We start from the raw sequence: 278,612 nt of genomic DNA, 5'->3' as shown, positions 1-278,612 counted from the left end.
TAGTGGCGAAAACATATGTTTTGGATAAAACCCGGCAGCAAATCGCCCCGTTTAACCCCTCCAAGGCAGTTTTAACCCCTTTGCCACACCTCAGTGCGCGCATGGAGTGGGGAAACTGAGGCACGCCGGGTCTGGGCCCCTTGTCGCCTGGCAGTGGGAAATTTGACAGGTTTTTTGCCATGAAGTGGAGTTGTGTCAGGTTCCCAGTGTCAGCTTGCCTCCTTCTCCTCCTCCTCCTCCTTAGAGCCCCTTATCAGGACGGATGGCTGGATGCAAGGCCGTGTGCAAGCATTTTGCTTTGATTTGCCAAGGAATTTGCTTTGCTTTTGCTTTTTTTTTAATTTTCCCTCCCTCGCCCCCCCACCCCCCCTTTCCTTATTTTTCTCTCTATTTTCCAGCCTCGGCCAAACCTTTCCTTATCGCATCTGGCGAGCAGCGGGCCCCCAGTGCTGCCCTGGCCGCCGGCCAAGCGCCGAGCCCGGAGCCGACAGCCAGGTCCCGTGAGGCTCTGCCGGGACACACCAACGCTCCTGGCCCTCAGGAAGGGGAAACTGAGGCATGGAAGGCCTGAGAAGCTGCTGCAGGTGTTCCTGTGAAGTGGCTTCTTGTATCTCCCCCCATGCTGCAAGTATCTCAGTGTGACACAAATTATCCCTGTGCACCGCCAGTATCCCTGCATGCTGCTAACATCCCACAAAGGCTAAACGTTCCCCTGTGTGCTGCATCCCAAAACCATCCCTGGGCATTGCCAGCATCCCTGTGTGCTGCATCCCATAAACATCCCTGGGCATTGCCTGCATCCCTGCATCCCATAAACATCCCTAGGCATTGTCAGCATCCCTGCATCCCATAAACATCCCTAGGCACTGCCAGCATCCCTGTGTGCTGCATCCTATAAACATCCCTAGGCATTGTCAGCATCCCTGCATCCCATAACCATCCCTAGGTATTGTCAGCATCCCTGTGTGCTGCATCCCATAAACATCCCTAGGCATTGCCTGCATCCCTGCATCCCATAAACATCCCTAGGCACTGCCAGCATCCCTGTGTGCTGCATCCTATAAACATCTCTGTGCATTGCCAACATCCCTGTGTGTTGTATCCCTGCATCCCATAAACCTCTCTGCACCCTGCAACACTTCCCAGGGCCTTTTTCCAGGAGAGGACATCACTGCTGGCTCTTCCCAGCCCTGCCTGAAGATGGACCAACCCCGTGGAGTCCATCCCAGACCCTGCACCTGAGAGCAGCCTCGCAGCACCCTGTCCCTACCAAAGGCTGAAGGGAAGCTGTGGGTGCTGGGATGGGGAAGATTTTGGGAGGGGCTGCTCTGGAATGTCATGAGCAGGACTTGAGCATAGGAGGGATTGCAACTCTGAGGTGTAGATGGCCCAAACCAAAGGATTCAGGGAGAAAGGCCCAAGGATAAGGAGCAAGGGGCTGTGAGGCCACAGCATTGGGGCGATTCCTGGTGGGAGGAGGTCCAGCCGACCTGGGATTTCTCCTGGTGCTGTCTTGTAAATACTGCTGACGGGAGGAATGTGCAAGCCCGGAGGAAAATCCCTTTCCACACCAGAGCATCGCCTCACAGCCTCCCTCCCAGTGGGATCAGAGCCCTCCTGATGCTTCTTATCCTCCCAATTCTCCTGGGGAATGTTTTTCCATCTTGATTTCGGTGGGGTGCTCATCCCCAGCAAGGTGCAGCATCCCTGCCACCCACACATCCCTGCTCCCCACAGCATCCCTGCCAATGCCACACCCCTGCCACATCCCTGCCACTGCCACATCCCTGCTCTGCTGCAATCCCGACCTCATTTCTCCACTTCAGCTGCTGGTTTTTGTTTCCCCTCTATTTTTTAATAAACCTTTCCTACATCTCCCGCCTCCTCCTCCCTCTGAGCTCTGGTTTGGGTTTTGGTGAGGTTTAGCAAAACAAACACGGTCAAACCACCCCCTCCTAATGTGTAAAATCCCTGGAAAAGCCACAACAGCTCCACAGGGCGGCCGAGGGCTTGCACAAGGCACTGGCAGACCCCTGAGCTTCTCAGCCAGCCCGGCGAGCAGAGCACAGCAGATGAAATCCATTTACTTTCCCCCCTCCTTTTTGATGTATTTTCCAGCAGGATATTCCTCGCACGCAGGTCCCTGTGCCCCAGGGGGTTATTGCTGGGTGCTGAGCCTGCCGAGATGATGCTAAATCAAAGAGAGATTGAAGTGATGATAAAGCTCTCCAGGAAAATGAGAAAAAATGGCATTTTCCCTGCCAGACCCCCTCACTTTCCTCCTCTCCACATCCCCCAAATCCCAGCAGTGACCAAATGATGCTCAAAAGCCACTTGAAACATTCAGATCTCTGCTCCCAGGGAGGATTTCCCCCTCCTCCATGAGCTGTTTTTGCACCTCTCCCACCGCAATACTCATTTACTCCACGCCTAGAGGTTCCAAAGAAGCAGTCTGGGGGTTGGGGAGCTGATTATGGGGGTTTTAGGATGTTTGGGGTTTTTTTTCTAGGGCATTTGGGGGTTTGAGGGTTCTGCTCTCAATGGTGAGAGCAGTGCTTTCTCCCCACCCTGCCCAAGAATGTTTCTGCTGATATTAAACCTGACCCGGAGGCATTTGGAAGGAGCCGACTTCCTCGCCAAGAAAATGACCTCAGCCTTTTGCTTTGGAGCTTTTTTTTTTTTTTTTTTTTTTTTTTTTTTTTTTTTTTTTTTACCTTTTTAAAGCATTTTTCTCCCTCTCCTGCCTGCCAGGCAAGAGGCACTGCTGGGGCCTCACCCGTGTCCCTGGCACCACTGCCAGGCTGCATCCACAGCGCCCATCCTCCAGTTCAGGGTGACTGTTGTGGGCTTTAACCTGAAAATTCCAATTTTAAGCTGGAAATTCCAGGTTTTTCCCCACAAAAGCCCTCCCTGATACTGACCGGAGGGTCCAGGGGCCAACCCTGCTGCAAAAACCCACCTTCCACCATCCTCTGGGCACGTGCTGACCTCCAAAATTCATTTTCCCAATGAAATAAACCAGGGAAAAAAGCTCAGACCAAGAGCTAATGTTGCCCACGATGTTTCTGGAAGGGATTTTTGCAGGAGTTTCCTTAACAGACTCCTCTGCATTTTTGCTTTTATTAATGTGGCGGCATTCCCGAGGCTGCTGCGATGCTTTTGCATGAGCTAAAACATCTCCTGAGTTAACAATCCAACAAATCCAGCCCCTCAGGCACCTTCACAGTGGGAAATGCTAAGGAGAGAGGAGGAAAATGCTGGATTTGGGTGTCTTCAGATGGAATTGCTCCAGCTTTAGGTGGTTTTTTGGGTTTTTTTCTCTAAATAAATGTTTCTGTCCTGGAGACAGAGAAGCTGATGGGGGCAGTTTTGAAAATCAAAATACTTCTGGAATCCTATTGGATTTCCAGTCCCCAAAAAGCTGATCTTATTGGGAAATTTATTTCCCCAAAAAAATCAGATGGGAAATGCTTCCACCATTCTTCCCTGCCCAAAGTGGCACATCACCATCCTGGAGTTTCATTGGTACTCCACATCTCCATCCTGAATCCAGCATCTACATCCTGCATCCCACTCCTGCACCCTGGATTCTACATTTCATTTCTTATATCCTCGAGCTTTACCCTCCAACTGCATCCAGCTTTTGCATCCCACACCCATCCCCTGGATCAGCATCCTGAGGCTGTCTCCTGCATCCCAAATCCTTCATCTGCACCATCAGCCCTGCACCCCGTGTCCTGCATCTGCACCCTTCATCCCACATCCTGCACCCTGCTTTTCACACCCTGCAGCTGCATCCTGCATCCCAAATCCTGTATCTGTACCCTGTGCCCTGCATTCCATGCCCTGCATCTGAACCCCTCATTCCCCATCCTGCCCTATGGGCCCCACTTCTTGCATCCTGCATCTACATCCTGATCCTTGCATGCCAAATCTACATTCCAGATCCTGCATCTGCACAATGTCCAGCATGTGCAGCCTTCATCCCACATCCTCCGTCTGTACCTGCATCCTGCCCCCCTCCTACAGCTGCACCTTGCACCATCCCTTGTGCTATGCCTACACCCCAAACTCTCCATTTGCATTCCACATCCTCCCACCCTGCATCCCTCATCTCCATCCCATCTCCCACATGCACATCCCCATCCTGCTGCCTGGATCCTGAGGGCACTAACAACCCCTCATGGTCCACTTGGCCTCACCAGGATCTCCCACCACACCCAGGGCCCTGGGTAAGTTCAGCCCATAGTCCTTACTGGAGCACACTGGGCCATACTGGGCTGTGCTCCCTGTAGCTGTACCCTGGCTGTGTCTCATTGCCACCGCCCCCAGCCACAGGACAAAAACTTCATTGCAATGAAAATCATCTGTGAGGCTCGATTGGTCCCATCCAGTCCTTCCCACTGCTCCCTGGTCCCATCCAGCCTTTCTCCAGAGCAGGTGTGATATGCTAGAGCTGCATTCCCAACCTGGCCTGCACGCAGGGGAGAGGGGAGGTTTCCCATCCACAGGGGCTCTGTTCCCCGCCCCAGCACATCTGGCGGGCAGATGTGGCCAAATGGCCGGGATCTGCCTCCCAGATGGGGGACGAGCTGTAAAATGTCTGTATGGGATTGGAAAGCGATAACTTTTTCCTTGGAAGTCGGCATTTCCCGGCTCGTTGCACGCACTCCGATCTCCAATCTCCAGGAGTGCTGAAGATCCCTGTGCACAGCTGGGGCTGTGCTCTGGTGCTGCAGCATCCCATGTCCTGTACCTCCATCCCATATCTGCACCTATATCCCACTTCTGCATTCCATGTCCTGCATCCACCTCCCAGCTCCTGTGCACTGTATCCCACCTCTGCATCCCAAATCTTTCTTCTGTAACCCATGCCCTGTACATCCTTCATCTGTATCTTATATTCCGTGTCCCTCAACACCTGTCCTATATCCCACCTCTGCATCCTAAATTCTACTTCTGGACCCCATGTTCTGTATCTTCATCCCATATTCTGCACCTACACTTTCATCCCATGTCCTGTGTCCTGCATCCCACATCAGCAGCCCCTCTCCTGTGTTCTGCATCCATGTCACATGTTCTGTGTCTGGAAAACTGCATCTGCCTCCTAAATCCTCCATCCTGCATCTGGGAACCTGTGTCTACATCCTAAATTCTCTATCGGCTTCCTAAGATCCTGGATTTTCCTAAATTCTGTGTCTGCATCCTGAATCCTGCATCTCACATCCTAAATGCTTCCGCAGGCCTTCTTCTGTGCCTGACATCTGGCACTCTGTATCTGCATCCCAAATCCTGTGTCTCACATCTGCATCCTGAATCTTCCATCCTGTGTTCTCCATCTACATTCTGAATCCTCAATCCCCCCATCCTGCATGTGTCCTGAATCTTATGTCCTACACCTGCATCCTAAATCCTTCATCATGTGTTTATATGCTAAATCCCATGTCCCTATTTGCATTCCAAATCCATTCCAAACCTGCATCCTGGCTTCTCCATTCTGTGTCCTGCATCAACATCCTACATCCCCCACCTGCCTCCTAAATCCTCTATCCTGCATTTACATCCCCAGTCCTATGTCCCACATCTGCATTCTAAGTTCTCCATCCTGCATTCTGTATCTACACTGAATCCTCCATCCACCATCTGAAATCCCATATCCCACATCTCCATTCTGTCCTGCATCCTAAATCCTACATTTTAAATCCTACGTCCCACATTTGCATCCCAAGTTCTTTGTCCTGCATCCTGCGCCCACATAATAAATCCTGCGTCCCCATCTAAATCCTAAATCATCCATCCCCCATCCTGCATCTATGTCCTAAATCCTATTTCCCATCTCTGCATCCTAAACCCTCCATGCTGTATCTACATCTGAAATCCTAAGTCTCCATGTAACTCCTAAATGCTCTATCCCACATCTACATCCTGTCTTCTATCCCACATCTACATCCTGGATCCTCCATCCTGTGTTTTGCTTCCTCATCCCAAATCCTATGTCCCACATCTGCATCCTAAATCTTGTGTTCCATATCTGCATCCTGAAACCTGCACCTGTGTCCTTAATGCAACAACCCTATCTACACCCTAAATCCTCTGTTGCATCCCATGTCTAAATCCTAAACACTATCCTGCATCCTGAATCTACATCCTAAATCCTGCATCCACAGCCTAAATCCTAAGTTCTATATCTGCATCATAAATTCCATTTCACATCCTGCATCCACAGCCTGAATCCTAAGTTCTATATCTGCATCATAAATTCCATTTCACATCCTGCATCTACTTCCTATATCCTAAGTCCCATATCTGCATCATAAACTCCATTTCACATCCTGCCTCTACATCTGAAACGCTCCATCCTGCCTCTACATCCCAAATCCTACAAGTCCCACATTTGCATCCCAAATTCTCTACCCCACAACATCCCAACACCTACATTCTAAATCCTCCATCCCCCATCTGTGTCCTGGATCCTCCATCCTGCATCCCTATCCCACATCCCACGCTGCATCCCAGGATGCTGTGAGGAGCCCGAGGGCCGGCAGAACCCGCCGTGGCCGCCGGAGCGCCATGAATTTGGGATGAGGCGGGGGCAGAAGCCCCGGGCCGCCCGCCCCGGCCGTGCTGTTGGTTTAAGGATTTGCCACGCTCCGGTGCCTCCGAGCGCGCCGGTCCCCGGCGGGGCCGCACAAAGGGCGCTTTCAGGGCCCCGCTCGGCACGGCCCCCCGCCCGGCCACAGCGCTACACAAACCTTTTATCCCCCATCGGGTTTCCCCCACACACCCTGAAAAGCAGAAAAGAATCCCCGCCAAGGTGTTAGAAAACCAAAAGGACCCTAAAAAATTCGGGTTGGAAATGATTCCCGAGGGAATGGAGGCTGGTTAATGCATGAGGTGGAGCAGAGGCAGTGTCCAACCTTCCCTGAAGCAGCCTGGGGAGGAGAGGACGTGCCCGTGACCCCCCAAAACATCCCATTTACAGCAGGTAACAGGTGAAAAATTAATGTTTTGACAGCAGGACCCACTGCTGCAACGAGTTGTTTCCAGCCTCATAACTCTCCACAACCCTCCCTTCCGGAGGAATTCCCAAAGATTTTCTTCTTTATGCCCTTAGAAATATAAATTCCTGGGGGGAATGAACCAGAAAACCCTGTATTCAGCCTAATTATCCCCCCTGGCCGCAATCTGTGATCTCTGGGACAATTAAAAGCGCTTAATCCCAGCTGAAAAGCAAACAAGGTCGGAGCGCGGCGTCTTCCTGCTTTCCCCTCGCCCGCTGCCGGGGTCTCGCTCCCCAGCTGCAATATAAATATGCAATTAAAAAATCGCCGCTAATTGCTTCGCCCAAGGGGGGTTCCCACCAGGGAAACAAAAAAGCCAGGGAAAGGGATATTAAAAAAAAAAAAAAAAAAAAAATTAAGAATGGGTGAATGAGTAAAAAGTGCACATTTTTTCGTCCAGTCATTAAACAGCGATGCAGCTTCAGGGAGAAATTGTGGTGCTATCTCAGGGTTTGCACCCTGGGGTGGGGTTTTTTTTGGGGGGGGGGGATGCTCTTTTTTGGGGGGGATGGGGTTAATCCCTGGCTCTCCTCTCTCGCTCCAGCGCTAACAACCCCTGGCAGCTCCCGGGCTCGTTAGTCCTTCCGAAAAGCAATTAGAGGTTGGAAAATGAGGGCAGCCGCTGCCCTGTGACAGGGCAGGAATGGGGGGCGGGGGGGTCAGCTCCCAAACCTTGGGGCTGGTTTAGGGCTGCAGGGCTCAGCAGAGATCCTGCAGTGGGGTTGATGCTGCCTGCGCAAAGCTGCGCCGTCAGTCGGTTCCAGAGTGAACAACCCTCGACAGGAACCAGCCTCGCTTTGTGTCTCCCAGGGCTTTATTGAACCTTCAAAACCTAAAACAGGTGCTTGGACACCTTGACAGCGTTTGGGTGCTGCTGCCAGAGGCCAGCCAGGAGGAAGAGAAAGATCAAGTGAAGGAGGAGGTGGAGGAAGAGGAGGAAGAGGCAGAGAAGGGGTGTGAGGGCTCAGGTGCCAGGCAGCCAGACTTTATGGGTGCTGACGATGTCGCTGAGCTTGGCCTTGATCTTCAGGAAATGCCTCTTGAACTCCAGGCCATCGCCCTGCGTGGGGAGAGACAGGGTTTTACATCCCTCTACACCCACCTGCACCTCTCCATCCCCTGGCACCCACCTCCCGTGGTCACCCCGACCCTGCACCCACTTTACACAGTCCATTCCCGCCCTGCACCTGCCATACAGCACCCACCACCCACCCTGACCCCCTACACACCTTGGACAGCCGAAAATCCACCAAAATCTTGCTCTCCATCTCCACCAGGTTCACCTTGAAGATGAGTTTGTTGTTCCTCCTGTCTGTGGTCGAGATGGTGACCTGCAAAGTGGAGGATGTGCCTCAAATTATTTGCTGATGACCCAGCACAGCCCCAATTTAGGGTGGGGTATTCAGGATTCAGACATGGGATGCAGCAGAGGATTTAGGATGTAGATAGGGTTGTAGGATTTAGGGGACAGCCCCAGTTCCATCCCCTGCCCCCTACCTGGTTGGTGCAGCTCATCTTCCACCCGTATCCCATCTTCTCACACACCTCCTTCAGCGCGCGGTAAGAGCCGTCGGCGTCCAGCTTGGTGAAGAACCGCGTCATCCGCTTCACCAGCCGCTGCCACGGGCTCTGCCGCCCCAAAAAACCAGTCCAAAGGTTACAGATCCCGCCAGAAAGGTCAGCAATCCCGCCAGGTTCCAGCCCCAGCTCTGACAAATCCTGGCCTTCGGTGAGGAAATGTTGGAAAGCTGCACCCCCTGATGGCACAAGCCAACCACCGCATCCCGAACACCAGAAATGCTGCACGGCCACGTCCCAAACAGTGCAAAGTCAGCCCCAACATCATAAAAATGCTCGTTAATGACACATTTAGGATGAAAAATTGCACCCCAGTAGTATAAATAGTGCAACAATGGACTACAATATGGTAAATTAGATGAGAAGCTGCCTCCCAAATGCTGCAGAGCTGTACCCTGGAACTGGAAAGCTGCATTTTATTACTCCAAACACTGCAAAATTGTGCCCCAAATACCACAAGGTTGCACCTCAAGATGATAAACCTTTCCCAGCTGCACCCCAATGCTGCCAAGCTGCTCCCTGATGCAAAGCTGCTCCCCAGACATCCCAGAGCAGCCCCCAACCACTGCACAAAGCACATCGTGATGGCATAAGTGATGCACATTTGCACCCTAAATCATGGGAAGTGGGACCCCAAGTGATAAAACTCACAGCTGCATCCCAGCCTTGTCAGGTTGGTCCCTGATATTCCATACACAGCAAAGTTGCTCTTTAATACGGTATTTACAATGCAAAGTAGCACCCCAATGCTTTACACAGCACATTGCTGCACTCCAATGCTGTAAATCAGATGTAAAACTGCCCCTTAAGTCCCTGGCAAAGTGACAAACAGACACTAAAAATACTGCAAATTTGCACCCCAAATCCTGCACCTCACGCCCTCAGGTGGTGAATATTCAACAGCAACAACCACAACAGTTGCACCCTGACATTATAAATACAACAAAAATTGCTTCTTAATCTTACCTTCTTGTCTAAGGCAAAGTTGCACCCCAATAGCATAAAAGGTGCAATGCTGGATCCTGATGTAAATTGAACTCTGCTCCTCCAAATGCTGCAGTGTTGCTCCCCAAGATGATAAACCCCACCCAGCCACACCCCAAACATTGCCAAGCTGCTCCCTGATGTTATAAATATGGCAAAGTTGCTCCTGCTCATCATATATATGATGCAAAGTTGCACCCCAATTTATACAACGCAACGCTGGACCCCAGTGTTGTAAACTGGATGTGAAGCTGCCCCCCAAACACCCCAAGGCCACAGGAAAGTGTCAGCCTGATACTAAAAACACTGAAAAGCTGTGCCCCAAATCCTGCAAAGTCGCACCTGAGGTGACACATACCAAAAAGTTACGCCTCCAGTATTGCCAAGCTGCTCCCTGACATTCCCCATCAGGCAAAGCTCATCCCAAACACCACAGAGCAGCCCCCAGCCACTGCAAGGTGCACCCTGACACCATCGACGACGCCGAGCTGCGCCCCAAACACTGCGAGGTGAAATCCCAAGAGGATCCACCTCGTCCAGCCGCATCCCACACACTGCAAGGCAGCATCCCGACATTCCAAGTGGTGTCGGGTGCCTCCTCCTGACCTGGGAGGAGCCTGGGGTGCCCAGGAGTTGGCTGTTGACCAGCATGTGCTCGGGGCAGGCGGGCTGCGAGAAGCTGAAGCCCTGCACCAGCTGGTCGATGCTCCCCGTGCCACTCTCCCAAGGCATCCCGCCTGTGCCGGGCTCCGGCTGTGACGTGGAATAGCTTGCCTTGTCCTCACTGCAAGGCAAGGGGGGACACAAGGGTTAGGAGTGCTGGAGAGAGCCAAATGCGGGAATTGCGTGGGATTTTGCAGGATCTGGGATGATCACAGGGGTTATGCGGGGTTTCCACCCGGCCACCTCCTGGAGAAAATGCCGGGAAAGGCCCGAGGAGTGCAAGGAATTGCAAAGCCGTGTGGAGGGAAGCGGAGGCTCACCCCAGTGCTCCCTTCACCGGTGAGAAGTCTGTATCAGATCGGATGTGCTTGGAGAAGCCTCCAGGGGAGTCGGTGACCCCCCCTGAGGAGAGCCGAGCCCGCTTGACATCTGCAAATGGACAGGACACCAAATAACCCCCAAATCTGGGGCCACGAGCGCGTTCCCCCGCAGCCCCTTACCCTTTTTGAGGGGCCTGCTGTACCACCGGTCCTTCTGGATGTCAGGAATGGTGATCCTCGCTGTCGGGCTCTCCGTGAGGATCTTGTGCAGCAGTGCTGGGGGAGACGAGTGGGTGGAATACAATATGGTGTGTGCGTGTATGTATGCATTTGGGTCTATGTATATGGATATATTTGTGTGTGTATATATATATGTATATATTTAGGGAGCTGCTGGGTGCCAGATGCTTACCCAAGGGAGCCGAATCAATCTTCTTCCAAGGTGGGAGGTAGGTTTTCTTCTCCTTCCAGTCGCTGTATTCCTGGCAGCTGTCGCTGGGCTGGTCCCAGGGCAGCTCTGCCAAGAGATCCCACTGCTGTCACCCCCCAGTGCCACAACCCCCCGGGCACACATGTGGCACTGTGAGGATGTGGTGTGCCAGGTGAAGCTGCCCTGCCATTGATCCTGTGTGCTCCCCATACATTCCACACATTCCACACCTCCCCATGCATCCCATGGTTTCTCACACACATTCCATACCTCTCTATACATCCCAAACTTCTCTTATGCATCCCATACCTCCCCTCTGCCTCTCAAACACCCCCCTTACACTCACATACATTCATTCCCCTTCTACAGCCCTCTATTCCTTCCATACATCCCTATGGATATTCCAAACATCCCCCTCCATGTACTTCACATCTCCCTTATGGATCCCACACCTTCCATCTCTGTGTTTCACACATCCCTCCCATCTCATGTGTGCTCCTTCCCCATCCCATATATCCCCTGGTGCATTCCACACACTTCCCCTCACACATTTCATCCCTGCACCCCTTCTGCATTCCACACATACACCCCTGTACATTCCCCAAACACTCCCCCGTGTCCTCTGTGCCCCTCCTGCATTTCCCCCACACCCCTGAACACGTCACATGCATTCCAGACATTCCTCCAGGCATTCCCATGTTCCCACCTCCCCATGCTGTGTGTCACCCCCTGTGAATTCCATCCATGCCAACATTCCCACCTCCGGCCAGCATGGCAGTCAGCACATCACCCCTGTGAATTCCACCCATCCCAACATTCCCACCTCCGGCCAGCATGGCAGTCAGCACATCACCCCTGTGAATTCCACCCATGCCAACATTCCCACCTCCGGCCAGCATGGCAGTCAGCACATCACCCTCACCCCTGTGAATTCCACCCACACCAACATCCCCACCTCCGGCCAGCATGGCAGTCAGCACATCACCCTCACCCCTGTGAATTCCATCCATGCCAACATTCCCACCTCCGGCCAGCATGGCAGTCAGCACATCACCCTCACCCCTGTGAATTCCACCCATCCCAACATTCCCACCTCCGGCCAGCATGGCAGTCAGCACATCACCCTCACCCCTGTGAATTCCATCCATCCCAACATTCCCACCTCCGGCCAGCATGGCAGTCAGCACCACGCCGCAGGCCCAGACGTCGACGGGCTCGGCGCGGAATTCGGGGCGCCGCAGCAGCTCGGGGGCCACGTAGGGCAGGGTCCCACACATCTTGTTCAGCAGCCGCTCCCGCCCGTTGTGCCGGAACACCGTGGCCAGGCCGAAATCCGAGATCTTCAAGTTGTCTGGGCCCAAATGAAAGCGAAAAGCCAAGTTAAAACTTTAAATCAAAAGTCGAAGTTAACCCACCCCTCCAAGGAAATTAATTTAAAATGCAAATTCAATTTCTATTTAAGTCAAAACCTAAGTAAAAAATTTTAATTACAAATATGAGCCTAAAATTTCTGGATTAAAAATTTGGATTTAAAATAAAATTTCAAGTTAAGATTTTAAACTCAAGATTTCAACCTAAAACACAAATAGAACTGAAAAAAAAATTAAAATGCAGATTCAAATAGAAGTGTAAATTAAGAAATGAACCTAAAAAAATCGCAGAACTTGAAATTAAAAATGCACAGCAAAATTTAAATTCAGAATAAAATTAAACCCCTGCATTAAAAATTCAAATGCAAACCGTAAGCATTCAAATTAAAGCTTTAAATAAAACACTGAAATAAAAACTACAAATTAAGCAATGGAAACTTAGTGGGGGTCAGAGAGGGACACGCCTGCCCCCACCTCGCTCATCCAGCAGCAGGTTCTCTGGCTTCAGGTCGCGGTGGGTGATGCCGATGCTGTGCAGATACACCTGCAGAGGAGGGGAAGGGTCAGTGCCGTGTGGGAACCACAGGAAGGGTCAGCACTGGGAATCACGGGAGGGGTCAGCACCGTGTGGGAATCACGGGAAGGGTCAGCACTGGGAATCACGGGAGGGGTCAGCACCGTGTGGGAATCATAGGAAGGGTCAGCACCGTGTGGGAATCACGGGAAGGGTCAGTGCCGTGTGGGAATCACGGGAAGGGTCAGTGCCATGTGGGAATCACAGGAAGGGTCAGTGCCATGTGGGAATCACAGGAAGGGTCAGTGCCATGTGGGAATCACGGGAAGGGTCAGTGCCATGTGGGAATCACAGGAAGGGTCAGTGCCATGTTGCGATCATGGGAAGGGTCAGTGCCATGCTGGAATCTCCACTGGCACCAGCGGCATGGCCGCCTCCAGCACTGCCACTGACCACTCACCACGCCAGCAATCAGCTGCTGGAAGAACCGCTGCGCCTCCGGCTCTGGCATCCCAACATCTGGCTCTGCATGTGAGGAAGAAGAAGAGCAGTCCTCAGCCATGTGAGGATGACAACTGAGGGTGCCCCATTGCCCCTACATCCCCGGGTACCCCCGTGCCGCACCGATGCGGTCGAAGAGCTCTCCACCACGGCAGTATTCCAGGAACAGGTACTGTGTGGCCCCCTCCCGCCGGTGTCCGTAGAACCGGACGACATTTTCGTGGCTCAGCATCTTGTTGATGCAGATTTCCTTCTTGATGTTCTCCGGGCACTCGGCCGCACGCTTCATGTCCACGATTTTCACGGCCACGGCCTCCTCAGTGCGGCGATTCACGGCCAGCTGCACCCTGCGGTGGGCTGGGGTCAGTGGGGGCACGGCGGGCATGGAACAGGCAGGGAACGGGCATGGGAATGCTCCCCCCAGAGACAGGCAGCAGGCACGGAATGGAGAGAAAATGCTGCCTCTGGAGACGGGCAGCAGGCAGGGAATATTGCCACTTAGAGGCAAGGGGCGGGCAGGGAATGGTCAGCAGATGCTGCCCCTGCAGACAGGGCGCGGGCAGGAACAGGCAGGGAGTACAGGCAGGGAATACAGGCAGGGACTACAGGCAGGGACGACAGGCAGGGAAGACAGGCAGGGAGTACAGGCAGGGAATACAGGCAGGGACTACAGGCAGGGAGTACAGGCAGGGATACAGGCAGGGATACAGGCAGGGAGTACAGGCAGGGAGTACAGGTAGGGATACAGGCAGGGAGTACAGGCAGGGATACAGGCAGGGAGTACAGGCAGGGAGTACAGGCAGGGATACAGGCAGGGAGTACAAGCAGGGAGTACAGGCAGGGATACAGGCAGGGAGTACAGGCAGGGATACAGGCAGGGAGTACAGGCAGGGATACAGGCAGGGAGTACAGGCAGGGAGTACAGGCAGGGATACAGGCAGGGAGTACAGGCAGGGATACAGGCAGGGAGTACAGGCAGGGAGTACAGGCAGGGAGTACAGGCAGGGATACAGGCAGGGAGTACAGGCAGGGAGTACAGGCAGGGAAACAGGCAGGGATACAGGCAGGGAGTACAGGCAGGGAGTACAGGCAGGGATACAGGCAGGGATACAGGCAGGGATACAGGCAGGAAGACAGGCAGGAAGACAGGCAGGGAAGACAGGCAGGGAAGACAGGCAGGGAAGACAGGCAGGGAAGACAGGCAGGGAAGACAGGCAGGGATACAGGCAGGGAGTACAGGCAGGGAGTACAGGCAGGGACTACAGGCAGGGACTACAGGCAGGGACTACAGGCAGGGATACAGGCAGGCGCACGATGGGCACGCAGGGGGCACACCGGGTGTGCGAAGGAAGGTGATGGAGAAGCAGGAGGCACATAAGGGCAAGCAGTGGCCCTGCATCAGGGGCACGGACGGGGCATGTGATGGGCGAGCAGCGGGCACACAGGAGACAGGCAGCGAGCGTAGAGTGAGCAAACAGCGGGCACGTGATGGGCGAGCAGTGCGGATTGGACAAGCTGAGGGCACCGTATGGCATGTGATGGCCAAGAGGCGAGCAAACAGCGGGCACGCAGTGGCCGTGCAAGACCACACAGGGACAAGCAGTGGATGTGGAAGTGGCACAAGGAGAGGGCAAGGGGGAACAGCGGCCGCGCAAGGGGCAGGGCAGGGGCCTGGGTCGCGCAAGGGGCAGGGAAGGGGCGTGCAAGGGGCGGACCCGGCCGGCAGCAACCCCGCCCCCCCCGGCCCCGTCACACTCACTCCCCGTAGGCGCCTTCGCCCAGCGTCTGCACCAGGTCCCAGTCCTCCACGAAGGGCACCGCCATCCCCGGCCCCGGGCCCGCTCCGGGCCGCGATCCCCTCCGCTCCCGACAGCGGCTCGGCCACGCCGCCCTTTCCCGCCAGAGCCGCCAGCCCCGCCCAGCCCTGCGCGCGCAGGGACCAGGCCCCGCCCACTTCCTCGCCCAGGCCACGCCCCCGCCTCTATTTTCATTCAAATCGATTAAAGAGCAGCTTAACGGCCCCAACGCCTCTCTGACAGAATTAGGGGAAAACCCCACCAAATTTATTTATTTGTATTCTTCACAATTCCTGGTCAATCAGCCCCAGTGAGAGCCGCAATTCCTGATTTGGCGACGGCTCCGTGTGTATATAAAAATCACTCCCGGCAGGATGGGGCGGGCAGGGTCCTCCCGCCGCTGCCTGCACTTACAAACGGTATAAAACAAACCCGAAAGAGCCCCCCTCGAACCCCCACCAAACCCCCGAATCTCTGCTGCACAAGCCAAGGCTGGATCAGTGCGGTGTCCGGCACGGCCGGTGCCGGCTCCTCTACGTCCTTGACAACCCGCGGTTGTCCAAATCCTTCACCTAGGCAGCAAAAGAAAGTTCATTAGGCAGAATTCTGTGGGTTTTTTTCCAAACTGGGCGGGTCTGGGCTCGCTCCGGTGCCATACCTTGTATATTCGGACCAGCCAGTGCTCTGTGGTGTACGCCTCCTCCAGCACATCCAGCTCAAAGTCCTTGTTGCCGATTTCAGCGTTCCTCACGCGGTCGTAGCCTGGCGGTCGCTCTAGGAGAGGGCAAAGGACAGGCAGTGCTGCTGCATCACCCCCTAAAGATATCAGAGAACAGTGGGGCCCCCAGAAGCAATGCCACGGCCGGGGGGTGACTCAGGGACTCACTGGCCTCAGTGTAGACCTGGCCAAAGCGGTAGTAGCACATCTTGTACATGAGGCAGTTGAGCAGCACCGGGGAGCCCTCGCGGTCCACTCGGAACTCCCCCGTGGGGGTGTAATAGTCGTGCTCCTTGATGTGGCGCCCCGTGTCCGTGCTCCCCCCGATCCGCACCATCCACAGGAACTTGTTGATGTCTGGAAGGCAGAGAGTCGGGAGGCAAAGAATGAGGGTTTGAGTTGATTTGGGGGGCAAAGAGCAAGGGGTTGAATTGGGGTGAAAAAACAAGAAGTTGGGATGAAGTAAAAGAATAAGGAGTCAAGTTTAGCTGGTGGGCCACGAGGGAGTGTTAAGGTGATGTGGGGGTATCAAAGCAAGACTGAATTGAGGGAGAGCTCCAAAGCCCTGTTTTCAGTCCACAGCCCCTGCTGGGGGTGAGACTCTGCCACCAGTGCCCCTGGCTGGGTCTGACTTGGCTCACAGCAGGATCTTACCGTCCGATGAGTAGCCGGTGAGGCCGCCAAAGATGACCAGCACATAGCTGACGTCCAGCTCTCTCATGATCTCGTAGGCTTTCTCCTCTGTCGATGCCATGGCCTGAGGCAGACATGGTGTCAGCCAGTGCTGATGTGTGCCCAGAAAGGCTGGCCAAGGCAGCAGGAGAGGGAGGGACTCACCTGGCCGACGCGGGAGATGTGCGTGTTGTTCCAGGTGTTGTTGTCCACCAGGATGGTCCGGTTGGCCATGGCAGTGATCTGGTACCCGTAGTCCCACCAGGACATTACCTTGGCGTCCTGCACCAAACACCAGCTGTGCATCAGTGCCTCAGTGGGCAATGCCAGGTGCCCAAGGCCCCAGCCCCTCGTACCTCTGGTGTGTTGTGCCGCAGCCAGTAATAAGCTTCTCGGAAGTCATCAAAGATGATCCTGCTGCCGTCCCCACCACGGGCAGAGAGAACGATGGAGGGGGAGGAATAGGCCTCGCTGGTCACCCAGGTGGAGTGGAAGGTGTAGGTGATCAGGAAGAACGCCATGACCAGGATCATGCCGCTGGCAACCTGTGGGAACAACCCTGGGTCTTGGCACTGGAGGGCTGGAGCCGTCAGCCTCCCGCACTCAGCCCATCAGGACCAGGTGTCTTCCTGACCCAGCCTGCTGCTCACCTCATTTTTAATGGGGTAGGTGGAGTCTTGCTGCTTTTTGCTCTTCTTGTCTGGCCGGCTGATATCCAGGTTCTTCATGTAGGTGGACAACACCTGAGAGACCCCGATGCCAGAAAGGATGCACATCACTGGAGCCAGCACCAGCATGAGACGCACCTACGGCAACAGCAGAACTGTCAGAGAAGGAATCCAGCAGAAATCCAAGAGAAGAAGGAATTGGGATGCCATTCCTAATCCAGCACCTCAGTGGATGTATCAGCCTCAGGATAAACCTGTGGCTGGTTTTTTTATGTGGGGAGCTGCCACCATCTCAGACACCCCTGAGGGAAATGCCTTGAAGTGCTCAAAATCGGCCCACATGGGACACTGAGGTCACTTCAGCAATCTTAGGTGGAAGCAAGGATTGGTAGCTGCCTCCATAACAGAACTCAACCACATTTAGTGTTCAGGAAGAGTGGAAATGGGCTCATCAGCAACTATTTGTCACCAGTCCCTGCCAGAGAATTTGTTTGAGATTGCACTGGGAGCTTGGCTCTTAAAGAACAGGAACACTGACCAGGCAGCACTGGCCACAGGGACATGACTAACACCCAAACCACTGAGTTTTGCAACTTCACCTTCTCTCACTACAGACAGCAACAAAACAAAACCACATTTATGGAAGAGAGAAAAGCCCTCAGGGTGAAAGAATCATCACTAAGTTCAGAAAAACAAACGAGATTGTTACGAGCACTCGGTGGCTGTGCCAGTGCCCACAGCCCTCACCATGACAGCTGAGAAGTACATGCTGGTCACGCCGTACATGATGATGAAGATACGGGCGTCTGAGAGGTTGCTGAAGCAGTAGTAGAGACCAACTGTGAGGGGGAAGAAAAAAGGGGTCTGGTTCAGCTCAGAGATGAAATAAAACCAAGCACTGAGAGACACAGAAGGACACAGAGGGACACAGCACTCCCTAGCAGGCTCAGCATAGCCAGAAGAGGTAGGAAAATCTTCTGGTGACTAACTCAGGGTCTGGTGACTCACCTGGGAACATGAAAACAAGGAGCTGCAGGTCGAAGTAGTAGGAGGACCAAGTGGTGGGCTGGTGCTCAGAGACAGAAGCGATGATGGGGATGTTGTTCTTGGCGTAGGAAGGGTCCAGCAGGGAATAGAAACGCCCCGTCCATGGGGAGATTTTCCCTAGGAAAGTGGGGAAAACATATCCTCTTTGGATCCAGCAAAGTAACTGGCAATGTTGACATGCAGTATCCCAGAAAAGCCCATGTGAGGCTGAATCGGTGATCCCAGACCTCATTTAGAATTTCTATTACTCAAACCTGCCATTTTAGAAAGGAAATAAAATGCAATTTCACTCTAAAACTCCTCCCTGCCCAACCTTATGCCCAAACTTTTTAGCATCTCTATGCTACTAGAGCAATAATAAGTATCTGCAGCACTATCCTGGTGTCCCCAGAGTCTCTGTCCCTGCTATCTTACAGCTGCTGCTTAAATACTCCTTGCTAATGCATAAATTCAGGCAGGTCTCAACCTCCCCCTCCCCTCGAAGGACTCACAGGCACAGGCACCACAGTAACACAGAGCTAGGATGGACAAATTCCATGCCTTTGGAATCAAGGAAAGAGGGTGAAACACCCTTGTAATGGCCACAGCCTCGAGCTACCTGTGAGCATCAGCACAGCCCCAACGGAGAGGAGGACGAAGCCAACCAGGGAAATGACGCTCCTGAAGAGGATTTCGAACTGCTGTGGGTTCAGCTTGCTCCGGAGGTAGTCCACGAAGGCATGGATCTGGCACAAGCCAAAGACTCCAAGGGCAGCCATGTGCTCCGAGGAGAGGACAGGCTGGGAGTGGGGCAGAGCGTGGTCAGATACGGAGAAGAACAGGAGCTGGCTTTTCACACAAATCACTGCTTGGCACAATCTGTGCCAGCCACAGGAAAATGTCCAAATGCTCCCTCCCTGTGACTGGCACAGCTGGCACGAGTCCTTTTCCTACATCTGCTTTGATTCTGATAAGAATCCATCTGGAAAATTAACCAGATTCTCTTGAAAGCATGAGCTGGGCAGGTCTGCCTCCTGACATACCAAGACACACATGGCATGAGTGTTTTCTTCACCAAAACCAAAGATATTTTAAAAGACAAGTGGTGCTGGGAAGGTTATTAGGAACTTTGAAAGTCATCCAGCACAGCCAAAGGCTCATTTTGCCAAAGATAGCAAGGAATCAGCATAATAGAAGCTGGAACAAGGAGTCAGCACCCACTTACAACCTCAGTGATGAAGACAAGAAGTAAAACCAGGTGCCAGTATGCTGCTGCTCTGTTACAACCCATCCCCGAGTCTGCAAACCCTCCTGGTGCCCACCTGGAAGCCAACAAAGGAGATCTGCATGGAGAGGATGGTTCCCAAGCAGTAGACTGTGCAGTAGGCTACGTAGATCCTGTGGGAGAAGCGCCCGGTGAGCATCAGCACCAGGACGTGCAAGGGGATGAGGTTGATCAGGAAGACGTAGCCGCCCCACGAGGAGACCTGCCAGGACACAAACCAGACACACACACACAAGTTCCAGGACTGAACAGCTGCAGAGCTGAGGTGAAACACAGAGGTTTAGCCTTCCTGGGATCAGGGGCAGGATTTTCACACAGTAGCAACACCAGCTGTAATCTGCTCTATCTTAGGGCATCCTGCACACCCCAGCTGCCAGAAACATGGATTTTTCAACGCTACTAAGAACACCTCACACAAAACCCACTAGTTTTGGGAAGAAAGGACCCATTCCATCTCCATAGAGGTTCTAGCTCTCTGGACACACGGATACAGAACAGAACACCATGGCTTCCTGGTGAGTGCATCCAGAGGAATCTCAGAGCTAGGTTTACCCCAGAGCTGGGAAAAGGGACACTCACCATGTAGAAGTAGGCGAGGGCACACATGGCTGCCCAATAGATGGAGCCAGTTTTGACGGCCTTGATCCACATGTAGTAGGTCAAGAGCATGCAGAATATGGCGATACCTGCAGAAGGACCCAGAGCTGTTAATGTCATCCCTGGGGCACGGCAGAGCACTCAAGCCATTAAAGATAGATTTGTAAATGCTTTTGCTGCTCCATCACACAAAGAGCCAGGCCTGGGGAAAGCATTTGATATCTGGTTTCTAGACTGAAACACTGCAGAGTTTGTGTCTAACAGCTCACATGGCTTCTTCCAGCCACATCAGCTGGAAGAACTCCTACACAGGCACCAAAAGCCCAGCTACAGCAAAGGAACCTGGATCCTCTTCTGCCCCAGGCACTGGCAGTGAGATTCCTGCCTTTGCCAGTCCCAATGTCACTGCTGGAACAGGGATAAAAGCACAGGGAGCACCACACAGTAGCTCCAGTTGTAGACCAGGTTTGGGGAGGTGACAGAACCCTTTCTGATTGGCAAACAAGAATTCTGCAGTAAACTTGCTGCCATAGTTGGGAAATAGTCCCTCTACTCCATGGCACGGCTAAGAACCACCTCTGGTCTCCAATGGTTTGGGCTTTTACAGCAGAAACCCAGCACGGATCACCAGCAAAAGGACAGAGCCTCTATTGTGCCCTGCAGCATCTTCCAGCACCACTTTCCACCACCCAACATTCCTTAAAGGGTCACAAACTCACCTTCATTATCATAGGAGCCAGCAACAGATCGAGAGATGTATCCAGGCACAACAGCGATCATGGCAGCAGCGAGGAGTCCTGCCCCTGCATCCTGAGGAAAGACATCAGAGTTTAGGGGTTTTATTACTCAAAGGAATGAAAACTGAGTGTGGAAACGAAGTTCTCAAATAGATCTCCCACTTCCCAGAAGGTCGGGGTTTTGAGGAGTGTGGTGGTCACCTCCAAACCTCTGATGCAGCTGCTCTCCCAAATGGAAAACAGCTCCTCTGGAAGGCCAAAGCCTGTGGGTCACACCCTGCTGCCCCCTGTACCTTGAGCTCTTTGGTGAGGTGGTAAGTCACGATGGTGGTGAAGGAGGAGAAGAGGGGAGCCAGGAACACGCAGACATTCCGGATGTCGATGGTGATGTGGAAGAAGTGCAGCACGTGGTAAATCGCTGCTGACGTGATCATCAGGCCTGGGGATGGAAATGACACCGTTATCAGGGTGCTTCAAAGACTCACCAGGCAGGAGCTGCTGCCCAGGATGCATCCCCAAGCTGCCCTCTGTTCCAGCTAGCACTCCTGGATGCAGTCCCCACCCCGATTTTCCCTTGCACCAGGTGCATTTCAGCTTGGCAAAAGCTTTACCTGGGTAAATGGTTCCCCCGATGATCCTGCCCAGGGGGTACCACGCTCGGTCATCAAACCAGTTGTGGAATTTGTAGAAGCCCTCCTCAGCCAGGAAGCGGGTGGTGCGGTAGTTGAAATACCTGTAAGGGTGACAAGGTGAGGCAGCACTGTGGGGGCTGCTCTGAGGTGTTTCACACACAGGGAACTGGCTCAGTTACCCTCAACTGCTCTAAAACCCAGCTACAAAGGTTTACCCTCCCAAAGGGCCTAATAGTGCGTCTACAAAGGTGACAGTGTCCCTTGGGACTGATTCAATCAGCAACAAGCTTGGGACACTGACAAAAATTATGCCAGCTCTCCCTCCTGCTGTGCTCAGGTCAGGAATAACCACCTCCCAGGAGAAAAGCAATGGCAGGTGATTCTCGGTTCTGGGTTGCACAAAGAGTCCTGGGTACCAGATAAATTTGGGTAGGGAAGAAGAAAACCAAGCTGTACTAACACACACCCTCCAGATCCCATATCCTCAATGGGGATTAACTTAAGCCTGGCACCATCGCCTGAATTCTGTGCTCCAGGAGAGGAAAAGCCCAACAGGCCCCCAGGAAATGAGAGGACAACACTTACGGGTCAAACTCATGGATGACACTTTCAAATCTTAAGACAGAAAAAAGCCGCGTGGAGAAAGCTGCAAACACAAAGGGGCAGAGTGAACACACAGAGCTCACGAGTTACCCTCAGTTTTCCTGCACCGGGAGCCATCCCTGAGGGCACAGACTTACACAGGACAGCTGCCATCGACAGGATGAGGAGCTTGAGCAGCGTGTCCTGCTTCTCATAGGAGAGCCGGAGAAACCCCAACTTGGTCATTTTCACATCAAATGCAGGGCCTGAGGATCCTTGAACTCCTGCACACAATCAGGAAGATACAAAAGAGTGAGTTAGACCACGTTGTGTTCAAAGCCTTCATGAGCCTTTAGACTTCAAATCCCCCACTCTGGCCCAGCCTTCATCCCTGCCAGGCGCCTGTGCCTCCCCCACAAACCCCTCACCTCCTGTTCTGACCTGAGCTGGTCAAATCCTGGCTGGTCTTCCTTCCTTTACCGAACCCAGAACTTCCCCGGGGCAGAGGACGTGCCTGTTTCTCTGTGCACAGAACAAAGCCCCAGTGTAAACTTGAGCAAAACCCCTGCTTTCCCTCTGGATGCTCTCTGCAGTTTAACCATCACCTGCAAACAATGCATAAAAAATGTAATTCATGGAGAGTGCAAGAAATGAGTGCTTTTTCTCAGACACAGGAGAGCTGAATGGCTCTTGGTTACTCCCACTTTGGACTACTTATGCCAAATATATATATCTCAGTAGTTTGTTAATGCAAATCAGGACAATAAATCGGTTTTGCTCACACCATATAATGTGGCTGTTTAATTCAAACTTCCTGGGGGGAGGAAAAGCCACAGAAATCATGGAGTTGCACACCAAGGAAGTGAAACTCTTACTGAACAATCACAGCTTTAACATCTTTCTACTTTGAAAACACTCAGATTTCTTCAAATCGTTTCTTGCCCAATCAGTCAGGAAAACCCCTCCCGCTGCTCCGGGCAGGCTCAGCCCCAGCACGGCTGGTAAATGTGCAGTTCAGGTCTCTAGGCTGCAACATCAGGGAGGTCGCATTGAAACAGGCTGACATTTAAAAGCCAGATAATCTGGGCCTGGAAAAGCCTTCCCATGCCCAAAAGTGATTCCGACTGGCGCACGCTGGGCACTGCCTGGTACAGAAATACCGGGGGCTGGTTATTTCCTGGTTCCCCTGGGATAATGCAGCACAGCGCAGATGCCTCCGGGCACGAGTGGCGCTGCCCTGGGGTGCTCCGATGTCCTCGGGGGGACGCTTCACGCCCCAAGAACTCCCAGTGACACACAGCATTCCCGTCCCCTCGTGCTGCCCCTCACACGCCCCTGGCACCTCCAGGCTCCAGCCCCTGAACAGCCCCAGGGGCTCAGCCCTCACGCCTGGGGACTCCTCAATCCCCCGGGCTCCCTCTCCCCACACGCCTGGGCACCCTCCAAGGCCCGGGCACCCCATGACCCCTCAGCTCCCTCACTCCGCAGACCCCGCACCCCACACAGCGGGCACCTCCCAGCCCAGGCACCCCTCCACCCCCAGGCCCGAAGACCCGCGGCTCCCTCAGCCCCGGTCGGGTGCTGGTCCCGTCCCTCACCGCGGCCCCGCCGCCCCGTCCATCCGCCCCGCGCAGCCGCCCTGCTGCCGCCGCCGCCAGCCCGCGCCCCGCCCTCAACCGTTTCCCATTGGCCAATGCGCACGCCACTCCTGGCGCGGCCGCGCTCATTGGCCGAAGAGCCGAACACTCAATCGAGTGCGGGGCGGTGCGTGGGGCGCACGGCGCCTGCCGATTGGCTGAGCGGAAGGTGGGCGGGGCCGGCGGGGAACGAGGCGTGACGTGTCCGTCCGGGTTGGCGGGGCCGCACGGGTCACGTGGGCGGAGACGGAAGAGGGCCGGCCCGGCCACGTGGGCGGCGGAACCACTGCGGGGCGCGGGGGGAGCCCGGCCCGGGGAACCCCGCCCGGAGTAACGACAGCGGCAGGCGCAGAACGGCTGAGAATCGTGGTTTCTCCGTTTAATGTTTCAGTGTGAAAATACTAGAGAAAAGTTGATAAACCGGCCCGAAATATCCAAAGGGGTTTGAACGTCACCGGTTCCTTCCCCGACCCGACAGAAACGGTACATGCACGGGAGGGGGACGCTGTGCTCGACGGCAGCGGGAGCTCCCAGAAATGCCCGCCCCCCTCCCACGACCTGAGTTAGGGGAGATGGAGGGAACGGGAAGGGGGACGAGGGGCAGGGGGACACGGGGGAGACACGGGAGGGACACAACGGCAAAACGGGGTGACAGGGTTCCGACCCACGGGCCCGAGGCAGGGAGATGGCACGGGAAAGGCGTACAAAAGAGTCCACTATAAAACAAGCGCAGGGCACAACCCGGCTTCTGGAAACTCACGAAGGTGTTAAAAACCCAGATTTTCCCCCAAAAAGCTTCCAGGGGGAGATGGAGAACTGAAAGTGACACCTCGTCAGGCTGGGTCCTGCCTGTCCCTGGAGATCGGGGGCACAGAGAAGCCCGTGGGTGTCCCCCCTCCCCGGGGTCTGGGGCAGCTCAGTGCCCCGGAGCAGCCGCGTGTTTGGCAGGAGAGGGCGAGGAAGAGGAGGAAGAGGAGGAGGAGGAGGGGGAGGAGGAAGCACCGCTCAGGGCGGACTGAAGGTAAACGGTCTTGTGAAAGAGTCTGTTGCTGAGGAAAACCACCAAGGAGAAGAGACGGAGCTGGAAGTGGCTGAAAGGGAAAAGAGTCCATCAGTTCCCGATGCCAGGAGTGGCCCCGCAGGGTTTGGGGAGCCCTGGGGGTGTTGGACGAGGATCAGTGGGAGGGAATGAAGGATACTCACTAGGTTTTGCCGGGGGTCCTGGCTTCATTGGCGCTGATGATGAAGAGAGGGAAAAGGATGGAAAAGAGGCAACCGCTGCAAGGAAAAAAATACAACAGAATAAAATAAGGGGCACTTGGTGGCTCCTGTGGGTGTCAGGAGGTGGAGGGGTCAGAGTGGCTTTCCCACCTGATGATGTAGGAGGACTGCATGGCTGTGAGAAATGCCAGTGGCAAGCCAAAGCCAAAGTAGTAGGGCCAGTTCCTCTCGATGTTGGACAACCGTTGGTGCATTTCAATTCCTGCCAAGAGGAAAATCCCACGGAAATGAACCCGTGAGAAGGAGACACCCTCACTACTGAATCACAGAACCATTTAGGCTGGAAAAGATCTCCAATCACCTCCTTTGACCAATCCCCACCTTGTCACTAGACCAGACCACTGCGTGCCACATCCAGTCATCTCCTGAACAACTCCAGGGATGGGGACTACACCATCCCCCTGGGCAGCCCCTTCCAATGCCTGACCACCCTTTCAGTGAAGAAATTCATCCTGATGTCCAACCTGAACTTCCCCAGCACAGCTTGTGGCCATGTCCTCTCATCCTGTCACCTTTCATATGGGAGCAGAGCCCAACCCCCACCTGGCTGTCCCCTCCTGTCAGGGGTTTGTGCAGAGTCTGAAGGTCCCCCCTGAGCCTCCTTTTCTCCAGGCTGAGCTCCTCTGGTTCCCTCAGCTGCTCCTGGTGCTCCAGACTCCTCCCTAGCTCTGTACTCATCATCTGGACATGCTCCAGCACCTCAATGTCTGTCTTCTCATGAGGGGCCCAAAACTGGACACAGCACTCAAGGCCTCACCAGTGCCCAGCACGGGGAAATGGGCAATGCCCTGGAGCTGTGGCCACACTGGGGCTGGTAAAGGCCAGGCACCACTGGCCTTCTTACCACCTGAGCACACTGCTGGCTCACATTTACCCTTCACTCCAGATTAAAAACTGACAGATCAACCTCTGACATCCCAATTGGATGCTTCTTTTCAGGAGAGAAACACTCAGTAAATTCCCCCTTTCCATGCAGGGAGCCTCCTTCACCTTTGTTAAACCAGCGGTACTCGAAGCAGTAGAGCGAGTAGAGCAGCGACATGTGCAGGAGGCTGATCAGCTGCCCAATGAGGTCGATGGGGAACAGGCTCACGATCATTCCCTGGGGTAGAAAAGGAGCAGATTGAGAGGGGGACACTCAGGATTTGGGGGAGGGCATCACTTGATGTGATGGAGTGATTGCTTGTCTCACCTGGATGAGGAAAAGCGCCTGCAACAGGAGGTTGAACAACATGTCAGCGATGATTTTGCTGACGCTGGGGAAGGGGTGAGGCTTCCTGCCCGACACTTCGAACGCCAGATCCGCGATGTCCTGCCAGCAGAGACAGGGGCTTGAGGCAAATGGAACTCCAGAGCAATGGGGAATTCAGGGAATTAAACCCACAAGGATGCTCCTGAGCTGCTTTCTCCCATCAGGAATATGCCCAGAACCCGTTTTTGGGGTGGAATTTCATCTTGTGCACCCACATCACCTGATCAAATCCCACCCAGCAAGGGAAATCCCCCCATTTGCTCAAGGCAGGGCCCAGGTCACTGTCACCTACCTGAAACCAGATGGCATTGACCACCTTACTGAGCACAAAGAGGGGCAGGACCCAGAGAGCACTGAAAATGGAGGTGAGGATGAACTCCAGCCAGGACCAGACGTCACCATGTAAGGAAGGGTCACCTTTGGAAGAGAGATGGAGAGACACATGTGAGGAACTAGTGTAGGAACCTCCAAATCCTTCCAGGCACAGCCATCAGGGAGTTTCTCCTGACTCTAGGTCTCTAAATGTCTTTAATAGCACATTTCCACCCCCTTGATTTTTATTTAAATGCAAAAACACACAGACAAATATGTTTGAAATGGCAAAACCCCTGGGCTGGATCTCTGATGTGCACAGGCTGTCAGCATGGTGATCCACCCCTTGTTTCTACTGGACAATTGATGATGGGACTGGTTGGGAAGAAGAGGACAACAATGCAAGGAGACAGAGGTGTGAGGAACAGCTCAATGGACAGACTCTGAACTCATCCCATGGACTGCTGAGCAGCCTGGAGCACCCCAAGGGGAAAGGCACCCACCGATGATCTGCGCCGTGACCGACTGAAGGACGGGGATGAACACTCGGTAGAACAAGAATAGACTAAGCTGCAGGGAAAAACAAACAAGGGCTCTCAGTGAGGCACTGCACGGGCATTTTGTGTTCCTGTGGCTACAGGTCCAAAGGCCCATGTGCCTCTCCTCCCCCAGCAAATACAGAGGAGCAAGGATTTCTGTTTAAATACAGCCACAACCTGCAGCTGAACACTTCAACATTGCCATGCCAATCCCTTGTACTTTGCACCATCATAATAAGAAAATGAAACGATTTATTTTGTTATTTGATTTATGATGTGTTTGCTCCATTAAGGATCAGCCTTATGAACACGGCATAGCAACTCAGAGCTGAGGAAATGTCTTTAAGATGTCAATATCCAATTGGCAAAACAGTATCCCAGGCTGCAGCAAAGCAGGAATTGAATATTCAAGTGGAGAGCAGTCTCAAAGACTTGGAAAAGCAGCTTGGGTTTCATATGTGGGTCTCTTGAGTAAGTCTGTGGTCCTATATCTCATTGTGAATCCCTTAAAATACAGCATTGGGATGGGAACGTGGTGGTTCCCAGCAATTCCTGCTGCCAAACTGATGGCTAACCACTCACAGCCTATGAGGGCTGGAGCAGGACATGGGTTTTCACAGGGGTTTTAAAATAAAAAACCATAATAAATAAGAAAAAAACCTTCACATACCCAGAAGACACCTCCATTCCAGGCACAACACTGAAATATCCGGCTCACTATCCGGGGTTCACTGCAGGAGAGAGGCATGTTAGTGTCCCAGCAACTGGACAAATGTCCCCTCACAAGTGTCAACTGCTTCTGCCCCACGTTTTGGACACCTTGGAAAAGTCACCAAGAACCAGCTCCACCAACTGTGCACCTGATTTTATCCAAACACAGAAATCCTGGAAGGAATCCCTGCACAGACTCACACCATGTCTCAGCCAGTGCAGTCTCTACAAGACTTACATCAGGGAGACTCCTTCAACCTTTATTAATTCCCAAAATCTGCACTGAAATAGAAGAAAAGCAAAGCTCTCTTCCACATTTTTAAGGATGGACTTTGTTCTCTCCAAACTCTTGCCACAATAAAATTAGGAAACTTTGGGCATTTTTTTGGTCTTGGAAGAGGCTGTTTCAGCTCAGAGTGGTTTCAGTGTCTCTGGACATGCAAGAGCAGCTCCGTGGGACTCTGCAGCACTTTCCCAGTCAGCTCTTGACACCAGAGTGAGAAAACCAGAAAAACTCAGCTGTTTATATAAAAAACAAAACAAAACAAAGAAGTTATACTTTTCTTCAGAGGCAGCTGAGATGTGGAGCTGCAGAGACCCCTGAGAGTATTGGGATCATGGGTGACTTTTCTTTCATTTTTCAGCCAGCCAGAATAACTAGTAAATATGTCTCAGAATGTGCATTACTGCCCAAAACCACTGTGTGAGGTGCCAGCCCAGTGCAGCAGAGACATCCTGGCATGGTCTGGGAGTCAGACATGGGAACAGATGCTGTTTTCTCCTCCATGGGGTTAATTCTGGTATTTCCAGAATCACTGAGGTTCTGCAGTTCCAAACTCCACAAAATACAACAGGGCTGAGGAAAAGTGACACTCAAGCTGCACTGACATGGACATTGGACCCAAACTGCTGTTTCTTCCCTGATCCCACAATTACTAGCAAGGGATCTGAGACAGCACAATGACTCAGGAGGAAAAGAAGCCCATAAATCCACTTTCTTTCAGAGGTAATTCAAACTGATTACCAAACAACATAAAAGGTCAGACTCCTTATCTCATGGTACCAGCTCCAGCTCCATTATGCAGTGGGAAATGGGAGATTCATGCCACGTGTTTCCCATTTATTGGCTCTGACTACCAGAGAAGGGAATTACTCCATTTCTCACCAGCCACACCCCACACTCACTTCTCTTGCTTCTTCTCTTCCATGTGGAACCTCCTCTGGGCGAGCGCGCTGTTGGCTCTCCTCCGCCTCTGCTCTTCCCTTTTCTGCTGGATCCGGGCGTCCAGCTTGGAGATGGTGCAGATGCCCCAGATGGAGTCCTTAATTCCCTGTGGACACGAGGAGAGAGGAGCAAAGGGCTGTGGCTGACCCAGGGCAAACCCTCCTGGTGCCATGGTTGGCCTCGCTCCCTGGCTGCTTGGGCTCAGCTGCAGCCAAGGCCTGGAGCAGCAACACCGCCTCTCTTCCATGGCCCAGTGACCTAAATCACTGCACATTCCAGCATCTCCATGACCAGCAGTAAATTCTTCTGTAAAGGTGTAATTTCTTTTCCAATCTGCACTATTTAAAACCCTGGCAAGAAATCAGTCGGCTCTCTCCCAGCCTTGTCTGGCAGGAAGCCCCTCATGCCCTGCCAGCTCTTTGAGGCCAGTAAAATAGAATTACATTAATATTTGAGATGTGCAAAATCTGACTGTATGTTTGGAGTTTGAGGCTTATTCCTTCACAAATAAAAGCACCTGTCCTCATCCCAGGAACTTCCTCCCACCAGCCACATCCATACAAGTCTGTTAACAGTCAAGTGCCCAGAAGTTTTCTCTTACTCCATGTTTGGAAGATTGGCAGAGCTGCCTCCTAGGACTTGGCTTGTCCAGAGAGGTTGTGGCTGTCCCATCCCTGGAAGTGTCTAAGGCTAGGCTGGACAGGACTTGGAGCAACCTGGGATAGTGGAAGGTGCCCCAGCCCTTGGCAGGGACATGGAATGAGAAAGACTTAAAGGACCTTTCCAACCCAAACCATTCTGGGATCCTGTTCAATTACTTCCAGCTCCAAATGATCCCATAACCATTGTCATCACAATTTCCCTTTAAAATAAAGATCATAAGGATGAGCCAGGACGGTGTCACCACCCTGGTGGCAGTAGGGTTCATAGAGTTCTATTCCAAAGAGGATAATTCCAATGCCAAATTCAGGTCTGAAAGAGCACAGCTGGGCCCTGACCAGGCAGCACTTCCAGCTGATAGTGTAGGAGCACTGGGAAATGACACAACTCCTGCTTTTAGGTTGTGGCCACAGTGCTTCGATCAAACCTTTGTCTGTTTTCCAAACCAAGTTGTTTCTGAGCATGAGCTATTGCTCAGTGTCACAGCATGAGTGGCTTTTAGCCTGTATTTAGCCCTGGATGATGGAAGACAGGGTGGGATCACTGAGGTGACACAGACCTTATGGTCTTAGGACAGAGCTGCTGTGGTCACAGACATTAGTTTATTGTTGTTATTATTATTACTTTATGTACAATATTATATATTCTATATTAAAACATATTATAAACCTTATGTGTTGTTATATGTTGTAATTTTATAATTCGTATTATTATTAATACTGTTGAGATTCTTCATTAATTTGGGGCCAAAGGAAATCTGTCAGAGGCTCAGCAGCAAACACTGAGCCCTTTGCAATACACACACCACACATGTGTGTTGAAATACACCTAGAGACCCTTTTCCTTCAAATTCCTTGATGCCATGGGAAGGAGGGTGCTCCCAAAGTGCACAGGAGCAGCCCCAGGGCCCGGAGCCTCACCCTGACGAGGTCATGAAGGAAGATTCTCACGCTGTCGGCCATCTCGACTCCAGCATCACCTCTGCTTCCCAAACTATCAACTACAGGGAGAGGGGGAGAGCCGGACCCAAGCCTCTCTCATCCTGGAGAGATGGGAAACGGATGGAGCCTGTGGAGAGAGAACACACAGGGCCATGGCAGAGCTGGTAACATTGGGCTGATCGGGAATTGCAAGTTCAGTCACACCCCGGTGATTTCCAACAGGATTCCCGGCCCTCACTGGCTTCCCACTGGGCACAGCCATCCTGCAACAGGCCAGGGAATGGACCCATCCTGTTCATATCATAGTGTTAGAGGAACAGCTTTAGTAAACCATCAGAGACATAAAACCAGCATGTAAAACAAGTCAAAAAACAAACCGCCAGCTAACAAAACTCGTGTTTTCCCAGCAGGATGCAAAGGGCTCATTCCTCCCAGGCAGAGCTCCCAGCAGCTCTGGAGCAGGCTGGTATCACAAATCCTGGCATGTCAGTGGTGCTGCTGCAGCCCCGGGACACAGTTAAAAACCATTTTTAAAAAGGCTTTGTTTTGGTTATTCCGAGTCAGACGCTGCCGGGATCTAAGCTGCAGAACCAGACTCGGCCTCCAGATTTATTACCGAGTTAATCACAGGCAGCTTCCTCCTAAAAACCCCAGCCATGGAATACCCTGAAGAGGAAGGCACCCACAGGAATCGCCCACTGCTGAGGGGGTCACCCGGGGCTCTGTACGCCCCGACAGCTGAGGGGTTGACCCTCACGCACCCGGGGAGGGGCAGAACCCCCTCGTGGCTGCTGGGGGTCTGCGGGACCCCGTAATTCGGGGGGCCCGTACTTTACCTCACGGCTGTCCCCACACTCTCCCCATACAGTGTATCTGAGGGAGGACGGTTCCCAAATGCCCTCAGAGCCGCCCCCGCAGCGCCCAGAATCCCCTCGGGGTTTGTTTCTCCACGGGAAGCCCGCGGTTCCCGGCGCTGGCCGCCGAGGGTCTCTCGGTGTGCCGCCCCCCGGCCCCCCGGTCCCCCCGCACTCACCGGGGCCGGGCCAGGGGCGCACGGCGGGACGGGCCCGGCTCACACGGCCCGGCCGCGCCCACCGCGCATGCGCCGCGCGCCCCGCGCACACGCACTGCCGCGGCCCCGCCCGCCGCCGCTCGCCCCGCCCATCGCGCGGAACCGCCCACCCGCGTGGCCACGCCCACCGCCCTTTGCCTCCACTGCGCATGCGCCAAAGGCCAAGGCGCTCGCTCCCCGCCCCGAATGCCGCCCGTGTACACTGCTGCTGCTCGCCGCCAGAGGGCGCCACGCGCACGGGGATACTGGGGATTGGGAACGGGGGCGTAACGGTGGGATACCGGGAACACTGCGGGGATACTGGGGATACCGAGGGGAGTGGGCGTACTGGGGCCGGGGGCATTGTGGGGATACTGGGAACACTGCGGGGATACTGGAGATACCGCGGGGAATGGGCATACTGGGGCTGCGGGCACTGTGGGGATACTGGGAACACTGCAGGGATACTGGGGATACCGAGGGGAGTGGGCGTACTGGGGCCAGGGGCATCGTGGGGATACTGGGAACACTGCGGGGATACTGGGGCTGGGGGCACTGAGGGGATACTGGGGATAAGGGGAGCACTGGAGGTGGGGACACTGCAGGACAGTAGTAGGGATAATGATGATACCGGGGCTGCAGGCACTGGGGGAATACTGAAGGCACTGGATCATAATGGAAGTACTGGGGGAAATGGGAGTTAGTAGGGACACTGGGGACGTGGGACACTGGGGGAATAACAGAGACAGTGGATGTGGAGGATAGGAACGTAATGGAGGTACTGGAGGACATTGGAGGGATGAATGAGGGACTGTGAGGGCACTGGAACTAAGAGGAATTTGGGGAGCCAATAGGTAATGTGGGACACTGGGGGCACTGTGGGTATAGGAACATAATGGGGACACTGGGAAGGAACGGGGTTTACTGGGGACACTGAAATTGTGGATGGTATCAATGGGGACATGAGAACTGAGGGTACTGGGGAGCATACTGGTAGCACTGGTGGAGGGAGCATAGCAAGTGTGGACCTCATTAATTCCCTGGGACACTCATCACCCATTTCATCCATTTTATTCCTACATGACACGACCTCCGGCCTGGGGAGGGGGTCCACGGTTGTGCCTCAGTTTCCCCCCTCCCCGCCCCCATCAAACCACGCCGTGCTCCTTCAGGGGCTCCCCATCCACCAGCCTGTCCCACCCCAGCCTCCGCAGATCCAGGGTCTCATACCGGCCCTTGATCAGCAGCTCTGCCACGGCCCTGCCAGCGGCCGGCGCGTGCTGGAGCCCATGGCCACTAAAACCCGCAGCTAAAATCATGTTTTCCAGCCGGGGATGCGGGCCCAGCACCCCGTTCTGGTCGAAGGTGTTGTAGTCATAGTATCCTGCCCAAGACCCCCCGACCCGCAGGGATTCGAAAGCTGGGACCCGCCGAGCCAGCCGGGGCCAGATCTGCTCCTGGAAATAATCGTGATCCACCGAGAGATCGCTGGGATCCGGCTCTTCCTCCTGGAAAAGGATAGACTGGAGGTGTCTGATAAAGAATAGGGGGGTGCATGATCTGAGGGGACCCCACGGGCTCACCTCGGTGGGGCTCATCCCGCCCAGGTAATTCCCGGCGAAGCCGTCCCGACGGAAATAAGCCCCGGAGGTGTCGATGAGGAAAGGGCAGGAGAGGCCAGGGCCATTGGGGCAGTGCCAGGTGAACACATACCTGGGGAACCCCCAAAGAGAGTGAGGGGTGCGGTGGGGCCGGGATGTGGAGATGTTTGTCCCCCCAAAAAACAACATTGAAGGATCATGTCACTCCTACACACACTGGAGGGATAATTGAAGTACTGTGGGGGCAGTGAGGATAACAGGGCTACCAGCACTGGCAGGGTAATGGAGACACTGGGGGAGTAATAGGGGTACTGGGAATACTGGGGGAATACTGTGGATACTGGGGCTGGGGGCACAGGGGACAACAGGTGACACTAGGGGGACAATGGGGACACTGGGATTGGGAGTACAGGGACATAAGGGGGATACTGGGGCTGAGGGCACTTGAGGAATAATGGGAGCTCCAGGATGCAAGACCCCACCTCCAAATAAAAAACTGAGGAAGGTCACCATCCCTCCCCAGATGCTGGAGGGTGATGGGTGCTGGGACATATGTCCCATTCTGTTATTCCCCCCAAAAGAGCACCCAGAGGTTCAAGTCACCCCCTCACAGACAGACGAGTGCCAGGATGACACCCTCCAAAATAAAAGTGCTGAGGTGCTCCCCCATGACACACGGGTGGTGGGTGCTAAAGTACTCCCCCAGAACAGCACCAAGGGCATCCCCCCTGGAAAAGGAGTTGCTGGGATATGCCTCCATTCTGACCCCAGGAGCTGACCCACCACAGAGGAGGTGCTGTATCAGCTGTCCCTGCTGTGAGCCCCCCCAGTACCTCTTCCTGGGCTGGATGGGCAGCGAGGGCCGGCACAGCACCCTGGGCAGCCCATCTGCCTCCAGCAGCTTCCCAGCCCAGGCACCCGCAGCATTGACCACGACGGCACAGGCCACCGGCTGGTATTCCAGGCTGTCTGGCATGTGGACCTGGGAGGGCACAGACACGGGGTCACGAGCACAGCGGGGTCACGGGCACTCCTGGGGAGCTGAGGGTGGCACACACACACTCACGTGGACGTATCTGATGCGCGCAGACGACTGTGCTGGTGGCATCGTGGGGTTGGCTGAGGTGACAAAAGCTGGAAGGTTTTGGGGTGAGGTGGGGGGTCCTGGGGGTGGCAGGGGGTAAACCTCGCTGTGCACCCCCATCTCTCACCTCGCACCTCCCCGGAGCAGCTCTCGACTCCCAGAGATATGGCCTTGCGCCGGAAAGCGTTGAGGAGGGTCCAGGGGTCAAACCAGCCTTCATCCTCCAGACCTGGGCAGGGAAACATGGGGGGGCACTACTGTGTGATCCCACAACACATGCACTTTGGAGAGCTGGACCTCTCCTTCCATAAATAAAGCCAGGATGAAGGATGCATGAGGAGAATGAGGATGAGGAAGGATGTTGAGGGGGGTCTCCATGCCCTCCCCCATCCTCCAACATACCATAGGATGCCACGGCCACATCCTCTGTGTTCATCCAGGGGAATTTCGTCTTCAGCTGGGTGGGGGACAGCAAGGTCACCTGCGCCCCTTCATCCCTGGGATGGCCAGCATGTAGAGGAGAGTCAAGATGACTCCCAGACCCTGAAAGCTCCTCACCAGGAGGGTCCCATGTGGGTCCCCCACCTCTGGAACTGGACGGTGGCCTCCAGGGCAGCGGCGTTCTGGGGGGATGCGAGGAACAGGTATCCAGAGGGCTGGAACTGGATGTCGATGGGGGGCTCATTCGGCACCCCAAGGTGCTCCTGTAAGGAAACACGGGGACCACAGTGAGTGGGGCCGGATTCCCCAAATTACCCCCTGCCCAGATAACCCCACGTACATTGATGTCCCGGAGGAAGCTGGCAGAGAAACGGGACATTAGGATATTTTCCCGGAGGGAAAACTGCTGCCGGATGCCCCCCGCCGACAGCACCGTGGATGCTCTGGAATACTGAAGGAGAGGATCCGCTAAAATACAAGTGGTTCAGGTGGATCCCCAAGGCCCCACCCTGCCCTGGGAGGGGTGTCTCACCATGGGGTCCCTCTCCACCACGAGCACCTTCATTCCGTGCCGCCGCCGGCCCTCCAGCACCTTCAGCCAGTACGCCACGGACCAGCCCACCACCCCGCCGCCCACCACCACCACATCGGCCTCGTCCGGGGGCCGGGGGTCAGGGTGGGTCCCCGGGGGAATCCAGCCCGGCTTTCCCCTCCCCGGGGACGGCAGCTGATCCCTCAGGGTCTGCGCCATGCGCTCCAGGGTCTGCCCCAGCTCTGCCGGCGGAACGGGGGCTGCCGAGCCCGGGGCACGGCTGGCAGCCCCCCGCGGACCACCCCGGTGCCCTCTGCATCCCTCGGGACCCCTCCAGCCCCGTCTAGGACATTCCCAGGATAGCCCCGGTTCCTCAGATCCCCCCACGCCTCTCTGCGAACCCCCCAGGTTCCGCCCGGGTGATCGGGAAAACGCCCCCGGACCCTCTGCGATGAACCATCAGAACCGCTGCCCAGTGCCCTGGAATCCCCAGCAGCCCCTCCCGCTGCCCCGGTCCGCTCCTGGGATCACCACCAGGACTCTGTGACAGCCCCCCTTGGGACCACCGCTCCCCACTGGGACCCCCCCTCCGGATTCCCCCGGGCCTTCTGGAACCCCCCAGTACCCTCTGAGACCAGCAGCCCCCCAGCTATGCCCCGACCCCTGCAGTGCCCACTGTCATCTCCCGCAGTCCCCAGGGACCACCCCCAAACCCCTCTGGCACCCTCCCATATTCGCCCGTAACCCCCAGCCCCATTCCCTGGGACTCCCCATTCCCGGCAATCCCGACCTTGCCATATACCCTCATACACCCCAGCAATCCTTCCATTCCCCGGGACACCGCCATTTACTTGACCCCCTCCCCATTCCCGGCGATCCGTATCCCGACCCCTTCTCCATTCATCCCGTGCCCCTCTCCCCGTGTGCCCCAAATCCCCGGAGCGGTGCCGGGCACCCCTGCGGATCTCACCGCCGAAGAAGTCGGAGCTGCGCGGACCCGTGGTGCGGAGCGGGCGGCCCGAGCCCCCTGCCGGGATCCCCCCCGGTTCCGGGGCTCCCCCCGGGATCCTCCCGTGTCCCGGGGTCCATCCCGGGGCTCCCCCCCCCAATCCCCCCAATCCCCCCAATCCCCCCAGTCCCGGCGGGCGCAGCGCGCGCCCCCACCGCAGCATGGCCCCGCCCCCTCCCCGTGACCCCGCCCCCCGGGCCGGGCCCCCGCCCCGCCCCCGCCCGCCGCCGTCCCGCCAATGGCGCGGGGGGCGGGGCTTCCGGCGGAAGCGCGGGGCAGAGCGACGTGTGCGCCCCGCCGGGCCCGGCGCCGCCGCCATGCTCGACTTCTTCACCATCTTCAGCAAGGGCGGCCTCGTCCTCTGGTGCTTCCAGGGCGTGCGCGGGCCCGCCGCCACCGCCCCCGTCAATGCCCTCATCCGCTCCGTCCTCCTGCAGGTTGGACGGGACCGGCTGCCGGGGGGCCGAGGGTTGGGTAGGGGTCACATACCTGGCGAGGGGGGAGTGGGAGAGCCCAGCTGCCGTGAGGGGAGGGGGCGCTGGGAACCATCGGCCTGGGGAGGGAGAAGGAGCGAGGGTACAGACACGGCGGGGGAGGCGGGGATGGGGCCGTCTACCTGGGAAGGGAAATCAGGTGAGGCCACGTAGCGGGCGGGGGAGTGCGGACTGGGACCACCTGCCTGGGGGCCGGGAAAACACGGGCGTGAGCATCTCGGGGGTTATGGCATCAGCCCGTTGAGGGAGGAGGTGGATGGGAGGCCCTGCATGGGGAGACATATGAGTGGGACTGTCTACGTGGGGACGGAGAGGGGTGGCACACAGGTGGGAACACCTGCTGTGGGGGACACACAGGCACGACCAGCTCTGGGGGGTGGGGACGGGTGTGGGGTCACCCATTTGGGGGTGTGGATGAGACTGTCACCTTGGGAAGGGGAGAGACTTGGGTGGGACCACCTGCCTGGGACGGGGCAGAGGGGGCCAGGACCACCCCGGGGTGGGTGGGCTCATGCGGCTGAGGGAGGATGGATGGGACCACCTGCCCAGGGTGTGTGGGGTCATGTGTAAGGGATGCTGGACCACCTTGGGAAAGGGGGGCGACAGGGATGATGGTGGGGAGAAGGGAATGAGGGGATGGTGGTTGCTGCTGGCCCCCACCTTCTGACGGCTCCTCTCCCCCAGGAGAGAGGTGGCAACAACTCCTTCACCCATGAAGCCCTCACACTTAAGTACAAACTGGACAACCAGTTTGAGCTGGTGTTTGTGGTAAGTGACCCGCCCCCAGGCGCCCTTGGGGTGGCAGGAGGGTTCCTCCAACCCCCCATTGTACCCCCAAACCCAAAGGAAGAGGATTGCCTCAGAAAAGAGGGGGAACAGTTCCCCTGTGCTGTGGTTTGAGCAAACAGCTGTTTGCATTGTGTAGGTCTGGACTTCAGCTCCCAGACTGGTTTGGCTCATCTGTCTCTGGGATTCTGGGGGGTGACGGGCTGTGAGGAGCATTTCAGGGGGATGTTGAGCAGTGACCCCAGTCTAGCCAGGGTCCCCCCAGAGGGGGCACATGGCTGTTTCTGTCAGCTGAATGCTGCTGCAGTAGCAGCTTATTTTAATCATCTGTGACAGGATTAAAACTAATGAAATCTCAAATAAAAGCTGCAGCCTTGTAAAAGTTCACTTTGGCCAGATCTATTGAAAAAACCCCCAGTCATTCCTGTTACTTTGCAGAGCATTTAACACTCTCCTTTTCAGTTTCCTAGCACCTTATCTCCATAAATCCATACAGCCTACCCTGTTGACCCACAGATAAGCTAAAGGTTTTCTGCCCTTGCCCTGTGTGTGTTTCTTGCTATGAGACAGCCTCTGTGTGTTAGGATCACCTGTTGAAGTGAAGCTCTGGGCTGTTTTTCACCTTTTCACCTGTTTTAAAGGCCTGGGAAGGTGGACCAGAAAGTGCAGGTTGAAGCTTGGGCAAGTTAAAGAGCACTGAATTAAACAGAAAGGTCTTTCTTTCTGCTGTTGAATGAGCTGGAAATGCACTGTCTGTTGGCCATGCTCCTTGGCAGGTGGGCTTCCAGAAGATCCTGACTCTAACCTATGTGGACAAGTTGATAGACGACGTCCATAAGGAGTTCCGAGACAAGTACCGCAACGAGTTCCAGCAGAAAGGCGCCCTGGGCCTCTTAAATGGCACCTTTGATTTTAAAGATGACTTCATGCGCCTTCTCCGGTAGAGAGCTTGGGGTTTATCTTAAATTTCTGTTTTGAGCAGGGGTGGGAGCGGGGGAAGAGCTGGAATCCAGGCTAATGGGTCACCTCCCTGCAGGGATGCAGAAGAGAGCAGCAAAGTCCGAGCTCCCACGGTAATGAAGACGTTTGAGCAGTCTCTGAAATCCCAGAAGACTGTCAAGTGTATGATTGAAACCCGAGGGGAGAAACCAAAGGAGAAGGTCAAGAACAAGAAGAACAAAGGTTCCAAAAAGGATGGTGAGTTGATGGGGAAGATAAATGGGAGGGAAATAAATATTCCAGAGCAATGTGTTGCAGTCTGTGCTTTCTCAATCCACTTGGAGCTAGACTGAGCTTGTGTATGGGCTCTTCCTGTCAGGAACAGAAGCTGTGGCAGTGCCCAGTAAAGCATCTGCAGCTGACAAGAAGCTCTCAGCAGCAGGGGACAAGGAGGAACTGACCAAGGATGAAATCCTGCAGAAGAACCGGGAGGAATTCTTCAGGAGACACATGAAAGCTGGGGAGAAGTCCAGGTGGGTGATGAGGGGATGGTCAGTCTGCCTATGCTTTGAACTAGGCCATGGCTGAATCTCTCCTCCTTTTGGTGACCCCTGGAAGCAGACCTCACTTTCCCGGACCTTATTTTCCTGATTGCCCTCCGTGCTGAAAAGACTGGAAGAAGACACCTGGGGGTCTTGGAGGGGTAATAGAACCTGATTTTCTTTGCTGGGAGATCCAGAAACCCTGGGAGAGGTCCAGACCTGTCTTTACTGAGCAGACAGCAGCAGTGCATTGATACTTGGCTTGAGGGGAAGTGGTGCCATACAGGGTTAAAGTTCAGATAAATAAACTCCGGAGGTCAGATCAATTTCTGCCTTTTTGGGTAATCGAGGCTTTTAATTTTTGCATTTCCTAAGGAGGTGATGGCTGCTGCTTCCCTGCACTGAAGACAACATATTTCTGGTCTTTGTCCCACCAGATCTCCAAAGCCCGACGCACAGAAGGAGAAGGGGAAGAAGCCCCGGGTGTGGGATCTGGGGAACTCTAATGCCAAAGTACTCGATTACAGTAATTCTGCTACCAACGGCAGCGCGGAGGCTCCTGTGGAGGAGTTTGACCCTGACATGGTAAGGAAAAGTGAGGCTCCATTTGCGGTTGTGCATCCTCTGGGCATTATGAGCACAGCTGGGGCTCTGTGCTTGGATGAGAAGGGATCATAAAGAAACATGAATCAAGGATTGTGGCGCTCAGCCCATAAAGCCGCTTTTTTCCCTTGCAGGCCCTGGGAGACAAAAATCGGGAGCCTGGCCGCCTCTATGACCTGGAATATGAGAGTGACGATGAAGCTGAAGAGGAGAAGGTTGTCCAGAACCCTTCAAAACCCAGGTAGTCTGTCACAACCCTTGCTTGTCACATGGTTCTTGATTTCTCTCCCATAACTCCTGTTCCAGTCTAACCTGTAATGCAGGAAGCGCAAACTGATGTGTTTGTCCACTCAGGGCAAGTCCTTCTGCATCTGACCTTTACAGATGGTCCTTCTCAAACCTCAGTGTAACTCTTGTGCTTCTCCACAGTGTGAAGAAGGGTGGCCTGGGGGGCATGTTTGGTATGCTGAAGGGCCTGGTGGGTTCCAAGAGCTTGACCAGAGATGACATGGACCCTGTACTGGAGAAGATGAAGGATCACTTGATTGGTACGTCTGGATCTGTGGTGTGAGGGATTAGTGGTGGTTCCCTGTGCTCTGTTAGATGGGCCCCAGTGTGGGTAGTGCCCGTGGTTTGGGATATTCTTGCCTACAGGAACTGTGGTGGGTTCCTGTCTCACCCCTGATGAGCCCTTAAGAGTGCAGCAAGAGGGGGGCCGCAGTCAGGTCTGGTGGGAATCCTGCACATTTGACCTCACCCTTCCATTGACACTGATGTGGGACATGCATAACCTTCTCAGCAGCACTGACTCCTTGCTCTGTCTTTCTCAAAGCTAAAAACGTGGCAGCTGAGATTGCAGTGCAACTCTGTGAATCTGTGGCCAAGAAACTGGAAGGGAAGGTGATGGGAACCTTCACCAGTAAGTGTCAATGTGGCATCCTGCGTGTGGTTTGGAGCTCAGGAGTATTCCCCATGCGTGACGTCCTGTTTCTATCCCTTTTCCCAGCGGTGACCTCGACGGTGAAGCAGGCGCTGCAGGAGGCCCTGGTGCAGATCCTGCAGCCCCAGCGCCGTGTGGACGTGCTTCGCGATGTCATGGATGCCCAGCGCCATCGCCGGCCATACGTTGTAACCTTTTGTGGTGTCAATGGTGTTGGGAAGTCCACCAACCTGGCCAAGGTAGGACAGGATCCTGGCTCGCAGCACCAGGGTGATGGTGTCAGGCTGTGTAGCTACTAACGGGCTTTTCTGACCTGTTGTGACCTGTTGCTACCTGCAGATCTCGTTCTGGCTCATCGAGAACGGCTTCAGCGTCCTCATTGCCGCCTGTGACACGTTCCGTGCGGGAGCGGTGGAGCAGCTGCGCACCCACACGCGCCGCCTCAACGCGCTGCACCCTCCGGAGAGCCACGGCGGGCGCACCATGGTGCAGCTCTACGAGAAGGGATACGGCAAGGACGCCGCGGGCATCGCCATGGAGGCCATCTCCTACGGTATGCGCAGAGCCGGGGCGGGTGGCGCGTTCCTGGGGCAGCGCCGTCCTTCACGCTGCCCTCCCTGCCGCCACAGCTCGCAACCAGGGCTTTGACGTGGTGCTGGTGGACACGGCGGGACGCATGCAGGACAACGCACCCCTGATGACCGCGCTGGCCAAACTCATCGCTGTCAACGCTCCCGACCTGGTCCTGTTTGTTGGGGAAGCACTGGTGGGAAACGAGGCTGTGGATCAGCTGGTGAGCGTGGAGGTTTTGCTCCTGAGACATGAAGAGGGAAAAGATCCCTTTTCTGTAGGTTTTACCAGCGAATTGGACGGTGGCAGCACCACAAATGCATTTCTCCGATCTTTTTTCTCCCTCAGGTCAAGTTCAACAAGGCCCTGGCTGATCACTCCATGGCCCAGACACCGCGGCTCATCGACGGGATCGTCCTCACCAAGTTTGATACAATCGATGACAAGGTAAGGAGGCTGCTGAGGTGACTGCACAGAGTGTCCTGACATGACTGGAGGGGAGAGACGGAAATTGTCAAACACAGGGCACTCCTGCACTTCCTTCTTGTGTTTAAGCCATTGGAGCCAAATTTAGAAGTTTGGTTTCCACACACGAGGGATGAATGAATGAATGATGGGCTCCCTGAGGGGGAGCACTGGATTTCATGGTGCTGCTTGTCCCCGGCAGGTGGGCGCCGCCATCTCCATGACCTACATCACGAGCAAGCCCATTGTTTTCGTTGGTACCGGACAAACCTACTGTGATCTGAGAAGCCTTAACGCCAAGGCCGTGGTCGCAGCGCTCATGAAGGCCTAAACACCAAATCGCTGTGTGCAGATGTCCAAGAAGAACCTGCTTTACCCTGTCACCAACTAGTCTTTCCCGTGTAGTGCAGAACAGAATGGAGGAATATCAGCATAAGGAGTACTTTTTTTGAATAAGCCCCTTTTTATCCAGAAAAAGCCCTTCCCTGGGTTCCTCCATTCTGTGTCCAGTGATGCAGAATCCCTTGCAGGGAGGCCGAATCCAGAGCTTTGTATTGTTCGTGCTGCACGGAGGGGTGGGCGGTGCCAGGATCTGCTGTGCTTTTTGGTGGGTTTGAAGGCTTTTTTTTGAGCTGCTTTTGATTTTTAGACCAGTTTGGGGAGGAGGCAAGAGGGACTTGAGTTTACGGGCAGCATTAGATCTGGCTGTTAATGTCGCTGCTCGTGGCAGCTCCACCGAAGCTGATAAACCAAAAAAAGGTGACGGCCTGGGCAGGAGGGGACATGCTAAATTGCCTTAAAGTCACCCATATCTGTCCTCACCCGGACTTTGGAGCAGGGTCCCTAGGCACCATATATTTGGGCAGGAGCTAGAAAGCTGCAGCAGCCAGCTCCAGAGGAGGAAGGCATCGTGCCCTGCCTGGCTCCTGCCCACTGGTCTTGGCATTATTCACTAGTAAAAAGGAAAAAAACCAAACCACATTAATACTGGAAGAGAATGTTTCTGCTGGTGGCTGCTTGCTGCTTTCCTGCGCCCTTTCTCCCCCCTCCGAGTGCCTCTTGATCCCAGTTGGAAGTGCTACACTGAATAATACAAACCTCTCTGACGATGTCTTGTAGCTCTGTATTGCAGATGTGCTATAGTGCAATAAATTGAATGCTGTCTGCTAAGAGACATAATTTATATAAAATAAACTTCATAATTTGTTCTCTGTGTATAAATAACTTGCCTCTAGCCAGGACCTGTTTCCTACTGGGTTTGGGGGAGATGAACTCCCACCAGTGGGAGGTGTGAAAGGGCTTTTAAATGATAGAGCAGCCAAAGTTCAGTGAGCAGGCCTTTAATACAACTTCAACATACAAAATACTGTACAGTAAAAAGACAGGACTAGAAAACTAGAGCTTCCAGTAAAAAAAAAAAAAAAAAGCTCAAGTTTCATTTTTTAATTGAAATACAGAATATAAAAGCACTAGGTATGAAGTTAGAGGAGGCTGCAGCTCCCTCGGGGACACTGCACTCCGCAGGCACATGCAGCCCCAGTAAAACCACAATTACTATGTTAGACCAGGTGTTCATCCGTGGAGGCTCTGTCCTGGCCTCTTCCCTGCCGGAAGCGTCCTGGCTCGGTGCTGGACAGCAGTGGGACAGTGGTGGGCTCCGGCCTCCCTGAGGGCTGCTGGCCTGGCTTGGGCCTGTCCCAGGAGCCCCTGCTACAGCTCAGGGCCTGGGCAGGGCTGAGGCTCAGGGGCTGCATCCTGCATGGAAGCAAAGGCTGAAAACCTGCCTGGGACTCCAGGGAGCAACACAGGGTGAAGCCTCCTGAGAGCCTTCCTTACCTTTTACCTCAGTGTGGGCAGCTGCAGAGCCATTCAGCTGCTGCCCCTCCTTGGGCACACCTGGGGCAGAGCAGAGACCAGTGTCAGGGGGGAGCCCACGTGGTGGCTTCGCACAGGCTTTCCTGGCTGGGTTAACCCTCACAATACCTGCCAGCAAGGCTCTGGCCAGTGAACCCACTTTCCCCCATTTTTACAATTTATTAGTGATACCTCTTGTATAAAAGCATTGGCTCAGGCTGAGGAGCACAAGGGTCAGTGAGACTAAATACCCCTTCACTAAAAAGGAAACAAACAGCTGCACATGTAAAACAAAGTTTGCAGGCGTGGGAGGCAGTACAGCTGTTTAAACTGTTAAAACATACTGATTTCAGAAAAGTAACCCACAAATCCAGCTACACTTAGAGACACATTTGCTATTTTTATAAGAAAAGGCTCCAGGAATCTCTAGCGTTGAGAACAGGGGTGCTATCCGTGTCTACTCTGCATGGTGACAGCCCAGGGTCCCCCAGCCCCTGGCCCCGTACCTGTCCGGCCCCGCATGGCAATCTCGCTCGTCAGCCGCTCGAAGTACTCGGGCAAGTCCGCGTATTCGTCCCCGTAGGAAATCACTTTGATCCCTTTGTCCAGCATGTTCTCACGGAGCTTCTTGAACTCATCCACATCCCCCCTCCGCACCAGCATGAAGTGCTCCAGGTCTGATTTGTGCTTGACAGCCTCTAAAAACAGGGCCTGAAACGTGGTGTCATCAACTGTCCAACCACAGCCCAAGAAGAGGAAGGACTTATTTTCATACAGCTTCTGAATCTCTCGCTTTAAGAAAGGGAAAGATATTCCTGGTCAAGGTGAGCTTCATCCTCACAACAGACAGCACCTGCCCTATCCCTGGGGAGGTTCTGCACCAATGCCATCCTTCAGCAAGTGTGGGAAGTGTTCCAGCACCTTAACAGGCTAGGGAACTCACCCCTCCTATTTTCCATATCTAATTAATTCTCCCCCACCCTCTGTGAAGCTCAGTGTAAACTCAGCTCAGCCAAGTGGGAGCTGTGGCTGCACAGGGCCCGGGTCCCCAGGTGGCTCACCATGACCTCGGTGTTGCGCAGCACGTTCTGGTAGCCAGCCGGGTGCAGGACAATGCCACTGGGGTTGGTGTAGACGCCGTGGATGTGCAGGACACTGAGCTTCCTCTTCTCTTGTGCCCACTCCAGCACCTGCACAACGCAAACCCGTGGCAATGTTGGTGAGTGAGTCACATTGGCTGCCGCAGCGCTGCTAAATGTAACGTCTTGGGGAAGCATTCCAAAGAGGTTGCTTCTTCCTCATCCTTTCTCCTCATCTTGTCTCCTCCATCAGCCTCTACACCATGGCCTGCAGCCACAGCCTGTGGTGCTTGTTTGGGTCAACATTTCAGCTGACTGGTGAATGTGATGAGAAGATTGAATCAAAATGCCAGATTGATGAGAAAAAGGGAAAAAAACCTACAAATCGTACATCAGCATGTTTCTCAAGCCTACCAAGTTTTATTTTGTGGCCCTTACTGGCTCTGAGGGAGTCACCAACTGAGCTGACCTCCATTTCAGAGAGCTGCTTCCGAGGCTCTTGGTTTACTCCTGCAGACCTCAGCTCATTTAAGCTTGCAATAATTAGAATGCTTATTTGTAACACTTTAAGTACTTCCAGCCATGTAGATTAAGAGGTCACACAGGAAACGTGAAGCACAGAAATGAGAATGAAAAGGGAGCAAGGACTGTGCAGGACACACACACTAGGGGTGTTTAACATGCAAATAGAAGGATGAGATGCTCCCCACCAGTAAAACCCATGACGGAGAGATGAGGTGGGCAGATGCAAAGAACTCAGGGTTTCACTGCCTGACTGGGGCAGGAGGAGGGATGTTTGCAGCAGGAGAAGCCATTTGAGACATTGAAGGCCGAGGACATGGGACAAGAGGGGAGCCTCAAAGGCTGCAGCCCCAATGCCCACCATAAAAAAGCACTTTGCAGCACCATATAAACAGTTCAGCTTTGCATCTTGTGAGGAGTTTCCCATATTGGTTAGAAACACCAATCCGAGCCTTATGTGGAAGCAAGGCCAAGCCAGAAGTTTCAAGGACAGAGATCAAAGGAATAGCAGACTTAAGGACTCCTCCTGAGCACTGGATGGCAGCCAGCAAACCAGTGTTCCAGAAAGGATCATTCCCTCATTCCTCTGCTCGCTGCCCTGGACAGTCAGAGCCTCCGCCTGGAGCTTGTCTGCCACCACTTAAACCACTACAATCAGTACAATGTCCTCAGGCAGCATGAAACCACATCCTGCATCCCACAGTCCCTGACAAAAGAAATAATCATCCTTTACCTTCTTTTCATCAGTCAGGTCAAGAGACTCAAGGTGCTTCCCCTGGTGTGCTGCATACAGCTCCAGCAGGTTATCAAAGTTTGTGGTTAACACAAGGGCACCGTTTTCCATCAAGTGAAGCACAGACTGAAGCAGCTGCTTCCCAGAATCTTCCATTTTGGATTCCAGGTCATCAAACACCTCGTATAAACAGTCCTTGAAAAAGGTTGAGCGAACGTTGCTTGTGCGCTGAGAAGGGGAGACAGACTGAGATCAGAGCCCAGCCCCTTAACACCTCATGCCAAATGACTCCATGAAAAACTACCCACAGTTCCCCAACACTCTGCAAGATTCTGGGTCCTTGCAGGACAAACACAGAGCCCTGGCTGCATTAGTGTGGGTGCTCTCCTTCACCATAGTCATAAGATCACAGAATCCCAGACTGGTTTGGGTTGGGAAGGACCTTAATGCCCACTCTGTGCCATCTCATCCCACTCTGTGCCATGGGCACAGACACCTTTCACTACCCCAGGTTGCCCCAAACCCCTCCCCACTGGCCTGGAACACACCCGGGGATGGGACAGCCACAGCTTCTCTGGGCAATGTCATCACCCTCACAAGGAAGTATTTCTTCCCAATATCCCGTCTAACCCTGCCTCTGGCAGTAGGAAGCCACTCTCCCTTGTCTTGTCACTCCAGGCCCTTATCTACAGTCTCTCTCCATCCTTCTTGTCAGCTCCCTTCAGGTACTGGAAGGCCAGAATTAGGTCACCCCTGAAGCTTTCTTCTCCAGGTTTAACAATCCCAGTTCTCTCAGCCTTTTCTCACAGGAAGGTGCTCCATCCCCTCTAATAATCTTGGTTCAGGTGAAATACCCAAACCCCACATGTGCAGCAGGGTTCTCTCTCAGGCCCCTGGCACAGTAACTGCATTGGGGTTCCTTGTACATAGAGGAATTGTTGGGGTGGGGGCACCATTGCTGGAGAACCAAACCTGGCTACTTCCAAAAGCCAAATCCTACACTCAAGACAGGTACAAGCACACTGACCGGAGACAGCTTCTGAATAAGGTCGTGGGCAACGTGAACCAGGTTCTTGTCTTCATGAAGACACTTCTGGAACCGTTTGCTCTCTTCATCTTCCAGGAGATCAAAGTCAATAGCAGCATCCAGAAGGGCCTGAATCAGTCCCTTCCAGGACTTCAGTGCTGGGACCTGGGGAGCAACTGCAGCACTGATTCCTGTCCCAATCACCAAAACAAGTTCCCGAGGCTTCTTGGTTTTGAGGCTTGGCAACAGCTTCCTGCAAAAGCAGAAAGGAGCACAGTTGGTACCACCATGAGTGGGAGGGTGTCTGGGGTGGTGGCACACGCAAACTGAGGAAGATGGAGGTACCCTGTGCCTGAATTTTGAATCAAATATCCATTTGGGACTCTGATAAACAGACCACGAGAGGAGCAGCTTGGTATCCTTAAAAGACAGCAGGCAGCTGCACGGATCAGCAGCACAAATGCTCCCAATACAAGGTCCGTAATTACAACAATTTTGGAAATCAAATCTGTTACCAGGACGGTTACTGGGGAAGTTAATGATACCCTGGGGTGCTTCTGCAGCAAAGCTAATCCACTAAAAATCTGGAATAAGGGAAGTCTATTAATAAAAGTTACCTGGAAGGCTGGAGGGCATGGGAAAGGCGTGGAGAGCACTACAGAATGAGACACACACACATGCTCTACATCCCAAGACAAAACACGTGTCGGATCCCACGCAGATCGGAAATGCGACCTGATTTAAACAAGGTGCAGAACAGGGGCCTGGAGGTAACAGCTCCATTTATCCCAGCATAGAGAAAAGCAAGGGAAGGCTTCCTCCTAGCTCTGCCCTGGAGAGGCCCAGCCCCAGTTTGCAGAGGAACCCCCTCAGCTCTACCAGCAATCCCTTCCCAGTGATGCCTGCAATTTCAGCAGGATGCTCCAGGCCAATCTCTTGGAATATCCCAGATGATACAGAGTCACATGAAACGGCTGCAGGGCTGTATTCTCCTTATTCCTCCTTCCCTCCTCCCTATTTTCCTGACTTTACACCTGCACAGTGCTTTTAAAAGTGACCTTTATCATTATTAAGCAGATGGGCTGCTTCTTGCCTTGCCTTGCCTGGTGTCCAGCTGCTTTCTGCAGCAGGGACCTGCTGCAGCTTCCCAGGATTGGAGCAGCAGCCCAGGAAAGCAGCCTGTATGGAAGAAATGGGCTTTATCAGCAAACACGTGATATTTAGTGAGAAGGGGAGAGGAAACCAACACCACACAGATGGAGCTGTGCCTTCTCTCAGCTCCTGCCTATGAAAACAGACTTGTTAACCCTTTCCTCGAGGAGGGCTTCACTGTTACTGCTGATAAACAGGGCTTAATTTGAGGACTGCAAGCCTTGTGTGAGCAATAAATTAGTATTCACACTAATGAGCTAGTATAAAAACACTAGTGGAAATACAGGGACTGAAAGCCAAAATAATAACAAATACCCAAGTCTTAATGCCCTGCATGCCTGAAAGAGGCATTCTAATCCTGCTGATAAATGCACTTGTTTCTACCTGATATCCTGAGCAAGGTAAAATCATCTGCCAGCGTCTTTTCTGCACATTCCAGGATCACTGATCAACCTCGAGACCACACTGAGCTATCCTGCAGCCCTCCAGGAACTTGCAAATAAATCAAATTAGTGGGACACAACCTCCCAGATGAATTAGCTGCTTGTTCACAAGAACTTTTGAGCCTGCAGCTGCCAGAGTCTCCAAAAGATAGAATTATCCACCAGTCAGGCCCCCACTCACAGAAATGTAAGACCACCTATTTCTAAGCACAGAGAGCCTCAGAGTGAAATATTTAGCCTTCACATGCAGTTCAATCATACTTATTTGAGTATCCAACCCAAGCGTAGAAGCACAACCACTGTGTCTGCGAGTGGACAGGACCATGGAGACAAGACAGTAAAACATAGCTTTGAGTGTGACCCCATCCCCTGGCTGAGGGTTAAAACCCCAAAAAAGCACATTCTGGGTGTGAAGGCGTTTGTTGCACAAACAGCAGGAGAGCCCAGGGCATGGCCAGGAGCCAGGGCATGGTTCTTGGATCAGGAAGTGAAACAGCTGTGGTCACTGGGGTCACGATCCTTAAAGAACAACGAGGCAAAGAAAAAGGCTCTTGTTAGAACAAATTCAATGAAGTATAATTAAATTTACCTGGGCTTTTTTGCAGGTGGCATTCCATCTTCCAATAATGTTTCCTTGCCCAGGCTCACCGTAGAAGCCATCCAGTTTCTACAGTAGACAAATCACCACAAGCGAAGTCACTGCACATGGACAACAAGGTTTTACAGAACCAGCTTTGCACAGGTAGATAAATCCCAGGTTTGTTATCATTCCAAGATCACCTCTGGGCTGAGAACTGCATGTTTTTGTCTCTGAACTTTGCTCCACAGTCTCATCCACTTCCTTAACCTCTTTTACCATAAAATCCTTGGCTGTTTTGCCCAGGTGTGATTGCCTCAGCAAAACACACTTTGTCAGACCCTTCGTTTCACCTCAGCCGCTCATTTTCCCAGAGAGCCTGGATCTTGGAGCAGCACTCCCCACTTCCCGACAAGGCCTGTAGCAAACTTGCTGCTTGGGAAACAGGGGGAGGGAAGAGAAGACAAAGAGATTTTTGTTGGCTCCAAAAAGTCATGGAAAGCATTTCATTCCCCGGTGATGAGAGAAGGGTTTCCCAGCCCGCCATACGTCTGCAAGCACTGGGAAATGACCTTAAACCCACGGAAAGGAAGCACAGTTTGAGAACTCTTTCAACAGCCCGTGACATAAAATACAAAAGCTCTGCCAGCACGCAGTCTTCTCCCACTCTGCTTCTCCCAAATAAGTCTATGAAAAGAGAATGAAAATGAACACAAGTGTTCACCCTCCTCTGCTTTTTTCCTTGCCAATTGTAATGAAGAGTCCAGCAAAAGCTCTGTTAGACAGGGGCTTTTGGCCAGAGGAAATGCTGAGGAAGAGTGGCTGACCCAAAATCACAGAGTTTTTGCAGGTTTTTCCATCTCAGGGGGATCTGAGGGTTTGTCGATTGCTCCCCAGCAGCAGAGCAGGAGACAATGGGCAGGTCTCTCAGGTAGGACACCTCGGCTCTGCTGCAAGTGTTGGCATGGATCATGTGAGAAATCAGCCAGAATTCTAGGAAACCACCACCTTTCAGTGCTGGGTGACAAGAGCAGGGCAAAGTGACACTGTCAGAGGCTCAGATACATCGTGTGTGCAGCCCTTACCTTCTGACCCCTTTGGAAACCCTTATACAATGGCATCATGGAATGGTTTGGGTTGGACAGAACCTTAAAACTCGTGTCGTTCCACCCCTCTGCCATGGGCAGGGACAATTTCCACCACACCTGGTTGCTCAATAATAAATCATTGTAACAACAGTAGAACACCTCAGAGAGCTGTTTCTCATCACCTACCTCCTGAAACATTACTGAACACAGGCTGTTCATCACTTCAAATAATCACCTTTTTATCTTACTGGGCCTTACTGTAGGGCCTAGATTTTGGATAAAAGTGTCAAAGGCCTTTAGTCTTTGTGAGGAATCTCCTGGTTTTCCCCCCTCTGTGCATGCCAGGCAGGACTCCTCCATCATACAGTCTTGTGAATATTGTACCCTGTATTTTTCCAACCCACACTGAGCCCAGGAGCAGTTCAATGCTGTTCTGACAATGAACCTCTGCAGACTCATCAGCCCTGAACGCCTGCAACCTGTCGGGCCTCATGGTGAACTATTTCCCCCCAAAGACCAAAGTAGGGGCTCTCAGGAAGACAGCAGGACCTTCTGGACACGGGATCTGTCAGATTCTTCATCAAATCCTCACTGAGTGAATGCAGCCAAGCAGAGTCAGGATAAAGGGGGGAAAATCCCCTCTCTTTCCTAAACAGGAGGCTCCCACCTCTCCTTTGGATTAGCTCATTTTTTCTGGCAGGACAGGCTGCTTCCACTTAAATAAAAGGGAGACAGATTTTATTTAGTGGTGCAAAGATGCTTTAGATGAGCTAGGAACTAACAATAGATAACTGGAGTGTTTCAGAGGGAAGTTTGAGCTCCTGCTGATGCCAGGTCTGCCCTTGGCCCCTCTGCAGCAGCAGAGCTACAGCCGAAGATAAATTCTTCCTCACTTTCTAAACTGGATATAATATAATTTAAGCTTATATTATCTTTGCATTGTGAATCATCAGCTGAGCCTCGAATATTGAGGCTGTTTGTAAGCTCCCACCTAAGAGCTCCCCTGTTTGCTCCCCCCTGCCTCAGCACTGCTCCCATCTCACTCACCCTGCACATTCCCATGCTATTAACAGCAGGAATGGAGCCATCAAATCAATTTTAAGTGCTTCTAAATGACATTTCCAAAGTAATTTTAAACTTAGGATGAAACACCTTTTGGAATTTTAATCACCTTGTAAGGTTTTCTCATATAATAACCTTCAACCTTCAGGTCTATTATTTAGTGCAGAGAGCCATAAAGGAACAAAAACCCCATTATAAATACAGCCTAGTTCCAAAAATGTCATTACTGGTCTTAAAAAGAACTCATGGGGATTCAGCCAAGAAATAGTAACCTCTGGAGAGAAGCTCTGCTCCCAGAGGGATGGATCACACTGGCACAGTTGAGGTAGCCAAAATCAAGTGGAATTACCTCAGAGCATGACACTGCCATGGGGAAAAAAACCACACCAGGTACTGCAGGCTCCTCCTGGGAACACATGTGCCATGGAGGAGAGGTAGCCACAGGCACTTACAAGATAAGAAGTGTCTCTCCAGCCTTCTTCAGACATTGGGAACTTTCCAGCTATTTAGACTACAGGAAGTTGACGACTGTAAACACAACACTCCATGGATTCCTGGCTCAGCTGCCCCGTTCCTCCATCCCAGCCTTGTTCCCACCACTTCTATCAAGGATGCTAAGAGACTGCCTGTGTGAGATTGTTGCATTCTCTCAATCTCTCCACACCACAGAAATCTCCTAATTTATCCTAAAGCCTTCCAGACTTCAGCTTTAAACTGTGCCTGAGTTACCAAATCTGGATAAACCCACCCACAGCAACTCCCCGTGTGACACAGACATATCCAGCTGCAGAAATGTTGGAAACATGAAGGTGTATCCCAGGTAAAAGCAAACACCTGAACACCACGTGTGTCAAACGAAGGCCGAGGGTCACAGAGGGTGTGTATTTACAAAAATCTCTCTGCAGCTCAGCAAAACACGACCACACCACACAGTCAACATCAGAGAGGCAGGGAGGCACCAACCTGCAGAACCAAAATGGGGAAATAATGGAACATTTTCTTCCTCAAGTCATGGAGAAGTTACTGCTGACACCATCTCCATGCTCAGCACCCAACACACAACTAAAGCTATACCTGGATGTTTAAAATTGAAGCCAAGTGATCCAGCTCCATGCTGGAAGATGGACTCCTCCAGAAGAGCCCCTACAAATTCCAGAAAGAAATAAGTTCATGGATACCACTCATAGATTTATTTTTAGCCACTTTGAGTGCTGAGAACTGCCACCAGCAAGGATTTAATTCCCAGCTTCTTTCTCAGTTCAGCGACTTTAAGGTGTTGGGATAAGATAGTTTAAAAGCCACTATGTCTCAGCTAAAAGTTGAGCTGTCCCTGGCCAATTTCCAAGCCTATCCATCCATGTGGTAGCCACACTGGAGCTGGATCAAAACCATCCTAGAAACACACAGACTCCAGGGACAATGGGACCGAGGACAAGCCCTGCTCCTGTCCAAGCCACAAAACCACGGGATTCAGCCTCCTTGGATGTGAGTCAAAACACACCAGAGGTTTTTTATTCACTGCTGTGATTCTCCACGTGCTTCCCAATGGCCCCGTGAGCAAGGAAAGGGAGTGACACAGCAAAGCCTGGCTGAGCTCTGCATCCCACAGATCCCACAGCAGCACGCTGGCTTCCCAGGACTCACTCTGGAAAGGGGAGCAGGGAGGGGGGTCACACCTTCGGGGTTACTCGAGCCCTTACCTGACCTCTCCGTTGTGCCCTCCTCGCTAAGCCTGCGGGAAAAGCAACAACACGAGGATTCAGCAGGCGGGGACCCTCAATAAAAAGGAGCTTTTATAGAAGGCTTTGGCGCGGCGGGGCGAGTCACAGATGCCGCCCGCTGCCGCCAGAGGTTTCCCCGGCCCCTGGGCTCACCCCCGGCCCCGCCGGTCTCCTTCGTTCCCCTCAGGCCGCTCCGTCCCCTCAGGCCGGCGGCCATGGGACCCCCCCCCCATTATGGCGGCGCCCGTCGCTATGGCAACAGCTTCCCCCCCCCCCCGCTGTCTCCATGGCAACCGCGCCCTGCCCGCCCCCCGCCCCCGCGCGCCCCGCACGCACCTGGCGCCGCGCGCGCGGCCCCATTGAGGAGACGCCGCCGCGCCGCGCGCAGCCGCCTCGCGCCCGGCCACGCCCCGCCCCCCGCGAGGAGTTGACCCTGCCCCCTCCCGCCCCGCCCTGCCATTGGCTCCCAGCGGAAGGGGCGGGGCCAGGCGTGGGAACGCGGCGATGTTCTCGCGGGGCTTTGCGAAGCTATAAAAGGCGCAGGCGCAGGTGCGGCGTATGGCGGCTGGGAGGCGGCGCCGCGCGGTTCCTGTCCCTCAGCCGGGGCCGCGCCGGGCCCTCGGGCCGCCCCCACCCCTCACGGGCCTCTCCTCCGCCAGCTGCCGCTGCCTGGGTTCGTGTATGGCCGACCGCTTCTCCAGCCCTATGAGGTACATGCGGTGCCTGGGCCTGGACGGCCGCTATGATGCCGTACGGCATCTGTGTGGCAGAATTTGGGTGTACTTAGAGCTTTCCTGGAGAAAAACTATTCTGTGTTTTCTGCGTAGCTCCGCACTGTTTTGTACTGGCACTGTCAATGAAATATTCATGGTGCTTTTAGGGACAAAATGAGCCTTATTTTCTCACCAGAGCCATCTTGACCTTGCCTTGCAGCACCTGGTCTTCACTGGTTCTTAATTCCATAGGCAATCCTGTTAACCACAGGCTCCTGGGGATGACCAGCCTGAAACTCCTGGTGCGGGGATTTCAGTGTGGTGCTGAGTCAAGGCACGTTGTGAATAGAGCTGTGCCTGCTTAGTTACTCCTTTAATGATGATTATATTATTCCTGAGGTAGGGTGGAGGTCGGTCCAGATTGTGCTGCCTCTTGGAGTCCAGGGTTTGTTGGTTCACCCTTGCTCAAGTTCCCTCTCTGGGGTGGCTCTGGGCTTTCCAGGTGCGGTGACTCACACGGCAGGTGGCTCCCCTTCTTCTGGATCCCGTCCTCGGGTGGGGAGTTGAATTTTGGGGTGGTGGCAGCAGTGCCAGGGCAGGGACTAATGCAGAATAGGTCCCAGTGGGATGAGTGGGGCTGGGCCCATGACTGGTGGCAGTCTGTGAGTCCCTGTGGGGCTCAGCACCACTCAGCCTTGAGCTTTTTCCTTTGGGATTTAGCCACCAAGGGGCCAACTGTGTCCCTGCTTGGTGCAGAGAAAGGAAGCCGAGGTGGTAGCAGGAGGTGAGGAAGAGCCCAGTGTCTCTCAGGGAATTCATTGCATTTTTGGGCACAGGCTTCCCAGGTTCCTCACTCTCAGCACCATGTTTGAGCGTGGGCTGAGGGTCCTGCAGGAGGATCCTGCTTGCTCTTGCACCCAAAGGTGCCTCCCAGGGCTCATAGGTGGACTGGCTGGTGTAATCCTTGGGGATGGGGAGGTGTTTACAGCAAGGGGGAAAAGCCATCAGGGAGCCCTCCAGTTTCACATGTTTTTGTGCTACTGTGCCCTGGTCTGTTTTGCTGAAGGTGATGAGTGAGTAGGCATGGTAATAGCCGTGGAAGCCACAGCCGGGTGGTGGTATGGAGGGAACATTCAGTGTCCAACAGGAGCTCTTCAAAGACTTGTGGGACACAGTGGTGGTGTGGGCATGGGGTTCCCAAAAACCAGACGGGTGCTGATGGGTATTTGGGGAGCTCCTGACCTTCAGCTCTCCTTCCCAGGAGATCGAAGGTCCCTGGGCGTGAGGAAGCAAACAGCAGTGTGCCAAACAAGGTGGATTCAGCCCTAGGGCACAGCTGGCTCATGGTGGCATTGATGAAAGGGTGTCTTAACTAGCCCTGGCATGGGGTGTTGAGGTTATATGGGGTGGGAGGGGGACAATATGGGGGCTCAGAGGACATGAGACTTTTCCCTGAGGAAAATATTTCCCTTCAGGCGTAGAGGTGGGGAGTTTGTTGTCCCAGTCAGCTTACAAGAAGATGAGGGACACCAGGGTTGTGTTTTGGGGGAAGGTGCACCAGTCCTGAAATTGGCATGATGGGCACTGGGCAGTGACTGCCCTCTCCATCAACACGTTGAGTTAGGTGAGCACAGCCATCTGCCAAGGCCAGGCCCTCAAAGGCCAGTGCTTGGAGCAACCTGGACTACTGGAAGGTGTCTCTGCCCGTGGCAGGGACTTTGAACAAGATGATCTCTAAGGTCCCTTCCAACCCAAACTATTCTGGGATTCTGGATCACCTCCACACTGTGCTGGGCCACCACCTTGGCCATGGTGACACTGCAGCAGTGGGTGGAGGGTTTAGTGTCCACATCAGAGGTGCCGGCATTGTCCCCTTGACACGGGAGAGATGTGGAAATCTCCCGTGCTAGGAACAGCCTGTCAGGGAGCTGGATGGGCATGCAGGCCCTGGAGAGCCCCCAGACTCCTGGGGGATGGAACCAGGACCCACCTGGAGCTCATCTCTCACAGGGCATGGAGGAGGAACCACCAGGCTTTGGGGGTCAAGGGTGATGAGGAGATGAAGGCAGTGTCAGTTATTGGCCAGCACCACAGGAAAGAGACAAGGGGAAGGAGAAATACAGGTGGGATTTGGGGGTGAAAAAATGATTTGTTTGGTAAAAGTAACTCGTAAAATAAGCACGAGTGGCAAACATGGACATGTCTGTATTTAGTCAGGAAGCCAGGGAGGGAAAATAGACCTGAGTGCTAGTGGGAGCTGGGCACTCTGACACCCAGGCAGTGACGGCATGTGGCGGATGTGGGAGGAGGCCCTTGGGAGGGCTCGGCTTCCCCTCCCTGCAGTCCCGGCCCATTTACCCGGCCTGTGCTTTCACATTCCCCAGCAGGGGCTGGAGCTGCTGAGGGTACCTGGGTGTTCAGGGAGCTCCTCCACTCTGTTCCTGGGGAGGCAGGTGGGTGCCCCTGCCCTCATTCCCACCCCAGGGCAGCTTCACTGGGAACCGCTTCTGGATGTGGAAGCTTCAAGGATGGATCAGCCTCGCCGTTCACTGCAGATGTCATTAGACTGCAGAGTGAACATACTGCATTCTACCTGTCCTTTCCCACCCAGGTAATCCCAGAAGAGCTTTCTTTGCCAAACCCAGGGGCTGATGCATCCCCTTCCCTGCTCCGGTGCCAGACTCCTGCATTCCAGGTAAGCATCCCTCCAACTTTCCCCTCCACTACTCATTGTTCCACTCATACTTGAGCTTTTGGCTGTCACTAAGTGGTGACACTTGGGCACTGTGGTTTCCGTGGGCGTGCCGGAGTTTTGCTGGCATTTCCTGCAGTCCTGTGTTTGGAGTAGGGGAAAGGCTTCAGCGTCACTTGGGGTGTTTCATTTTGGAAAGGGTGATGCCAACAGTGGAAAACAGCAGCTGTTTCCCATGCTGCTGCTCCTGGGTGTCCACAGGGAGTGTCTGGGCTCCCTAAACCACGTTGGAAGCACAATGTGGAGGCATGGGATGGTAGGGAACAGACAGAAATGCCAGAGCAGGCAGCACCAAGGATGCACAGCTCTGGACATCACCCACACTGCCTTTGTTTTGCCAGCGCCCAGTCCATCCCTGGTGATCCCAGCTGATTCCCACTTCTCCTCTCCACAGGATCCTTTTCCAACTGATGGGAATGAGGGTTTCTCCTCCCCATTCTCTCTCAGCCTCGCTTGCTGCAGGTGTGTATCTCCAGTGGAGAGAGCTAGTAACAGGTAAATGTTCCTTCCCAGCCCATTTTGGGGAGGCAGATGCAGAAAACCCTGCTGGGGGTGATTTTGAGGCTGTAAGATAGCACCCTAGAGGTGCAGGTCCCTGGAACAGACCACACTGAGCTCTTGGGGCTGAGACCTGCCATGAAGTGGTTCTTGCTCTCAAAGAGTTTTTTATCCCTCTTTTCTGCTCTCAGGAAAGGTGTCCTGCTGGCAATCGGTGGCTGACCAGTGTGCTGCCCATTATGGCTAGTGAGTCTAAGAATAAACCCTCTGGCTCTGTCCCCTCCCTCATGGCATCCCCTCCCCAACAGAACACCAGGGTACCAACAGGCAATCATGCCACAGCATTCAGGTGTTGGTGGCAGCTCAGGTTTTAGGGACCGGGATGGTTTTGGGGGTCAAGGTGAGATCCCTTTCCATCTGGGGGCATTCTGCAGATTGAATGATGCTGTGCTTGGGAAGTCCAGGGGGGTGCTGAGCCCCCCGAACTCACTGTGGCCTCACTCTGCAGGTTGGTTTAGGCGGCTCCTGCACAAGCCCAAGCCCAGCTCAGTGGAAAGCCTCAAGTCCAGCCACTCTACTTCATCCTCGCCTTCTTCCTCCTCGTCTTCCTCTGCCAAGAGCTCCAGATCTTCTCCTGGCACGAGCCTGGCCACCAGCTCCATCTCCCTGTCGCCCGTGTCAGCACTGGACATCAGCGCCTCAGACAGTCCCCGGTGGGACAAGAGCTACGATGTCTGCATCTGCCACAGCGAGGGGGACATGGAGCTGGTGGAGGAGCTGGTGTCCTACCTGGAGGGCCAACCTGAGAGCTTCCGTTGCTTCCTCCAGCTGCGGGATGCGGTGGCGGGGAGCGCGGTGGTGACAGAGCTGTGTGACGCCGTGCAGAACAGCCACTGCTGGGTCATGCTCATAACCCCCGGCTTCCTGCAGGACCCCTGGTGCAGGTACCAGATGCACCAGGCCTTGGCTGAGGCTCCCATGGCCAATGGACGTACCATCCCCGTGCTGAAGGACGTGGATCGCAAGGATTATCCCAGGGAGCTGCGGAACATTTACTACATCTACATGGCGCTGAAGGAGAAGAGCTTCAGGCAGATCAGGGACACTGTCATGCGCTGTGAGTATCCTGTGGGAGGCTGATAAAATGTCAGGCCATTGGGGTGAGGACCATGGGAAGGGACCAGATTCTATAAATTTATTTGAAGTTAATTTTTAGAGTAATTGTTTGCTAATGCAGCTCATTTACTCTCTGCAGACCTCCAGGGACTTTGTCAGAGCTCCACAAAGAGGATGGAGTAGTGCTGGGAGCACATGCATCCCCATGGGCATCACAGAGCTGTTGCCATTGGATATGGGTGTTGGCATGTTCCACTGGACCTTGAGGTCAAACCTGAGCTGCTCAGACCAGACCTGGGAGCCAAAATGGGGAGTTCTGCACATTCATGAGGGGCAGCAGACCCACCACGTCCTGGTGGTCAGAATCTCCTCAGTGGGGACAGTGATATCCATCACACAAACACTAAGCTCTGACATCGAGTGGTTTCTCAGAGTCACGACAGCTCTTTAGTGTGCTGGCATTCTCTGTCCTGAGGGCTCCAGGACCCCTACTAAGCTGACAAGGCGCCTGCTGGGCTGTGGACAGGACAAGATGAGGCAGGCAATGACTTTGCACGGAATCGTTGCGACTACGGAAATGCAATTTTTTAAAAATTTTGGTGGTTTTCCGTATTTTTGTCTCAATCCCCGGTTCGGGCGTTTGTGGGAGAAGGAGCCGCGGGGCTGCGCGACCTCCGAGCCGCTAGGGGGCGGGATGCCTCAGCGCTCCCCGAGGGGCCGCGCGTGCGCAGTGCGGGGGCGGGCGCGAGCCATGGCGGAGAGCCCGCAGCCGAAGAGGAAGCGGGAGGAGGAGGGAGAGAAAAATGGCGGGACCGCCACTGAAGGCGGCGCCGGAGCCACCATCACGCTGTCGGACCTGCGGGTGCGGCGCGTCCTGCGGGAGTCGGCGCGGGACAAGATCGTGTTCCTGCACGCGGAGGTACGGGGGAGTGGGGGGGCTGTCGCGCCCGCCGCCATTTTCCCCGCTGAGGGCGCGGCCCCGCCCCCGGGCGCGCGCTCCGGGCAGGCCCCGCCCCCGGCAGCACGTGCCCCGGGCATCCCGCCCCAGCCTGGTCCCGACCGCTTTTCCAGCCGGGAGCCGCCCGAACCGGGCTAAGCTGTCGGCCAAGAAGGCCGCTGGACACCTTACTGCAGCCCTCTTTCTTGTTGGTATAAATTGGTGCTTTTGGATTCAAGCATGTTGTTCGTGCTTGGTAGGTAAAGTGGCACGGGATTGCAAGCAGCGTGCCGACTCTGGGACTGTAAACAGTGCAGCCATTACAGGAAAGTCTGTAAAAACGCTTAAGATTGTCTGTCCATGGCGAGGGAACCATGCAGCTACCTTATATCCTGTCTCCTGAAGATGTGCATCCAAGCAGAAGTTGAGGATAGGGAAGTTCCAGGCTGCTTCTGTGGTCTCAAGGCGGTGGGTTGCTGCAGTACCTGAACTGGACACAGACATCCAGCTCTGCCCTGTGACCGTGTCAGGAAAATCCACAAACGCCAGAGGTTTATGTCCAAAAAGGAGATAGAGGAGTCCTTCAACTTTATTCGAATAAAGAGAGAGAGTCCACCAAGGGCGAGCGTCCCCGGGGTTTTCTCTCTCCTGGTGTTTTGGAGGGCTCAGCTTCCCTTTTCTCCCAACTCCCGGCCGCATGTTGCCTGCTGCCTTTCCCTTTTGGGCGAGGTCCTGGGAAGGTGCAGCCTTCCCCAACCGCCTACCCCATACACCCCTTAAACGTGTCATTTCCCCCTGTCAGTTCAGAAGTTCAGGCTTGTGCAGACCCTTGTCTCCTCCAGGAGCCAAACTGCCCAAAGTCAATAGAGTCGTTAAGACCCATTTCAAAGACATTAACACCCATCAAATTGTTTGTAGGGCATTAGTACACATCTTCTTTCTCAAGCGTGAAAGGGTTTGGGGAGCCCCAGGTGAGCCCCATTGCTCTCCCGGGTGCTGTGGTGAGGCCTCACCTGTGCCTTGTACAGACAGGATCATGTTGGGGGTTGTTCCACACCCAGCACCTCCCAAAACCAGCAGCTGAGGCCTGGATTGGGGGCTGGGGTTCCTTGGAGCCAGGCAGCAGTAAGTGCTTCCTGCCCCAGAAGTTGCTCCCTGACTGATGCAAATCCCCATGCCTGCCTTTACCCTCTTCCTGGGAAGTGTCAGAGATGAAATTGGTGCTATGGGTCAGCGGGAAACCTGGGAGCATCTGAGGACATGCAGGTGGGCTGAGTCATTGCCCACATCCCCTGCTCCCCCAAAAACCACCGGTGTTCCTGGTTGGGAGCAAATTCCTGCTGGCTTCTGGGCAAACGTGCTGTTTATTTTTGGTTGGATGTCTGGCCTGCAAGGGAGTTTGGGCATGAGGTGTCTGCCATGATCCCTGACCTCAGACTGTCCACTCAGTGCTGGGTAGGTGTTTGCTGATGACTTTATCCATTTGTGTTCCAGAGGATTGGCCTCTCTGGAGAGGGCACAGATGCTGTAGTCATCTTGGAAAAGACTCCTTTCCAGGAGGAGAAGATCCCAGACCTGCTGAAGAAGCCCATGAACGCGGAGCTGCAGATGCACAATGACATTTACTGCACGTTTTACCTGAGCCCTCCCCCAGAGCTGAGTGGTGAGTGCCCTCAGCCCTGCTCAGGGCTCTTGGGAGGGTGGCTGGGATACTGGGATGTGGATCCTGCCCATTCCAGAGGGGAGGATGCAGTGAGATGTGCAGGTGCCACTGTGGGACCTGGCTGTGCCACTCTGGTTGTGGTTTGGTGACAGCAGCACACCTGCCCAGGTGGGGAGGTCATTGTGTTGTTGCTACACTGCAGGCAATGTTTTATCCTCAAGCTTTGAAAGCTGCCCTGTTTCATCCTCTTTCTCCCATGTCATGGACAGGTGCCTCATCTGCTGAGGCCTGAATGGCCATTGCCTGATGACCTTGTATATGGAGGTGCAGAAAAGCTCAGGGGTGTGAGGGCTCTCTCTGAGTGATTATCAGTGCTTTTACTTGGGTAAGAGTTGTCTCCTTCCAGACTATTTCTCTTGAAACAGTCTGCAGGGAAAATGCAGCTGCTTCTCACCCCAGGGTGGATCTCATGGGCTTTTTTGTCACCTGGTAATGACAGGCAGCTTGTATTTGGGGGAGGATTTAAGTGCTGGTAACCTCAAGTGCTGAGGCAGATGAGCCCCATACCCCTGCTGATTTCACACATCTGTGTGTTGTAAAACTCTTAATAACCAAGTGTGACAAGGACAAATGGGCAGGTTGGGGAGCTGCAGTGGGAGGCTCTTGCCCTGTAGAAGGGACTGTGGTCCCAGTAGGAATGTGTCCAGCTGCCACTGGAAAGCAGCGCTGGTCTTTGGGCACCTCAGTTTAATCACAGAATCTCTTGACTGTTCTGGGTTGGAAGGGACCTTAAAGCTTGTCTTGTTCCAATCCTCTGCCATGGGCAGGAGCATCTTCCACTCTCCCAGGCCTTGAACACTCCCAGGGATGGGGCAGCCACAGCTGCTCTGGGCACCCTGTGCCAGGGCCTCCCCACCCTCACAGGGAGCAATTCCTCCCAGTATCCCATCCAGCCCTGCCCTCTGGCAGTGGGAAGCCATTCCCTGTGTCCTGTCATTCCAGGCCTTTGTCCCAAGTCCCTCTCCAGCTCTCCTGGAGCCCCTTTAGGCACTGGGCAGGGGCTCTAAGGTCTCCCCTGAGCCTTTTCTTTAAGCTGAACCCCACCAGTTCTCCCAACCCGTCTCCAGAGCAGAGCTCCTCCAATCCTCAGAGCATCTTCTCAGACCTCCTCTGGACTTGCTCCAGTGGCTCCATGTTCTTCCTGTGCTGAGGACCCCCAAGCTGGAGGCAGCTCTGCAGGTGGGGCCTCACCTGAGCAGAGCAGAATCACCTTCCACAATTAATTCCATGTGAGTGTTGGTATATATTTAAATTCCGGAAGTGCAGTGATAAATTCCGTGTCAATGCTTTCATAAACACAATAACAGCCAAACAGATCAAAATTAATTTAATAGTCAAAATTAATCTAAGTGCCTTAAGTAACATGTTGTCGCAGGGCCAAGTTAAATTTTCAGAGTGTTTGACGTGCCTTCCCAAAAATACTCTTGTTTTCGCTCTGTTCCCATGGTGTAGGAGGGAGTACTGTCTGGATTTGTCAGCTTCAGTTCTGCAAAACTCCTTTTCTCCTGTGAAGGACTTAAAATTAAAGATTTTGTTGTTACAGTGAGTTTCAGTCTGAAGAAAACACCATAACACCATGGGTGTTGTTGGAAGACGTTAAAGCTCCTCTTTCTTGGCTGGGGAAGCTCCTGCTTGGGTGCCTGCTGCATTCCAGCCCGGCAGGAGTTGCAGTGATTCCCACGAGGTGGCATTGCAAGACTGAAATCCCCTGGGCTGCCTCCAGCTGTGCTGGCCTTCCTTACTTTGCTGCAGCACTGTGTAACTCCACGTTGCTCTGATAACAGAATTCCTTATTTTGTTTAAGGCTTATGCCAGGTGCAAAACCCCCTCCTGCATGTTTGAATGGGGTCTAAGCTTGTGGCTTTCTTCTGCCAAAATTTATCTTTCCAGTGGTGCATCTTTGCTTCCCACCCCTCTCCTTGGCACCTCTTTACTCTGGGTGCTGAGCAGCCCAGAGGAGATCAGGAGGGGGCTGTGGACCCTGGAGCTGCTGTCCAGGCTCCCTGAGTTGGGGTGGAGAGCAAGGAGGCTTCTTCTTTTGGAGCAATTAGCAGCAAATAGCTATTTGGTGGGCACACTGCATGAGCTGCAGGTGGGCAGCTGTGGAGGGAAAACAGCTCTGAATGTCAGGAGGGGAAGGAAACAGCCCTGATTCTCAGGAGGGGAAGGAAATTACCCTTTGGAGCTGAGTCACCGTCGTTGACATGAGGAATACAGCTTAAAAACCTAAACAGGAGGAATTTCCTGTAAGGCTGCAGTCAGGTTTGACTGACCTGGGATGTTGATGGTAATGTGGAGGCCCAGGGAGCCCTTGCACAGGGTCTGTTGGCTCCTTGGTTGCTGAGTTAGAGTTACAGGTTTATCTCCTGGTCCTTGGGAGTTTATTCTTGGGTATAAGATACAGTAAAATATTTTGTAGAAAAGGCCAGACTTTGGCATTAAGCAGTTTCATGGAGCAGTCCTGTGTTGTGTGGTGAAGGAATTCACCTGGGAGATTTCACAGCTGAGCCCTGCCACACTCAATCTCTTGCATTCTGAGGTAAGATAGACCTTGAGACAGGAAGCTGTCTCGAGGACAGGACGTGACTCGTGCTGACGCTGTGAGGAGCTGCCTCCAGAGCCTGTTTCTCAATGCTGCCTCTGTGGTCTCACTTACCTGGGGCTCTTCATTCAGCTGGAAGTGGAGACTTCATTCACTCTTTCCCCACCTCTGTGTTGAAGAGAGTTGGGTGCTGCTCCCTCTGTGCAGTCAAACCAGCACAGGCTCCATGCAATGATGCCTTGTTTGCATGGTGGCACAGGGAAAGGGAGCCCAAAGCATGTTACTTGAGCAAACGACTCCCCTCTGACCTCAGGGAATTCACTTGGGGAAGATGAATTTCACTCTGATGAGATCTGTAGATCTGGGAGCACATCAGTGTGAAGGCAGCACCGGATGAATCTTGCTCATCTCATTGGTTTTACTGCACATGTCAAGGCTAAAATGGGAAATAACATTTGCAGAGAAGCCAGTAATGGTCAGAGTTTATCTGAAGGGGAACCCAAACCCCTGGAATGAGGAGAGGGGACTTTGGGAATTTGTGTTGAGTAGTGTGTCAGAGCTGATATGACTGTGCTGCTACCAAAGGCAGGCATGTGCAACTTATTTTAAGGCCACTTTCTGGATGTTGCCTTGATTTAAGAGGCAGCTTAACCCTACATATGAAAGGAACCCCCAGCCTTTCCCCTGCAGGGAGAGCAAGGGCTCTTTCACAGAAAGGAAAACACTTGCCTACTGCCAAAGGCTGGATTGCCAAAGCCAGATGGTTCAATGTACACATTCCCTGATAATATTCCCTGATAATATCTCGTTTCTCACACCCATTTACCAAGGAGAGCTTGATGTTTGTGGCAAAAAGCAGCCTCTTTGTGCCTGGCTGCTGCAGGACAGTTTCTCCAAAGCTGTGCTGGTGTGATTTAAGGGCTCTTATCAGTTCTCTAAGGAGTCTTTGCTCTCTGGCTGCAGGCTGAAGCTTATTAAAAACATCTCAAAACAAGCACAGTGAGAGAAGCTCTGGCTCCACTGCTCCAACATGGGGTGGAGAAATTGTGGGAAAAATGGGAGAGTGTGGAAGGAAAGTTTTCAGTCATGCAGGAAGCAATCCACGTCCTAAAAAGAGTCTGGTTTCAGGCAGTGAGGAGCTGGAGAAACTTGCAGTGGGAAGGCTGGTTCTTCTCCCTGCACTTCCACACTTCGGCTGCCTCTGGGGTTTGCCCAGCCAAGGGAACTTCTTGCATTTACACTTAAACAAAAAGCTCGAGCCTGAGGCTGTGGGAGTGTGTGGGGTGGTTTGGAGGGTGGTGTCGTTGTGCTTTGCTCTGTGTTTTGCAGAGGTGATAAACTGCAACTTTCCTCTTTACAGTGCCTGTTGCAGCTAATATCCACTGAGCCCCCAAGTCCCCCTGGCCATGAGCCACAGGGGCCAGGCAGCCTTTGCTGAGTCCCTTTCTGCCTGCTTGGCTTGCCCTGGCATGTGCAGGCCTTGGAAATTCTGAGCTCTTGCAGGCTTTATCCTTTGCAGCTTTAATTCATTCACTAAAGGGTGCCCCAGCTGTTTGGGACAAAGCCATGGGCATACCTGGCTGGGGCTGGGTTGGAATCCGGTGTTCCCGTGTGACCCTTGTGCAGCTGGGATCAAAAATCCAAAGAGACTCTTCATGCAGCAGAGGAGATTGTGTGTTATGTGTCTACTTAGGGCATTATTCATTTACTTAGGGCTGCATCCAAGGTGCTGTCTTCCTACCTGGTAATGGGAAGGCATCTCAGAGCTGGGTGCAGCAGGAACAAGGCTTGTAGAGGAAAACAAAACCTGCAAGACTGCAAATGTTGACCTGACTGTTGTTCCCTCGCCTTGGCACCTTCCTGCTCCTGATGGTTAGGTTGATAAGTGAAAGCTCTGCTTCCTGCTAGCAAGGGGAAGAACAAGCACCCCTGCCCAAAAGGAGAAATATGTTGTGCCTGCCCTGTGTTCTTCTACTGGCTCCCTGGCAGGGTCAAATCTGTCTAAAGCAGGCTGGCAGACGGTGTTAATGCTGCAGTGGGGTGGGAGAAGAGAGTGTGAGGCCTCTCCTCATTGATGTGCTGAGCTGGAGGAGGATTTTGGCAGGGCCTGGGGACAGTGTGGTACAGAAGGGCATGAGACTTCATTAGTGAGCTTGGTGTGCCCTTTCCTACCTGCATGAGCTCTCTGCTCACATTTTGTCCTCTCCTCCTGATAACAGCTGCCTCCGGCCCTTTTTCCCTTAAGTTCCCCAAATGCTGTTCTGATTTTACTTTTTTGTCTTGGGTTGTGTTTTCCTCTCTTGTTTTTAGCAAGAGAGGGGAGAAGTGTGTGCCTGCTCAATCTGAGCCTCCTTTTCTCCTGGGCAGTTTCCCAGCATTGTGGTGTTTCCCCTCAAATCGTAAAGTGACCAGCCTGGGCAGTTGTTCTCTGCCTCCTGCTCATCCATGTTCCTTCGGTTAAACCTCCTGACTTTTTATAACCTCCAGTTAGTTAACTGTCAGTCCTGTCTTCCAGAATAAACCACAGATGCTCCGCGGTGGCCCCGGGCCGGCATTCAGGAACAGGCTGATGTGACTCAGATGTGAGCAGAGACAATCCCTGATGCTTCAGCCAGCTTAGAAACCCACATCACGTGTCCAGCAGTTCCCTACCCCCGTTTCCAGGCCGGGGCAGGTTTTGGGTGCCCCGTGGCCTACGTGCTGCTCCGGTGCACAGGGAGCCTGCCAGGAGCAGCCTTGGGAACTGGAGCGTGGCCGTGGGCCAGCACTGGAAAGCTTTTGGGGCGAGCCTGGTCTCGCTGTGGATGTTTCCTGCAGCCAAGCCCAGGCTCAGCTGTAACTTTGCATCCTGTGTGGGGCTCCTAAGGACTGTCAGGCTCTGAGCAGGTATCAGCCTCTCTGGCTGCAGTGATTGATGGTAATTAGCATCGCTGGGGCATTTTGGGGTTGATGAGACCTTTAGAAGGGAAATAACCGTAAGTGAACCACAGCCTTTCCCCTGCCTCCTCTTCCAAACATCTGCTCAGCTGCAGCTGCACATTAGGGAGTTCTATGAGCTCTCATTTAAAGCACCCTGAGTTCTCTCCCCACCGTGAGCAGCCACCTCCAAATTGGGGAGGTGCCAGGGAAGCCATTATGGGTCTCTTGCACTCCCACGCACTGTGGTTATCACCACTCAGCACTGAGGGCCTTCTGCTGCAGGTCTTGCTCTGTTTTTGGGGTATAAAATCAAATTGTGAAGGTTTCAGCCTGAGGCTGGCTGTGGTATTTTATCTTTTGCCTTTTTTGTTTTCTCCCTAGTGCTTTGCTGATCTTTTTAAGTGAGGAGAGCTACAGCCTTGTCTTTTTTTCTTTCGTATTACATCATCCTGCTAGAAGTGCTAATTGAGTCCTGGAAAACAACCTTGTTTGAACATGTGTATGGTGGGAATCAGACCAGACTGCCCTTGTGGTTCGCATTTTCATATTTCATGTTACCAGCATTTTCCTGTGGATTTCATTAAGCTGGGTTTGGCATGGAATGAAAAGGCAGAGTCTCTCAGATTATGCAGCACTGACCTTAAAAAAACAGAAAGCAGAAAACGAAAAAGGACTCAAACCATCCTAAATCCTGGCTCTGGGAACCAATAGGTGTTTCTATTCAGTGTCTAGCTAGCCTGTATACATACATAAGGAGTGAAGCACAACTTTGGTGTCCTGGTCTGTGTGCAGCCCCTGGTTTTCTGTGGCAGACCCTGGGCACAGACTGCAGTGTTCACAGTGCCCCAGTCACTCACCTCAGTCTGGTCTGTGTGGGGTTTGCTTAGGCTCATGGGGCTTTTCTCCTCCCTGCATTGAAGTTTATAGCTGCTGTGTCAGCTGGGGAGGCAAAGACACTCCTGTGCCCTTGGAGCACCTTGGAGCTGTGGCAGGCTCTGTATCGCACATCCAATCTTGGCCAAAGACGGATGTTTTCCGTGTGTTTTAGCCCTGTGGGTAGGATTTACTGCTGCTCACATCACAGCTGCCAGGTTGACAAGGTGAGCACTTGCATCCTGTTTAATGCCACAGAAATTGGCAAAGTTCTGATCTTGAGGCAAACAGAATATGTTTTGGTTTTGGCAGGATGAAATGCTTTTTGTGGGCAGAGGGTCACTCAGCTCTGTTCCCTTGGCTCATCCTGAGCTGTGTGGACTTATCAGCTCACATTGCTCACTCTGGATCTGTCCCTGTGCCCTTGACTTCGTTGCCTCCTGTACTTGAGGCTCAAGGCCAAGCACTCTGACTGAGCTCTGGGAAGAAGCTGTTCCTTGGAGTTCATCTGTGTTTGTAGCTGGATGAAGTAGCTGGGTGTGTCCTGTGAGCTTTGAATTTAAGTATGAAGAAGATGTGTCTCTGTCCCCAGGGTCATGTTTCTGTCCTGGTTGTTGACTGCACATAAACACTGCCCTGGGAGCCCCACCTCTGCCCCCGATGTCGCTAATAGATGTGAAAGAGCGAGTGTGGAAAAACTCAGACAGCAAACTCCTGCACCTGAACTGGAAAGACAGGCCCTGGCTGTGCCCTCGGCTTTTTCTTCCTCCAGAAAAGCAGCAGCAGTGCAGGAGGTTAAAGCGTTTGTTTGCTTTCCATGTCCGTTCTCCCTCACCTTCTCGTCAAAATGTCCTAGTGTGGCATTTTTTGGAAGGGAAAAAAAGATTTGTTTGGGACTGAAGGAAGCAATGTGGGTGGTGACTCAGTCAACGTTTTTGTTCCTAGAGATCAAAGCTACGGTGGTGTACCCTGCCACGGAGAAACACATCCAGAAATACCTCCGTCAGGAAGTGCACCTCATCCGTGAGACCTGGGAGGATTACAAGAACATAACCCTGCCCTTCATCCAGTCCCAGAGCTTCAGCATCCAGGTATGGGTACCATGCCCTCTCCTGCAGGCACAGATGTCAAAACACTGCTGTCAGAAGGCTTCTCTGAAGCCCAGGCTGGAGAGCTGGGAGTGTTCTGCTCCATCTCCCCGATGGTTGTGTTGTCAGCTCCGTGGTGCTGTCCCCTCTTACTTGGTTGGCTGGGACATCCTTCTCCATCTTGGCAGAAAAATGTTTGCCTTGGAGCTGTACTTCAAGTTGCCTTTCCCAAGGTTTCTGGATAAACTCTTTGGGTTTTTTTCTCCTTTCCAAGGTTGGCTTCCTGGGCATTGGTGCTGTTCACTGGGCTTCTTAGGAGTCTCTGGGTTGTTATGGAAATGAAAAGGCACAGATTGTGCTTGGGTTCCTGCAGCACAACTCACTCCTTCTGCCATTCAGTCCCTCAGTCCATATTCCATGTGGTGAAACTGTTACTTTTAGTGGGCTACTTGCCCCAGGCAGCCCCAGCTTTTTCCTTGGCTTTATCCGTTTTTGACTGTTTCTCTTCCTGTCTTTCTCCTTTAGAGACCAAAAGACTACAAGTCTGTAGGGATCAATTCATACCAGCCTTTGCAGAAGGAGGAATAAACCAAATCCTGGGGCTGCTGAGGCTCTCCATTAAAAATAACTCCCCAAAACTAACCAGGAGCCTTGGATGCCCCCCTCCCCTTATCCCATCTTTCCTGCTGCCTTAAACTGCAGCATTTATTAGCTGGAGAAAGGCAAGTGTGTGTTTCCACCAGACCACAGCCTTCATGGATTTTTTTTTCTCTGTGCTTTTGCTCACAAATTTCTGAAGTTTCCTGGTGTAGCAGCTGCCTTCAGGAAGTACTTGAGCTCTCACTGCCTCTTCCCCCAAATGCTTGTGAGGTGGTTTCAATACATGAAAACATATTCCTTGTGACCATCAGGAGCATCTGCTGAGAAATCATGGTCAGCATGGGCAGTCCTTGCCCTCTGGGATTTAATAATGCTGTTCCTTGTCTTTATCCAACTGGTTTTGCCAAGTGGAAGGGGAAATGTGAGGGGTGGCAGAAATACCAGGGGACTACAGAGGCGTCTGTGTTTCCTGCTGGAGGATACAAAGTGTGAATGCTTTCAGGATAATGGTTTTATTGTGGTGCCAGTCCCTGGACATGTGTTCTGCTTGCTGGGCTTGTGCTGGGAGCAGCAGCAGCAGTCAGCCAAGGACCTGCCCATCATGAGGCAGCCTTGGGTTTAAAATTCAGCTCATCTGATTAGTGGACTTATTTAGGGCACTGGTAGCTTGGCACTTGTGATCAGAGCAGGCATAAAAACCCCAACAAATGTCCATTTTCTGCTGAGCTTCCCCCTGAACTTTCCTCTTGGGGTTATGGAACAGAGTGAGCTTGTGCCATGCTTTTGGGAATCACTTGAAAAATCTAATCTCTAAAATTATGCTAAGGAGAAAAGATAGTGATTTAAGCAAAAAAATCTCAGATCAAGGGATGAGAAGTAGTTTTTTTTTTTCCCACCAGATGTATTCAGGTCAGTTCGCAGCAATCCTAAATGTTGATTAGATTAATTAAACTCTTGATGGATTTCCCTCAGTGTGTCTGATGTGCACAGCAGCACCAGCTCAGTTCATCTGGTACATTTGTGAAACTGGCTGCACCTTCCCTACCCACCTGGGGCAGCCAGAATATTTCAGACCTATATCTGGTGGGGAAAATGATGTTTCCAAACATTTTCAACTTCCAAGCTTTAGCAGTTTCCTGCTGCCTTGTGTTGCCACCTTCCAGGGACCTGGCCGAGGACTCTCTTGCCAGTTCAGCACTTAAGAGCATAGCATGCATTTTGGAAGTGTAAAGAGGGATGCTGGAGCTGAGACTGGGAGCCAGGGAGAGCAAAGATGCTTTTATTTGGTCTTATTCTATCACTTATCCCTGGTGTCTTCCATTTCCAGAACTCTTCTCTGAATGGTGCTTTGCCTTGCAGGAGGAGCACGGGGGGATAACCAGAGCAGGGATTACAGGCAGGCTGGAGGCTGGAACCATAAGTATGGAAGAAGAAGAGTGGTGAGCTGTTTTCTAATCAGCCAGGGAGCCAAGAGACATGCATTGCCCAAAAAAACCACAGGCCTTTCATATCCCTGCAGAGAGCTGCCAGCAGCCAGAGCCATATCCAACTCTGCTCCTTCCTCCTTGAATAGGGAACAAAAACAGCTGAGTTCCCTTCCCAGACCTGGTTGTAAAGATTTTGCTGTAGCTTGCAGGGTAAAAAAGATGTAAACAGCCCTGTGGTGCTGCAAGAGGTGTGTGTTGAGCCCCACAGGAGCTGGGTTCCACTGCTTTTTACTGAAGTGCACATAATATTCTGGAGTTTATTGGTTGGTGAAGTGTTTTATGGCTAATTAATTACAAATTATTTGGTCATCCTAAAATAACATCGGGGTTTTTTTTATCTATTCTAGTTGCAGAGAATGTGCAGTAATCCATGAACTTGGGCTAAATGTACCTATATTTTTATTCTCTGCTGATTTGTAAATCACATATTTCTCTTTCAGTGGGTGTATAACATCCTGGAGAAGAAAGCTGAGGCTGATCGAATTGTCCATGAAAACCCAGATCCTTCCAATGGCTTTGTTCTGGTCCCAGATTTAAAGTGGAATCAAAACCAGGTTGGTTTGCTTCTCTAATGCTGCCTATCTGAAGGTAATCCAGAGGAAATGTCCACCTTCAGACTACTAAGAGCACCCTGAGACAGTCTGAGTAGGTTTCTGTGCACACTGTTGTTAGTGATGACATTGCCAGGGCCTTTTAGCCCAAGCAGATTAGGGATGCTGCAGTCCCAGGTGTTCTGTCTGGTGCTGAGATGTATTTGTTAGGTTTGCTTTCACTTGTCCTTATCAGCCCAAATGTTGTCAGGATGTGTTCAAACCAAAATCCCATGTATTTGTTCTGCTGAACTTGTCTGGTTTTTTGGGGTTTTTTGCAAGCCTTGACTTGAGGTGCAAACCAGGCAGCTGTGTCATCCTTAGGTTCCTGCAATTTACTCTCCTCCACAGTGTTAAACAGATGCTTATTGGCTGATGAGCAGCTGCTTTACAAACCTTGTGGGAGTGGCCACTTGGTGACAGTGATTTTTTTAAGACCAGGCTATAATCCTAAATTGAGAATTATTCTTTGGGTTCCAGCTCCCTTTCATGCTTTAAATTTGGGGATGTTGCATACATGCCCCCCTCCCTTGAAGTTGGTGGCATCAAAAAAGTCCCCATCGTGTTTCTGATCCTCACATGCTTCTGCAGGAGGCATGTGGGGAGAGTTGCTGTATGATTAAGACCTAGAAATGGAAATTAAAACTCAAAAAAAAGGGAACACAAGGCTGCTGGTGGGCAGCTCCATCCTGTGTGTCTGTGCAGGGAGCAGCTGTTGTGGTGTGGAGCTGAGTTGTCCTGGGGAGTCCCTGCAGGGTAGTGTCTGCACATCACTTACTCCAAAAATCCTGTCAGGTGGTGATGGGGTAACTAAGCTCGAATTTCCACTTGGTCACCAGAGGCACAACCTTCTTCCTGATGAGATTCTGCAGCACAAGGGATACATGTCCAACTTGTAGGATGTGCCCTGTTCTGTGCCCTCCCAGTGAGGCAATATTTAGGGATCCTAAAACATGCAGCATGTTGTTCTTTTCCTGACTGTGAGCAAAGCCTCAGTGGAAATCCTTGTGTGCTACAAAACCAAGCTTTGCAACTCACATCTGGACTGGGCTAAAATCACAGATGGGCTAAAATTTGTGCTTTGGCTTTCTCTAGAGATGTGCTGTATCCACATCTCCTGGCATGGTCAGGGAGTGCCTCAGTGGTAGGATTTGTCCTTAGGGGAGGTTTCTCCATGTTCCTGTTGCCTCTTGGAGTGCTGAACAGGATCTTCTGGACTTCTCCACAGCTGCTGGGCTGCTGTCTGCACCCCAGTCATCCCTGGAGCTCTCTGGGCCCTTTGCACTACAGATCTCCTTCCCAGGCAGGCGAGACAGCATCCAGGTTGCCTTTGAGCCAAGGAATTTCTTCTTGGCTGTGGTTGGCACTGAGCCAGAGCTGATCCTGACAGCCCCGGGGTGGCCCTGGAACACCAGTTCCTTCTGCCACATCCCACCTGACAGGCAGGACTGCTGAATGAAATCAGGGAGGTGAGATGCAGCTCCCAGCAGGACTCTGAGCATTCCCTCACAAGTCCTTTCCGCCGTGTGGCCTCACACTCCTTCAGTTCCTGGCCCACAGATCCGGAGAATTCACCTGCAGTTATTTCAGACTAATGGATGGGGGGGATTTTCTCTTTAGCACTGTGAAGTCTGCTGGCCTCAGCCTTCTGGGTGGTGCTGCCCAACCTTGATAACGGTCTGAGCTGGTTTTTTTAGGTTTTTTTTTTCCTCGTGTGTGTGGTTTTCTTGGTGGGGTTTTTTTTTGTGTGTGTGTATATTTTTTCTTCCACAACTTTTGAATTGATTTCAAATCTGCAGGAGCCCTGAGGCGTTGCCTGAAGCATGACATCATTCTAGGCCTTTTTAGCAACAGGCTTATTTGTTTCAAACAGCAACATGCAGATGTTGTTGTAAGGAAAAGGGCTGTTTGCTTTCCCTCTCACCAGGCAGCCTGGAGCCAAAGAGCACAAGCTGATACACCATCTTTTTTTGGAGCTGTGCATGGGAATCAAATGGAACCATGAGCATGACTGTGCTGCCTGGGTGCAGGAACAGCTCCATGCTTCAGGAGCCCTGTGAAGGGTCCTGAGAGCATCCTTTGAGACGAGTATCTATTTCTAAAGAGCTGCATTGGGTTTCTCACAACCCTGAAGAGATCTGCTGGATCTTAAATACCCAAACCCTTTGCTTTCCAGTGTTTATATTATCAAGTCACTAACTGAGCTGCTGGAGACTGGGATTTTCTTTTTTTTTTTTTTTTTTTTAAGTGTAATGATCCACAACTTTGTGTCATGTTAAATGTTTAACGTGCTGAGGGCTTGGGGGGATGCCAAAGGTTTTTCTGAGAGCTGCTCAAGGGCCATATTTTAACTGCCCTGAGTTTGTACAGTGACCAATTAGGTCTTGAAAATTGTTATTTATAGAACTATAATGCGTGACTCAAAAGTGGCCAGCTATTTGCAGTGGAAAAGTAGAGAGCTTAGCAGTGGGGAAATTTTCAGTTTCAGTTTTAGCTGCTGTGATTCACTGTAAACGCTCGTCTGAGCGAGCTGCAGATCAACTGGCACTGTGGGGTGTGCATGGCAGGGGCTGAGTGACCCCACATACCTGGGTGGGTGCCTGCAGCTGGTCTCCAGCCTCAGTCACACAGAGAAAACATTTTTGAGGTGCTCAGGAAGATGTGAGAGTGGAAGGGCAGCACTGAGCGTGATGCTCTCAGTATGAGAGGGCTGGTCACTTCATCTGCTTCTAAAGCTGAGAAGGTGTTTGTGATCCTACTGTTTATCCGTTGGGATGAGGCTGTTCTCTTCTGGTTATTTCTGGACAAAATCCAGTTTCTCTAGAAATGATGCTTTGAGGTGCAGTGGGATTGTGGGTGAGCACATCCCATACTGGGAGTTTCAGCCCAGTGTGGGTGTTGAGGACAAGTATCCCTGTATGGCACAAGAATCCCTTTATAACAGAAATATCCCTGTGTGGCACAAGTATCCCTGTATGGTACAAGAATCCCTTTATAACACAAATATCCCTGTGTAACACAAATATCCCTGTATGGTACAAGAATTCCTTTATAACACAAATATCCCTGTATGGCACAACTACCCCTGGGCAGCACAAATACCCCTGTATGGCACCAAGATCCCTACATGAGAGCCTAGGAAGGTGTGAATGGTGGTGTGTCAGGTCCAGAACCCTGCTGCCTCCATGTGCTGTGTGTGTGTCCCCTCCCTGCCCACGCTGTGTCTCTGCAGCTGGAGGACCTGTACCTGATCGCCCTGGTGCACTGCCGGGACATCAAGTCTCTGCGGGATCTGACGGCCCAGCACCTCCCGCTGCTCAGGAACGTCCTGCAGGAGGGGCAGGTGAGTGGCAGGCTGGTCCCACGCTGCTGTCCTGGCCAGGGAGAGCTCGGCTGCCTCTGCAAAGGCACTCCCTGTTTTTTCCGCCTGGGGACTGCTCCTCAGGAGATACAAGTCATGAAGCAGGGCTGTGTTGCCCTCTCTGCCTGGACACCCTGGCTCCTGCTCTCCATCAGCACCTTCCCCAGATCATGCCACATCCAGGTGCTGCAGGAATGCTCCAAACTTCCCGTTAGCAGTGAGCTCTTCATATGAACAACCCTGTCCCAATCCCTTGCCTGTTCTCACTGGCTGATGTGTTTTTCCACAGGGTGTGTTTGGGAGATGGATGTGCAGTAGCTTCTCTTTCCCTCGCTGTGATAGAATTTGGAAAGTAATTGCACTAGGGAAGGTGGGAGATTAATTAAGAGATTAGTCAGGGGATTGCAGCGAGCAGAGCCCGGCGTGCCGTAGCTGGCCGTTTGCAGTTTATAGCTTTAATTACACTGGCTGGTAACGGATCCCTGTTACTTTTCCAATGAGTTGGAGTGATAAGGGTGAAAGGGAAAATGATAGGTGTGGATAGCACATCCCATCATGGAGAGATAAAAGTGGGGCAGCTGGGGGCCTCGCTCTATCCCCGCAGAGGCTGAAGTGGAGGGTGGGGAAGAGCTCTGTCCTTCTAATCTTCCCCCTTTCCCTTGCTGTGAGGAAGCTGAACTCCCTTTTACCTTTCTCTGCGCCTTTCCTGCCATCCAGGGATGCTCCTTCCCATCCATTCCCAGATTTTGTCAATGCTGAGCTCTCTGTTTCCCCTCTCAGGAGGCCATAGTGAAGCGTTTTGGTGTGCCTGGCTCCCAGCTGCGGATCTACCTGCACTACCAGCCCTCCTACTACCACCTGCACGTGCATTTCACTGCCCTGGGCTATGATGCCCCGGGCAGCTCCGTGGAGAGAGCCCATCTCCTGGCTGATGTCATTGACAACCTGGCCATGGACTCCATGTACTACCAGAAACGGGCTCTGACCTTCCCCCTGCGGGCTGATGAGCCCCTGTTCAAGAAATTCCAAGAGGCAGGAAAAGTGTGAGGAGGCAGAGGTGCTTTTGTATAATTTTTTTTTCGATAAATACCCATTTTTAGGCTTTTTTTTAAGGTTGTGTTCCTTTTGTGTTTTTAAACTCTGTTTTTGTACAAGGTGGGGCTGATGATCCTTTGCTATGGAAACCGTGTTGTCTGTTCAAGTCCATTAAAACACTGGTTGAATAAACCCCTTTGAGTGTGCTGGATTTGTCCTCAAACTGGGCCCCTGTGGGATGCAGGGAGCAGAGGGGTTTGGGTGGGAGTGGCTGTGTGTATCCATCTTTTCCACCAATCCTCAGGTCAGCCCAAATAGGGTGGTAGGTACATGGTCCAAAAAGCCCTGCTATCCTCAGGAAGCTTCATGTGTTTCCTACAGATTTACCCCTGGGATTGAGATTGCAGTTTTCCTCAGGCAGGGAGGGGTGCCTTGCTCCAAAGAACTCCAGTGACTAACCCGAGTCCTCACCCTTCCTGTCTGGCTGTGTGGAGACAAACACTCTGTGCTATTGATCCCCAGCCTGAGAGCCATCACCCCTCTGCTGCTCCTTAGTCATCTGTGTCTGAAACAGCCTCCTGTGCAGGGGCAGCCCCTTCTGACAGAGGCTGCTTAAGAGTGTGCAAGAATTATGGGTTAAAGCCCCCCAAAAATGAGTAGTGCTGTTTCTTCTGCTGAGGTGGTGGCAGGATGGGCAAGTGCCAGGAGTTGGACTCAGTGATCCATTGTGGTGAAAGACCCAGTTTCTCTGTATGCAGGGAGCTTGCTTGGCCACCCAGCCATGGTTCCCTGGCAGCTTCTCCACTGAGCACCAACCTCTGAAAACTTCATGAGTTCTTGGTGCCAGAAAGGGCTCTGGTTTCTGGTCGGTAACCAGGGATATAATTGCAGGAATCATCTTGCTGCTACCCCAGTTCTTTGCTCCTTTCCACACCCTGAGCTCCAAGAGGGTTGTTTTTTTTTTTGCTGATGGGGCAAAACCCAGATGTGATTTATTTTTTCCAGGCTGCTGGCTGTGCTGGAGCACGGCCCGGAGCTGGCTGGAGAGAAGTGGCATCACTGGAGCTGCCCTGGGGCTCTGCTCAGCTTAGCCCATTTATAAGTATTCAGGTCAGGCAGCTCCCTGGTGCCTTTCAGCAGCAGGGAGAGGCAGAGCAGCTGGATGCAGCCACCTTCCCTTATTTCTCTGCAGAAATTCCCATTTCCTGGGTGAACAGTTGGGCTTAATCATCTTAGAGGTATTTTCCAAATTATTCTTGGAGTCTAGAAGTGCAAATCATAATAAGAAAGCTGCAGTGACCTGCTGTGGGAGCCTTTCTGTCTTGCTTCAGCTCTACCCACCTCCTGAGCAAAGCAGGGCAGGCCAGTTGGGCTGGGGAGCTTTAGGATCTGGACATGGTCAGTGGGGTTGCCTGTCCCATGGCTCTCCCCTTCCCTAGGTTTTAAATTGTTAAGGGACAGAGAGGATTTTTTTTCCATAGCAAAGCATTTTCTCTGCCAAGGGGGAGCTTGGTCTCTTTTGGTGAGGGGAACATCCCAGTTTTATATCTCCACCCAGGCCAGCCCAGGAATGGAGATGGTTAAACAACACACAAGCCCATCCTGTCTCCAAGGAAGGCTCCCTGCTTCTCAGGTATGGAAAGAACACCCTCAGTCTTGAAAATAGACTCTCAGAGGGCTGTGACAGACAACCAGGCAGCACATCTTCCACACACCATCTGCCTGGCTCCTGCTGGATGAATCGTTTTCCTGGGAGACTGCACTGGAGAGCAGGGAGGTGCACGGAGCTCAGGATGGAGGCTGTCTCTGCCTGTCCCAAAAGAAGGGGTCAGGGGCAAGCATTCTGATGGATCTGGGGCCTCCAAAGAATTAACTGAGGTCCTGGGGCTGGGCCTGCAAAGCCAGATGGCATTCCCAGGCTGTGGCCTGAGGAAGGGTGAGCCTGAGGTGAGCCAGGACAAAGCTGCCTTGTGCTGGGCATGAATTCCCGCATTCTTGTCCCTCTGGAGCAGATGCTGCGAGCCTGGTTGAGGGCAGCCCCTTCCTCCTTTGTGCATAGATCCTGCTTGCCTGGCTCCTGCTTTGGCCTCAGCACCCTTTTGGGAGCATTTTGGCTGTGGTGTGAGGGATGGCACAGCCTCTGCCCGTGCCCTGGTGGGGCAGGACACCAGTCCTGTCCTGCACTGCAGCAGCCACAGTGTCCCCCAAACCCTTCTGTTGGTGTGAGTTCCAAAGGGGGATGGCAGAGCTCACTACAAATCCACTTCTCAAACAGCCAGCATTTTTCCTCCCCTCTTTTCTTCTCCAAATTACTCAGCGCTCATCATGCTGAATTAATCCAACTGGCAATTTTTCCTTTGTAAATTAAATATTAGGGCAGGGTATAATCATTAACAGTGACTAACAACCCAGCAAAGGCTCCTGGCACTCTGCTTTGGCAGCAAATACATTCCCATTTTCTGGTGGGCTTTAAACCCCTGTTGTCTGCTGAGGCTGTGGTGATCACAGGACTCTTGTGGCTGGTTTTTGGATCCACACAAAGCAGCACAGGTACCTTGTGACTGCTCCATGGCTTCAAGCAGGTGTCCTGAGATTCCTGTGGGATGGACACAGCTGGTGTCCAACCCTTGGTATGGGATCACCATTGCTTCCCCAAACCTCAGTGATAGCTCAGCCATAGCACCGAGGTCTGAGCAATCCCTGATCCTGGATTTGCATCTCTGCAAGGGCTTTTATTCTGCTCCCAGCCCTGTTGACATTGCCCTGGGCCATGGGGGGATGGAGACCATCACCCCAAAACGAGCCCATCCACCAGCACCAGCAGGATGCAGCTGCTGGGGACTGAGAAGATCATGGGAAGCAAATCTGTGCAGCCTCTTTTAATATTCTGTCTTGGGGGCACGGCAAAAATAGACATTTGGGATGCATTATTATTGCTGGAACTTCATTGAATGCCGTTTATTATTTTCAGATGCAATAAACCAAGCAGTAGAACCCATGAGACTGAAGGGTCAAAATATCCTTCGAGCAAATCCCTGCTGAGCTGTGGCCCCACTAATTATCCCAGATTGTCTACAAGCCCGTGGCAATTAAAACCTAATTACGGCCAGTTTGCCTGTCACCACGGGTAAAACTCTGCCCCACTTGTTAACAGCAAGGAAATCTCAGCCTAAGGAGGATGAGGAACGAGGCAAGGATTTTCTTCAAATATCGATGTAGTTCCCTTGGCAAAATCAGATGTGTCAGCTCGACAGGTATTTTATCAATTTATATTGGCACCAGTCATGTTGTCTGAGTGACTGACAAAACTCACCCTGGGCAGGAGGGACGAGGTTGAGGCTGCAGAAATAAAAGAAGAAAGTTTTGAGGGAAATAAAAAAACCTTCCAAGTTGACTGCTAATTTTGTGTACTGTGGGGTGGGATGGAAATGGAATCCCGTGGGAGAGCGAGGTGGCCTGACATGGGGCATTCCTGTGGTGAGGATTAATTTATTTTCAGGAAAAAGAGAAACACTTAATATTAGCGGATGATTTTAAGCAAAGCCATCCCCAGGCCGTTTGTGTGTCCTCTCATGATGGTTTGAGCGTAATCTCAAGGGGCTTCCAGCATCATCTCCTGGGGGTTCAATGAGGGAACAGTGCAAACCCCTTGGCTCAGTGTAAATCTCCGGCAGGATGAGCTTTGCCCACGCCCCCAAATTTGCCGTGAGCCCATTTTGGCGGGTTTTGGGGGTGGGGAGGAGGGGCTTGCTTGGGGAGAGGCTGCCCCCAGCCCCATGATTTTTGGGGGTCCGAAGGACCGGGGGCATGGCGTTGTTGCCCTCCCCCAACTCTCCCGTGCCGGGGATGAGGGATCGAGTGCCTTCAGCTGCCGGGATGCCCTTCCCCTCTCTCCTCCTCCTCTTCCTCCTCCTCCTCCTCCTCTGTCCGCCGCCCATCCAGCGCTGTGCGCAAGCGTGTCCGCCGCTGGGGCCAGCCCCGCATCCTCCCGCCGCCTCCTGCATCCCGCATCCCGCATCCCGCACCCCGCACCGCCCCGGCCCCCCCGCGCCGCCCCATGGTGAGTCCGCAGCCGGGGACCCCCGGCCCCTCGTGTCCCCTCGTGTCCCTTCGTGTCCCCTCGTCATCCCCCGGGGGCGCGTCTCCGAGGCGGGGGTGCCATCGCGGGGTGTGGAGCAGAAGAAGAGGGCTGGGAAGCAAAGCGCCGCTGGTGTTTTGGGGGGCTGGAGGGGGGTACCCCGCGCTGGGAGGGCGCAGGGCGGGGGCTTTGCCCTCCTGGCAGCTCCCCGGCAGGGTTGGCGTGGGGGCTGCAAAGCTCGGGATGTGGGGGTACCCCCCGTTCACCCCAGCTCGGAGCCCCACCGGTGCATCCCACGCCTGTGGCAGCGATGTCCCGGCGAGCGCGGCACATCGGAAAGGGAGAAAGTAGCTTTATTTCGACGTTTTGTGGGGTTTTGAAAAAGAATTATTAGGATTTTTTTTTTTCGAATTAACGCAATTAATCAGCGCCTGAAGTGCTGAGAGGAAAAATCCCCGCTCTCCCGTGCCCTTCCATCTGCTGTCTCCCCATTCCCAGCAAAACAAACCCCCTCCTCTCGCCGGGAAAAGACGGCCTTTGGCATCGCTCCTGCCTGTGGCCACTCCCGGGGAAGGAGATCCCACCCCGAAAGCCCCGGGAAGAGAGGGTCTGGCATCTCCCCGCAGCACGGGCCGGGCTCGTTGCGATGGGTCTGGGTGACTGCACTGCCCGGGAGCCGGGGTAAGGAAGGGAAAATCCTCCCGGAGGCCCTGGGAGGGGAGGAGGTGCCCCGTGTGCAGCTCAGGACGGCATCACTCCCGTGTGAAACAGCGGGCTGAGGAGGATTTAAGTGGTCTGAACCTTTTTTTCCCCATCCCTGAGCATCCTCTGACTGCTGGATGGATGTGCTCTTGTAGCCCCGAGATCCCAAAGGGGTAGGAGGGGTCCCTCTGGTCCCCCACCCAATGCTGGTGTGGACAGAGCTCCTGGGAGCGGGATTTGGGCATGTTCGTGCAGGATAAACCCTGTCCTGTCCCACTCTGTGTGCCTGGAGCCCTCTTCTCCCACGGGACAGGATTGTTTTCAAGGAGTGATGAGGATGCTTGCCCTGAGATCAGCAGGAAAAGGACCAGCTGGACCTTTCCCCATTGATCTTTTCGTGTCAAGTCTTTGCAGAGTGAACCAGTGGTGTCTTATTGCTCTGGGGAGTGGAGAACAAAGGAAAGTTCTTCCTCTGGGTGTTTTTTTTGTGTTCCTCAGCTCGGACACCATCTCTCCCATAGGATCAGTAGGGTGATGCTCAGTATGTTGATACTGGCTGCTTGGCAAGTCTCATCTCTATCTCTTGGTGAGATGAGCTGAAAAAAAGTCTTGTGGTGGAGCTTTTCAGGAAGCTCTGCTGAATTTCCCCTTCTTTTTTGCTAGGCTTTCCCTCTGGGTGCTCCTGGAGGCAGGTGAGGCACGGCCCTGGCTTTGCCAGCTCTCTCTGCCAAGGGTGTCATGGGACAGGCAGGCCAGAACCAAGGGTCAGGGATAGAACTGATGCTTTAAGTGTTCTCTTCCTCTCTGGCTCCTACTGCTGTGTCCAATGTTTAATGAGCTCCTCATGTCGCTGTAAGCTGTAGGATGGGATCAACATGCTTTGCTGGACTTTCCCTAACCCCTGTCCCTAATTATCTGCATCATTTGAGGGCTGTTTGCTCATCCAGCTTCAGGCAGGGAGTTACTAGCAGCTGCTCCAGCACTGAATTCTGAGGAATAATGGCTCTGAAAATTAAACATAAAAGGAGGAACTGTCTATGGACACTGATTTTAAGGGATGTCCACTGTGGAGATCTGCAAGCAGGGTGTGTTCCACAGCTGGGATTGGAGCATCCTCCTGGAGGATCCACCCTGGAGGGAAAACATCCATTTCAAACTCTGGAGCAGCTGTACTGATGACTGCAAGTCTGTATTTTTATAGCTTGTGTTATCCCCATTCTTGCAACCAGCCTCAGAGGTGGATGCCCGGCTGCAGGATGTGGGAATGCTGAGACCAGTGCCCTCCCCGTGCCTGTGTTCAGAGGTTTTCAGCTGGCAGCAGTTCTCAGGTTGAATCCTGCTAATTAATTATTTGGCAATAACTCTAAATCCCATGTATTCTGTTGCTTATTCTCTTTGATGAAATGATGGTCCCATTGCTTTAGCTTCGAATATTCCAGAGCTGATGCAGGCTGGAAGCATGGAATCTGCTTCTCCACAGCTTTCCCTATTGTGCTTTCTTTTTACAAAAAAAATATATATATATATATACATATATATATATATACATATATATATATATATATTATTTTCCCCTTTCCTTTTTTTTTCCCTTCAGATGTAGTGTGATGGCTGTAAGGAGCAGGGATGTGGTCCTGTTGCTGCAGAGGTTGGGATCCTGGATTCACTGGGATCTCATCCTGCTCTACCCATTCCAGGCTGGGGCCTCTTCCACACACTGCTCCCAGGGACACTTGCAGGAGTAGTTTTGGTTTTGCAGCGAGGAAAGGAAATGATTTGATGCTTTCATGCTGCTCGTTGCAACTTCTTTTTTTTTTTTTTTTCGGTGTTTCTTAAGTTCCCATCACTTTGCTTTCACACTTCTCTGTCCTCCAGCTGTAATAATCCTCGTGCTTATTGAGCTTTTTCTAGGAAAACCCTGTGTCTTCTTGGGAGAGAAGAGGAAAAAAAATCCCCAGTACTTGCTGATGTGTTGCTTTTCCAGCTGCTGACCCCTTTGCATGTGACTGGGGTTGGGCTGGAACGTTTCCTCGGAGGAAGGAGAAAGGCGTTTGGCTGCGAGGGAACGGAAAAACCAAAGGAGCCGCTCTCCATCCTGGTTTTTCCTTGGGAGCGGCGGATGCTCGGAGCGGTTTGGGGCTGGCGCAGGCTGCGGCTGCTCTCCAGGATGTGTTTTGCCGTCTGCCGGAGCCCTCCGAGCTGCTCCCGGCTGCGCCGAGGCGCGGAGCGGCGCGGGACGGGCGCGGCCCCGCTCGGGAGGTGCGTGGAGCCGGGCAGCGCTCTGCTGCGGGATGGGGAGCGGGACGGGGCAGGCACACGGCAGGCCTGCGCTGGATCTGCCCCGCCGTAAATTGCTCCGCTGGGATGTCCAGCGAAGGTGGGTTTGACCAGCTTCTGCTCCCTGCGCCTCGGCTCAGGGAAGACTGCAAGGGGTCGGGGACTCCCCACTGCATCAGCTCCCTGCGGAGGGCTGCGGGTCCGGGCCAGGCTGGCAATCTCCATCCGCTCTTCCCTGCCACATGAGGATGTTGGAATGCTTTGAACCGTCGTGGGATGCGGCCTGTGCTGGCAGGGGATGCAGTGGTCCCAAGGGATGGATTGGTGTAGTGCTGAAGGAAGACTCCTGAGCACACCAGAAGTCAGATCCACAAATCCACGGAAAGTTTTCTGCTCCTTTTTCGGAGTTTTGGTTTCTTTGTATTTCAAGTCAGAATGACCCTAAATCACCAAACCACGTCCAGATAGGACCAAGCAGGAAGCTGGCTCCCTTTGCCTTGTTTTTTGTAGGTTTAAAAACACATATCTGTGCTGTTGGTTCTCTTTAATCGTGGGTCTGTGAAGGAGGCTTTAACCTGAGCTCACGCCGTTGGAATTCCCTGTTGCGCCAGGGAGAGGCTCCTTGCCTTCAATCGCTTCCAGATGCCATTCCTGTTCCAGCTCTTCCCCTTGCAAAATGTCTCCCGCAGCCCGCCGAAGTTTTCCCGGCCGGATTCGACATCCCGGTATCCGGCCGGGCTGAGTAAGCCGAGCCTTAATTTGTTACCCAGAGCCTGATGCCAGCGGCGGGAGGTTGGAACTCGCCCCGCGGTGTTGCACAAGCCGCAGCCCCGGGGTGGGTCCTCCGTCAGGGTTTGAGCTGCTTGCGACATCGGGTGGTTTTTAAATTTCTTTTTCAAATGGAGATAAATGAGCTGGGAGGGAGTTTGGGATCCCTTTGCTGCACCTTCTGCCTGCATTGCTAATGGGGCAGAGTTTCCTCGAGCCCTAAAATGGCAGGAAACTGAGGCAGGAGAGTGCTGAGCAAGAATCGAGGAGTCTTAAACACTGCTCTGGGGCTTTGCTGATGCTGTGTGCACCCAGGCAGCCCAGCATCCCACCGGGGGTCATAAAACACCCCTGGATGGGGATTAAACCTCCAGCACAGCAGCTCTGTGCCTGTTGGGCTCATCTGAGCCCCCTGGTTTGTGGTCTGTAGGTGGGATTTTGTGCTGTGAGGATGGATCAGACCTGTCTGCGTTGGGAATGGAGGAAAGTGCTGAAGCACTGAGGGGGAAAATGAGGTGGAAAGTGAGAAGTGAGGGAGAAAAAGGCAGAGAGGGAGGATGCAAGTGAACTTTGGGGGTGCAGGACTGAACAGGACTAGGGTGTGGGAAGTGGTTTGGTGTCAGGAATGAAGGGCAGTGAGGGCTTTAGGGGTTAAATGTGGTGCTGCCTTCCAACAAGGAGCAGTGCCAAGGGCTGGGAAGTCCTCGGGCCCACCCCTGTGCGATCACCAGTGCTGCTTCCAAACCAAAAAAACTAGACGGGGAGAAAAGAAAGAATCACAAAGAGCTGTCTGTTCGGGCATATTCGGGCTCAACAGGTTTTGCTCCCGGGCGGGGTCTGGTATTTGGGGTGGGGGAGCTGAGGGCGGCCAAGAGCCCAGCTGTCAGAGCAGGCTCTTTATGCAACAAAAAAAGATGTGATTAGTCCTCAGAAACCTTACCCCGGGCTCCTTTTCCACGGCCTTTTTTCTCGTGGGATGACGGCGGCCTCAAGCGCTTGGGTGGTGCAGGCAGAGTGCGAAGGGATGGGCAGCTCCTGATGAAGGACTGGGGGGATTTGCAGTTAAAATATGGGTAAACAAAAGGTTTTGGAGCCCTGACACCAAGGCACCTGCCCTGGGACCATGTCCCACTGCCAAAGTCCCCCGCACATTTGGTTTCTTCAGCATCCTGGTGGTCCATCAGCATCTGCCCTGGAGCTGGGGCTTCCCCGGCCCCTTTGCTGCCTAATTAACAACGTTGCTGCATAATCTCCCCTGCATTTACAAGTTAAATCGACCGATTATCTGTATTATGCAAAAGCAGCTTTAAATCTTAATTATTTATTTGCATGGGGTGTCTGGAAATCGGCAGCACTAAGCATGGGGACGATGTTCTGTTGGAAGTGCAGACTTGTGCTCGGAAATAAACCCAAAATAGGCTTTTTTTTTTGGTATGGTGGGTGATGCTCGACACCCCAGCTTGGGAATATGTCTATTTTTTCCTTTTATTTTTTTTTGGGGGGTAGGGGGTGGTTACTGTGGGAGGCTCATCCTTAAATAGCAGTGGTTTATTTTTAGGTTGGTCGCTGCTTTGGATAATCCGGCTTGGCTGGGCAGCTTTGCTTTTCTTCTCATTCGCAGGGATTTGATAGAAATAGGTTTATTAAATTATTTGATTTTTAATAAAATAGTTTAATAAATTTGAGAAACTATTAATAGAATTAAAGAAACACAGGGTTAGAGGATGAGGGTTCTGCTTTTGGTGGCCCTTTCGTGCTGTCTTGAACAGGGAGCATCCACTGGGATGACCATTTACAAAACCTCTTCTCAAAATGTAATTCCCACACTGGAATTACACCTTTGGCTCGGCCAGAGGGTGGTTGGGAAGCGGCTGGATTATCTCCCATTAAATACTTGCTGAATGAATAAGCTGCTGGTCCCGGGGCTGTAGCGACTGGGCTGACGTGAGGGATGTGCCGGGCTTGGAAACACCTTGCTCCTGCCAGCTGGAGACGTTTTCTCTGGAGGAGGATGAGCTCACCTGGATTTTATTCCCCTCCCAGCCTGGCTTTTGCTCTCTCCCCCCTCGGGAGGTAATTTTAACCGAGGAGGCTGGCGCCGGTGATGGAGCACCGAGGGACGGACGGACGGACGGCTGCCTCGCTGCAGGTCTGGCGGGCACAAGGGCAAGAGACTCGTCTCCATCTCCCCCCCCCTCTTTGAACAGCCCTGGGGGGATTTGGTCCTCGATGGGGAGGAATTTGGAGGCTTATCCTCCTGTCTCTGGAATATCCATTCCTGCCAGGATGCCCCTACACTGGGGCTGAGCTCCTCCAAGGGCCGGTTTTGGCTGGCTTTAGTCTTTAACACAGGAAGGTTTTTGGGTTTTTTTCCCCATTGGGTTTTTGGGTTTTTTTTGCCCAAAGCCATGAGCATGTCAGAGGGAGATGTTGGGGAGCAGGCAGAAGGTGCCTTTTTCCCCGCTCAAATTTGGAAATTGTCATTTAAATTATTAAACTGATGGGCAGGAGAGGAAACTGAGGCCAGCAACAAGCTGGAGAAGGAAAGGAGCAAAATCCAGCTTGTTTAGGGTTTCTTGAGGGGTGTGAGAATGCGACATTCATTTCCTGCTGGGATCAGCTGCCGGATGGGTTGAGCTGCCTGTGGCGAGTGGTGGAGACAGCGGCTCCTGACCTGGTGGACACTGGAACCGTGATGGGACTTTTCTGGACCTTGGGCTGGGAAGGACCAATTGCATCGGCTCATGGCAGGGAAACCACTCGGGCAGCTGGAAAACAACTCTGGGAAGACTGGCAGCAATCCAGGCTCTTCCAGTTGAGCTGGAAAGACCAGCTTAGGGCAAGACCTCGGATCCACCAGGATCCTGCCTGGCTGATGTGCTTGAAGGTATCGCAGTCTCCTGCTCATCCAGGGCTGCAGGATCCTCCTGGAACCCCCAGGCAGCTCTGAACATCCTCATTTCCATGGGCAGGGGTTGATGCTGTGCCCTGAACTGCTTTAACAGGAGCTCCCCAGGGAGAGCTTAACCTTGTCAGTGGATCTTATAATTCACAGATCTAAATGAAAAGGCTCTTTGTCAGAGGCAGCAGTTTTGGATGCTCTGGTGGATTCAGGGCTTCTGGAAAGACCCTGGTGCCAAAGGTGAATTTTGTGGCCTCAAGTGCATTTGGTTTGGCTGCTGATTGCCCTGAGCCCTTGGGATTAATTGCCCCCCAAGGCAAGCGGCGATGGAAGGAGGAAGCAAAAGTTCTTTGGGTGGAGAGGGAAGGTGTGACGGGGATGGAGGCATCCCTGTCATCCCGGGGCATGGGCAGAAAGCCTGACCCCTGGCGAGAAGGATCCGTGAGAAACCATCTCAGGCTGCTGGGTGGTCTCCTCCTCCGCCCCTTGGACGAGGATGTAACCCTCTGTTAAATTGATGGGATATTAAGCGGGGAGCATGCCGTGGGGAAGGCTTGCACCTCTCTCATCTCTGCTTTTTCTAGCTGTAGGAGAGAGGTGAGGAAACCTCTGGCCTTTCAGAGCTTTGCCTTGGAAGCACCTTCCTTGCCAGGGCTCAAAGAGCAGCTGACAGAGGCTTGTCTTCTCCCCTGCATCACTGTTTCTTGCACTGAAATGAGCCGACATTCCCTCTCATGTGTCTTTTGGGGAAGAGCCGTGACTCCCACCACATCCCTTCCATCCCAGGGACACAGGGGAAGGGCAGAGCTGCTGCCCAGGGGCTGGTTGGGATGGCAGTGGGCTCGCTCCTCTGCCTGGGTCGTTTTCCCCGACCAGGGAACATTACTGGGATGCAGAGCAGAGAGGCTTTCTCTGAGCGGCAGCATGGCAGGAGGGTTTCTGTGCGTGGCGTGTGATTCTCGGCAGGGCTTTCCCTCCCCCAAATCATAAGGATTTTGCAGTGCTGGGCTTAGCATGTGCAGTTTGGAAAGTTTGAGGGGAAAATATGCCGGAGATGCGGGAATAAGGAGCGTTCTCTAGGCAGGAAAGCCGCATTCCCCTTTCCGCAGAAAAAAGGCATCGCTCCATCTCGTGGGGTCTTCCTACAAGTCGGAGTGAGTCCCGGACGGGGATTTCGGTGTGAAAAGCCAAGGGGCACTGGGGACAGCGGCGCTCCGGTCGGCCACACCTCCTCCTTACCGAGGGGCGGCTGCCGGCGCGGCGCTGGGCTGCGGGCGGAGGTGGGCGGCGGTGGGAGGTTTATCGGAGAGCTCAGAGCTCTGTGCGATCCCTGCCGGCTGCTCGGGGCCCCGCTGGCCTGGCCGGGCAGGGATGCCTGCAGCCCTGAGGATGTTCTCCCGTCTCCATTTCCTAGGGGAAGAGAGGACGGCCGCGTAGATCCCGCCGAGCTCCAGCCTGGACCAGGAGGACGGGCCGTAAGTAGCCGTGAGTCGCTGCCAGCTAATCCCCGCCCTGCTGGGACTGCGCTCAGCCTCTCCCGCTGCCGGGGATGCAGGAGAAGGTCTCCCGGGGATGGGAATCCTCCTCCCGCCGTGGGTTAACGGAGGTGATGCTGGGGCTGCAGAGTGATGGGCTGGGTTATTTGCTGGGAATCTCCTATTGTAGCCTGGGAGAAAGGAGCAGAGAAGAACCCCGGCGATTTGGGGCTGCCCAGATCAGGTTGTGGGGCTGCCCTGAGGGTTTTGCTTCTCTGAATCCGGTGCAAAACAGGAAACCGAGAAGGAACCACGAGGCCAGGGCTGCACATGAGCCTTGCAAGGGGGATAATAACTGCAGGCAGCTTCGAGTCCCCAAAAGGGGACCCCCAGAATCCAAGTGGGAGCAGGAGCTGCCTGCAGGTAACTCAGCCCTGGGGCTTGATATCCCTGAATTTCCCACCTCTTTTCCCGGAAGAGCTGGGGCATTGCTTGAGTTTGGGTTGGGGCTGGGCTGGAGCATCTCCATGGGTTAGTTTTTACCTTCCAGAACTGTAAGGGAGTGGTGCTCCCGGTGGATGTTCTGCCTGCTGCTCCCAGGGGAGCGAGGAGAGGCTGCCAGCACCCCGCCTGCACCCTCAGCTCACTGCCTCCCCCTTTCTGCTGCTTTTTGGGGGGACTCAGCCCAAAACATGAGTTCAAAGCTGTGTTGCTAAAGCTGCTTTTGCTGTTGCTGCTGTATCCCTGGGTAATCCCTGAGGAAGTACTGGAGAGTAAACACTGCACCGAGGTGAGGGTGGCAGCAAAGGGAGGCTGGAAGGGGCAGGTAGGAGAAGGGTGTGGCTGGATTTATGTCAGGGGGTCAGGGATGAAATCCCACAGGCCGCTGTGGGACCTCATTATCACTGCCCTCATCCCTTTAGCAGGGGCTTGTCACCCTGTGGGTGGCTCTGCTCTTTTCAGCAGCTTGGCCGTAACCTCCAGGGTGTAGCGAGCTGCACACAGCAAGAAAAGGTCTTTATTTTAGTGTTTTAAATAGCAAAAGAGTGATTAAACCTATATAATAAAAAATAATATATAGTTTCTAAAATTGTAGCTTAACTGTAACCCAGTAGCTCCATGATGGCCCGGGGTTACCCCAGAGCTGTGAGATGATCAAGTACACCCACACAGCCGGTGTTTTGGGGCTGTAGGAAGGGATTTGTCCCATCTCTTTGTTTTTTCTGCTGCAAGGATTGAAAAAAAAAAAAAAAAACATAAGGGGAGAGGAGAGGATGAAGCGAGGGCCGGTCTGAATCGCAGTGGAGCACATTAAAACCAGCAGTGCCATGGTAAGGGCAGAAGCAGCCTGGATTTATCCTGAGGACCTGCCACTGTGGAAATACTTGTTGTACCTGAGCTTATTTGCTGTTGCCACCTTCAAAATTGCAGCCTGGTCATGGGTAAATGTTTCGTTAAGACTCACATGCCAAGGAGGGGTTGTTTTCCCCTATTGTAAATCTTTGGCTGGGTTATTGTGTGCCTGGTATACCACGGCAAAGGAAACAGCACTGCCTCTCTGAGTAAGAGGCAATTAAGATTCCTTTAAAGATTCCTTTAAAGTGACTCGCAGGGCTCTTAAAATAGGATAAATGTGGGTATCGGTGCACGGGCCAGGCTGGCTCCACACCCTCTGTGGGGTCGTGCCCAATGTCCAGTGGAGCTGATTTTTGCAGTGTTGTGTCCTCACGACCCTCTTCATCCCCCAGCCCACCTGAGCACTGCAGCTCCGGCTTGTGCCATCGCTGTGACCCTGCCCCCCTCCCAGCATCCCTGCTCCCCCTTTGGTACCCTTCTTTCCCTGCCAGCATCCCCATCCCATGCCACATCTCTTGGAAGGGGCTCAGACCTGATCCTTGCTACCTTCTGGGTTTGCAGTGGGGGTTGTTGTGATCCCACAACAAGAAGTATTTTCTTCCCAGCGTGGAAAAAAAATTCCCCGAGCACCGGGAGCTCGCAGCAGCCGGGGCGAGGAAGGTTTGGGATGCCAGGCTGGGGGATTTGGGTGTCTTTGATGCTCTGCCAAGCCCAGGCAGTGCCTGCAGTTGGCTGGATCCTTTCCCTGCAGGAAGGCCCCCGGCTGCCTCCCAGGTTGTGCTCAGGCTCTGGCAGGTGACGGCTGTGCCGGGGCCAGCCCACATCTGCCCGGCTCCTCCGGCAATCCCGGCCCTCCTGTGTGCAGAACACCCACGGGATGGGGGCCTGCAACATCCCGGGGCTCTAAACGGCTTCTCTGTGGGTCGATCCTGCTCGTTGTCCTCCAGGGAGCACAGGAGCTGCCCTGCTGGTTCCCCGGAGCTCTGTGTGCCTGGAAAGCTCGGGAGAGGTGGGGTGGCTGGGACTGAAGTGGTCCGTGCCGTCCTGGCTGTCTGTCTGTCTCCCTTTGGTTCCCGCTGCGGAGAGTGAATCCTTAGGGACTGCCAGTGCATCCCTTCCTTGGGTGCTATCCAACTCTCCTTCAGTTAAAAATAAAGGCATGGTTTTTTTGGGATAAACTGTCAGAGATGCTTATTTTTCAGTGAGCATCCTTCTTTACCCAGGGAAGCTGGACCAGGCAGTGGGTGGCTCCGTGTCCCGTGGGTATGTGGGATGGGACAGTGGGAGCACAAAGGAGGTGTCCCTGCCTCGTGTCAGGCTTCTCCCAATCCATAGGTTACCATGGAAACATAGAAGTACCAAGGCTGCAGGTCCACGAGGCTTTGCCAGGATGGCCTGGGACCACCCTCCATCCATGCTGGGATGGTGTGGGGGAATTTATAACCACTCCTCACCTCCATGCTTCTTTCATGCCTTTAAATTGCTTTTTTCCCTTTTTCTTTTTTTTTTTTTTTTTTTTGGCTGGTGCTTACTGCCACTTTTGAATTGACATGACTTAAATCTGGACCCCAATGGGAATGGATGGATGGAGATACAGGGGTGAACTTCTCCAAGTTTCCTCCCTGGCAGGAGAATTGGTCTGTATGGATGTTGCTGGCATCTCCCAGGGGACATGGTGAAACTGAGAGGCAAAACCCTGCTCCAGGGCAGAGGTAGACCAGGAAACTCCACGAGGCTTGGACACGAGTTGCTTCTGCAGCATCCTGGGATGGGGCTTTCCCAGCACACGGGGTGGGGAAGGGAGTGGGAGAGGGGGAATGGGCCATGGGGCTTTTGGATCCTTTGTGCAGGGATAATTGCAGCCTGCGGTGCTGAGGGGGTGCATCCTCCAACATCAAAGAAGGGCTTTTCCAGTCACTTCTTCCAGGTGTGGGGAGCTGAATCCAGCCGGGACTTTCCCCCCATCTTCAGGGCTTGGCAGGGCAGGCAATGCCCTGGACCAACCCTGGGGGAGCTGGGTTGATCCCAGCGAGGGCTGAGGCTCTCCCTGCCGGACAGGGATGCTGCAGGGTAGGATCCAGGGAGGATGTTGTGGTGGGGGATCTGAGGGATGCTGCACGGGCTCTGAGGATGCTGTGATGGGACAGGGATGTTATGGGGGCACTGAGGATGCTGTAGGAGCTCTGAGGACGCTGTGATGGGACAGGGATGTTATGGGGGCACTGAGGATGCTGTAGGAGCTCTGAGGACGCTGTGATGGGACAGGGATGTTATGGGGGCACTGAGGATGCTGTAGGAGCTCTGAGGATGCTGTGATGGGACGGGGATGCCAATGGGAGGAGACTCTGAGGATGTTGTGAGGGACCAGGGATGCTGCAGGAATAGGGATATTGCAGGACTGGGGATGCTGTGAGACCAAGTTGCCATGGGGTGCTCTGAGGATGCTGTGATGGGACGGGGATGTTGCAGGCTCTGAGGATGCTGTGGGGACCAGCAGGACCCTTTGGCATTGCTCCATCCAGTGTCCCTACGAGGAGGACACAGGACTTGGCTCGGGTAGTTCAGACCTTCCTGCTTTCAGCAGCTGCCCTGGTTTGGGCTGTGGATCCGGGAGGGCTGTGGGGAGCTTGAACTCATTCCAGAGGCACCAGGGGTGCGGGGGCAGCCGGGTGTGCTCTGTTTTGCTCCACATTCCCTGAACGCTTCACTAAACAACGTTCCTTCTCCTCGGGGATTGTTAGCTGTGTTTGCCTTTAGATAAGTTTTGCATCAGGCCCAGTTTGTGTATGCAAGCCTGGGAAAAGATCATAAAGCTGTCAAAAAATATTATTTAAAAAAAGCTGGTATGCAAAGGCAAACATTGTGGGCAGACCAGATTTTTCCCAGTGTTATCACTGATGGAAGGGGTGAAGTGAACTTAGTCGGGTGTTCTGGCACCCAAGGAAGAAGCTGAGGGGGTGAATTTGGTGCTAAAATCAGACCCTGATGCCCAGCAGTTTCCCAGCCCTGGGCAAACAGGGGTACTCAGGCCCCCATGGAACGTCCCCAGCCTGCAGCTGAGGCAGTGGATTTCCCCTTGGGGCTTTTGTGGCCAGTTTTGCTAAGAACAAAACCCCTCAGGAGGCACAAGCTGCTTTTTGCCTTCCCCTACTTTTACTTTTTCCAAGAAAATGTAACGTGTAAAGGGATGGGACTCCACTGTGCCTTCTTCCTGCATTGCTCCCACCCTTGAAGATTCAGCCGTGGGTTTTATCTTCCCAAGCAGGAGGGGCTTGTTGAGCTGGAAATACAAATGCAGGATGAGAGCCAGGGTGTAAGTTGGGATGGGGGTTGCTTCCCCCTTTTGGAGCCCCCAGGTAATGGTGAGGCACAGTTATCTGTGTTTTATGAAGGAGAAGTGGCTCAGAGGGAGAGTGTGCTTTCCTGGGGGACCACCTCACCTGTCCCCATCCCTGTCCCCATCCCTCTGCTGTCAGATGGACACAATTTTGTTTTTCTAGTGTCCTGTCCCGTTACTTTTAGTGTGGTTTAATTGTCCTTAATTGCATTTTAATTGCCCTTCCTGCCCGTTTTAATTAATTGCTCTCCTGCCCTTTAAATGTCAGAAGCCTGTGACAGGGAAGGGAAGAGCCTGGCTTTTGTGGGACAATCTTTGGTCCCATTTCTCCTTGCTCTCGGTACATTTTTGCCCTCAAACCTGGTGTTCTTGGCTGGCTGAGGCCGTGGCCCTGCCGGGTGTTTGGCAGATGTCAAGTTTGTTAGTGGCACTTCCTTGGGCAGGGAGGGGATGAGGTGGGTGCCCTCCCTCGGCAGGTGACTAATCCCTGGAGAGTGTGATGGGCAGGCTCTGATTGAGTTTGGATTGCCCAGCCCTGGCGTGCGGCTTTCCCCTTGGCTGGCATTTAACACCCGGAGACGTGGCTGCTCAGAGCCGGGAGGATCTCCGTTACCAGGGGCAAAGCCAAGCCCAGCTCTGAGCCTGGCTTAGGGCAGGATTCACCCCGGGAGCAAAGCCTCCCCTGTACCCCAAAGCTTCTCCCACCTGGTAAGTTCATTTTCTGTCCTTGCCGTGTCCTGATGGGATGGGATGAGCCGATCCTGGGATGGCTCCGACCACGGCTCTTTGCTCCTTATTCCAGGAGCGAGAGGTTTTGGAGGAGGACAAAAGTGGCCCCACTTCCCTGGGCAGTGTTTGTGTGGGCACTAAACTCGTGGCACCTCCTTTCCCCGGGCCGGGATGGGTGAATCCAAGGCGTTGGAGGTTCCCCAAGTACGTGATGCTCTTTGGTTTGATCCTGCTCAGCTGCTCCTGTCCCTTCTCACTGGCTTTGTGGTGGCATGTTGGGCTTCATACCTGCTGGTGACAGGTAGATGCTTAAGCTGGGCTTAAAGTCTCCCCCCATGGGATTTTGTGGTTGAAACCCCACTGAGGACTTGTTTTTCCTCTCTAATTCTTTTTTTTTCTTTTTTTTTTTTTTTCTCTTTGGCTTCTAACCTGTAGGGCTGAAGCTCTTTGGGAAGTGCGGCCGCTTGCCTGGCTTTGATTAGCTCTCTAAACCAACCTTTTGGCAGCAAAGAAATGTGAATTGAAATAAATAAATCCTTTGGCACACCCTTGCACCCGCTTGTCCGCAGATGCATGTGGGCAGGCAGGGGGTGGTGCCTCTTGGATGGGGTTTTAGGTTCAGCTCTGATGGGTTTTCCCTGTTTTCCTGCTGCAGGTGACCAGCCACGATGAGAGCTCCGGCCCTCGCCTGATCCCTTTCCTGCTGATAAAAATGATCAACAAGTCTCGTGAGTCCCACAGGGGATCCCATCTGCCTCTGTCCAAGCAGGGATGGGGAGCCTGGGGGATTTGCATTTGGAAATCTGAGGGTTGCAAGCTGCTTTGGTGTGGTTCCAGTTGAGTGATGGAGTATCGGAGTAGCACAGGAGAAGGTCACAGCAGGGAGGGTGGTTTTAGGGACATTGATTTCTGGGCTTGGGCACCTGGAACCCCTTGCACTTTGTTGCACAGCAATGGGGCAGAGGCACATGGAAAAAAGAATATTTGCCTAGGCTTTGATGCAAAGCAGACAGGAGGAAACAGAAATGTCACAGTGGCTTTTAAACTTTGGACTAAAGAATGGCTCCTCTCTGGTGCCAGCTGACCCTGCTCCCCAGGGAGAAGGCTCTGCCATCCTGGATCTCGCTAGGGATGCTGTGGGACCCCACAAGGAATCATCTAAACCCCACGGCTGATGTTGGTTTTTCTCTCTCCCTCCCCTCCCCTCATGCAGGAGGGAAGATACTCGGGGTGCTGGTGCTGTTTCTCGTGATGGTTTGGTACTCGATCTACCGGGAAGACAGGTACACACAGCTGTGAGTGCTTCTTACTCGAGTTTAAAGGACCTCCTGCCCTTTCCTTCACTCCTGGGAGACAGCTTCTTCCTGCCCAGGGATGCCAGAGCAGGCAGATTCCCTGGATCTGAGGGGACTGGGGAGGTGGCAGCATCCTTGGCTGCTGCTGGAGAATGGGGGACACAAACGAGGTTTCCCCTGCGTGTGTGGTGGTGGTTGGGCTCTGTGGGGTATTTTGCAAATGCTGGTGCTTTTCTGAGCTCGGGAGGATGGGAAAGCCCTGCTCTCTTCCCAGTGCCAGCGATGCTGATGGAGATGGGGAAAAGTGGAGTGTGAGGTTCATGAGCAAAGAGAGACCTCTTCTGATGGAAGTGTGCAAGCCCAGCAGATAAATATCCAGGCAGTGCCGGCCTTAAATCCAGCTGGAAATCTCTCTTACAGCTTGAATCCCACAGTGAGGGTGCCTGGGGGTGCCAGAGCCCCTTTTGCCAGGAGGGAGCTGCAGAGGAAAAGGCATAATTTGATTTAATGAACCTCTTCCTTTACAGCTTTTATTTCCCTGTGCAAGAAAACAACAAGACAACTTGTCCCCTTGGGGAGGTGGAAAAAAAAGCGGCACAGCTCATCGGGAAGTGAGTTTTGGGGTTGGGAGCAGGGAGTGGGCGGGATGCAGAGCCAGGACCCCCCTCTCCCTGGGCCATCCCTGATCCCAGTCTCACTGACCCTTTGCTCCTTGCAGCTACTCGAGGGACCACCCACTGTTCTTGCAGCTGAAGGACTATTTCTGGGTGAAGACACCGTCACTCTACGAGCTGCCCTACGGCACCAAGGGAAGTGGTAAGCCTGACAATGCTCCATGGGGTCTGTCTGTCTGTCCTGCTGCTGCTCCTGGGGTTTCAGCTTCCCTTTTCCTAAAGACATCCACAGGTTGATTTTGTTGGACGCTATTCCCAAGCTATTTTCTTGGGTTTTAGACTCTGCAATGTGTATCTCCTCACCCTGTGTGCACATGGTGCCTCTAAAAGAGTTTGGGGTGGGACAGATTTTACTAAGCCCCAGAGACAGATTAACTGCCTGAAACCAGGATTAACAGTAGGAGCAAATTCAGCAGGGATGGGGCAGCACTCAGAGTGTTGTGCCAGGCAGGAGCTACCTTCCTCAGCTTCCTCAGCTTCCTCACCCCATCCTTGTCCTTGCTTTGCAGAAGATGTCCTGCTGCGCCTGCTGTCCATCACCCACTACTCCGTGCCTGAGAGCATCCAGAGGTAACACCGGGGTGGGTTTAGGGGCTTTTCTTTCTTTTGCTTCATCATTGTCCTCATGGGGGGTGGTTAGAATTGGTCTGCTGTGGGCCTAGGATTTGGCAAAACGAACCTCTGCAACCCAGGGGTGGTAGATGGAGCATGGAAAGGTTTAGAGACTGGAGAGCGCTGGGTTTAACCCCCCTGGGGGTTAAAATCCCCTGGTTTTGGAACAGATCTGGTTGAGACAGGGTTTTCTCTCGCAGCCTGAAGTGCCGGAGGTGTGCCGTGGTGGGCAACGGCCACCGGCTCCGCAACAGCTCCATGGGGGACACCATCAACACCTATGATGTCGTGATCAGGTACAGCCCTGGGCCCGGCCCACCGCTCCCTCCCCAGTGCCACCCGCAGCTGGGCTGACACCTGTGATGTCCCAAAGGCTGAACAACGCCCCGGTCCACGGTTATGAGCAGGACGTGGGCTCCAAGACCACCATGCGCCTCTTCTACCCCGAGTCAGCCCACTTCGACCCCCGGACTGAGAACAACCCTGACACGCTGCTGGTGCTCGTGCCCTTCAAGCCCATGGACTTCCAGTGGATGGAGGCCATCCTGAATGACAAGAAGAGGGTGAGTGTGGTGGGGAACCGAGTCCAACCCCTCCCTGGCTGCTCCAGGCTCCAGCTGTCATGCCATCCCACACTTGGGGACCTCTGGCCTCTTGCAGGTTCGGAAAGGGTTTTGGAAACAGCCGCCATTGATCTGGGATGCCAACCCGGAGCAAGTGCGTATCCTCAACCCCTACTATATGGAAGTAACTGCTGCTAAACTGCTCAACCTCCCCATGAAGCAACCACGGAAGATCAAACAGGTAAGGGGTGGGGATGGTCAGTCCCCTTGCACCCCCTGAGAGGGGACAGCCTGTCCCCGTGCAGCTCCCTGAAGGCTGTGTCTCTGTGTCTCTGTGTTCCCTAGAAGCCCACCACGGGGCTGCTGGCTATCACCTTGGCACTGCACTTCTGTGACCTGGTGCACATCGCGGGCTTTGGCTACCCTGACTCGGCCAACAAAAAGCAAACCATCCACTACTATGAACAGATCACACTCAAGTCCATGGCCGTAAGTGTTTGCCCCACAGTTTTGTCCCTGTTCCCCCCATGTTTCCCCTAGGATTGGGGGTGGCAGCCCAGGACAGCAGTTCCAGGATGCTGAATGGTGTGGGGGGCTCTTCCCTCTCACTCCCCTCCCGTGATGAAGGTTGACGTCCATCTTTGGCTGGTCATCATCCAACTTCTCTTGGTAGCCAAATGTCTGGAGGCATGGAGAGTTGGATCCATCCCCAGTTTATGTGTGAGGGGAAGAGCTGGTGGACAATTGGGCAGGGAGAGTTCCGTCCCTTTTGTGGGGGCTGAAGTCCCTGCTGGTGGGATGGGCAAGGTGGAGGGTGGGAAGGTGGGAGGGGTGGAAGGAAAGCTCGTGGCCCCTCCTGGCCAGACTCTGGCGTCACCCCCTGCTCCCCATCCCGCAGGCGTCAGAGCACAACGTGTCACACGAGGCCGTGGCCATCAAGCGGATGCTGGAGCTGGGACTCGTCAAGAACCTCACCTACTTCTGAGGGCGGCGGGGCTGCGCAGGGACACTGTCCTCAGGGCCAGGAGACACCGTCCCCTTCTGTGAGGGGACGCAGCGCTGGCATGGCCGGAGTGACCGAGGGCGGAGCATCCTTGTCACCACCGTGCCCCGGGACTCTGGGAGCGGGGCTGGGGCTGGGGCCCGCGCTGGACCGCGGGTGCCCAGGGTGGGGCAGCTCTTGGGGGTGCGGGAGCCCGGCGGGACCGTGGCCCAGCGCCTTCTCTACTGACGCACTGAAGCTACCGAGGACTTGGAGGGGATTTTTGGGCTAGGGGGGTCCTCCCTCCCAGCGGGCCTGAGGGGGTGGGGCAGGGCAGGAGCCCTAGCCCTGGACATTCTTTCCCTTAATTCCCTCATACACTGACGAGGGCCCTGCTGAGGGGCTGATTTTGGGGGTCTTGGCCCCTCCCCGCCCAGGGAATGGGAGCCTTCGGAGGCTAATGTTGCCTGCTCCCTGCCCTGGACCTTTCCCCAGATATTTAATTCCCCCCCTGGTTTTTTTTTTAATTTCCTTTTTTACTTGGCGGCCCTGTCCTGTGCCTTAGCGCTGGCGTAGGGACTTGTCCCCACAGCCCCCCTGGGTGGGGGTACCCTGGGGTGCTTGGCTTCAGGGTCTGCCAGGGCCCTTCGGTGGTGCAGATTAATTTAATTAATTTAAATGCTTATTTATGGCGGAGCCTTCACCCAGGGCCTGCAGGCCACTGGTGTCAGGGACAAGAGGCCTTGGGTGGGCTGGTGTGTGCTTGGCTCCAGGGGTGGGCATTTGGGATGTCCCCCCACCGTGGAGGGGTTGACTGGTGCCTTCTCCCTGCTGGTGTAGGGTCCCCTCTGCCCCCGTGGGGCTGCAGGTGTCGGGGGGACCCATGGATGGGGGTGTTGGGGCTCATGCTGGCACCCAATAAAGTCCTGGTGAGGCTGGGATGGGCTGCGCACTCCTGGGGCTCGATGGGGGATGCGAGGGAGTTTTGGGGCTGCGAGATGCAGGGAGGGTGGCCTGTCCCCGTGCCCTTGCGTCCCCACATCCCCTTACCTGTTGTGACGCCCCATGTCCTGGCTCCCACGCTGGGGCTGTAGGGGCCCAGCTGCCCCGTGCCTCAGTTTCCCTTCACCACCGGCCGTGTCTGCCCCGGGGAGGCCACGGCTCCAGGCCGGGTCTGTGTGCCGGGCAGCCGATGTCCCCGCGGGGTGGCCATCAGCCCAGGCGTGCCACGAGAAACACCTCTTGTATTGACCGCGGTGCCGCGATACAGCGTCGAGAGGCCCTTCCCGGGGGGTCCCTGTCCCACCGCTGTCCCCCCGCTCCTGCCCCCAGGGCGGGACCCCCCGACCCCCTCGAAACGGACTCTATAAGTACGGACACCGAACAGCACGAAGGAAGGGGAGAGGGCAGCGGGAAGCGGGGGCGAGCGGCTGGGGGTGCGCGGTGGGGCCGGGGCCGTCCGCAGCCCCGCGGAGAGAGCGGCTCCCCGGGGCTCGGCGCGTCCTCGGCGGGGTTGTGCTTAGCATGTACCGGGGAGGAGAGGATGCTCGGCCGGTCCCCTGCCCCACAGCCCCGCTCCGGGCGGGCTGGAGCCGGCCTCTTCCCACCGCCGCTGCCGGCGGGCGCCACTGTCCGAGCACGGAGCCACGGCGCCCACGGGGAGGGTCCCGAGCGGCCCCGGGGGCGCTCAAACGTGCGTCTGCATCCGCCTCTGCAGGGGCCGGCTGGGGTCCGAGTTTTGGGAAGACGACTGGGAATGGTGGGAGGAGGATGCGGAGGCCTTGCTGGCCTTGTCGAACTGCACGTAGCCGTCCTGCTTGCCGCTGCTGCTGATGCTGCTGTCGCACTGGGTGTCGAGGAAGGAGCTGCTGTCGCTCATGGAGCCGCGCTGGAACTCGCGCTCGCACAGCTCGATGGAGCTGCTGCCCATGCCCAGCACGAAGCGCTGGCTGTAGTCGTAGAGGCGGCTCTGGCCGCTCAGGGTGCTGTAGATGTTGGTGAAGGACATGCCCGTGGGCACACGCTGCTTGCCGGCCGGGCGCAGGTCAGCCGGGCAGCCCGACAGCGAGATGGTGGGCGTGGAGTGGTGCTCCTTGAAGGTGTTCACGCTGTAGTAGCCGTTGGTGGGGTCCTGGGGAGTGGGAGAAACGGGGTGGGTTGGTGGCCTCCCTGGGTACTGAGGGATCTGGGGTGCCCACCCTGCCCATCCACCCGGGACGTGTGAGAGTTATCAGAGCCATCAAATATGCTGAGCTGGAAGAGACCTCCGGGACCATCCAGTGCAGCTCCTGGCCCTGCACAGACCCCCAACAATCCCACCCTGGGCATCCCTGCAGTACTGTCCAAAGGCTCCTGGAGCTCTGGGGCCGTGCCCATTCCCTGGGGAGCCTGGGCAGTGCCAGCACCCTCTGGGGGAAGAACCTTTCCCTGATCTCCAGCCTGAGCCTGCCCTGGCCCAGCTCCAGCCGTGCCCTCAGGTCCTGTTGCTGCTCAGAGCAGAGATTAGAGCTGTCCCTCAGGAGGAAGCTGCAGACCCTGAGGAGTCTCCCCTTGCTCTCCTCCAGGCTGAACAAGCCAAATCACCTCAGCTGCTCCTCGTATGAGCCCTGCAGACCCTTCCTCATTTTCATAGCCCCCCTTTGGAGGACACCTGAACCACCAAACCCTCCAGCAATGTCCTTTTGTGCCATCAGTGGATTCCAGTCTGTTCAGCCCCCTCCAGGCCGGGACACAAGTGCCCCTTGCACACCACTCACCTGGCACCACACATTTGTGTTATATCTAAAAGCTGCTGGGGCCACCAAACAGTGCCAGCATGCCAGAGCTTCTCTCCCTGCACAGGGACAGCCCTCTGGGACAGGCCACCACTGGGGACATGGCCCAAGGACGGAGCCTGGCGGCAGCAGTGAGGCATGAGCTGGCTCAGCCCTGTGGTGGGCACGGCGAGGGGCTCCCAGCACCCCGGGGTGCAGCTCCTCTGCCAGGAATGACCAGGAGGTTCTGACCCCAACTCTTCACTGGGGACAGAAGCAGGACCCAGAATCCAACTCACCTTCAGGTTTTGAAACTCCTTCTCCTCCTCCTTGAGCACCTCGAGCTGCTTCAGCACTGAATCCTGCTGGAACTCCCCCCGGTCCATCTAGGAAAGGATGCAGGCAGGGTCAGGATCCCGGGCACCGCCTGACCCCGGGTTCCCCATCACCCCCAGGCCAGGTGGGGCCAGCCCCACACCCACCACCAGCCCCAGGGCACTGGGAAGTTGCCAGCAGCTGGTTTAAGGACTTGCCCAGGGGTGCCCCAGCGCTGTCCGAGGGTGGTGGAGCCGGGCGGACGCCCCAAAGCCACAAAATTAAAATTTCCTGGGTTACAGATTGTTTTTCCCTGTTTGGGACGCAAAAAGCCGGGCTGATGCAGAAAACGAATTATTTACTTTGGTGAGGGTTGGGGCTGCACCCGCCTGCCCAAAGCAACACCCCAAAAATCGTGCTGCTTTTTTAATTATTATTTTTTTATTATTATCCTTTCCTCCTCAGCTGAACTTGGCCGCCTCATTAGTTTTCCTTTGAAGGCTGGCTGTGATCGGGGGGAGGCGGAGAGGAGGGACAAGGTGCACATTAATTACACCACGGCTTTAATTACCCTTCCTTCAGCACGGGGGGCTGAGCAGGAAGCAGCATAATTATCAACCGATTTCTCAGTTGCCTTTTTTTAGCTTCTCCCGTGTTCACCGGACGCCTCCAGCCCGGCTTCTCTGAGATTACAGCCCCACATCAGCCCCAAAATCCCCTTTTACTGCCCAAATTCTCTCCTCTTTAAGATGGTAAGTGGCTGTGGAAATTCACCCTGCGGCACTTGCTGTTCATCTCCCGAAAGCTTTTGATGTGCCTGTTAAAGGCAATAAATTAAAGTACCTGGGTTTTCCTCGGGAAAAGGAAGCCTGTACCAGCCATTGATTTACCAGGATAAATACAAGTGTCGCCGAGGATTGAACGAGTGCAGCTAAAATGGGACGTGGAAGATTTTTTTTTTTTTTGCTCTGTCAGCCCCTGCGACCCCCTCGATCCTCTAAAGCATCGTATTAACCCTGTCGAAAGGGCTGACACGTCCCAGCTTGGAATGAAAAGGAAGATCCTTGGGTTTGGCGCTTCTTCTTTTTTTTTTTTTTTTTTTTTTTTTTTTTTTAATTATATTTTATTTTTTAATTTTTTTAAAATTTTTAAAAATTTTTTATTGGCGTGGATGAGCCAAGTGAGCAGGGCCGGACCCAAAGATGGAGAAGGGAGAAGGGAGGTGGGAACAAAGGGACAGTCCCACTGTGACCAAACCTCCCTGGAATTAATGTCGCGTTTGATGGGGTGTTTTAAGCCATTTTATGTCGCCTCTTGAAGTGATGGTGGGAGTGATCTAGGCACTGGGATGTTCCTCGAGCCCTCTGGGGACCCTCCTTGTCCCCAGGGTTGCCAGGGCGCTCCGAATTCGGCTGCACCCCGTGGATTTGGGGATCGCATAAGATCCACAAAGCGCCATCACATCACTGAACCTCCAGTTCTCCCACTGCAGCCGGTCATTAACTCAACTTTAATAAAGTTTTACACCATGAATTAGTGGGCGGTGGGATCCTCGTTAGTTTGATTTCCGCTTTGTCATCGGTGAATAAACCCCGGGAAGGGACGGAAGTTAACTCAATATCACCAATATTAACGGGGGTTCTGGAGGCGGGGAGGGAAATACACGGAAAAAGAGACCAGAGATGGCAGAGTGTCATCATCATGAGTCCCGGTGTCGTTTCTGGACTCTTTTCCAGAGGCATGGCTTTCTCCAGCCAGGTGACAGCACAGTATGCTCCGGGCTTGGCCGTGCAGATGCCTGGGGATACACCCACCTGCCTCTTAGAGCATTGCCCTCCTGCCAGCGCCGTTCCCACCCTGGGAACCTGATGCCAGGATTTAATCCTGCTTGGCACTGCCAGCCGCCAGCAGCCTTCCCCAGCCCCAGAACAGCGGCATCGCAGCTGGGGTGTAAAGTCCTGCCCATTCCCAAACCTGGCCGCTGCCTCCTGGACCAGCGTGCCTGAGGGATGTGACAAACTGCATCTCTGACCGCCACTGCCTCGGTTTCCCTCATTGCGAAAGGCAGGAATCCTCTCCAGTGCCTGGAGCATCACCTCGGCCTCGCTGTGCCCGCTCCCGGCTCCTCGCGGAGCAAAGCGCCTTCCCAGCTCACTGCAGGGACAGCCCGGCTGGGAGCAGCAGGCGGTGCCATGCCTCCCGGTCCGCCCTGGAAATGCCGAGCTCTGCCGCGTCCCACGGCACCAAATGAAGCCTCTGAGATGGAGAATCCGACAGGATATTAAATTCTTGGCTTTCATCAGTGGACACAATATGGTTTTTAAAATGCTGCTTCAGGTCCCTGAGTGTCCTCCAGACCCGGCGGGCTCCAAGTGCCCTCCCCCGCCTGGCTCCAGGTTTAATTACAATATTTCCGCCTGGTTGGGTAATTGGAAGCCACCCGGCAGCACTTGTGCGGGCCAGACGTTACCAGGGTGAGGGATGCTGATGACGATTCTCCAACAGCGACTTCCTTCGCTCCCAGGGAGGGAACAAACCCGTGAATAAAGAACCACTCTGGGAATTCCCAGCTCGATGGAGCTTTATCGGCCCTGGCCTCGCTGGCCCAGCGGTGTGAGCTCCTTGGCCCACCTCCCCCCAGAATATGCTTTTGGATGGGCTGGTGCCGCTGGAAGGGGCCGGCTCTGAGAGAGGGATGTTCACACCTCCCGGGTGAGGCTGGACGCTGTGGAGACATAGCCCGGTCCAATCCAGACCCGGCTCTGACAGCTCAGGGCGGCCGGTGCCTCCCAGGGTGGCGGTGGCCACTGGGCACATGGAACATGGACCGCGGGCACGGGGGAAGGCAGAGAAAGGGATGCTGTATCCACTGGGCTGCAGGTAGGAATGAGCCTCGCCCAGAATGGGAATTCCGCTGCTTTGATTTTTCCTCTTCCACAGGGATCTTAAGGTGGATTCAGGGAAATAGAGGTTGAATATTAGGGAAAAGTCTGTTACAGAAAGGGTGATAGAGTACTGGAATGCCTGGGGAGGTGGTGGAGCCACCGTCCCTGGATGCGTTCAAGGAAAGACTGGATGTGTTTAAAGAAAGACTGGATGTGGCACTCGGTGCCAGGGTTTAATTGAGGTGATAGGGCTGGGCTGGACTCGATGATCTTGAAGGTCTCTTCCAACGTGGTGATTCTGGGATTGTGTCTGTGTGATCTGAGCTGAGCACCTGTCTGGAGAAGGTGCCTGGTGCTGATCACATGAGAAGGCTGTGAACAAACTGCGAACAGCCCTTGGAGCAGAGGGATGGGTTTAAGGAGACAGGGAAAGATAAATCCATCACTGGATTGACAATTTTGATTGTTCCACTCCAAATATGAACCAAAGGTGATGCCTGGATCTGCCTGGCCACCCTGGATCCTCTCTGATGGAAAGAAAGGATGATCCAGAGATGGAGATCTCTGCCTGCCTCACTTTGGGATCATCTCTGACAGCTCATGACAGTGAGGATGGCTCTTTTGGGATTATCAGCCCCATTTCACAGGTGGGGAGGCACGGGGTCCGACCAGCCAGGAATAAACCCAGCTGTGGGGAGGGACGAGGCTGTGCCACACCGAAGCTGCTGATGCTCCTCATCTCCCTCCTCACAGCCCGAGCTGAACGGAGCCGCCGCGCCCGAGCACTGCATCCCGCAGGAGGGACAATGGGGCCCTTGTGGTTTATTTTCCCCAGGATCAGACCCTTTAGCAGGCTTTTTTGCCTGCAGCCATTAGAGCTGGCAGCCTTTTCCCTGCCCGTAGGCACTGCCTGGCAGAACAGCTCTCGGAGCAGGGGGTGGGAACGCCGCTGAGGCAATGTGAACATATGCAAATCAGCCAGCGTGACGCGTATCCTAAGGTGTTAATGAATTTATAGATGCATGAATAATGACTTGTGAAAAGCACGGTGGGCTGCGGAGGTCACAGATGGCTGGAGAATGACAAAACAGCGTTTGGGGACACGGAGAGTCACGGCGGCTCTCTGCGGCCAGGAGCGCTCCGGCAGCACGGGACACGGGGGAAATTGAGCAGCGCAGGCACATCCACGGTGCTGAGCATCCTGAGGTCCAGCAGGAGCAGATCAGGCTGTGCCGGAGTCAGGGGCTCGGCCCAGAGGCCGGGGCTGGGTTAGGATGGAGAGCAGCGAGGAGCTGTTTGCCAGCGTGGCTGCGCCTCGTTAACATCCACATTAATGATGCCGAGCCCCGGGCACGGCAATGACAGTCACTTGTTGTTAAACTGCAAGGTGTGATGAGCACTGCTGAGGGCGGGGAGATCATCTCAAGGCACGGAGATCTCAGGGAAGGCAAATGGGGAGGCCGAGGGAATAATGCTGGCACTGGGAGGAGGGAGAGCTGGAAAATGCTGGGGTGAGGGTAGGGAAGTGCTGGCCACTGCCCTCCTCCTCCTGCTGGAGAGGTCTCATTGTTCCTCTTCAGCAAGAGGAAGTTTTTAACTTGAGCCTTCATTTAATCGACAAAGTTGGAACAATTTATCAGGAACCTGTTTGGCCCCCAAGGCTGAGTGTCTGGTGGCCTGAGGAGGATGCCCACACCAGCCCTTGGACAGAGCTAAGATGTGGATGAAGGACAGAGGGGGTCCCTGCCGACTCTGAGAGAAGGAATTGGGGAGAATTCCTGGGAATGTGCTTGCCGAGGGCAGATGAGGGTGGAGAGGCTCTGATCCAGGGAGAGGCTTTGGTGCCTCCTCCCTGCAGGTGGGATGTCCCAGCTGTACCAAACACTGCCAGCGTCAGCGTCAGAGACCACAGACCATCTCCTCTAGCTCCTGAACAGCACTGATCCAATGATGTCATTTCCAACTGCTGGATTTTCAGGAAAAATGCCTGGATTTGGCCAGGAAAGGGGAAGAATTGCCCTCTTCCAGTCCAGCCAGGCTGTGAGTCTCTGTTGTGTCTCAGAAGTGCTCAGCTTTGCCTCCCCTGTTCACACTTAAACAGTTCCATTGTACCATGACCAAACCACCTCTCACCAGTCTGGCTGATAAACCCAGGAGCTCCACAACCTCTCCCTGGGAAAAAAAAATAGCATTTTTCCCTAACTCTCAAACAAATGTTGTCATTTTTTTCTGCACTATTTTCACCCTGCTAGAATCCTCATTGCAACGTGCCCGGCACAGCTCTGCCCTGCTCCACTCCCAGCCTCACCAAGGCACAGGCTGATGTGAAATCACCCCCTGGCTCCTGCAAATAACCTAAGAAAGTCCCCAGGATGGCTTCTAAGATCCCACCACCATCCTCTTCCTTGCTCACTCACAGTGGTAAATGTTCTCTTCTGCTGAGGCTTTGTGTGTGCTTCCAGCTGGTGGTTACAGTCTGGAGTGGGATTTGGGATGAGCCCCTGTGGGAGCCAGATCTGAGCTTGGCACTGCTGATCACACAGATGATGCACAGGGTCCCATGGAGAGTAAGCTTCTTATTCCCCTTCATCCCAGCAGATTGCTCCAAACCCAACCCCAGCCTCCTCTGTCCTCCCAGCCTTGCAAATCCCACCCTGGACCTGCAGATTTCTCAAGACAAAGCCCTGCTGGGAATGAAAGGTCTTGCACAGGAACCTCAGTGGTGCTGGGATAAGTTGCCAGATCTCCACCTCCGCCTGCCTCATTGTTTGGAGACTCCTTGGCTGTCTAAATACTCTGGCAATCCTGACAATTTCAGCAAGCAATTCCACCCACCCTACGATGATCAGCCTTGCCTTCCCACCACGCATTCATGGAACAGCTTTTTGCAGGCAGGACATACAGTTGCTGCCCAAAAAATTGAGAGTTAAAGGAGGAAAAAAAACCACCCAGCAGCCAAGCAAACAGCCTCTGGCTTCTTCAGTCCCTTCTCTACCTTTCCCATCAGCTCTCTCTCTCTTTTTTTTTTTTTTTTTCCTTTTTCTTTTTGCAGGTTTCTTTGCCATTTCTCAGCTTCTGTTTGTCAGCAGCAAGTGAAAGCCAAGGCAAACGGGCTGAGACACAGAGAACGGCGACCCCAGCACACAGAGGGGCCGGTGGTGAGGAGCTGTCTCCTGGGATCTCAGCCATCACCTCTTGCCCTGCCCGTGTCTGTCGGTCCCCTCGGGGGAAGGCGGTGGCCTCGGGAAGGTGACACCTCCCCGGCTGTTACAGGTGCAGAGTGGCCCCACACCTCCGGCGTGCCGGGTGTGCATCTGGGCACACACATCACACGCGTCTGGGTGCAGCCCTGCTGCTTCCTGAGCTTCTTATCGCCTCGTTGTTTGTCTCCCTGCCCTTCGCAGCTTTCCAAGGGTGAGGTGGCAAATTTACTTTGCAATTAGTCCGGCGGGCAGATGGGCCACTGCAATAAATCCCTACCAACTCTCTCTCCTCTTTAGCCAAGTTTCTCTCGAGGAGTTTTTATGGCAGGAGAATGTGGGTCTCAAGAACAGGATTTTTGGAAAAACATCTTTGCCCTGAGTGGTTATCGCGGGGCTGAAGGACACGTGTTACCATCAAACTTTGCCTGGGGCAATCGCTTAGGGAGGGGAAGGAATTCCTTACCATCAGCTGCTTGATGGTCGGGTGCTCCTCTGCCTCCCTGCCCGAGGCCGGCTCCTTGTGCACGATCTCCACGCGGATGTCGTTCTTGGCAGAAACCACACCCTTGAGATCTGCGAAAAGAGGGAAAAGGGCCTTCAGTCTGGGGCAGTGGTGGAGCTTCTGCAGGGACCTGACTGAGGATTCCTGCAGCACCAGAGGAAATAAACCCGGCTCAGCAATCCCACTGGAGAGCTGGAGGAGCAATGGTTGCGTTGCCATAAGCGATGGACAGCTCAGACTCCTACAGGATTTGCTTTGGGAGCTCGCTTGGCCTCTGCCACACTCCCAGTGCTGGTCCCAGGGGCTGGGCTGGAGCAGAACTGCTCCCACAGGGAGTGAAATCGTTGTCCAGCCTGCTGATCCCTAGGAAATACTGCTCCTGAGGGATGGAGCAGCTCTGCCCAGGCACCGGGAACCCCTGAGAAAAGCCTCCCCCAGTCTGGGGTGCGACAGCACATGGCAAAGGCCAAGCAATGAGCACAGACTTAGCCAGGGATGCTTTTATCATCTCCAAGCAGCCTGGAAAAGACAATGAGAGAAGAGACAAACATTCCTGGAGAGACTCCCTGCCTTCCCTGAAGGTGTCAGGCGTGCTTTGAACAAGTCATTTCAGCAGAATTAAACCACAGACGCGGAGCAGCAGGAGCAGAACGGCGGCGCAAAGCCGAGATGAAAAGCAGAGATGGAGGCAAATCTGAGCAGCGAGACCTCAACAGCTTTGAAGGCGGCCCCGAGCCACGGATCTGGCTCTCACCTCCCAGGATGGCTGTGCCAGCCCAAAACCTGCCTTGAACCGCTGGTTTGTCAGATCTACCTCCAGCTGACGGATGCAGCAGCGCCCTGCCAAGCCAGGCTTGCAGGGATCAGGCCAGAAAAGGCTGGAGCCCTCGGGAGTTTCATCTCTAAACCAAACTGAATGATGTAACCCACACCAGCTCCAAGCTCTGGCCTTGAATTCATCTCTCCTGGCATCCCCTGCCCTCCACACCCACAGCCCCCACACCTCTCCAAGTCTCAGGGTGCAAGGCAAAGCCTTTCACTGGGAAGTTTCTACAGCTTATTTTTTAACGTTGTCCTGCTGGGATCACGTTCTTGGTGCTGGAGCCTCTGTCTTTAATCACAAGGAGAAGCTAATCAGTGTCTTGCAGCTCCTCTCCCAGGAGCGTTCCCCCTTACATAACTCTGGGCTGTTAAGTCACTGAAGATGTAACAACAGATGTGCAGTAAATGTTTTTTCTTTTCCAGAGCCTCCAGGCTCGGTGTGTCTGCACCTGGTCCTTTTTATTTTGCTGCATTTTCCCAAAACGTGGTCAGGAACTGTCTCCCCCATTGCTGTTAGCTGTGGTCAGTGGCTGGGTCAGGAGATTCCTTCTCCAGAGTTACTGCTGGGTCACTGTGTCCCCTTGACACAACTGTTCCTGCAGCCTGCCCCAGGTTGTTGCTATAAATGATGGCACAACGCTCCAGTATTTGTCTTGGGAGAGGAATCTGCAGTCATCCTGGCAGGAAATGAGCCCTTCTCCTGATATCCAAGTGCTCTGTCAGTTCCTGAGCTGATCTCCGTAACAACTCTGCTCATTGCACACCATTAACAGTGATGAAATTGTTTCCTCACCTTTCAGCCTGGTGTTCCTACCCTCCTGCCACTGAGACCGTGGCCACAGCATTCAGCACCTCAAAACTGGGGCAAAAGCCCATCCAGCTGGCACCTCCAAGTCCTTCCCTGCAGGGTTCTGCACCCTGAGTGCCACTGGGGTCTGGTTCAGCTGCTGATGCTCCCAGTTCCCCCCAAACCCAAGGAGAAACTGTGTTGTTGCTTCCAGTGGCTTTTGGAGCCAGGAAAAGGGGAACTGAGTGGCCTCAGTGGCACCAGCACCCCATGCAAGGATCTCAGGCTGGGGAATCCCACCCGTACTCTGGATTTGCTGCTGTCCCCAGCTGCGTCTGTCTCTTCCCTTCCCATAAGGTTTTGGGGAGGGAAGGGAGATCAGGGCAGGGATCTTCGCTGGTCTCTTGGGTGATCTCTTATTCTGATCCCAAAGTGAAGTGGCAAAGAAGCATTGTAGGGACACAGAGCCCCCTGCCCTGGCCTGGGGATGCTGCTGATTCCCCAGGGAATCAGTGCCAGAGGAGCAGCAGAGCAGGGAAGATGCCCAGACGCAGCAGCCTCCGGTGTATTAGAGACCCAAAACCCTTTTTTAAACAGGATAGCACCAGAAGCACAGTGGAGAAACCTGCCACCATGTCAGTGCCTTCTTTCCAGAACTTATTTTCCCAGCCCTGGTGAGGAAAATGCCTCTTCTTCCTGATTTATCAATGGGATAAATAACACAGGCATTTGGCTGGGATGGCCTTGTCCCCTCCTGGCTTTGCCCTTGAAGCACAGCCCATCCTTGCACGCCTCCAGCTTGTGAGGGTCTAAATCCTGGTGTGTTCACCACGTCTGGGATCTGTTGTCATGGTGTTCCTGTGAAATTGTGTGTCCTGTAAAGAGCCCTGCACCATCTGGTTCCATCAAACGAGAGGGAAATAATGAGCCACACACTCTCTGTTTTTCTGAAGGAAGTGGCATGGGGAAAAAACAGCCCATGGGGATGGGAACATGGCTTGGCCCTGCTTCCTTCAGGTGCTGGCATTGTCCCTTGCTGCCAAGTGACCTCCATGACATCAAACTGGCAGGTCTTGGGTCCTGTCCATCAGCAATCCTTCCTCAAAAAGCAAGATAAATGACTTGCCCTAATTAATTAATTAATTCTTGCTAATGGAAACTACGAGAGTTCAAAAAAAAATGGGATAAAACAGGGAGAGGCATCATTATCACGCTGAAAATTAAACACATTTCTGCAGTGGGGGACCGTGTGTCCTCACTGAATCCAGAACAGCCTGGTGTCTTTGATGGTTTTGTAAAGCATCAAGGGGGGGAAAATAAAAGAACAACAACTAGGTTTTCTGGCACACACATGGAGAGTTTGGCATCCCGGAATCTGTACCACACGTCTCACGAGCCGGGAGCAGCGCCAAGGATCTCCTCCTCTCCCCAGAGGCTTGGAATGCTCTAGACAATCACACTCTTCTCCTTCCCAGTTTGGTGCCTTTTCATGGAGCCAGCAATCCTCCTTTAATTTCCCGGTGTGTTTTTAATGAGGCCAGACAATGCCACACTGCTTCTCCCTCCTCCTCCTCCTCTACCTGTGTCTCTAAGGTCAATTTAACTTGTATTCCCACTGCAGCCAGACTCCAAAATGCACAAGTCCCATGAAAAACCCTCTGCTGGCTGTCATTCCTGCCAGGAGTATACACGTCAGGAAAATTGGAATTAAAACAGAAGCAGAAGTGTGGAGGGTTTTAAAGCACTGATATGGCACAGTGAGGATGCTTCTCCCTCTTGGACCTCAGGATTTCTCCAAGGGAGAGATTAAGAGGTCCCCCTGCACACCTCCTGAGCTGCCTGTGCTGCTAACAGCAGTTACCCTGGCATGTTTTCCACAAAACCCTTCCCTTTTCCCACAGGGCTGCCATTTGCAGCAAACACTCGGTGGATCAACATGAGAAGCAGCTTGTGCAGAGAAGTAAAGTCAGTAAACCGTGCCACTAAACTCAGGCTCTGATTTCTCCCCCGGTCCACTGGATTCACCCTGTCCCCAGAGTCCTCTCCCCGGCCCTTCCCAAGGGATGCAGTGTGTGGGGTGACACTTACTCCTCTGGGAGCGGGCGCAGCAGAAGGCGACGATGGTGGCCATCAGCACCAGGAACGCCACTCCGGCCCCCACGGCCACCCCGATGATCACCGCCATCGGCACCGACTCTGCAACAGGAAGGAGAGGAAGCATGAAGTGGCATGAAGGTCACACAGCGGGCTTTTCCCCCAGGGACCCACCCCTGGCTACTGGCAAGAGGCTCAGGGATGAGCCCAGGGAGGGTTTTGGGGCCTCCTTCCCTGCTCCCCATCCCTGCGCGGTGATGTCGGCACGGGCTGCCCGTGGGACGCTGCAGTTTGTACAACCCTGCTCGTTCTGTGCCTCAGTTTACCCTGGGAGGAGAGGAGGGGGGAGCCAGAGGAGCAGATTAGCAACTGCTCTTGTTAGTGCCCTGTGGGTTAATGAATGAGCTTCTCTAAAGGATGAAGTGCAGTAGAAGACCGTGTGTTAATATTATCAGGAAAGAGAAATGACATCCGAGCAGGCTGATGGATGACTTAACCCAAGCCGTCATTCACAGCCCCTGCCTATTTTATATCCCAATTTCCTGCCTTCTCCCGTGGCTTATCAACTGTCATCCTTCCCAAACTCCTGAGGGTGCTACAAAGACTGGGACAGGAGGGATGGCCCATGCCGGGGCTGAGCACTGCAGGGTGGGGTTGTGTGGGCAGGGGCTGTGGGAGGCAGAGCAGGGGATGCACCCTCACATCCTACAAGAACTCTGTCACCAAGCTCCTGGTGGGGATTTTGAGCTGTGGCTCAGCCAGCAAAGATGTTTTATCTACACAGGCCCTGGCAGCAGCTTGTGAGGTGTGCGGGCGGAATGGAAAATCACATTTCTGGTGAGAGGGTCAGGTTTGGAGCCCCAAAGCCTCGTTATCTCCCTGCTCTGTCTCTCCAGTTCCTCCAGGCACAGCTCTGACTTTACAATGAGCGTTGGGTTGGATTAAGGAGAGGCAGCGATGGGCAGCACTCACACGGTGGGACACCACAGCTGTGGGCATCACAAATTGCCTTCCTTGGCTGGGGTGATGAAGCTACATCCCAAAGACCCTCTCCTGTAAAGCTGCAGGTATTTCTAGGTCCCCATTCCTTCTCTTTCTAAACACTCTGTAGGATCTTGTGAGCCAAAAGAGGGATAACCCTGTCTGGGATGAGCAGATAAGGTGGGTGAGTGTGTCCTCACGACTTTCCTGGACACCTCCTTTGAAGGAGTTTTGTCCTTGGAGTTGTTGCCTCGGGAATGGATGGATTAATGGAAAAATGTGTGCAGAGAGGTGGTTCTCCTCAGAGGTCTGGACATGAATGCTGCTGGACCCTGGGGACACAGGGGGGTGTCCCGGCTGAGGGTGACCCAGCTGAGAAGCAAAGCCCAGGGATTATCACTTGACTGGGGGATACAGGAACCATTTCCCATTGCCCACTGGTGTGGAGGTGGAGTTGGACACGGATTTCATCCTGGACCTGAGACCACAGATCCCACCCGTGCCTTTCATCCTTCCCAAGGGGGACACACCCCTGCTGGTGGCACTGGGGGCATTGTCATTCCACCAGCATCCACTGTGTAGTCAGCAAGGGATGTTTCTCACTTTGTGGCTTGCTCATGGAGTTCCTGCATGGGCCTGCTGGTCCCTTGCTGTGTCACATGTCACTCAAGCTGGGCCACTGGTGACATGACTCAAGTGGCACTGAACAAATCCATCACCAAACCTCTGTGAGTGCCCAGGTGGTGAAAAGGCAAATCCCCTCAGTCCTCTGCTGCCTCGAGCTGGAGCTCAGGGAAGAGGTGCTGCAGCTGGGTCCAGCTGCCCCAAGAAGCTCACCCTAAAGTCAGCATCCTCCAACACAGCAGCTGAGCTGTGGCATGACAAAACCAGGATTTTCTGCTGGGCAGTGCTTCTGCCAACAGTGGTAGTTCCTCACGGGATTTTTCCAGCCTTCTGAGGGGAATATGGAGTAAGAGGCTGGAGAGACAGGAGCCTGGAGGCCCTGGGAGGGCCGGCTGGCTCTCAGCTTTGGGGAGTGGTATCTGCGGGGCAGAGCTCAGAGAGAAGCAGGTGGTGATGGGGATGAAGAACCATGCAGGGAATAGGGTGGGGAAAGTGTCCAGGGCTCTCCTGGCCTGGGATAAAGGTAACTGCAAAGGGGCGGTGACAGGATGGTGGGGATGGTAGACTGTCCTGTCGGGATGGGTGAGCTGAGGAGGGGCAGATTGCTGGCTCCCCCAGAAATCCTGCTCTGGGGCACAGGATGAGGAACCACAAGGGCAGCACATCCCACAGCATCTGCCCCAAGATCCATCCAAACCTGCTCTGGTGCCAGTTGATGCCTGCCAGCACTCTGCCACTATGCTGAACCAAGCTGATGTCTGCAAATGACCCTGGAAACTTGTACTTTTCTCTCTGTTTTTGTCCCAAAGGAGCACTCTGTGGGAGTTCCACAACATTTTAAACTTGCCTGAGCAACCCCCTCCCAGTGATTGGGGAGCTGGGGCAAAGAAAGTGCTGGTTTCCAGAGTGTGTCAGTGGCACAGGGGGGACTGGACCACTCCAGCTTCCCAGTCCTGCCCCGGTCACTGCCCTGCAGCTTCCCTACGCCCCTTCCTGCCCTGCCTGCCCTAAGGAAAGCTGCCGGGCCAGGAGGAGGACGCCGGGCCCTCCGGTGTGGTAATGGCTGGGGACAATTCACATTCACCGTCAGCTCATGATTTCCATACCTGCTTGAATACCAGCTCCTGATTTCATTTCCGTACCTGTTTGAAAATAAAGCAAGTGTCCACAGCCTTGCACAGCCCACGCGCCCACCGCAGCCTTGCTGAGCGCTCAGCCCTCTGCTCCGGGGCTGGCCCCGTGAAGGGGACTGCCCCTGCCACCCTGCAGTGTCCCCTGGCCTGGGCAGGGCTGTCCCCTCTGCCACCCTGCAGTGTCCCGCTACTCTGGGCAGGGCTGTCCCCTCTGCCACCCTGCGGTGTCCCCTGGCCTGGTCAGGACTGTCCCCTCTGCCACTCTCCAATGTCCCTTGGCCTGGGCAGGGCTGTCCCCTGCCGTGGCCTCGCAGTGTCCCCTGGCTGTGAGCTCGGAGCTGGCCGTGCTGCCCGGCCACCCTCCGCCGGGACCCGAGCGCTCCCGCTGACTGGCAGACGACCTGGAAAAACCACTGGCTCTGTTTGCATTGGAAGAAGCCCAAGGCTAATTTTAAGGGGTTCATTTAGCTCTGATTTAATCTGGACGCCAGCCTTGCCTATAAATCACGGCTTAATGAGAACAATCCACCTGCCTGCCCTGGCATTTAATAAAATAGAGGAGAACTGGAGTTCCTCCAGGAGCTAAGCATTCCCCACGCAAACCATTTCCCTCCTCTGCTGTGGAGAGCCCCGAGAATGGAATTTCCCTGGCCATCCCCTGGGAATTGCTGGTGTGTGAGCCCAGCCCTGCAGGACATGCTGGCATTGTGGCTGGTGGCCGGGATGGAGAGCTGCCACCAGCCCAGATGCCTTCCTCCCGCTCTCTCCCATCTCCGTGGACCAGTGGGGTCTGCTGGGAACAGCCACTCCTGTTTGTCCAAGGCTGTAAATGCTCCTCCAGCCTGGGGCAGTGACATCACCTTGTACCGTGGGACAGGCAGAAAGGGGTGCAGGATCAGCCCCTGCGCTCCAGCTTTAGCAGGACAGGTAGAATCAGGAGTACCTTATCAACAGAGACTTTACAGGGCTTGTCCTTGCTCCTGCCCCTTTACCAAGATCATGTGCCCTAAGGACACAATCCTACAGCTAGCACAGCTGGAGCCTTGTCACCATCCTTCCTCATTTCCTCTTTGGCATCCCAAGAGCTCTCCTGAGCACCTCCTGCCTCTCACAGCATGTCCCCACTCCCCCAGCCCAGCCAGTGCTAATCCCCGCTGCCCAGCAGCCCCCAGCAGCCCCCAGCAGTGCCCACCTTGCTCCTTGAGCCGGATGATCTCCGTGTCGGAGCCGAAGCTGTTCCAGGCGGTGCAGTTGTAGATGGTTTGGAAATCAGCCCGGACGATGTTGCTGATGGTCAGTGTGGAGATGACCCCCTCATCTGTGCTCACCGTCTCCACCGTGTAGCGCCCGGAGGTCCCAGATTCCAGGACATTCTCCTTCCAGGACCAAGCCTGCCAAGCAAGAGAAGGGTGAGCTCAGGGCACCCCGGGGTGTTCCAGGCACCTGCTGAGCCCCAGGGTGATACTCACAATTCGATCTGGCGGCGGGGTGCTGCGGATGAAGCACTTGATCTGCCCCTTCTGGCCGTGCAGGGCGTGCTGGGTCTGGGTGCTGGAGATAATGGGGGGCCCTGGGGAGACAGGAGAGGCTGCTGGCACCCCATGGGACTGGTGGGGATGGGCGGTGTTAGGGCAGCCCCGGATGGATATTGGGGTCCATCTCTGAAGGGCAGGGATAGAGACAGCCCCATCAACTCCTGCGATGGAGAACATTGAGTGGAGGCTTTGGGTTCTGCTGGGTTTTTGCAAAGCCCCCAAAAAGCACCAGGGTCCCCCATCTCTGTACCCCCATCCCTGGTGTAAAGGATCCTGCCCCAATCTCCTTGGTGACCCTGGCCCCTGAGAAGGGCTGTTTGCTGCAGAAGCCAAGCAGGATCCCACTCCATCTGGTGTTCCTCTTCAGTGCTCTCCCAGATTCATTAAGCAACCATTAAACTAATTGCTCTCCAGGGTATTAAGGAAGATGTGGTGGAGAAGTTTCTACTGGAAAACCTTGATGCCCATCAGCTGGACTCTCCTGTGCCACGTGGATCATGAAAGGAGCCAAGGAGAAAGGGTAGGAAAGGCTCTTCTTGAGCCAAACACCAGCTGAATCAGCTTGGGATGGGAAATGTCCTTGTCCTGCCTTGGTGAACACCCTGTGATTGGGAGAAAAGGGGTGGGACAGGAGAGCACGGCTTGGTGAGATCAGCATGTCCCTCACTCTTCTAACAGCTCTGATCACCCCAGGGGAGCAGCACAAGAGCTGGGATCCTAATTGCTGTTTATTAACCTCCTTAATTAAAGCAGATTTGCATTTCCATGAGTGGCTTGCTGCTGGCAGAAAAGAAAACAGCAACAGCTCAGCTGCAGGGCAGGGAGAGAGGGGTGGCAGGAGCTGTCAGAACTCCCCCTGCTCCAGCTCTGGAACTTGGAGTGTTCACTTGGGGTTGTCCTGCCTTGTTTGGAGTACATCACTGGGTTTAGCAGTAATACAGCCTTGTGGATTTTTTCCCATTTTCCCCACCTCCCTGCCCTGCACTTGATGTGTTCCTTAAAAAAAAAAGTCTCAGGGATTTGGGGTGAAGTGTGAAGGACTTGCCTGGGTATTTCTGCCCGAGTCTCATTCAAATCACCCACTTTTAAATTTCAAGAATTCACAAAAATATACCAAAATGCTAAATCCTTCACTCTTGGGCATTTGTACATACAGCTGCCTTTTGGAACTGTCTCAGTGACCCTTTCCTGGCACCAAACTTGCACACTCCCTACACACACACACTGAGGCACAGCCCTGTCCCTGCTTCCCTACACTGTTCCCAGGGGAGATGGATGGAAAACAAGCTCATTGAAGCACAATTCACTGACCACTGACCACGATTTTGGCAGCTCAGGAAATTACTACTGGAAGGGAGCCGCCATCAACATCAGGAATAGCAGGAGCTGGGCGTGAAGGTCAGGACTTGTTTTTCTGTAATGGGCATAGCATTGCAGTAGTGGAAACTGTTGTGCCCTTTTTGATCGAAGAAAGCAAAAAAAAAAAAAAAAAAAGAAAAAAAGAAAAAAAAGACATTTTGTTGTGTTTTTTTTTTTTTCTCTCTAAATGCTCGAGATGTTGTTCTAGGCACGATCCCAAGGTGTGAGTTCTCATTTATCCATCAGTGAAAGCCCAGCTCTCTGAAGGGTCTCAGTGGAGGTCACTCCTTGTTTTGCCTGAGGAGCCTCCTGTGGTCATTGATGCTGCTGCCCACCTGATGATTCCAAAGCCAGCAGAGGCAAGAGCAGTGATGGGATCTGCAGGCCAGGCCTAAACAGTAATAAAAAGAACCACCTCCTTTTCCATTTTGATGGTTGTGTGTTACTTCTAAATTCTGGAAGTGCTCCAAGACTGGGTGACACTAGAGAAAAATGGCTTAATAATCATTAAAAGGACTATTTTCCCCAAGGCAAGTGGATTTTAAATGGCACAAATGCCAGTGGCTTCGGCTTTTATTATTGCTTCAGGAGTTCAGAGTCGAAGGCTTATGATCATGATAATAGTGGATGACTAAAGACTATTTGTGAGATGAACATGCCCAGAAATAATAGCATGAAGTTACAGCCTCTTCGCATTCAGGGACAGTGTTTGATTCTCCACCAGGCTCTGGCTCCTTATGAAAGCTGCCAATCTCCAGCTTGGCATTCAGCACCGAGTGTGAGACAGCCCACAGGCAGGGAAAAGGCTCTAAGCAATGTTGCTATGGATATAAATGATGGAGCTATTGGTGGAGGTTATTTTTAGCACCTCAGTGCCAATTTATTTGTGCGGTCCTGGCAGATCACACAAAAGAGAAGTCTGAGGTGGGAGACTTCAGGAATGAAAGGATAGGATAGCCTTGGCTTCTCCAGCCTGCTCAAGTCCATCTGAACATTTCTCCAAAGCACTCCAAATGATTTGGCAGGGGAGTTTTGTTTAACTCCTTGCTTCCTGCAGAAGTCCTGGGCTGGTTGGTTCTGCCTGGTCTTGCAAAGGAACATCACAGAATGATCTGGGCTGGAAAAGACTTTAAACCCCATCTCATTCCAGCTCCCCTGCCATGGGCAGAGACACCTCTCACCAGAGCAGGCTGTTCCAACGTGGCCTTGAGCAGTTCCTGGCACCATGGTGTGCTCCTGACCAAGCAGGATGGCAGGTCAGCCCCTGCTCTGCTCCCAGCTCTTGGGACACGCCTGACTTCCTTGTTGGAGTCAATGCCCAGCAAATGACATCCTGAATTAATCACCTGGAGTTGTCCAGCCCTTCCAACAAACTTGCAGAACAAGGTGGGCAGGAGTGGTGGTCCCTGCCCAGCAGCCCCTGCCAAGCCCAATGAATGGTGCAGTGACAGATGGGACTGCTGGTGACTTGCCTGTGAAGGTGACCTTGGGGGGCTTCTGCTGGGATGGGAGCTGCAACCAGGCTGGGTGCAGTCAAGAGCATTGAGAGGTTTTGGGTGTAAATCCAACTGCAGCTGATTTATGATGGCACCAAGTTCCTCCCTTCCCTCGAGCCTCTGCTGCTTTGCCCTGCCAAATGCTGCTGCTTTGCATAATCCTCCTTCCCACTCACCAGACTCTGAATTCTATCTGCCTCCTTGCAGGCTGGTGGCCTTGGCTCTGCCATGGGATTGAGCTGCTCTGCAACCACAGCCCTCTGGTGAGGCTGGGTGGGAAGGGCAGGAGGATGCTCTTCCACCCCAACACCATCCTGCCATGATTTTCAACAATTTTGGGAGTGGATGTGCCACAGGCTTGGGGTGGGTGGGGTGATCCCTCAGTTGGGATCTCTGTGCTCAGTGGGATGGATCAGCCCCCCAAAAGTCCCTGTGACCTGATCAGGGCCAGTGCAGCCAGCCCAGAACACAACTTCTCAATGCCTGTTTTTCTGTGACAGAGGGATGCATCTGCTGATACCAAGACAATTGTATCATCCTCTCAATTTAAAATCACTTCAAAATATGAGGCATTCAACTTCCCCCTTGAATTACATCAGAACAGGCTTCCAGCAGAATTCATTAGCTGGATTAGACACACTGCGCCGTGCTCCGGAGCTGGAGGGCTGCTCCTGCTGCAGGACAGGCTGCCAGCCCTGGCTCTTGGTGAATGGTAGATGTGGGGATGCTGCTCAGGGGCTTGGCTCTCCTCACTGGGAGGGCCAGGAGACCATCCTGACCCAGAGGTGCGGGATTCTCCCTTGGTCCAACACCTGTGGTGGCATGTCCCAACGCTGTCACCTTTGGGGTGCACCAAGCCCCTGACAGCACAGCCCATGGGATGGGATGTGCAGGCAGTCAGCTCCTGGGAGATGCTCAAGGCTGAGCAGTGAACCCCATGCATGGATTTCATTTGGTTCTCATCAGTCTCCCCAGGCATAAGCTGGGGAAAAAAAAAAAAAAGCAACTTTTCCAGTCAGTGCTGCACGCTCCGAATGCCCCGAGCCTGTGGGGAGCTCTGCTCTGTTCTCAGGGCATCCCTGCGCCTGCTGGGTGTCAGGGAAGGAGCATGTTCTTTGTGCTAATTTGTTGCTTTGTTTTCCATGAGCTCATTTAATTGTAATTAAAACCCAACAGCTGCTGGGGAAGCAGACTGAAGGCGCTGAGTCCAAGTCGAGGGAGTGGTTGGTTTTCAGTCCCTGCTGCATTGTCCTTGGCTTCCTTTTCTAGGATTATAGAAACATGGAATAGTTTGGGTGGGAAGTGACCTTTAAAGGTCATCCAGTCCAACCCCCTTGCCATGACAGGGACATCTTCAGCTCGATCAGGTTGCTCAGAGCCCTGTCCATCCTGTCCTTGAATGTTTCCAGGGAACTGAGGCATCCACCATCTGCATTATCTGTGTTGGAAATCAATGCTTGCCTGAGTTGCCTCCTGCTTGTGTTTTTCTCTTGCGACAGTGAGTGGGGAGTGAAACCTGCCAGTTTGTCATGCAGGTGAGAGACAATGCAAAATTTATCCTCTGCTCACACCACTTGCAGCCCACCTGCCTCTTTCCCTACCCTATTTATGCTGAAATTTGTCACCAGCTGCTGTGGGGTCCTGGCCAGGGCATCATTAAACTCAGAGTTTGGGGTGTGAGTGCAGGGCACATTCTGACAAGGGGCTGGATGATCCCCAGACAGCCATGGAGGTATCCTGACAGGAATCCCGGCAGGAATGTTCACAAGTATCCTCACAGGAATCCTCACCGGTATCCTCATGTGGGTTGGAGAGAGTGATTAGGCTGCTGCTCTTGGATCCAGACTCAATTCCCACCTCTCCAGGTGTACAACAGAGACAACAGCACTCTCCGAACTTGTGAGGGTTTTGCAAGATTAATCTATTAAAGATTTAAAGCTGCCAGCTCCCAACTACTCAATAAACCCCTGTTGATAATAAGGAACTGTGCAGGGCTGAGCAAATGTTGATTTTTTTTGCTTCAAATTGTGCATTTCCAGGCAAAATAATGAAAAAATCTACTTTAGTGCAATTTCCTGGATCCCTTATCCAGCTAGGGGTGGGACTTGCTCCAAAAGGAATTATCTGAGGGGATAATTTGGGAAGAGGAGCTGTCAGAGCAAGAGGATCAAGGCAGGAAAGGAATGGCAGAAGGGAAGCAGGAAGGATTGAATGGAGGAAGGGAGGCAGGAATGGATGGCAGAAGGGAGGCAGGAGGGGGGAGTGGATGAGGGGAGGCAGGAATGAATGGAGGAAGGGAAGCAGGTGGGAAGGAATGGCAGAAGAGAATCAGGAAGGAATGGCAGAAGGGAAGCAGGAAGGATTGAATGGCAGAAGGGAGGCAGGAATAAATGGAGGAAAGGAGGCAAGTGGGAAGGAATGGTGGAAGGGAAGCAGGAATGGATGGCAGCAGGGAAGCAGGAGGGAATGAGTGGAGGAAGGGAAGCAGGAATGGATGGAGGAAGAGGAGCAGGAATTGATGGCAGCAGGGAGGCAGGAGGATGAATGGAGGAAGGGAGGCAGGAATGGATGGAGGAAGGGAAGCAGGAAGGATTGAATGGCAGAAGGGAAGCAGGAATGGATGGAGGAAGAGGAGCAGGAATGGATGGCAGCAGGGAAGCAGGAGGATGAGTGGAGGAAGGGGGGCAGCAGGTACCGTTGACGGTGAGCGTCACCTCCCGCTCCCCCGCGCCCACCCGCGGCACCACGGCTCGGCACACGTATTTCCCGGCGTCTTCCTGGCGGACTGACTTCAGGATCAACTTGTTCTCATTGCTCAGGACCTGAAAGAGAGGAAGGGGGCTTTTCAGGTGGGCCATGAGAAGTTACGGACAAAACAAATTACCTGAGTTACAATAACTGTGTCACCAGCTCCTGAACATCCTTGGGAAAGCCAAGTGGATGAGCCCAAAGTCTGGCACTGCATGGAAATATCACTTACTGCTGTTTGACCAAAGGGATGCCTTAAGTTTTAGCTTTCACGTTATTCAGACTCTGTGCTGCCCAGGGGTGTGGTTCTGAGCCTCATAGTAAGTGCAAGTAAACTCTCCTCACAGAGCAGGGAGACAAAACAAATCCTTTTGCTGCTGGAGACCAAGGACACCGAGTACAAATTTCAGGGCCAAAAGCACAAACAAGGGTGGACTAAAGAAAGAAAACAAGAAGGATGAGACTTCATAACCTGAAGCTGTAATTGGACAATTAAACCCCAATATGCAAATGGACCAAAACTTATAAAAGTGTGAGACCTTGTGACCAGTTGTCTATTTTGTGACCGTTCTAATTCCATCTTGGGTGTAGCCCTGGCCAGGCTCTTGTACTGCCCAAGGTGTACCCTTAAAGGCCCTTCAATAAATTGAATTGAAAATCAATAAATATCTACTTTATTCTCTAGCTCTGTCCAGTCTCTGTTCCAGGTCAGCCTTCCCAAGGATCAAAAGAATAAAGAATCACCACAGTTTTTTGGGGGTGGAATTAGAAATCCTGTTCTATTCATTAGAATTTTTACAAACTCCAGTTTTGCAAGTTCAGGATACAAGAGAAAAATTTTGGTGGTTGCAGTGACACAAGTCAAAAATCCTCAGAGAGAACCACAGTCCACACTTGCACCTCCACATTCACATTCACAGGGGAGGCTGCTGGGATTGACTCAGGAATTTTTAGCCCAGAAGTGGTGGCAGACACCTTGGAGCAGGATCTGGATACCCAGGGAGATCTCAGCTGACTTTGGCCAGCCCCCTGCTATGGACTGGCTGATGGTTTCTGAGCCCTGTTGCTCCCCTGCCCTGCTGTGCAATGAGCAGCTTTATTAAAGCTGGAAAAGCACAGGAGCTGAGGGATCTGGCTGAGGCTGTCAGCAGGATCTTGGCACTGCTGGGTTTGAAAAAAACCATGGCAGATCTCAAACAGAGGGTGGTTTCTGGAGCAATGACTGGGAGCAAACTCCTCCAGTTGCCCTTGGCTTTCTCCCCGAGGGCTCTGCAGGAGCCCAGCACCTCTCCTGCTCCTCAGCACCCACTGCTGGGTGAGCCTCTGGCTCTGCTGGCTGCTGCTCTCACAGCTCCAGGGATCAGTGCTGATGCAGTGGATGGATGTGGATCTGTAGTAGGTTGGGGATCTCCAGCCCTAACCTGGCACGAGGCAGAGGCACAGAGGGCCAGATCCCTTTAAAACCCACTGTGTTATCATTGATTGCAGAGTTAGCCATAAAAATGCTTGTGTTTACTTGGCCTCAACCTCTCATTGGTCTCTGACTTGCTTCCTTTTCGTGAAAAAAACAGAAAAGAAGGCAATCTTGAGGGACTTCAACCTGGCTCTGAAAACAGAGGGGCTGGGGAAGAAGGAGCCACGATTCCAGATGCCACTGGGATGTTTGGGTGCTCATGGCTTTACAGAGCAGCATCCTCTGCCAGCATCCCTCTGGGAAAATGGAGGTGTCTCTGGTGTCCAGCATAACCATCTCTGCTGGCTGACACCAGCTAGAGGGTCTGTCCTGAGCTCATAGAACCATGGAATTGATTGGCTTGGAAGGGACCTTGAACACCTTGAATACATCTCATTCCAATCCCCTGCCATGGGCAGGGACACTTTCCCCTATCCCAGGTTGCTCCAAGCCCCATCCAGCCTGGCCTTGGACACTGCCAGGGATCGAGGGGCACCCACAGCTTCTCTGGGCACCCTGTTCAATGTTCCCTCCTCACCCTGACAGGGAAGAATTTCTCCTCAATATCCCATCCAGCCCTGCCCTCTGGCAGTGAGAGCCATTCTGCCTTGTCCTGTCCCTCCATCCCTTGTCCCCAGTCCCTCTCCAGCTCTCCTGGAGCCCCTTTAGGCCCTGGCAGGGCTCTGAGCTCTCCCTGGAGCTTCTCCTCTCCAGCTCTCCCAGCCTGGCTCCAGAGCAGAGGGGCTCCAGCCTTTGGGGCATCTCCATGGACTCCTCAGGACTCGCTCTAGAGCTCCATGTCCTTCTAAAGCTGAGGGCCCCAGGGCTGGACACAGCACTGCAGCTGGGGTCTCATGAGTGCACAGTGGAAGGGCAGAATCATCTCCTTCATTCTGCTCCAAGAAGTTCCAAAGTGATGGACCTCAGCTGGAGGGAGGCAGATAAAAAGGGAGAAGGCAGCTCTTCCTGGGCACTGCTGGACAGCAAAGGCAAGCCCTGATGGGGGCTGATGCTGGGGCTGGAGGGTGAGGCTGCCCTTGTTCCCAGCTCCTGCAGCCACCCTGAGGCAGTGAAGAACTGTCAGCGTCTGAGAGTCTACAGTGATAACCCAGAGAGAACCAGCCACAGCAGCTGTGGGATGGGAAACCGCCCAGGAATTACTGACCCACTGCGATTCCTTTGCTGATTCAAGCCATCAGCTCTCCCAAGTCTATAATTTCTTCTCAGGAGATGGCCTTCACCAAGGTTATTATGGTCTGGAGGAAACACCCCAGCAGTTAATGCCCCAGTGTCCCCAGAGGAGGAGGGAGAGGACTCAGCCCCTCCGTGGGGGTCCAGCTCTCCAATTACAGCCTTGAGCTGAAACAGCAGCATTTCCTCATCCACAGACTTGCCCAGGTGAAGCTGGGAGATGCTTTTCAAACCCAAACCTGTGTGTGCTTCTGAATGAGTTTCACATCTCAGCCCTCCTTTAGCTTTTCCCCGTGGCTTTGCTCAGCCCTCCTGTCAGTAAAGAGGAGTCAGAGCATCTCCTGCCTCCCGGGGCTGACTGAGCTGTGATTATGATTGGCAAAGCTCCTTACGATTTTCAGTACAAAAGAGATGTGGAGAAGTCAGCTGGGACAGATCCCAGCTCATCCCTGGAGCAGGCTCCAGTCGACAGCAGGGAGTGCTGGGGTGAACACGTAGGGATGTGAGATCCCAGGCCTGGGGGCAGAAAGGACCCTTCCAGAAAGGTCCATCCTGACACCGTTAGGCATGAAAGACTCAAATAATCCAGAAGGCAAAAGGTATAGAAAAAGAAGGCTCCATATTGTCTAATTCTTACTACCTTTTATAAGGTGTTCTTCTACAGGCTTAACATGATTGGTGAATAGAAATGACACCTCTTTGATGCCGTTGGTTAAACTACAAACCCAGAAAACACCAGCTGGACAAAGATTGTTTTGAGAGGGGATAGTTGTTTACCGAGATTGTTTTGAGAAAACTTTCTTGAGAAACTTTTCTTTGGGAAAAACTTAGTAGCTGCTAAGCAGGCTAAAATTCTCTCAGGCCCACACATCCCATGAAGGTGTATCCTGGAAAGGAGCATCCCAGGAAGAGCCATCCCAGGAAGAGTCATCCCAGAAAGGACTATGCCATATCGGACCAGCCCAGAAGGAACCACTTGCAGGTGAATTGCAGATCTGCTCCTCATTCCCCCACTCTCAGGACCGCTTGGCATTTGGAGGAGCCAGCATTCATCCAGCCAGGAGCTCCCCTGGAGTGGGTTCTGCTCCATGGGAACTGTCCTGCAGCACCCCATGGCCTGGACGTGCCCCTGCCCCACAGAAGTTCTTACCACGCCCGAGCCTCGCTTCATCCAGACGATGGTGAGAGAGGGGTTCCCAGTCCAGGCACAGTTGAACACGGCATCTGAGCCCAGATCCACCAGGAGGGACTGTGGTTCTGTCGCCATCCTGGGCCCAACTGCCAGAGCAAACTGGAGTTAGTGACAGGCTCTGCCAGCCAGAAACCCTCAAACCAAACAGGGCAGAGGGAGCAGTGGTACATCTTGATGGGCCCCAAATAAAGAAAAGCCTCAGGCAGGTGCCTGCTGCAGCTCCAGAGGGACCAGCTCCCCAGTGACCACCCCACAAGGAAATCAGCTCCAACCACTGGAGCATTTACAAAGCATGAGCTGCAGGAGAGCCCAGCAAGTCCTGCTACCCTGGGCAAGGCACACTGAGCTGTGTCTGTTTCCTGCTGATTTTCAGCAGCTCTGCTGAGCCTGGAAGCCAGACCCAAGCCCAGGTTACTCACAGTAGACATCCACAGTCCTGCTGATGTTTGTGCTGCCCAGCGCGTTGGTGACCTCGCAGGAGACGGGCTCGAAGAAGAACGTGTGGTCCACGATGGTTTCGTAGAAGTCACCAGAGGCTTCCTTTATAACCTGGCCTTTTTTTGCCCACCTGTTGAAGAAAGCAGAGCATTGTCATGGTGCTGTTTTGTGTCTCTGGCCATCTCCATGTGTAGCTGTCACAGTGTTGGGGGCAGAACGCCCAGAGCATCCCTGATTTCAAAAGGCTTCTGCACTTGTTCTCAGCATCGTCCCTTCCCCGGGGGTATAGGGGCTACATCCACAGGTTTTGGAGAGGATCCATCAGAGAGATTTGTACATGTATCCCTAGAGAAACCTTTCCAAAAGAAACCAAAATTCTATTGCCCTGTTTCACTGGGAATGCACCTCATTCTCTAGGATTGTGAAGGACCTCAGTGATGGGATGAATGGGACATGGAGGGTCTCTACTTGATGGGGAATGACAGCCCCTTCCTGAACATTTGCCAACAACACTGCTGGTCCTTCCACATCAAAACACTAAAAACATTTTCTGCTGCCCCCCACTTAGGCCCTTTCCTTCCTTTTTTTTTTTTTGTTTTCTCCAGTCAAAGAGAACTTTCTCCCTTTAAGGCAGCTGAAATAACATTTCCCGAAAAGCCAAGCTGGCATTTGCAACACTGCAACTTGCAAATTGTCTTGGAGAACAAGCTGTCAACTCAGCACTTGAATTAAGCCCTGTTTGCCAAACAATGAGCAAATGTGACCTAATGGGGCACCATCTGGCAACCTGCCACTCGGGAACGGGTGGGAAAGGCGGGAGATGCTGTCAGGCGGTGTGAAACTCCAGCCACTCTTTGGGGAAGGCGAAAAAAAAAGCCTGGGAAAAAACATGTAATAATCCTCCCCAAACAACTGACAGGTAAATTGGAGAGAAGACTTCCCTGGGGAGTCTCTGCCTTGTTTTGGGGCTGCTCTTTTGGTGGGTGGGTTGGGAAAGATGCAGGCACTGGGAGCTGGGCTCTGGAGCGAGGAAGGAGCCGCGGGGGATGCTGCTCACACGGGGCCGGGGGTTTGGGGAAAGCTGTCCCCTTCAAGGCAGGCAGCATCTGCTCCCGGTCCTCCCAGCAGTGTCCTGCTCCCTCCTGCTTGTTCCTGTCACTCTGCCGTGGCTCCACACTGCTTCAGTGCTGCCCCAAAGGCAGCCAAGGACAACCGGAGTGGCGGGGAGCTCCTGCTGAAGGTGCAGAGGCACTGACGAGCCTCAGTGGGGCTGGAGAGAGAGCGGAATGCTGCTCCGTGGCAGGCTGGAGAACACCCTGAGGGCTGCCAGCGCCAATTCCCCGAGCACCTGCTCCTGTGGAGGTCAGTGCCTCCTGCCAGTGACCCGCTCAGCATCCCCCGTGATGACACAGCGCCGAGAGGCGCTCCCGAGTGGATGGAAGTGATTTGTATGCGCTGACCTGCCCTCGCCTTCCATTTATCTTCGCACTTCTAACAGATGCTGACTGGCCACTTCGGCTTCCCTCCCCTGCCTCCCTCCTCCCCCTCCAATAATTGATCGGGAGACGCCGGCTTCATTTCTAGGACTGCGCTTCGCGTGTTCGTCAGGGAGGTTCCATATGGAAAAACCTGCGCACGCGGAGCCCCCCCAGGTCCTGTCCCCAAAGTCGGAATGGTCACGGATGCTTTGGTGACGCCTTTCTCCTCCCGCAGGGAATTGCAGCCCAAGCCAAGCGGCTTGTTCGGGGTCAGCAAGGCTGAGCTCAGCATTCCGCATCCCTGCATCCCCATGGGTCCGCCTTGCCCTGCTGCCCGCTGTGCGAGGCATCTCCCGGCGCTGTGGCAGCCGCTGTTCCCTGGGGATGGGGCAGGAGAGGGACAGCGGCATCTGCCAGAGGTCTGGTACCTCACGCCCAAAGCTGAGCACAGCTTGTGGGATGGAGAGGAGACATATTCCTGACATCTTCTGTTGGGTTTGCTGGCCCCAAAAGGCCTGAATTCATATCTCAGGAATTGTGGATGAATGAAAGCAAAGAGGGAAGGGAGGGAGGTACAAAGCTAGAGAGGGAGGGAAACTCCAGCTGGTGAATGGGGAAATGCCCCATGCTCTTTGTCAAGAATATTTCTGCTCCATTAAGCTCCTTTTATAACTTTGTCCCTGTAGAGATTCCCAGCCATGAGCAGCTTTCCAGCCTCTGGAGGGCCTTGTTCTGCTCCTCAGGTGCTCAAGGGAGGCAGCAGGTACATGAAGCCATTTTTTTGCAGCACTCAGTGGGACAGGGTGTGGCACCAAACGTTTGGGACAATCCAGGGCTTCCTTTGTGCCCGGATATTTTGCACAAATGCACCCTCCCTGCTGTGCGAAGGACAAGAAGGAGGCTTCAAGATGAGAATAGAAGTGACTTGTGGGCTCCCTGGGTCATGTCCTTGCACCTGCCTGCAGCTCATCCTCCCACCATTCCCGGAGAGCACCAGGAATTGGAACCAGATGGAGAAGTGTCTGGAGGTGGGTTTGAGCTGGGTAGACTTCAACGAGATCCTTCTGGATGTTGCAAAACAGAGAACAAGGTTTCCAAGGGCTGTTTGACATCGCAGCTGCTTGGGAAAACACCCCCCAACAACCGTGGCACGGCGCTTTATGGATTTGTTCAAAACCCATCTCTGCTGAAAACTGGATTTCCCGAGCGCGGAGACGTGTCACAAACACCAATTTTTCGTGCTTCAGCAGAGATCAAGGTTCTTGCTCCAGTTTTCCAAGGCTTAACACGGCTAAATCAATGTGGCTGAACGAGCAGTATAGATTTTTTATAATGTCAAATTGGTTTTTAATAATGGCAGCTGATAACCCTCTTGGAAAGCTTCCTGTGACGGGCTCGTGGACAGCCAGAAGGCAACTCACTGAGGGCTTTAACGAGCCCATAACGTGCCTTGCCCACCTATTAACCAGTCAGCTGTTATTTATAAACAGAACCTGGATAAAATGGAGCAGAGGAGAGGGGAGGATGCTCCTGCAGCCCCATCCACCACCTCCACTGTGGATTTCTTCCTCCTGTCTCCGTGGCTGTACTGCACCAAGCCTGGCTCCCAGCCAGCGCTCCTGGTCCTGCCAGCCTGGAGCTCAGGGGCTCCTTTCATTTCTGTTGTTCCCTTGAAGGTATTTATAGATTGCAAATGTGCCACCCAGGGTCTTTTCCAGACTCTATAAATTTACCTGCTTTAGTCTCTTTCCTGGATGACTTGGTCACTAACTCACTTGTCACTGTGTGCAGATTTTCACCCTTGGCCAGACTCCACTGCAGGGGCAGGGGGGTCCCCTGTGCCAGGAGAGGGGTGATGTCTGTCTGTGGGGATCCTGCCCAGAGGACCTGTTCCTGTCACTCCCTTGGGCTCTCCAGGCTGAAGGGTAGCACAGGCAGAGGGGGTACCACGGGACCTATCCCAGTGCCCCTGGGCCTCTTGGGTGGTCCCCACAGGGGGACAGTGAGGTAATTTCCTGCCCTCCACCACTGACAGGCACCTTTGGAGTACCCAGCTTTGAATTCACCCTTGCTCCCACCATCCCATGTCGTGTGACCAATGCAGATCATAGAATCGTAATCCCAGAAGGGTTTGGATTGAAAGTGACCTTAAAGCTCATCTTGTCCCATTGGCAGGGACACTTACCAATATCCCAGGTGGCTCCAAGCCCTGCCCAGCCTAGCCTTTGGCACTTCCAGGGATCCAGGGGCAGCCACAGCTGCTCTGGGTATCCTGGGGCAGAGCCCCACCATCCTGCCAGGGAACAATTCCTGCCCAACATCCCATCCAGCCCTGCCCTCTGGCAGTGGGAAGCCATTCCCTGTGTCCTGTCCCTCCAGCCCTTGTCCCCAGTCCCTCTGCAGCTCTCCTGGAGCCCCTTTAGGCCCTGGCAGGGCTCTGAGCTCTCCCTGGAGCTTCTCCTCTCCAGGTGAGCACCCCCAGCTCTCCCAGCCTGGCTCCAGAGCAGAGATGTGCACATTTTCTCATCTTCCTTTCTCCTCACCAAGCACCATCTCAGTCTGTGTCCCCAGATGGGCATTTCTTCCCCTGCAGGCTGGGTTTCATTCTGTTGTTTCCTTTCCCATATTTCTAATGTGCCTTTGTTTTCCTCTGGCCTCTCTGGAGGGAGGACCAGGTGCCTCCCAATTCAGTATCTTCTGCAAATTGAATTTGCTCGGGTGATGGAAGAAAACAAATTTCAACCAGGAAAGAGATATTTTGATCCAAGTTTCAAAGGGGTTATTACAGTCAGCACTGAAAAGCCAGTGATTAAAGAATGAACAAAAATAGAATACCTGCAGTGGGTCCTTTTAACACTGAAGAGGGAGGGAGGAACTTTTCTAAGGAGACATTCTTCAGGGAAATAGCATTTTTCTCACTCCATTGATTCCTTCCCAACTAAGAACACACACAAGCAAATAACAGAGGACAGTTTGGGATTTGTCAGCTCCTAAACAATGCTGGGGCTTTGTTTTGGTTTACATGCCTTAGTGTTTTTTCTTCTGCTGCTCTGGTTTCTGAAGGAAACCTGCCAAAAGCTGGGCTGACACACCTGTGCTTCTCTGTGGGCTTTCTGTGGGATGCTTGGCTGCGTCTCCTTCTGCACAAGGGGTTTTATCTGGCACTTCCATCCCTTTTCCCTATGAATCCTGTTTCTGGCTGGGCTTCCAGGCTGGGGGAGCCCCTGAAGGGTTCCCCACGCTCACGGTGAGAGCCCAGCAAACCCCACAGGGAGTCAGTCCGTGGAGGAGCGTTGCTAACTTCACCCTCACATAACAAACACCTCCCTCTGTCTGCTCTGCAAGGGCTTGGAATCCTTCAACACGCAGCGTGTGGGAGCAAACCCAGGACTCCCCAGCCCTGGGGAAGCTGTAGGACTCTACAAAATCTTCCTTAGAAAGGTCTTCACCAGGCCACGGCTCCTCCCAGCAGCACAGAACTCCTGGGGTTAACATGGGGCTGCTGGGGCTCTCCGGACTCTGAAACGCCTCATCAAGCACTGCACAAACCCAGGCTGCAGGTTCTGAGGGAGGGTTGTGGAGCTGCCAGCAGCTCTGAACCAGCTCTCCTGGCAGCACGGCTGCTCTGGTGCCGAATAACCCGGGGAAGTGGAGTGTGTCGTCGGTTTTAATTAACAATGCAAAATAAAGTGGTTGCTTGCCATATAAATCGTGTTTACTAAGAATTACTTAAAATGGATAAATATTTTCTTGGACGCATTTTAATTGCTTAATAAAAGTACCAAGAACACCCACAAATACCTTAAATAAATGCATGGCTCAGGGAAAGAATTAATTAACATTTCATTCCTGGGAATGGCTATTAATTGCTACAAATTGCTCAGAGAATGGGTTTTGTTGCTTTATTGCCAGCAGTACCTTCCCAGTGTGTGATATGACATTTTCCCTCCTCTCAGCCTCACAGGAGAGCTGTCCCCAGCAGGATGCTGTGAGCACCACCTCAAATCCCCCGAGGCCCCAGAGCCTTGGTGTCCTCCACGGGGAGGAGATGGCGCTTTGATGGTGACATTCCCGCATCCTCTGGAGGTCCAGAGGGGACAATGGATGGCTCCTGCTAGTGACAGCCTGGTGAGAAATGATGGAGTGAGGCTCCCAGCCCGCGTGGTGTCACGGTACCCCCCGCACGGCTCCGGCGTGATGCATGGCACAAATTATTTCTTTATTACGGGTAAATTTTCATAATGGTGATGTATGTATGGGGTTATTCCTCTCCTCCCGCCCGCTCCCTGCCTAATGAAGATGTGTGGGCCTCGTGTGGTTCCTGTGCCTCCCCCTCTGAGTGTGGGCTCATTTGTCAGCGGGCAGACCCTGGGTAACCTCTCCCCAGGCTGAATTCTGGCTCAGGCTTGACTGGCCCTGGGGCACGGGGACTGGGGTGAGCAGTCACCGAGCCAGGGGATGGTTCAGGTTGGGAAGGTCATCAGTCCAAGTGCTAACCCAGCAGTGCTAAGGTTACACTAACCCTTGTCCCTAAACACCACATCCACACGTTTTTTTAACACCTCCGGGGATGGTGTTACCATACTGCCACTGCCCTGGACAGCCTGTGCCAACGCCTGACAACCCTCTCCATGGAAAAAATATCTCCCTAATATCCAACCTAAACCTGACCTAGGGCAACTTGAGGCCATTCCCTCTCCTCCTGTCCCTGTTCCCTGGGAGCAGAGCCTGACCCCCCCGGCTGTCCCCTCCTGTCAGGGAGTTGTGCAGGGCCACAAGGTCCCCTGAGCCTCCTTTTCTCCAGACTGAGCTCCTTTCCCAGCTCCCTCAGTTGCTCCTGGAGCTCCAGCCCTTTTCCCAGCTCTCTTCCCTTTTCTGGACACACTCCAGTCTTTTTTTTTTTGTGGTGAGGGGCCCAAAACTGGCCACAGGATTTGAGATGTAGCCTCTCCTGTGCTGACTACAGGGGAAGAAAGCACATGAGAAAGGATTTCCTTGTGTACCGTATCCACTGTACTCAAGGAAAGGTTTCCAAGCCTCCAGCCCCATCCTGACAAACCTCTGTGCACACACAGCTGCTGCAGTGCTGACCTCTTCCCAAACCTCTTCATCCCAATTTAGGGATCTCGGCTCTACTACAAAGAGAATCTCAAGTTCTAAGGTGGAAATGCCACAGCTCAGATGCAGAGATGCCAACTTTGCTCATCTCCTCCTGCCTCTTTTTTCCCTCATATGGTTTTTAATTTTTGAAAAACAAATAAACAAGGGGAAAGATTGCAACCTTTTCCCAAATTTCAGACGTCCCCCTGACAAGGACATGTTTGGTGTCTGATTGCACTCACCACGATGCACCAGTTGCCACTACAGGGGTTGGATTGTTTTTAAACACTCTGGGATTTTGATGATGATAATAACACCTCACTGCAGAGGAAAATTCTGGCTTGATTTTCCGTCTCAGCTCCAGTGCTCCCACTGCTGCCAAACCAAGGAGGCTGGGATGAGGCTGATTGCTCATCAGCTGCAGCCTTCAAGGGCAGGGCCTGGGTTTTGCATCTCCTCCTCACCATCCGCAGGTCCCGTGGGTGGGAAAATTCCATGAGGGGCTGCTTAGAGCTCCCCAAATCACATTTGAAGATGTTCAGTGAGAGTTCAGCTCTGAGGAGAGAGGATCAGGGACACCCTGGGGTCAGGTCTGTGCTGCCCAAGGCACGGGAACCTGAAAGAAGTGGGGTGAAAAGGTTTCTCTCTTCCAGATGACACAATTAAAGCCATGCCACCAATCCATGCACCCACCATAGCCCATTTTTGGTGAGAAACCAATGAAAAAGAGTCTTTCTCTTAGCACAGTGATCGGAACAAATTGGCTGCAGAAGCGAGCGGGAGAAGTAAACAAAGCTGTTAACTTGTCAATGACTTGACTGATCAACCGTGGGGAATAGTTGGAGAGGGCTGATGAGCCGTGCAGATAATCAATGAGCCGGCAGTGCTGGGCTGCACAGAGCTCTGGAGACACGGACAGACCTGGGGCCCACGGGCTGGGCTTGGGGAATGGGGAATGAGGGGAATAAAACCTGCCCTGTGCACTCCAGCAGGAGCAGAGTGGGGCACACAGGGAGGATTGTGGACATGGCCTCCAGCAGAAGGGAAGGGATGGCCAAAGCCCATCCCACCGTGTCCCCATGGCTCCTTCCCCGCACCAGCGGCTGGGAAGGACCCTCGTCCCTCCTCTGGAAGGAAAGCAGAGAGAGGCTGCTGGAAAAGCTGTTCCTCTTTCAAAGGGAAAGCATCAAACTGTGTGGACTGCGTGATTCCTTCTGCAAATCGAGCTGGTTTTGTGACATACCAAAACAAAATGCAGATGCTTTAGCTGTTGTGCTGTTTTAATCCCAGTGTCCTCCACCCCATCACATGACAGGGCTGGGCACCAAACCTGTCCCCATTAATCCCTGTTTGGCACTTCTCTTGCCACTAGGGATGTTTTTCTGTCCCTCCCCTTTCACAAATTCACCGTCTTTTGCAATAACTCCATTTCTCTCTAAGGAGAGGACTTAAGATTTAAGAATCTGTGGCCCCAGAGTCATAGAATCATATGAAAAATTGTACTTTTCTCCCCGAAGTTAAATTATGAACATTAATTTCCTCATTTTAATGTATGTGGAGAAAGTTTAAAACCATTCAGACTATGACAGCCAGCTGCCAAAACTGCTTATCCTGGGGAAATACTGGGGATGTGAGTCACCCCCCAGTCCTGGAAGTGCTTGGAGATGTCACCTCTCCTCGGGGAGTTTTCTACCCCTTTGGCGGTGATGCTGCATTTCATTTTTCCTGCCTACATCATCTTGACTTACCCCGCTGCACAATAGACATGACTAATAGCTTAACTATTATTTTGGGTAATCCAATTTCATCACGTGGTTTGTGTTTTCTCAAATCGTTTAACAGGATTAGTCCTTTCTGGGGTCTTCCTACCCCACTCCGCCCCCGTAGCAGGATGTCTTTAGCCAGATTTATGGATGCTGGCACGTTGAAGAGCTAATTTTCTGCCGTGTTTATCCTCCCCCTCAGTGCAAAGTGAATCTTAGCGCTGTGAATCTGCTTGAACTTGCCTTTCCCTCTATTCCAGTTCTTATTTTCCACCTGCGCTGGAGGCTTTTGCATTTTACACCTCGAAGTGCAATTCCTTTGGGATGGGCAGGAAAAAGACAATGGGGATGGAGACAGAAACTCACAGGTCTTCATCAGCATAAGAGAGCTGCTGCTGCTTGGGGATCTTGAAAATGATGCTGGGCTGGGCCCTCATGTTCCAGATCACTGGAGCTGCCAAATCCACACATTTCAAGGCAGAAATGATTGGCACAGCAGGCAGGAACAGCTCGTGCCTTTCTGCACATGGAACTCATGCAACAGAGGGTTGCTGGGTGTCTGGGTCCTCTCCAAGGATTTCCTTTTCTTGGCTGGCTCCTAAAGCTCCTCTGAGGCTTTGACCTGGTCCTGAGTTTGGGATGTTTTCAAGGGCTTTGTGGTTTGATCTCTGTAGCATGAGAGGATCTGCCCTCTCTGGCACGGCAAGAGGAGACAGACCTCAGGCCAAGTTTATATGAACCCTTCAAGGGTGGTGGCCAACCTTGGACATGTCAAACAGCCCAGACAATGCTTTGAGCCACTAAAAATGGTGCCCACCAGCCTGGGCCAGCTCTGTCTGACTTTCCAGCCCCAGCAGTGCCTCTAAAGCCCCTCCTTCCCTGTGACAGCCACTGCTCCCATCCCATGGCTCAGGCTCGTTCCTTGTGCTCTGTCTGTCTCCTGGCATGTCCTCAGGTTACTGTGAGGCACAGCTCCATCTCTGGCAGGTTCCCTGGCCTGCCCTGCCAGAACAGTTAATTATTCAGGGCTCAACTGTGTCTAGATCAGATGGTTCACATTAGGATTATCAACAGGATATCAGGTTCACATGAGGATTATCAACAGATGCAGCTGAGTCACCTCGGGTGAGATGGGCTGAGGCCTCATTTTGTGGGAATCTCCTTACAGAAGATGCCAAGGGCAGGGATTTCTGTGTAAGGAACTTGGGCTTCTGCTGCTGGAGTGTGAGCAGCTTGGGGATCTGGCAAGTCATGAGGAGGAATAATAAATATCCAAAGTGTGTTCCCTTGTGCTAATGCAAACACACAAGCAGCTCACAGGAGAGTAGAATAAAGTTACGAGTTCACTAAAAGATCTGTTCATCTTTTCAGTATGAAATTCACCCATGGAATAACAGAATTGCTCAGTTTGGAAAAGACCTCCAAGATCATCGAGTCCAGGTGCTCCCTGGCGCTGCCAAGGCCAGCACTAACTACAGGTACACACCTTCTAAATCCCTCCAGGACTGGGGACTCCACCACTGCCCTGGGCAGACTGTGCCAGGGCTCTTCAGCCTTTTTGAAGAAGAAATTGTTCTTAACATCCTGTATAAACCTCTGGTGGTCCAATGTGAGCCAGTTTGTTCTTACTCTATTGTTACTCTAGACGAGAAACCAACTCCCACCTCACTACAACTTCCTTTCAGGCAGCTGTAGAGAACAACAAGGTCTCTCCTGAGCCTCCTTTTCACCAGCTGAAACACCCCCAGCTCTCTCAGCCGTCCATCAGTCCATCCATCCCCAAAATTATGATCAAGTCACTCTTCTCTCTCAAGCCTCTGGAATGCCCTCGGCACAACTCTGCCCTTCTCAGCCGTGTCACAAGAAAACAACCCAATGCGGCTGTGCCCTGGTACAACAGACTGAGCCAAAGAGCTCTGTGATTATCTATCCACTGCTCCATAAAACAACACGAAATAGCATTAAAAAAAAAAAAAAAGACATCTCCAAAAGTAACAAAAATGAAGTTCTTCACTACCCACTACAGCAACAAAATGGAGCTGAGCAAGAAATGCGGGTTGATGCTTTACAAACAACTTTCTAATCCAGAGACAACATCCTGCTTTTTCTCTTTGCTTTAATATTAGCCAGCAGCTCCTAGAGTGGAACAGAAAGCCAAAGGTAATTTTGAGACCTGAAGTGAACTCCCCAGCCTCATGCTGGAGGAGACTAGAATTTCTCTGGGATCTGTGTACCCCAAACTGTTGTGCCAGGATAGCTCCATGCCAGGTGGGGAGGATGCTCAGGGTGCACAGCGTGTCCTTGGCACAGGTACCACTGTCACCACTGCAGGTTTGGGGAGGAAAGGCTCCCCTGCCCCAGCTCAAGCTTGTTCCTGGCTTCTCCTCTTTTTGCTGCTTCCTGATGAACTCAGCCTGACTTCCCAGCTCCAGCTCAGCAGTGGATCCACATTCCAGCAGCTGATATGAGGAGCCCTCTGGCTGCCAGTGTCCAGTCACGGGTACTGGGAAGTCACCAGGGCACCTGGTGGTCCTGGAGGGCATGTGGGACCCACTGGGTTTGTTGTGGGACACCAGCACCCACTGGGCTTTCCCATTCTCCTGCCATGCCTGCTGGCCTGCATTTTGAAGCTCTCCTGACCACTCTTTTAGCAGAGATGTCTCCAAGGGTGGCACGTGGGGAATTAGTCAAATGAACAACCAGTGATGCTGCTCCAGCCATCAAATCCCCACTGGTTTACTGGCGCACAGACAGTGACAGAAGTAGATGCTCACACATTTGTCCTCCATTTAAACACACCTCTAAGCCCCCAAAATCTGCAATGGAGGAGCAAAGAGAGAATCGAGGAGTGAAATTCCTTAGAACAGCTCCTGCAGGGCTGTGGTGGGTGCCACCTCTGTCCCTGTCCCACATCCTCCTTGCACACTGCTTCACCTTCACGCCTTGCTCATCCCTGGCCACATTCTTCCCCTTCTGGCAGAAAAACCTCAAACAGAGCTGAAGACCTCTTAAATCAACGTCTTTCCTGACTCAGGAGCTGTAAGAGGATTCATTATTTATGTGGCAGAAACACAAAAGCTTAGCATATTTTAAGCTGTCTGAAACAACTTCAAGGCAACTCTTCCTCTGTCTTCTTTTTTTTTTTACAAAACACATTGAAATGTCTCTGAACTGAGAGGCAGGGGGAAACTGTTTTTTTAACTCCAAAAGATAAAATAATGTGTACAGATTGAGGGACAGAATGAAAAAACCCCTGTAATCTAGTTTGGGATCACCAAGGAATGCCCATCAGGAGATGTTCCCTGTGAGGTGTTGGCATAATCCTTGGACAGACTTTATTGTGATGAGACATCAATGTTATGGCAATGGGAGAGGTCAAGGAGACAGCTCTGCTCCTTCCCAAGAACACAGCTGTATCCTTCAGAGGCAGCAGCAGAGGAGGTGCTGGGTGTCTTTTCTTCCCCTCTTTCTCTCCATTTTTACATTTTCAGTTTAGTCACAGCATCTCTAATTTCCTTAGATCTGAAGCCACCTCGTGAGACTGGAAGGGAATGATATAGAAGAAAGATGAGGGGAAAAAAACCACCAGTAATCTTGTAAAAGTCAGTTTTGAAAAATCAATTTTCTTGTGTGACAAGATTTGCTTAAGGCTTTTCGTTCTGTGAAATCAGCCCATCATCCTGTGGGAACGCATGAAGGAAGTGGCAAGTGTGGTTTGGAATAACTCAGATTAAAGACTGCTAAATTAGGCTCAAAATGCTGCCACTTCTTGCAAAGGGAGAGGAGATCTGGCCAGAGGAGGCAATGATGCTCCCTTCCAAATCACATTCCCAGCTCCAGGAGAAAGTCTTGAAGGAGGGGTGACTGACAAGGCTGGGAAAAGACAACCACAACTCTAAGATCTGCTGCAAATGAGATTCTGCTTTGGAGGCAGGTTCGCTCTAACGCTGGGAAAGGGCTGGAGCAGAGTTTGGAAAACTCACGATGCTGCTGACTCCTGGGATGGTGATGAACCATGGGGCACCCCACGCTCCTGGGAGCTCCCCTGGAGCACCCAACCTCCTCGGGCAGCCCCACAATGGGAGAGGCTCCATCCAGCCCCAGGCTGGCTGCTCCATCACTCTTTGCCTTTCATCCTCTCCACATCAGGGATGGCGCTCACCAGTACAAAGCATTTTCCTTCCCCCTCCTTTCCCCCTCCATCAGACTCTGTCTCCTCCACGCTCTCTCCTAATTAGTTCGAGCTGCCTCCGAACATCTCCCACCCGCTTGTTCCCATTACCTTGACAAGCCAGGGGATGGGAAGACAAATCTCCCTGTCCTCACACCTCCATGAGAGAAGGCTCTTCCAACCTTGTCTTCCCAGTCTCACCTGGAGCTCTGTGCCTGGGCAGAGCCCCCCCAGCAGCCCAGTTTCACTTCCCAGCTGCAGGGATAGTTGTGCCTTTTATTTTACTTGATTTCCTTTTTTTCCAAGCCTGTCTCTCCACCTGCCACCCAGCCATGCTCTGTTCCCTGTCACAGGGAGCTGGCAGATGGGGCTGACGCATCACAAAGGAGATCTGAAGAATTCATTTCCTGGTATTTTTTTTCCCCCCCAGCTTTCATTTTCACTTCAGAGCAAAGGTCCAGTTGTCTGAGAGGAAGCTACAAAGACAAACCCAGGCAGGAAAACAGAGATAGTCAGGAAAAATGTTACAGTGCCGATAACTCGAGACCTCAGTGTGCTTTGCATTTATTTCAACTCCCGCTTTAGCTGCATTTTGCTATGTCTATAAATTAGATTTATTCTGTTACTGCTGTGAAATGCCTGCGGGCCCCTTCCCCACTCCAGCTTCTCTTCCCTTCCCTGCCAAGTTTGGCTGCGGGAGGCAGCAGGAGAGGTGACAGCCCTGCCGAGGGACAGCAGATGGACAGACGGCAGCCCGGCCACCGGGGCGTTGGGAGCAGATGGGAGCAGGGGGAGGAGGGCCACAAAAACTGCACTCTGCCATAAATGAGAACTTTCCCAAGCTGGACTGGAGGAGGGAGCTGGCTGGGAGGGAGATGGTCCAAAGTGTGCCAAGAAATGGCAGCAAAACCAACTGACCATTCTATTTCAAGATGCTGAAGTGATGAAAAACGTCTGGACCAGATGTTTGTTGAGCTGCCCCCAGCCTCATCTCTCTGCAGCTTTCTGGGCAGCTGGGACCCCTGAGACTCTGCAGTAACTCTTGTAAGGCTGCCCTGATGCCTTGGGAAGGCTGAGCTGGAACAGAGACTGGGCAGAGCTAAAGAATAAAATAGATATTTATTAAAAGGTCTTTAAGGATCCACTTTGGGCAGTACAAGAGTCTGGCCAGGGCGTGTTACACCCAAGGTGGAATTAGAATGGTCACAAAATGGACCCAAAATAGTCACAAAATGGATAAATAGTGACAAGGTCTCACACTTTTATAAGTTTTGGTCCATTTGCATATTGGGGTTTAATTGTCCAATTACAGATTCAGGTTAAGAAGTCCCATCCTTCTTGTTTTCTCTCTTCAGGCCACCCTTGTTTGTGCTTTTGAGCCTGAAACTTGTAACCTTGTCCTTGGTCTCCAGCAGTGAAAGGATTTGTTTTGTGTCTCTGCTGTGTGCAGAGCTGAGTGACACTGACTGTGAGCTCAGAGCTGCACCCCTGGGCAGCACAGAGTCTGAAATACGTGAAAGCTCAAACTTAAGGCATCAGCCCCAGATCACAGAATCCCAGAACAGTTTGGGTGGGAAAGGACCTTAATGCTCATCTCATTCCAACACCTTCCACTAGACCAAGCTGCTCCAAGGCCCATCCAACCCAGCTTTGAAAGGGTCCCTGGCAGTCCCCAGAGGAGAAGTCTGGGTGGTTTTCCATGGGACACTGAGTGCAATGGATGTGGAGAAAAGTGCCAGTGAACACACAGACTTCACATCTTGTCTGCAGCCACTGTGGCCCTGCAGCCTTATAAAGTCCTTTTTAAATATTTAAATATTAAGAGAGGCGTGATTGTAACTTAATAAGAGTTACTATGGCAGATCTCCCTTCCTTGGCCAGTCTGGCTGTGGTCTCAGTGAGCAGGAGCTATGGGAATGCAGGGGACAAAGGTTGGTCACTTTTATCCTAGGAAGGGGCAGAGGAAAGTAAAAACACACCAACTGCCAGGAGACACTTCTCAAAGCCACCAGAATTGCATATTAAAATATATCCATGTTTTATAGTGCCAGAAGAGGGAAAACAACCCCTGCTCTGGCTTGGCCAGAGGCAGTGCCCATTAAATGGATCGTTTGCCTCTTCTCTCTCAAAAGCTGCCAATGAAATCATTGCCCTGAATCTCTCATCAGCTTCCCACGATCCAAGAATCCCTTCTGGCCTTTACAGCCTACGGATCTGTGAATATATTCAGCTGAATGGAAGAGGTAGGGACAGCTCTGGTGTCATGAAAGGTGTTAAACTCCAAATATGCCTTTCCCTGGCCTTTCACCCAGGAACAGGGGGCTGGGCACATCCAGAAGCTTGACTGACCAAGCAAAGAAGTAATTTTTCTGGAACAGAGACATCTTGCTCCCATTGTCTGGGGTGATTTGTCCTTCTGCTCATCTGACCTGGCAGTAACAAACAATTCCCATGGCTCTTCCTTCCAAGACCCGAATTCCTTGACTTTATTATAGATGTGGCTTCCTCATGCTCAGATGAAACAGGGAACATGCATTTATGAGCCCAGCTCTCCTCACAGCATGGATGTGGGAGGCAGTTTTATTTCACCTTCCCTTTTATCCTGCTAAAGGTGTATCCCTGGGGGCATGGGAACAGGTCTGATGCCTGGGAAGTGAGTGTGAGGAATTAGGGATGGGATTCCCTGGGTTCTCCATGCGAATCAGTGATGTGAGACAAGTGGAAATAATTTTAAATTTCACCAAGAGAAATTTAGATTGGATGTTAGGAGACATTTCTTCACTAAAATGTGGGTCAGACATTTGAACAGACTGTCCAGAACAGTGCTGGAGTTCCCATCCCTGGAGGAATTTAAAAGATGTGTGGATGTGGCACATGGGTTAGTGGTGGCCTTGAAAGTGCAGAGGTAACAGCTGGACTCATGATTGTAGAGGGTTTTTCCAACCTAATTGATTCTCTAATTGATTCACCCATGATTCCATGACTTGCTGACCTTAATTCTGGGCTTCCCCCTTTGCCATAACCAACCACTCAGGGACGGCAGGGAATGTCTCTTGGCTCCTTCCTTGGGATTTGTTTTGGAGAAGCTGGGTCTGTGTGTCGAGTCCCTGACTGACTGATGATGGAACTGCTCCTGGCATTGAGCTGGTCCATCCAGCCACATCCACTGGGGCAGTGAAAGTGCAGTGATTCTGCCAAGACAAGCAAGGGCTGGCCAGCTGCTCCTTCCCTCCTCCATTCCCCATCCCTTTAAGGCTTTCCCAGTTTTCTGCTGCTTTTCCTGCTCTTTGCCAGGCACCAAAGCAATGCTGAGCTACAGGGGAGCTGGTTCAAGTATCTGAGCAATCTTCCAAGCCATTTCCAACAGGACATGGGACACGTGCTCCTGAAGAACTTGACTCCCCCATGGGAGCTGAGGCATCTCATGAATAAATCTGGTGAGATGCCAGCAGGTGCCCAAATGGGGCAGAGAAGGCTCGAAGGGTAAAGAGCAGCAAAGCTCTGTGGAGTTTGAACTTCTCCCCAGGTTTGTTCAAACAAACTGTGGGAATGTGTCTCCATGGGAGAAATGGCTCCAAAATGCACAGTGTAAGGCAGGCAGGCCAATGCACAGACGATGCACATTGTGATTTTTCTCTTTCTCTCTCACAGCTCCTTGATATCAGGTGAAATTTTTCTGTATCTACCTGAACCCATAAAAATCTGACACTTTTTTCCCCAAGGCCAGCAGCCAAAACACCCCAAACCTGTACCTGGGCATGTACAACCCTTGGAGACAACAGATCTACCAAAGGCTCTTGGGCTTTTCATCCCCTTGTTTTCTAAAGCTGGGTGGGAAATGCCTATCCCATGGAGAAGGCCGGAGGAACAGGACCAGGGATCTTTTCCCTGATGTTGTCCCTTTGTTTCCCCTGGGCCAAGCCAGGGGGAAGCCAGGACACTCCCTCCCACCAGGTGCGTTTGAGCCCCAATGCCTTTAAAGAAAACCTCGTTAAGAGGCAGTTGAGTTTGGATTAATATTTGATGAGCGACAGTGAGCTGCTGTTCAAAGATAAAACACTATTTACTGAGCAGGGGCTTTCCTGCTGGCCCCAGCTTACTGAGCCAACAAACAAACAGTGCTCCAGGGGGAAGCACGTGGAGGGGATGCTGTGGGATGCCTCTGAGCTCAGCACAGCCTGACCAGGGGATGGTGGGGCTCAAGCCCTGCAGCTGCCGCTCACAAAGCTGGTTGGTGCAGGAGGATTTGGGCAGGCAGCCCCCTGGGCTTCAGCATAGCAAGAGGAGTGGAAGTTGCTTGGACTGCACCTGCTGTGATCCCTGTTTGGCCGTGGGATGGGAAGAAGTGGGATAGCACCATCCCTTGGGGGGCTGACAGATAAATGCCCCCCAGCTCCTCCTGACCTCTGCTCCTGCTGCAGCACCTGCTGGACCTTCTGTACCCTCTCTCAGCTATGAAGAGCTGTGTGTTGCTCACAGCTGCCATGCTCAACACCTTCCAGCCGCTGGGAGGGATGTCTCCCCATTCCCAGCTAAGGCTGTGTGTCTGTCTGTCAGTCTCACACGTTTATTTGGAAGTGCGGTGGTCCCCAGAACTGCAGCTGGTGCTGGAGGGTGGCTCATGTCCCCCTCTGCCTCCACAGATAACATTATTTGCAAAGGTCTCTGCCAGCCCTGGGGGCGAGAGCTCTGTGTGGATGCACAGAATGAGATTTGTATCACTGCCCTGCCTGCACCAACTCCCCATCACTCGGCAAAAATAATCATCAGCCGAGGAGCCCCAAAGGCTCAGGGACTCTGCCTCCTGCAATATTAAACCTTCCCATTTTCTTCTGCCACTTTAAAGATTCTCTTTCTTACTGCGAGTGATAAATAATAACAGCAAAAAAACACCCCACAGACACACAACAGACATCAAAAGCCACGAGAAGATTGGCAAATAGAGAGATCTGAAGGGAGCAAAGAGGAGGCCTGGTTGGGAGTCGCTTCACGTAGCCCCGACTTCTGTTGCTTTCCATTAATTTTAGCCGCCATCGCAGGTAGCAGAACAACGGCGACAGCTAATTACTCTCCCTTTCCCTTTCCTGCCCGTTTGCTTGCAGCAAAAGAAAGCCAGTAAACTCCCAAAGTGCCCTTTCCCCATCCCAGACCTGTCCGGGATGCTGCTGGAGGTGGGCTGTTGAGGTGGGATGTGCCCACAGGTGCCAGCCCGAGCTGTTTGCTGCCCCAGCCTGGCACCGGGGTGCTCCAGCAGCAAAAGGGTGGCAGAGGCTGGCAGTGCCCCAAGGGAGGAGGAGAGGAAAGGTTAGTGTGCTCCCCTACCACCCTTGGGAAACCAGGGAGCCTCTTTGGGCTTCCAGCCCCATGTCCGTGGTGCTAAAGCAGATGGGGACAGATCCATGGAAGTGCTGCTGAGGAGCCCAGGTCCCCCTGAGCCTTTTCCAAGGGGAGGGTGCTGCACTGGCAACACCAAGGAGGCTTTTGGTAGGCTGAGCTGCCCTTCAGCTCCAAAGGGAACCTGACAGAGGTTGTCACTGTCCAAAGGCTCCTGGGGTAAACCCAGGCCAGATGGGTATAAGACCCTACAGAAGCTGTAGGATGTGTCTGTGCAAAGCTTGCTCTGTATGGAAGGAGGGAAAACATCCAAGTGAGCAAACCCCTGCTGCCAGAGGGTTAATCCACCCCTGTGCCAGAACCCCCTGCTCAGGATCACTGTGACACCTCACCAGCCTCTGCCCTCCACTTGCTTCTGGTGACACTGGCCTGTCCTGTGTCCAAAAGCGAGTGACAGCCCAGGTGACAGTGTGGGCAAACAAACCTCCCTGGGGAAAATGCTGCTCCTCGTAAGGAAACTGCTGCCAGTGAGGGAGGAGGGCTGGGATTTCAGCTCCAGCATCCTCAGCTAAGGAAAGGAGCAGAGGAGCTGTGCCTCCAGCACAGGACAGCCTGCCCCAGCCCCGCCTGCTTCCCACTGTCATTAGATGCCAGCAGATCTTAAAGAAAAGGGATTCTCACTTAGAAAATGCCACTGAGGCCAAGGATTTTTTGAAAATCTGTCAGTTTTGAGAAAATGCCATTAACCCTCTGCCTTCAGAAGAGAAGACACAGTGCAGGCTGTAACTTTCCACTCTGGCTCTGGGAGTGGATTGCTCCAAGGTCTCTTTTCCCAACCAGGTTTTTCTTGCATTAAAATCGACCTGTGTGTGATTACATAAGCGAGCATGAAGAAAACTTCCTAAGGAAAAAGCAGCTCAATTTCATCAAAACTATGTTCTCTATAGGGGCAGAGGGGGATTTTTTGTCTCTTGGGAAATTGTGTTGAATTTTGTTTCTTTTCCCTTGCCCTCCTAACTAAGAGAATAAAAGGTCTGGGCTTAAAATCTTGGGTTGGCAGGACCACGGAGGTGATTCAGTGGCTTCATCCTAACAAAGAGTCCAGGTCATGGATGCTTCCCAAGGGAACATCTGTGAGTGAGATATTTGACCTCCTGTGCTTTTCCCAGGAAGAAAACCCAATGCAGAACCTGTGGCTCCTCAAAAACTCCAGCAAGGTGACAGCTTGCTGGTGTATTGGTAGCAGGGATGGCCCTGTGAAGCTGGCTGTGGATTTATGTCCACAAAAGGGGATTTAGGGTGTTTAAACACTCTTCTTTTTGTGTCCAGAGTTATTTACTGACAAACATATTGGGGAGGGATTAAAAATAAATATTGTCTGAAGATCTGGGATCCCTGTCTGAGAATGAGGGAAACCATAGGAGATACATCAGAGTGGTCCTTGCCCAAGGAGAAAAGAAAATCACGCTTCCTGTTTTTGTTTTTGAGGCAGAATAAGTTCATTTTCACCAGTGGTGGGGTTCTGAGTGACCCAGGGGATGGCCCCAAGCTCACATTCTGCCTTCTCAAACCTCCACATGTCTCAGTCCTGGAGGTTTTACACATCCCATCCTTGTCTCCTGGCCAGTGTCGAGGTGCAGGGGGCTCCTTGCTTGGACATCCCACTCCAGAGGGTTCCAAACTTCAGTGCTGAAACATCTCCCACTTTTACATAGTGAAGAGCTGTGAGATCTTATGGAAAGGAAACAAATTCCCCCTCCATCAATCAGAGCCTTTAAGCAGAAGGAAGCCCCAGCAAGCACTGCTGAGCCCTGTTTGCTTGTCACAGTGGTAGGGAAAAAGCCTCGTGTGAAGTTTACATGTGAAGGGAACTCAAGAAATGAAAAACACAAAGTGATTACATTTTTCATGCCTCTTTTTTCTTTTCTTTTCCCTGCCCCAAACCCTTTTTATGGGAAAGCATAGCCCGAAAAAACATGCAATTAGTTTTAAGAGTAAAATCCGTCATGAAATGAATCCCAAAGCCATTTGCAGCAAAGGAGAATCATGGAGGCTCAGGGAACAGGAGGGGTGACAAGACCTCAGGATGGGTGAGGAGGAAGGAGGAGGGCAGAGGGGGGCACTTGCAGCCAGAGGGGACAGCAAAAACCTGTGCTACCGAGATGGCAGCAAAGATGTGAGAAGAATGTTGGATCCACTTCTGCTTGGTAGAGAAAAGCAACACAACTTGGCTTGGGCATGGATCCCAAGGGTGGAAACAGTCAAGAGGAATCACAGAATGCCAAAGTGGTTGGGGCTGGAAGGGACCTTAAAACTCACCTTGTTCCACCCCCTTCCTGTACCACAGGTTGCTCCAAGCCCCATCCAACCTGGCCTTGGACACTCCAGGGATCCAGGGGCAGCCACAGCTGCTCTGGGCACTCTGGGCCAGGGCCTGCCCACCCTCCCAGGGAACAATTCCTGCCCAATGTCCCATCCAGCCCTGCCCTCTGGCAGTGGGAAGCCATTCCCTGTGTCCAAAGTCCCTCCTCAAAAATGGAAACCCTGGACTGGAGCCTTCCAGTCTGCTCCAGTGCATAAGGGATCAGCCCAGCTGGGTTCTGGGATGATGTGGAAGGTTTCTTTGTTGAGAATCAGGCTGATGGAGCAGAACTTTTGTCAGGGTCTTGCCACTGTCTGCTTCCTTGACCAGAGATGATTGTTCTGCCTTGGACTATACCAGAATCAATGCTGGGGTAAGAACCACGTGGGTCCTTCCCCCAGCCTCCCACGCAATTTGTTTTCCTACCAGCTGTAAATATGAAACCAGGGCTATTTGTATCTTTGACATTAATTGACTTCTGGAATTAATAACTCTCCTGTGTAACCAGGAACACAATTTTTGCTTTGTTGTGCTGATATCCAGCTGGAAGGAATCGTTCCTACCAGGAAACTTGATTGTACTAATTAAGCTGTACGAGGTAGGTCATGGTAACCTGTCCCCGGAGGTGCCTCCTCTGTTATTATCCATGGATGGTTCTGCAGAGCCAGAATGGATGGTGAGCCTCTGTATGCTCAGGCCTTCCAGGCAGGAGGGGTGAGTGCCTGATGGATGAGGCAGGACAGGGACTGACCTGGTTACATAAAGCTCTTTTCTCCCAAGGTGTGCTGACAGCCTGCCCCACTCCCCATACCCATATTTTGTCTGCTCAGACAGAAAAAAAAAACAATCCTGAGAGAGGAGGGATGTTCTCTGATGCAGGAGATCTCACACCCAAAGCCAAGGGCCCATGGCAGTGACTCTGCTCAGTGCAGAGCATCTGCTCTCTGGGTCATTGATCCCTGGATGAGCACTCACAGAATCACACAATATCCTGAGCTGGGAGGCACCCACCAGGATCATCCAGTGCAGCTCCTGTCCCTGCACAGACACCCAACAATCCCACCCTGGGCATTCCTGGGAGCACTGTCCAAAGGCTCCTGGAGCTTTGGGGCCGTGCCCATTCCCTGGGGAGCCTGGGCAGTGCCAGCACCCTCTGGGGAAGAACCTTTCCTGATCCAACCTAAACCTCCCCTGGCACAGTTCCAGCTTTTCCTTCAGGTGCTTTCCTTGGTCACAGAGAGAAGGGAGGACCCAGGGAGGCTCGGTGCTGGCACTGCCTGCACCTCAGACCTCTGTCAGCAACAAGTGACTCATTTCCTCCTGCTCCAAATCTCCTCAATGACCTGTGCCCTGCTCCGAGCTCACTGTGGCCAGTGCAGGGGCATTGCAGACCATGGCTGGCAGAGATGACCCCACCCACTCAGGGAGAACATCCCACCCAAGGAGCTCCCATCCCCTGTGCCCCTCACGCCTCTGGCACCTGCACCTCTGCTCTGGCCTCTCCTGAGCTCAGCTCCACCGTGTTGGGCACAGTTATGGTGGTTGTTTAAGGGTTACAAGGAGATGGTGACAGAGCTGCTTTGTCCAAACCATAAAAGAGTGTGCAAAAAAAGGAGAGCTATTTTTCCCATGATAGACTTTTCACTTGGTGTGCGTTGCTCGCCGTGTCCCCAAGCAGATGGCTCTGCCAGCTCAGTGCCAGGCCTCTTAATCCACTCCAGACACTGATGGATCCCTGACCCAGGGGCTGCTGCATGCAGAAGACACCCAGCGAGGGGCAGAAGAGGAGCCTCTCTGCAGCACCATCAAGGCCAGGGCAGCAGCAGGAAGCCACCAGAGTGGGGATAAGGACCCTGCCACAGCAGGGAGGAGGGACTGGCTCCAGCCATCACGTCCCTCAGCACAGCACAGGGGCAGGGGAGGCCGTGGGGACGAGCCACAGTGAGCACCAAGCAGTGAGAAACACGGGAGGAGGTGGAAGGGCCACCAGAAACCACAGCCAGAGGTGCTGAGCTCTTTTGGGTCACCTGGGGGGGAAAGTGTTGCAGGGAAGGTGAGATGCTCTCAGCAGAGGGCTGGACTGAGGTGCCAGGGGTGCCAGGAGTGCCACCTTACCTGTACTGGGTGACAGCAGGGTTGGCCTTGGCGGAGCAGTGGAACTTCACAGTGTTGTCCTCCAGCACCGGCTGCGGCTCCACGGACAGGTTCACCAGGGGTGGGTCTGCAGACAGAGACAGCCCATGAGCAGCCCAAAGACACAGGGCACCATCCCCCTGCCTGCTGCCTGCCAGGTCCTCAGGCTACAAAGCAGAATTTGGCTGTAAGAAAGCCTGGCAAAAGCACTGAGACTCCTTGATGCTGTGATGTCACAAAATCACAGAATGGTTTGGATTGGAAGGGACCTAAAGATCACCCAGTTCCACCCCCTGCTGTGGGCAGGGGACACTTTCCACTAGACCAAGTTGCTTCAAGTCCCATCCAACCTGGCCTTGAACATTTCCAGCTTCTCTGGACAACTTCTCCCAGGGCCTCAGCACCCTCAAAGAATTTCTCCCTGAAATCTCATCTAGCCCTGCCCTCTGGCAGTGGGGAGCCATTTTTCAGTTTAAAGCCATATAACACTGTCAGACAGGCTGATGCCATGAACACTGCTCTTCTCTTGAAGGGCTTCAGTGAATAAGACAGGAAGAGGAGCCACAGACACCATTTGATGTAACATTTCACTTGGAAAATGTGACTGCTGGCTCTGATTCGCATTTAAGGACATAAACTCGCCTGCTTTGAGACATACCAGTTTAATATCTCACTGTATAACAATGATCTTTTGTCTAGCCTCTAACTTTAAAGCGGCATTTCTGCTCTTTCATCAGCCTAATAATCTTTGCCAAGGCCTTACTGGTGTCATAGGCAGCTCCAGTCTTCCAAATGCTCCTCAGTTTCTCTCCTTTTCACGTGAGAAGCATCTAAATGCTTTTGCAGCAAATAAAATTTGGGAAAGAACCTATGAAAGCAAGCAGGGAATGGGTGAAATGTTCAGATGAAGAATATCCAGAGTTGTTTTAATTTTTCATGATGACTGAGGTGTGGTAACAGGCCATCAGCTTTGGGTTTTAAGCCTGGGACCTCATTTGAGAGGAAAAAGCAGAAAGAAATGGCTTTGTGGAGGGTTTTTTTTTGGTGCCTGAAGAACAAGCTTTCCCATGGCAGAGGGTTTTGGGGCTCATTGACACATCTGAGGGCTCTCCTGCCCTTGGAGTGGGAGAGGATATGTTTTTAACATCCTAAAATAGGACCTGTTACATGTCCAACTTCACCTGCTGCCTCTCTCCTCTTCCAAGCGTTCCAGCAATGTCCTTCCCAGCTGGAAAATGGGGAAAGGCTGCAGGTGACAGGGCAGGGGGGCAGAGAAGCTGCCAGGGTGGTACCTCCTGGTGCAGGGCACCTCCCTTGGCCCCAGGTGAGCTGGGGCACCCCAGAGCTCGGGGCTGGGCTGTGGGGTGAGCTCTGGACAGGGCGCAGGGCTGGATTCCTGCGGGGATGCTGCAGAGCCTGGCTCCAGCCGAGCCCGGGCTGTGTCCCTGTGGTCACCAGCGATGAGAGTTTCCCTGCCGGCCTCTCCAGCACACCCGGCTCAGGGTCCTGCTGCAGGGACCCGCTCTGGCAGAGCTCAGCGCCTTGGCTGGAGGGCGTGGGCTCCAACTGGGCGTACTGGGGTGGGAATTCACCCCAAAGCTGCCCGGGGTTATTCCAGCCCTGGAGGTGCATGGTCAGCAGCCTGGGGACAGCAGCGGGCAGTGACCTCGGCAGTGACCTCGGCAGTGACCTCGGCAGTGACCTTGGCCGGCGGGAGGGGGAAGCAAAGGCGGGGTCCCGGTGATGCTCCAGCGCCTCCTTCTCCTCCGCCCCGCGGTACTCACCCAGCCGGAGCCCGGCTTTGTTGTGAGCAAAGCCACCTGCCTTCCTGATGGGAAATGATGACGGGGAAATTATAGGTATTTTCAATTTACCCTAATTTCATTTTAAAATGTGCAATTCAAATGACAATAAAGATGGGCGCAGTTGGGAATATAAATGAGCTTCCTTGACACAGCAGCCCAGAGATGTATAGCGGGCTCCTAATTCATTTCCAGGCATCCTGACACTTCCCTATTGTTAGACAACAACAGCTAATCACCTTCCTTTGTTAAGTATGAATCACACTTCTCTTTAGTAGCTTCCCCATTGTTTGATGGGTTAGGAGCTGTGCCTACGATTTACAGAGAGGAGCCTCTTTGTATTAAAATGAGCCCGGCTCCCTCCTGCACTCAAAATAATATAAAAAAATAAAACTTGAAAAGACAAAAAAAGAGAGAAAAAAAAAAAAAAAGCAAAGGAAATGAATTAAAGTCTTTGATCTCGCCTTTCAGAACTGGGATTGGGCTTTCGAGTATTGTGGGTGCTGCGGATGGCGTGGGCTTGTGTGTGCCAGTGTGTTTCGGGGCATTTTAAAGGGAAAAAAGACACAAATTGTAACTCATCAGGATGTAATTCCACTCGGTTACAATTATAATTCCTGTCTGGCTTCTTGTAATGAATTTGAATGATGGAATGAGATAGAGCCAGCCCACAGGCAGTGGGAGGAGAGGGTGTGAGTGCGTGTGCAGGTGCCGCGTCGTACTGGGACTGGCACTGGGATGGGCACTGGGATGGGCACTGGGATGAGCACTGGGACTGGCACTGGGATGGGCACTGGGACTGGCACTGGGATGGGCACTGGGATGAGCACTGGGATGGGCACCGGGATGGGCACCGGGATGGGCACTGGGATGAGCACTGGGATGGGCACTGGGACTGGCACTGGGATGGGCACTGGGATGGGCACTGGGACTGGCACCAGGATGGGCACTGGGATGGGCACTGGGATGAGCACTGGGACTGGCACTGGGATGAGCACTGGGATGGGCACCAGGATGGGCACCGGGATGGGGATTGGGATGGGCACTGGGATGGGCACTGGGATGGGCACTGGGATGAGCACTGGGATGAGCACTGGGATGGGCACTGGGATGGGCACTGGGATGGGCACCGGGATGGGCACTGGGATGGGCACTGGGATGGGCACCGGGATGGGCACTGGGACTGGCACCGGGATGGGCACTGGGATGGGGACCGGGATGAGCACTGGGACTGGCACTGGATCAGCATCACTCCTCACTGGCCCCACAGCCTGGGAGGCATCTTGGCAAACCCCTCAGCTCCCACTGTTCCCACTCAGCACCCCAGGAATGGCCGTGGGCTGAGCTGTGTGGGCTGTGCTGGCACTTGCCCTGCCAGGTGCAGATCCCTCTCCATGCTCCTCTCCACTGGACGAGTCCTTCCAAGCCTCTTCACTAAGCCTGAGATGCCACTTCAGCCCCGGGCTATCCACTCCCCAGTGGGAAGCACAAAGGCAAATCAAACACTGCAAAGCTCCAAGGATAAACACAGCAGGAGACTCTCTTTCCTGCACAGTGATGTGGCCCTCATCACCCTCCACTTTCCTTCTCCTACCTTCCCAAAAAAAAAAAAACCAACATAGAGATGCAGCCAAATCCCTTCTTGCTATGACAAAAAAAGGTGTAAAAATGAGCAACTGCACATGTGTGTGCAGAGGCTTGGAGCAATGGCTTTGGATAAGCAATAACCCTGCTCCTCCCCATCCCGGCACGCCGGGTGTGCATTTCCATGGAGCCACTGGGCTCCTGCAGTATAAATAGTTTATGGCATATCAAACTATTAAACATGATTTTAATCCCACTTGTGATGTTCGACGCATAACTCACAGGAGGCTGACTTTGATGTGGCTGGTGGAACGGAAATCACATTGAACAGATGTTCCAGCTGGAGCCGCTTAGTGTTTCCATTACAGACCCTGCACTGGGGCTTTTTCCTTTCTCTTTCTGCCAACCCCCCTTTTTTATATATTTGGAAGAGGAGGGTTTTATGACTCAGCTCTTTCATTGCTGTTCTGATGGTCAGGCATGAGATTGATGGGACCCCAACTTCAATATTTCATCAGCTGAAAGAGAATAATCTCTCCCACCATGCACACACCCTTCCTAGGGATAACCTCCATCCTGGTGTTTCTCTGCTGCCTGGGAACATTGGCTGATGCTCTTTTGAGTTGCAGAAGAAAAATGAAAGAAAGCAGTAGGAGTGATTTACCAGGCTGCTGCTTCCTGGGAAGGATCATTTTTGGTTCCCTGGGATTGTTTTGCAAGGCCATCTCTCAAACCGTGCAGCTGGGTGAGGTTTGCAATGGTGTGAATTCAGCCTCCACTGCTGGAGGTGGAGAGTGCAGGATCCAGGGGGATGCTGCAGCTCATGCTGGGCTGGGAAGAGCTCCCCAGCCACCAAGTGCTGCCTTTTCCTTATTCTTGCAGAAACCATTTGTTTCTCTCCTCAAGGTGCTGCTTCTCTGCTAGATATTGGAAGAAGGCCATGAGCAGGACTTTCCCGATGGATAAATGAGCGGCCCAGTTTTTTTTTTGCTTAGGAAAAGCACCTTTAGCTCTTTGCAAAGTGCATGCAGCTGATTATCAAGGCTGGGAGTGAAACCGAATGAACTGGGTTAATAGTTGGACTTGATGATCTTAGAGGTCTCTTCCAACCTTACCAATTCCATGAGTCTGTTGCTAGATGCAGATAGAACAGGCTTTTGCATCCAGGTCAAAATCCACCCCACCTCAGCTTGGTTAATCCATCTTAGTATTTTTTCTATCCCATCACCCATCCAGCTTCGGGAAATTGATATCCTCATTAGCCCCCATTAAGAACAACATACTTTTAGTAGCTGGGTAGAATATTATTGTTATTATATTCACAGCATGGAGTATTTAATAGCTCAGAGCGAAAACTGGTGTTCTTTATCGGGTTTTTCTCTTTCCCAAGCAGATTCCATGCGGCTTGGGGATTCAGCTCACGTCTCCAGCCCACACTGTACTGCCCGGTGTAATGATGTCTCTGCTCCACGTTGTTTGTGTGAGTGTGTCTCCAGCTATTGTAGCTGTTTGCTGGCTGTGAAATAACCCGAGCTATTATCTCATTTTATCTGCCCAGTTCTGTCAGGACATGCAGCCAGCGACCCAAGAGCCTGGTAATCTTCCGGCAGCAAAAGCTGGAAGTCTTAAATGGTGAATTTTCTGCTGTGCTTGAGTTTGTTCAGTTGAGTTTGCCAGTTTTAATTGGTCTCTGAAAAGCAGCTGGCATGCTAATACTGAACATCCTGCTTTTGCAAGTCGTGGGTAAATAACAGCTGCAGGAAATGGGTGTGTGAATGGAGCATGGCTGGAGGGGGTCAGGAGGAGCCCAAGAGCAATGGCTGCTGCAGAGGAGGAGGGGAAGAGGCCTGGGAAACGTGAATTTTGAAGGATGGCAGATTTTGTGCTGTGGATTTACAGAAAAGGGTGAATGGTACAGCTCTGAACACAGCTCTGAACACAGTCCTGTCCCCTGAGGTGGTGCCTGGTGCTGGCTTTGTGTCATGTCCCACACTGTCCCAATCAGGTGTCTCACAAAAAACATCACTGAACTGCCTGTAAGTCTGGAAACTGCACCAGAAATCCTAATGGGGCTTATCTCTGCTACTGGCCATGCCCCAGAGATGTTGCTTGCTCACCCAAACCCCTTTGGGGTCCATCCCTGCTCCAGAGATCCCCGCTGGGCCACCCAGAGCACAGCAGCTGGTGCTGCTTTTGCTGAAATCCGTGGACACGTGGGAAGCAGGTTATCCCTGCAGTCCCTTGGTGCCCCAGAGAGCTCAGGGCTCATGAAATCTGGCTGTGACTTCACTGTGTCGCTACACCAGCACATCCCAGTAAAGAGAAACCCCCAGCCCCAGCGTGCTGCTCCTGACCAGAGTCAGAGCGCTGCAGACAGCCCTGGGGCAGCCATGGAGAGGGCAGAGGGGCCTGGGCTCTCCCAGCAGGCACAGGAGGCTCAGCTGGCTGGGTACTCACGCTGGATGTCAATGGTGACAGAAGTCTCCTTCCCGCTGGGAATGGCTTTGTTGGTGGCACGGCACACGATGCTCTCCCCGTTCTCAATGTCAGAGGGGGCGATGAACAGGGTGCTCATGATGCTCTCCCTCTTGCCGTCACGGAGGAGTGTCTGTGAGGGGGAAACAGGCGTCAGGGAAGAACTTTCCTGCTGGAGAGGGGTCCTTTCCCCATCCCCAGGCTCAATGAGAGCTTCTCAGCCAAGCAGCTTCCTGCAATAACAATTCCTCTGGCTGGAATCTGCCAAAAGCCTTAGGGGAATAACAAAGACAAATTTCACTGCACTTCTCTGGGAATTGGGCTCTTAACTCCCATCTGCTTCCCTGCAGCCCTGCTGTGCCTAGGCCAGGGAGGAGAACTCCAGTGAGACATATCACCCATCACCCCAGGAAAGAGGGAGCTGGAGGCAAATGGCTTCATGATCCTGCTGTCATCTTCTGCCAGGGGAGTGCACAAAGCTTCCTGGGCATTTCCCATAAGTGGTGATGGCAGCTGCCAGCAGCATGGACAGACCCTGGCCACAGGTCCTTGTCTGGCCCAGCCTATGGTAAAGCATCTCCTCTCAGGTGTTCACTGATGGGGGCCAGAAATCCAAACCCTGGTGGTAACCAGCTCTGCCTGCTCAGCCTTGGCACTGTGCTTCTCCCCTGGATTTATCTGACTGCAGCTGTGGTGCCCTGCTGTGCTTCTTTTGGGAGCACTTCCTTACACTAAGGAGCCTGGGAGCACTTCCTTACCATCCCCTAATCCTCCTGCAAGTTCTCACAGGAGGTCACATCACCCCATAACCCTGACTTTGATAATCTGAGCCCTGGGAGCTCTCAACATGTTGTGCGCTTTTCAGTCTTTTAATCATTCTTCAACCTCTGACCTCTCTCTGGTTTATCAACAGTGGATTTTGGACCCTGCCAGGCAGCCTTTCCTTCTAAGTCAGTAGTCTTCAAGTTTGTTCCTGACAGTGTAAGACACGGCTTTGTTGGGAGATAAACAGATGTCAGCAAGATGTGTGCATGTGGCACTTGGGGACATGGTTTAGTGGTGGCCTCAGCAGTGCTGGGGGAGTGGTTGGACTTGATTTTGGAGGGTTTTTTCCGACCTAAATGACTCCTTGATTCCAAGTCTAAGGCTTTCCCTGGGCTCACCGTGGCACAGCCTTCATGCACACAGGTTTGTGCCTCTTTAGTACATGAGGCAAAGAAAGATGCTGAGAAATTGTCACCACAATCAGCCCAGAATCTCAGAGCCATTAAGGTTAGAAAAGCCCCCTGAGATCGAGTCCATCCATTTACCCAGCACTGACAGCACTGACTTGCTGAGCCACGTCCCTCTCCACCAGATCCACAGGTTTTTGGAACACTTCCAGGGATGGGGAATCCACCACCATGCTGAGAGCCTGTTTCAGTGTCTGAATACTTTTCCAGTAAAGAATTTTTCTCGATATCCAATCTAAACATCCCCTGGCACAATTTGAGGCCATTCACTCTCATCCTGTCCCTGGTCCCTGGGAGCTGAGCCCCGACTCCTGCCCTGGCTCCCCCTCCTGTCAGGGAGTTGTGGAGAGCAGGGAGGCTCCCCTGAGCCTCTTTTTCTCCAGGCTGAGCCCCCACAGCTCCCTCAGACACTCCTGGTCCCCCAGCCCCTTCCCCAGCTCTGTTTCCACCTCTGTTTCCATTTGTGTTGCACACAAATGCAGGATGCTGCCCTGTCCTTGCTTTATTGTCACCCCGTGTGCTCTTCCCTTGGGGAATAGCCCCACTTTTGGGGCTGAGGTCGAGCTGAACCCTAAGTCTGTGCAGAATTTCCCCTATTTGAGGTTAACCTCCAAGTCCTGCAGGATCTTGTAACGTTCCCTGTCCCCTTCCAAACGGATCAGGGGGATTTCAGTCAGCCATGGCTGTTCTGTGCTGCCTGGCTGGGATTGCAGGGGGCTGCTTATGGACCAGTTGGCGGACTGGAAATTCAGAGCAACAAAGAAATTATCACTCAATGTGAATGGTTTCAGGCAGTCACTAACCCAGACAGGGCTTCTTTTTGCTTGGCTGGAATATCTGGATCAAAGGAAAGCTGGGTTGAGTTTCAGTTTTCTTGAAAAAGCAGAAAGAGGCAAATTGAGGAACTATTTTACAAGCAACTTCAAAAGGGAAACATTTCTAAACCCGAAAGATCCCCAAAATCCAAACTTCCTACTCAAAATATGTCTAAAATTGTCTGCTGGTTTTTCTAAAGGCTGATTTTCTTTTTTAATGTGGAAGTGCCTCATGGAAACCTTCAGGAAGTCAGGAGAAAATGAAGTTCAGCCTCAGAAAGAGAGGAAGAAGGAGGAAGGATGCTTCCCCCAAGCAGAACAGGGTCCCCTCCCAGCCCATCCCTGCCAACTGCTTAGAGTGACATGGAGATCTCTGTGCTGTGTGAGATGGATCTGCAGCCTGCAAAATTCTGCTTTGGAAGGGTGTTTCGTTGGAAATATTTTAAAGATGGGCATTCCTCCTTCTCTGGTCCCCATGGCTTGTGGGTCTGGCAGGGAGGGGGCTCAAAATTTGTCTCCTCAGGGGCAGACCTGACAGCCCTGGACAGGAAGGCTGGGGTTGAGGGGGATAAGCTATGAACAACTGCGTGTCAACGGCCTGGATTTTAATTAATTCACTCGATTTGGGAGAGAGAGAGAGAGAGAGAGAGAGAGAGAGAGAGAGAGAGATAGGTCAGTTCTCTCTGGCTCTAATTAGTGCTGCCTCTCGCATCGCACGCAGGGAGATGGGGCAGGTTCCCCTCTGCTCAGCCCCTGCTGCAGGGAAGCAGCTCAGCTTTGGCAAGGAGGAGGAGGAGGAGGAGGAGGAAGCAGGGAGGGTGTTCTGCCTCCTCTGCTCTCCCCCAGCAAATCAGGATGTTGCTGGAACGAGGCTGGAAGGAGGCTTCACAGTGACAGCAGAGGATGAAATGTTTGTGAAAGATCTTCGGGAGCTCGAGGAATGGCTCTGACTGCCCACTTTGAAGTTTTGGCTGCAAACTGACCCATTTAAGGTCTCGAATTTTGCTGTTAAAAATTTTTCATTAAAACTGTCAAGTGTTGCCGGATCTTTCACGCTCACCAGCCATCAGAAGCCCATAAACAGGAGAACATGTGGGGGTCTCATTCCCAGTGTGCTGCTGATTGCTCTTTGATGATTTCCTTCATGACCCAATAAAGACTTTCTGTCTAAATTAAAAAATGCCAAGAATCCTGACAATTTTTGATGGAAAACTGCCGTTGGAGGAGGGAGCACATGTCACTGCAATCACCCCTTTGATGCAGAGGTCCTGTTGCAGAGCCAGAACCAGGGCTGGGTCAGTGCTACTGTACACAACATTAACACCACACCCGGGTGGGATTAACGGGGGAGAAGTGGCCACACCAGGTGATTGCAAGCTGTGAGAAGGTACAAAAAGCCAAATTCAGATCAGAGCACCCTTTTGGTGACAGTTTGTGGCTTCTCACTTGCATCCTCCTGACTTCTCCTCCCAGCCTCCCCACTGGGAGGGTTTTGTGGGGGGATGCAGGGTGAGAGTCTCAGCTCTGCAGAGCTGAGGGTGCTGCCCCAAATGTTTTGGGGTTGTGTGAAGTGTCAGGCCTGGTATCCCTCTCATGAGCCAGGGAAGAGCACAGGCCTTGTCCCAGCCCCATCCTGCCTCACCTTGGAATAGGTGGCTCCATTGATGACCTCTCCCCTCCGCATCCAGATGATGGAGGCTGCTGGCTTGGCGTTGTCTGCGTGGCAGGTCAGGTTCAGGGGATCTCCTGCTCTCAGGCTGATGATGGGCCCCCCCATAATGACAGGGTCATCTGGAGGAACTGTGTGGAAAGAGCACAGGGCAGACAATGTCATCTGCAGCATGAAATCCACCTTCCTGGAGTCACCTGTGAGGGCTGGGCTGCCAGGACTGGCCTGTGAGCTCTCAGACTCTGCAGGTGGTTTGGGATGGCCATGGCAGTGCTACCCCCTGTCCCCAAGTTAGAGCCACCTGCCTTCTGCTGCTCTCAGGAAAGCTGTGCCCCAGATTTGAACTCCAGCAGCAGCAACTGGAGAAGTTTCTGAAGGGACTTGGGCCAGGTGGCTGCACGCTTTGCAGGAATATGAGGGATCAGGTCTGTGGCAGATAAATCCACCCAAGGCTGGATGTCAAAGCCCTGGATGTCCCTGAGCTGCAGACTCTATGAGGATGGGGAGTACTTGAAAGCAATATCCCTGCCTAAAATAAATATCCCTGCTTCCTGTGCCTGCTCCTCTCTTCCTCCCTGGGGACCTCTTACTGCTGCTGGACACAGGATACAGGGATTGGAGAGGACTGGGTGTGACCCTGCTCCTCTGACTGCAAAGTGGGAGGGAGCTGAGGGAGTTTTGGGGTAGAAGGGCAGGGGCAGTTGGGTTTGGACCTATAGGGCAGAACAACCTCTGGGCATCAGGAGTGTGACTTCAGGTGTCTGCCTTTGAGGAGGGCTCCCTTGGCAGCCCTCTGTCCCAGAGGGACCACTGAGGAATGGGGGAAGCCCTGGGCACACCCTGCTCTCTTTGGTGTCCCTGTCACTCCCACGAGGAGGCTGTGGTCACTTCCTGCCACAGGGAGGCTTCTCAGCACCTCCCTTTGGGAATGCAGATCTACCCAGGGGGCACGGGGACATTTAACACCTTGGTCTTCCTTTGAAAGCACCTGAGAGCCTGTGAGAGGTGGCAGCTCCAGGCCATGGCCCTGCTGGTGTCACACAGCCCTGATTGCCCTGACTGGAAATGAACCCAGAGACAGGAGGAAACAGGGAAGCAGAGGAGGGGCACCTGAGCATGGTCTTCCTCTTTGGGACCAGCTCTTGAACCTGGCACCCCAGAGTGGTAAGAGGTGGGAAATCCAGCTGGAGGGAAGGGCTGTTCTTTAATCCTCCAGGGAGGAGCTTTTATCGCTGTTACCCCAATGGGTCTGCTCCATCCGGGATCTGTGCTGGAGATGGAGCTTTGTCGAGCTCCTCATGGAATCAGAGCATTTTCTAGGTTGGAAAAGACCTTTAAGGTCAAGTCCAACCATTCCCCCATCACTGCCAAGCCCACCACTAAGCCATGTCCCCAAGTGCCACATCCACATGGCTTTTAAATCCCCCCAGGGATGGGGGCTCCAGCCTGTTCCAGAGGGGAACCATGAAAACTTTGGCCTTACTGGCCATTGGTGAGTATTTCATCAAGAGATAAAATGTTCCCGAGTAAGACAAATACACTTTTATTTCTGCTCTGTGACAGACTCAAGTTTGGCCCTCGCTCTCCCTGGCTCTTAAACAGCATCCTCAATCCCATGGATGCATCACATTATTCCAGGGAAACAGTGAGGAACCTCCTTGTTGCTGAAAGCTGCTGGCAACGCCCTCACTGAGAACCCTCCCAGCCCAAACCACTACCCAAAGGCCTTGAGCTCTTCCCAACCATGACCCTTGGGAAGCCAAACACTGTTCCTGCTGTAGACAGATGTGCTGCCCACCATCCATGGCTGTCTGGGGGCTCCTGGGGCACATCTGGGACACATGAAAGGCATTCTCAAGAAATGGGAAATTGCTCCTTCACACCCTGCTCAGAGGTGTGTGGCAGAGCCCTCTGACCCTCATCATCCTTCAGAGGAGATGTTGGGTGAAATCCAACAGTTTTCTGCCAAAGTGGAGCTGGTTTTGTTCCAAGTCAGGGCTGTTCCCCCTCCAGAGCCAAAGTTTGCCCAAGTCCCCTCCAAACTCCCCGAGCTCATCTCCACTCCTGAACTGTCCCCACTTTGTGGCTGGCTGAGGAGGATTTAAAAACTCCTCCCTGGCTCCTCCAGCGCTGGGCTGGGAATTGGGCAGGGTTATCCCTGACAATCCAGAGGTGGCAGCCGGCCCCAGGCTGGGATTTGCAGGCGAGGCAGATGTGCTGTGGGCACACCCCGCTGAGCACTGGGAGTAATGGGATTGTTCAGCTCACTGGGTGGAACCCAAGGACTGGGGAGAAAAGCTTTTCTACACGGATCCAAAATGTACTATTTCTTTTTTTTTTTTTTTCCTTCCAGGCTAAAAGAGTGGAAAAAGAAAGTGAAAAATCTGTGGTTTGGGTTAGTTGGAATGCCTGTCACTGAGATGTGGAAGTGGGAACAATTCTGCTCCGTTCTGATGTTATTTAACTATAAAAGGAAGCATGAATTTTAATTTAAAAATTTTATTTATTTTATTTCATTGGATGAGTTAATGCTCTTTAAAACCAAATCTGGCATTTTTCAATATTTTTTTTCTCCTCACTGAATCCATTAATTGAATTTGACCCTCTGCTTGTAAAAAATATTGAAAATTCATCTTGTCGAATGGAGAATAAACCAACCCACAAATCTTTCTCTGAAGACCATCTTGGAATTTCATAAAGGAACTTTTATGGTGGGATGTTTGACATTCCTGCCTTTTTTCCCTGGTATTCCTGCAGCAAAATCTCCCCTACAAAGCAATCTAGCGTGTCTAGGGGATATTATGGGACAGGGAACAACATAACTGAAACAAACGTGGAATTACTTGTCTGGCCTGTGCCAGAAATCCTTGGTTTTTACACTTTTGCTCCTGTGTGTGCCTATGGGATCAGCAGCCAGCCTTGAGGAGCCGCTTGTGGCAATGAGGAGAGGATGGGTTCTGGCTACCTTCTTCCCACGTAAATGGTTTTCACTGCCCAGTCCTCCAGGTAGCTGTGAATTATTGACACCTCCAGGCTCCCTAACAGGGAATTTGCTTGGGGTGGAGGGTCTGATGAAGAGGAATCAGCGATGTCTCTCTAATTTCTGCAATATGAAGGATGCATTTATTCCTTCCCCACTCCAACTCCAGCCTGGGAGAGGAGAAAGAGGAGGAGGAGAAGAATGAAAAGATGAAAAGGAGAAGAAGAAGAAAGGAGGGAAAGCAAAAAGCAGTAGCATGGAGCCATGATCCATTATTCATCCACCGTGCTCCCAGGATTGGTTGTTATTATGAGGCACCACTACAGAATCTGGTCTCCTAATTTTTAATCACGTAGCTGTGGAAGCACTAGCCTTCGTGATTAAACCAGGGATATAAATAGGAAGAGTTGTTTGGGGTTGCAGGGTGGTTATTCCTGACAGCAGAGCAAATGGAGTTAACCCACACACGCCCAGGAAGATTAAAATGATGGAGAAGGGATCCAGGGGAGCTCAAGCCCACAGGAACAGAAAGCTGGATGGAAAGAGCCTCAAGGTGCACCAGGAGAGGTGTAGTTGGGATATTAGGGAAAAATCCTTCACTGAAAGGGTGGTCAGGTGGGAACAGGCTGCCCAAGGCAGTGGTGGAATCCCCGTCCCTGGATGTGGCACTTGGGGACGTGGTTGGTGGTGAACTTGGTGGCAGTGCTGGGGGGTGGCTGGACGTGATGGGCTTTTCCAACCTGAATGACTCCATCAGTCTATGACATGCAGCTTTTTATGGGGTGGAAGTCCCCATAAATGTTCCCCAAATGGACATGATAGTGAGACCTTCTGAGGTAGAGGTGAATCAGCAGGTCTCCTGCTCCCCACATTGCCCTCAAGACCTCAGCTGGACGCTTGTCCCTCTCTTCACCGCAGACAAAACGTTCCAAAGAAATGCTGACAAGCTTCTCCCTGCCAAACCCCTCATTTTCTGTCAAAATACAGGAATTGCTGAATATTTTTAAGCCAGTCTTGGACAGGCTTAAATCCATTCTCCATAGCTCTGGGCTGTCTGGCTGTGAGGGGGCAGCTTGGGGTCTCTGCTCCCTGCCCTTTGGAGAAGTGCACTCACAGCACATCATCATAAAGAAGCACAATTAAATGATGGTGCTCTTGGTGCATTCTTCGGCTTTTAAATTTAGTTGTTAATCACCCTGCACACTGCCATTAATTAGTGACCCCCATAGAATTGTTCAGCGCTGGGCTGAGACCCCAGGCTAATGCTGCCTTTGAGTCAGGAACGATGTGGATGTCTTTAAAAGCTCCTGGCAGCTGAACGAGGATGTGGTAAGCAAACAGAGGCTCAGTCATTAGCAATATTTACTGAGACAACGGGATCCTCCAGCAGCCAGGTCCTGGAAGAGGAGGAGGCACAAAGCCCTGCAGCCACCAGCACATTTTCCCTAATTAAGGCTGTTTTCCTGTGCTGTTGTGGCTGGTACCTGGCTGCTGCCGGGTTTTTGTAACCAACCTCCTCTTCTTGGGGCCAAGCTCTTCTTCAGTGTTAAGTGATTCAAGCCCAGCACCTGCTGGTGCCAAGGGCCACCCGGCTGCTGGGCTGGAGAGGCAGCCCCTGAGCAGCCCCTGAGCCAAATATCTGCAAGGAATGCTGAGCTGGTGTTACACCCAGCACGAGTCCCCTTGGATGAGGCCTTGCTGAGGCATTGCTCATCTTTATGGCTCTTCTTCCCCCGGGGGTCTCAGGGCTCTGGGCTCAGCTCATGTGGGAGTTAAACAAATAACAGTGACCAGAGGATGCTCCTGGTGATCACAATGGGCCATAAACCACTGGAAGGTGCATCCTGGCCCCAAAGCTGAGAGAACAAGTGTAAATCATTTGGATGTGTTCAGCCTGGAGAGGGGAAGGCTCTGGGGAGAACTGAGAGCTGTTTCCAGGGCCTAAAGGGGCTCCAGGAGAGCTGGAGAGGGACTGGGGAGGAGGGGGACAGGACAAGGGAGAATGGGAGGACAGGACACAGGGAATGGTTTCCCACTGCCAGAGGGCAGGGCTGGATGGGATAGTGGGAAGGAATTGTTCCCTGTGAGGGTGCTGAGGCCCTGGCACAGGGTGCCCAGGGAAGCTGTGGCTGCCCCTGGATCCCTGGCAGTGTCCCAGGCCGGGTTGGACAGGATTTGGATCAGCCTGGGATAGGGGAAGGAGTCCTGCCCATGGCAGGGGTGGCACTGGATGGGCTTTAGGGTCCCTTCCAAACCTATTCTGTGATTCAGTGATGAATCAAGAGCATCCCCCGTGGGGACAGCTGCCTGGCAGTGAGAACACGAGGCCCTGTGGAGATGAAAAAGCCAAGCTGAACACGGGTACCTTTGCTCCTGTATTTTGTCTCTGCAGTGAGGGAAGCCCTGGGGAGCCAGCCCAGAGGGATTCAGCTGAACGTGAGGCAGGGTGGATGTGGGAGCTTTGCTCTGCTGTGGAGAAGTGTTTGTGCATTCAGACACGGCGCTGCAGTTTGTCAGGGCACCATGTTCAGCTCTTGTAGACAAGTCAGGCTTATGAGGCATCACAGAAGAGCTGCTGGGCCTGAGCAGATCCGGCGCTGCCCTGACCCGCACAAGCCGCTTGCCCTTGGGGAGGTGTTGGAATACAAACCCTGCAAACAGAGCTTGCCTTACAAATCCCAGCTCTGCTCCACGTGGGGCATTCAGAGTCCAGGTTTGCTGGCTGGTAAGACACCTGTGAAAGCAGCAGGATTCAACCTGCAGCCTCTGGAAGTCCCTGCCTGGAAGATCGTGATCCTCTGATGGAGCGGAAGGTGTCTGTGCCTGTGGCAGTGGGCTGGACTAGGTGGCCTTCCAACCCCACATATTCTCAGTATCTATTATCCTGTCCTGGTCCAAAAGGTGGTCAATGTATCAAGACTTTGGGGATGTGACTTTGGCAGTAAGCTCTTGCTGATGATGTTCAGCTGAATGAAGAGTTAATTGCCTGTGGTATCATTTCTGTGCATCATTTGGGATCAGAACATCTTCTTCTCTGCTTGAGAACTGCAGGGAGCTGCCTGCTCTTCCCAGACAGTGTCTGCTTTCCCCACCAGCCTTGGGGGCGTTTTGGAGCCTTAGTGGTGTTGCTCTGCACGATGCCTTTGAGATTCTGGGGGGTTTTGGCCACAGTCATGGATGCTGAACTCCCTGGAGCTGATCAAAGGAAAAGAGCAGCCCCCCTGCCAGGCGAAATCAGCAGAGGTTGGCTTGTTTAATTGGCAAAATGAAGGCTGAGAGGCTTCACTGGGATGAGTTACAGTGAAAGAACCAGGAGAAGGTTGGAGGAAGACAAAGGGAAAAGGAAAATTTGGATGCTGGGGGAGAAAGAAGGTTCTCTGTTTCATCAAGTGTCTAGGAAAGCTTTCCAAGGGGAGGAAAAGGGTTAGACACAAAACTGCTTTTAGGATGAAGCTTGCTACACTGGATAAGAGAATCCCCTTACAGGGATTGTGTTTCTGGCAGAGTTTTCCAGCAGACTGCTCAGGGTCTTGCTGTATTATCAACCCTGAAGGCTGCGAATTGTGAGGGCCTAAACCACTGCAGAGCAGCTTACAGCTCCAGGAGTGTTTAGTTTTCCATTTATCAGGCCTTTACACATTTAGGATTCAGATTTCCAGCAGTTCTTCCGAGCTAGGAAGGATATAAACAGACTCTTAGGTTTTGTCCAACACTTGAAAGGCAGGGATTTTGCTGTCTGAGCATTGTCATGGGCTGGGCTCCTCAGGGCAGCCCCAAGTGGGGACTTGGGGCAGGACTGTGGGGCTTGGTGACCAAAAATGTGGAGGAAACCTGGCCCTGGATGCCAACTGCATCCTGCCCTCCACTGTCTTGATGTGCATCTGTTCTACCTCGCTCCTCCCTGATGCGATTAGGATTTCAATCCTTTTGTTTTGGCAGGTCAGGAAAAACGAACCACACAGAGCCAGTGGTCTGAGTTTAAACGGGCTCAGCACAGGGCTCGGAGCCCTTCCTGACTGCAGGGGGTAATATTCCCTCTCCCAGTAGGACTGATCAGATCTTCCTTTGCATCCTACATCTGGAACCTGGAGACCATTCCTGTCTGCAGCTCAGCAGGAGGAGGCTCCACTCTCCTTATCCTTGACATCCTGGGCTCGTTCCCAGCAGTGTGGGCAGCAGGGTGAGGGAGGGGATTCTGCCCTTCTGCTCTGCCCTTGTGAGACCCCATCCACAGAGCTGAGTCCAGCTCTGGAATTCTCAGCACAGGAAGGACCTGGAGCTGCTGGAGTGAGCCCCTCTGCCCTGGAGCCAGGCTGAGAGAGCTGGGGGTGCTCACCTGGAGAGGAGAAGCTCCAGGGAGAGCTCAGAGCCCTGCCAGGGCCTAAAGGGGCTCCAGGAGAGGGACTGGGGACAAGGGATGGAGGGACAGGACACAGGGAATGGCTTCCCACTGCCAGAGGACAGGGGTAGATGGGACATTGGGAGGAAATTATTCCCTGTGAGGGTGTGGAGCCCTGGCACAGGGTGCTCAGAGAAGCTGTGGCTGCCCCTGGATCCCTGGCAGTGCCCAAGGCCAGGCTGGATGGGGCTTGGATCAGCCTGGTCTAGGGGAAGGTGTCCCTGCCCATGACAGGGGCTGGAACGGGATGAACTTCAAGGTCCCTTCCAACCAAAACCATTTCATGATTCTGTGATTCTGCAAAACAACCCCTGGAGCTTGTCTGCACCTTCCCTACACGAGACAGGCTGAACACAGCCCAGCCCGTGCTCTCCACGGTCAATTTCCAGAGGCCACACTGGCTGTGGGATGAGCTCTGGCATTGTTTCCAAGCATCCAGCCCCTCTGTGTGCTGCCAGCCTCTGCCCTGCTGGGATTGGCACGGCATGGCAGGCTGGTGCTCTGTGGGATGTCTGCATGACTGGCACCTTTCCTGCATCAATCCCAGGCCAAGCCAGGGGACGGGTGGCAGTGGGATTAGATCCTTGTCCTAGAGCTGTCCCCTAGTCCTTGCTTGGTCAGGGATGGATGGAAAAAGGAGGATGTTGTGCCTACAGATCCCCTCTTGTCCCTGCTGTGTCCTGGCTGCATCTTCCCCAGCCTGATGCTGCTCTGCTGCCTCATTCCTCGTGCCTGCCCATGGGAGCTGAGCCTGGACAGCCTGAAAAATGCTGGGCAGCCCCTGGTGCCCCGGAACGGCGCCGGCTGCTGCCGGGAGAAGAAGGAGAGGAAAGAGATGCGGGCGAACAGCACAGCCTGGGGAAAACACGCTAAAAAATAAATCAAAAGAAACAAGGCGAGCCAGGGAGAAAAATAGTGATGAAAGTTTAAATAGTGCATCTCTCTCTGGGTCCTATTTGTCTTGTGGCACTTCAGTGTGTGTGTGAGCAGGAGGGGCAGCTGCCAGGAGTGCTGCCTCCTCTCCATCCCGACCTGTGTCCCTGCTTCCCTCCTGTCTCTGCAGCCGAGCCTCCTTCATGGCCCCTCCTCACATTAACGAGCTCATGAGAAACAAACCACTAATATTTCCTAAAATTCCCCCCCCCCCCGCCCCCCTCGTCTTTTTTTTTTTCTATTTTCTGCTAATGATTTGTCTCTTTTCTCATCCAGCTGCTGGAAGTCTCACATGTTCCACATTTCTAGGGTCAGCAGGATGGATTTCTCCAATGCGGATCCCTAAAATTCAGAAATGATTTCTAGAGATGGTTTCATCTCACTGCAGCAAATCTCAGCTCTGTTTTCCCATTCTGTGCCCTGGAGGAGCTGATTTTCCTCCATCTAAGCCCTCTCCAGGTCATTTCGAGGAATATCACTGGAATACTCTGCTTTTTCATGCTGAGGAGGAGTTTGGTCCCAGATTCTTGGCTAGAGTGTGTTTTAAATATGCAGTTTTCACAATGGATTGGAATGAAACCAAATGTCAAAGTTCTGAAATCCTTTGTGAGAGCTGGCTCTGGGCAGGATCCATTTTGGAGAGCACACAAGCAGATCTGTCATGGGATAAGTGAGCGTTTGTATTCCACTGAAACGCCTTCTGTGTGAGGGGAAAGAAGTTTTGGCAGCCCCCTTGCACACTTGAACAAAGAGCCAGATGCTGTGCAGGCAGGTAGCTGGCCAGGTAGGGATTGTTTACTTGGAGTGTTCCCTCTGCAAAGAGTAAAAAACTTAAAATTTTCTCTCCCAGCTGAAAGGGCAACACAATGCCAAAGAAGAGATTGCATTTGTCAGGTCCTCGTTCGATTCTCCCCACCAAGGCACTGTTTTTGGATGGATCCTGTCAGCAGCTGCTGCCAACCCTCACTCAGGGTGGGGGGATTTGGAGGGAGCTGTTTTGCTTTGCTGTGTCTGCTCCGGCTGCCCGTAAAATGAAGAGGGTTGCCCACAACTGAGAGAGGTGGGTCTGTGATCCAGGACAAACCATGATTAATGGTCCCAATTCTGCCTGTCGGGACGGTGGAAAGTCAGGGTAAAGCTTCCCAGATGTGTCAGCAGGGATGGGAGAGGAATGGAGGAAAAATTACCTGCCCACCCAGCCTTGTTACCACTGTTGTAATCAAATTTGCTGACAAGAGCCATATCACACACAGGATCCCTGTGTTGGGGCTCCTCCCAGCACAGGCAGCCGAGTATAAAATCATGGAATTGTGGAGCAGTTTGAGTTGGAAGGGACCTTAAAGCTCATCCTGCCATGGGCAGGGACACCTTCTACTATCCCAGGCTGCTCCAAGCCCTGTCCAACCTGGCCTTGGACATTTGCAGGGATGGGGCAGCCACAGCTTCTCTGAGCTCAGGGGAAACTGAGGCACAGATAAAGCAGGTGTTCTGAATCCCAGCCTTTCCCAGCTGGAATATCCCTTTATCCCTGCTGTTGTCCAAGCTTCCTGCTCTGCCAGGCTGACCTGCACCAAGGCCTGTGCCAGCCCATCTGCTTTGGAGAGGTGGCAGGGGCTGAGCCACGTTTGGGCATCCCACATAGGACTTTGTCTGGAAAAAAGAGGCCGAGGGGGACCAATCCCTGATAGGAGAGTAGAACCAGTGAAGGTCTGGCTCTGCTCCCAGAGAACAGACAGGACAAGAGGAATCAGCCTCAGACTTCATAAGGGGAGGGTCAGGTTGGGCATCAGGAGGAATTTCCCCATGGAAAGGGTGGTCAGGCATTGGCAGGGGTTGCCCAGGGTGATGTTGGAGTCCCCACCTCTGGAGGTTTTCAAGAACAACTGGATGTGGCACTCAGTGCTCTGGGCTGACAAGGGGGGATTGGTCACAGGTTGGACTTGATGGTCTGGGAGTCTTTTCCAGCCAAAATGCTTCTGGAACTCTCCAAATGAATCTGGGACTCCACAGAGGCTGCAGCATCCTCATTAATCCTACACTGGGTTGGTTAGAGATGCTTTTGGGGCAGATGCTGAAACTAAAGAGCACAGCCCTGGGTCAATCTCCTTTGGAGGCAGCAGGGACCTGGTGGATCCAGTCCCGGAGCCCCTGGCAATCAGGGAAGAGCCCAGGAGATTGCAGAGATGCTCCAAGCACATCTCGCTTTACTGCAGCTACAAACACCCTCCCACAAAGAGAAATGCAAAGCTGAAGGAAAAGGCTGTGGCATACCCTGGCTCTCCTCAGCTGCAGGACATGCCTGAACCTTCTCCTGGGAGGGGGATCAGCAGGAACATCATTATCTCCCCAATGTAGGCCAGCACCCCGGCCTCCTCCTCCCCCTGTGTGCAGCTCCCGGGTGCAGACTGACAGATCAGAGAACGCAGGCAAAAAACTGAATTCATTATTTTTCCCATATGTCAGATAGTTTCAAATTGTTAAAAAAAAAAAAAGAAAGATTAAAAAAAAAGAGGGGGGTTATTACTGTTCATTAAAATATAGGGGAAAAAAGGATAAGAGGAGCAAAACCCTGAGCTGGTCCCCTTCTTCTGGTGAGAGCTGCTCTTAGATCCCCCCTCTTGCAGGATGGGGGAGAGAACTCCTGCCTGCCTCCTCCCAGGAGGTGCCATGGAAATTCAGTGATGCAGAGCCCAGCAGGATGACATGGGAGACTGGGACCTGGTCATTAAGGTTTGGGCCTTGATTAACTGGATCTGTTTTGAGGCTGCACGTGCCTTGAGCTCATTAGCCAACACCTCTTCTGCTAATTAGCCGTGGTATTTACTATCCTAACAGCACCTTGCAGGCCCAGGAGCCTCAGCAGAGCTGAATCCTGCATTTCCCTTGGGATGGGCCTGGCAGGGAGCCTGATGCACCAAGCCATGTGTAAGGAGCTGGAAGGGCAGGAGAGCAAGGCAGGATACACCCCTCCTCCTGTGCAGCACCCACAGAGCTCCCCATCTCAGCCCACATCCAGGGCACATCCCAGGGATGGCACAGCCCTTCCCAACTCCCTGCAGGCTGAGGAGAGTGAGGGGACGTTTGTATTTGGAGCCTTGCTGCATCTCTAGCCTCATCCCGGGCTCCTGTCTGGTGCCCAGGGACAAGGAGACAGAATGAGATGTGAGTTTCCAGCCCAGGAGCTCATTTTCACTGTTGTGGCCTCGGTGCTGAGGCACTCGCTCGGTGCCAGAGGTTTTGCCCTCCCCTCTCCCGTGGCATTTCCCTGCCTGGCCCCACTGGGATGTGCAGGTACCTGGTGTGATCCAGCTATTCCAGACTCAGATGACAGAGAAGCACCTGCCCTCACCAGAGCCAGGCACTCCAGCACGGGATGGAGACCTCACAGGGGTGCTGTGTGCACCAGACTGCACTTTGAACAGTGGAGGGATTCTACCTTCCTTTGGGCCTGGAAAGACTGATTTTATTTATTTGTTTTTAAGGTAAAAGGCTGATTTTTTCTTTTTTTTGTCTCTTTCCCTTAAAGGCCACAGCTTTGTCATGTGCTCCCGCTTAAACCATTCCCTGCCCCAAAGTCATGGCTATTGCTGCTTTTCCCAGCTGCAGCCCAGGGCTGGAGAAAACCCAGATCTGGCTTCTGGGATGTGTCACTGAGGAAACTGGGAACAGGAAAGGGTGAGAAGAGTTAGGCCAGGCTGGGAAAAATCTCCCTGGTACTTCCTTGTGCCTAGGATTTGAAGTATGTCTGACTGCCATTTCGAGGAAGAAGGATTAATTTTCATTTGTAGAGTCTCAGAACTGGTTTGGGTTGGAAGGGACCTTAGAGACCATCTAATTCCACCCCCTGCCATGGGCAAGGACACCTTCCACTATCCCAGGTTGCTCCAAGCTCTGTCAAACTTGGATTTGCACATTTCTAGAGATGGAGCAGCCACAGCTTCCCTGGGCACCCTGTGTCAGAGCCTCAGCACCCTCACAGGGAGGGATTTGTCCCTGTGGTTTCTCTGTCCCTGCGGTTTCTCTGTCCCTGCCTGTTTGCACAGCAGGAGGATCAGACTGAAGGAAAGGATGAAGATTTTCCACACCTGTTCAGTTTGAGTCAGTAGGGAGGATGGAGATTCCCCAGGATTTTAGGCTGTTTCCTTGTGCTGCTCTCCATGGACACATTGGGATGGACCCACCAGGGCTGGGAAAGCTCCTACCTCACTCTGCAGGAATAATGAGAAGATTTCTTGACCTAACTACTCTTCCTTGGGCCTGGATCATTGCTCCTAAGTGCTGAGCACCTGACATCAGCACAGACTGAGTTTGGAGGGATGGAGAGGTTTCCAAGAGCTGAGGGCACGGCTGACTGATGGAGATGGGCTAATGTGGGATCAGAGGAGGATGTGGAGTGTTGCCTACAGCTCATGTCTGTGCTGTGGCTGTTGGAAACAAAGGACAATCATGACAGACCTGTCCCTTTCCAGCACCCATTCCAGGCCATAGCAGTGAGGCCCTGGCACAGGGTGCCCAGAGCAGCTGTGGATCCCTGGAAGTGCCCAAGGCCAGGTTGGATGGGGCTTGGAGAAACCTGGGTAGTGGGAGGTGTCCCTGCCTATGGCAGAAGGGGGTGGAATGGGATGAACTTTAAGGTTCCTTCCAACTCAAACCGTTGTTGGATCCTGTGAATACTCCCATTTGCAGGTCACCAACTGGAAGTTCTTGCATCCCTCTTTCCTTGGCAGGAACAGGCTGTGCATCGTGTTGAGTGATGCTCCTTCCAGCCTCCACCAGGAGACCTTCCCACTCAGATCCCTGGCTGTGCTGCTGCAGAGGAATCGAGGGCAGCTCCCACCAGGGACCCCCAAAGGGACATGGAAATTCAGTGCTTTGCTCTTGCCCTGTGGTGGCACCGAGATGGAAGGGGCAGGAAGGGCTGGGCTGGGAGCTGGGAGCTTTGATCTGGGTACCAGCCGACCCCTCCCAGGTGTAAGACACCACCAGAAACAACAAATGAAGGCCTTAGAAAGAGCCCTATCCCATGTCCCAGTTCTGGCAGTGCCTTGCTTCCCTCTCCTCTCCCCAGCACCACAGGCCTGCAAACAGCTGGACTCAACCCCCTGCGGCATCTGGTGTGGAGCTCTGCCAGATAAAACCCCTCCCTGGTCAACACAGCCGAGCCAGCTCAGGCCTCTCACACCCCAAATCCTCCCCTGCTGGGCTGGGCTGAGCCCTCTCCCTCATTCAGGACACGGCAATCCCAGGGATGCCATGCTAACCATCTCCTCGGGGAAAAGTGTAGCTGGAACTGGACATCCAGCTCCGGCAAACAAGGAACAACCCTCAGCTCTGCTTTAAGCCCCGTGCAGAGCATTTAAAGATCAAACAGACCCAGCCACTGATGATGTTGGGGTGGATCCCATGGGAGCTTGCTGGATGCCAGGGATGTGTCCCTAAGCTGCAGAGGTCACGGCTCTGCAGACCTTCAGCTGCTCTGCAGCGAGGGCTGAGCAAATCCCCACGGATGAATCCAGCATCCATCAGCTGAGTTTGATCAATGCGCTGCAATTCCTTATCTCCAGTGTGGCTGGGCAACACATTTCTAAGGAAACCAAACCCAGCCCGTGCAGGAGGGAGCACGATCAATCCCAATGTCCCAGCATTGACACGTGTCTGGGTCTGGTCTGAATCCCTTATCAGGCAGCAGCACAACTCCACAAGGGAAAGGTTCAGCCTCCCAGACACTTCAGTGCCCTTGTCTCCCCTCCGCTCCCTCAGCCTTTCCCAGGATCATTCATCCTGCACACATCATTAGCACACCCCCATTTTAAGATAAATTACCCAAATCTTTAAACCTCTGCTCGGAGGGAATCCCCTGGGGTGGCTGTTGACAGTCAAGTCCCTCTGTGAAGGCATCCCTATGGAGCTGGAGCCATTAATACAGCATTCCCAGAGAGCCTGCAAATTGCAGAGTAGCAGGAAAATGGGGCAGGAAATGCAGGAATCCTGCTTAAAGCCATGACACAAGGATCCTGAGAATACTGGGATCCTGAGAATACTGGGATTCTGAGAATACTGGAATTTGGGATTGCTCTGCCTCTGTGATCTGCCAAAGGTTTTTCCATTGAGAGGAGCACAAATACAGAAGTGTCACCCATCCTTAGGGACACGGTGCCTGTGCACAGGACCCTGCAGAGAAATAGGCAGGTTCCCTGGGCTTCACCCTCTAGAAATGGGGACAACCCTACCAGAAATGGTGGAATTTGTAGGAAAAGTCCAGAGGAAAGGACGTCAGTGGAGAGAAGAGGGACTGGAGAGCATGGGAAGGCAGAGCAAACAGAACTCGTTAGAGAAGGGACTAGATATACTACCTGGTGCTGCTCCAAAATCTGCTCCCAAATGTGTTTTGGTTTTTTTAAAATAAGATATTGATTTTATTTCCTCTTTTTTATTTTTTTATTTTTTTTAAAATTTTGACTGATAGAGTGTTTTGGAGAAATGTCTGCTTTGGTGGAATTTTATTCTTTTTTAATTAAGGAATCAATAGCAAAAAAGGCAGCAACATGTCAATGGGGGAAATGTTTTGGTCTCGTTCCTCTTGAAAGGTGATGGCAAATCCGAGCAGGTTTGGCCTGACCTGGGAAATGAGGCGAGAAAAGAGCAGGGGAGGGAGCACCAGGTACCTGAGTGATGGCTCCCAGGAGCTTCTGCAGAGAAATTGTTGTGTTTCCTTCTGACTTTTTTGTTTGACTTTTTTATTGTTTTCTCTTTTCTGGCAGTTCTTATTATTGTTCTCCATCCAACACCTCTGAAATGTTGTTGGCTGAGAAGCAGCAGCTCCCCTAGGGCTGCTCCCCTCCTTAGACTGAGACATGCACAAAGCAATTAGGAGAGCAGTAACGACATCCCAGCTCCTCGTTCCTGCTCACCAATCCCAGCTCCCACTGTGGCAGGATCCTGCTCCCCAATCCCAGCTCCCACCACACCCAGTTCCTGCTCACCAGATGTGTTTGGCTCTACCAGGTTGAAGCAGAAATGTCCCTGCTCAGTCACAGCAAAGGAGCCTGCAGGGACACAGAACGAGCTGGGAGGTGATGCTGCTGTTGGTAATGGAGTGTCAGCTTTTCATTCCATGGGGAAGCTCACTCTGAGGGGTTCTACCATACCTCTTCCCATTATTCCCACTATCCAAGGGCATGAGGAGCTCTTGCTCAGTTTGACTCACAAATTGATCCCCAAGTTTATATACCCATAAATGGTAACAGATAAATAAACACCATCATTGTACCCCTGGTCTGGAGCCCCAAGGTGATGTCTGTGGGATGTTCCAGCTCCCTGGCTCTGAGCTGTTTTGGATCTCTTCCCAGTGCAGGCACGGACAGCACGGATAGTTGGAGCTGTTGCCAAGCCATTGTTGGACACAGCTCTTTTTCCTGGTGGCAGAGGCAGCCCAGCCCAGAGCTGCAGGGTTTGGGATGCATTCCTGGGCCACTGGCAGCCAGACATCCTGCTGCACACTGCTCCTGTGGGATGGGACTATCCCATCCCATCCGACACACGGAGAGGTGGATCTGCTCCCACCGCCATGGGGAGGCCTCTGACAATGCTCAGCTTGTACCGACCCAGGAGCCCCCGTTCTGGGGAGATGGATTTCCCTGCTGGGCAGCAGAGAGAGAAGGCGTTACCCAAAGCATCCATCACCATCCCCCTCCTGCCTCCTGAGGGTTTAATCCATTGGGTCCCGGCTGCCAAAAGGAAGGGAACAGGAAGAGAGATGAGAAAGTCCAAAGGTAGTTGGCCCAAAGGGGCAGGACAGAGCCCTGCTGTGTCACAGCTGAAGGGAGAAGGGTCAGAAACTGTGCTGGATGGGAAGGGAATGGAAAGAAAATCCTATTTAGGAATTTAGGTTTTTTTTTTTTTTTTTTTTTTTGTTTTTTTTTTTTTTTTTTTAACAAGAGGTGCTGAGTTAGCACAAAAAGAGATGTTTAGAAGGTGTCAAAACACAGGTTTTGGGTTTTTCCCTGCCTAGCCTTTCATTTTGGAAAGGCTTGTGTGAAATTTGTTGCTGCTTTCAGGAACATAAACCCCTCTGCTGCCCTGTCCCAGCTGGAATGTTTTCCCAGCTTTGGCTCACACAACAAACAGCTCCCAGTGAATTTTAATGGAAAACAAATCACCCAGCCCTGGACCACTGGCTCCATCAGGTTATGAGCTCTCCTTTTGGGACAAGCTGTGCCTGACCAGAGAGACAGGACATCAGGCCTGGAGGCGGTGGGTTAAATACAATAGACTGAGGAAGAAGAGGCAAAAGCTGGGAGAAGGGGGATCCGTGTAGTGGTTGGTGGGAAACTGGCTGGAAAGGATGAGGTCCTGTCAGGATATGTGGGCTTGGAAGGCAGAGGAGTGATGCAAAGCTCCTTCCTGAGCTCCCCACTCATCCCTGTAGCTCGTGGAGCCAGTTCCCAGCCCTGTCCCTGAACCCCCACTGTTACTCATGACAGCCTTATGGTGCCATTTAACAACCCTAATAATTAGAGAATACCACGAGGTTCAAAAGCAGAGAGGCTGCTCAGAGGCTGATGAAGGAGGGAAGAGACACCAGGGTCCAAGTTGTGCCTGCAGCAGGAGGGGACACCCAAAGCCTGGCTCGTCCCTGTGTGACCCACCTCCTCTGGCAGCAGCAGATTTAGGGGCACAGCCCAGGCTGCAGCCCCTGCAGAGGCAGCTGGGGCCTGTGTGAAGGCTGGAGTGACTCTCTGAATTCCCCTCAGCCCATCCTGCTCCCACAGATCCCACAGCATCCACCGCCCCAGGCTGGCTCCCGGCCAAGTTCTCTCCTTCCCTTTCAAAGTGCTGGAGATGAGGATGGCACATCAGGGGAACTCCCAGCCCCTGGGTACTTGTCAGTTATCCCTGAGACGCTGCAGCTAATTATTTTTATCCTTCACGAGTCGTGTGGCATTCCGGAGGTGTGGAAAATAGGACATTCTCGGCATCACTCTCTCTCTGGCGTGGGCTAATGGTGCCTGTAAATTGCTGCTCCGTGTCAGGGGATCACTGCTCCTAATCAGGCTGAGATTTCTGATGGGCTCCATGCTGACCACACTTCTTCCTCCCCTGCTTTGCTTCAGGATGTTTTTTCCAGGGACAGAAGATTTTCCTTCCCCTTGTGGCCTCTCAGTCCATTAAAGGCTTGCAGGACTCTGGCAAGAGGGAGGCAGGAGTCTCTGGGAATGGACTGGGATGCCGTTCCTTTTTCAGCCTGCAGACCACCAAAACCATCTGAAAAGTGTCTCACAAGGAGGCAAATGACTGCTTTGGCTCTGCAAACACACGGTTGTCTCCTGTTCCTGTCTTTTTTTGAGGAGTGAAAGGCAGTGAAGACTGGAAGGTGAATTTGTGCCTTCCCTTGGCTCATTCCTCCTGTGCTGAAGACCTTTGGCCCTGTGTGAATGGCACAGAGCTTTTCAGGAATGGGGGGCAAGTGGTGAGAGTGAGGCTCCCATACCCTGAGAGCCTCCAAGGCGTGTTGTGATCACGGCATTGCACGTTCTGGGTGAGGATGGTGGTCACAGAGCTGGTGATACCACAGCGATGGGGGAGCTCTGCCCACACACAGGAATTCGGGTGGTGAAAAACAAGGCAGAGGAAAAGGTGTTTGTTTCCCATCAGACAAACAAACAGACCAACCAGATCTGCTCGTGACTGTCTTCCAGCTACTCCAGGCAGCGACAGAGGAGTTGGTTTGTTGTTTACCCACTCGGAGAAGAGATAAGGTCAGGAAATCATAGCTGGCTTCTGCAATCCTAAGGGGCAGAGCACAGCTCAGTCTGGCAGATGAATCACTCGCTATTGACTGCTCTCCTTCTCAATTATTCCTCCATTTCACGAGAAACCTCCAAAACACACACAGATATTTCACCCAGGCCACAGCAATGCTCGATGCTCTCCCATAAATCCCACCTCTGCCTCACCAGGAGTTGCTGCGAGTCCTGTTGCACATTCTGGGTCAGGGCAGGTCCCAAGATACCCTCCTGGAGAAGATTTTTGGAAGCCAGTGGCTGCCATCACAGCCATGGGACAGGTAGGAGATGCCAGGCCTCAGCACAGGCTGCCTCGTCACAGCTGGATGCAAACTACCATTTGCATTAGGTTAAAATCTTGAGTAAATTGAAATCACAGCAACATCTGCTGCTTTTTCATTAAGCTTGTGTTGACACCAGAGGAGGGGGACCTTAGAAAGACAGATGGAAAGGAGGGGGAAAGGTGGATTGACTCAGCACAGACTCTTGAATTGCCTCTGGCAGGAGCCCTGGGCTGGTCCCAGGCTGGGCATTGCATTTTGGGAAAAATGACCTCAAACAAGAAGGTCCCTCCACCTTGGGCTCTGCTTTCCACCTCAGAGAGGGATCAGGGAATGCAGGGCACAGCTGTCCGCCTAAGGAATCCCCCCCTTCCCAAAAATGGGGCCGATGGCACTGCCAAGTGAGCTCCCAGGGGTCTTGGAGTGGTTTTGAGAGAGCTTTGTTCGGCTGCTGCAGAGCAGAAGGGATGGGGGTGAACATCTGCCAGCAAACTGAGCGTCACCAAATCCACAGCAGCTGTGCCCTGCTTGTCACATCATCTCTCACTCTTCTTCCAGCCCAGATTCTAAAACCATCGGAGGCGAGGAGGAGTGAAGCTTTTCATCACAGAAAAACCAACATGTTGCTTGTCCTCAGCACTGCAAAGCTTCAGAACATGACCCTGGCATGCTCCACCAATAACAGAGGCAAAGCAGTTCTATTTCCACTAGAAATCCCCTCACTTCTTCTGCAGTTTCAAGGCTTTGGGGACCTGACATCTGATTCTGGAGTGCCACTTGTGCAGCGCAGCTGTTTCTAAGCCTCATACCAGGGCCTCACAACAGCAGCTTCCCAAACAAACCCAGCTGGAATAAAAAGGGTTATACATGTCTGCAAACAGCCACCCTTGTGCCAGAGCTTGTTTGGAGGACTGTTTGTGGGGAAAAACCCACACTGAGGAGCATTTGTTGGGCTGTCCATCTCTAGTCACTGTAACCACCAACACGGGGTGCCTCCATGGTCACTGTTCCCACATTCCGTGCTGGGACAGCACCCACAGCACACTCCAGAGTCTTGCCTGTGGCACTGCCAGCACATTCACACTGTCTGCAGCCGTGGAAGGGAGGGAAAGCCTTATCTGTGCGGGAAATTCTGGGCTGGCAGTGGTTTTTGGGGAGCATGACTCTGCAGGAGCCAGGGCAGGAAGATGCTGCAGGTTCAGATGAGGCCCCTGAGAGCACAAAAGGGGACTCAGAGTCCCAGTGCCAAGTACCAACGGACTGGAACCATGCTGAGGACACAGGTGCCACTTTTACCTGCTGGAGAGACACCAGCAAGTGCCAGTGGCCACCTCAGCTGTGGTCACTGCAGCCCAGGGCTGGAACCAGCACCGTGTCAGCTCATGGCACAAACCCAGGAGCATCCTCAGAGCCTATGGCTTTGCTCCACACACAGAGCTGTCCCTGCAGGTCCCTCCCTCGTGCTGTGCCACCCACCAGCATCATTCCATGATTTCCCAGACTGTGGCTCATCCTGGCCATGCCAAGTCCTGCCAGCTCCTCTCGGGGGGCTCACACGAGCTCATTAGGACTGTGGTTGACAGTGGGATTTGCCACCTGAGGTGACAAATTGGTTTCTCATTTCTCTGGTGATTTTGTTCTCCAACATCCCCAAAGAGAAAGGGATGACTGTTTCCATTTGTCCAAGAGGAGTGTCCAAGTGGCCGTCGGGTGCCCCAGCAAAGCCAGGGATTAACACACCAATTCCTCTGTCCTTGCCCTGCTCTTGTCCAGGTATGGGGCCCAAGCAGACAGCAATTAGAGCTGACAATGAGCTGCAAAGATCGTCTGGAGATCCTGACCAGGATGAGCAACACTGAGAGGTCAGGAGAGCAGGAATACTTCAGAAGAAATGACTCATCCAGAGAAAAGGATGCTGCTGCTCCTGCCCTGGCCACGTTTTGTACCAATTCCGTTCACCATTTGCTGTGCTGCAGTAATGCAAAGGCAGGATGAGGAGCAGGGCAGGGAGAGCACCTGACAAGGGGGTCCAGCTCTGCCCTCCTGGAGTTGGATTCTCCTTTGTTGGATCCTCAAATGGGTCAAATAGATTTAGAAACCCAAAAGGCTTGAGGTGGCTGCCTGTTCCCAACAAACCCTGAGTGCTCTCTGCAAATAAAACCCCCAACACTCGCCAGATTTCAGAAGTGATTTGGATGAAGGAATTGTCCCCAAAGCAAGAAGTGCTGTTAATTTTCTCCTTCACTGCAGCAAGGCTGCTGGAGGAATGGGCTGGGGCTCCAGGCAGACGTCCCAGCCCTGCCCGGGTGGCATAGCTGGATAATTCACAGCTCTCGTGAACATTCAGGTGTGATGTGAATAAAGAACACTCACTTTCCTTCTCTGATTCCCCAGGGGGAATCTGCAGCGGGAAAATCCTCTAACACAACCTTTGTCAGCCCCACGGGGGAAACGAGGGGGGTGCAGGAACGGGAGCAGCACAAACACCCTCAGAGGGTTCTGCCCTTCTCACCTCCCTCTTGGTATCTGTCCCTGTTCTGCAGCAGGCAGAACCCCACCAGAAGCCATCATAGAACGAACAATAAACTCCAACACTTCATTCTGGATAGACAAGATGGAATTTTTCAGTTTTCCAATGACAAAAAACCTGAAAAATGAAGGCTATTCACCTAATTTTAACTCAGTCATTTCTTTTCTTTCTTCCTCTCTGGAGGAAAGAAGACGACAAAGCTTAAAACCTTATCAGTGGCTTCACGTGAGTGTCTTCCACTGAAATCAAGGAGGAAAAAGAGCATCTTGGCCTGTTCACTGATAAACTTTTCACTCCAGCTGCTGCATCTTCCCAAAGTACCTCCCCAAAGCCCATGGGAAGCATGCCCTGTGACCATCTCTGGCCCTTGCTGATGGCATTGTCTGTATTAACAGCATCCTTAGCACTGCAGAAGTGCCACCACTCCCTGATGGGTTTGCCCATCTAGAGGCCAACTGGGAATTCCAGTTCAAAGTGGAGCTGCCTGGATGGAGGCTCAGCCTGCAGGAACTGCAGATGGAGGGCTACACTAGAACTGGGGTGGAGCTCCTGGGTTAAGGGAAAAACCAGGACTGGCCAAAGATGGAATAAAGGCCCCCATGTCCAGTGGGGCTTTGATATGGGGATTAGGGATGAAGCCATCAGGTAAAGGTGGAGAAGCTGGTGAAACTGTAATAAGACACAGTTTTCAAAGAGTGTCAGATTCATAGGTTTGAACTAGAAAGATGATTTATCCAAAGGCTTGGGTCAGAGACTGTGCTATTTATTCACTCCCTCCACCAGCCTCTGCTGCACTGTTCTTTAGGATGATTCAGACTCCTACTCAGGAGAAGCAAAGCAACAGTCCATGTACCCACCCCACAGTGCCACTGCCAAAAGTCTGATCATCCATTCTCTGGAGCCCTAGGGACAGAGCTGACCACCCCCCCCAAACCACACTGCTCACCAGTAATTCCCTTCATGCTGAAAAAGAAATGAAAAACCCTCAAACCACCTGATGATTATTTTGTTTGGCCCATTGCTATTACAAAAAAATCTCCCAATTCCTCGTTGGATGATTGTTTGTAATGCTGAGCACCAGCCTTGGTTTTGGAGCTATTAAGCCACGTGTTAAATGTGAGCGAGAGTTGGGTTTAGGATCACTGGGGGAAATCCACCCCATTCCTGCTATTGCTCTGAGCACAGCCGTGCCCTGAGCAGGAAGTGTGGGATGAGCACTTTGGGATGCTCTCAGCACGGCAGAGGCTCACAGGCAGAGCTCATTGAAGCTGGAGGGGCTGAAACACCACAGCTTTGGGTCTGGCCCTGTAGTTTCATAGAATATCCTGAGTTGGAAGGGATCCACAAGGATCATCGAGTCCAGGTCCTGGCCTTGCACAGACACCCAACAATCCCACCCTGTGCTTGGGAGCACTGAGCCCCTTGAGCTTTGGCAGGCTTCGAGCCTGAGCTTTCATGGGGCAGGAGGAGATGGATGAGTGAGGAGATGCGAATGCAGATTTCACTCTGAGGCAAACCAGAGAAATGAACTGCTGCCACTTTCTGTGTTTTTTTGCCCAAATACCACAATCAACACACAGAGCGTTATAACCAACCCAGAGGCAACTCTGTGGGATAAAATAAAGGGAAGCAGATGAAAGAAACCCTCTTGTTCTTAATTTACTCCAGTTAATTTTAGTCTAATTTGATCACAATGTTCTTCTGTAAATATCAGCCCTTCTTTAATAAGGCAGCGTTGGCCACAGAGGCTGTGATTGCGATGTAATCACCCGGTGTGTCGTAATAGACTTTCTCTGTTAATTGTTAGGAGGAACCGGAGCTATTCTGAGGCAGGTATGGGATTGCAAAGAGAGATAATTATAACCCGATGTAATTAGTAATTATAGCAGACCTTTCCTAGAAATTGTTTTTTACTCAAATATTCCCCTGGCCCTCCTAAGCGGCCGTCTGTGCTGCTGCCAGGAGGTCCCTGGGTGACCCTGGTGCCAGGGCAGGGTTTGGGCACTGGGCTGCTGTGTCCCTGTCCCCACGGCTCAGTGATGGAGCCCCGGCAGCTGCCAGGGGAGGGAGCAGGGAGACAGGCAGAGCTGACAGGAGAGGGTGCTCTCGCCGCAGCAATGCAGACCTGCAGGGACACGGGGGGGTCTGGGGGCTCGCAGGGTGAGGGGTGCTGCTGCCTCGACCCTCGACCCAGGAGTGCTGCTCCTCCCGGGTCTGCGACAGCAGGAGAAATCAGAAAGGGTTTAGGGGAGATGGGAGGACAGGAGAGGCTACACAGAAAGCTGGGAACTGCTCCCGTTCCGTTTGTTCAGTTGTGTTAATGGGCACAATCCCCCCAAACCTTCCAGTGACACAGGACAGAGCCCGGGGCTCTCGGCCACCGAGACACGGCAGAGCACATCAGGTCCAGGTCCAGGGAGACAAAGGGGCACAGGCACACCCGGAGAGTGGCAGCTTTCCAGGTGGGTGGGATTGGAATGAACTGGTTTTGTCCCAGTGGAGGTCTGCCCAAATCAGTTCTTTTTCACTTCAGTGCAGTTGTAGCAGAATCCGTCATTCCAAAAGGGAAACTTTTCAAACCTCTGCAGTTTTCCTCTCCCACTCTTCTTGTTTCCCCTGCACCAGCCAAAGCTGTCTCTGAACAGCAAAATACCTGCAAGTGCTGCCCGGGGAGCTGAGACAGAAACCAACAGTGCCAGGAAATGGAGCAGCACGACCTGAGGAGCCTCTGCATAGAAATCCTTGCTCCAGGATGTTTCCTGAACCTGTATCCCCTTTTCCAGCTCTTCCAGAGGCACCACCCAGAGCAGTGGGTGCTCCCTTTTCTCCCCAATGCCATCCTACTGTGGATCCTCGAGATGCCCTGGGACCACCCAGCGTGCTTTGGAGGAGTTGCACAGCTCAGCCTCTGCAGCACGGACAGGCAGGACTTTGTTCCCAATCTGCCCAGACTGCCAAGAGATGGTGCAGCCTCAGGAATTAGGCAGAAAAGGATCAACAAGCAGGAAACCTCAGTGATGCAGCGGGAGCTGTCCTGACACGGTCCTTTCTGCGAGGTGTAATTAAACACTGCTACTGAAAGCTGGCCTTAAAGGATTTAATCTCTGAAATCCAGGCTCTAATTACCGGGCTGCACCAATTCTGACCCTGAAGTGATGCGCTATTTTTTAGTGGAGTTATTTCCTCCGAGCAGAGCCGTCTCCGGGGGCTCGCCTGGGCAGCAGCGTCAGCTCACAGCTGGGAAGGGGCTAACTAGGCCAGCACTGCGGGAATTCTCTGGGATTGTTGTCTTCTGCACGTCTCAGGATCATTCCAGCAGGGAACATCCTCAGACAGGAGCCTGTGAGCAGCACACGTGGGCGTGGTGGGGGAACCACGGCCAGGGGAGCAGGAGGCAGCAGCCGAGGCATGGGGCTCATGGTGCCACTGCGTCCAGAGGGATGCTGCTCTGAGAGCGGGATGCTAAACCTGGAGCAGGATGATAATTTGAGAGCACAATTCTAATCCAAGAGTGGGATGCTAATCTGAGAGTGGGAAGATAATCTGAGAGTTGCATGCTGATCTAAACCTGGGATGCTAAACCAGGAGCAGGATGCTAATCTGAGAGTAGGATGTTAATTTTAGAGGGGGATAGCGATCTGAGATCAGGATGTTAATCTGAGAGCAGGATACTAATCTGAGAGCGGGATGTTCCATTGAGAGCAGGATGCCCGCCCCAGAACAGGATGTTAATCCAGGACTGGGATGCTAATCCAAGCACAGAGATGCCCATTTCCCAACTGCAGTGCCATCCCTGAAACAAAAGAAATTCCCCGAAGCACCTTGCTGTGGTTCAGCTGCTGCTGCTGTGTGTGGATGATGAGGCCACCACCTCCACCTCTGTCCTGAGCTGGCCTGGAGCAGGATGTGCTGCATCCCGCTGTGTTATCACCACGGCTCCCACCTCTCTAATCAGGGCTTCTCTCTCCCAGACAGAGCTGCTGACCTTGATCCCTTCCAGTTCGAGGCCCCTCCATGGAAAAGTGATTCAATTAAGCCCTGGTTCACAGAGAGGGCTAAAAACAAGGAGGGAGGAAAAAAGAAGTGCCCAAGAACAACAAAAATCCGCACTCCTGAGAACAATTTCCTTCTATGGATTTTTAAGACCAGCGGCTGGAGAATCACTTTCTCGTTTCTGTGCTGTCTCTCCAGTCAATAAATAAGAGGGAAATAAAGGATTTCAGAGAAAATAGAATGCAGTCAAAAGGTAAATTGTGGTCTTAAAAGCCCCTAAGAGACTGTCACCGACTTTGAAATGTTTCCTAGTTTGAGACCATTTCTTCCTGACTACATGGTTTCCGCTCCTTTATTTGCATCTCTGGGAGGTAATCTTTAAAACTGATTTTCCCCTGGTTGCATTTCATTGGCAAAGAAACTAAACAGGCTGCTGCATTACAGTAATAACATCAACACTGCAGCCACCTTCGCCTTAATTATTTCTCTGTCTTGCCAACAGAACCAGTTAAACGAGATTTATATTTGGGTGGGGAGGAGGGGGGTGAAGTGGCAAGTGTGTGGATGGGTGAGATAACCTGGAAAAACCGATTTCTCCCTTGTTATGTGTCACCAGCAGTAAAAAAAAAGGTAAAACAATAATAAAAAATACACGAGGTAAAAGGTTTGGGCCATTTAAGTAATAATAATGTCAGCGTTTCACCTGTCTCTTGCTTAATTATTTCCTTCTCTCAGCTCTGCCACCTGAACCAGTTTAGATAAGATTTCAGTGTGGATAAAGAGGAAGAACCTGTATTCTCCAAAGCAGATAAGCTGCTTTTTCCAGTCAAAAGGAAGAGAATACGTCACTAAAGCCTTCCTGCAGCCTACTCCAGATTTATCAACAGCCTCTTAGCAAAAGTCTTGCCACTAAAAGCTTGTGAAGTTTTGCAAAATACTACCAGATAAGAGAGAAGCACTTGTAAAGACAAGAAAGAGGCTGGATGTGCAAAGTAGCTCGTCACAATCCGTGTCCTGCCAAGACACACTCAAGGTCACCCCAAAAAGCCCAGGGAGGCGGAAACCTGTGTTTAAGGAGAGTCTCATAAGCTCTAGGAAGGTCTCCTTGCACATGCAGGATGTCCAAGCTGCCTTTTGAACTGTGCTTAAAACTGAACTCCTTCCAGACCTCCTGCTCTGTCCTCTAAGGTCTCCCTCCTTTCCAAGCCATCCACATCCCACCTGTGTTCAACACCAAGGGACTTTAGAACAGCGCTGACTTGCCAGGAAAAGAGCTTGATGGAGCATAAACCCATAGAATCATAGAATCCCAGAATGGTTTGGTTGGAAGGGACCTTAAAGGTCACCTTGTTCCAACCCCCGGCCGTGGGCAAGGACCCCTTCTAGCCAACCAGGTTGCTCCAAGCCTCAAGCCCCAGAAAATCCCAGTGCCACCATCCCTCCTATCCACCTTCACCATAAATACAGCTTTGATCTTCCATCTGGTTCTCTCTCTCTCTACTGACATCACAGAGATCACAGAAACTCAGAATCCAGTAATAAAACCAGGCGAGACTGGTTTGGGTTGGGAAGAACCTTAAAACCCATCCAGTTCCACCCTCTGCCATGGGCAGGGACACCTTCCAGCAGACCAAGTTGCTCCAAGCCCCATCCAACCTGGCCTTGAACACTTCCAGGGATGGAGCAGCTGCTCTGAGCAATCCTCACACAGAAGAATTTCTTCCCAATATCCAATCCAAATCTCTCTCAGTTTAAAGCCATCCCCCCCGGTGCCCTTGCAGGCAGGGAGAGGAGGTGGGACACTCTTCTGCAGGGTCCAGGCTGAGTGCCCAGATGGGTTGGGATCCATGGCTCTGGATGCCTGCGCCCGCTGCTCCCGCCGCACTTCCAGCCAAACCCTGCCAAGCCGCGTGTTCCGCTGCTGCCGAGGCCCCCGGCGCTGCAGATGGGCCTCGAGGGCCTGTGTGCAAACATTCCCCCACACCTCAGGAGCCTGCGGAGCCGCGGCTGGATCCCGTCCATCCCGGGAGAGGCGCAGCCGTGGGAGCGCTGGGCTGAGCGCGAGCTGCTGCCGGTGGATGGTGAGACACTGCTGGCTGCTCCGCGCTGCACACACCTCTGGTAGTGCAGAGAAGCATTTTAAAAGGGAGAGAAGCAGCTCCTCAGTACAAAGCCAGGAGTTTTTCCTCTTCTTGTACTGCAGAGTTTATTTTTATTATACGGTTTTTGCCCTTCGTGGCTCAGATGTTTTGCCCGTCTTTCATTGCTGACCCACAGGCCAATCCTCAAAGCAGGATTTGCTCAGGGTTTTGCGTCTAAGTGGCTTTAAAGTCTTTTTTTTTTTTTATTTTTAAATAAATTCAGTGTGTGCAAAACTTTTTTTCCTTGATTTATAACAGGCAGGGAAGTGATGATGGATTTTTGTGCTGGAAGGCAGGAGAGCAGATGAGGAGGGTGAACCTGAGCAGCTTGGGATAGTGGAAGGTGTCTGTGCCCTGGCAGAAGGTTGGAATGAAGCAGCCTTTAAGGTGCCTTCCAACCCAAACCATTGTGGGATTCTGTGACTCTGTGGTGCCTCCTGGGCTGTGATGTATGTGCAGGGTGGAGCAAAGCCATCCCTGCAGGAATGGTGCTTGTCCTTGTGCACTGCCTGTTCTCAGCTGCTAACCCAGGAGGGCTGAGAAACTTCCCCCAGGAGCCACCTTCCAGCTCTGTGCTCTCCTTATCACCCCAAACCTGGAAGCTAAGTGGCTGCTCCTGCTGCATCCAGCAGTGGGGCTGGATTTGGCCCCGTGGCTCTTCCCACAGAGCCACCCTGCTGCTGTTTGTGCTTCTGAGCTCCTCCAGCTTCCCTTCCCCGGCCTTGCCTTCCCACCCTGCCTCGTGCCTGATTATATTGGGTCTGCATGTGTAAGTACAGCCTCCTGCCATCCTAATCATCCAAAGTGGCTATTTGAATAACAGTTGTTGGTGCCTGTAGCTTCCTGTAATTTTCCGAAGGAAACAAATCCATGCAGACTGCAATTTTGCGCCTATGAATTTTGAATGAGTGTCTCTGAGAGCCTCGATTTCTCTCTGCCTTCCGTCCTCCCCTCCCCTCGCCTGCCTCCCGGGCCCAGCTGAGCCAGAGGCTGCCACCAAAAGGGGCATAAGTGAGTGGCTCCTTTCAGATGGAGGATTTTGGGCTGGGAAGGCTTCATCCCTCCCAGGACAGACACCAAAACACGGTGGCATGGGCAGAGTTTGCAAGGGGACGGCTGAGTTGTACCCAACCCATGGGAACAGATTTGCTCCACAGCAGAACAAAGCAGAGCATGGAAGAAGAAGCATCATTTGAGCATCAGATGTCAGGATTTTTCCTACTTTGCTACCTCCAAAGTAATTTTGGGAGGTCCCTGACTACCCAGCTCTGATGGTACCTGTGCTATGGGGTGTTCCTGCTGGCCAAGCCCTTCACCTTCAAACTCAGAGCAGCTGGATGACATTTCTCTTCCAGAGCTGATCTTCCTGATGGCAATTCCCCCTATTTATTGTGGAATCATGGAATGGTTTGGGTTGGAAGGGACCTTAAAGCTCATTTCATTCCACTCTCCTGCCATGGGCAGGGACACCTTCCAATATCCCAGGTTACTCCAAATCCTGTCCAATCTGGCCTTGGACACTTCCAGGGATTGGGCAGCTTCTCTGAGCAATCTGTGCCAGGGCCTCCTTATCCTCACAGGGAAGAATTCCTTCCCGATATCCAACCCAAACCTACTCTGTTTTTATTTTAAAATCATTATAATCTTCTCCCTCTCAAGTTTCCCCTCCTGTTCCTCTGCATGCCATTTTATGACACTGAAGGTTCTCCTTTTTTATGACATTGTTGTTTTTAAAGTGTTTTTATCACCTGGTTTTATTACTAAATTACCATAGAGCACCCCAAGTGCTGTAGGAGCGAAGAGGGAGAGTGGCTCTGGAAATGCAGAAACTCCTTCCTGAACAGCTTGCAGCCTCGCCAGGGAAGGGGCTGTGATTTGGTGATGGATGGAGTGCTTGTTATCCAGTATATTTTTATCCATACGTATATAAAGCACTTTGTGATCCCAGCGGATACAAGGCACTATATAAATGTAAATCATTATCATTATCATTAAATACCTTCTGTATCTTTTAAACCTACCCACTGGAATCTGATATGTATGGGGCAGCTGCTCTCTGGGTTTTGTTGGGGAACCAAATGTGAGAGCTGTGATTTTTGTCTTCGTTAGCAATTAAATGGGATCTCATGAAAGACTCTTATTTTTCCGTCACAATTTTTTCATGCTGCCACTGATTTGAAAGTCACTTCTCACCCACTAAGAGAAATCTCTGCAGAATTCCCTAGCAACAACCTGAATAAGAAACAGCCACCTCGGGTGTGAGGATGTTCCCAGGATTATCCAAACCCACTGCAGGCTGTCCAGCACTCATTGGGAGAGGATCCACAGGGTCACAGGGAGGAGAGTTCAGCTCCTCCATGATTCATGACTCAGTGGAGATTATAGGCACTTGTCTCCACAACTGTGACTCTGCAGTGTTTCTGCTTGGCTGCTGCCCAGCTCCAGCAATGAGTGACTGCACCGAGCTCCTGGACGCCCTCCTGTAGCAGCCGGAGCTGCAGTGAGGGCAGGTACTGTATCAGTGACCCAAAGGCTCCTGCTCCTGCCTCACCCTGCTCCTTTTCCTCCTTTTTCTTCTTTAAGGGAGGGATTTGAGCCTGAGGGATCTGAGGCATTGCACGTGGAGGCCTTGGCGCCACAGGAATGACCTCAGGCTGTGTGTGTTTCCATTGAGGCTGTAAACGACTGCATTCCCTTTCTGCCTATAGGACAAGCCAAGCGCACAGAACTCTGAGAGCCCCTTCCCTGACTTTCCTCCTCTATTTGGTTGCTAAACCAGTCTTCCTTCCTGCATGTCCAGGAAAGCCACCCAGTGACAGCTACTGACATCTTCTCCTTGTGGGAATTCCTCTCCGGCTGCATTATCCTGGAGTTGTAAAATCCTGGAATGGTTTGGGTTGGAAGGAACCTTAGAGATCATCTCATTCCACCCCACTGCCATGGGCAGAGACACATTCCACCAGACCAGGCGGCTCCAAGCCCTGTCCAACCTGGCCTTAAACCTCATGTTTGGGATTCAGGAGCCTGGGCTAAGATAAAAGTGCACTTTCCAGTGTATTTTTTTATCCTTCTGATGCTCCATTGGCATTTCCCAAAGGGAGATGACTGAAGCAGGGTCAGGCTACGCTCAAAAAGTATTGAAGGGCAGGTCCTGGCCCCAGAGACAGGGGATCAGTTGTTCTGAGCCCCCAAGGGACCATCATCAACATGGCAACCATGACAACCATGACAACCAAGGGGATGGATTTGGAAATGTTGGATGTGTCATGGGTCTGAGCCCTGGCCTTTAAACCCCACTAACCTGCAAGCAGTAGCTTGCAAAGGTTTTGCAATATTTAGTTAATGGAACAAGGTTTTTCCTAGTTCTCTATTTTTTTCCCATTTTTTTTCTTTCTGTTTTCCCCAGCCTCTCAGGAGCTGCAGCCTCCTGCTGCCCAGGGGAAATCTTCCATTTAGCTACATTTTACTTTCTCATTTCATGCTGTAATGGGGATTCATCATAGGTGTTAAATCCATAATTTGCCATGAATCCCTTGTCTCTCTCTGTGGAGGTCAGAGTTGAGTTTAAAGGAGCCCAATATTGTGGCTTTGTGGCAGTCCCTGCGGGAGAGCACCAGCCAATTCCACGGAGCAGGAGGAGGCTGGAGGGTCCTGGGTGGGTCATCCAATGCCATGTCCATGGTTTTCACCTCCCTTCGCCCACTGAAGGGGACAAATTTGAGCTCAGCAGGCACATTTAATGTCAATAAAAGAGTAACAGTTCCTTCCAGAGGGTCATTTGTCCATCCTGTATGTGAGAAATATCCTGAGGCAGGAGAGGTTATTCTCTTGTTAATTACCAAGGACACCCACAGGTCAGTCATTAAGACATGACTATCCAGTTTTACAGCCCAGCTGGAGCCAAAAGAAATGCCACAGCTCCAAACCCATGCCGGTGCTCCTGCAGGAAGGGAGGCTGGCACCCATCACTCTGACACAGGGGCACCAAAAGCAAGCGGCACAGGGAATGCCCCGTGATGGATGTGTAACAGAGAGATCCTCACGGGGCTCCCAGCCCTTCCTTCACCCCGAGCTGGGAGATGCTGGCTGAGCTGGGAGCTGGGAGCTGCAGGAGCTCTGCTGGGAAGCCTGAACCATCCAATGGATGCCGGAGAAGCTCCGGCACAGCGGGGCAAGGCTGGGCAACACTTCATTTCCCTGGAGCAGGGAAATGCAAGACAATCAAAAAGGGCTGGCCAAGCTCCTGGAAGCAGGAACCAGCATTCCTGCGGGCTGGGCACGGGCAGAGGGCTGGATCCCTCCAGGCAGAGCCTCTCCCAGAGCGGCTCCTCCGCTCCCGCGGCCGGTGCTGCCCCGCCGAGCCGCCGCTTCATTTGTCACCCCGGCGATCGATGGCGAAGCGGGGGCTGTCGCTCAGGTGATGTCACGCTCCGAGAGCCTCGTTCTTCTCTGCCGGCCGACAAGGGGAGAGCGAGTCAATACTCGTGTCAGGTCACTAACAACCCGCCGAGCGCCCGGCGGCACCGGCGCCGCATCGCTGTGCGCAGCTGGGAGAGGCACAAAGGGGCTGCTGCGAGCACAGATGCAGATGCAGAGGAGCACGGGCAGGATGCAGATGCAGAGGAGCCGGGTCTCGATTGGCAAGAGGCAGAATCGTGCGTGGGAGTGAAAGCGAAGCGAGGTTTGCGTGTGCGCGGGGTCCGGCTGGTGCAGAACGAGAGGTGTCAGCGATGCAGAAGCGCATGGAGCAAAATGTTGCCTGCTGTCCACAGACAGCCCAGGGAGCTGGAGACGCTGGGTGCAGCAGAGGCAAAGGCTGCTGTGATGGGGAGGGAGCCGCTGGCCCCCAGATGGTTTGTGCACACCGGGGAAACTGCAGTGAGGAGCAGAGGGGCCGTGCCCAGGGCAGAGGGTGCAGACACAGGAATGAGTGGTGAGCAAAGCAGCACAGAGGAGTCCTGGCTGCACTCCCACATCATTTCACAGCACCTTCATGGCCGTCATAGCCCGGAGTAACGGGGGGCCAGGGCAGTGCCAGAGCCAGCAGAAGGGGCTGGGAAGAGATGAAGGGATGACTAAAAATCAGGAAGGGTTTTCTATTAGCCCTCTGTGCTTTGCATCCATCAGGTCAGCCCAGCCCAGCAGACTGAAGAGAGAAAGCAAATGCTTTGTGTTCGATAAAACCAGGGGTCAGAACCACGATGCCCTCCCTGCATCGAGACAAGGAATCACAGATTGGCCCAGGAACACGAACATTAATCATTTCTATCCGTGTCTCTTCCTATTTACTCTGTGGTACTTCAGTCTTCAGTGTGCAGGTGGGAATGCTGGTGTGGCTCTGAGGCTTAGGGAAGGAAAGCTTTGATGGGAGAGGAGGCATCAGTCAACTCCAGGGCATTAGGAAAATACAAAGTTTGTGAGAGCTGTGTGAGCCCATCTGGAGCAGGGGTTGAGGGAGCAGAGGCAGCATCTGCTTCGTGCTGGCCTGGCCCTGCTGACCTTCCCTCGATGTGACTGAAGAGCAGCCCCTGCTCAGACACTGCCCTGTCCTGTGGGGAGGGACATGGACCTGTCAGGGTGGGCCCAGAGGAACCCATGGAGATGCTCCAAGGCTGGAGCCCCTCTGCTCTGGAGCCAGGCTGGGAGAGCTGGGGGTGCTCACCTGGAGAGGAGAAGCTCCAGGGAGAGCTCAGAGCCCTGCCAGGGCCTAAACAGGCTCCAAGAGAGATGGGGAGCGATTTTGGATGAGAGCCTAGAGTGACAGGACACAGGGAATGGCTTCCCACTGCCAGAGGCAGGGCTGGATGGGAGATTGGGCAGGAATTGTTCCCTGTGAGAGTGGGGAGGCCCTGGCACAGGGTGCCCAGAGCAGCTGTGGCTGCCCCTGGATCCCTGGGAATGTCCAAGGCCAGGTTGGACAGGGCTTGGAGCAGCCTGGGATAGTGGAAGAGCAGGCAAGCAGAGCTAAAGGATCTTTAATATACCTTCCAAGCCAAAGCATTCCGTCGTTCTATGATATTTATAATTTTTAATGTCTATAAGGTGAAACAAACCCCTTCCTTAGCTTTCTTCTCCCCATGTTTGTGTGACTGCAAACTTATCACTCCACTGCTACGACCCTGGCAGACCCTGAGGTGGGTGGCTCTGTCCCATGGAGTGTTTCATCCTTGCACCCACCACCAGCACAGGTGTGTTTACTGGGGCTGTAAAGATGTAATTTGACTTGTCTCCATCAAAGTAAGGAGAACAGTGCTCCTGTAGATGCTGCCCTCCCTTCCTCTTCTTCACCTCCTCCTCTTCCTCCACCTTCTCCTCACAGACAGGGTGCAAACCCCTCCAGAATGGGGGAAGCAGCACTTCCCAACACCCAGGTGAAACCCACCTTGTGAGCATCCATCTCAAGACCTATATTTTTAGCCCACAGTCCCTCTCTGGGGTCTGTTTTCCAGGTGTAGACTGCTTGAGGCAGCGGCTGCCTTCCACCCCTGAGCCTCTGGCTTTGCCTGGGAGCAATGGTCCATCCCATGGAGATGCCTTCCCAGCCCAGAGCCACACAGGGACGTGAGCAAGGAAACCCGGCCACCCTCTGCTATCAAAAGGAGCTGGCTCAGAGAGCTGTAAACTTAAGCTGCTCAGACATGACATCAAATATTTAGGTTATTTGGGATTTGCGCTCGATTGTTTGATGTTTCTGTTTCATTCCCAGTAGAGCCAGTTGCTGTTTTGCCACTGAAAATATTCCCAGCAGAAAATGCAGCTTTGTGAAGACCCAAAGTTGTTCAAGGAGAAGAGACTGTCTGGAAGAAAATGATCACATTTTCATCACTTTTTTTTTCTTTTTTCTTTTTTTTTTTTTGTTCTGAATTGACATCCCAGCTCTACATGCTCTGCATTTTGCATTCAGAGAATTGAATTCTATTAAAAAATGTGGGAAAAGAGTTCCAAGCTGAACTATTTCTGGATTTGAAACATCACCTCCTCACATTTTCTCCTTGCTGTTCAGCATTACAAACAAACGTTGAGAAAGGGCCTTACCCAGGACATAACCTCTTTATTTTCTGATCAAACTCCACTGAAGAGCTTGAAAGCTGGGAAATACAGATGTCTCAAGCTGCCAACCATTGTTTTGGTAATGGAAATGCTTACTCTGCTCTGCAGGGAAGGACTGGAAAGACTTGGCAAGAATGAAGATTGGAATAAAAAAAAAAATAAAATAAAAAGAGGAAAATCGCTGTGATTGAATGTGGATGCACTCGACACCCCAGTGACCCTCCTCCTGTCCCTGCCTTGTGCCATTGTAGGAGAGACAGGAGCTCTCACTTCAAATTAACTTAATCTGTAGAGTTAAATAATTCATGTTGATTTAAGAAAGCTTTATTTCTAATGGGACACACGTGAAGACAGAGTTAATATTAGAAGAGGCCGTGGAGGGGAGGAGAGAGAAAATTAGACTATAAAAGGTGAAAGTACAAGTTAATTGCCTATCAATTATTCACCTTAAGTCTCTGGAAGTAGCTCCCCTGCCTCCCCCCTCACACCCCCACATTCCCTTTTCCTGCTTGTGGCCGATTTCCCACTGGCACCTCTTTTCCCTGTGCCAAGCAAGAGGTGCCTGGGAGCTTCCTGGGACAGCCTGAGGTGAGTGGCCAGGCTGGAGGTGCCACATCTCCTGCGGGGGAAGACAGACCAGGACAGCCTTGGGATCCTCCTGCCATGAAAGAGAGGAGCCATCCAGTTTCCCAACCCCTCACCATCCATCTGCTTCATTGTCCTGGTTCCTCTATCCTCTGGGCACGGCGGGTCCTGCTGCCCTGGTCACTGCAGGCTGAGGTGCCCCCATATGCCAAGGTGACACCACAGGCCAAGGTGACACCACAGGTTGAGGTGTCACTGCAGGTTGAGGTGTCCCCACATGCCAAGGTGTCACTGCAGGCCGAGGTGTCACCGCACCGTGGCCACGTTGGCACCATGAGCTGGGGCTCCCCTCTCCCTCCCCGCTCCCTCCCAGGGAAACCAAAGCTCTCTTCAAAGTTTCTCCTCGCTTGGCTGCCTCTGAGATCTGGGAACTCAACACTAATTAACGTGTCTGCAAATCCCAGCTCGGCTGCCGGGGCCTCCAATTCCTTCACGGTCTCGCGAGTGCAGAAGGATCCACGAGCGATCCCTCTGGCTCCTGAAGCTCCACGGCTGGCAGATGCATATTTTAACAACACACATCTGTTGGCAATATAATCTCTTGTATTTGCCCTCCCTGCTCTGAGCTTTGATGGAAGACCGGAGGGAACTCTCCAGTGGTTACAGCCAAAGTGTTTGCTTTGCAATTTCGCTCGATTGCTGCCTGATTTTATTTTTAAATTTCTCCAAGTCCTAATCAGGCTCTTACTTTATTTAATTAATACCCTGGCTTAGTTAAATAGATCATAAATTAAGCAGCCCTGCCATTAGGGATGTACCAGGTAGCAAATAGCCCTCCAGTGGCTTCCCAGAGCCTGCCTGGCTTGGGCTCCCCTGCCAAGCTGCCTTGACTCCTTTGCTTGCAGAAAATCTGGGTGCCTCCATATGTTCTCAAATCCCATCCCATCAGATTTATCAACCTTTCCTGCTTGGGGCCGTTCTCCTGAGGAGATTGGGCAGTGACTCCTTCTCCAGAGTTTGGGCAAAGGTAGGAGGGAAGGTGAAGGAGACCTGAAGAAGGGGAATCATCCAGCTTTGGGACACATTAACAACATTTCCCAGCAATATTTGTCCCTGGAACTCCACAAAGGAAAGATTTTCCCTGCTGCTGATGACATTAATAGGCTCGTCTGTTGGAGTGTTTGGACTTCCAAGGCTATGGAATGATCTGTTCCACTACATTTAACCATGTAGATTTGAAAACAATGTGACAAACCCTTAAATATTTAATTAAAATATGATGTAGCTCTGCATCTGAGCAGGGAAGTAGGAGGCATCAGCCCCATAAAGCTGTTGTCAGACATGAATGACAGCAGTTGGAGCCTGAATCGGGAGGCATTAGGGGATTCCTTGATACCAAGGAAGCGGAAAAGCTGGCAGGGACAGACAAGGCAGCACCAACCCATGCAAAAAACCAGGCAGGGTTATTTTTCCAGAGACAAGGCTGGGGGTGATAGAGAGGGGTAGAGATCTCCAGAACTGCCTCTAACACCCAGCTGAAGAGCTCTTGAGTCACCAAGAAACCAGCAGCAGATGCTGGGCTCCCAGCCGCCAGAGCCTCTCAGCTCTGCCTCAGCTGTGATCAGTTGCTTCCTTGGGAATTGCATGGTTTGCACCTGGATCCAGGGGTGCCTTAGGGATCCTCTCCTGCCCAGGGGATGTCTGCAGCCTCAGGCGAAGCTGGGCAGACTGGGAGGAAGGAGCACCCCCCAGGCATCTCCCTATGAGCAGCTCAGGCAGCCTGGCACATCCATTCCCAGCCCAGGGAGATGAAATCTGGGAGATCCAGTTCCCTCCAGACACAGCTGCTCAGCTCATGACTACAGCAGGCTCCCACACTGCAAGCTAAGAGCAGAGATGTCTGCACAGCTGCTGGTACTGCACATCTGGAAGCACCAGAAATGTCTCTCCCCCTTCAGAGACACGTGTTACCCCCCTGTCAGGCCGTGAGTTCAGCCTGAAAGGCTGCACATTGTCCCCAGCTGTCAGAAACTCTGGGGCTTAAGGCTTCTACTCTTCATGTGCCACTTCTGTCCCCTCCACTGGGGTGGCTAAAACACAGAGCAGATCCCACAGCAGCCCTGCCCTCACTGCCAGGACAGGACACCCCATCCCAAAGGAACAGTGTGAGCTGCTGATCACCAGCCCCCTGCAAAGGTGGGATCATCACTCCCACCTCCCCAACCAGCCTGAAATGTCACAGAATCACCCAATCTCCTGAGCTGGAAGGGACCCACAAGGATCATTGAGTCCAACCCCAGGCCCTGCACAGAGACCCCAAAAATCCCACCCTTGGGGCCATGACCACTTTCCCTCCCTCAGAACATCTGCATAAATACCCCTGAAGTAAAAGATGAGCTACCAGTGGGTTCTAAACCCACACTGGCTCATCGATTTTGCCTAAATTGAACACGCTGTAACTTTAATTTTCTTAAAAGGAAAACACTCTGCAAATATAAGTCACTGAACATCTTAGGTAAATGTACCAATTAGCAACTACCATGTATATCCACATAAACATTAACTACCAGCTATTCAACACATTCCATAACCCCAAAGATAATAACGATTTCCTTTTGATCCATAAAAACATCTCTCTGCTCAATCAACGCTTCGCAGCAGCTCTGACGTACGCCCTGGGACTAAATTAGTTTTGAAATCTTTAGCTCTAATTAAATAACATTATTTCTTTTGTCTGGCTCCCGCAATGTATTCTGCTTTCACGACAGAAGGAGGGAGCACAGGCAAAGGAGGGGTTGTCGGTGAGCAAGACAACGTTCCCCTTTACCATTCATTTCCAGGATTATTTCATGTATGGGCACATGTCAGAGCTCTGAGCTGCTGCCAAGGGTTGATTGAGCAGAGGGAGGAATCAAAGGAAAATCATCATTATTGTCAGGGTCAGGGAAGGAAGGGCTGGCAGCTGTGAAAGTTTGGGTGTAGGGAACATCGTAGGGTTGTAGAGGGAGGAAAAACAAATGCAGAGGAAATTGCAAACCAGGAATTTGAACTCATTTTCATAGTGCAGATTCCGATGAGGTGCACCTTCAACCACAGCTGGTACCTTAATTCACATTTTTTTGTCTGCTTAGAACTAATCAGTGTTGATCCGACTAAAATCATTGAAATACTTGATTAGGATATTTTAAAAAGGTTGTTTGTTTTTTTTTTCTCCCTAGAAACTAACCAGGAATAAAAACAACAAGGAAAAAAAAAAGAAATCCAATCTTCAATTTAAACAAACTTAAATATGCAAATGGTTTCACTTTGAGGGCTGAATAATCAGGATGAATCTGGTAGCAGCAATACAGACTGGGTTTTGTCCAAGCTGTTCAAGAAAAATACCATTTTCATTAACTTCTCTGAAGCCACGTCCATGCCGGGAAGCCTCGCTGACGTGCCTGCCTTTTCCCAGCACTCCTGTGGGGAGAGCCTCCTCCAGCTCTGCCAGATGGCCAACAAAGCCCTCCAGCTCCCCACCCATCTCCCACACAGAAAGGTCCTCTACATGATTTTGGGAGCCACTTCCAGTTTGCAATCCCAGGCAATATCCTCCTGTGCTGCTCGTGGGAAAGATTAATGACTGAGAAACACAGATGATAAAATATTAGTATGTAGATAGTTTAAAAATACTGCAATAGTATGAAACCAGCCTTTCCTCATAGGGCGGAGTTGTCCCAGTCCTGTAGGCAGGGTAACACATTAGTGATGACACTGACACTCTTCATATCCTTAAATTTATGGACAGAGTCTCTTGAACTGGGGCATAAATCCATAAAGCTGAAGTGCCAAGCACTTGGTGCCTCTGTTACTCCTAGAACTGTCATACTCCACCCCAGAACTGCTTCAATCCCCAAGCAGCTTCCTTTGATCCTGTTCTCAGGACTGAGCTGCTCCCCCACTGCCCTCACGATGGATTCATTCCCAGTCCTCTTGACCCAGCAAGAAAACATTTCATCAAAAGCCACTCAGTGTGACCACGAAGGCAGCAAAACCTGCAGCAAACCCCCTGAGGGTGTGAGGAGCTGGGACTCACCGAGGACAGTCAGCCGGGCAGGTCTGGATCGGATGGCTGCTTGGATGGCCTGGCACTCGTACACGGCGTCATCCTGGAGGTCAGCCCGCAGGATTTTCAAGTGGTGCTGACCCGACAGATGGTCTCCTACGACCAGATAGCGTGGATAACCTGCCAAAAGCAGAGCACGGGTCAGGAGGCAGCTGGGGCCATGAGCCCAGGGATGAGGAGAGCAGAGCATGGGTCCATAGCCCCAGCATCCCACAGCAATTCCCAGGATCCACACAGCTTCCTCCCCTCCTTGGCAGCCAGCTCGAAGAGAGAGAGAGAAAGAACCTGCCAAATTGAGGAAAGAGACTGCACTTTTTGCTCTACAGGTTCAAAAAAGAAGGGCTGATGAAGGAGCATAAACTGAAATCCCAAGGAATCATGGGATCATAGAATGTTAAGTGTTGGAAGGTTTGGTTTTGACCCTAAAGATCATTGGGACCCAATCCCCCTGGCATGGGCAGGGACACCTCCCACTACATCAGGTTGTTCAAGGCTTTTTCCAACCTGCCTTTGAACCCTTCTGGAGCTGGGGCATTCACAACCTCCCTGTGCTAAAAAAAACCAGGGATGAGCCCTTCCACCAGCAAACCCAGCACCTTCTGCTCCTCTGCAACCCATCATGGAATATCCTCAGGTCCTGGTGACAGCTGTGGTGACACCCTGGAATACAACCACAGTTAGCTCTGTGTAAAGCCTGGGCAGGGGTCTGGGGGCTCCAGCCCTGGTCAGCCTGGCTGGACACACAGGATGGACACACAGGGAAAGGCACCATCTCCCCATCCCACTGGTGCCCAGTGCCCTGTGTAACACAGCACTGGCACACACTTGTGCTTCTGTTGTTTCTCGAGTTATCAACAGCAGGATTTGCTCTCCTGAACCGTGAGAAGTACAAATGATGGGTTTGTTTGTATTGTGCTAATTAGACACTGGCTGAGCTGGTATCACGCGAGCTGGCAGCTCCTGTGGCTTCCAGCAGCCCCGGCTCCGTTAATTGTGGAAGTCATTCACATCAGCTCCCTACTTCACTGGAGCTCTTGTTACCCAGTCGTGTTGCAAGGTCTTGCATGGAAAGCTCAGCTCTCTAATAGATGCAAAAATTGTGGCTCAGAGCTTTGAAAAACAGGCGAAGATGGGGCTGCTTACTCGGGCACAGCTGTAAATGAGCAATTATATGTATTAATAAAAAACGGAGGAAAAGAAGAAGCAGGCACTGCATTTTAGGGAGGAGCAGGGTCCCTGGAGACCAAAAAGCATGGAGGCTCCCCTGGTTTCTGCATGCTTCTTCTTGCCTTGGGGAAAACTCTCAGGTCACCAGGAGCTGAGCAGTGTCACACGTGTACAGAGCCTTGGGGGGGACACTGCAGCTCCTGAAGGGCTCCATGTCCTCCCAGGCTGTTTCCAGCAAGCACTCTCCTTACTCACATGAAATATTTCAGTTCCAAATTGGTGTTTTCCAGAAAAGAATACAGAATAAACTCTTAACTTCCCCAGTATTGCACCAGTGTTCACCAGCTGCAATTAACTCCCAATCACAGTGTCAGTGTGGGATTAAGGAATGTGAGTTCTGAGGAATTTGGTCACCAAACTATAATTTGCCAAAACTAAAGTTTGAGGAAGCCACAAACACTTGTCCAAAGCAAACAGAGGCTTGTGGATCCCTTCAAACTCAGGATATTCTGTGGTTCTTTTCATTTTTGAGAATATCGAAACAGGCACTTTCAACATTTATAAAACATTTCATCCCATATTTTGGAAAGGTGACATTAGTTTCCAAGGAAATCAAACCAGGGCTTTCCAAAGGATCAGGTGACATCTGTGGGAACCAACACTTTTGTTTCAGGTCAGGCTGGAACAGATTTTGGTTTATTCCAAGCATCAGTGCCTACGTTTGGGTGGACTGGAAGGTGTTGAAGTTGAAACGAGAATATTACTCCCCAAGCAAACGTTGGGCAAGGAGAGCTCCTCATTTATGGGTAGTGTCCTGACTTACTTGAGAGATCCCGTCCGACTCCGAGGGCCAGCCCGTCCTTGATCCAGAGCACGATGCCATTGTACTCGGGGATGGCGCAGAGCAGTGTCACCGGCTGCCCCGCGATCACCACCTGGTCCTGCGGCTGCTGCGTGAACGACGACGCCTGGCCTGGGCAGGGCAACAAGAGAGGAACAGGACACTGTCAGCTCTCCAGTGGTTCCCAGCACAATGAAGTTCTTTGGGATGTAACAGTCCGGGATGTTCCCGGCACGGCACAAATGGGAGATTGAGCTCTGCAGCTCTTAATTATGTGATTGATTAATTACGTGACTGCCCCATAGAATGATGGAATGTTTGGGGTTGGAGGGGACCTTAAAGCTCATCCTGTTCACAGGGAACAATTCCTTCCCAATCTCCCATCCAGCCCTGCCCTCTGGCAGTGGGAAGCCATTCCCTGGGTCCTGTCCCTCCATCCCTTGTCCCCAGTCCCTCTCCAGCTCTCCTGGAGCCCCTTTAGGCCCTGGCAGGGCTCTGAGCTCTCCCTGGAGCTTCTCCTCTCCAGGTGAGCACCCCCAGCTCTCCCAGCCTGGTTCCAGCCCTGAGCATCTCTGTGGCCTCCTCTGGACTCATTCCAGAAGCTCCACATCTTTCCTGTGCTGAGGACCCAGAGGTGGACACAGCACTTAGTGACAAATATTTGCAATATTTTTTGCTCCCTGGGGGAAAAAAAAGGCTCCGACCAAGAGGCACCAGCATGTCTTGTAACTGTTTTATTCCAAATTGTGGTGGTAGCATTTCAGCCACAATGATCACAGACAGAGAAGCAGCAGGATGTCCAGCAGTAGCAATATTTTATATTACACATAATAAAAGAGGATGTTGGTCCTCTGCTTCTGAGCCTTGCTCCCGCCTCATGTGCTCTCTGAAATCAGGATGTGCAGATAACAACCTGCTATAAAACATGCAGGGAAACAACCAACTGCTGCTGTTCTCGTCCCTCCCCAGGTGTAACCTCCTGGCATTTGCTGGGAGCTTCCCACACATCTGGAGGGGAAAGGAAGGCCCAGCTCTGCCTCAGCGCTGCCTTTTGCCAAAGCTTCACCGTCAAACTCGCAAATCTCTCTCCTCACCCTTCCCTACCTGGAATGCTCCAGTGAAAAATCCCAGCCCTAGGTCATCTCCTGCCATGATGAGATGTCTCACACCTCAGGTGTGACACGGCACTTCTCGTTTTCCATGAGAAGCACTCCAGTCACTGTAACCTCTTCCACAGCAGGGTTTACTGAATATCATGTTTTATTTTCACACTCCCTTGGCTTTGCCATGATTGAAAATCATTCAGGGAATCAGAGAATCCCAGAATGGTTTGGGTTGGGAGGGATCTTAAAAACCATTTCATCCCGCCCCCTGCCATGGGCAGGGACACCTTCCACTATCCCAGGGTGCTTCAAGCCCCATCCAACCTGGCCTTGGACATTCCAGGCATTCAGTGTTCCAGGGATTCAAAGTGTAAAATCCTGCTATTTTTTTTTCTTTCCATAATAAGTGAATAAGACAACCCCCAAATCCCCTGCATAGCCACAGTCCAAAGCTGGAAGATCCTAAATGTGGGGCCATTCCAGGCAGATCTGCTGATATCTGGGCTCCTGTGAGTACAGGCTTTTGTGTGAGTTGTTTGTGGGGCATCACAGTTGCTCTGTCACCACTTAGTCTTGCTCTGAGTCTGGATTCAGGAGATGAACTGGGAAAGAGAGGTGTGGGGGAAAAGGCAGAACCACTGAACTGCCCCTCACTGAGTCACCTGTGGGTTTGTAAGACCAGGAGCCTCTCTGGGTGGGAATAATGCCCCTGCATCAGGCAGGATTTCAGAGCCTGTGTCCTTCACTGAGTGTCTCTTCAGTCCATGGAAGGGGACTGGGCTGGAGGAAAAATTGCTCTTTAAAACCAATTTGTCAAAGAGGGACAGTCTCCATGTGATCCACCCCAAATCAATTCAATCCTAATTTACACCGACTCCATTTAATCATTGACTGATGATTAATCCGGAACCAAGGTTAAGTGTGACACAAGTTCTTGCTTCTGAACTTGTTTCCAGATGAGCTGCTGGGCCTTTCCTACAGGGCAAGGCTCCAAAGCTCCATCATTTTCCAACTCATGCTGTTGAACCAACGTGTGCCCCCACATGAGTGCTTATATTTCAATTTAATTTATTATAGCTTCAGCTCGCTCTTCGCCACCTAAAGGAGCACAGGGAAAAGCAGAGCTGTCCTTTCTAAATTCCAGATGCTTTACATTACAGGAAGGCAAAAAAGCCCAGCTGAAATTTTTGCAGATCTTCAGGAGCACCTTGGGTACCTTATTCCCAGGTATTTCAGAGATTCCAGGTCTCCCAGCACCCACATATCTCCAAGGAACTCTGATTTCCACCCCAGATATTCCATAAGACCACAGTGGTGGCTCTTGGCATTGTGCTGCCTGCAAAACAGGGCAGGTTAATTCCAGAGGAGATTCCAGATTTTCCTGCTGGGAGACATTCGCTAGAAGTCCTGGTGGCCGCTGACACCAGCACAAACCCTTGTGATGAGTTAAGATTTAAATATTTGATTTCAAAGGGAACATGAATCAGCTCTGTATTTTTCGTTTGTGGATTCATAAAGGACAAACACTCATAGGAGAGCAGGGAAAAGTGGGATGAGAGAGAAAACTCAGAAAGCAGAAAAAGTGGGTGTTTTGCTTTGTTGTTTTGTTGTTTTATTTTAATATATACTTTCCACCCACTAACTGGGTTTTCATAGCTCACTCTGTAATCCTGACAATTCTCAAGGCAGAGCTGGGCGAGCAGGGACAGTGCAGGAAGGCAGCAATAACCCAAAAAGATTTGTTTTATCAGGGAGAATTATCAGGTTGTCAGCTGGGAGCTGCACGAGCCCTAATGAGAACGCAGAGGCACAAAGTGGTGTCTGTGCCCTCTGCAAATGCCCATTAAGCACAGGCTTCATTTGGTAATTGCTGCTGGAAATGGAGCTCTTTTTATGTTTTATTTTCCCTTTTTCTCTTATTTCTTGATTTGTTTTAAAGACGAGCTGATGGCCACGGAAAATCAGAGCAGAAACATGGCATATGTCTCCTGTCTTTTCCTTCTCTGTGTTTGTTCACTGTGAAGAATTGTCACTTAAACCCATTTTTTATTCATCCAAGGCTCCATTTCAACTACAAACAGCTCAGACTCAGTCACATGAGAGGAAAGATGGGTGTAAGGACCTTAAGAGCATTACCTGGCCCAGTCCCTGCTCCACAGCAGGATCATCTCTCCCTAAATCACAGATAAAAAAAAAAAAAAAAAAAAAAAAAAAAAAAAAAAAAAAAGAAAGTACTGAAGGCAGAGCTCAACTCGCTTTCAAATCAGCTTAAAGTCTGATTACTGGGTTTAACTGGGTTTGGAAGATCAGAGACCCGTCCACGTTACAGCTTATGTCTTAATGTCAAAGGAACAAGTAATTTGCAGAAAAGTTTTAAGGGAGATAAGATACTTGACAGAAAATAACTGAAAATGGGGAGACTGGGAGAGGATGATTTACAAATGCAGGCTGAGCGTTTTCAGCTACAAGAAAATGGGCTGAAAGATGTCAGTTGGGTATTTTTCCAGGAATGTTTAAAATGGTATTACAAAATGATGCTTTGGTTTCAAAGCAGGAGATTTGACTCCAACCTGTTGGGCCAGCAGGAGCTTACCAGTTTTCTCCCCTTCAATTATACAGAGTTTCAGAAAAAATACTGGTTTATCCAAATCTCTGCAGAGATAGGAGTTCATCATAGAATCATGGAATTATTTGGGTGGGAAGGGAACTTAAAAGACCATCCAGTTCCACACTGCCATGGCCAGGGACACCTTCCACTATCTCAGGGTGCTCCAAGCCTCATCCAGCCTGGCCTTGGACACTCACAGGGATCCAGGGGCAGCCACAGCTGCTCTGGGCACCCTGTGCCAGGGCCTCCCCACCCTCCCAGGGAGGAATTTTCCCAATCTCCCATCCAGCCTTGCCCTCTGGCAGGGGGAAGCCATTCCCTGTGTCCTGTCCCTCCATCCCTTGTCCCCAGTCCCTCTCCAGCTCTCCTGGAGCCCCTTTAGGCCCTGGCAGGGCTCTGAGCTCTCCCTGGAGCTTCTCCTCTCCAGGTGAGCACCCCCAGCTCTCCCAGCCTGGCTCCAGAGCAGAGGGGCTCCAGCCCTGGAGATCTCCATGGGCTGCTCTGGACTGGCTCCAGCAGCTCCACATCCTCCCTGTGCTGAGAACCCAGAGGTAGATACAGTTCACCACATGAGCCCAACCAAGAGTCCATCTCCTTGTCACCTCCTCCTGCACAAAGAATCCCCAAATCTGGATTTGGGAAGTGCTGCACAGCAAATCAGGGAGATGCAGCAACATGTCCATGTGTCCCCAACCCAAGTGTAGCCCTGTTTTATTTCCACACCTCATCTTCCCTTAAGTGTAAAGACTTGGAATATTTTCAAAGAAATTACTCAGTTGATGCCTGTCTTCCTGGGAACTTCACTGGGAGTCACTGGGCACTGACTGTGCCCCTGAGAGTCCCCCTGTCAGGATCTGTTCACCCAGCACAGCGATGCTCTGAGCAGAAGCAAAGATGAGGGCTCTGAATTAATTGTTGAATTTTTTGGTTTCGTTTTAAAAGCAAACAGATATGGAAATGAGATGTTAATGATGACACCTGGCCATGGTTCAGCACGAGCCCAGTGTCCCACCTGCACTCTGGAGCTGCCCTGCAGCTGGGAGTGTGTTGTCACCACAGGTCACCTGCTGTTGTAGGTGAGGGTTTGGTGTCAGAGAAGCTCTTGATCCGAGAGCCTTCCCACCTCCTCCTGGTTGCTGCTTTGCCCTGCTCCCTGAGGAGCTGCCAGGCACCAGTGGGACCCCCTTGCTCCTGCCTTCCTCAAGGAGTCTCGGTCATGGGGGGCACTTCTGCAGCCACTGAAATCCCCAGGACAAGGGACAAAAGGGGACAGTAAAGGCACCATGGTGAGGAGTGGGCAGGCGAGAACACTAACTCTGCTTTCAAAAACCCCAGGCAGGATCCTTGTGAAGTCACAAGCATGTCATAAAAGCTAAAGGAATAAAAAAAGAGGAATAAAGAGAGAACCATTTTAGAAGTCTTTATATTTCCTTGATGGATTTTGCACCTGTGGCTCCTGTTTTTCAGTGTTTCTCTGTAACGTTGCCTTGTTCTTTCAAACAAAGGCTGAGACTCTTCTCTGTTTTTGACTTCCAAGGGAAATAACACTGCCAGTGCCAGGGCATTGCTTTTTAGATGTCCCAACGCCCACGGATGGAGAGAAGGCCCCAAACTCCTGTTTTACAACACAGAGAACAGAGGAAGGCACCTACACCGTGACATTGCCACGGTCTGTGCTGCAGCAAGACCCTGAAGCCCCTTCCATCGCTGAAGCCAGAGTCGGTGACAGGCTTTTAAAGCTCTCCAAAGACTGAAATCTGTTTGCATGAGTTCCTGGCTGAATTATTTCAGCTTGCAGCCTCCTGTGCCCAAACCAGCAACCGAGAGCAGCAGAAAGTTAAATTTTCATTACCCAAGAGGAGTGAGTATTGTAGTAGGAAGCGAGGGACTCACCGAGGGAACAATGACTCATTAGAAATGGAGACATTGTGGCTGCTTTTATGTAAGTGAAGCTTTGAATGTCCATTGTGCTCTGAAAAGAATTAGTCCTTTTTGTTGAGGGGAGCATAGAAGTGGAGAAGGAGGACTATGAGCTCCTTGTCAAAATATTGCTGTTCTGAAATGAAAGGCTTGGTGATTAGGAGTGGTGGGACATTCTCCTTGTCCCTCAGTGGGAAGAGCTGATCCTTCCCTCAGCCTGGAGCTGTCACGACGCGTGGTCAGAGGATGATCAAGGGGCTCTTGTGTGACATCGTAATCCTACACAACATCCCAGGAAGGTCCCTCTTCAGAACAAGCAGATGCCACCTGATGGAAATCAGGGTATTTCAGTCCAGCTCAGGGCTGGTTTCCTGTGGTGTGATGTCTGGAGATGGAGCCGTCTCTTGGCCATGGAGAGGATTGGGAAGAGATGGCTCCGTGCTCACACTTCCCACCAGGGCCTGGCTCTGCACCACCCCACTCAGCTCCTGCCGTGGCCCCGTGACAAACAGGCTGGTTCTCAGGGCTCCTTTGTGTCCCCTCTCTGGAGCCAAGGACACCGAGCCCCCTGCACAGGGCCCATCGTGCTCCAGAACACGTGCCCGCATTGATTTTCAGATGAGTAGGAAAAGCAAGCAGACAAAAGCCTTACATTATTTACAAAGCTCTCTGGAATTGTCAGTCATGGGGACGCACAGGGAAGAGCCGTGCAGGCGGCAGAGCTGCTCATTACCTGCCTGAATCCCAATTCCCTCCCTGGTGGGAGACAACACCCAGACCTGCACTGAGCTGGAGCCCAAGCCCTGGGCGAGTACAGAGCAGGAAGGAAAGAAGGAGCCACACGCTCCCAGGGGCAAGGATTTCTCCATCCAAGGACAGAGATGAGCTTTTCTTACACCATCAGAGAAGCTAAAGAGCTCTGGCTGCCCAGACAGGAGCAGAGGGACAGCTCCAGTGGTGCTGTCCTCAGTGAGGAGATGTGGATCAGCCTCCCCAAGGGAGAGCCCCTTGCTGCTGATGGCCACAGCCACGTCAGGCGCTTCCTCGGGCTTCACGGCACAAATTGGAAAGAGAGGTAGCTTGAGTTCAGCCCTTGCATAAGATTTCTATTTTTTTAAATTTGGCTTCCTTGGGGAGAAAATAAAATCAAATCCGTTTGAACAAAAATGTCAGTCTGGCCTTTTTTACTGTGACTGCGTAAGTCCGGCTCACGTGGCCTCAGTGCTGAATTATTCGACTTGAAAGAAACCAAAGCACAACAGCTTCAGTCAAGGGATGACTCAGGTGTCAGGAATGGTGCTGGTCACCCACCAGCTGTGTGACCTGGCAGAGGTGTCCCTGCTCCAAGAGGGAAGCAGGAGCTGAGCTTGTGCCTTGTTCACCCACATACAGGGAGATGAGACTTTCTCTGGAATTAGAGCCTAGGGAGTCCCCACCGATTCCAGCCACCTGTGCAGCTTGGTGGGGAAGGTGTGAGATGCACTGAGGTGAAACCACAGCCAAAGAGATGCCCAGGAAAAGCAGTGAAAAGTAGGGCAAGAAACCTGGGGAAGAGGCTGGAGCAGGCTGAGGGAGGCTGGAGGAAAGGAGACTCAGGGGGGACCTTCTCTCTCTCTACAAGTCCCTGACAGGAGGGTGCAGCCAGGTGGGGGTCAGACTCTGCTCTCAGGGAACAAGGGACAGGGCAAGAGGAAATGGCCTCAAGTCACAGCAAGGGAGGTTTAGGTTGGATCATTTGGGAAAACGTTCTTCACAGAAAGGGCTGCAAACCATTGGAAGGGCTGTCCAGGGCAGTGGTGGGTCCCCGTCCCTGGGGTGTCCACAAGATGTGTGGATGTGGCACTTGGGGACATGGCTTAGTGGTGAACATGCTGCGGGTGCTGGGCTGAGGGTTGGACTTGATGATCTTGAGTCTTTTTCAAACTCAATGATCCTGTGGTCCTAAAGCCAGCTGCTAGAGCAGAGTTCAAGGTGCAAAGGCAGGGCTCTGCTCTCCTGCCTGGCCTCTGGGAACACTTTGTCTCCTGGCCACGACCACCTCTCAGCAAGCCCACGTGCTGGGCTGAGCTCATCCTGCAGTGATGTCAGATATTTTCCTAGCACAGCTTTGAGAGGAACCATCAACATCCCACTGTGTCCACTAAGTAGCTTCAAACAGGAAGCAGGGAAATTTTGAGTAAGATATTAAACCTTTCAGAGATCTTTTTGTCTATTAGTCACACAGGCAAGAGATCTGAACTATCGAGTGTTCCGCCGGCTTTGATACCCACATGAATTCCCAGCACTGCTTTCAAAGTCACCGTGAGGAGTTTGATCAGCCATGCAGAAAGGGCTGAAATGTCATCGCCTGCTCTGTTATTAGCTGCCAATTGGGAAAGGTGTAAGAGTATCCTTACCATGGGATATTTATTAGCAAACCCTTCCCAGCAGCAGCCGGCAGAATTACCTCTAGTGAGATGAAACGCCTGTTCCTGGGACCTGCACTGAGAGGAAACAAGCTGATGTACTGCATCGAGGCGCCAAAGAGCAGCATTCGAGTGACCTGACAGACTGGATCAGGCGGAATATTCCGGCTCCATGGATGGCTCCAGGCTCTGTGGATGGCTCCTGCTGCCCTGCTCTCACAGCCTCACCTGCTGCCCAGATAACACCGAGCTCGGAGCAGGCAGCATTATCTCCCATTAGCCAAGCTGCCAGAGCTGGAATGTGTGTTTTGGGGCACACAGGACTTTTGCAGGGTTGGAGGTAGAGGCAGCAAACTGGATGAGGTGATGTTTCACCCAGGGGCCGGCACAGGAGGAGGGAGGAAAGCAGGTGAGGTGTCACAGGGAGGTGGCACAGAAACTGAAGGGTCAGCAAGAGGCGAAGCTGGTGGTGTCACTAAAGCTGTGGCAGAGGGGAGAGGTGTGAGAGCTTCTCCACACCCTGGGCTGGGGCCAGCACCTCATCCCAGGGCCTGGGCTGCCGTGGCTCCCTCTCCAAGGGCAGCTGTAAGCTCTGAGCCTGTGCCAAGGCTGCTCAGGGCACGGGGTGCTGCCTGTCCTTGCTGGGAACAAGGACAGTGGCACCAGCAGCTGTTCCAGAGGCACTGGGACCCCTGGGCAGGCGCTGAGCACCAATCCCTCGTGCAGGCAAGAGCAGAGGAGAATAGATTTCCTCACATTGATCCACCTGCAGGCCCAGAGAGATATGCCTCCGAGAACTATTTTGTTACTGGCGCTCCTGAGGAAGCCGTGGCACAACAAGAAATGACCATTTGTTCTCCTGCCAAGGTGCAGTGTCCTGGCACAGCTCCCCAGGGCCAGGCCCATGGGCTCAGAGGGGGAGAACAGAGCAGGGGATGATCCTGCTCCAGCAATTCCAGCCAAGCAGCTTTCTCTGTGGCAACTCCAGCTGCTTTTTGGATGATAACAATTTGTAGCTCAGGAAGGAGGTGGCAGGTCCCCAGCCACAGGAGTCTTGCACAGGCACTCCTGGGACCTAAAACCTCCCACTTGAATTGGCAGAGAAGGAAAAGGAACTTTTCCTTCTAAAAATAACAGCGGATGTGCAAACCAGTGGGCAGCAGCCTGCCTGCACCAAGTCTCCCAGATAAAATCCTTAAGGATTTTATCCCTAGTGACCTTCTGAAATCTCTCAGGTGATCCCTCTTTCCTGGATTGCAGTCAATCCAAGTGCATCCCCTTTGCCCACCCTTTGTTCCCAGATCAGGGCTGCTCTTTTGAAATAGAGTCCTTTAAATCTCAGCTCATCTTTGAGTTAGAGGGCACAGAGGACACTCATCTGTAGGAAAACGAGAAGGATGAATAATCCATTTCACAAACGATTTGGAGATTTCAAAGTCTGGCTCTGCTCCCAGGAAGAGCGGCAACTGGAAGTTGTGCAGTTCACGGGGTGGAAAATTAGAGCAAAGAGCTTGCCTTGGGTTGCACCATGTTTCACTTCCATCCTCGTTTTTCAAAATCTGTTATCACACGCTTTGAGGCACGGAGAGAAATCAGAATGGAGATGCAGCTCAGAACAGAAAATGCAGATATTTAATGTTACATTCTCTGCACATAGAAGTGGGTTGCATGATCTTTAAGGCCCTATCCAACCCAAACAGCTCTGGGATTCTATAATACTAAAATGAGTGGAAAATTCTGCTCCTTCTCAAAATAATTTTAACTAGTCTTGCTACAGATTGGTGAGACATTGTATAGATTGGAGAATTCATCCAAGGAATGGTTAAACGAGTCTTTCTACAGGGTGTTTCCATCTCTGCAGGTGTTGGAAGTGCCCCATCAAAGATTCCCCTACCAGATACCACCCTGAACAAGAAATGTGGTGGCAGCAAAGCTCATGGATGGAGGGCAGAGAAAGCAGGAATAAATCTTATTATTGCCCTGGAAGGCTGAGAAGCTGCTGTCTGCATGAAACATCACCTGGGTGGCTTTTGGGGGAGCTCCTGGGCAGATGAGCTCCGGGATATTGCAGAGCAGGCTGCGGACTCGCTCCAGCTCCTGCTGTTTAACAGAGCAGGGAGGGATTGCTCGAGGTTGTGCTGCGTGAATTATCAGCTCTGAAGACGAAGTGGAGTGGAGAATTAGCAGGTTTCTGCTATAATTATTGTTTGTTTGGGTTTTTACAAGTGGAAGTGATTGTAAATATGTGCATTTTTTTTTACACATGCAAGATTCATATTTAAAATTAAAACAAATTATTCTGAAAAACAGCCTAAAGTGAAGTATATGCAACACACACATAAAAAAAAATGCCAGGGGGAAGGCAGGAGGGGTCGGGGATGCTGAGATGAACAGACAGGGTGCAGATCATCTCTGAGCAGGAAATGTTTCACACATGTGCCCATCTTGTTATCCCAGGAAGGTGCTTAAAAATTCACATACTTCTCCGTCTATATGTGGAAGCTTAATAAAAATCTCTCCTCTGTGAAAATCTTGGCCACACTATCCCCAGAGCCAAGGAAATGTCTAGAAAGTGCAGTTATCCATCAGGGAAGAGGCCAGTGACCTGCACCGCTGCCGACGATAACCAGCTGGTGCTTTTTACCTGGGTTTTACCCAGTAAAGCCAAGAACCATGAAAAATGAGAGGCAACGTGAATCCAGTCGATATTTACAGCCCTGCAACTGCTTAATAAGCCCAGGTGCAGCCCTGGGAGAAGGCACAGGGAAGGGGCTGTGCCTTGTCACTGCCAACAGACCCCGCGGCTTCTCCCCTTCCCTGCTGGAGGAGAAGGGGTGGCTTGGAGGAACTCGGAGTATTTAACACGGATTTTGCTGTTTGTTTTGTCACCAGCTCCTTCTCAATGGTTCCCACTGCAGAGTCAATGGCTGCCTGGTGCAAAACCCCGGTTCAAGAGCAGATTAGCCCATTCCAGCCTGCTGTGTTAATTAGCAGGTAATGAGAGATGCTTGTCAATAAACTCAGCTGTGTCTGACCCCCCTCCTGGGCCGCTGCCTGCAGGACTGGGGAATGACAAGCCCCGCTGGGGTCACTCAGGGGATGATGTGCTCTCAGCCCAGAGCAGAGGCAAAGCTTTGGGAGAGTTCACACAACCAGCACAGCAACAAACCCCCTTTCACTCATCAGGTTTTTGGGGGACCTCAGCTGGAGGAAATGCTTTTCCACCTGGTTTGCTGGTAGAGGAGCCCTTGCTCAGGGTTCAGAGCTGGTAGTATAAAACCGAGAGTAAAAATTAAAGGAATTAATTATCATTAATAATCATAATAATTTAATAATGATCGTAATAATTAATGGACTCGATGATCCTTATAGATACCTTTCAAGTGACTGTATTCTTATATTGCATTATTCTCTAACTATAGAATTTTATATTCTCTTGGAGTAAATCAGTGGAAATCTCTCCCCAAGGTTTCCTCACTCTTGAGAACTTATCCGCAGCGGGGATAAATATCCCTAAGGAAAAATAAACGAACAAATACATAAATAAAAAAATAAGGCTCTTTTGTGGCTTAAATCAGAGCAAACTTCAGATGCAGGTCCCTTCTCAGGCTGAAATCCTGACGAATGGTGCAAGTCCCCAAACAGTAACAGTTGCCTGTGCCACGTCCATTTCTGGCTTGAGGAAAAGCTCCCTGCCTTCTAGGAGGCAGGAAAATAACCTGTTTGAGGCTTTAGGGAGAGACACGTAACCATCATCATCATTTTTAAGAAGCAATGTGCACCACAGTGCCTTACGGACACCTATAAATTACCCAGCACCCGCCTGCCAGCTCAGCCTAAGCTTGATATTGCCTGCAGTAATTATTTGGATCAAATGCAGTTTATCTGCTTCATATTTGTGTTTCTGTGCTCTCTGGTAACTTATAAATGTCATTGGAGTGTTTATTTGTTATAATGAAACTTAATGACATTTGAAACCAATGGCTGTGGTTGCGGGCTGCAGGTTTGAAGTAATCTCTTCATCTTTGAAGCAGGAGGCCCAAAGATAACATTAAATTATCCCAGAGAAAAGGAAGATGTATGCAGACAGATATTCAGGCCTGTGTATTATTCATTGGAGAGATGACTAGCAATGAGCCACAGTGCCTAAGGCGACGGACTCAAAGCATTGTCACCCAGCGAAGGCAAATGTTCCTGTCCAAGGGGAGCCAGTTGTCAAGCCACAAGCCCAAGTGCATCTCAATCTGTTATATTAAACCTTCGAAGGCATCCTGGGGCGGCTGGGTGCCAGACACCCGTGTGAGATGGCTGGCAGGGAAGAAATGAGGTGGGACTAGTGTAAGGCACAGCAGAGCTGCGTTAGGAGGGGGAGTATCCAGCTTTGTGCGGCATCACAGGGGTGGGGAGCAGAGCAGGAGCTTGGCAGTGCTGGGACCCCATCCTAGCCACCTGCCAGGTATTGAGGGCTGCTCTCCCTCCATGTAAGACCCAGAATAAACTTCTCCAGCTTTGCTTCAGGCACTGCTCCTTGTCCTCTCTCCTTCTGAATAATTTCCTCCCTTGGTTTCTATTTCTGCGTGTATTTATAGACTCTGGTCGTGTCTCCCCTTGAGCCTCCTCCAGACTATATAAATTTACCTCCTCCAGTCTCCTCTTACAACCTGCTCTCTAATCCCAGGGCCATTCCTGCCACCACAGTCAGAATTCTCCCTGGCTCTGCTCTGTGCTCTCCCGCTGCAGGGACTGGGCCACTGCAGCCCACGTGGAGCTGCACAATTACTGCTGCCTTATCACCTCGGGACCTGCAGAAGCAAAATGCCCGTGGCAACAGCCAGGAACATCTTTCCCTCAGCTCCCTCAGTGCTGTCAGGAGTGTGGAAGTACCCAGCACTCAAAGAGCTTTAACCCCTGCAGCAGAGCAGAGCTGTGGAACTCCTGGTTTTTTGAGCTGCTTTCCCTCCCGTGGGCTGGTGCTCCCACATCTCCTGCTCAGGCTGCTGCATCTCTCAGGAATATGGAAACAGCCTCACCAGGCCCTCCTCCCAAGGGCAGTGAGAGTCTGCAAGAAACTGGACCCCAGTTTGGCTTTTTGTCTTCACCTGCTTCTCCTGCACCGTGTCAGACAGGTCTGGAGACACGCTGTGCTGCAGCATGTGCCCCCAGCAGCAAAGCTCCATCCTCTGGTCTGGCCCTCAGCAGTGGGACATTGGGGCCTGAGGGTGAGGGAAGGGGTTCTGCCCCTCTCAGACAAGACCCCACCAGCAGTGCTGCCTCCAGCTGTGGGGTCTTCATCATTGGAAGGACATGAACCAACAGGAGCGAGGCCAGAGGAGCCCATGGTCACTCTGAGGGCTGGAGCCCCTCTGCTCTGGAGCCAGGCTGGGAGAGCTGGGGGTGCTCACCTGGAGAGGAGAAGCCCCAGGGAGAGCTCAGAGCCTCTGCCAGGGCCTAAAGGGGCTCCAGGAGAGCTGGAGAGGGACTGGGGACAAGGGATGGAGGGACAGGACACAGGGAATGGCTTCCCACTGCCAGAGGGCAGGGCTGGATGGGAGATTGGGAAGAAATTTCTCCCTGTGAGGATGGAGAGGCCCCTGGCACATGGTGCCCAGAGCAGCTGTGGCTGCCCCTGGATCCCTGGCCCCTGGTTCAGGCTGGACAGGGCTTGGAGCAGCCTGGGACAGTGGAAGGCGTCCCTGTTCATTGCAGAGGATTGGAACTGGATAGTCTTTAAGGCCCCTTCCAACCCAAACCATCCCATAATTCTTTGGTTCTGTGATACCCTTCCTGCACTGCCAGGACCCCCTCTTCTTCCCTGGGCTGTTGTGTGAAGCCATTTCAAATCCCTGAACAACCCTGAGACTGTCAATGTCCAGAGTTTCAGTTTCATGGGACTGTAGGGTGAGATTGTTTCCCCCCAAACCCTCCAAGGACCAGCCCATGGGGCACATCCATCACTGGCACCTCTGTCCCTGGCACCAGCTGAGGTCCCTGCCCTGGGCAGTGCAGGGAGTGACCCCTGCAGAGGGAAAGCCCTACCAGCACACACTCACCAGTGCTTTATTCACTGAGCACCAGGAGTGCAGGAAAGCCTGGCTAACCCATTCCCTTCGCCCACCTGAACACCTGGATCGGAACCAGAGGCTGTTAGTGGCAGATGAGCTACTTGATGACAACTGACAAGAGAAATTCATCTTCATTACTCACAATCCTTACACCGCCAGACCTAGAGAATGCCCTGCAAGGATCTCACCACCGAGAGCTCTCCCAAGGCCCCAGCTCTGATTTCCCTATGAACAGATCTCTTTTCCAGCTGGGAGCACCTTGGGTTGACTAACACACCTGTCCCTGGGTTCTTGCAGCCCCCAGAGCCTGGGCAGGTCTCTCATCCACACTCCCACTGGAGTTAACATTGCTTAAAACCTTGGTGACATCGATTAATGAGGAGGAGAGAACTGTGCAGGGCCACCTGCAATGACCTTGATGGAAACCCTTGAAAAGGGAGTTAATTCCGGACTCTCGCCGTGCTCAGCTCAGAGGGGATGCAAGCTCTGCTGTCTCCCGAGCAGCTCTGGGAACAAACAAGTTGACAAATGAGGCTGCCTCTTAATGAAGCCGCAGCCAAAGTCAATACTCGGCCCTTCTATCAGGGCACAGATCAAAGATGGTCTCAAGGGCAAGTGACCTCGGTAGGGGTGGGACAGCTGTCACTCGAGGAGGGAAGGGATGGCTCTGAAATGAAAAGGAGCAGCCTCAGAAGCAGAGGGAGGCAAGGACAACTTGCAGAAGCAGAAAGGAAAGGGATTTAGAAGAGGAGACATGCAGAAGGTTGAGGAAGCATTTCTTCCAGGCTTGGAGTGCTCTGTCTGCAGTTCAGTCTGTTTGTTAAGGTCTTGGTTTCTGTCTGTCTCCACCATGACTGCTGCACATCCAGAGTTACATCCTCACAAACCTGGATTTCAGCTGTTTCTCTGCAGAAGTTTTCCTTCTCCTCCCACCCAGCTGAGACAAGACTGAGATGGGGAAGGATTAAGGTTCCCACACCTATTTACAAAGATCTCGAGAGGTTTAAAACTTCTCCTTCAAGTTAGGTGCCCGTGGGGTGATTTTCTGGGGGCAGGGATGGACAAGAAGGAAGGGAAACAGCACAACAGATACGGAGACACCTCCCACAACATCAACTCAGCTCCCCAATATCTACAGCTGTTTGAAGCTTGGAGGAAGGATATTCTCACCAGGAAGTTGAACCCCCCAGCTGCTTTAGATCCATCTATGTCCAATGCACACTCCAGGCCACCACTTCAGGCCATCCCCTGTCCTAAGGAGCAGCCTCACTGCAGGGAATGGCCGGGACAGGAGCCCTGTGGTGGATAATGTGAGCTGGGACTCACTTGGGACACGCCACGCCTGATCCCAGCCTGGCTGTGGATAACACCCCTGGATGCAATTCCATACCATGGCCCTGGCTGGCTGAGGGAGCAGGTTCCTGGGGCAGGGATTGTTCCCTCTCCATTTGGAAGGTGCCACAGCATCAGGCCCAGTGTGGACTTGACCCTCCTGCTGCTGTGTGAGCCCACCCAGTCCTTTCCTGTCTCCAGAAAAATCCACTGGCAGCTTGGCTCCCCCTTTGAAAGCTCCAGGATTGAACACTGGTCTGAGCTGACAGCAACAACGACCCAGCACACTTATCTCCAGGTCAACCTAAATATTTTATTTAGCTTCTAAAGGAGTCAATGCCTTTCTCTCTTTCTTCCTTTATTTTAAATCTCGGAATGCTACTGACTATCATGAATATTGATGAGGATCATTAGTCACTGAACATTTCACTTCCCTTCTCTTTTCCCCGTCTATATAAAAGCTTCATCTTTGTTAAAGGGAAACAAAAAAATCTCAAGTTGTATCTCTGGATATGCTTTAAGATTAGCTCCATTAATACATTTCTAGAGGAGTGAATACACATGGGAGCAAATACTGGGTGTAAAAGGGCACGGAGATACTGACCCTGAGACTGGAAGTGCACTGGAGAGAACGAGGAAGGTTTGTGGCTGATGTTCTTTGCTCTGTGAAGGTTCATGGTGGCAGCCTTGGGTACTAAATAATCCTTGCATTGGCTGCCTGGCCTGGGGGATTCCACTCACCCACCCCCTCACACGTGATCCCTACCTATCCTGCAGGTTTTTGACCATTCCCACTCCTTCCATCTTCCTCAGCCTGAACCCGAAGGCTTCGATCCCACTGAGTGAACACAGGTGAGGGGTTGGCAGGTACAGCGAATAACTCGGGGCAAACAGGAAAAGCAGGACTGGCAGCATTCAGCTGGATGCTTCACAACCAGATTTCCCTCTTTACTTATGATAAGAAAGGATTTTTAGAGGGGTTCATAATCAAGTCAGCTCAAACACAGACGTGTGCATTGCTGGGTGCTTGGCAGTGTCTTTCAGTCATATCCAACACAGTCCCACTTCACTGAGGAATGGAAGCAGGATCATTTTGCTGGCCTGAAACACAAAATTTCATCCCATTTTGTCATTATAGCAGTGAAATAGAGCTGCCTCACGCTGCTCCTGTAAGAGAGGAGCTTCATGCTGCGGGTTGGGACTGCAGGGATGGGGTTATGTGACACACAGGGAAACCCTGGGGATGCAGCTTCAAAATGAGTTATTTAAGCCTTTTCCAAGCACAGCAAAGCCATCAGCTCCTCGGTGCCCAGAACACCAGAGGGTTTCATCTTCACACCAGTCTTAGCTCCCACCCCACAGCCTGTTGGGCTGGAAGTGCTCCAGCACTCCAGTTTCTGCTCACAATTGCACAGCAGATTTCCTCATGCTGGCTCGAGAGCCATTTCAATGGCAGGCCTGGCTGTTTGTCAATCCTGAGTGTGTCTCAGGGTGGGACTTACAAGGCTGCAGTGGTTGATTGTAATTGATATTCTAAGTGACAGGAGCTTGGTACTGCTTCATTGCTCCAGTCTGGGCAGCAGCAAACCATCTCTGCCCACAGAAAGCGTGTGGCTGCCTCCAGGAGAGGGAGGTTGGAGATCCAGAGCAGGCAGGAACAAGCCCAGTATCTCCTTGCAGCCATGTGTGCATGTCTGTGCCCTGAAGGTGTCCCCCAAAATAGCAGAAATTATGCTCTCTCTTTCTCCGGGTAGAGATGTCCTGTCACAATCCCGCCCCCTTTCTGACCAAAATCTGCATTGTTTTCTTGAAAGCAGTGACTTCCAGATACCTTGAGAGCTGGAGACTTCCACACAGCCAGGCCACTGTGTCCATGTCAGGGGGATAGATAGCATCATCAACATCTGACTTGATGGCAGAGCCAGATCTGCCTGTCCAGGCTCTGCTCTGGTGGTCACCATGTCCTTCAGGGGTGGCCTGGCAGTGCTGGATTAATGGTTGGACTCAGTGATCTCCAAGGTCTTTTCCAGTCTGAGCAGTTCCATGGTTCTGTGTCAGCACTGTGACTGGGATCACCGATGACACTGCTGCCAGCAGCCTCCTGCCAGGGTCCCCACAGACACAGGAGGAAAGCTAAATGACAGATCCCAGGCTGCAGCAGCAGCTGTGCAGAGAGGGGAAAACTATCAGCAGATGCAGCTCCAAGAGAAACTCAGCCTGGAGCAGCACTGAGGTGGGAGCAGAGCTGCCATGTCCACACAGGAGCTTTAGACCTCATGTCATTTATGTCCCCCCACCTCCTGATTAAAAATAAACTGCCCCAGAGCCCACAGCACCAAAAGATGGCCAGGCAGCTGTGGCAAGGTGAGGTCCACAACCTTATCTCTGCCTGCTTCCAGGTGCAGTTCACAGAACAAGCTTTTACCAACAGCTGCCATATTCCTCAGGTGCACATCCCAGTTCAGTGCCAGAAAGGATCTAAAGGGGTGTGGCAAGGGCAGTGGCATTCAAGTGGCTGAAATAATCTATATCCCACCCTAGATATTGATCCGTGTATATAAATAATGGAATCCCAGAATGGTTTTACTGGGAGGGACCTTAAAGCTCATCGTGTTCTATGCCCTGCCATGGGCAGGGACATCTTCTAGTATCCCAGGCTGCTCCAAATCCTGCAAATCCTGTCCAACCTGGCCTGGAAGACTTCCAGGGATGGGGCATCCACAGCTTCTCTGGGAAACCTGTGCCAGGGCCTCAGCACCCTCACAAGGAAGAATTTTCTCCCAGTATCCCATCGAATGCTGCCTTCCTTCAGCTCTAGGTCATCTCCTCTTGTCCCACCAATACATTCCCTTGTGAAGAGTCCTTCTCCAGCCTAAGATTCCCGAAATGTTTTTAGTGGGCCCCCCAAACGAGGTCCCTGCAAAGGAACAGTGCAGATTGCACAGGAGCCAGGTTCCCCTGCACAGCCCTGCACGCTGAACAGCGAGACAAGCAGCTCCTGAAATGTCTGATGCTGGTACTCAGGGAGTGAGGAAGGATCGTATTCATTTATTTAAGACCACGCAGCAATAGCTTTCCACAGGGGACTGCTGCTCAAATCAATAGATAAAATGATACCCTTCGACCATTAACTGCTACAACAACACCGTTACCGTAAAGCTCCCGAGCTTTGGATCAGATTTATGACCAGCAGAGTTGTTCAGCCACTCCACACCCGCTGTAGACAACTGGAATATCACGGATGGAGCTCTGCTCCCCCCTTCCAAAGGAGCAGAGAGCAGCAGGAAGTTGGGGAGAACGAACAGCAGATCACACAGGATCCCTCGGGGATGGGTGTGCTGCACCAGGCAGGACTCAGCCAGAGGCGTCCTGCCTTACCCAGTTTTCCAGCTGACCCAACCTGGGCACAGTCTCCCCCTGACACCAGACACAGGCAGATATTACACTGGTTTTCCTCAGGTTTCACTTACATCCCTGCCTTGTTCAGCTCCCAGACACACAAAGCATCACGGAAATATCACTGAGACCTCTGAGATAGCAACGCATCCTTAACAGCTCCTTGGGAGCGGCTCTATCCACTCTCCTCTTCCTTACCAATGCCTTTGTCAGATAAAGAACAAAAGGCTCAATGCAGTTTACCTGGAGCTGCCGGCCCTAATCAATTGTGACAGAGTCTGCTGGGGACACAAGTGACAACTCTGGGAGAGGGGAGCCCCCCAGCACAGAGCTGGGAGCATCCCGGAGGGGATGGCACCTTGGCTGGGAGTGACAGCAGAGAGCAGGGCAAAGTTCCCACCACATCCCGCGGGGAGCTGATGGGGCAGGTTGTGCCGGGGATCCTGCAGCTTGGAGCAAAGCTCAGCAGAAATCCCATTCCCAGGGTGCAAAGCCCAGAGGGTAAAGCTGTGGGAAGATGCTGGGGTGGTGTTGGAGTTGTTTCTGGGCTGTTGAGCTCTGTGGTATGCACAAGGAGGCTGAGCAGAGCCAACACTGTCTGAACTAAACCAAGTGACATGTCACAGGTCTGGTCCCAAAGGACAGACCCCTTCCACTGTCAGGCCAGAGAATCAAGAGTTTGACCTTCTACAGCAGCACTGAGGTTGTTGGCATCTGGTAGAGGAGAAAGGTCATGTTTTACAGGGATAAGAGGGACTAGGTCCTATTTATCCTTGAGGCTCAGGAAGATTCATGCTCAGCCTGTGCTGCTGCAGATGTAAAAGTCACTTGCAAGATCCAGATTAAGTGTTCCCATAAATCCAAGTAATTCTGAGGCAGCAACTGCCTTGCTGGGCTGTTAATGGGTGGCACAAATATGCCACTGTGCCTCAGTGCCACGCTCTAATCAGAGGTTTTCCTGGCAGGAAGGGTTCACCGAACCCAGCTTGAACTATGGCAGGGAGCAGAAGAGGCGGTCGAGCAGAGAGACATTTGGAGCAGAGGCACAGCCAGCTCCTCTGAACAAGCCATTTTTTCCCAAAAGAGCAGGGACTCCATCCCAGAGCCCCCGCTGGTTTATCCCCAGGCAGCAACACGGGGCCTGACAGAGACAGGAGCTGCAAATCAGACCATTGCGGAAAGGATGCTCAGGCTCCAGGAGAAAAAAATATTGTGAGTCCTTCTGTTCTCCACTGGAGAAATGGAAGGGTAAGGTGGGATGGATGATGAGGGGTGGGACATCGGAAGGATGTGGAGCTGCTGGAGCCCCTCTGCTCTGGAGCCAGGCTGGGAGAGCTGGGGGTGCTCACCTGGAGAGGAGAAGCTCCAGGGAGAGCTCAGAGCCCTGCCAGGGCCTAAAGGGGCTCCAGGAGAGCTGGAGAGGGGCTGGGGACAAGGGATGGAGGGACAGGACACAGGGAATGGCTTCCACTGCCAGAGGGCAGGGCTGGATGGGAGATTGGGCAGGAATTATTCCCTGTGAGGGTGGTGAGGCCCTGGCACAGGGTGCTCAGAGCAGCTGTGGCTGCCCCTGGATCCCTGGGAGTGTCCAAGGCCAGGTTGGACATTGGAGCTTGGAGCGCCCTGGGATAGTGGAAGGTGTCCCTGCCCATGGCAGGGGGTGGAAATGAGCATTAAGATCCCTCCCAAGATAAACCATTCCACGGTTCTATTGATTCTGTGACTGAAATGGGCACAGATCTGCCCACAGCCCTACAAATGGCAATGCATCCACGCTCTGTGCCCACCACATTATCCAGGATTTCAATATTTGTGGCATGCTTTAAAACTTTAACCCAGTTTGGTGTTTAAATCCATCTCCTTTCCTTTTTGTCCTCTCTGGTATTGCATTTCCCCACCTCAGCACTGCTGCCCAGCTCCCCAGGGACCCCAGCTCTGCCCCGCAGCAGCGCTGCTGCAGCAGGAGCCGCAGCCCTCGTTCCTGCAGCAGCTGCAGATTGCCTCAGAGAAGCTATTAAGAAGCAGTCAAATAGAGCAACCTTTCATTGACAAGGCACTCGGCCCTTTAAACGATTCCAAATAGTGTTTTCTTTTTATTGCTTTCTGCAGTTTAACCACCTTGATTTCAAGTTACTTTGGCTTATGATAAACTCCGGATCTTTAATGCCTCTATTCTCCCCCTCTTTGGTCTCTCTCACCCACTTCTTCTTTATGTTTTTATTAAAAAAAGATCCAGGAAAACAGATAGCAGATTAAAAGGGAAACAAATTGAAATGGGTCAAATGTATCTTGCTTAGATGACAGCCACCCCATTAGATACTTTTAAACAGGACAAATAATCCGTTTGGAAGCATAAGTGGGCTTTTACATTTATTCTAAATTACAAACCAAATGATTGCGGCCTCAAATGGAAGCACTGGCTAATTGCACTAATATCTCACTAATTCCAGCACCAAGGAATGGGGGGAAAACAAACGATTTTCACCATTTTACCAATTATTCAATTTAGGCCAAGGTAGAGTATACAAACCCTGGGTTGAGCTCCTTCTCCATTTTGTGATCTATGACAAGGACTGGAATTCCAGTTATTAATAATGGAGGAGCTATCATTATTCTAAGGATGGGTTAGAGATAATTACAAGCCATAAACCCAGCTTTCATACACACAAACACACAATTCTCTCCCCATGTCTGGCAGCACCCAAACCTCTCTGCAGACTGGAGACACCCTGAAGCTCAGGACAAACCCCAGCGTGGAGCTGCAGTGCTCACAGGTCATGATGTGAGGCCAGAGCTGGGAACATGACCAGGAACTGGCAGCTGCCCAGCTCTGCAGGCAGGCAGGACTGGTCAGAATCAACCTTCCAGAGGCTGGAATTAGGGGATCCTGAAGGTTCCTTCCAGCCCAAATCACTGTATGACTCCACAGTCATACATAGGGTTCTCTGATCCCTAGAGGCTGCACCCTGTGCGGGCTGTGAGGACACGGGAATCATCCCAAACAGAGCAGGCTGGTGGCTCTCCTTGCATTTAGGCCACCACTGTCCCTGTCTCTCTGGGCCAACTCACCCCTCTTGCATGTCTGAGATATGTGCTTGGATCCCATTTTGCAGGACCTCCCCCTTCTCCCAACAACTTGCTGTTGGAGGAAGTCCAGAGGAGGCCATGAACTTGATGAGAGGATGGAGCACCTTCCTGGAGAAGATTGGGTTGTGTGGGGGCCTTCCAGCACCTTCCAGCATCTGAAGGAGCCACAGGGAAGCTGGAGAAGGACTCTGTCAGGAACTGTAGTGATGGGACAAGGGGACATGGGTACAAATGGAAACTTAGGCCAGATATCAGAAAGAAATTCTTCACTGTAAGGGTGGAGAGATACTGGCACAGGTTACCCAGGGAGGCTATGGATGCCCCATCTCTGGAAGTGCCCAAGGCCAGGCTGGACAAGTCCTTGAGCACCTGAGTCTAGTGGGAAGTCTCCCTGAATATGGCGGGAGAAGTTGGGACCAGATGATTTTTAAGATCCTTTCCAACCCTTAACATTTTGGGATTCTATGAACAAAATAACAGAGCTTTACATTAGCCCCAGTGCCTTCCAATAGGATCCAAACTTTCAGAACAGAAGAGTCAAGGTCAGGTTGCAGCTCAGACTGCAAAACTTCCAAGGCCTTCCTCTTCCCCCTTCCAAAACACGATTTGTCTTCTGCTGCCCAGCAGCCCAATGTGACTTTTAAAGAAAGTTGTGCACCTTGGATCTGGGCAGCCCTTCCCTGCGGAGATGATCTGCCAAGCTCTCCCAATCGCACAGAAGGCAGAGCACTCGCTGCTGCAGCTCTGCAGCACAGTTCTGCTGTGTTTTGTGCAGCGAATGGAGACACCTTGAATGCACAATCCACAAACAGAGAGCGGCTGCTGCCGGAGATAACTGCGGCACAACCTTCTCCTGGCACGGCAGGCAGTGTTTGCTTCCCTCTGAAGAGGAGGGTTTGTCCTTCCCTGAGCACAGATCATTAACCACTCACTGCTCCAGGAGGAAGATGCTGCACCAAATCCTCTCGTCCCTTTCCCCAGCCGTGCCTGCTTTCCATGCTGGGCACGAGGATGAGGCCACCCCTCATACTCCAAGAGCTGTGTCCATCCCATGGAGATGCCACCTGCCCTCCACGTGTGAGGACACCAGAGGCAGCCAAGTGTCAGGAAGGGGACAGACAAGGGAGCTGCCCTGCCCGCTGTCCTGCGGGGGGGACATTGTTGTAGGCACCTTCCAGCCGCCGGTGGCTGGCGGGAACAGGTGGTGGAGGTGAAGGCTGACACCTCTCAGTGCTTAATCGTTCCCGTTAGTAGCTTTATGAATGGCAGCCAAAAAGTGCCATAATTGCTGCAGTGACGCTTGCTAATGACTCGAGCTAGATCTGGCAAGTAGTCAAAGAGAGGAGACAAGAAGCGAAATTGCAGGAGCAGCATCTGAATTCCTGCCTTGGACCACTGCAGAGAAGAGCGGAGCAAGCCCAGCCTGGGACCTGCAGGTACGGCCAGGGAGGGACCAAGCACGATGGGTGAGCAGAGAGAGATATTCCAGCACGTTCCTTGCCTGCCCTGGGGAGAGAACTGCATGAGAAAGGAGAAGTGGGAATTCAAGAACGAGCCCAAATTTTCAGAGTAGCTCAAAATCCTTTTTTTGGGGGGACTAAGGTGACCCACCTCCTAGAAAACATCTTTCTACTCCAAAATCACCTTGAGTCAGGGTGGCACAAGCCCTGGGAGAGCAGGTAACTCAGTCACTGCCAGCCCCAGCATCACCACCAGCCCCAGCATCACCTCCCTTGCCCTGCACGTGCCTTGGGACACCAGCCCATCCTGGATGCTCCCAGGGCTCCACCCTCACGGCCACGGGAGAGCCGCTCCCAAGGAGCAATCCAGCCCCTCCGGAGCGAACAGCACGCTCCTCCTGATTATGTATCTGTTTCTGAATGTTAACAAACAGTCGGCAGCAGCTGATTGAGTGGGTTATTAGCAGAATGAAGACAGATGGTGGAGGATTAACTCCAAAGCGTCTTCATTGTGCGGCCGTCATTGCAGACAGCTCTCCCTCTCCCTCTGTCTGCAGCTGTCACCAGCTCCATTTCACACCACAGCTCCCAGTGCACACCAGAGCACGGCCCAGCACGACACCAGCCCATCATCAATCACAGGAGCACCGAGCAGCCACGCTGGAGCTGTGCCTTCCTGCTCCCCAGCCAAATTCCACCCCCAGACCCGGACTTTTCCTGCTGAGTGCTTTACAAAGCGAGAAGTGGTCGCACCTGATACAGCAGAGCAGTGCAAGGACAGTGCCCAAAGTGGGCTTGCTGTGCCCATCATGTAGTGCCTGACAGCTGGGAGAGGCTCCAACACTGCACCTGGACCTGTCTGATCACTACACGGAGACTGAGATGAGGAATTGCTGGAAGTGACGGGGACAGAGGCACATCCATGGACACCGACCTTGACTCCTCATCCTGGGGCCCAGCTCAGCTGGAGGAGCCACATCTGCAGCCAGCTGTGCCAATGGACATCGTCCCCTGCCAGCTGGTCAACAAACTGCACAATGTCACCAAAGACCCTTGCTGGGCATCTCTAACCCACATCTATTTCACCCTGCTGGGAGAGGTTGCCAAATGGATCTGTGAGCATCCAGACTGGAGCTTCCCTGTTGGGACAGCCAAAACCACCATGTTCACAGAATCACAGAATCAAAGAATCACAGGATCACAGAACATCCTGAGATGTGAGTGACCCATAAGGATCATTGATCCAACCCCTGGCCCTGCACAGACCCCCAACAATCCCACCCTGGGCATCCCTGGCAGCACTGCCCAAATGCTCCTGGAGCTCTGGCAGCCTCGGGGCAGTGCCCATTCCCTGGGGAGCCTGGGCAGCGCCAGCACCTCCTGGGGAAAGAGCCTTTTCCCAACATCCGACCTAAGAAATGATTTCCCATCATTGGGAATCATTGATTCTTCCACACTGTTCAAGGCTCCCAACTCTTGTGCTTATCTACCTCCAAGCCATTGAAGATGTCTCCAGTAAACTACAGGAAGGTTCTAGTGGTTCCTACAGTTAGTTACTTGTTTCCTCTGGGATGGACACCCCACATATTATCCCACTGCCCCACTGCCTCCTTGTGTTTTCAGTTCCTTCAGCTCCCTTGTAGTTATTAATAGGGTTGTTCTTCAGCCTCTGTTTAAAGGGAGAAAAAGCTCTCACTTGGCACAAATATGACAGGGGCACTGTTCTCTCTCCTCACCCTGGCAAGGGAACTGGTCCACAGAGTCTGGCTCAGGCACCTTGGGCAGGAAATTCCTATAAATGACCAGACATCTGACCCCACCCCAGCTCACACACCAGACAGTGTGGATCTGCACTGCAATCTACCAAAACCCTGGGAGGCTGGACGTCTGCAATTGTCATCTGTAACTGCTTCTAATGAAAACACAAGTCCTAGGTGGTCTTTGTAGCCATGGAAATCCCCTTGACTTTTGTTTTTGGCAGATTGTACCTTTAAACATAATGGCCCTGCAGCCTGCAGGGGCCAGAAACTGGCTGCATGTCAGGCAGGAACACTTTGTTCCCTTTCCCTCACAAAAGCTTTACTTTTGGCCTTTCATGTTTCTTTGTTCTCTCCACACAAAGCCACATTCAGCCTGAAAAGGGGGCTCACTTTGTCGCTGACACAGGCTCTGAATCCATCAGGGGACCAGAGCAATCCCAAAGGATTGGTAGGATGCCCAGGGTCCTCTCCAACACCCTGTGAGCATCCCCAGGGTCTGGGCACAGTCACAGGCAGCCTGTCCAAGAGGCTTGAGGGACAGGAATGTACTGAGAGGGAGACTGCACCTTCTCACAGCACTCGTGTCCCATGGGGCAGCCCCTTCCCATTAAAACCATCCTTTAATCAATGTTTAAAGAGTGTGTGGTAATTAACAAGCACGAGGTGCAGTCTTGTGAAGTTCTTTCCCCATGTTATCAGCTCAGTATCAGGGCTCCCGGGAACGGGAGGGAACCTTTGATCTTCTAACGGATATTTGAGCCATAAACTTGCCTCTATGAGAGTTTTACTCCATGGAAACAAACTCACCTGTTACTCTCATGGAAAAAGGCTTCCTGCAGGAGCAGACACCCCCATGGCTAACTGCTGACAAAACTCCATCCCATGCAGGGAAAAAGAATCATGCAGCACTTTGGGTTAGAAGGGACCGTTCAGGGTCACCCAACCCGACCCCGCTGCAGGGAGCAGGGACACCTTCCTCTAGACCAGGTTACTCAGAGCCCCATCCAGCCTGACCTTGGATGTTTCCAGAAAAGGAAGAGCAGTAGGGTAAGAGATCACACCCTTTGTCCAAATTATTTCTGATCTGAGTCCCTAAAAAGAGCTAAATCCACGCTTGAGTCAACTTTCCAATTCCCAGAGTGACCTCACAGAAACCAAACTCTCTGTGACACATCCTGGAGACCCTCCCATCTCACGGCTCTGGGCTTGCTTCTCTCATCCAACATTAATCAGAAGGACCTGCACCGGGGATGGCTCCAGGAAAGGAAGCTACCAGAAGCAAGGATGTCAGTTCTTCTGAGCATAAATAGTTTTTGTTTAGTTATTATGCTTCATAATTATTTATGATATTTCTATGGATTAATCAATGCTCATAAAGTACTTGAGGAATGACTGGAATATAAAATAGGGAAATTTTAGCAGAAGTTTGAAGAGCAATGTAACGGTGACTCTGCGAGGTTCAAACTGGAAACTGGGATCCTGGAAGTGCCATGGTGACCACTGCCACCCAACTAGGACAAGAAGAGTAGATGCAGCAATTGCTGCAAGAGCTTCCTGTGTGACAAATCCTTTCTGTAGGAAAAGACAGTGGGTTTTGGATGTATGGAACTGCAAAGCTCCTGGTCTTCTCTCGCAGCTTCACGCAAGGGGCTCCCCACATGGATGTCCCCTAAGATGTTCCAGAGATCAAAGGGGAAACAGGATTTTCTCCTGGGTGGGTATAAGAGCCCAGCACATCCTTACAGGTGAAGCCCCTCACAATGAGATTGCTAAAGAGGAAGAAGAAGAGAAGGTGAGGGAACTGCTCACCTTCAGTCATCCTGCGGTACTTCTCCTTGTACATGAACCCCAGTACTAGGCAGCATCCTCTTCCTGGGAGCCCCAGTTCTGCAAGAGAAGAGAGGGCGGGGTTAGACTGGGCTGAGGACAGGAGCAGGCCCCTGGGGCTGCTGCAGGGAGCAAATCCTGCTGGAGACACCCTTCAGGAAAAGCTCCAGGAAGGTGGGCACGTAACTGAAGTCTTTGGACAGCCTCACAGAGCTGGGCTTGGCCGGGCCCCAAGAGCGTGTATCTAAAGACAGGAGGGTCAGCATCCCCTCCCTCGCCTGTCCTTAAGCACTCCTCTATTCCATCTGACGGAATGAGCTGCATCTTCCTCCACAGCAGCGTGTTGCAACAACACGACTCTTTTATCCCTTTCTCTCTTAGTGGGCAGCAAAGTGAAATGGGAAATGGCCCTCAGTAGGGAAGATAATTCTGGCCTGAGGAATCTTGCTCTTTAGAAGCGAGCAAGTGACCCTATGAGCAGGAGAGTGCCAGAGTCTGAGGAGGCCCGGGCCTTTGATGCCTTGATTTGTTAATGGGGCTTTTTGACTCTTGGTAACAAACAGCAAGATCTGAGCGTGGGTTTTTCCAGAAGTAGGCTGCGAGCACAGGCGCTCTCCCCGTGCGTGTCTCAGAGAGCTCTCGTTCTTCAAACAAATTCTCCTGTGTCACAGTGCAGAAAATTAAGGTACCGTGTCCCCAACGCTGCCTGCGGACCTGCAGAGCTCCTCGGGGGCTTCTGTGCTCTGCAGAGCCCCGCTGATCAAAGCCCCTTTGATGTTTACTTAATGTGGCTGTGGACTCCGCAGAGCCCCGTGTGCCGTGGAAGTTCCCTGTGCGCTCACAGGAGGGAAGGCGGCGGAGCAGGAGCCTGGAGAACGCAGCTGGATGGAGACGGCGGCACGACCTGCCCGGGTCACTTGGCTTTCAGTGCCACCAGGAAAACCTGGGGATGAATCGCAGATCTGGAGCGTGTCCAGAGGAAGAGGGAAGTGTGATGTGATGTGAGGTGCAGGGAATATCCCCAGATCCATGTGGGTATAGACCCAGATACAGAGAATCCCTCCCTAACAGTGCTCGCTGCCACGGCGTCCTGGCGGAGTGGTTACGTCCTCCTCTTGTGCACAGTGTGAAGCAGAATTTGAGCCTAAACCTAGAAAAAACAGACTTCTTTTGATGCCAGGGCACTCAGGGTGCACACAAGCCCAGTCAAAGCACTTCCTCTGGCATTATACAGGGCTGCACCTTGCAGGAGGCTCCTGGTCCTAAGGCTCCTGCCAGGGAGGAATCAGCATCTACCCAAAACAAATCACACATGTAATCCCACTGAGGCTGATGCTCAGACAAAAGCAAGTCTCTTGAAATAATCAAAGTAAGCTGAAATGGAATTGGTCCCCTAAATCTGCCTTGTCCTGCAGGGAATGCCCTGGAGAGAAACAGGTGTCTCCAGCTGTCACAATGTCTTTGGAGGTGCTTGTAAGTCTCTCATCAGCCACAAAAAAAGGTGAAGATGGATAAAGGCCAGGGCAGATGAAGCAACCATCAGAACTCTCAGTGGTTTCTTGAATTAACAGGAAGGGGTAATGAGCAACCATTGCCCACCTCTGGTGGTGGAAAGCAGTTCTCTCGCTGTCCAGGACAGAGGCAACGTGCTCCACCACGGTCTGCATGAAGTGCACAACCACAGACACACTCAGAAAGGTGTTGGCCTGCAGTGCAGAGTGTTGGATGGCTCTGCCTGCAGGGACACCCAGCTCAGGCTGCCTCCCTCAGCCCTGCCTGATAAGGAGAATCGATAAGACCTTGCTGACCTTGGGGTGTGTCCATGCAGGCTCCTGTGAGGACACACACTCCGTGTGCCTGGCAGGGCTGTGAGCCAGCACAGAGCCAGCAAAGCAGGTGAGAGCCTTTATGTCTTTATTGATAGGAAAACAAAACCCCATCGATTGCTATTGAGCCTCCAACGAGCACCAAGGTATCAAAGTAATTAAAACAACACAATTAAATTAGCGTCAGACAAGGCAGCAGAGCCCACAGTGCAGCTGAGCGAGCCAGCAGTGCTCTGACTCAGCCGTGCCCACGGGGGCTGTGTGTGGATGCTGCCTGGGTTCTCACACAGACCTGGGGTGGGGGGAACCTGCCACGCCCTGCACACGCCATCAGCACAAACATCACCGATAGCATGGGATGGTTGGGGTGGGAACAGGCTTTAAGGACCCTGCCATGGGCAGGGACACCTTCCACTGTCCCAGGGTGCTCCAAGCCCTGTCCAGCGTGGCCTTGGGCACTGCCAGGGATCCAGGGGCAGCCACAGCTGCTCTGGGCACCCTGTGCCAGGGTCTCCCCACCCTGACAGGGCCCTGGGGAGCTGGGCAGCAGTGCTGAGGTGGGGAAATGCAATACCGAAGAGGGCAAAGAGGACAGGAGATGGATTTAAACACCAAACTGTGTTGAAGTCTTAAAGCATGTCACAGATATTGAAATCCTGGATAATGTGGTGGGCACAGAGCGTGGATGCATTGCCATTTGTAGGGCTGTGGGCAGATCTGTGCCCATTTCAGTCACAGAATCAATAGAACCATGGATGGTTTCTCTTGTAAGAAACCCTAATGCTCATCTCATTCCACCCCCTGCCATGAGCAGGGACATCTTCCATTATCCATGGGTACTTCAAGCCCCATCCAATCCAGCCTTGGTCAGTTCCAGAGATCCAGAGGCACCCACAGGTTCTCTGGGCACCCTGTGCCAGGGCCTCCCCACCCTCACAGGGAGGATTTTCTTCCCAATCTTCCATCCACCCCTGTCCTCTGGCAGTGGGAGTCATTCCCTGTGTCCTGTCCCTCCATCCCTTGTCCAAGGTCTTTCTCAGCTCTTCTGGTGACTCTTTAGGCCCTGGCAGAGGCTTTAAAGTCTCCTCAAAACCTTTTCTTCTCCAGGTGAGCACCCCCAGCTCTCCCAGGCTGGCTCCTCAGCAGAAGGGCTCCAACCCTGGAGCATCTCCATGGCCTCTCTGGCCTCCCTCCAGCAGCTCCACGTCTTTCTGATAGGTTATTATGGGTTATTGTGATGTCCCTCTAATGATGGTGGCTCCAGAGCACTCTGAGCCAGGGCAGTGCTGGGGGCAGCAGGAGCTGCAGTGTCCTGGGACAATCCCACCACTCAGGGGTGCAGCTCTCACCTTCCCCTTGCAGTGAGCAAAAAGCTCCTCAAAAGGGGCTTGTGGGCAGGAGCTCCAGCCCCAGCAGTGGCTGCACTGCCCAACAGGTCCCAGCCCCAGCTGAGCCCTCAGAGAGGGAGGGAGGCTCAGGCTGAGCTGGATCTACAGGGAATGTGGGCTCCTGCCTCTCTGGAGCCTGGCTCAGCAGGCTGCTGTGGGTGCCTGTCTCCTGTTTGCCTCCCCAAGGGGTGCTATAATTAACACTTATAAACCACTTTGATATCCCATGATGAAAGCAGCTGTACAAAAGCACTGCATTATAATAATTCATACCATAAATTTGTGAGAACATGCAAAAATCTTTATAGCTAAAGGCACCTTTAAATACTTGAGAGCGCCTTTAAAAGGTAAAATACTTCAAGATGACTCTGCTGCTTAAGGATGTCTCACCATTTTGGCTTTTAGTGGCTACCTAAGGCTAAAATAGCTAAGCAGATACCCAGCATTTTAAATGTCTTGGCTTTTGGAGGGCTGCTGAGACACACTGAAACCAGAATGCTTTAACTCTTGCCTGTCCCCATCTTCCCCAAATCAATTCCACCCATTTCCTTGTGAAGACAATTGAATTTCTCAGCATGGCAAAAGTAGTTACAGCTGAAGCTGATCATCCCACGCACTGTGACAAGTGGGAGCTGAAGTATCCTCGTTGGAAAACACACAGCAAAACCATGGTTCCAACTCTCTTGGAAGTACCTGCACTAATTCACTGGCAGAAGAACCACTCACTGGGCAAAGGAGGAGCAACTTCAAACTACAAATTTCCACTCAAATGAAGCAAAAGCCAATTAAAAGAAGCAAGACCTTGGAGTCTTCCAGAAAGGGATCCTCAGCCTAGAAATAGAGGGGAAAGATGTTTAGGAAGAAAGATCTCTCAGTGCTGGCCCAAACTATGGATTCCTCCTGCTTTTTCCTCAGTTTTTTAATTGTATGGGACTTCTTTACTCAATTCAAGGCAATTCCTCCCCTCAGCACTCAGGAAGGGAAGGAAATACCCGATCACCAGTGCACTAAAGGCTAGAGCTGCAAAGCTGTAATAAGGGTTTATTAACATAATCATAATATGTACTATTGTGTAGCTGTATCCCACCAGGAATTATAATAAACATTTAATAGCCCAATAATACCTGTTTAATAATTTTTCAGCTCACCCTGTCTAATTGCAAGTTTATTAAAGAACGATAAACTTTATAATCGTTGTAAAGGCATAATTGCAATTCCATTGCTTATTTAATATTGAGCTAATGATATTACAACTAAGTTATATTTTCCCATACATATTAAATATCAATTAGCTGGTTTAAACTATTGATTTGTATTTAATTAACTATGCTATTATATACCAATTAAACTCTTATAAGAGAAGCAGAAACAGCTGGTCTCTTAAATTAAATTTTTAAAACTTTGTATTAACATAAATATCACGTTTCCATTTTGTCATGTTTTTCCTTCTGCAGTGATGGCAATTTGCTACCTGTAAATATTTTTTTCTGTTTATGTGTTATATCCATGAGTTTAACTCTACTTTCTGGGATGGGCAGTGGGCAACCTCCACGGCAGATATCCTACTGTCAGTGACACCAAAATGTGGGAACTAGGAAAGACAGAGGGATGGAAAAGCCTTATCTCACCTGGGGATCCCAGAAGCAAAGAACTCTGCTGGGAGCTCTTCAAAGAGCACCTAATTCTCCAAGGAAAGAAGCTCAACACCTTCTCAAGTTGGCCAGCGTGACAGGAGAAGGTGACAGGAGAAGATCCTACGTCACCAAATTGAAGGGATTTTGATTATTATACACTTGGATGGAGAAACCTCATCCTCCTGCTTAGAAGTCCCCTGTCCTGGTGGATGCAGTTGCCTGCTGTAATGGGTGCCTTGAATAAGGAGCAATATGGACAGAAAAGCCTGAGCTCCCAAGGTTTGCCATGCTCTTGGCTTCACTGTGTCTAGGGATGCTGCATCCCAAAAGAGTGAAGAAATATGTGAAGGAGCATTTTCTTTGTTTTTCATCATCCTGATTTCCAGGCTCAGAACCATCCAAACATTCCTGTGACCTCTTCTCCGGAGGAATCTGCCCTGGGCACCCATGGAGCACCTTCAGGAGTGTTGGGTTCCAGCTTCTTCCCTCGATGTCCTTTGCATCCATGAGCATTCCTGAGCCCTCCAAACTCCTGCTGCAATTCAGCAGATAGCAAACAGATCCTTTGGCCTGGAATTTCTATATTACACTGTTAAGTCTGCAGAGCAATCCAAGATCTTTGGAGATGAAAATAGTCGTAGGAATGCACGTTATTATTAAATCTGTGCCTGGTTAATTTATAAAAATGTATTAAAAAACCTAAGAGGCTTCCCAGATGAGAAAATGAGCACATTACTGTTTGAAATATGAATGAAGCAGAGATCAGTGTTAAATGCCGGAGTGGTATTGTATTTTATTCTACAGTGCTCTGCAAAAAAGTTGCATTTATAAACCCATTTATTGTATTATGTACTCGCAAACCACCTTGTCATCCATTTATTGCACAAATAAAATCTTAAAAGCAGAGGATTAGTTGAGTGTGTCCCTGTGGGACCACAATCTGACTTTAAAGAATCCATCAATGAAAGAAAACAGATGGAGCAGAGATGTTTGCCAGCTCATTGCTCTGAGATGGAAAACAACAACTGGCTATTCTCCCACAGCCCACAGACCTGGAAAGTGAGAAGGACGTCCAGCAGGACTTGGGGAAAACTGTCCCCATTCAGGAGCCAGTTCTGGTAGAAGAATTTATCATTCCAGTCTCCTCTCCTACTGCTGTACAGGGTGAAGACCTTGCAGAGGACAGCTCAACTTTGCACAGCAAGAGAAAACTCCCCAGAACTGAAGCCCTGTGTAGAATCTCTGTTAAGACTAAATTGGCCTTAAGCACCACTGGAGAGGCACCCAACTGCATCTGGGAACAGCAACAGCACAAACCAGTGCCAGGGCTGTTGGCCCTACTGGGAATTTCTGGTGCTGAAGGGTGAAGGTCGGGAGGATCCTTAAAACTTCTCTCAAACATTTCCTTTGGGTTAAAAACCATAAGGGAAAAAGAGAGGAAAGCTTGGATGTGCTGATTTTCGCTGTGCCTCTTTCAACCCAGTAGAAAACCGGAGTCTCCATTACCCAGAGGAGATTCTTTGGGACAAACAACTTTGGACAGGCACATGCCTTGAATATTGGAGCACACTGGAATCCAGCTCTCCAGGTGCCTTGAAAGGAAGCTTCAAGAGGAAGAACAGAGAAAGACACAGGAGGCTGCTCTTCCCAGGAACAAGCTCTGCCCTGGTACCAGACAATTAAAAGTTGTTTCTTAGCAGGACACACAACAGGCGGAAGGGAAAAGAAAGAAGAGGGATTTGTGCTGCTGAGCAAAGAAAATGATATCCCTTGTGTTCCCTGGCTAATGAAGGGAAAAGAGGCACCTCCAAGTTGTAAGTCAGCACTGGAGTGTTTTGAAGAGGTTTTTTTTTTCTCTAGTGGCAACAGAGAGCCTTTGGTCCCTAAAGTTCAGAACTGAATCTGTCTGTATTCCCCACTCTCCTCCCCAGCCCTTCATGGCTGATGCACTTTTTCTGAACCTCTCACAAACATGTCCAATTTGGGCACCACCTGACAAGTGAAGAAAAATCTTCACAAACCTCAAATCCAGTCATTCTTTGGATTTTTATTTTTTTTCCTTTTCCTGAAGTTAAGAAATCTGATGGAGCTGCAGTAGGAAAAACAGTTCACCCCAGAGCAAGGTGGCTGTTGGTACTTGAACCTTCCCACACAAACAGCTTTCAGAGCTTCGTGTGCACAGGCATGTGTTTACACTGGTCAAATTGTCCAAAATGCTTTGCTAAGGCCTTGGGGCACCCAGTTCCACAGCTTAACTACACTTCATGTGAAGGAAAAAGTATTTTTTCTGTATTTCCTACTATAAAAGTAATAACTTCCACACAGGGCTTTATGTGAAAGAAAACCAAATAAAAGGTTATGTAGAAACAATCCGTTTTCTTCACTACTGAATATCAAACCCACTCCTGTTTGCACTGCTGAGAGCTGGGTCAGGTACTCCACACAGTCAGGGAATTTCACATCATGGGAAAAAACACACCCAGGCATTGGAAAAGGCTGGTGGGGCTGCCCATGACCCCACATGCAATTACAGTCCCACGTGGCTTTGGGTTTCTATCTCCTCCCTCCATACCCTGCTTCTGAAGGCTCCACTCTTGTGGGGTTGGTGTTTCCCAGTCTCACAGGATGCAGGTGTAGCTCCAGCATTTTCACCCGGTTCACATGAGTTTTAGAGACCTTTCCAAGAGCTGCTCTCCCAGGCACCTCGCCTGGCTCAGCCTCTCCCATGCTCCTGCCCTTGCTGCAGCCCTGGAGCTCGGATCCTCCTGGTGAGATCCAACCAGCTCCCTGCTGGTGGCCCTGACCTGCACTTCAAGGGCTTCCCAGGGAAGGATTCTGCTTCACTACAGCCCATTGTGCCTGCTGCTCCAGCCAAGTATTCAAATGTTCTGTTCCAGGGCAGCGAGCTGCTGCAGGAAGGGCTGGAAGAAGCCTTCCAGGGAAATTTAAGCAACAGGCAAGCACCTGCCCGTGCATTCCCTAGTCTCTACTGGTGTTTCCCCAGGTCAGCCCCTGAAACCAGGACACATCATCACCATCATTGTCCCACCAGGAGAAGATCTGAACCGACAGGATTTGCTGATTCTGGGGAGGTGGCGGGACAGCCAGGGACAGGGCAGGACAGCCAGGGACAGGATAGGGCAGCCAGGGACAGGGCAGAGCAGCTAGGGACAGGGCAGAGCAGCCAGGGACGGGACAGGACAGCCAGGGACAGGGCAGGGCCGCTGTGGACAGGGCAGAGCAGATGTGGACAGGGCAGGGCAGCCAGGGACAGGACAGGACAGACGTGGACAGGGCAGGGCAGCCAGGTGTTGGGCACATCTGTCTTGGCCTCACTGCAGTGGCTGCATTGCACCAGCCCACAAAGATCCACGTGCTCCATGGAGCTCCTTGAGCCCCCTGGGACACGGCCAGGGCAGGAGAGGGGACAGGCACTGTCCCTCACCCTGTCTGGCTGCTCCACCTCCTCCAGGAATTCCTCTGCTGGAGCCAAGGGCTGGGATGGCCCTGGGCTGTCTGTCACTTCCCCCCATGCTCTGCTTGGCAGCTCAGCCCTGGGTCTGCAGTGACTTGGGGACCTACCTGTCAAGGGCTGCAGTGGCACCGATGCCACCTTACTTCCTCCACCCACCTTCTTCCACCTCACTAAACCCAGGGGCTGCACATTCAACCCCAGAGAGCAAAGAAGTGACCCCACCCTCCATGTATGAAACCCATCCCAGCTTTCTGCAGCACCTCTTCCACTGAAAAATCTCTCCAGGAAAATAAAATGCCTTGATGGGGACGTGGCCCAGAGACTGGAAAAGGGGTCTGTGTGAACCAGGAGGGCTGCACGGGAAGGGGTGTTTGGAAGATGGATCCAGCTGGTCTAAAGCTGTGTTGAGCCCTCCTGCTCCATCTCCAGTGATTGGATCAGGATGTGCTCCTACAAACTGGGAGGGCTTTCAACAGCAGGGATTGTGAGACTCTGAGACAGTCTAAAACCAGCTCAGAACAAAACTGACAGGGAGAAAGACACAAAATCCACATATTTTGATTCCTTAAGAGTGCAGTGTTTTCTCTGAAAGCCTCGTTTCCCTGGGGCTTCTCATTTCACTGAAAGCCTCAGCATCATTTCTTGCTTCTGCTGAAGGACCCCCACATGTCCCACCCCAATCGAAGCAACATCAGCCACAGCCACAGCACATTATCCTGGAGCCTGGTGGCAACTCCTCATGTTGGAATAAATAACACTCCTTGTGCTCCCCTGTCACTCAGAGCCACATTTTCATGCAAGTCTGGAGTTCCACACAACAGCAGGAGTGTCCCTGCCTCACACCCTACCCACAGCACCCTGCAAAAACCGACCAACAAACCAACAAACCCCCTTAAGGTGAAAATCCAGGTGAAAACAAACCAAACTCAACTGGGTGGAGAACACGGCAATGGAAACACTTTGCAATAAACCCTGGAAGTCCCCACGCTGTTCTGACAGATTGTGGATAAGCTGGAGAGAAAAATAATAAAAATAAACCCACAGAACCGTAAAGGTCACATCTATAGCCGTGCTCTGGATCAACAATGGCTCCCCACACCTCCCACCTTGCACGTGTCTCTGCCTAAGCCATCCTTCTTACAAGTCTGAAGATGGACAGCAGCACAGGGAAGCACAAACCCCTCCTGCCCTCGGAGACGTGCTGTGATCGCAGCTTTCCTCTGCCTGACCTCAGGCACTGCCTTCAAGCCCACAGATCCAGAGAATCCCACTGCTCCAAGGGCTGCATGTGCTGGACACCCCAAGAAGGGCCCAGCTCCCCCAGGCTGCAGGAGCTGTGTCCCTCCCCTCCCGTCTGAGGCAGGGAAAGCACTGCAGCGCTGTCCTGCTCTCAGTGAACACACACACAGCCCGAGCAGGGATCCCTGCTGTCCTCCTATTACTGGGAAATCACACTCCAGACTCACAGGCTCCATTACGCCCGTGTATCGTATAATTAAATTCTATTTGCTGGTTACCTCACAGCACGGCTGCAATTCTTCTGCATCTGAGGCGTTTTAAAAATATTTCTGATCTTCAGCTTCTATTTCATTTTTCCTCTCCTTGGCAACTCTCAGCTGTCTTTTAGCTGCATTCCTACCTGTGAGGTGGGAAGGGGCAGGAGACCTGCTGTGACCAGTCCACGCTGTGCTGTCTCCTCTCCAAGATGAAGGAGATCAGTGACGTGAATGTTTTATGTTAGGGCAGACCCACGGCACAGGTTAATCCCCATTTCCTCCTCAGATATCCAAACTCGAATTAATTCCCAGGAATTGGAATGGGAGCTGAGGTTCCTGAACAGTTTGGGGAACCTCGTGGTGGTGTCACCAAACCATCACAGACGAGTAAACCGGCCAAGGAAGAAGCAATTCCAGGGTAATCCTACTTGGAGGTGCATTTGCTGCAGTCCCTGCTCCTCCCCTTCTGTTCAAACTTTCTGGAAGAGCTGTGGTGCTAAATGGAAGGGGAAGCATGAGAACAGGTCCCAACTCTCCACCAAGGAACAAGGCACCAGTTACAGGGTGGGGGAGAAAGCCAGAAGATTTAAGGGATTATCTCATCACCACATTTCCGTCCCTTTCTGCTTTGATTGGGGTATTGAGGTTTAAGTGTGCTGGCAGGGAAGGCTTTGGCCACGCTCAGCAGGAGGAGAAAGGAAAGTGAGTGGGCAAATCTCAGGCTGTGGGAGGCTGATTGCTGCCCTGACCAGACCAAGCTCCTTCCGTGTCCCAGGGGGAGCAGATTCGGTCCCACCACAAGGACCAAATCCATCACCCAGGCCATGCAGGCAAACAGCAGTGGCCTCAGGCTGGGGGGTTTCAGCTCACCCTGCCCAGCTCCAGAGAGGACACCAAAGGCACTGAGCATCCACAGCAACTTCAGGCTGCAGAATTCAACCTAAATCTTGTGATGCTCGTGTGTCGTGACCATCCCTCTCCCCCTTTTGGGCATTTTCAGTTACCTAACTGGCCTGAAAACTCACAATTTCTGCAACTGGTCCCACTAGCTTGATCTTCACTGCCTCAGCTGGAATCATGGTAGTTCACACTATGCTAAACCCTCCTTCCACCTCCACAATTAGCACAGGTGAGGGGTGGGAGGGTAAACCAGGGAAGATGGGTCTGAGGGAGGGACCAAAGCAGGCACATTTGGCAGGTGTGGGATCCCCCCACCCAGCAGTGGGATCTCCCCTATCCAGCAGTGGGATATCCCATATCCAGCAGTGGGATTTCCCCACCCAGCAGTGGGGTCTCCCCATCTAGCAGTGGGATATCCCATATCCAGCAGTGGGATATCCCACATCCAGCATATGGGATATGGATATCCCATATCCAGCAGTGGGATCTCCCCACTCAGCAGTGGGATTTCCCCATCCAGCAGTGGGATATCTTATATCCAGCAGTGGGATCTCCCCACCAGCAGTTCCCCTCCTTGTGACATGCCCTGACTGAAATCAGCCCTCACTCAGGGCTGACCCGTGGCACTGATGCCTTTGTGCACCTTCCCTGCTCCCTCCCTGCCAAACCCTATCCCTGCACACAGCTCCCACTGCCAGGGGGGCATTTTCCCAGCATTGGCCATAACTTGGATGATCTGTGGAAACAGCTCCTCTGCTTCCCCAGCGCTGCTCCCACGTGCACTCTCTCAATCCCATTAAAAGTAATGGGGTGAGATTGTCCAGCCCATTACTTTCAATGGCTTAGTTTCAGCCAGACAGCCTAAAGCTCCCATATCCTCCAAACAGCCAGCAGAGGAGCTCCAAAACTCCCCATTTCATTAGCACATCGTGTATTCCAGCTTGCCAGGGTTTAATTGGAAAGAGAGCCAAGCCTGCGTTAAGGTTTGCTAATTGCTGCAGGAGAGACAAGAGCATTCCTTGCACCACTGGTGATTATTTCCTTGCTCAGCAATTTTGGGTTCTCCAAGGTGTGAGGTTTTATGAAAATAGTCCAAGTTAGTTAAAAAAAAAAAAAAAGAAAAAAAAAAAGACATAAGCAAACAGAGCCACGGGAGAGGGACTTTATGGAATAATTGTGTGCTCCAAGATTCTGCTGGGCTTGCTGGTGCTGGAGGGGATATACAGTTGCAGGAGGATCTGCCAGGAAGAAACACTGGTCTTGCAGACAGCCAAGTGAAAATTGTATATTTAAGATGCATCACAGGAGCTGCAGTTTGAGACTTTGTGAACTATAAGTCCAATAATCCACTGAGGGCAGAGACAGGCCAAAAATCAAACCACTTTGCTTCCAAGACAGTTTGATACTACAAGATGCTCAGAAAGCTGTGCAGCCAAACACTTTTCTTTGGGAGCTGGAGAAATCCCATTTCTGGTCTGATTTCTGACCTCGCCTTCTGCTCTGGGTTTATAAAAGCCTGTCAGAACTTGATCATATAAAGCCACGTGCCCTGTTACAGCCAGGGAAGGGACCTATTAGGGATGTACATAATGATGTATTTGAGAGTGAAATAATGATATCTCAACAGCTGGCTAAAAAAAAGTGGGAAGAGCAGAGTAGTTAAACCACAGAACATCCTGAGTTGGAAGGGACCCACAAGGACTGAGTTGAACTCTGCACAAGAATCCCACCAGGCGCCTGAGAGTGTTGGCAAATGGTTGATAAAAACCTCCTGTGGCCATAAAACACCAGGAAGCTGCTGGTGACACTCACAGGCAAGTGTTGGAAGCTTCCAGCACAGCCTGGACTTTTCTTGCCTGTGAGCTGAGCCAAAAGCAGATTAGGAAGTGCAGCTCTCCTGCACCAGCCCCTGTGAGCTCTCTGGTGGCCCCACGGCCTTGGGGCTGTGCCCTGATGTGTTGTTGGGTCTCTCTGCTGCCACTCCAAAGCTGTTAGTGGGGTGATGCTCCAGCCCTGTCCAGACCAGGACAGATGGTAATAAATTTTCCAGTGGCTGGAGCAGAGTGCAGCAACTGTGTGATTAGCATCTTTTTCTCCATTGCACATTTCATCTGTAAACTAAGATTAAACACCTGGAGGAAAAAAGCTGCAGGAAAGGGAACTTGAATATATTTTCACTGCAGAGCTTCCAGGAGTGAGTAAACAGCTTGGATCCAAGTTTGGGGCAGCTCGTGGGGTGAGGAGCTTTCCCCATGTGCAGTCAAGTTATCCATGTTTCATGAAGATGCTCTGTTAGAACCATGGACAGGAAGGGTTGGAAGGAACCTTAAAGATCATCTCAATCCATCCTCAGGGACACCTTCCACTATCCCAGGCTGCTCCAAGTCCCTTCCAACCCAGCCCTGGACACTTCCAGGGATCCAGGGGCAGCCACAGCTTCTCTGGGCACCCTGTACCAGGGCCTCCCCACCCTCACAGAGAAGGATTTCTTCCCAATATCCACCTCAATCCTGCCCCCCATCAGTGGGAAGCCATTCCCCGTCCTGCACCCCCCTCTAACACAGCTGTACCTCAGGATTCTCCTGGCTGGAGCAGCCTGTGAGGAGCAGCAGGGTCTGCAATCCCCTCAAAGTGAACAAGGGGAGCAGAACCGCTCCATTACCTGCCTGGCTTTGAACTCTCAACTCATTTAAACCCAACAAAACCTATTCCAAATGCCTGTCAAGCCTCACCGACCTCACTCGCCTGCAACCTCAGCCAGAGATAAAACAAGGGAATGAGTTTCATGAATCGCATGGGAGATGAGGAATGGTGCCTGCTGTTGAGAAAGAGGGAATCATCACCTACAATTTCAGCAGCCATCAAAACATTGCTCTTCATCACTGTAACAGGAGTGCCAGGGCAGTGATGCTGATAGGGCACCTCAGGTGGTGAGCACATCACCATTTTTTAAAAATACAAACACAAAACCTAACAAAAAGTCATCCACACAGAGAAAAAAACACCACACTTTTTGTTTTGGAGTGCATCTGACTGATAGCCATAAGAATGGTGTCAGGGCCTGTGAGCCATCCTTCCCAACCCCAAAAAAGAACTCACTCTGCACCCCCAGGTGCTGTGCCAAGCTTTCATTTTGCTCATGTATAGACGTCACCATGTCATCCTGCACATAACCCTCTCCTTATGGGAGACACTCTCTGCTCCAAGGGGGAAAGGGACGGAGATTTGACTGCTCTGGCTGCACTTGGAGGAAAATTTTTCTCGAGCACCTTCTTGGCTAAAGGAAAATCCCAACATGCCAAACAGACAGGGCTGGGAAATGTCATAGCATAGTTTGGGTTGGAAGAAAACTTAAAGCCCATCCACTCCTACCTCTTGCTATGGGCAGGGACACCTCCCATTATCCCAGATTGCTCCAGGCCCCTCTCAGCCTGGCCTTGGACACTTCCAGGGATCCAGGGGCAGCCACAGCTTCTCTGGGCACCACCATCACTGTCAAAACTTCTTTCCTGTAGGCTGATTATGCCCTTTAGTGTTCTATCTGCAAACAGCTCTGGGCAGCCCCATTGCTGCCCATCCTCCCTGCACAGGGAGCCAGGGGAGCTGGGCACACACCCCCGACCTGCCCTGAATTCCCAAGGAGCAGGAGGAGCCGCCTCGGAGCGCTGATGGATGGGCAGGCACCACCCGCCTTTCAAAGGACATTCCATGCCACTGCTGTAATCAATAATGTATTATTTCCTCTGTGTTTTATATCCTCGTGTTTATTATGTGTAAATAGGGATTTACAGTGATCTGAGCGTGTTCATTTAGTGCAGCTGACACCCTGCATATGAGATCCGCCAGCCGCCCCTCGGGGAAACGAAACGAGGCTTCTCCCACAAAGCCTCCTTTGCCAAGGAAATGGGGAAAGAAAGGGAGAAAAAAGGGAATAAAACAAGGCCAAGGTAGAGAGATCAGAGCCTGTGCACATGGGATGGAACGCAAAATGAGTGCCAGTTCTGGGATTCAGAGTCGTGCTGGCATCGCTGTGAAAAGGACGTCAAACACTGCTCTCATCTCAAGTCCAAGGTGCTGCTTCCAGGAGGAAAAGGAAGGTTGGGGTGGGGGGAGAAACCTCCCCTTGAAAGGCATTGGCAGACCTATGCAAAGTTCCTTCTTATTTGATCTCAGGCACAAAGAGCAGAACAGAAGCATATCATCCTTTGCAGCTAAAATGAAAAAATAAAGAGGACTTTTATCCCAGATCCATTTATCTCAGGTAATAAATTCTGCTCCTGCCTGCAGCCAGTCAGTATTTTCCAGGTGGGTAACTTCCTCGCTGGAAAAATGAACAAAGCAATCAAAATAATTTGCTAATTCATTTCATACTCTTTTTTTTTTTTTTTTTTTTTTTTTTTGAAACCTAAACTGCAAGTTAAAAACAAACCCAAATAGCCTGGTGTGTTGTGTCAATGTTTTGTTCAACAAATATCAAAGCAACACTGAAATTCTTAATTGTTTCTTAGGAGATCTTAAGACACCTCCAGAAGTTACATGGCAGCTCCCAGCAGGAAGGCGACACCACAGCTGGATTGAACAGCCACGTGTGGTTCCTATAGGAACCTATAGGTTCCTTGGGTTCCTATAGGATGGCAGCAGCCTGGAGGTCTCCTTTAAACCTTTTGGGAAGTGCCTCTGCCTGTCTTGACAGCAGCTGCAGCACGTCCATCCTGGAACACCTTGGGATGGGAGGACACCATCCTGCTCCCAGTGAAGCCACCAGATAAAATGAGGGAACCTGACCTGGCCCCGAGGTTCTCAATCCTGATCAACGGAGCAGCTCAGCAGAGCAGCCAAGCACACCCCTGGGAAACACAGGGTCTGAGCAGCTTTCCTGTGCCAAGTTATCCCAGCAGGCCCAACGTGTGTCTTTCCCAACATCTGTGCCCTGTCTCATGTCCTCTCAAGCTCATCTCGGTGCATCCAGCCAAGGAAAAACACGGCTCTGCACCAGGAACAAACCCCTCAGGACCAATCTTCCCTTCTGGCTGTGCCAAAGCCTCCTCCCGCAGCCTGGTCTGTATTATTTACTCATCTGTGTTATTTACTCCCAGCTTAGCTGGGAAAGAGCAGCCACATCCTTTTTCCTGCTTCTGGGAGGATGCAGAGACATGTTTCTGTCACACAGGAGACTTTCTGCAGCACTTCAGAGGAGCGGGAGGCTCTGCTCACTCCCTGAGCTCATCTGCCTCGCCAGGCTCCTGCACCATTAAACAGCTGCCACGTTCCACCTCACAACTTCTTGCAACTCAGCAGAAACAAAGGAAAAAAAAAAAGAAAAAGAGAGGGGAAAAAAAAGGAGGCCTAGCAGAAAAAATAGATAAGTACCATAAAACAATGGAGAAAACAGACAGGCCCCCATTGGTCAACAGCTGTGCACTGCTGTGGCATCGTCCTCTCTGGGAGACACTGCATTAGGGGAAGCAATGATCATCATCATTAAAGGCCTTGATGGAACTCAGGCATCTGGTTTGCAGCATTTAGCTGATGGAATAAATAAGGGTGCTTTTGGCAAACACACAGGGAACAAACATGAGAGGATCACAGATGCTGGAGGGATTCCAGCTTGCCTAATAGTGTCCTTCCCTTTTGCCAGCTCAGGGACTTCCCAGAGGAGAGTCCTGCAGCACATGAGGACACTCACACCACTGCCAGAAGGCTCTTGGGGCAGGCAGATCCCATCACCAAGGGCACTCAGCCCTCCTGGTGTGGGAAAAGAGACAACAATCTGCATTAAAGCCAGCCAGACACACGGAGACTCAATGGCACAAGTGGAAAACCTGCTGCCTCCAGATCCCCAGCCCTGAATGCTGAGGGATGGATCCACAGGGCTCCCTTGGGATGGGATGGGCAGAGTTCTGGTCACCCCCTGCCATCTGCCCAGATGAAATAACCTTGTCTGAGGAAACTCCTCCTCATCCCTGGAAGTGTCCACGGCCAGGTTGGGAACAACCTGGTGCAGTGGAAGGTGTCCCTGCCCATGGCAGGGGTGCAAAGGGGTGGTCTCTAAGTTCCTTTCCAACCCAAACCATCCTGGGATTCTCTGGTTCTGTGGGTGTCCCATAGGGAATTGCGCTGTCAGCCCTGCCTGCAGTGAGGACAGAAGGCTGCCCACCTTCTCCATCTACACTTGGGCCAAGTCATTACTCCACAGACCGGTTGTTCCTTCTTCCATTCCCACCCCAGGGATGCATCTCTGACCTGCAGCACTGGTTTGGGTAACCCAGCACTGCTCAGACACCTGGGCTGTCCTACCATGAAAACGTTGCACAGCCCCAGAGACACTTGTTTCCTGTACTTCTGTCCCTGGGTGGCTTTTTACTTCTGGCTAAACTGCAACTGCAGGACAACCTCAGTGACTGATTGGGCCGTGTGATGCAGTCCCCACACGTTGAGATTAGAAATGATTATGACTTACATGAAATAGCTGAACACAATTCTTGTGGCCATCTATTTCTCCCCCTGCTCTTTCAAAGACAGCGAGTGAGAGGCGCAGAGCAAGTCTAGAGGGATAATAAAGATACCAGTTCTTGCCCTGCACATTATGTTAGGGCAGCTGAGGGCCAGGAATGCAGCTGGATTTACAGCAGATCAAGACAGTGTCTTTCACCTCAATGTTCCATAATCATCCTCCCAGGGAATGGCAGAAACATCTCCCTCCCTTCCACAGCCAAAGGAAGCAGGATTGGGCACAGAGGACAGCTGTCCACTCCACAAAGACCCCAAAACCTCCATCTTGGGCAGAACAACACAGGAATACCTTTGGGAGGAGGAGATAGAGCTCCTTTGTAAACTGGTGGGTTCCCTAAGGAACATGGAGAAATGCCAGACCTCCCTCCATCAGAGCAGAGCAGGGAAGGTTTTCCCTGGACCACAGGACACAACACGGTGGCATCCTGAAGGCCTTAGACAGATATTCCCTCAGCAAGCCTTAGATGGTCTGGGTGACAGGGTGGGGAATAAACTGGTGACCCCATTCCCCGGGGGAACATTCCCATGTCTGCAGCCAGCAGCAGGCTTGTGAGACTGGTGAGAACGTGCTGCAGCACCAAGAGGCTGGAGGGAATGGGACAGACCTGCTGACCTTTCCCCAGGTTTATCCCAGTACTTCCCACCCTGGTGGAAGGGTTTCATCACTCGGAGCTATGAGGGACAGGGTGAAGGAACCCCATGTTCTTTTAAAGTCACATCAGGCACCACACCTTAGGGAAAGACTTTGGAAAGAAATTTATCCATCATCAGCAGGCAAAGGTGACATTTCAGGGAGATACAGGCAGTGTCACAGCCCTGCCAGGCCATGGAAGGGTACAGGATTAATGAACTTTGAATGTCTGACCTCAGGGGGACCCCAACACCTTCCTGCTCTCACCAACAGAGAGAAACACACGTCAGGAACTGCCTGCTGCACACAGTGACCCCAAAAATCCACCCCCAGCCCCTCTCACAGACACCTTTTCCTATGGAAGACACCCCCCAGAGCACCTGTGCTTCTCCCATCAGCCTCCCTCGCACTGGCGGCTGCCCCCCATCTCCACACATGAACAGCCCCAGGGAACAGCAAGGTCTTGGGTAAATTTAGGGCTGGATTACAGCCCAGCTGGCTGTGACTAACCTTCTGAAATGAAGGTCAGTGCTGCTACCTTGGGATGTAGTTTTCTTCCATTTATTTCTTGATGGGAAAGCGATGGAGAGTGTAATTACTGCTGTACTACTGCACACAAGTTGTGGATGTCCTAGTCCAGGGAAAAGGAAGATTTGGATACAAGTTCTTTGCAAAGAGGGGGAGAGAGTGATGTCAGACAGTCAGAAAAGGGGCGTTAAACAGTCAGAAAAGGGGTGTTAAACAGTCTGTGCCAGCTCCCACTGTGCTGAGGGAAAAGCCACCAGGCTGTCCCATCACCCCATGCATGGGAGCTGCTGCACAGCAGCTGAAGTGCAGGGATATGGGAGCAGCATCCTTTACCTGGTCTCAGCTGTGCACTCCTGAACCTGCAAAAACCTTTTAAAACTTCCCGTAACCCAAGCAGCTGCAGCATCACCCAGCAAGAGCTTTGGAGAGGTTACAAAGATTATTGCAGCAAACCCTGGGATCCTCCAAGGCTGGGAGCATCCCAATCCCACTTCTCTGCAGCTACATCAAATCCAGGTGCTGTGGGTGGCAAACTCCTAAGCAAATCCTGCTGGGAGCTCAGAAAAAAAAAGAGCAGCTACTCCAAGAGGGAAAATAAAATCCAAACCCAACCGAAACCCCACATTTACTGCTTCAGCAACAAGCCAGGAAAGAAATGTTTGGTTGAAGAGGTGTTTTCACCTGGGCTGAGACACCCCCTGTGCCCAGCAGCCCTGAGGGAGGGCAGCCACAAGAGCCCAGCACACCTTGGGGCTGCAGAGCCCGTGGGATTTGGGAGCACATCCCACACGCACACCCTTCCTGCAGGGCTTTTGGAGGGAGGACCCTGGCTGTGTGTACGGGGGGCTCTGCAGTGGGGCCAGGGAGCAGTGCCTGTCACCCACCACAGCCCTGGGCTGCCTGTCACAGCAGCCTCTCAAAGTGTCTCCTGACTCGCCACAGCATCACCCTGGAGCTGCTCCAGCAGCAGAGCCGAGGGCAATGGAGGGAGCAGCTGACCCAGGGCCCTTCTGAGCTAAGCCCTGGCACCTGGGACTGAGGAGCCCCATGCACTGGGCACCTGAGAAACAGAAAACCACAGAATATCCCAAGTTGGGAGACACCCACCAGGATCCAGCCCCTGGCCCTGCACAGACCCCCAAGAATCCCACCCTGGGCATCCCTGGAGCAGTGGCCAAGCTCTCCTGGAGCACTGTCCAAAGGCTCCTGGAGCTCTGGCAGCCTCGGGGCCGTGCCCATTCCCTGGGGAGCCTGGGCAGTGCCAGCAGCCTCTGGGGGAAGAACCTTTCCCTGATCTCCATCCTGAGCCTGCCCTGGCCCAGCCCCAGCCGTGCCCTGGGCGCTGTCCCTGTCCCAGGGCAGAGCTGGAGCTGCCCCTGGGGAGGAGCTGCAGCCCCCAGAGCTCTGCCCTCATCTCCTGTGCTCCAGCTGAACCATCCCAGTGCCCTCAGCTGCTCCTCCTGTGGCTCCCCCAGATCCTTCCCCATCTCCATGTCCTCCTTTGGATGCTCTCTTATAGCTTAATGTCTCTTTTAGATCGTGGCACCAAAGTGCCCCCAGCACTGGAGGTGAGGCTGCCCCAGCCCAGAGCAGAGCAGGACAATCCCTCCCTGGCCTCACACCCCCAGGACACGGTGGCCTTGGGGCTGCCAGGACACGCTGCTGACTCAGGTCCAATTTGCCCTCAACCAGAGCCCTCAGGCCCTTTCCCACAGTTCTACTCCTCAGCTCCTCTTTCCCTTTCCAGCACCTTCCTCTTCCCTGGGGCAAAAATCATTGTGAATGATCCCACTACAGAGACACCTGAGGGGAAAAATTAAATTAAACTCCACAAAGCCCCTTCCCCTCGCTACAGGTGGCTGAGGGCTGAAGGCATCTTGCCTTGAACATCCCCCTCCACACCAACAGGGACCCCAGGCAGGCTCTGCACACACGGCTTTGCTTCCCTTCACGCTTGTATAAAGAGAAAAGGACAAACAAATTGAGATTTATGGGATGCCAGAACAGCGGATTTTTTAAAAAAATCATTTTCCCCTCCCCACCCTTGAACTCAGTGTTTTGTTTTCTCCCTGCAGTGGCTGTTTGGAGGCTGCAGATGGAGCGGGGAGAGCAGCTGGGATTGCCTTGAAGAGAGATCAGAGACAGCAGGATGGGCTGGGATGTGTGTGGTGACCTCACAGCATCTCATTCTCCTCGATGTGGTACTGGATATCCTGGAATGCCAGAATGGTTTGGTCTGGAAATGACCTTAGGGATTGTCTCATTCCACCCCTCTGCCATGGGCAGGGACACCTCCCACTATCCCAGGGGGCTCCGAACCCCGTCCAACCTGGCCTTGGGCACTGCCAGAGATCCAGGGGCAGCCACAGCTTCTCTGGATACCCTGTGCCAGGGCCTCCCCACCCTCCCAGGGAGGAATTTTTTCCCAATATCTAATCTGATATCCCTCCTGGTGCTTGTTCAGGAAGGACCTGAGCAAGGTAGAAACCTGATTTCCGACATTTGAGCATCAAATAATGTAGAAATTACTTTGCTACAGCCACTTGCTTGTCACAGGGGCCCTGTGTGCTGGAAATTGGAGAGGAGTGTGAATGGCTGGTGGCCTCTTGATGGAACCACCTCCTACAGCACCTCGTGAGGCCCCCAGGCAGAAGCAAGACACCATGAGCAGAGAAGGGAAGGGAGCTGGGGAAGAGGCTGGAGCACGAGTCTGATAAAGAGCAGCTGAGAGAGCTGGTGGGGGGCTCAGCTGGAGAAAAGGAGGCTCAGGGGACACCTTCTGGGTTTCCACAACTCCCTGACAGGAGGGGACAGCCAGGTGGGGGTCAGGCTCTGCTCCTGGGGAAGGAGTGACAGGACAAGGGGAAACGGCCTCAAGCTACACCAGAGGAGCAACCTCACCATGATGTCTTTAACCTCACCATGGTCTCTACAACATCTCCATGGTCTCTACAAACTGTCCAGGATGTCTTTAATCTCACCATGGTCTCTACAAAGTCTCCAGGATGTCTTTAATCTCACCATGGTCTCTACAACATCTCCATGGTCTCTACAAACTCTCCATGGTGTCTTCAGCCTCACCACACTCTCTACAGGGTAATCGAGTCTCTGCAGCTTCACTGGTCTCTACAACATCATCATGGTCTCTTCAGCCTCACCAGTTCCTACAACCTCTCCATGGTTTCTACAATCTCTGTGGTCCCTTCAGTCTCCCTAAGGTCTCTGCTGCCTGACTGGATGCAGACACGTGCAGATGCACACCCTCCACGTGCTCCTGGAGTGCAAACCTGTCCTGTGTCACACAGGTGTGTCCTACAGCTGCAGCCCCTCCATGGACACCCCTATCAGCACACACAGGTGTGAATGCTACAGCCACACACAGGAGTGAGAACATCTCACAGATTTGTCCCTTTTCCCTGCCTGGTTTCTTCTTTTACTGGGAACCACAAACTGATATTGTGTGGATGGGCTGGATTATTCACCCTGCTTTTAGGCTGCTCCCTGAATCTACATTCTTCTGGGTCTCTCACCCCCCCAAACCATCTCTCTCTGTAGCTGCTCCTTTTCATGTCCTGGCTGACTCCTCAGGGATGGCAGGCAATGGTTAATATTACATTTTTTCCTTCCAAGCATGCAAATGCCCAGAGTGGTGCTGAAAACAAGTGACTCCTGACCAGAGAGATGTGATTAGGAAATGCAGATTTTCCCTCTCTCTCAAGTCCTGGTGACTGGAGTCGGGTCTGTGTCACCTCTGCACACGGGCTCTGTCAAGCAGCTGCCTCCACTGCCTCTTTTAACGAAGTCCCAGTGATTGATTGCTCCCTGGCCTTACAGGGATGCTGCTGGCCCCCGACCCGCTCCTGCAGCCCAGCAGAGGGGCTCAGCCCACGCCAGCCCCGGGCTTGTCTCTCAGCTGAAATTTCCTCCCTTCCAGCACGGATGTGCAGCACGAGCAAAGTGACAAGTTTGAGCTGCCGTCAGCAGAGCAGCCGATGGTCTCATCTGAATAGCGGTGAGCGGGTTTAGGTTTTAATTAAGCCCTTGTGGCTTCCTTGAAAGGTTGGAGATGACACAGCCTCCTCTGAAGCTGGCCTAGGGAGACATCCAGAGTCAGCACCAAAGCCTGCCTCCTCCTCCAAATGATGTGAAATTGGGACCCTGGAAAAAAGGATGAATTCTGAAGAGCAGCAAAAATGTTGTGGCTTTCTTTTTCCCGAGCCAAGGCCGGCTCTGGGAGGAAGGAAGGAGGGAAGGAAGGAAGGCTGCTGCCAGCTCAGCTCCTGAGCCTGGTGAGCCATCACTCTCCATCTCCATGCCCAGCCGTCCCTTCAGGGTCTCGCGGTGATGAGCGCGATCTTTCATCCCGAATTTATTGCTGCTCTCCGTGCAGATGCCAACAGGGAAACGCTTTCCCTTGCATTTACACTGCTGGATACACAGCCATCAAATACCCTCAATCAAAGACCTCTGGCTACTGCCCAGCACGCCCTGGATCTGCCTGTGTCCATGGAAATCCCAACATTTGCCGTTTGCTCTCCGGACAGATGGATGAGCATCTTCCCTCCCCCTCCTGCCCCGCAATGGTGTATTTTAGTACTGACTAGAAGATTCCTATCAAACACTATAAACACATTTGTCAAAACTGTTCACAGTGGCTGGGCTTCTCTGAGGAAATGATGGAAAAGGAGCAATGTTTAATTCCCAGGTCGGTGGGATTTGCAGCACTGTGTTATTTGAGCTTTGTTTCCTCCACACTTCCTTCTCTGCTTTTTTTCCTTTTCAGGATGGAAAATCCCTCAAGCTAAAACATTTTTACCTGGCTTGCACTCATTTGTAACAAAAAAAACCCCAAACAAAACAAAAAAAACAACCACCTCCCCCAACCAAACAAAAAAACCACCACCACCACAAACCAACACAAAACCCACCCCCCCCCTCTCAAAAAACCAAACAGAAAAAAGCAACTTCATAGTTTTGAATTGGTTTACGAAGAAAACAAACCAAGCAACGATGCAGAGCAATATTTTGAGGAGGGCTTGCTTTTTTCTGGTTCAAACAAGACCAAAAATGTTAATTCCCCCCACCAGTCCTCTGGCCATTTTAAACAGGAGGGTCAGTAAATGGGGAGAATGGGGAGAAACATGTTTACAGCTGGGAAAACGAGATGGGAAAGCCCCATGGGAGGAGACATCATGGATTAGCACAGGGAAGGAGATGCCTGTTCCAGAGAGTCATCAAAGAGACCCTGAATTTCACAGGAGCCGTCTGAGTGATGAACGAGGGGGAGGAGGAGAAGGAAAAGGAGAAGGACAATGAGGAGAAGGAAAAGGAGAAGGACAATGAGGAGGAGGAAAAGGAGGAGGAAAAGGAGGAGGAAAAGGAGGAGGAAAAGGAGGAGGAAAAGGAGGAGGAAAAGGAGGAGGAAAAGGAGGAGGAAAAGGAGGAGGAAAAGGAGGAGGAAGGCTTCCACTGACAAAAGACAGATCAAGTGGAGCTTAAATGTCACATCCTCCCATGGCAGTGCCCTGTGTCCTCCCGCTGTGACCTCCTGCCCCTCTGGTCCCTGGCTTTGTCTGGAGGGGAAGTGGATTCATCTATGTGCTGATGTCACACAGTCAGAGCCTGCGACTCCTGGGACTCCATCTGACAAAACCACCCAGAACAGCCTCGGCAAACCCTGGACAACACGGAGTGGGAATTGACACTGAACACCATTTCTAGAGCCACTTGTGCCATGAAGCTGAAGAGCTCTTCTCTGCTATCTCTCGCTTTGAAGAGCTCTTGGTGTGACACAAGGCTTCAGGTCAAGCATTCTCACTTCCACCGGTTCCATCCATGCCTGGGAAACACATTTCTAGGAGGAGAGGATCTGTGCTCTTCCCCCTCACATCTTTAGGCAGCTTTTCGTTCCCTAGTTCTTGTTTGCCTTGTTTCTAGCAGGTTAAGGAACAACTCAGAAGATACACAAAAAGGTCCAAACCGTGTCATTATTTACACATCTCCAGTCCCCCAAACCATTCCAAGCACTTGAAAAATGTGTGTGAGACCAAGGTGCTTTAAAAACCCCAGAAAACCAAAAAAAAAAACCACCCAAAAAACCAAACCAAACCAAAAAACCCAACCAACATAAAAAACCACCACAAAAAAAAAAAAAAAAAAAAAAAAAAGGAAGAAGAAAAAAAACCCTGATGAAATTGTTCAGAAATAGAAATAAATAGCAAACGACTTTTATGTCCTTTTTATTTGCTCCCTGGCTCTACAGAATGTAAAGGTTATGTTTTCCAAATTTTCCCTGCTGTTGTAAAGATCAAACAGTCAAAAGGCAAGGAAGGCTGAGCCCCTCATTTCATGTCGTGACTTCAGGATCTGGGCCCTTTGGAAAAGCAATAAACATCCTGGGCCTGATGCTCTAGAGTATTGGTGAGATTTGTGGGTGAGAACAGAATTTATGGGCCTTGACTGTCCTTAGGATCCTTCGGGGGGACTTTTGGTTATCCTAAATATAACTTGCTTCTTTTCCAAAGTCCTTTCTCACCTGGCTTGTGCTAAAAGCTGTGCACGGGGCTGTGAGCTCTTCCACACTGACAATAGAGATTTCTCCTTCTTTCCTTCTCTGCTTTCCACGGCTGTACCTGGACCCATGGGATGCTGCCTCGGCTCATTGTGCCTCTGTGTGTATCTCACAGCCTGAGCAGCCTCTCTGAGATGTCAGGAAAATTTCTTTTCCCTTTTTTTCCTGCCCTGGGCCGAGCACAGGGAAGAAGGGCTCCGGCCCCAGGGGATCCTGCTTTTGAGAGCGTTCCAGCGGGAGCAGATGGCGATGGCACATGAGCATTTCAGGCATCACTACCACCGTGGATGGGCTCACCTTAAGGAAACAGAGAAACCCATTTGTCCTACTATTCAAACCATGTCTCTATCCTTGGCTGACACAACTCAGCCTCATCTGTGCTCGTGGCCAGGGCGCTGAAATCAGCTCCCTGCAAGCCGGGGAAGGGGAGCAGGAAGGCTCCCGAGCACCTCCCTGTTACTACGGTAACACAGCAGCCCTGCTCGGTACCACGCTGGTGACTGCAGCAATACTTTTCTCTAACGGTCCCGCTCAATCCTGGCTGGGAAAGAGCTCAAGCCAAGGGGAGGACTGCAAACAGCCCCCCCTCAGCCAAGGGGGAAGCTCTCCCCACTGCTCACAGCCACCCCGACAGCCACCCCAACCTTTTATGAAGTCTCGAGCCATTCCCTTTGCCTGTCGCTCTGTTTTATTTCCATTACCTTTCAGCAGGGAAAGATTTAGGATCCATCTCCCTGTTTAGCAACATCCATTTGTAACAGCGGGATCGCTGGGGAGCAGTCAATAAGTGCTACACTGGTCCATCCCTGGAAACTGTGCAGCAGTTAGTGCAGAATATGAAATATATATGGCTGCCTTCACCTAATCTAAAACTGTATCAAATGGCTCTTAACCTTGCCCGAATGAATTCAATTTGGCTACTGGATGCGGATCCAATCCTTGGGCTAGAACAGAAAAATCACTTACTAAAGCGATGCTCCCGAGGGACGAGCTTCTGAAAGAAAACTCGGAAAGATTTCCAGTTCGCCAGCCCTGTGATAGTTCACGCAAGACAAATCTGGAATGATGAGGTCTTTTCGTCAAACACAAGCAAACCCCAGGAAACACGGGAATAGCATTACAAGTGCATTGGAGGGGGGATTGTCAGGGAAGCTCTGGGGAATGCAGGAGAATACAGGGATGGGCAGAAGAAGGGATGTGAACAGGAGGATCTTTGTGTATTTCTGGGGGTCTCATAACAGAGGGGGTCTGTAAAGAGAAGAAGAGAGTGCTCAAAGCAAGGGAAACAAAAACATCTCTCCCTGCCCTCTGGCAGTGGGAAGCCATTTTTCCTTGTCCCCAGTCCCTCTCCAGCTCTCCTGGAGCCCCTTCAGGCACTGCAAGGGTCTCTAAGATCTCCACAGAGCCGTTTCTCCAGGTGAGCACCCCCAGCTCTCCCAGCCTGGCTCCAGAGCAGAGGGGCTCCAGCACTGGAGCATTTCCGTGGCCTCTCTGGAATCCCTCGGACAGATCTGTGTCCTTCCTGCAGCGGGACCCCCGAGCTGGATACAGGTGAGGTCTCCTGAGAGCAGAGCAGAGGGGCAGAACCCACACCCCAAGCTACTGGCCACACTTGCACCTCCCTGGGCTTTATCCCCGGAGTACAGACGGCTGTGCAGAAGCCAGGCTGTTCTCACTGCCTCTTCCCCGTGGGGGATGCTCCGGAGGACGCTCGTCTCTGCAGCACGGCTCTGGGGACGGCAGCCCCGGCCGCCGGGCAGCGGATGATTTCCCCCGGCTCGGGAAGCTCCCGGCCCCGCGCTATTGACTCCCGCTGCAGTTAATTGAATTGTCTTGTACTACACTTTGTTTAAGCCGATGAGCGATGGCTCTCACTCGAGCCTTCAGCTCCCGGTGAAATAAGGACAGAGACACGTCCTGGGTGCCAACACCCCCGGCCACCAGCACCGTGCCCAAAAGCTGCTCGCCCTCCTTGGGGACCCTCTGTGCTGGGCAGGGCAGGACCTGATCCGCCTCCGAGCCCTTTTCACCCTGAGCATCAAAGGAGGATGCTTCGGGGGAAATCAGGATGGCTGCCCCAGGGATGCGATGGGACCGAGGGGGAAGGATGTGGGAAGATGCTGCACAAGCCACGAGCAGCGGGGCGGGGAAGGGAGAAGGCTGTGAGGAGAAGGGAGGTGAGCAAGGCGAGCCCAACAACTTCATCTGCTCCGGAGGCCGCCGGGCCCCTGGGCACAGCTGGGCTGCGGCGCACGCCGCGCCTAATGAGGCATCTGCTCGGGCTGACAGGCGGCATCTGCTGCCGCTCCCTCCTCCTGCCGAGCCCCTGGCAGCCCGGCTCGGCCTCCCGGGCAGCCAGGTGTGCCCACCTGCGCCGCTCCCGCAGCCCCGGGGCAGGAACAGCGCTGCCGGGGACCGGAGCATCCAGGGGACGGCTGCGGATGGAGAAGCCTCTCCGCAGAGAGGGAGCAGGAACCTTTGCTCCAAAGTATATCCCTGCTCCCCTCTAATTGCTGGTATTAAGCCGTGAAATTTTATGTTTTGCCGTCTCTCCTTTTATGTCTGACTCTCTGTTTACAATCACTTAGGCCAAGCTGCCAGGCCTGGCATTAAAATATCCTGTTCGATTACTGCGGGAGCCCAGGGCGGCGGGGGCAGCGGGAGCAGAGCTGTGGGATGCACTTCCAGCCAGGAGATGGGAAACAGCTGACCAGGACTGGCTTTAACCGAGGTGGAACTTGGCAGCTCAGCCAGAGACGGCTCAAAAACACCCCCCCAAACTGGAACAATGTTGAGACGAGGAGAAAATCTGAATTTGGATTTGGCCTCTCTCTAAACTAGAAGTGTTGGGGATGGGAGGGTTTTATTTTCCTTGTGAAAAGGGTCGATTTAGAAGCAGAGGAGTCTTTTGGCTTTGTTTAGGGGCTCTGTGGTGCAGGCCAACAAGGAGCAGGGAGGTTTGGCCAACAAACAGAGGTTTGCCATGATTTTTTAAGCAGAAGCATCTGTCAGTGCTGCTGGAGACCTCTGTCTTCTTCTGAGTTACAGGTGCCTCTTGCCCAGGGCAGATGAATTACCAAGGGTTCTCCCCTTAAGATGACATCTTAATCAAAATCTTGATTGCTGTTGGTCATCAAAGACCCCACACCACTTTTCTAATCACGAAAGAGGAAATCCACTACCTCAATTAAATCCTGATTAATTAGATTCCCAGTTGAAACTCGATATTTTCACTGTGCTCATTTCCTGGCCTGTTTGGCTGCACTGTTGTACCACATGGGAAACATGGGAAACCTTTCCAAAGGTGTGGGTCTGTGCACGTGATAGCTGGAAATCCATCTGTGAGGGTCCCGACGCACTGAGAGATCCATCACAAACGAGTGTGGAATTGAACACATAAATCCAAAGGCAGTTTGAGCTCCCTACCTGAATGGCAGCGCTCCTGCTTTGGTTTTACCATCTTTAAGGGAGAAATATGTGTTTCAGGGAGACAGGAGCTTATCAATAAAAGTAACAAAGGGCCCAGTGCTGAGATAACTGGGGCAGGCAAGTGGTGGGTATGAAGCCCAACCTGATTTCCACACGGGGAACACAAGGCACCTGGGTTTTGCTCCATGCTCTGCTACAGAGGCTCTGTGACAAGGAGCTGTTTTCCTTGCTCTGCCTCACTTTCCCCAAATAAAAGCTAGGAACACACTGTCGACATTCAGTTGCTCAGTAAGGATGAAACCCTTTCACGGGCCCCAAAGAGGGGCTGAAAGGGCAGTTTGACACCCCCTGAGCTCTCCCCAGCTGAGCAATCCTCGTTGAGTGCAGAGCAATGAGCTCCACCTCTCACATATGAAACGAATGCGGCGCTTATGCAGAACAGGTGGGAAAAATGGGTCTTTTGCATGTCCAGCCCAGCCTCACCCACAGCTCTGCACGGGGGATTTGCACCCTTCAGACCCTCTCAGCCACCTCCAGCATCGCAGGTGAGGCCCTACACAGAAGTTGACAGAACACACGGGCAGGCAGGGGATGAAGCCTGGGTTTTGTTGCGTTTTAATCCAGCCTGACTCTTCCTCTTTGCCAGGATCCCAACAGCATCTCCTCTTTGCCCAGGACCCCATCTGGCTCCTGTCCTTCCACCCCACTGCAGCCAGATCCCCCTGCTCCTGCCTGGCTCCGCACCAACCACTGCTCATGGAACTCGTGACTCTTGGAAACTGGGACTCGCCTGGGAGTGTCTTAAATCTGAGGCCCTCCCTGGGTATTTCCATATCTCGGCAGTTTAATGCATTGTATTTAATGTACTCAATTTGGAAGCCAGCAGGCAGCACGATTTTCAGGTGCACACAATGTGAATAATGAAAGTCTCTGAGTCCCCAGTTCTCAATCCACCTGAGTCCCTGGAACTGGATTAGAGGAGGGAGAGAGGAGGACTGGCCAAATGAAACTCAGCAGCTGAGGGAAAAGGGACAGAAATGAGTCGAGGGCTGATGGATGGATTTTGTATGTCCCAGCCAAACTAGAGGACATGCTGTACCGAGCTCACGCTGGGCACACCATCTCCAGGAGACATTTAACTGGCTTTAATAATGTCAGTGTCTCTTAATGAAAATAGTCTGTTCCACTTAGTAAGTACAGTGCAGGCTTGAGCCATTAATCCACCAAACCCAGGGTTTTCCAGCATGGGAAGTTCGTTAGTGCCACTGCAGCCTGGAGCTAAACCAGGAGACGGGCAGAGGAGAGCATCCTTTCCCTCATCCATTTCCAGATTAATCCCAGCCCCCTCTGGGAGGATGGGAGCGCTGCTGGGGCAGTAGGACACAGTTGGCATCAGAGGGACACCACAGGCTGGCAGGGTGGAAAGCCCTGCGCTGGCTGTGCTGCCTCGTTCATGTCCCATTAACTTCCAGCCTGTTCTGAGGGTGACAGCAAAGCCACTTCCCTCGGTTACCTCACCCTACGCAAAATCAAGATTAATTTTAGGCAGGTGTAAAACCCACAGAGACTGTTAACTCCATTCCGTGGATTGGAATAAACATCTCAAGGCCCATTATCGGCACGGGAACGTCATCCTCTGGTCCTCTGGGGACAGGGCAAAAAGCAGAGGAAAATACTCCCCTGGGAACACGTGGGCTGAACAAGAGAGAAATTCTGGGATGCAGAATTAGCCGATGATAAGGGACCTGCAGCTGATGGAAGAGGAGTTCTATGGGAAACAGGCCCCCCAGCACAAAAGGCTCTCAGCCCATAATTGGGGCTGCCAGGCTCCAACTTAATAATGCCAGTTAACAACAATATTAATAATGAATCCGCTCATGCAGGATTTGCCTGCACTGTGCCATCGGGGTCCTTCTGAAAGCAGCACTGAAGGGAAATTGAAACTACTGAGCAAAGTGATAGTCTAACCTCCCCCGTAACTCGCTCGGTTATCATGATGTAACTTAAAATCTGCTTTAGCAATTACATTCCTCACAAGATCTGAAGTGGTGGAAAGGAGAATTATAATGATAATATTAATATACAGCCTCTTCCTAGCGAGAGCAAGTCATTAGGCAGCGCACAGGAAAGATGCACAGGCAGAAACAGATGGGAAAAGCGCTACATCAAGAGTTTAAAGGCAGGCTTACAAAGGGGAAAAAAACCTGCAAATTCTAAGTGGATTATGGAAGGCAGACTGCAAAGGGAAAGCGAGAATTGCTCTGCGCCGTGCCGGAAAAGGCTGTTCACACACGGCGTGTGAGAGGGGGATGGATGGGGGGAAGATGAGCATAAGTATTCCAGGGATGTGCTTTGCTCCCTATAATTCCAGGTGCTGAATAGGTTTTTGTCTCATGGGTTTGACCAGGCTGTTTCTCCTCAGCACAGACAGATCAGTACCTCTGCCAGGTGACACATCCTGCCTGTGACAGATGGGCAGCGAAATTTAGGTGAGATAAATCTCAGCCTGGTAGCAAAGTGAATGAGGATGCACCAGGTTTGCTGGGGAGAGTCTAAAATCAGTATCGTCAAACCCACAGTGCTCTGTGAGGTATTTTCATCCAGGACCAGAAAAAGCAGGAAATCAGACCTTTCAAAACACACAGGGATTCTCTCTCCTTCCCACTAAAGTTTGGGCATGTCTTCACACTGCCTTGTGGCTATCAGCCCTTGGGTGGGTTCATTAAACACAACACTGTTCCCACTTCTGTCTTCATCCAGCTCTTTGCCTGCTGAGGAGAAGGAGCCCAGGCAGCTGCTGGGTGGATTTTCCTGCTGTTCCTGGCTAGAAGGAGCCTCGATTTACACACACAGCACAAAACTGGCAGCATTGGGTTGTCCCTGGCGCTTGTGATGCTCCCCTGAGCCCACTGCACACACAGGGGTGGCAGCAAAGGGACTCATCCCCTGCCCTCGGGGCTTTCAGAACATGATCAGGGAGATCCAACAATGGAAATAAACTCAGTGACCCGCAGTGGTTTCCCTGGGGTGAGGACGGCAGCCCTACAGCCCACAGGAGGTGACCCCCTGACCTGCTGGGCTGTCAGATGTTAGTTGGATCTTGCCAGACCCGGGCACTGCCCAGGCTCCCCAGGGAATGGGCACAGTCCTGAGGCTGCCAGAGCTCCAGGAGCCTTTGATCAGCACTCCAGGGATGCCCAGGGTGGGATTGTTGGGTGTCTGTGCAGGGACAGAGGTGGGACTGAATGATCCTGGTGGGACCCTTCCAGCTCAGGATATTCCATGATCTGTGATTGCTTCTCTACACGCCAGTGCATGTGACATTAATGATTCTGGGGCTCAGTCCCAGCCATTCCCCCCTCCCTGGCTGTCCTCGAGGAGCTGTAAGCCCAGCAGCTTCCTCAGCTGCTTACAAGAGCTGGGGTTACACCCAGCCCAGCTGGGGACACTTCAGCAAAGCACACAGAGAGCGATTGGCACAGTTCTCATTCTTTCACTCCTCACCAAAGCAGCAGAGATCCATCACACACAACATTCCTCCAGAACCTGCAGCCTGCACCTGCCCAGGCCCCTCAGCGTGGCCACAGCTCAGCCAAGGCCTCTTCAGGGGATGTTCTCCAGGGGTTTGGCTCCTGTCTCCCATCACCTGCCTGACCAGAGACATGGAGGCTCAGCATCCCTGGGAACCCCCTGGCTCAAGGGACACACAAACCCACAAACCACCCCGACTCCTCAGCAGAGAGTGGGACCACACGGGACAATTTGGGATGAAGATGAAACCACTGCCAGCAGGCGAACTCACCAAGAATTCCAGCAGCTTTGGAGGAGGAGGAACCCCCAGCAGGAGGTGGTGAGGGATGTTTTTGTGGTGGGAGTGAGAGGACAGAGGCCTCCTCTGCCACATTGGCTTAATATTTCAGCCTGCTCTGCCATCAGCCAATTGAAATGCAATTATCTCCCAAACACTTAGATATACATTACCCCCTTATTGTTATTTTCCTGGATTTTTTCTGCTGTTCCACGCCAGATAACCTTAATTTTCCCCCATTTGTTCCAGCATATAACTATTTGTTTGCAATCATTGCCTATTAGATAGACAGATCCTGCAAAGGAGCCAACATTTCCCCCCCCAATAATGCAGTCACAAAAACTTCTAATAGTTTATTTGATCAAATAATCATTGCCATATCAAAGCAAAACTACTTTCTCTTCGAAAGTATGCATTTATTAAAATGTAAAGTAGTCTGATCGTATTGGGAGCGAAAAATAAAAATAATATTATGGTCCTTTGCAGGAAAATATTGCATATTTATTTTGGATGGCTTCCCTGGAATTTTAATTTAAGCCTTTATATATTTATTTCCCTTGCCAGCCAGCTGGGGAGTAAACCTAGAAGGTTTGATGTTCAATTTGTTTTTTATAGAACTGTGTTTGGGACTTCAGATTTTATTTTTAAGAGTAATTTTTGATTTAGGGCAGAGACCCTTTTTTTTTTTTTTGCAGACTAAGACCCATGCAGGAAGCAGCATGCCCTGCTGCTGGAAATGGAGGGGCTGGCACTGAGAGGGTCGAGTTGCTTGGAGAAATGAGGAAACTGGGAATTCAAGCAATGGGCAGACTCCTGCTGGGAGCTGGGCTCCGGGAGCAGCTCTGTGTTAGATGAAAAGTCCATTTGAAGGGGCTTTACAAGCTCAGAGCATCCATTGCTGTCTGAGTTGCATTTCCCAGGCCAAGCGTTCAAATAAAGCCGTGATTTATGGCCTCACCTCTTGGGATCAGCTTTAAAAAAAAAAGGGAAATCACAGGCATTTATAAAAAAAGTAAATTTTAGTACTTTCTTTCTATTTCCCTTCTGAGCCTCGAGCTTTTAAGGGGTTGTATTTTAAAGCCTTCTCTCTGCAACTGCAAGAGGCCAGAACTTTTTAAGACGCTGCTTATCCCTCTTATTTACAGAGGGATTTTCAGACATCAGCACAAACAGGGTGACGGGGCTTTTCCTGACGGAGGAAGGAGGATCCACTGATGGGAAGATCATCTTGACCCCATCCTGCAGGTGTGACCCCGGGACAGATGGGCACAGCAGTGCAAACGCCTCCTTTTACAGATGTGGCACAAGTGGGGCCACATGGAGAAGCCCAGGGAGTCCCTGCTCCCACCTCCAAGGCCACCCTGGGCCCCAGCACCCAGAGAGATTAACAGTTGCTTGCAGCAGGATTAATATTTAAGGAGGATGCTAAAACTCTAAGGCCTGGCATTTATAAATCTCCCTTTATTATGCCACTTCCAGGCAAACAAGGTCTTTCAAACAGCACAATCTCCACATCAAATGCGTGCCAGCTCTCTTTGCAGAGTGGACGTTCCCTGCTGGAGCAGTTCTGGGGCAGGACAGAGGGGTGACTGTCCCCAGACTGGCCAAGCAGCAAGGGCTGCTCCAGCTCAGCTGAACAGGAGGAGGACTCGAGGTGTGGAGACGCTCAAAGATTTTGTAATCCCACTTTAGCCTGACACAAATTTCCCTGGGGCCACATCAGAGCTGGGTCTGCTGCACACATATGTTGGGTCTTAAATTCAGCCTCCCCCCGCCACGACCTCAGTAAAGCCTAGTGCTGTTGGGTGAGTGCAGCTCCACATTTCATAATAAATCAGAAGGGATGTTTGTAGCTGAAAGCTGCTTGCTTTTTGTCATTTTTGGGGCTGTCTGTGGCCAGAAGTTGGACTCGATGATGCTTGTGGATCCCTTCCAGCTCAGGAGATTCCATGATTCCATGAAGGAACCCCCCTGTTTGCTTTGCAGTGGGACTTGGGGTGACCTCCCAGCTGATTTACCAACCTCCACTGCATGGGTTCCCCCACTGCTACTCCCATTCATGCTGCTGGAGCTGGTGTGCATGTCCTGGTGCATTGAAGGATCCAGGAGGATTAAATCCATGCACAGCACAGGGATCAGCTCTGAGTGACACTGGAGGAGTCAGAGGGGTGACCCTGGGGCTGGTTTCCCCATGAACAGCACTCTGAGTTCCTCACCATGACACTCCATCACAGTTTTCCTGCATTAACAGATTGCTTAGGAAATGTGCTGGTGGGGCTTTGATCCCAGCTCTCCTGGCAAAAAGCTTTGAGTGCTGAGGGGATTTAAAGGCTCCAGCAGGAAGGTTTAGCCCCTAAAGGCATTGGTACTGCTGGAAGGGATGTGAGATTTTCAAAAGCCCCAGCCCATGTATCCCTGGTGCCTCAGAGGGGTTGTCCCCTCTGCTGGGGAAGGGGTCACATCAGGGCCCACGAGCTCATGAGACCCACGAATGAGGTGTTTAGAATGACAGAATTTACAGAGCTGGAAAAGACCTCCAAGATCAAGGCTAACCTTTGAGCAAACATCACCACGGCCACTGAACCACGTCACCAAGTGCCACATCTGCCACCACTGTGTTTTGGATGGTGACTCCACCAGTTCCCTGGGCAGCCTCTGCCAGCCCTGCCATGGACAGGCAAGTTTTGCTCAGGACTGGCACCAGCTGGGCTGGTACTGATGATGGGGCAGGCTCAGGATTTGGGCACCTCCTCCCCCACCTCCTTAAAAATTAAACTGAGAGCTGGGTTTCATTCAGCTGCATGGGGGTGGTTGCAAAAATAGGGAGAGGATATTAAATTAAAGTATTTTCATTTTGAAATAATGCATCATAAATTGGGGGGTGGAAGAACAGGGACTCTTTAGATGCCAGCTATGTAATAGGTAACGAAAAAGCCACACAAAATGTGCTTCTATTTCCTAAAACACCCATATAATATCTTCAATTAGGGTCCAAGCACAGGAAAGATCATTATTAAAAATGAGACCCTCCAGGAGTTTCCTAAAGTGTTTGCTTTTTGCTGTGGTGGGGAAGATTGCTTGGAATAATATAATTTTGTGTGTTCAAAGACTCAAGAGTACGCTGAGTGGGGAACAGGAGAAAAACCTAGCTAATGGTAAATGATCTCTTAAAAGCAAGGGAGAGGTTGGAAAAGTGGATCCATGCAGAAAATAATACACTATTATTTAAAAAAGTGAATTGCTGAAATGACACTCTTCCCTGATTCTGTCTTCAGAAAAAACATCTTGGCTGAATCCTTAATGTACAAGGGGCTGAGATTATTTTTTTTTTTCGCGACAGTATAAAACCTGCAGAAATATCTTAGTTATTTACCAAGTGATTAAACCCCAGTCATTTATTACATTTTTACTAGAACATTGTTTTCCTGGTTCTTCCAGGGTTTATTGCTTCCAATATAACACTCCTCCCCCTTTAATAAACCCCATTGCTTTGCCTCTATTGCCTTATATTTTTAGATTTCTTTTAGCATTTTGCATAAAATTCCAACTCTAATGGGCTTTATAAAATGAGATGTACTGTCATGGATCCAAGCCCTTATGAAGATAATTATCTTGTCCATTTGTGTTTTCATTATGTTGAGAAATACTTTTTCTCTCTTCCCCCAACATTTTATTTCCCATCCCAAAACACAAGGGTCCTTTATTTTTTAATTTTCAATCCATTGGAAGAAGGAAATCCAAGCAACTGCCATCCTCTGTTTTTGGCTGAAGGAAATTTGTCCCTGAACCCTGGAGCAGAGAGGAGGGGAACAGTGATGTTTGTGGGATATGAATGACCCCGTGGTGGGGCACAGGACAAGGTGAGGAGGAGGATGGAGGAGAGAGGTGGCACAGAGCCAGGTATACTCCAAAATGGAATACAGAGCCAAAATACTCCAGTAGCTGATGGGAACGCCAGAAGGTGGAAACAGCTCAGGGGGAAAATACAGAAAGGACACATCAGGTCCAAAGCACCAAACACTCCCTGGTATTTATGGAGGGAATCCAAGGAATCAATACAATCCAAGGCCAACAATGGGAAAGTGGAGCCTGGAGATGCCTGTGGCACCCAGGGCAGGGCACTGAGCCAAGACAGGGCCAAGGGGTCAGTGCAAAAGGATGGGACAGGCTCTCTAGGAAAAACCTCCCCTTTGGAGCTTCCAAATGTGGCTCCAACACACAGTTTAACCTCTGGTTGCATTGGGAAAGCATCTCCAAACTGCCTGAGGCTGTGATTTCCACTGGGATCATTAACTCCCTAAGACAGAGCCTGTGTTTCCCTGTGGATATGCAGATCCTGGCCCAATCATGGCACCGGTCTCTTTTACTTCCATATAAACAGGATTATCATCTGAGAACCGAGGACACCTTCCAGAGGCCTCGTGGCTCTGGAGAGCCAACACCAGACACAGGAAGACAAGGCAAGGGTGCACCTTGGAGAGAATCCTCCTGCAGAGGCTTCCCTGATGGCTCGGAAAACCTTCTGCCTTTTCCCTGAGGCCTGTTGTAAGGAAATGGGAACATGTGCCATTTGCTCAAGAAAAGCTCCCTTGGAGCTGGGGAGAGCAATCACAACTGGTACAGGGGGGAGGTGGCTCTGCCCTTGTATGGAGTTAGGCTGGGTATATATTTCCACATTCCCATAAAACTGGGGTTATTATTTCCACTTGAGATACATCCAGAGCTCCTTGTAGAGCAATGACAATTATAGAGCAACAATGATGTGCGAGCTGCACCATTCACCTGCCTAACAGGGCCCGTGTGCATAGTCCAGAGTGTACTGGGAAATAACTTCCATTGATCCAGCAGCACAGCACCAGCAGGAGCCATGGAGACAAAGATTGCATCAGCACCAGACCCAGGGTGTCAGGGCTGCACCAAGGAAGAGCCAGATCCTTCCCTGGTTGATGTGGGTGTGGGTAAGCAAAAAGACGCTTCTGGTGTAAAGTCAGAAACAACTTGGCTTGAAATCTGGAAAAGGTGGGGCAAGTCCAGGGCTAAGACAGACAATGGCTTTCCCCAAAGATCAACTGGTGCAGATGTTACTTCAGTCACTCTGGGAGCTTTGCTGGTCCCATTAATCTTGGAGAGGTTGTGAGTAACGAGGTGACCCACCCCAAACACAAAGAGCACAGTGGTCCCTGCAGGTCTCACCCCCCAGCCCTGTAGGACACTCATGGCTTGGGTTCCTGGCATCCTCCCTGCCATGGGGGATGTGACCCCAACATCCCAACAGGACACTGGGGTCATCCTGCACAGCCAGACAGGAACAGGGCAGAGGGCAGGAGCTGTGAGTAGATGCATTGCTGGACCCAAAACCCAGGTTTCCTCCCTGGGCATTTCCAGGTCGGTCAGGCTCCACCTCAGCACAAGGGAGAGGATCCATGGACAGCCTGGGTGAAAGCAGAGGACGAGAGTGGGTTTAAATCAAACCCTCCCACCTCGACAGGCCCTGCACCTAATTGAGGTACACACACCTGAGTGATGGCACAGTCCCTTACCAGCTGGTGCCCTGGCTTTGCCCTTCCTTCAGGAAAGACAGAAAGCAGAAACTGCTGGCTCAGTTTTCTCCCAGGCAGCGACAGTCCCTCTGGACCAGCTGGAGGACAGCAGGACAACAGCCCCAGACCCTGAGCACGCCTGGCCTCTCTGGGGTGATGGGGTCCCTGTGCTGGCACGGCCCCCTCGCTGTCAGCACCGCTCCCTTTAATTAAAGGTGGCATTGCAGCCCCTGCTCCCTGTGGTGAGTGATGCTGCCAGCTCTGTTGTGCTTTAGGAGTGTCACATCGAGGAACATCACATCCTAATTAACCCGTCCTGTCAGGTCCAGCGGTTGGCTGCGGAGCACGCTCCCAGCAGCTGTCACTGGGACCCAGCCCAGGGACCAGGGCCACATGGCTAGGTGGCAATTCATTGTAGTGAAGGTTTTATTTAAGAAGAAAAGCTCCTAAATTCAGGCTTGTAAGGTGACAGCAGCTTTAACCCTGGTGGCAAGCTGGGCTTTTTGTCTGAGGGCTGGGTGGAAAGAGGGAAGGAAGTTTTCCCATCTCATCCTCATCTTGTAAGAGGACAAAAGCAGCATCCAGCATTCATTCATGCCTTGAAAACAGAAATGAGTTCAGATTCCCCAGTGGCCCTGCACAAAAGATGGGGGAAGTGTCTCCAGGATGGACAATCTTGCTCCAGGTCACTTGCCACGTTGGACACTACGAGTTTTCAGTCCTCAGCATCATGCATGAAAGGAAAACAGACCTGACACATCCAGGGACTGAACCTGTGCACCCTGGCTGCTGCTGCTCTGCTAATGATTAGGCAAGACAGCTTGGCACAGGTGAGTGCCAGGCCCAGGTGTCCCAGGCTCTCTGCTCTTCCCAGGATTAAACATTTAACACTGCTGCACACTGGGCTCGGACACTGCCTGGCTGTGACCCGCCTCGAGCTGCCACATCTCCCTTCCCAGCCCAGTGCCACAGCCACAGGCCCGAAAAACCACCAACAAGGGGGATATACAGGAAATGGGGGATTTCATAAGGGATTCTTCACCCACATTATAGGCTCTCTTTTAATTCTGGATCCTAAAGTGCATCTGGTCTCCTTGGGGGGAAGACAATGTTCTTCAGCAGCCCAATTTGGAAGGGATCATTCCTGCTTTAATTGAAAATAAGGGAAAGACCAGTGTCTGTGAAAGGTCACAAGAAGAGGGACCAGAAGAGGGTTTGGACAAGAAGAGGGTTTGGGGACCACGGCACTGGCTAAATCCCATTCTGATGCAGCTTGCAGGGATCAGACATGGAATTCCCTTCAGTTCCAGGAGCACAGATAAAGATATTTGTGGCAAGATGCTCAGCAAAAACTCAGCAGATCTAAAGTTCCTCTGGAAATATTCCTGCTGGGTCAGACAAGGTGTGGTAGAAGCTACAGGCCCTCCTGAGCCTCCAGCAGACAAATTAACTCTTTCCAATATGCATGGATTTAAGGATCACCCACCTGGTTTCTCCTTTCTGCCTCATGCAAGGTCCTGAGCAGCCCCACACAGAGATGGCCTGGCTGGAGCTGGGCTCAGCCTCGTAATGAGACCAATGGAAGAAAATCCCTGAACTGGGATGCTTCCCCCTGAGACAACAATTCTGCTCCTTCCCTCTGCTGCCGGCCCCTCCATTCCCCATCAGCAATCCAACCTGCAGACAAAAAGGGCTTTTCCAAACAAATGCACATCCCAAGTCAGTGGAATTCGTACAACTTTGATAACGAGCCTTTAAAGGGTAAAGCCTAATGAAGGGATCCAGAAACAAGCTACAAACGAAGGCAAGATGCAGCTTTTTAATTAAAACTCTGATGCTTTTTTATCTCTTTCCCTCTCCCTTGCTCTTCCCCCTGCCTATGGAGGGGATTTCTCCATCTGAGGCCTGTTGCTGTACAAAAAGCTCAGCTTTAATATTCTCTTTGATTAAACGAGATTTTTTTATTCCTCCTCTTCTGGTGGTGCTGCCGTTGTGCTCCTTGGTGAGGATTTAAAGGAAGAAGGGAGTCAGGAGTCTGCAGTATCTGCAGAGAGTGGAGGAGACACGGATCCAGCCATGCCCCAGCGAGGATCAAAGCCCTGGAGTGGCCACATGCCTTTGGAGCCCCAAATGCTGACTTTTCCCAGATGTGTCTCTGCAGCACCTTCCCCTAACACTGACCAAAAAATGCTGGTACAGAGGGTTAAGCAGCAAGAAAGAGGGAGAAGATCAGGCCCATTTAGGGGATGATGAGACACTCTAATTTGATTGATTTTCGGTGAATTCGTGGCACTTCTCATTTGCAATTCTCCTCCTTTTAATTAGCTGATGCTTGTAGCTATCACATTTGATTCTCATTACTTAATTAAATAGGGTCCTGCACCTTTAGGCAGTGCTGGGAGGGAGTGGAAGGAACCAGCTGGAGGGAGGGTTGGGCAGGAACAGGAGCAGCCCCCAGTATTGCTCCACGCTGGCTATGGAAGCAACATGGACCTCAGCATTGCCTTGGAGAGCCCAAGCTCCTTCCCTGGCTGCATCCTGCTTGGCAGTAAAATATCCCCAGACTGAAAGGGAACACAGCCTGAGCTCTCCTTTCAGCTCCTGGAGAGTTTCCATCTGCTCCAGGTGATCTGTGTTCAGGAGCTGCTTGAGAACTGTGCTGGCACCAGTGGGATTTAGATCACAACTGGGTGGGAAAAGATGTCTTTGCCACTCAGATGCTCAGCTAAAGAGGCATCAGGAGCTGCTCTGGTCCCCAACCCACTGCAGCAGTTTATCTCTACAGGAAAAGCTACTAAAAAAGACGTGCAAATTAAAATCCACCAAAAATAAAAAAGATAAAATCCAGCAAACTGCCTGTAAACCCTACTGTTAACTGGTGCCACAGTGAGATCCAGACCTCCGGAGTGCTGACAGCATTTGGCTGAGTGGTTTGTGACAGGGATGGCGCTGGCACTGGGGCCTTGTTGTGTCTCCTTGGTGGGAGGTAACTGGGACAGATGTGCTGGCAGTCACTCCAGTTGTATTTCTCCTTCTCGGCTGTCATTTCCCTGCCCTGTGCTTCTGTTTTATCTATCCACCTTCTGGCATGTTTGCACACGTGTTTTTACACCATCCCAGATGAAATGTGCAGCCTGTATAAAGGGTTTCCTCTGATGCAGCAGGTCTGACTGATTTTGGGGTGCTTGCACCCTAAAGAAACTCATCTCTCTACACAGGAATGGTGATCCAGAGATTAATTGCTCCAAAGTAAAGTGGAAGTGCCCCAGTCCTACAGATCTGCAGCTCTTTAATGCCACATCCTGGAAACACTCCTCAAAATACTCCAGACCAGCATGGCCAGGCACCTGGGCAGCTTTAGCTGCCATGTCCATGGTTGTGTTGGCACCTAAAGCATCCCTTCACTCAATTCCTACCTATTTCCACCAACAGAATGATTGATGAAGAGTTATCCTTGTTCCCAGATGGATTTGAGGCACTGATGGTGCTTAGATGAAGCACCAACTCGAGGGACACCCCTCAAATTACAGCTCCTTTGATTTGTGATAAAGGCAAATGTTGTGATAACGACACCGTGGCTTGATGAGGATTTCTGTGGGTCTTGGCTAATTGTCTCAAAAGCACTTTGAGATCTGGGGATTAAATGGGTGACTGAAGCACACTGAGTTATTATTATTATTTATTATTATTATGGATTTCCATTTGGACCTTCCCTGTTGGAGCATAATACATTCCATCAATTACAGGAGAGCAGCACGGGGCTGAATAGCACCCTGATAATGAAGAGCTCTTTCATTTCCCCTGCACATGCACGGACCAGTTCAGAGGCTGGGAAATGGAGGTCTCCCCCCTCCACCGATGGCATTTGAGAATTCTTTTAACAGAATAATTTTATGGTTCTTGACTCAGGAAGTCAGTTTGAACTTTGGTTTTAGAGATAAAAGGACTGACAAAGCATCCCCACAGGACGCCTGGACTCGTTTGCATTCATAAACGTGGAGACAGCACCAGAACCCTCTTCCACACGCCAGGAATTACCTTCGCTCAAAGGTTTTTCTGTATTCACTTATCATCTAATGAGCAGTGCAAGAAACTTCATTTTAAGGAGGAGAGAAGGGGAAGGAGGATTAAAAAAAAATCCTCTCTTGGTGGATGCTTTTAAATGGAATTCGATTTCTGTGCCTTTTTCATATCCTGCCAGCGAGGAAGACAAAGCAAGAGAAGGAAGAGTTGAAGAGATGCAGGGATGAAAGGGGCACCAGCCCCTTTAGGTGGGGACAGGCTTGCAGTGGTGGCAAACACTGCTGAGCCTGAGAGAGCTGGGAGAGGGCAGGACAGGCAGGAGGGACCCGTCCTGGGGAGGAGCAAGAGGGTAGGGGAAGGAAAATCCTGCTGGCAGCTGGATGGGTAATTATTCCCTGGAAAGGCAGCGGGGTGATGTGTTCCGTCACTGCTGGAAAAGTGCAAGCCTGGGACAACTCTAATGCCTGACAGCTCGTGCCTGCTGTCCCAGGGTCATCCCAGTCCTGGCCCGGAGGCAGGACACCCAGAGGGAGGAGAAATGGGACAACAGTGACACAGGCACCACCCCACACACGAATCAAAGGCCCGTGTCAGCCAAGGCTGGCGATGGAGGAGCTGGTGAAGGGATAAAGCAGCTCCTGCCCACGCCAATGCTGCTGTCAGCCAGTGGGGCACAACTGCTGTCAGTGGGGCACAACTGCAGCGTTCGAGGGTGGGGACAGACAGACACAGCTCACAGGGACACTGCTCATGGCTTGGGAACGCCAGCCAGGCACTTGGCACGGGACAGGAGAGATGCAACAGGCTGGGGAAAATGAGGAAACTCCATCCTCCTGTTCTTGGATCCTCCACAGTGATCCCTCCCTGCTTTCTGCTGCTCCAGCAGGACTTTGGCAGGACAGCACAGGGGAACGAAGGGTTTCCAAACAACACAGAGTCCAGGGAAATGCCACATGGTCTGTGGCATCTCCTCATCTCCTCATGGTGGCTGTGTACTGCCCTTTGCTGCTTTATCCAAGGCAGCCAGGCTGGAGCCCTGACCTTCCCACATGCATCCCAGGCTCTGAGCTTGTCCGCTGGCAAAGCAAGGAATGGCAGGGATCTCCAAACATTAAAACACACCCAGAGCGCACCATTAATCTAAGGAGCCAGAAAATACCCAGGGAAAGGCTCCTTATGCTGCTCCTCAGCATGAAGAATCATCAGAACTTAATTTTGGTCTTGCAACAAAGCAACTAAACCATGATTTTGTCTGAGATGTATCCGCACCAAAAGTGGTCAAATGTGGATTTCCCTGTTTATCCCAACTACCATTGCCATTTCCCTCTTTCCAGCCACCAGGGAGCAGAAAGCTTTGCTTTTGTTGCCGCACCTTGATTTCCCAGAGCTTTCTCTTCCCAAGCCTGGTGGGCTGGTGAGGGTGGCAGCCCCTGAGGACCTGGGAACCAGAGGCTCAGCCACCACGGGATGGATGCAGCTCCAGGTACCAAGACACAGTGCCATGTCCTGCTGCTGAAAAGGACCTCGGTGGCAACCCTGGAATTTGTCTCTCTGCCATTTAGCACATGTCTCAGCAGAAGGCTGCCCAGGACAGAGGGTGTAGAAAGCTGCTCTTCTGCACAGGTCTGTGCAAACCTCTTGAGTGTGCAGGCCCCACTGCTTCCAGCCTTCCAGCATCAGCCTAACCTCCCAGTCCTGCCTCTGGGCTGGTTTACCACAGTCCTCACCAGTTCCTGATGTTTTGAGGCAGATTATGCCAAGTTCAGCCCAACTACTTGTGGGCAAGTGCATGCTGAAATCCTTGGAGACATCAAGACCTGGAGAGCAAAACCACGGCTCAACACAAATAAAACACTACAGACTTGGCAACTCCTGATCCCTCACTGCTTCTGAGGCAGGAAAAAGCAGAAGCCCAAGGCGATGGTTGGGGCTGGACACCAGTGGCACAATCTACTGCCCCAAAGTGTGTTTGAGCAGCAGCTCTGAGCTGCCAAAGGCTCAGATTAGTATTCCGGGCCAGGCTGATTGCGTTCAGATATATTGCTGACATCAATCACCTCTTCCCAAACTCATCTGTCTGGATCAGTCAATTACAAACTTATTTTCAAGCTGTGGGTACTCATCTGAGATAGACCCAGGGAAGGAGCTAAACTCATTTAAGGGGGTTGACCTCTCTGCCTGGCTGATCTGTGGCACGGTTTAATAACTCCTCTGCTCCATCCACTCCAACCTGGGCTCGGGCCAGCTCCCAAACAGCCACCTGGGGCAACACAGGTGTACCCCCCCTGCTGCAAGGAAGGTGCCACGATGGCCCCGTGAATACTAAATAAATTCATTATGATCTCTGCTAAGGCCACGGATACAAAGCGAATTCATAATGATAAGACAATTAACCTGCTACCTTTCTCAGCCTTTAGATGACTTGCTGCATCTTTTATTACCTCTGCCATGCAAATTGCAAGCACAAAGGTTGTTTTTTTTCCCCAATAAAATTGTTCCCATCCTTCTCCCATTGCGTTCCCCCAAGTTAAAAGCTGCAATCAGTGAGACTAGCCTTGGTTCGTCCACTTTTTCTTACTAAGAGGTACATAAATAAAATAATAACAGATGATTAATAACCCTGAGAGCTTTTCAAATATTAATGAATTGATCTTGTTGCTCGAGAAGAATGAGAGAGTTTTAGATTTAAAGCTTTGATAGATTTTCTCCTGAGAAGGCGCAGTGATAAATACTGCGTTAAAATGCTATTTGTATCTGTGTTGCTAATATTAAGTTCGTGTGTTCATAGATTTGAAAGCACAGAAGGAGAATTATGTCACCTGCTCTGACTCGTAATGAAGGCCATCGACTTTCCCCCGGCAAAATGAGTAGAATTGAGTAAAACTGAAAAGATACATTTCCAGGGAAGTTCTCTTTGAGCACCCTCCTGAGCTTTTCCTTGGGGGCCACCTGCCAACCACCCTTTGTCCACAGAGCCAGACCAGGGATGGGGCAGGTTGGATCCTCAAATCCACCTCCAAACCCACATTTCTCGCCTTATAACCACCCCTGGTCTCATCCATCCTCAATTAGGGACAACACCACAAATCATTCGCTTGCTCCCAAGTGAAGAAAAAGCCCAACAGCCCTCCTGTGCAAATCACAGAATCACCAGGATCCTGGTGGGTCTCTTCCAGCTCAGGAGCTCCTGGCCCTGCACAGACCCCCAACAATCCCACCCTGGGCATCCCTGGAGCACTGTCCAAAGGCTCCTGGAGCTCTGGGGCCGTGCCCATTCCCTGGGGAGCCTGGGCAGTGCCAGCACCCTCTGGGGGAAGAACCTTTCCCTGATCTCCATCCTGAGCCTGCCCTGGCCCAGCCCCAGCCGTGCCCTGGGCGCTGTCCCTGTCCCAGAGAGAGGGGATTGGCACCTGCCCCAGGGAGAAAGCCGCAGATGGTGATGCCTCCCCTGAACAATCCAAATCCTCACTCATCTGTGGGATTTTGGGAGAACCAGCTCGGCCCCTGCAGTTCTTTTCTGCAATCACTGAGAACCTCTCCCGGGTGAAAACATCCTGGGAAAGGCACCCTCAAAATCCAGGTTCAAGAAGATCAATTAATGAATATTTGTAAAGCTCTCAGGGTTATTAATGAGGCCGAAAGTACCAAAGTCCCTCAATTCCACAGAACCCAGAGCAAACATTTGGGTGAAAACCAGCTAAAAGACAATCTAGACATGAAGAAGACCCCAGGTCTAACCCTGTCAAAGACTTTTTTGTGTCCTTCCCGGGCAGAGAGACGATGCAAAGCAGGGTCCTGGCTGTGTGAACTTGGCCCTTTCGTGGTGGTGCTAATGCTCGTGCACACAGTAATTAAGGCTGGATGGATGAAGGCTGAATATTGAACTCTGAAGTCTGTGAAGGTCAGGGATGTGCTACCAGAGAGGCAATTTATCCCCCATCTGTAATAAGGTCTCACATCTGACCTATTAACTGAATGTTACATGATATTAATAATCTCCCTACAGATCAGGGAGAGAGACAAACAAAACTCGAATTTGGAGGTTGATTTGCTGGAGTTAATCCATCAAACACTCTAAAAACCTACAGTCAAACTGATTATTTTTAACTGAATATGCCTTTCTTTGATGAGGCTGTGTGTGCATCACACTCCACACATACCTTTCGATGTAATAAAGATCAATGAATTATTCATGCCAACATTATTAGTCCTCTATATAGGACACTCTCCTACAGATGGGTGAGCTCCTTCCAATCAGAAACCTCATCTTCTGAAAACTGAAGAGTCAGATAATGTCCCAAAATCGTTGACAACCAGCTTGAAACACTTCTAATTGAAAATACTCTTCTTCTATGGGAAAATTGGGAATTTTTTATCTCTGCCTTCTCAAAGCACAGCATTAGGAATTTTTTTCTCCTTTGAAATGATGGTTTGTTTTAAAATTCACCTAAATTTAATGTAAAGCTTTTTTTTGGAAGCACCACAAGGCAGTCCTAAAAATCCAAGCACTTCAGTGCAGCTCCAGCAACATAATTCATTTTAGCCAAACCCCAAACGTTTTGTTTTCATGCTATCAAAGGGCTTTGATTTGCTTTTATTGTTTCAACTTTATAATCATACGATACCATAAACCAGAAAGGAAACACACAGACCTCATCAAAGCAATGGGTTACTATCAGGTTATGTTGATATAGCAGGAAAAGAACTGGAAGGGGTGTTTTTTGGGTTTTTTTAAAATAAATTCTCCTAGAAAACATTTGATTTTACAAGAAATCCCATCTTTTATTGTGCTTCAGGTGAACTGTGCTGTGTTGGAGTCTCCTATAGAAGGAGAAATCATAGAATCATGAAAAAATGTGAGTTGAAAGGGATCCACAAGGACCATTGAGTTCAAACCCTGGCCCTGCACAGACACCCCAACAATCACACCCTGTCCCTGAGAACACTGTTTAAACATTCCTGGAGCTCTGGCAGCCCTGGGGCTGTGACCATTCCCTGGGGCTGTTCCAGTGCTCCACCACCCTCTGGGGAAGAACCTTTCCATAATATCCAACCTGGCCCTGACACGGCTTCTTGCCATTCTCTTGGGGTGCCAGCTGCCAGTCCTTAGCTCTGGGAACAAGATGAGTGGTTTATTGGGAGAAGTTGTGACATCTTGGAAGAGGTTGTGGCATCTCAGCAGCAGGGACAGCCAATGTGGTGGTCCCCAACCAGCCAGTAAGGCTGGAGAAAAATCTGGTGAATTCAGAATGGTTTGGGTTGAGAGGGATCCTAAAGCCCATCCAGTTCCACCTTTGCCATGGACAGGGACACCTTCCACTATCCCAGGGTGCTCCAAGCCCTGTCCAACCTGGCCTTGGACACTGCCAAGGATCCAGGGGCAGCCACAGCTGCTCTGGGCAATGCCAGGGAATGGCTGCACCCTGCTGGCACGTCCATCCTACAAAGGGGAAAGAAACCTTGGGGTGTCACCAAGATTTGCCAGCTGAGAGACTTGGGGAGCTGAGTGCCATCCCTGTGGGTCACACAAGGGTGAGTTAAGCATTTTTGAGTCAGGGTGGGATGGAGGAGTACACAACTGGCCCTGTCTGCTGGCAGGAGGCCACAAGGGGACCTGTGAGTTCCCAAACCTGCCCAGTGTGACACTGACCACTGCACAACTGCCAGTGCTGGCACTGGAGCAGCCCAGCTGCCACAGCAGTGACCTGTACAGCTCAGCAAATGTCCCCGAGCTGCTCCTGCCTCTGCTTCAGCACTCCCTGCAAAGCCCCTGCTGGGATCTCCACCCCTCCCTGCAATTACTGCAATGCAGATCTCTGCTTCATTAGCCAAAAATTCCACAAACTCACCCAACCCCTTCCCAGCCACCGTGCTGTGGGAATGTGTATGGACAGGGCAGGCACATCCCTTCACTCCCACCTTAGCTCCCATTTGTGTCCTTAATTCCAGCAATGCTTCTGCTGGAGAAGTGACAAAGCCACGGCTCAGATCCATGGCAGCTGGAGCTGAACAAAGTTTTTCCAAGCTATTTGATTCTTCCAAGAACCTGCCCCCAAAGACCTTCAAAACAGGGAAGAAACAACCCAAACCACCCAGCTCACAGCTGGAAGTGGAGAGAGGGGCTCAGTGCCTTGTAAAACATGATGGGCTACCCCTGGTCACAACATGGAATTAACATCCTTCAAAAAAAACCCCAAAGTGATGATCTTTTTAAGAAAAGGGAAAAATTAAAGCTGTTGGGGCCCATTTTGCTTGGGAAAAAGGGACAAAGCACTGGGGCAGGCAGATGGAGAGAAAACACTCCTGTGCACTTCAGATGGCCACTGTCACTTCTCACTCCATTCCCCCAGCTGTCAATCTTCAACTTTTACAAGAAAATGGAGTTTTCTACAAAATGCCAGAGTTTCTCAGTCAAATAATAATCCTCTCCCTGAAACATCACTAAAATTATTTTACAGCAGCTGGAGAGGTCATCTGCTCCCCACCAGGGTCACTGAGGGAGGTTTTCCACACTGTCCCAGGCTCCTGTGGTGCAATGAGTGTGAGGAGTGTGGTTCAGTCCCTGTAACTGGGGTCTGGCTGGACCCCAGAACCTTTCAGTCAGAGGGTTTCCAAACTCAGAGCCCCCAGTACCTCTGTGCACACCCAGCCCATCTCCTGCCCCTGTCCACTGAATCCCTGGACAATTCCCAGCCATGGGACTGAGGAGTTCAGCACTGCAGAGGCTGGAAGGGCTCACATTGCTTGCTTTGAACATTCTCTGTGCAGACAGAAGTGCAAAGTCTAGGAGGGCAAATTGCAAAATAAATGGGATGATCTCATGTCCTCATGAGAGATGGAATGTTCATCTTGTCCTTGCACCAGCACAAGGTACTGGAATCACCTGTGGCAGAGCTGCAGGAGGATTTTCATGGGAGAAGCCAAATCCCCTCTCCTAATCACTCTGCTCCTTGTCCTTGCCTTCAGAGGATGCTCCAGGGCTGGAGCCCCTCTGCTCTGGAGCCAGGCTGGGAGAGCTGGGGGTGCTCACCTGGAGAGGAGAAGCTCCAGGGAGAGCTCAGAGCCCTGCCAGGGCCTAAAGGGGCTCCAGGAGAGCTGGAGAGGGACTGGGGACAAGGGATGGAGGGACAGGATAAAGGGAAATAGGTTTAGACTGGGTATTTGGGAGAAAGGCTTAGTTGTGAGGGTGGGCAGGCCCTGGCACAGGGTGCCCAGAGCAGCTGTGGCTGCCCCTGGATCCCTGGCAGTGTCCAAGACCAGGTTGGATGGGGCTGGGAGCACACTGGGATAGTGGGATGAGTCCCTGCCCATGGCAGGAGAATTGGAAAAAGATGAGTTTTAAAATCCCTTTCAACCCAAACCATTCCACACTTCCATGACTCCATGATTCCTCATTGTGAGAGTCCTCTGAGCACAGGGTGAGAGAGCTCATCCCACCTGCATCAGAGATCAACCCCAGCTGCCCAGTGCCCTCCCTGCTGGTCCTTCCAAACTGGGATGTGCTCCCCGGAGGAGGGGGTTTGGCTGCATGAAATCCCCCGGGGGCAGTTGTGTGCCAGAGCTGGATTTTGGAAAAGGGAAAAAAGAAAATTGCAGAGGGAGGAGAGCCACACACAGCGAGACAGCTGCAGCGGCGCACGAACGCCAACAGCACCGCTTCTCCAGAAAATGAGGTTTTGATTCCTTTTCAATTTTGCTAAAAAATGACAAATAAATGTCTTAATATTAATAAAGAAAAAAAAATAGATCCTCCGTTAGTGTGAATATGTAATGCGATTTGACATCAGAATGGAATTAAATTAGCGAAATACAATGGGCTGGAGAGAAGAGCTGCTTTCCCTGAGAAGATTGGCATCGGTGTGGAACCAAAGCCCGGCATTTCACACTGGTGTGCAGCTTCTGCTCCTCACAAATCTCGTGTGCAGCAGCCAGATCCTCAGGTGATGGAATTTGGCACGAGCCCCCAACACCGACTGGGCGATGCCAGTGAGCATCCTGCTGGAGGAACACTCATCATGCACATTTCCAGTGGGATGTGTGTGAGGGGACAGCACTGTCTGTGTGTCTCATGTGGAGAGGGATGTTTAGGAGCTTCAGGGGCTGGAATCTCTGGGTGCAAAAGCATTGTGAGCTCAGATGGACCTGAGAAGTGGTGCTTCCTTGTTGTGCCTGGAGGACAGCAGGGATGGAGAACAGACCTCAAGGATTTAGACAAAGAAACACCGAGAAAAAACAAGACTTTCCCCCTTGAAAAGGCCACCTGAGGCAGGGGACAGACTGGAGAGCTCCAAAGAGCCTGTGAGAATTTTGATGGTGAAGGCTGGCATTGCACCTGGGCAGTTTTTCATGGGCACACCATGGCTGAGCTGCTGCTCTGGGGAAGGGTTTTACACACGTATTTGCAGGTGGCAGCTCCTCGCTGCTCTCAGAGCTCTGCCTACCTCCCTCATTCTGCTCATTTCCAGAAAGTTCAATTTAAATGTCAAATTTAAATGTCAAAGTGCTGAAAACTTGTGAATCAAAAAAAACCAAACCACGTGAAGGGATCAGAGAAAGCACCTAATATTGCTTCCTTCTTCAACTCCAACCCTCTGGAATTTGGTCAGGCACTGGCTGCCCATGGCAACAGTGGAATCACCATCCCTTGAGATGTTCAAAAGCTGTAGATGTGGCACTTGGGGACAGCTGTGGCCTTGGCAGGGAACAGTTGGACTCGATAATCTCAGAGAAGTTTTCCATCCTCAATGACTCCGTGTTTCCACCTCTGCTGCCATGGTACCCTTGAATGCTATCGATGCTTCCCAGACATCCCAGCCCCAGGGATCTGCCAGGGGCTGGCACTGCTGGTTCCCACCATCTCAGCCAGTGACTCACGCTGATTCCTGAGTATCCATTTCCCCCCAGCTCCCAGGCAGGTCGCATTGTTGCATTGTGTAATAACGTATTGATTAGCCAATCACTCCAAATTTTAGTACTGTGCCTACAAGATAATTAAATTATCTGCCTTTGTTTAAATTGTAATTTTATTTACTCTTGATTCCACTCTATAAAATTCACAGGCTTACGGTGTGTTACGTGTCTTATTAGTGCTTAACTCCGGTGCTAATTTTCAATACCCCATCACCACAAGTATTAAGTAATTGCTACTGTTTATTCTTGGTGATTGCAGCACTCTGGGATGTGCATCACAAGCACCCGGCGGGAGCTGAGAGGGGCCCAGCCCTCCTGGAGGATCCAGGCAGCTCCAGCCCTCGGTGGGCATGCAGGGAATGTGATTCCCCACTTTGTCTTCCTTCTCTAAGGTAAGGGAAGATCCTTTAGTCACACACGTGCTCCAAGACGCAGAACCAAAGCTCCCAATTTAAGCACCTGCTGCCCTGGATTTTGTTAGGGGTGGGATGTTGGGGGTGCAGAGCTCTGTCCATCTCTAGGGGCTGGGAATCACACATCCAGTGCGGGGCAAATCCATCCTCTCCCACTGCTGCAGGACCAGGGGCAGCCTGGGTGCACAGAGAGAAAGTGACTGCAGGGAGGAGCACGGGTGGAGACATCAAAGATGATTCCCCAGGTGCACTCCTGGCTCTGAAAGCCACCAGCAGCAGCGGTTCCTGCAAAAGGCAGACTAAGCCATGGAAATGGGCTGCTGCCAGGCCTTCCCACCCCGGTTTTCTAGGGAAGGTGGAGGAAGAAATGGTATTCAAGGCATTCTGCTGGCCCTGGGGCGAGTGCAGGAATGATACAGCCGCCTCTGGGATGAATGCAGAAGAGATTTTAGTGGGTTTAGATTGGTGTGACATGAATTATTTTTCATAATTAACGAGACTGTTGATTTTACATGGTAGGTGTTCAGGTACTCTGGTGATCCGTGGCTGTTAAACACCCAAAGGTAATTCTAAATGCTGTTGATCTATGTCTGTTCTCAAGGGATGACTAATCTACATTTCTCTTCTCCCTCTACAATTAATCCCTGGATAATCTTATCTGCAAACACAAATTTGGTACCTGGAGGCAGATGAGTCACAGATCGGCAGCGGAGGTTCCGCTCAGGGATGGGAAGTTCTCTGGCACACAGGGAGCTGTGGGTGCTTCCCACCTGGCCCCAGCTGCCTCCCTGCCTCTCCTGGGGGATGCCTCACCATCAGGTTAAGGCCAAACCAGCTGCTGCAGAGCGCTTCAGACTGTTTCCTAATCCCCATGCACAATGTCCCCTCAGCCCGGGGATGCTGCTCCTCTCCTCACAAAGCCTTCCTGCATCATCCTCCTCCTCCTCCATCGCCCTCCTCTGAGCCCAAGCCCTCCCCTGAGCCTTCCTCCCTGGGTACCACAGTCCTTTCCTCTGACCTTTGCAATGAAAACTCTCCCTGCTCGTGTCCTGCCTGAATCCCAGCTCACAGATCTCTGTCACTGTGCTCTGCCCTCCTTGTGACACTCCTCCCGTCCTTTGTGCCAGCTGGTTCCACACGTCCCACGACACTCCTGTCACAGCCTCGGTGCTTTCTTCCACCCCTCCCACCCCCTGTGGCTCTCAGCAGGGATTCCTTCAGCTCTTCCTTTTGCCTCAACACCTCCGAACCCCTCTGGCTGGCTGTGACTGTGCCCCATGTCACCTCTGTGGATGCCGGAGTGGCTGATCCCCTCCCAGAGGCTGGCTGGGCCAAGGGGCTGGATCAGCCCCACGTTCCGTGGGATGCAGGAACAGGAAGGTGCTGCACTGCATGAGCCACAGTGATAATACAAAAAGTAAATAATTACAAGGATTGCTCATGCATCAGCTGCCAAGGAGTGAAAAACGAGCTGGTTCCAAGGGTGGCAATGGCACTGTTAATCCAGGGAAGGGGACATGGATACCTCCCGGTGTGAGCTGCCAGGATGGAAGGGTGGACACCTCACACCTGATCTCCAGAGCACAGCCCCAGTTCCCAGAGGGACTGACTGCGTGACCCTGGCAGTTTCACAGGGAACACAGCAGAGCTCCCCTGTGCCTTGGAGACTGTAATTGAGTCCTTAGGATGGAGCCAAGTAGTTTGGTCGCACTTTAAAATAAGTGTCAGTGGTTCATGCCTAATTACTCCTGAATTAGCTAGGTGATTCATCAGGTCTGATTATGAATGCATAATGAATTTACCAAATCCACATGTATTAGTGAGATATTAATTCCATACGAAATCCCACAATTCATTCATGTGCCATTTGTTTTCATTCCCTTCTTTTAATAAGCTAATTAGTTCAAATTATTTGTACTTCACTAAAGGCTTGAAACATATAAGGAATGATTAGCTTAAAACTCAGTAAATGGACAAGTATGGAGCTCACATTAATTGTGACGGGAGGTTCATAAAGAATTATTATCTCTCAGCCATCTCTGTTTGCAGCAATAATAATAATGTCTAATCGTGACAAGTGGATAAAACATGTGAAGCCCCGAACTAATGCAGCTGTACATGAATTTCTAAAATGAATATCTCCAGGCTCGGCACTTGCCTTTGAAGTCGAGCTCAGCAGAAAGTTTTGTCTCTCTCTGACAGAAAACAAGACCACAGCTTTGGGCTGGATCCACCCTTTTCCTCTGCCGAGTCTCCCTTCCTCCCCCAGGAGGGAAAGAGGGAAGGGAAAGGGATGTGGAATGAAACCCTCCCGTGCCCACCCCATTCACAGTTCCACTGCTGGGGCACATTTGGGGCATTCCAGGTATGTCTTGCTCACCTCACAGCAATGCAGGAGATCAGGGGTTCGCTGGCACCCAGACTTCCGTGCTCCCCCCAGCAAATGTCCCAGACCCCCAGAGCTCTCCAGGATTTGAGTGAAGAAGGAGGAAAGGAACAACTGTATTTTTGCTAACCTAGGTGCAGAAGGAATGGAGACAGAACAGCAATGCCACGGGCAGGTGCAAACATCTCCCCTTGGAGCAGTGCAGGCATGAGGAGGTTTTTAGATAGAAGAGGGAGAAAAAAAGACAGGATTTGTCCCTTTAAAGCAAATATTCTTTCCTAGTGTCAAAATTCTCTCCCAAGAACCGTTGCCTCTTTCTTCTGTTTTTACTTTCCTTCACCCATTTACTTCTATTCAAAGAGGGAGGAAAGTCTCCTGCTGGCTCCTGCTCTCTCTCAAGTGGGTCACGCCAAGGCTTCCAAAGGAGGTCTGCCAAGGAGCTAAATGCCTCCCTTCACTGGAGGCTCAGGGTCTGGAAAGGGCTTTGTTTGTTTTCCTGCCAACTTTGACTGGCTGAGAAATGCCACCCTTCCAACCCCTCAACATCACCCTGCATCACCCTGCAGCTCCTCTGCATTCCCTCCTTTCTGAAGCCAGACAGTCCTGGCCTCTTCCTTCCTTCCTCCTCTCCCTGCTGCTTTCTGCACTTGGCTTTTAGCAAGGAGCTGAAGATGATGGAATTTTTTAGGTTAGCAAAAGTCTCTGAGATCATTGAGTGCAACCATTAGTGCAGTTGGATGCAAAGGATCCAAAAGGTGTTGCAAAGGATCATATCTGAGCTTGGAGCTCTGGATCACCCTCAGGAAGGATGCTGGCAGGGATACACACGGTGATGTGATATTTGGGAGTCCATGTAAATGTCCACAGGGAATTTTGTGTGACTGGGACAACATGACATTAAAATTGCATCACTGACATCCACGAGCAGCCAACACCGTCCCCCAGTGAAAGCACATCCCCTCCCTGTGCCA

At 52.2% G+C, this 278,612-nt stretch overlaps 10 protein-coding genes across 26 annotated transcripts; 4 read left to right on the top strand and 6 right to left on the bottom strand.

Annotated features, from left to right (window-relative positions):
* Window positions 1-7,841: 7,841 nt before the first annotated feature.
* Window positions 7,842-15,312, bottom strand: CHEK1 (checkpoint kinase 1). The gene is made up of 12 exons (XM_066334685.1): window positions 15,181-15,312; window positions 13,545-13,768; window positions 13,381-13,445; window positions 12,881-12,950; window positions 12,199-12,387; window positions 11,019-11,123; window positions 10,787-10,882; window positions 10,607-10,715; window positions 10,230-10,407; window positions 8,559-8,690; window positions 8,291-8,392; window positions 7,842-8,121 (listed from the first exon to the last, which is right to left on the bottom strand). Exons 1-12 carry the CDS (start codon window positions 15,243-15,245, stop codon window positions 8,026-8,028), a joined length of 1,431 nt encoding a protein of 476 aa, XP_066190782.1. The 5' UTR covers window positions 15,246-15,312; the 3' UTR covers window positions 7,842-8,025.
* A 142-nt stretch (window positions 15,313-15,454) lies between these two features.
* STT3A (STT3 oligosaccharyltransferase complex catalytic subunit A) lies at window positions 15,455-23,786 on the bottom strand. 4 transcript variants are annotated; one of them, XM_066334925.1, is made up of 19 exons: window positions 23,733-23,786; window positions 22,563-22,656; window positions 22,293-22,418; window positions 22,138-22,198; window positions 21,532-21,653; window positions 21,214-21,359; window positions 20,903-20,993; window positions 20,166-20,272; window positions 19,624-19,788; window positions 18,921-19,101; window positions 18,284-18,439; window positions 18,023-18,114; window positions 17,258-17,413; window positions 16,964-17,152; window positions 16,773-16,889; window positions 16,590-16,692; window positions 16,104-16,292; window positions 15,876-15,991; window positions 15,455-15,789 (listed from the first exon to the last, which is right to left on the bottom strand). In XM_066334925.1, the coding sequence occupies exons 3-19, from the start codon at window positions 22,378-22,380 to the stop codon at window positions 15,751-15,753; spliced, it is 2,118 nt and encodes a 705-aa protein (XP_066191022.1). In that variant the 5' UTR covers window positions 22,381-22,418; window positions 22,563-22,656; window positions 23,733-23,786; the 3' UTR covers window positions 15,455-15,750. The 4 variants fall into 4 exon arrangements, with proteins under 4 accessions (XP_066191022.1, XP_066191019.1, XP_066191020.1 ...); XM_066334922.1 differs by having other exon boundaries at window positions 22,563-22,739; window positions 23,733-23,785; XM_066334923.1 differs by having other exon boundaries at window positions 22,576-22,739; window positions 23,733-23,785.
* A 343-nt stretch (window positions 23,787-24,129) lies between these two features.
* On the bottom strand, window positions 24,130-31,802 carry EI24 (EI24 autophagy associated transmembrane protein). 2 transcript variants are annotated; one of them, XM_066334912.1, is made up of 11 exons: window positions 31,726-31,802; window positions 30,672-30,819; window positions 29,052-29,197; window positions 27,826-27,886; window positions 27,120-27,186; window positions 26,597-26,721; window positions 26,245-26,364; window positions 26,043-26,154; window positions 25,143-25,254; window positions 24,975-25,049; window positions 24,130-24,862 (listed from the first exon to the last, which is right to left on the bottom strand). In XM_066334912.1, exons 2-11 carry the CDS (start codon window positions 30,711-30,713, stop codon window positions 24,688-24,690), a joined length of 1,035 nt encoding a protein of 344 aa, XP_066191009.1. In that variant the 5' UTR covers window positions 30,714-30,819; window positions 31,726-31,802; the 3' UTR covers window positions 24,130-24,687. The 2 variants fall into 2 exon arrangements, with proteins under 2 accessions (XP_066191009.1, XP_066191010.1); XM_066334913.1 differs by lacking the exon at window positions 31,726-31,802 and adding an exon at window positions 31,529-31,549.
* A 996-nt stretch (window positions 31,803-32,798) lies between these two features.
* FOXRED1 (FAD dependent oxidoreductase domain containing 1) lies at window positions 32,799-36,573 on the bottom strand. Its single transcript, XM_066334664.1, has 10 exons — window positions 36,372-36,573; window positions 35,402-35,643; window positions 35,210-35,320; window positions 35,014-35,132; window positions 34,831-34,925; window positions 34,556-34,657; window positions 34,411-34,478; window positions 34,178-34,326; window positions 33,327-33,456; window positions 32,799-33,251 (listed from the first exon to the last, which is right to left on the bottom strand). The coding sequence occupies exons 1-10, from the start codon at window positions 36,571-36,573 to the stop codon at window positions 32,892-32,894; spliced, it is 1,578 nt and encodes a 525-aa protein (XP_066190761.1). The 3' UTR covers window positions 32,799-32,891.
* Window positions 36,574-36,693: 120 nt separating this feature from the next.
* Window positions 36,694-42,957, top strand: SRPRA (SRP receptor subunit alpha). Its single transcript, XM_066334708.1, has 14 exons — window positions 36,694-36,847; window positions 37,589-37,672; window positions 38,467-38,630; window positions 38,727-38,887; window positions 39,009-39,162; window positions 39,609-39,756; window positions 39,909-40,015; window positions 40,204-40,322; window positions 40,607-40,693; window positions 40,781-40,953; window positions 41,054-41,267; window positions 41,344-41,507; window positions 41,633-41,731; window positions 41,952-42,957. The coding sequence occupies exons 1-14, from the start codon at window positions 36,728-36,730 to the stop codon at window positions 42,078-42,080; spliced, it is 1,923 nt and encodes a 640-aa protein (XP_066190805.1). The 5' UTR covers window positions 36,694-36,727; the 3' UTR covers window positions 42,081-42,957.
* A 445-nt stretch (window positions 42,958-43,402) lies between these two features.
* Window positions 43,403-53,424, bottom strand: FAM118B (family with sequence similarity 118 member B). Its single transcript, XM_066334710.1, has 9 exons — window positions 53,344-53,424; window positions 52,987-53,018; window positions 49,149-49,568; window positions 46,965-47,217; window positions 45,938-46,165; window positions 44,665-44,793; window positions 44,110-44,395; window positions 43,586-43,645; window positions 43,403-43,504 (listed from the first exon to the last, which is right to left on the bottom strand). Exons 3-9 carry the CDS (start codon window positions 49,217-49,219, stop codon window positions 43,491-43,493), a joined length of 1,041 nt encoding a protein of 346 aa, XP_066190807.1. The 5' UTR covers window positions 49,220-49,568; window positions 52,987-53,018; window positions 53,344-53,424; the 3' UTR covers window positions 43,403-43,490.
* A 186-nt stretch (window positions 53,425-53,610) lies between these two features.
* TIRAP (TIR domain containing adaptor protein) lies at window positions 53,611-58,680 on the top strand. 8 transcript variants are annotated; one of them, XM_066334714.1, is made up of 6 exons: window positions 53,624-53,717; window positions 56,105-56,173; window positions 56,332-56,415; window positions 56,867-56,967; window positions 57,479-58,087; window positions 58,226-58,680. In XM_066334714.1, the coding sequence occupies exons 3-6, from the start codon at window positions 56,372-56,374 to the stop codon at window positions 58,267-58,269; spliced, it is 798 nt and encodes a 265-aa protein (XP_066190811.1). In that variant the 5' UTR covers window positions 53,624-53,717; window positions 56,105-56,173; window positions 56,332-56,371; the 3' UTR covers window positions 58,270-58,680. The 8 variants fall into 8 exon arrangements, with proteins under 8 accessions (XP_066190812.1, XP_066190810.1, XP_066190811.1 ...); XM_066334715.1 differs by lacking the exon at window positions 56,105-56,173 and having other exon boundaries at window positions 53,611-53,717; window positions 56,867-56,934; XM_066334713.1 differs by lacking the exon at window positions 56,105-56,173 and having other exon boundaries at window positions 53,611-53,717.
* DCPS (decapping enzyme, scavenger) lies at window positions 58,619-75,433 on the top strand. The gene is made up of 6 exons (XM_066334709.1): window positions 58,619-59,005; window positions 60,518-60,686; window positions 68,026-68,171; window positions 70,696-70,809; window positions 74,078-74,188; window positions 74,987-75,433. Exons 1-6 carry the CDS (start codon window positions 58,619-58,621, stop codon window positions 75,251-75,253), a joined length of 1,194 nt encoding a protein of 397 aa, XP_066190806.1. The 3' UTR covers window positions 75,254-75,433.
* A 3,842-nt stretch (window positions 75,434-79,275) lies between these two features.
* On the top strand, window positions 79,276-97,932 carry ST3GAL4 (ST3 beta-galactoside alpha-2,3-sialyltransferase 4). Of its 5 annotated transcripts, XM_066334970.1 has the most exons (13): window positions 79,276-79,301; window positions 87,383-87,443; window positions 92,939-93,069; window positions 93,521-93,593; window positions 94,079-94,160; window positions 94,688-94,771; window positions 94,879-94,976; window positions 95,344-95,404; window positions 95,647-95,742; window positions 95,820-96,009; window positions 96,107-96,250; window positions 96,355-96,498; window positions 96,908-97,932. In XM_066334970.1, the coding sequence occupies exons 3-13, from the start codon at window positions 93,037-93,039 to the stop codon at window positions 96,992-96,994; spliced, it is 1,092 nt and encodes a 363-aa protein (XP_066191067.1). In that variant the 5' UTR covers window positions 79,276-79,301; window positions 87,383-87,443; window positions 92,939-93,036; the 3' UTR covers window positions 96,995-97,932. The 5 variants fall into 5 exon arrangements, with proteins under 5 accessions (XP_066191067.1, XP_066191070.1, XP_066191066.1 ...); XM_066334969.1 differs by lacking the exon at window positions 79,276-79,301 and having other exon boundaries at window positions 87,365-87,443; XM_066334971.1 differs by lacking the exons at window positions 79,276-79,301; window positions 87,383-87,443 and adding an exon at window positions 91,231-92,848 and having other exon boundaries at window positions 92,942-93,069.
* Window positions 97,933-98,194: 262 nt separating this feature from the next.
* Window positions 98,195-224,214, bottom strand: KIRREL3 (kirre like nephrin family adhesion molecule 3). 2 transcript variants are annotated; one of them, XM_066334610.1, is made up of 16 exons: window positions 224,153-224,214; window positions 197,193-197,342; window positions 195,173-195,322; window positions 156,394-156,551; window positions 152,687-152,837; window positions 146,826-146,931; window positions 124,484-124,632; window positions 124,023-124,150; window positions 120,176-120,302; window positions 114,560-114,660; window positions 114,283-114,481; window positions 113,064-113,099; window positions 110,347-110,454; window positions 106,611-106,720; window positions 100,044-100,130; window positions 98,195-99,122 (listed from the first exon to the last, which is right to left on the bottom strand). In XM_066334610.1, the coding sequence occupies exons 1-16, from the start codon at window positions 224,184-224,186 to the stop codon at window positions 98,679-98,681; spliced, it is 2,238 nt and encodes a 745-aa protein (XP_066190707.1). In that variant the 5' UTR covers window positions 224,187-224,214; the 3' UTR covers window positions 98,195-98,678. The 2 variants fall into 2 exon arrangements, with proteins under 2 accessions (XP_066190707.1, XP_066190708.1); XM_066334611.1 differs by lacking the exon at window positions 113,064-113,099.
* Between the last annotated feature and the right edge of the window lie 54,398 nt (window positions 224,215-278,612).

This window comes from Sylvia atricapilla, chromosome 23 (assembly GCF_009819655.1).
Source record: "Sylvia atricapilla isolate bSylAtr1 chromosome 23, bSylAtr1.pri, whole genome shotgun sequence".
NCBI classification, from domain to species: Eukaryota; Metazoa; Chordata; class Aves; order Passeriformes; family Sylviidae; genus Sylvia; species Sylvia atricapilla.
Note: the sequence above shows the minus strand (reverse complement) of the source record. Positions and strands in the feature narration are given on the sequence as shown.

Excerpts from the sequence above, each read along its gene's own strand:
- ST3GAL4 (XM_066334970.1), top strand. The coding sequence starts at position 93,037 with ATGGGTGAATCCAAGGCGTTGGAGGTTCCCCAA. Across the intron at positions 94,772-94,878 it reads GCGGCACAGCTCATCGGGAA|CTACTCGAGGGACCACCCAC; the intron begins GTGAGTTTTGGG and ends TGCTCCTTGCAG. Across the intron at positions 96,010-96,106 it reads TCCTGAATGACAAGAAGAGG|GTTCGGAAAGGGTTTTGGAA; the intron begins GTGAGTGTGGTG and ends GGCCTCTTGCAG.
- FOXRED1 (XM_066334664.1), bottom strand. The coding sequence starts at position 36,573 with ATGCTGCGGTGGGGGCGCGCGCTGCGCCCGCCGGGACTGGGGGGATTG. Across the intron at positions 34,479-34,555 it reads CTGCTCCGGGGAGGTGCGAG|CTTTTGTCACCTCAGCCAAC; the intron begins GTGAGAGATGGG and ends AAAACCTTCCAG. Across the intron at positions 34,327-34,410 it reads CGCGCATCAGATACGTCCAC|GTCCACATGCCAGACAGCCT; the intron begins GTGAGTGTGTGT and ends GTGCCCTCCCAG.
- TIRAP (XM_066334712.1), top strand. The coding sequence starts at position 57,304 with ATGCCACAGCATTCAGGTGTTGGTGGCAGCTCAGGTTTTAGGGACCGG. Across the intron at positions 58,088-58,225 it reads CAGGGACACTGTCATGCGCT|ACCTCCAGGGACTTTGTCAG; the intron begins GTGAGTATCCTG and ends TACTCTCTGCAG.
- KIRREL3 (XM_066334610.1), bottom strand. The coding sequence starts at position 224,186 with ATGTACAAGGAGAAGTACCGCAGGATGACTGAAG. Across the intron at positions 146,932-152,686 it reads TGTCACCATTGACATCCAGC|ACCCACCCCTGGTGAACCTG; the intron begins GTGAGTACCCAG and ends CTCTGTCTGCAG. Across the intron at positions 110,455-113,063 it reads AGGAGCTGGTATTCAAGCAG|AGTCGGTGCCGATGGCGGTG; the intron begins GTATGGAAATCA and ends TTCCTGTTGCAG.
- SRPRA (XM_066334708.1), top strand. The coding sequence starts at position 36,728 with ATGCTCGACTTCTTCACCATCTTCAGCAAGGGCGGCCTCGTCCTCTGG. Across the intron at positions 40,016-40,203 it reads CAGAACCCTTCAAAACCCAG|TGTGAAGAAGGGTGGCCTGG; the intron begins GTAGTCTGTCAC and ends GCTTCTCCACAG. Across the intron at positions 41,508-41,632 it reads ACGAGGCTGTGGATCAGCTG|GTCAAGTTCAACAAGGCCCT; the intron begins GTGAGCGTGGAG and ends TTTCTCCCTCAG.
- EI24 (XM_066334912.1), bottom strand. The coding sequence starts at position 30,713 with ATGGCCGACAGCGTGAGAATCTTCCTTCATGACCTCGTCAGG. Across the intron at positions 27,187-27,825 it reads GGAATGGAGGTGTCTTCTGG|CTTAGTCTATTCTTGTTCTA; the intron begins GTATGTGAAGGT and ends TTTTCCCTGCAG. Across the intron at positions 24,863-24,974 it reads AGGACCCCCGGCAAAACCTA|CCACTTCCAGCTCCGTCTCT; the intron begins GTGAGTATCCTT and ends TTTCCCTTTCAG.
- STT3A (XM_066334925.1), bottom strand. The coding sequence starts at position 22,380 with ATGACCAAGTTGGGGTTTCTCCGGCTCTCCTATGAGAAGCAGGACACG. Across the intron at positions 16,693-16,772 it reads ACATCTCCCGCGTCGGCCAG|GCCATGGCATCGACAGAGGA; the intron begins GTGAGTCCCTCC and ends TGTCTGCCTCAG. Across the intron at positions 15,992-16,103 it reads CCAGGTCTACACTGAGGCCA|AGCGACCGCCAGGCTACGAC; the intron begins GTGAGTCCCTGA and ends GCCCTCTCCTAG.
- CHEK1 (XM_066334685.1), bottom strand. The coding sequence starts at position 15,245 with ATGGCGGTGCCCTTCGTGGAGGACTGGGACCTGGTGCAGACGCTGGGC. Across the intron at positions 12,388-12,880 it reads CCTGCTGCTGGATGAGCGAG|ACAACTTGAAGATCTCGGAT; the intron begins GTGGGGGCAGGC and ends ATTTGGGCCCAG. Across the intron at positions 11,124-12,198 it reads GACTGCCATGCTGGCCGGAG|AGCTGCCCTGGGACCAGCCC; the intron begins GTGGGAATGTTG and ends ATCTCTTGGCAG.
- FAM118B (XM_066334710.1), bottom strand. The coding sequence starts at position 49,219 with ATGGCTTCTACGGTGAGCCTGGGCAAGGAAACATTATTGGAAGATGGA. Across the intron at positions 46,166-46,964 it reads TTATTCAGAAGCTGTCTCCG|CGCACAAGCAACGTTCGCTC; the intron begins GTCAGTGTGCTT and ends TCCCCTTCTCAG. Across the intron at positions 44,794-45,937 it reads ACCTGACTGATGAAAAGAAG|GTGCTGGAGTGGGCACAAGA; the intron begins GTAAAGGATGAT and ends TGCGTTGTGCAG.
- DCPS (XM_066334709.1), top strand. The coding sequence starts at position 58,619 with ATGAGGCAGGCAATGACTTTGCACGGAATCGTTGCGACTACGGAAATG. Across the intron at positions 60,687-68,025 it reads CCCTCCCCCAGAGCTGAGTG|AGATCAAAGCTACGGTGGTG; the intron begins GTGAGTGCCCTC and ends TTTTGTTCCTAG. Across the intron at positions 70,810-74,077 it reads TAAAGTGGAATCAAAACCAG|CTGGAGGACCTGTACCTGAT; the intron begins GTTGGTTTGCTT and ends GTGTCTCTGCAG.